The sequence below is a fragment of the Dermacentor andersoni genome, chromosome 2 (genome assembly GCF_023375885.2).
Source record: "Dermacentor andersoni chromosome 2, qqDerAnde1_hic_scaffold, whole genome shotgun sequence".
Taxonomy (NCBI): Eukaryota; Metazoa; Arthropoda; class Arachnida; order Ixodida; family Ixodidae; genus Dermacentor; species Dermacentor andersoni.
The window spans coordinates 103,287,331-103,575,688 of record NC_092815.1 but is presented as its reverse complement, the minus strand read 5'-3'; the positions used below and the strand labels follow the sequence as shown (position 1 = coordinate 103,575,688).

General features: G+C 49.8%; 4 protein-coding genes across 8 annotated transcripts in view; 1 reads left to right on the top strand and 3 right to left on the bottom strand.

The window, feature by feature from the left end:
- Positions 1-22,424, top strand: part of LOC126541513 (LIM and senescent cell antigen-like-containing domain protein 1) — a 23,370-nt gene extending 946 nt beyond the window's left edge. Inside the window, exons 2-10 of the mRNA XM_050188303.2 lie at positions 5,041-5,172; positions 7,587-7,632; positions 8,259-8,446; positions 9,793-9,864; positions 10,010-10,087; positions 11,334-11,487; positions 13,818-13,956; positions 16,960-17,035; positions 17,815-22,424. Of these exons, the coding sequence (XP_050044260.1) occupies positions 5,041-5,172; positions 7,587-7,632; positions 8,259-8,446; positions 9,793-9,864; positions 10,010-10,087; positions 11,334-11,487; positions 13,818-13,956; positions 16,960-17,035; positions 17,815-17,935 (1,006 nt within the window). The 3' untranslated portion in view covers positions 17,936-22,424. The remainder of the gene's footprint in view (positions 1-5,040; positions 5,173-7,586; positions 7,633-8,258; positions 8,447-9,792; positions 9,865-10,009; positions 10,088-11,333; positions 11,488-13,817; positions 13,957-16,959; positions 17,036-17,814) is intronic.
- A 1,042-nt stretch (positions 22,425-23,466) lies between these two features.
- On the bottom strand, positions 23,467-26,106 carry LOC126541935 (neprilysin-2-like). The gene has a single exon (XM_050188906.2). It carries the CDS (start codon positions 26,104-26,106, stop codon positions 23,467-23,469), a length of 2,640 nt encoding a protein of 879 aa, XP_050044863.2.
- Positions 26,107-38,827: 12,721 nt separating this feature from the next.
- LOC126541936 (uncharacterized) lies at positions 38,828-56,378 on the bottom strand. 2 transcript variants are annotated; one of them, XM_055076700.2, is made up of 3 exons: positions 56,183-56,378; positions 48,504-48,774; positions 38,828-40,075 (listed from the first exon to the last, which is right to left on the bottom strand). In XM_055076700.2, the coding sequence occupies exons 2-3, from the start codon at positions 48,649-48,651 to the stop codon at positions 38,973-38,975; spliced, it is 1,251 nt and encodes a 416-aa protein (XP_054932675.1). In that variant the 5' UTR covers positions 48,652-48,774; positions 56,183-56,378; the 3' UTR covers positions 38,828-38,972. The 2 variants fall into 2 exon arrangements, with proteins under 2 accessions (XP_054932675.1, XP_054932676.1); XM_055076701.2 differs by lacking the exon at positions 48,504-48,774 and having other exon boundaries at positions 56,183-56,377.
- A 14,164-nt stretch (positions 56,379-70,542) lies between these two features.
- LOC126541512 (transcriptional coactivator YAP1-like) lies at positions 70,543-258,330 on the bottom strand. 4 transcript variants are annotated; one of them, XM_050188299.3, is made up of 8 exons: positions 257,598-258,330; positions 96,086-96,312; positions 93,599-93,666; positions 92,137-92,322; positions 85,775-85,804; positions 79,617-79,854; positions 78,441-78,547; positions 70,543-74,478 (listed from the first exon to the last, which is right to left on the bottom strand). In XM_050188299.3, exons 1-8 carry the CDS (start codon positions 258,104-258,106, stop codon positions 74,398-74,400), a joined length of 1,446 nt encoding a protein of 481 aa, XP_050044256.1. In that variant the 5' UTR covers positions 258,107-258,330; the 3' UTR covers positions 70,543-74,397. The 4 variants fall into 4 exon arrangements, with proteins under 4 accessions (XP_050044256.1, XP_050044258.1, XP_050044259.1 ...); XM_050188301.3 differs by having other exon boundaries at positions 70,543-74,348; XM_050188302.3 differs by having other exon boundaries at positions 70,543-72,124.
- Between the last annotated feature and the right edge of the window lie 30,028 nt (positions 258,331-288,358).

The following is a 288,358-nucleotide window of genomic DNA, read 5'->3' as shown; positions in this document are numbered from 1 at the left end:
GATAGATAGATAGATAGATAGATAGATAGATAGATAGATAGATAGATAGATAGATAGATAGATAGATAGATAGATAGATAGATAGATAGATAGATAGATAGATAGATAGATAGATAGATAGATAGATAGATAGATAGATAGATAGATAGATAGATGGATGGATGGATGGATGGATGGATGGATGGATGGATGGATGGATGGATGGATGGATGGATGGAAGGACGGACGGACGGACGGACGGACGGACGGACGGACGGACGGATGGATGGATGGATGGATGTCCTACGAGACAGCGCCTAGGTGCAAAAGCCAAAGCTCGCGAGCGCGAACAGTCAAAATTAATTATCGCAAGGATATAATTGATGTCTTCACGCTATATACGACGATGTGTAAAATCAGCAATTTGTGCAAGGCTACGCGGTACGCCTACAACGACGACCACGCATTATTAATTGTGAAGCTTTAACTGGCTCCTAACTTCAAGGTCTAAACGTCTGTAAGAAGTCGAGCATTCCTGGTGCTTGTCGAGACAACTCCAGCGCCTCTCGCATTTACATCTAAATGTATCAGTTACATTAATGACGTATCTTCTTTCTGACGCATACTCAAAGCATTTCATGTTACAGTTGCGGATTCTCGGCTATTCAAGAGCAACGTGGCGGAATATCGTCAATGACTGCTTTCAAGTATATAATATATATATATATATATATATATATATATATATATATATATATATATATATATATATATATATATATATATATATATATATATGACCTTCGCGAATACCATTTGGGAAAATGAGTTACTCTGAATTCTGAATCGATTTGTTTTCAACAAGTTCACTCTATATAGTATAGTGAGCACTAAAGCCGCAGCGGCGCCTCGGATGCCTCGACTGTCCCATCGGATCTCACCGCGTCATCGTATGTAGCATGTATGCGGACAGTGCACATACATGCTAAGGCAGCCACATACATATGGCAGCCTTTTGAGTTGTCGTTTCCTTCCCTGTTCTGCCATTATGAAGTCCTTATTCATATTCTAGCTCTAAATCACCTCGAGACAGACAGAGAAACAAACACTAGTAAACTAACTAAATTGGAAGCCAAATAACACTCACTCACTCACTCACTCACTCACTCACTCACTCACTCACTCACTCACTCACTCACTCACTCACTCACTCACTCACTCACTCACTCACTCACTCGCTCACTCACTCACTCACTCACTCACTCACTCACTCACTCACTCACTCACTCACTCACTCACTCACTCACTCACTCACTCACTCACTCACTCACTTAATACTGCGACGAGAAATATACCAATGTGTGTTATTGTAATTTGTCCACCATATAGCTTCGATTGTCTTATTTGATGTACTCGATAACTTTACTAAAATTATCTAGCCAATGTTTCACTTAATCACAGAAGTTTCAGTTAGAAATAAACCTACCAGGCGCGTTGAGAAAATTGCAAATGATGTGTTCCCAACCAGACAAGGCAGGTTATTTCTGTCCCAAAAAATCAACGTCTGGAAAAGGCAGCTCATCGGCCGTATTTCACCCTATGTATATAGTGTCTGTCAACATGAAAATCAGCTATGTTACTGGAATTTACATCACAATGTGAGAAACTACTGAGCTTCCCAATTCCTTTAAAGAAACTCTAATTACGCTCAATGAAAGACAGAACACCACGAGAGACAGATACGGTAGCCTTTTATTCCCGTATACTTGAAAGCCTTGAAATACGTTTTGTGACAGCATGGTGCATATGTACGCCGCATACGCTGTCACTGATAAATGAACGAAGGAGTTCGTGCTCCGATCGGGCGTCACATCAGTGCACAATGCAGTAAGTTTCGTTTGCGGAAGATTCAGAGGTGATAATCACCGTTTTCTCCTCGACTCTCGTACCGCTCGTATATATGTCACCTATATAGCTGTGCCGATCGTACAAGCGTTTTCATAGCGCCGGTCCTTCTTATGAAGGGCGAATGTCGGCGTGCGAGGCGCATAAAGGCGCTGCTATATCTATTACGCGACATTCCCGCTTCCTCCGCTAAGGGCTGTCCACAAGGTTATACTGGCGGCGGCCGCCAGGAGCCCTTAAGACACGTATGCACTGCACTCCTTGCACGTAAGTTGCACACAACGACGAAGATATGTGGATATGTTGCAGTTAATCGCTTAACTCGCGTGGCCGCTTGCTCACATAGGCTCACCTAGATTCCGCCTAATGATCAATGAGTGAATGCAGATCAGTTGCCCAGCTTTTTTTTCCTGTCCCACCATGCGTGATTTCTAACATTAGGCGACGATCATTTCTCACCTACCGAGTTCTTATTGATAATTTATCGAGCTGTGCCATTCCGACTCGGCAACAGCCGATTTAATGTACGTCTACTCATAAGCGTGCGTGTATAGGCGTGGCCGAATATTCCGACAGCATTGCTCCCCCATTACGTGCTCCGTTACGGCGTTAATGAGTGCGTTCCGATTCGGCTTATACATGCCCCGCTTTTGCGGCCATGGTCTCACCGTGCGTGGTAGGCATATGAGGCCCATATTGTGACAATGGAAGCAGCATGCTTCCTGCTACTCCGTCGCACTCGCGTAATAGTATTCTGCAGGAAAAATAACAGCGTACAACTGAACGGCACATTATAGTGTGCCAACGATGACATGTGCAGCGAAAAAGACAAAAAAATAAAGAAGACAAAGAACTGATTAAAGTTCAGAAAACAAACGCAAGCCGCTGTTCAACAGGGCCGTTCAAGGTTGACCGGTATTCTAACCTATAATGTGCATGAACCGGAGTAACGATGAGAAAATTTTCAGACAATATGTAACGGTGTTCTTATTTAGCGTTCTTCGCACGGGCACAGCGCATAACGCATGTGCAACGGTTTCAGGTATCGCGTCCATGAGCCATGTATTGGAGATTGCGGAAGAGCGATCTGCTATACCACATATATAAAGTAAGAAAACGCCATTTCATCTGAAATTCCAGGCACAGTGCGCAGAGCAGACTATGTGACAGACACGACATGGCCTCGACACTTGCTGAAAGGCAAAAGGCAGTGATCCCGACCACTGGCGTTGCTTCCCATCACTGTGGCAGCAACCTCTACTTCGGAGAACTCACGATGCGGCCAAAACAATCACAGTAGCGCCAAAATTTACAGAGGGGTTACTTTGGAGAACAGTATTAGTGCCATAACTGTATACATAATTTCTAACTTCTACTGCGAAATTAAATGTCCCACTCGATTGTACTTGCAGAGCGGGAACACAATACGGACAAGGGAAAAACACCACAGCGTCATCTGCTGTCGTCTAATTATATGTTATTCACTGAGTCGAATTATGCATAACATAGCCCAACTACTTTCTTAGTTGCGATCAACCTTGAAAGACCCTTGCACTGAGCTCACGTTACAATAAAACAAACGCCATGAGGATGTTCGCACAGATAAAGAAAAAAAATTACAACAATGAAAGCTTTGCTTTCAAGGCTTAAAGTCGGCCGACCATTGTCCAGTGCCAGACACTGGACAATGGCCGGCGTAGTGCATACATGTAGTGCCCACAGGCACACAGCTGCGCTTTGACCTGCTTTCCCGACCTCCGCCGGCACAGCTGTCCGGAGTACAGCTTAGAGGCGACAGGGCAGGCCTGCAGCAATCACCTAAAATGTCGTGAAACATGGGGATGCACAGGTCATTTAAATAACCAAAATATACGCGCTCAAGGATTGCATTGGTGCGCTAATCTTCTAGCTGAGCTTGCTGACGCGATCAGAGTTCGATTGGATTCTTCTTAAGCCTCGCGTATACTTGAAGGATTAGGAAAAATAAGCACAGGGCTTATCAAACTGAAAGCTATGAGTATTGACTCAGGATGATTAGCTTTGTAGATCACTACTAAAACTTTTACGCATGTGTAAGGACTGCATCGGTTCAGTTGGCTGCCCTCATATGATACGTGGCCACCTGTCCTAACTAATTTGAAAAAAAAATCTACCTGCTTAATGCTTAATACATCTACCTGCGACAGACGCATTATGAATAAGAGATGCAACCTGAATTTCCTATTGTCCTTCTTGCGCCACCCGCAGAGCACATCGACCATTATTTGTTGAGTGTTCTTAACTTGACGCAGGAAGCAAATTATTTATGAATAGGCTGTTTCCACGAGAGCACTGGATATTTAGGAGCGATGTTGTTCGGCTCCTTCTAAAGCTCCTCCACGTTACGGGGTTGGAATGTGAAGGGCGATGTCGCGTGGATCGACTTGGAATGGGTGGCGCGCTCACACTGTTGCGCTCAGGGTGCAAGTTCCTCGTGTTACCGGGCGTCGCTGTTACCAGATGGAATGTACGACGGGCTTGAAGCTCTACCGCGTTTGAAAGGTGGCGCTCTGACGGAGCAATTGCCGGCAACTCTTGCAAGGCTAGGCACGCCTGCAGTAAGTAACACTCCTTCTCCTCCTCTATTAATTTCCCCTACCTCTCCCTATGAGATAGTAAATATGTTGGCCTGTCCTCCATCCTCCTGCTCTCACGTTTTGTGCGCGCCTATTTTCGGCCCATGTTTTTTGCAGTACGTGCGTCGATGCTGTACACAGCTTGTGGAAAAGTATGCAGTTCACGTTCCTTCCTCGGGCCTAATGTGGACCAAAAGAGCTTGTGTTATGCCCCAGTCCCGTTTACCTTTGTCATTCGTCTTGCGACAACCATTATGGCAGGAAACACATGGTACGACAGGGTATCCGACACGGCGTACGGGGTACGACGCCTCTGAAAGTTGTCCGGTCTGACTGCAGGCCGACTTCAATGGACCGTGAGGGAAACGCGTACAGTTATTGTACATCGAATCTAACGCGAAATTGTACCGTGTATCTTCTGCTTCTGCAGCATTCCTCGAATGGCGTCAGGAAAAGAAAAAGTGAAGTCAGTATTACTAAGCAGGCTAAAATACGTAGTATGCGAGTTTCGTCTTATTACTCCCATATATATCCTCTGCAGGGACCGCGCCTCCAGAGTCACCGTGCTGCCTATGCTCGACGTGATGGCATGCTGCAAGTGCGGCCACGGGTTCGGCCCTTCGGAGCAGATCGTCAATTCCTGTGGCCAGGTCTGGCACCCTGAATGTTTTGTGTACGTCACTCCAGGTACATTCGTCAGTATTGTGGTGCGCTGCACAGATTGCAACAATGCCTTCCGCGCTACATCCATGCCCGCCGCGGTTGCTTAGTGGCTGTGGTGTTGCGGTATCGAATCCCGGCCACGGCGACCGCATTTCGATGGGGGCGAAATGCGAAAACACCCTTGTACCTAGACTTTTAATCTAGGTACACTGGTGTTAAAGAACCCCAGGTGGTCTAAATTTCCGGAGTCCCCCACTACGGCGTGCCTCATAATCAGCTCGTGCTTTTGGCACGTAAAACCCCATAATTAAAAAAAAAATCTGCGCTATCCTGAAGGAGCCCCGGGACGGACTTTTAAGACCCCCTTATCTATCTATCTATCTATCTATCTATCTATCTATCTATCTATCTATCTATCTATCTATCTATCTATCTATCTATCTATCTATCTATCTATCTATCTATCTATCTATCTATCTATCTATCTATCTATCTATCTATCTATCTATCTATCTATCTATCTATCTATCTATCTATCTATCTATCTATCTATCTATCTATCTATCTATCTATCTATCTATCTATCTATCTATCTATCTATCTATCTATCTATCTATCTATCTATCTATCTATCTATCTATCTATCTATCTATCTATCTATCTATCTATCTATCTATCTATCTATCTATCTATCTATCTATCTATCTATCTATCTATCTATCTATCTATCTATCTATCTATCTATCTATCTATCTATCTATCTATCTATCTATCTATCTATCTATCTATCTCGCGCGCGTATCTATCGTATATATATCGGAAGGAATGTGAACGATGTCTGTTGTCTTTGTCTCTCCGTTACCAAACAATTGGGGATATCAGCGTACGACGACCGCTGCATTGCTTATTACGACTCTGTTTATCACTATAGTGTAGCCTTGATGCGGATGCAGTCTCGTTACATTTCATAGAACCTTATCAAGGTCGGCACGTATAAAAGCATGTGCGGCGAACAAAAGAAAAAGAAAGCGCTCCTTCACTGAATTAACAGCATTAACGCTAGATGGAATTAACGGTTGCCAGAACGCAGTCACTTGGCAGCAGCGGAGAAACCCTGTGTCGGAATATCGTTTCCAAATGCATAAGTTAATAAATTCACAGACTCCATAATGGCAGTTTCCACATGCATAAGAGACTCCGGACGACAAACGTCAATGGCATTTCTTTTTTTCTTGCCGTTTTTTTCTTCTTCTTAGATAAAAGTATTCCAGACCACGAAGGATCATGCATTGCAGCGTAACCGGATCCTCCCTTCGTGCTCAGAGCGCATGCGCGCCTTCGGTAACTGACTCAAACACGACGGGAAGCGGCTCCCCGCATTCACTGCAGTGGAAAACAAGTTGTTGCTCGCGGTTCGTCCCAGAGTTACGGAATACCTATAGCGTACTGATAGCTTGGCCCAAGCAGGCGGTATACCACGTCAGCTCATTGTGGAATATTCGGGTGTCACAACTTCTGCTTCCGTTCAGCAAACCGCGAGCGGAAAAGAAAACGAAAAAGTGACAAGCCGCACGCGTTATCGTTGCAGTGCAATAACTGCAATACCGTAGCAACGGAGACTGCGAAGCCTGTGGAACACACCACAGGACAGTGTCTACCGTGTGCATAGAAAATCCATAAAATGATATACCTATTCCGTTTACACATTTCTGACGGGAGACGAAAATACGATCACAGGCACACGTATGATTTCGACTTCCAATCTATATCATCCTCAATACTTCCGTCTTAATTTCAACTTAATATGGACCCTTTTCGCGGAACAGTTTGCTCCAGATTAACGAGATGGCGTTGTCGGCGCCGCACGTTGCCTGAGCGAAAGCGCACGAGTACAAAACAATTACAACTTTTGCCCCGCTTCTGTCCCGTTTCAGAGGACCGAAGCTGTAGCCAAAGCTTCGTGTCGTTCACCCAGTCACCGTCCGCGATATCTGCCGAAACAGAGGTTTGCTGAGCCGCACCGGGACATCACGCACATCCATTGTAAACACGGAGGAAACGGAGAAAGCTGACGCAAACAATGGACGCGTTACCACGTGATCAAACATGGCGGCGCCGACGAGATCACCGCGAAAAGGGTGTATATTACACGCGTTCACAATGGTTAGATGTATTTCTGCGCGCCTGCAAGAACCGTTACTCAATATCGCACATAACAGATCAGGAAAGCAATGTTGCCTCTCCATCTTTAGTGTAGATTATGCAACTTACATTCCGCAACATTTCCTACAACTTTACGCACGTAATGAGACTTACTGTATGTGTTTTCGCATGTGCTTCAAAACGCTTTGAGGTTGATATTCGGAGACCGTGCATGCTTTGTCTATCTGCTTCGATGATAACTCAAACCACGTTGTTTTGCAGATGCGCGCAATGTTTCCGGCGGTTCCCCGGGGACGTCTACTACGAGGTAACGTGGCCTATCCTCGTCACCTAGCTGTTTTTATTTTCTTTCCATCACCCTTTACAACAATAGAAACAAAGAGACGTAGACGGGCAGAGAACGCAGAGAACAATGTTCATTCTGACGGAAACTATATAAATGGTTGACATCCTAAAAATGCAAGTACGCCACTGTCCATCTCAGAGGATTTCTAAATAGCTGAGACAGCCAATTACGTTCGCTCGTTTCTGTGACGTCACGGTGTAGCGAACTTTCAGCGCGAGCCTCGCCTCATGAACTATATTTTGGAACGCGTAAGCACAGAGGGCACAGAGGGGATTTTGCGGGTGTAGCTCGTACTAAATTCTTAGGTTGTCACCAAGTGCAAGTGGCTCTGATGTAATACTACAAACGCCGTACACAAAAGTATAAGTGAGGGGGAGGCGCGTGCTCCTGTCCCCTGCTTTCTCGTTTATGCTCGTTTCTTTAAATCCGTGAGTCCACCGGCGGATCCAGAGCATCGTTGGCGTCTCCTGCATATAGTGTTGCGCACACTGCGATACGTTTGCGGACGGGCTGCTATAATGTCGTAAAGCATTGCGTGCACGTGAACACGATGTGAAGCCCTGTCGGGTGCGCTCTCTCGCACGCAGTTCGAGGGCCGCAACTACTGCGAGCACGACTTCCGCGTGCTGTTCATGCCGACGTGCGCCCAGTGCAACGAGGGAATCACGGGCCGCCTCATCAGGGCTCTGGGAAGGGACTGGCACGCGCACTGTCTCTGCTGCCGACGATGCGGCGAATGCCTCTCGGACCAAGGGCTGCTGAGCATACACCGCAGGTACGACACGGATTCGCGCATATAGCATGCGTGCACGCGGCAAATGACCGGGATCGTTCGGGATGGTGAAACAGTTTCGCTGTTCGTTTCGTTATAGCGAGGACATGGCTGCCTCTGCACGTCACCACTCATTTCGCACAGTGCAGACGTCGCGCACGTTTAGTTTACACAGTTTATTCTGCGTTACAGGAGAGATGTGGTTCAGAGAGATAAGAAGATTTAGTGAGAGAAAACACATGAACGTTTTATTAAATGACGACTGTAGTCCGAGTCGTCTTTGTTCGCGGTGGTGGCGCTGCCCGATACCCGAAGTGGACTCGTGGAGACGTGCATGCATACACATGCCATCAACCCCCCCCCCCCCCCCCCCCCATCTCCCTGCATTTAGGAGGAAAGGCGGAGAGGTGGTTGCAAGGCTTTCCACGTGCGCCGTCAGCCGAGCTCGTTAGCGTGAAACTGAAACCAACTTCACGGAACTTGTATGTGCTAAAATTTCTCGTACGAACAATCCTAGCGTAAGTAGTCTTTTTTTTTTTTGTGTGTGTGTGTGTGTGTGTGTGTGTGTGTGTGTGTGTGTGTGTGTGTGTGTGTGTGTGTGTGTGTGTGTGTGTGTGTGTGTGTGTGTGTGTGTGTGTGTGTGTGTGTGTGTGTGTGTGTGTGTGTGTGTGTGTGTGTGTGTGTGTGTGTGTGTGTGTGTGTGTGTGCGTGTGTGTGTGTGTGTGTGTGTCAATACAGGCACTGATGTTTTACTCCTGCGTGTTTTAGGCAGCGGTGTTTTCAAACATTACAAGGCGCTCAGAGCTGAGTTTATAGGTCAGTGAGTAAAGCTGCATTTGGGCAGAGCTATAGCGAAAGGAGCTTTATGCCGCAGCGCTTCTGGAACAACGACGACGACGAAAGTTAAGGTCACCTTAAAAAAAAAGACAGAGAGAGAGAGAATAGCGATACGGGAAGCTTCAAGAACGGTTTCTTGCTACTGGTGACTTCTTGTTCGCTGTTACCGGCTAGACGACGCGTCCTCTTATGAACCATCCTTACAAATTACTTCTTGAAAAACGGCTCAATTTTCTCAGCAATTTGCTGCACTGCCCCTTCATGATTCTTATTCCCTAACGAAGCGCTTGTGTTTTGTTAGTTGGAAAGCTGAGTGGCTAGAAAGGCGAAAGAAAATGTTCTTAACTGCATTTTAAACTTGGTTAACCGTCCTGATTTTTTTCAGCCTCATATCATAGAGCCGTTGGAGCCACTCTGTCGATACAAACGCCGCCTTCTAAATTTGCACACCGCAGCACGCGCATCGAGTCGCTGCTCTACTTTGTGTACAGTCTGTGTTCTCTATCCCACAGACCTTACTGCAGAAAGTGTTACAACGTGATGCAAGCGGAATACATTGGCAAGCTGATATGCGCCAAGTGCGAGTAAGTAGCCCTCCTATGAATAAATAACAATAAACCTTAATCTGTTTTGCATATTCAGTACTACCTACAGAATACTTGTATTCTTAGCAGTAGATAATACTACTGCTAAGCTGTGAAAAAGTCGTCATAACTTTTTTTTTTTCAGTGAGGTGATCGACGAGAACCCACTCAGACGAAAAGGCGAAGTGTACCACCCTTACCACTTTAACTGTGTTAAGTGCAGGTGAGTGAGATTATCTCTCTAGGTGAGGACGCGCATTCATAGAGCGGATATAGTAAAAGCTCATTGCTTCATTTTCAAACACTTGTCGTCAGTTTTATTTATTTATTTATACATACTGCAGCCCCTTTATGGGGCTATTGCAGGAATGGGTTAGACAAAAAGAAGTCATACAAAAAACAAGTAAACAATAACATGTTAAAAATTCACAAGAAATAAGGCAGATGACACAAATGAAACTCAAAATAACAGCAACACTGAGAGTCAGTACAAAACGAGAATGAGTCGGTACACTGTAACAACAAGAAAATACATAAAATGAGGTGTAGTTAACTTTTAACATGAAATCGTTTAGTGGCAGTGACCTAATTGTTCCGGGAATTAAGTTACAGAATTCAATAGTACGTGGGAAAAAGTTGTATTTAAATTTATTAGTTCGAGCAAATTAAGGCTTAATATTAAGGCCATGGTGACTCCTACTTGACCGAGGAATGTCTGAAGGAATATATGTGGGATGCGAGACACGATAAGAAAAATTGACGATGCCGTCAGTTATTATACTTGTCGTCAGTTATTGTCAAGTAGTCAAACGTTGAATCACTGTCGTGACAGTCACGAAATACATTGACTAACGTCACTCTTCATTCGCACCGACAATGGAAATAACCGAATATATATATTTTTTTAATTCCATTTTATTTTATCACGTTTTCTTTTTCGCTCGAAAGTGCCTTTATGCAGGCGGTACAGATGGTCATTTTTTTTTTGTTTAATGAAATGTAAACTAATAGTACTTCCAACATTCGTATGGTCGTTTAGATCGTTGTGGCTGTGCTACAAAAGCACCTAAGACAGCTTTAAAGTTGTATTACCAGAATAAGCGACTACATTAACGATAATCAAGCCACCTTATCACTTAGCCCGCTTATGCTTGCACTAAAGCTTAGTTGCTCTGTTGCACGATGCTTGTATAACGCTGTTGGAGCTATCTTAATTAAACGACCATTCCAGTGTGTCACAAGCTATGATTTATGTGTCACGTTAAATTATTATATGAAGCAAGTGATCTCATAAATTAAAAAAGAAAAGTCCATCGGCACGGTCTTGCGCAGTATTTCTGACCAAAATTCAGCAGCTTTTTTTTTTTACAAAATGGTCAGAGAAGTCTATCGGAGTTCAACAGGAATTCTTTCAAATGTCGGCGAGAATTTTTTTTTTTTTTTTTGAAGTCCTGCTTCGCTCATCGCAGCGTGGAGCTCACGAGCGACGGGCGCGAGATCAACGGCGAGATGCACTGCCTCAAGTGTCACGACAAGATGGTCACCTCGGTGTGCGCGGCATGCCGGAGACCCATCGAGGACGCGCGCGTGGCCTGTGCGCTGGGGAAGAAGTGGCACGTTGAGGTATGCGCGCCCGTTCGCTGCCGTCGATGGTGGCAAACACTTCTCACCGGAATTATACATTGTCGGATATATACGGTTTGGACGCCCTCGGCACTTCAGACGGCGTAACGTTGACGAAGCAGAAAGACAAAGACGCGAGGACACGAAATTAATTAAATAATCAATCTCTCGCACTCATTTGTGCCCTCCTCTCCCTCTCTCTTGCTTCGATATGAGTGCACCAATCGAAATAAACACAGGGGCGTCGAAAGAAAAGTTACGAGGATGAAGTCGGGAAAGTACGCAGGCCCTTTTAGTGTGAGAGAGTTTTATGTCACAGTCTGTTTTTCTCTAAATCCGCGGCACCGATTTTGATGAACTTGTTGGCTCGAAAACCCTCATAAACACTGCAACAGTATCGCGTGAGCTGTAAATTCATATATCACATTTGTCCGCTTTAAGTTCTCCAACGTATGCAATTTACAGAACTGCGATATCTCTCTTGGTGCAGAGTTACGTGGTGCTTCTATTCCTTCTCTTCGCCTACCAACTTTGCACAATATTTGTTGAACGTTCGAGGTCCTCTATCGAAATCTCATACCTGCCAACGTGTGAACTTTTCACTTCGTAAACTCTCGAGGGAAGCCAAGGGGAGGGGGAGAGCGAGAGCATGCATCTTATTTTTTTAGAGCTTGCCCTAAGCGCACGGCTTTCTTTCTTTTTCTTCTTCTTTTTTCAGGGATACATACACAATTAAGTATCGAAGGTTTAAGTTTAGACGAAGCACACCGATCAACATAAGAGTTCGAACTCATACGGGCATGCAACAAATTGATTTTGGACCACGGTGACTTTCTCGGAGACAGTTTTTGTCAATTTCACCTGTTTTAAGAATTTATTTGTACAGACTTGGTAAAAACAAGTATCGCCTGTCGAAAGACTTTCTACGGAAATTAATTTTTGCAAAAACAACTTTCTTTTTCGCAAACCTTGACGCAGCACTCGTAAAATTGTAAAACGGGCCCATATTCGTAAACTGTATGAAAAATTCGGGAGAATTGGCAAGTATGAAATCTTGCTGCTTATAGTTACCGTAGTTTAAATTTCTCTCCCAAATGCAGCAAATTTCATTCAAATCGTAGCAATTGTCTCGTGAAAGCGTTCTGCGTTTTATGAGTATTTGAATGGGCAAATCGGTGTATACGCCCCGAGCCAGAAATTCCTCATAACACGGTTAAAATTTGGGTGCATTGGAACAGCGAATCCTTGGAACACAACCAACACAGAAAGTACACAAAACACAAGAACACTGCGCTGCATGTACATCTCACTCCATGCTCTCGTGTTTATTTTCTTCAGTGCAGCATGGCAGGTGTACTTCTCGTATACATATCATCTGCTTGATGTTACTTTATTTTTTTCTCACTTTCTGCGCGTACTTGTCTGTCCTACTTATTTATCAGGTTGAGTACACTATGACGGTGCTGGCTAAAGTTGCTCGCCGCGGAAATGACTTAGCTCAAACGGCCGGCCTCGCACCGAATGACCCACATTTGGTTCGCACGCCAGTAGTATGTGCAGTACAGGTTGGTGTGTTCTCGAGGGAACGCACATCCACCAGGGTGTGTTCAGCTTAACGCGAAATATGTGGCTTTTCCCTGAGCGATTGGCATTACCCGTGCTATAGAGAGGCGTTAGTGCCACCTCGGTTACTGCCGCCTTCCACAATGATTTTACGCGTTTTCTTAAGCTTGACTTTCCAATAGGCTAAAGATGAAACGAACTGAAAAATTGTTGCAGATACCATAGGCGATGATCGTCAACGCAAGTGAATAGCTGAACGCTTCTGGAAAGTTATTCGCGTTATTAAACGAATGATTCGCTTAAAGGTGTATGCACTCATTGCAGTACGGCCATTTAGACGTTCGCCGTGTTATTGCGCAATTCCGTAGAGAACAGAGCCGTTACCCAGCACACCTATAGCGGTAGTAACTGTAGTGGCTATATACATACATATATACATATATACTCATGTGAGTGCTAGCACGGGCGTGGAAATCGTCTGCGTGTCATCCTCCTCTCCCTCCTCCTGAGCCCACAGCCGCCACGATCGCGCCCTGCAACTCGGTTGCGCGAGGGCACACGTGCACTTTGCGGTGCGTCGGCGGTGTACAACTCCGACAACCACCGACCACGAGAACGGACGAAAGAGCCAAATAAAGCTACCTATCCGCTTTCTAAAATAAAGGGAGGAAGATAACCGAATAGTGGCGCGAATGGTATAATCAAGGGGCACAGCGGGGTGTCTCCCTTCCTCTCGGCCCACGAAGCCTGTTTTTCTCCTGTTCCAGCACTTCGTGTGCGCGCACTGCGAGAAGCCGTTCCTCGGCCGCAAGCACTACGAGAAGAACGGGCACGCTTACTGCGAGACGCACTTCGAGCAGCTCTTCGGGTTTGTCTGCTTCGTGTGCAACCTACCGTCGGCACAAGGTATGCAACGCGTGCGTCGGCGTTCCCTGTCTCCGCGCCTGCCTGTGTCGAGATATGGGCGTCGCCGTCCGTGCGCGCTCGACACGCAGCTCCCGCCATAGCCTGCTGGCTGCGTAATTACTATCTGCATAAATCATGCCCCGAGCTACATTTCGCTGTTCACAAACGTAGGCCCCGGACGGCTTCCGGTTTTGCTCATTGACGTATACAGCCCGCTAAATTTAGCGAGCAAGAAATGCATTGGCTCCGACGTCGAGTATATATATATATAGCAGGAGTGCGTTAAAATCTAATCCCGCCGATTTTCAACACTTTACCTCTGTTCATAACGACAATATTACAAGTGAATGCTGCCGTAAGTTATACAAAAATTTAAAATAGACTTTAAAAGCTTTAAATAGACTTTCCGCACAGCGAAACAACTTAGAAATGCGCCTTGTGTTCCCGCACACTAGACTGATATAGAGCCCGTACCCACCGTGGTTGCTTAGGGGCTATGGTGTTGGGCCGCTAAGCACGAGGCCGCGGGATCGAATCCCGGCTACGGCGGCCGCATTTCGATAGGGGCGAAATGCGAAAACACCCGTGTATTTAGATTTAGGTGGACGTTAAGGAACGCCAGGTGGTCTAAATTTCCGGAGTCCCCAACTATACGGCGTGCCTCATAATCACAAAGTGGTTTTGGCATGTAAACACCATAATGAATAATTAATGAATGAATTAATTAATTAGTTATAGCCCCCGTGACCGGACGTTTCTTGGGGCCGCACTCTCGCTGCTGTTATCGCGCAAGTGAAATCGTTTATATACAAGGTCTTTTTACGGCGACTCGAAAGAAAAAAAGTAATATTACTACGATAACGCGTACTAACCCCGAGTTAGGATGTTTCAGCGAACTCCTGCCAAGCCTTATAAAATCCGTATGCTACCAATGAATGATCGATACTGCACGCATGACCGCATGAGTATAAGCCGCAGGCAAAAGTGATACGCGATGGCCACACCTGTCGCCTCCACTGCATCGCCTTCCGCCGTCAAGATATTCTCGAACTCCACACAGTGTCAACAGCAAGAACGCTGGCAGAGCTTCAAGAATTGTCATGCGTTATTTATCGCATATTCCGTGTCTCCATTTGCGTCATTGCTTTGACTGACAGAGATATACCTCGGCAATGGTGCAGGCCAACACTACTGCATTCGATCCATCTTCGTCGACCAAGACCTCTTCGTACCTTCGGCCGTCGCGGTAGTATCGATCGTTCGTTCGTAGCATGTTTGAGGGCACTAATGTCGCTCCGCGCGAGTGCCCAGCCACGTGGTCATCATCATCAGCAGCAGCAGCCTATTTTATGTCCACTGCAGGACGTAGGCCTCTCCCTGCGATCTCCAATTACCCCTGTCCTGCGCCAACCGATTCACGGGGTACACTTTTTCAGGTCTCGCACACCTTCTTTGCGGCCTTGAAAAATTAAAACCACAGCAGCTATCATTAAGGAAAGAAATTATTTAGATATTTGTCAATAGGTTCAACATCTCCATTGAATATTTTGTGTTTGAAGGAATACTTTAAAAGGTGGATAAATTAATTATTGTTAATTAATTCCCACATGAGGTGCTCACAGGAAGTATTCAGATACCTGGATTGGGAAGAATTGAGGATAAGCGTTAATAGAGAATACCTTAGTAACTTGCGATTCGCTGATGATATTGCCCTGCTTAGTAGCTCAGGGGACCAATTGCAATGCATGCTCACTGACCTAGAGAGGCAAAGCAGAAAGGTGGGTCTAAAGATTAATCTGCACAAAACTAAAGAAATGTTTAACAGTCTCGGAAGAGAACAGCAGTTTACGATAGGTAGCGAGGCACTGGCAGTGGTAAGGGAATACATCTACTTAGGGCAGGTAGTGACCGCGGATTCCCTAATTCCCTAAGCTCATAGTAAAAAAATACTCTGAGCTGTTCAAGAGGACAGTGAACAGTACTAAGTTGCTTGCATTTTTGTAACACACGCGTGAATTTTTGAAGGCTTGGCATGAGTTAGTTGAAACTCCTTATATATACATGGTGTTGCCAAGATAGAATACAAATAACCGCTGGTAGAACCTTTAAGAAACGCTGAAATCCGAAATACATGCAGTGCTCTCATTGTTGCTAAATAAACTCGCCGGACTCAGGCTGCGATCATAAACACAGCATACAAATTTATTTGCGCCTGCATAGGCATACCACGAAGGAAACATGGCACTGGAAATAAAGCCGCCTTCGTACGTGACGTTTGACAGCTCGAGCTTGGACAAAGGACGGCGAAAGAGGCGACAAACGGTCCGTTCGTTCGCGCTGTCAAATGTTATGGATCAAAGCCAACTAGCCCAGTCGCATGCCTTCGTACGGAGGGCAGGACGCACATGAGTGACGTGACAGTGATAGTGACGTCAGTGCTTGCGCCTCACCGTCGGGCGACCATGAAGCGATCGTGGCTTGGTGAGGAGGCTCGCTTGGTGCTCGTCCCACATCCTTGGTGAGGAGGCTCAATCAATCACATCACCGTCACGTCACTCATGGGCATCTGCTATGAACGGGAAAGTTGCGCTCTTCGACTGTGCAGTTTCGCTTTACTGCGTGAAACTGACCGAATTTCATCACGCTGTAAGAAATTATTAGCGTCAACTCCTCGCATTTCTGGAATCAGTTATGAGCACTAAGGATGGCGCGCTTCAAGTGCTCCTTTGGGATCAATCGCACGGCTAGATTGGGTTAAAAAATTAATTAGTCTGATTTGCATAATTATTTATCTAATTGCTATACATTGAATCATTTTCAAGTGCGACTCTGTCGTAGAGGCATTTCCAGAGCAAATCGTTTCACTATCTCATGTTCCCTATATATATATTAAACGAATTGCGAACGCATTTTGTGAGACACACGATATACATGGGTAACTAAACGAAACGAACGCTTCAAGCGCTCATGAAACACTGACCACGTTCTCTGTTCCTTGTACAGGCTACAAGTCTCTGAACAAAATGTGGTGCCCGCCGCACTTCAATTGCTCGTATTGTGACAGGCCTCTTGCTACGAAGTAAGTTGCATCGCTTAATTCCATATCCATTCATCTGCAATTGTAGCAGTATTGAGCTTTGTTTTCCTGCTTTTTCTTTATGGCAGTATTTTCTTATTGCACTTTCTTGCTTTCTTGTGCTTTCTTTTCCTATAGCCGAGTCGATAACACTGCAGACGTTATTTTTTTTATTTTATTCTGCAAATAAACGTTATACAACGTTATAATGTTGTGGCCAGAATGTATAGGACAGTTTCGGTGTAAAGCTATATCGTTAAAGGGACACTAAAAAATAACACCAACTCAAGCTCCACTGGTAAATGAAGCTTCTCGTGTAGTAGAAACGGCCACTATTACCGTCAAGGAACACTATTAGTAAGCAAAAAAAGAAAAAAAGAAATCATGGAACAATTCAAAACATGTGTCGACGTGAAGCTCCTGCAATTGATCGCTGTGACGCCATGAATTTTGAGCATCTATATATACTCTGGTCCAGTTAGTTGTTTTTCGCTAAGGAAGCACTGTGCATTTCAAAAGAGCCAAATAGCTAACATAGCAAGTATCGTAAGCATTTCCTGCGCCATGACAGCCCTAATGCGAGGAAATATTTTGAAATGTATGACACGACATTGACCATTTGTGCTACGATTGAAGCAACAAATTCGAGTTTTAAAACCTTCCAAGCGTGCCATATTGCGGTGTGCCGGAGTGACACCTCTCTCTCTCTCTCTCTCTCTCTCTCTCTTACCAATCCGACAATTAACAGATTAAAAGATTGGTTCGTCGTTTGTTTCACGCAGGTCAAGGTTCCTCGACGTTGACCTGAGGCCCGTATGCAAGAAATGCTTCGAGAAGTTTCCCAGCAAGCTAAAAAAGCGCCTTCTCAAGACGACGGAGAAAAGCAGCCTTCCGAACAAGTAGAAACATGTGTCTAAAAAGATTGTCTTTTTTAACGTAGAAAAACAAGAGATTTAAAGTTATCGTGTTCTTACAACTGAGATTGGAAGAAAGGCCGTTAAGTTTTAAAGGGTCACTAAAATTATCAGCAAGATGTAATATTATATTGAATCAGAATTAGTGCTAAGACTCATGCGCAGACTTGTAGGTATCTAACGCTGGTGCTGTCGGATCAACAATGACGACGAATATGTACAGCGTTATGGGTTAGACGCAAGTGTTTCGATAGAAGAAGGAAGAAATGGTAGGAGGGGGGGGGGGGTGTAAAAATAAACAGAGCGTTTTCTCTACGCTTACACTGTTATTTCGTTGCACTCGTGTGTTGAACACGATCGCGCTTAGTCACTTGTCATTTACTGTCAATTCATGTCAGTTACTGTAAGCAGAATAGTGACCAGAATGTCTCCGATTGCGCTAACGCTGATCAACGCAGTGTGTACGTGACATCGAATATTCTCTCCCTAAGAAAATAAGGCCACAAAAATAATTAAGTAACATTAATATAATTAACGTTGTACCACTGACGTGGAAAGTTTAGGTGCATGTACCAAGAAAGAACCATGGTTCAAAAGAGCCCCGTGAAAAGGTTACCCGTTTCAATGCCCACATGTATGCCGGCGAGGATCACATTCAAAGCATGTGCACGATGTGATTCACGCTTTAGCGTTTCCGCGTCTCCTTGAGACACAAGGAATGCCATAACCGCAAGACGCTGACCGGTGATACCGGGCTTCTCTGAGAAATGCTTACACAGCAGCCGCGAACGTTTCGCATGAGACCCGCTCTTTGGACTTCTATCAGCTGACGTCAGCTACCCGGCTCGAGATGCGACATCAGTATTACATATTCGCTCTCTCTTTACGATGGCCCCGAGAAAGGAGGCCCGTAATGAGGTCACGAACATGAAACGACACCCGCAAGCAATGCCTGCGTGTCTACCCGGCTTCCGGGAGTACGTGCGAGCGCAAAATGTTTATAGGCATGAGAATAAACAGATGCACTATTGGCGCAGACTTGCCACCAAGCCCTTGACTCAGAGTATACATACGCCCTTGGCACGCATCGTGTACCTTTCATGCAAACCGCGTTCTCGTGGCACACATCGGTAAGCATAGTCTAGCTGCTTCACGGACGTCCTCTCTAAACGTATGTTTCCTTGCGAACTATCACGCGATTTTCTTATACTTTTGGTCATCGTTTTCCCTTTTTTTTTTGTTGCCGTTTCATGCTGGTGAGCGCGTCATTAGCGAATAGGAATAAAAGCTTCTACGAGAATGAGATGCTGTGATTTTGGTAAAACGTGCAACAAGGATATAAAAGTATATGCATATAGCTAAATCCACCGGTGAAAAAAAAAAAAAAGGAAAGTGACCTTGAGAACACAACAAAAACGAGGTGACTCATTTATTGTTACCTTGCTCATGACATCAATGTCGGCTTCGAGCTCGTTTTTCACTCCACTCCATGGCTTTGCTTTCGTGAACGATTGCGACCTCAACTCGACAGCGTCGTGTGAGCACGAAGTTTCAAACATTGCCAAGCTGTCGTGTTACATCTCTGTGTCGTTTTTGCGATGGACAGAAATTGTTTCCCCCATTTCAACTGCGCTCCTTCATTAAGGGCACTTCCGCTCTCCCTCTTCCTTGCAGAGTAACATGCAGGCGAATGCTTTGTACAAAGGAGAACCTCTCTGCGTTTAACAAAGAGCTCTCTCTCTCTCTCTCTCTATCTCGCTCGCTCGCTCGCTTTGCGACGAACATGTTGTTGTTGTTGTTGTTTCAAAACATGGTTCGATTGAGCATCGTCTTTAAGAGGCAAGTAATAATAATAATAATAATAATAATAATAATAATAATAATAATAATAATAATAATAATAATAATAATAATAATAATAATAGTTTGCTAGCGATAGGATGGTTTAGATGGCTTCATACATTAATCCATACGGGTTAAGATATAGCTCGGCAGACAAATGACAAATGAAGGAAACTATACGCCAAGAAACTCTGGCAGACCTGTGTGATCTTGCACCGCGATAGACCAAACTCCAGCAACGCAATTTGCGGCGACACACTGGCCGCTGCGCCGTGCGTGCTCCTTGTTGTAACCGCGGAACGTTTTTCCAGCGCGAAGGCGTTTAGTATTTCAGCGAAAATTTTCACCTGTCCCGCCGGCGCCGGCGACCTTGAATGCGTGCATGCTTAGAAAAGCTCTCGTGATAACACTTCTGTACCTACAAACACACTTCCAACGGCTTATATTGTAAACACAAAGGGTCCTCATCCATATAGAGCATACCATACATACATAGGGGGACCAAAAGAAAAAAAGAAAACCTACTGTCTAAAATAAATATATTATTTAGGACGAAGAGTAGTAAGCCCCTTCAAGATAATCTCTAACGAAGCCAATACTCTTGTTCAACCTTTTCCTCCACTTTTGGAAGCGACTCTGGAGCTCCTCAAGCACAATGCTGTTGAGCGGCCCTTGCGAAGTTGTCTTCACCTCGTGCACAGAGGCAAATCTCCTTATCGCATTTTCTTAAAAATAAAGAAAAATAATCACAGGGAGCTCGGTCTGATGAATAGGGTACGTGGGGAACGCCAGCCCATCCCTCAGAGGCTGAATACCGCGTCATTACACTAAAGCAGTGTGAACTGCGACGCATGTGCTATCGTGATGGAGAAAGCCAATCGCCCGTATTTCCCGAATTTGCGCGTCTACCTTGCGCATTCTTTCTTAATCGTCTTAATACCTCCTAGTAAATTTTCTGATTGACACTCCCCTGTTTGGGAGAAACAAATTCCCGCTGCACCATTCCAAAAGAGAGATGGAGAAACTACAGAGTTTTAGAATAGGGGCCCCAATAGTTTGGGGCCCCAAAGAGCTTTGCGGGTGTTAGCGTTGGGGCACGAAGGAGTGAAGAGATTTAGGATAGGGTTTTACGTTTGCAGATAGCGTCTTGCGCTGAAAGCGCCACTACGGCGTCAAATAAAAGCTATTAGAAATAATTCAATAAGATATACCATTTTATGATAGAAGTAGTAATTTTGACTTGCGTGTATTCGCGTTTAATTACAATTTGGAGGTTATTCTGTAAGCAGGAAACAATTAGTTGCGCTTAGTTTCGAGCAAACCAACTTTACGTGCCTTCACCAGCCAAGCTTAGCCGTGTTAGGCCTACGAGCCATAAAATCCACAAGCGAATTCGAAATCAGCGGCGTCTAATGACTCAATATTCATAACACACGCTAGTTGATAGAAAGCGATAACCGCAGTCACTTCTCTTAGCTTGCGAACTTCACGCGTTACCACGAATCGAACCTAGTTTAGTGCTAGGTTAGAGCCGTCGCTTCGATGGGTGCCGCCATGTTTGCTGACGCAAAGTTTTTGGGGCCGCTATTTGGGCTCCCGCTAAATCGGTGAAATAGCGTTCCCAACGCAAAACCCAAACGCAGTTCGCGTCTCGCGCATGCGCAGTGGCTTCGACGCTATTTCTTTGGGGCCCCTATTCTAAAACTCTCTACTATAATCACCGGCTTTACACGAGCGCGCTTGCCACATTTCTTGCGCTCTTGCTGAATTAGTCTTCAACTGACTCCAAACTAATTACAGCGAAGCTGTATGTGGCTAGGGTTCCGTGCATTTTTTTGTTATCTGTAAACAAAAACTATCATCATCAATGGCTCATGCCCACGTAAGCAAGCAAAAGATGCATTGGCTCATAGCCCCGTAAAGCGGAGAGTATACAAGCACTCAGCCAAGTGAAGCGAACAGTGCTTACATTCGTTCTAGTCACGCATACAACATACAGAATAGCATGTCGAAAACTATCACGATGAACGGCTCATATCCCCCTAAGCAAGGAAAAAATTCAATGGTTCATACCCCCTTAAACAAGCAAAAAATGCAATGGCTCATAGGATTCATGGCTACTCACTTTGCGTGGATTAGTTGCGACGACACTACTCCTATGATCGTTGTCGGTTATTTCAATGTGGATGAGTCGAGACCGAAAAGGGAGTGGTTTATGTGTTTCGTGTTGCAGACATATCGCTTGCGATGCCGCACCGATCCGGCCCAACCAACCACCCAGCGGCGTACGTGCATCGATTTGAGAGAGAGAGAGAGAAGGAGATTCTTGTTGATGGGAAGGAAAGGTTGGGGTAAAGTGCAGCGCAGTAATTGTCTCTCAGCAGAGGACACCTCAACCGCGCTGCACAGGGGGTAGGGAATGAAAGTAGAGGGAGAGAAAGTGCACCAGAAACAGCACTTTCTCGCATCGTGCATGTGCGAAATACATCATACATCGATTTGACATTATCAAAGAATGTGTTTGCAGTGGCGAGTGAAATAATGACCACCGATCAAGACAGTAAATGTGCGTGCGTACCTTTCGTCACGATGACCACACATTAAAACAATAAATGAGTTCCTACCTTTGTTCAAAATTCTGTGTTACCTCCGTGTGCTATGCTAAACAGCTCCGCTGGTCATCCACCTTCACAAAGTGGTATGGCTTGTTTTTTCTTCTTTTCCTGGGATCATACCCGTAGCACCAGCTCACGCACGGAACAAGCATCGCGACATCAAGTCGTAAGTAAAATTCCACTCTCAAAATCGACTCTCAAGAGCTTCAACGCATGCCAGCAGCTTGTGAAATATCGTCAATTCCTTACAGCAATGAATGTCGTTGGTTCTTTGCCGAACCCCTTCGATAATATCGTAGCTATCCCACATTTACAAACGAAGCGCCGTTACAATGACAAAACGTTAGTCGTACGACTACATTATTGTATCAACACACCTTTGAACTTTTGCATACACGACGCCCTTTGTGCATAACCAGACCTCTCCAACTTCATGGAACGACCTCTACTGGTTCCTTCTATGAATTTTCGTCAACGTGTCGTGCGGACGTCCATAAGCGCACGTCACCCTCCGCATTCAGTCGCAGAACAGCTAGCTTCGCTGAAAAAAAAAAAAAAACCCTTTCAGATCAGAGTACTTAAATCGGCTTGCGTATTTTAAAAGCCAAAGCTTGTTCGACCTATGCTGACAGCAGACGTTGACGCCACAAGAGCAATATATCACCGACACTATACATTGCACTTTACCGAATCTATACAGCCCGTTATGAGCACACTCATTGTACATACCTGCGCATTTCTATGTATCTAAATTTTTGCACATAACCGAGTACGAACGGTATTACAGAGCTCCTTCGCGCAGTTACTGACTCTGGGCTGCGGCGTCTGTATGTTTTTTTTATTTCGTTTGGAGCACCTGGCAGCACAGCGAGTGGACGGCTCGTTCCATACTACAGGGTAAGGAACTAAATCGCGTCGAGGGCAGAGCACACTCTGAATGACTGCTAGTGAACACTGCTGCCACGCAGAGGAAACGGCCCTGTTGCCGTGCTATAAGATGGTGCAACAAGTGCTGGTGCACTTCCTTGTCCAACGGCAGGTTGGACAAAAGGACGCGGAAAAGCTACCAAAAGGAGCATGCCTTCGCTGGGTTCATCTCTGACCCTACGGGGCACTTGAATACCGCCGAGAACGGCGCAAATCTTGACACGGCAACGTTCAGCCGAGTCCTGGGTGGCACCGATATCTTAAAATGGAGGCGGTCTCTCGCCACGCCTTGCGGCTGCTCCGGCTCGCAGAACGTGGACGCCCAGTTGATGAAGAACAGCTTGCTGGTATTGAGGCCCTTGGGTTGGCCAGGAATGGGAGCGCTTTTCCCGCTGTTCTTGACCAACCACCGATGGATGTTGTACAAAGGGCGCAGAACAGCTCCGTCTTGGACGTTCTCTTCCATGAAGACGAACTTGTCGCGCAGTTCCTCCTGGATGTACAGCCTGGTTTCCTCGGCGAAGCTGTTCTGGAGGCACTTCGCTCTCTCGACGAAACGGTCCTCCGTCGTGGAAGTCCACCAGTGGCGAAGGTCACCGTCAGCGTCGATGGTCGAACCGCGAATGCTCATAGCCGAGAACATGCCGCGCAGCAGCTCGCCCAGAAAGTACGGCACGGACGCTGTGTCTGGGCGTGGCGAGATTCCCAGGATGAAGTTGACGGTGACCGGAGACACGGACAGTTCGTTGAGGTCAGGTTCGTAAACGAATCCGGGAACGAATGCGCTGTCCATCGCTGTCACCGGTTCGTGGAAGAGGCTGAGGTTGTCGCTGCGCCAGTACTTCGCGCGCAGGTTCCGCTGCGAGTTGTAGACAGCTTCGATGAAGCTCACGTTCTCTTGAAGATGTGAATCGACGTCAACTTGATGGAGGGCGTCGTCTCGGTTCCTGGGTGCTAGAACCAGCTTCATGCGTTCGATCTTAAGAACAGCCACAGATGCCTCTTCCTGCGTCAACCAGGACGTGTGGGTGGCAGCCTGCTTCATTTCGTTGCGCGCCAGGTGCTCCATGTTTTGTAACTCATCGGCGAGGTCGCCGGACAAAAGAGAAGGGGCTTTCTTCAGAATGTGAGACCACACCAGTGCTCTAGTGGCGAGAGGGTAGAGTCGCTCCAGGAGGAACATGCACGCCTGGAGTCGCTTCGAGACGCCACTGGCTAGGTGATGGTTGTAGCTGAGAGGGACCATGAAGTCAGCCTTGTTGGTAGGAAGAAGTGGAGAAAGGAAGACGACCAGCTTGTAACCCACATAGTTTAGCACAGTGCGGGCCGTCACGTGGGACAGGAGGCTAGTCAAGTGGTTGAAGTACACTGGGTCGAGGAGAGCAATTTTTCCCTTGGAATGGTGGCCCAGGTTTCCGTCGAGGAAGTGTTGGAAGTAGGATTGCCAATTCCAGTGAGGGTATGACCTTATCTTGGCTACGGGGAGCGTCACGTGCAACACTGGAACACTGCGAGCGGAGTGAGAGGCCGCGATACTCATTCTTTCTTCCAAGTCCATGATCGCCAGAACGCTTGGCAATATGTCGTGGCCGGCAGGGTTCCACAAGGATAAGACTTCGAACATGAATTCGCCGTATGCTTTAATGTCTTTTCCAGGAAAGGCGTCCTTGTACAGCCTGAGCAGTATTGGCGGCGAGTTGACATGAAGCATGATTTCGTGAGTTGTTGGCCGCTCTCTGAGAGACATGCTTACCAAAGTTGAAAAACCAAGCATCTTCTCAGCTTTAGCTGCTACCTTGTGAGCCTCGGAATCCGAGACGGAGTCACCGTGCGGCCACTCGTCCATTCCCATGTCAGCCAGTATTCTGCGAAATACTTTCCAGTCGGTGTCTTTTTTAGAACCGGGCTCACAGCGTTGCATGAACAGTGATGCCTCGCTTACGAACGATGTTCGAGTTTTTCCGGAGTCCACCGGCTGATTCTTCAACATGTCCCAGAGACCCAACATGGTAGAGGTGGACGCTGCGTACGCGTACGGCTGCAAGCTGACGTCAGCGTTCCGAAACCATTCATTCGAACAGACATGTGAGTAGAAATCTTTACACGGCGAGACGGAGTAGTTGAGTTTGGCATGCAGGTACCGGCTTTGCCATTGGCACGACTCCGATGTGCACTCGCTGCGTGGCGTCGTAGACGGCCGAGATCGCAAAATGGCCTTTGCAGGAGTGGGGACTGCGAGGCGGTTGGCGATGGCCCCTCCCGGGGGAAACTCTTCGGATATGACCTTGAGCACTTTGCCCGCGGAGCCAAAAACGACGACGATCCCCAGGACCGCTAGGAGCGCCAAGGGATAGAGGGAACAGCTCCTCGAGGCATGCTTTGGCGGCTTCTCCTCGTAGGGCTCGCTGCTCTGAGACTCTACCGCCCACCGCGTCGACTGTGCGCTGTGACGGGTATTCCGGAGTCTCCTAGGGCTGACAGAAGCGGCGCTGCTGCAGTTTCCGTCGTCGTCCTGTGGCGCTAGAAGCTGGCCGACCGACTCGCTCCTGTGCTTTCGGTTGCGACGGCGTTTCTTTTGCTTGCCGTCAGGTTGCGGAGACGACGGAAGCTGCTCAGTTGTGTGTAAAGTGGTCATGGGCCACTGCTCCGGAATTACCTGAGGCACGGGACTTTCCTGAAAGAAGCGCGCCGAAGATGCGGGGAAGGCTTGTTGGTTACCGAATTGCGGAGGCGTGAATGCCAAATGGACGGGGTAGGACGCGTAGGGAGCCGCCATGTCTTGCATATGGACGTGGGCCGAAGAGGGCGCGGGGAACCAGGCAGTGCTACGCGGCGAGAACGGCGCTACCGGTGAAGCGGAGAGCGAAGACAGCGGTGCCATCGAGAAACCTCTCCGAGGACTCCCGAACTGCCGCTGGCGTTTGGGAGGCGGCGAAGGAGTCATAAACGCTGTCTGACCGAAAGCGTCCATGGTGCAAAGGCTTAGGAGATTTTGGGACACAATGCACGGTTGGGCACGAGGGCGGGCCGCTCTTTATCCTCTTTGCCTCGAGGCATGAAACCCGTGCTCACGGGCCAATGTTTCTCAGTGCGAGGGTAAACATTTAATTTGCCTGATTATGCAGGAGTGATTTTGCTTCTAGGCGATTAGTCGGCTGTCCTTTCTTTTGAGAAACTACCGCTGTACTCAAGGTTAATTACAGCAATAAACCGCGATCAGAAGTAGCGTGGGGCCCATTACGTTCTGATAAGGTTACCCTATTGCGAGTACACTTTGCGAATACACGCAAAGCGCCTCGAGCGGCCAGTCACACGGCAGTTTCGCGTGTATTTTCGGGCTTCTTTCACTCTCGGAAAAACACTTTTACGTTGCACATACATTGAGCAACAGAAAGCTGTATCGGGAGTTTTTCATGTTGCTCTACAATTTGCTCATTGACACTTTTTATCTTACTATAATATTTGAGAAGTTGATTAATTAATTGAGACTAATTATCTAAGTATAGGCGGAATAAAAATAATATTAGTGTCTCCAAGCGACGGCAAACAAAATTACCTTGACTTTGTCAAGCTACGCGGCATTTGCATATTTTGAATGTTTGGCTCAAGTTGCGTGGGGCACCCTGCATATTGCGTGGTCTGCTAGCACCATGCGCACAAAATGCACAAAAGCCTAACGTCGTTGTGAGTCGTATTTCTTTTTCCACAGGAGGTTAGACAATTGATGAAAATATGAATGACTGATTATTCGATCACATGGTAAAATGTTTTATCCGCTCATCGTGATTCGGGTATCATATGTTAATTTTATGGGTCTGATCGAATTCTTAATCATTTAGCACTCATTTGAATAATTTCCACGCCTATGGGTGCGGCGTGGCGCGATGCCTTCGCCTCTTTTACTGAAGATAAAGAAGTGCAACGTCCATAGCTTGTGTTCCTCAAAAAAAAATTAAAAATGCTAGCAGTTTTTCCACCGCCTGATTCATGGCCGATCCCCTAAAATTGGTTGCGCCATTTGACAATGAAACAAGAACAAGGTTTCCATAGAAAAATCAGTGGTGCCAATGAAGACAGTTTGAGGTTATGATTACCAGTCTAGGTTAATGTATATTCCTCCGCTAAACCTACATATACGCAGGTCTGGTCTGGCGATATCGAAACTATTGACCATTATTTTTCTTTCTGTTGACGGCTTATTATACAAAGAAAAAGACTATTTAAAGCGCCGCTTCCTAAACTTGGTTTAAATTTAAGTGTTGTATTATTAACTCGCTTTCGACGCCTCGATACTGGGCTTTAGCTACAAGGACGCGTTTCACGCATAGTGATTTCATTCAAGCAAGAAAACGCATATACGACGCTAGTTCCTACTTTTCTTACCATTCTCGTTGTAATTCTAAATTCCTCTCAATTAACATTTTTGCGATATATGATCTTATTCTATATTTTAAATTTAACCGTGCATTCATCTGGCTGTACTGGTCAATTACACAATACATATTTATAAGAAGTGCATTTTTCATGTTTTCATTTTTTTAAAGATGTCAAACACCCGATTCTCGGCCAATTACCCATTGTGGGTGCATGTCATGTTTCAAAGGAACATCATCGTCATCATCCCATCGCCCGATCGGCAGTGTACAAAGCGGTGCACGAAGCAGTCGTAAACCATGCCGCCAGATAAAGGAGGCCTCTTCGTGTAGCTGCTGCTGTTCACTGCCTATGATGTGTAGCGGCTGAAGGTCACGAATATGTCCCCGAATCTTCACCAAGCCACTCCTATAGCCATCGTGATGTGCTTATCATCGTCCTAGTGATTCTTGTATCACAGTTGCTTTTATTTTTCTAATACAATCATAAGTAAGCCTGTGGCGAGTTGGGCAAAGAACACAAAGCGTGGACAAATAGAAACTAGGTGAAAAAAATGCCGGAAGATCCTACGCCCTGTGGGAATCGATGTTATGCGAAGCAGTGTGCGGGGAGCCTACCAAGTTAACGAAACGACCATGAGAGCACCAAGACGTAGGCGGCTGTTTCATGACCTAATCACACGCATATCACGGCATTCATGTCTTGACCGACCGTTTATGTTTGTCATGTACTCTTGTCATACTATGCCAATTTTGGTACGTATACCGAGTTAACTAAACGACCGTGAGAGCACCAAGACGTAGGCGACTGTTTCATGACCTACATTTCATTTCATTTATTGTACTCTCAAGGCCTGTGAAGGCTTTACAGAGGGGAGTGGGTTACAGGTAAATTCAAACAGTAAGTATTAGAAAAGAAAAAGATACAACAAAAATACAATTTGACAAATAATTCAGTAGGAATACAAGCAATTACAAAAGCTATTACAAAGAAAGTACAAGATATACAAGTACATGAAACCACATTCTAGCAAGTAATGTTGGTTAAGGAATCACGAAACAAGAAATTATCGCTAATGGGTACAATGTTTGCGGGAAGGTGGTTCCACTCTAGTGACGTCCGAGGTACGAATGACTTGGAAAACGCACTTATGCTGCAAGATGGGACATGGACCTTGTAAGCATGATTGATGCGACGAGATACGTAGTGTGGAGCATGAATGAATACATCACGCAGTGCTGTGAAAAATTTTGTGGAATAATGATAAACGGGAAACTTCATGTCGAGCTGCAAGAGATGGAAGAGAAAGGCTGGTTTTTTATGGCTGTTACGCTGGCAGTTCTGTTATAATTCGAAAGAATAAAACGAGCAGCGTTATTCTGAACTAATCCTAATGCGTTAATTAAGTTTAGGTTATTAGAATCCCAGACTGATGTAGCGTATTCTAATTTCGGGCGTAATAATGTTTTATAAAGCCATAATTTCAAAGAATGTGGAGCCTTAAAAAAGTTTCGCCTTAAGTAACCAAGAGCGCGGTTAGCATTTTTCACTATATTATTGATGTGGGTTGCCCAGGTAAGCTAGGTTGTATGTGATATGAATTCCTAATACTTATACGAAGTTACCTGTTCTAAAGGAAGGTAATTTAGTACACTTTAGAGACATTAGGTGTCCTAGAAACATGCACAGCTTTACACTTGTTAACATTTAATTCTATTAGCCATAACGTGCACGAGTTAGATATTATATTAAGGTGCGATTGAAGATGGTTAGTATAACAATCTCTGGTTATTCCTCTAAAGATAACTCAATCATCAGCGAAGAGATGAATGTTAGAAGTTACTTGTGAAGGAAGGTCGTTAATATATATTAAAAGCAACAAGGCACCGAGAACCGACCCTTGAGGCACTCCGGAAGCAACAGAGCACACCGGTGAATTTCAGCCGTTAGCAGTAACGTATTGTGAGCGATGGACAAGAAAACATTCGATTCATTTCAAAAGATTAGCATCAATATTCAAATGGGTTAGTTTGTGGACTAGAAGTTTGTGACAGACTTTATCGAATGTGTATCGAATTACTTGATCGAATGCTGACATGACACACATGTCATGATATTCACGTCATGACCGATCATTTATGTGCGTGATACACTCTTGCCATACTATGCCAATTTTGGTACATACCAAGTTAACGAAACGACCATGAGAGCACCAAGACGTAGGCGGTTGTTTTATGACCTGCATGACACACGTCATGATATTCATGTGATGACCAATCATTTATGTTCGTCGTACCCTCTTGTCATACTATGCCAATTTTGGTACCTACCAAATTAACGAAACGACCATGAGAGCGCCAAGACGCAGGCGGCTAGGTAGATAGATGCTGTTAAAGCAGCAAATGTTCGCAAAGAAATGCTTCGCATTTAAAAAAATGAAACACTGAAAGAATACACCACGAGACATTGTTCTGGCACTCCCGCAAAATTAATTTGGGCGAAATGGTGCCACCTCACCAGCAAGGCCTTTCTCGTCATAACTGATGTCTGCGGCAACGAGCTTTTTTCTATTGTCTGCTTTCCCCACCAGGCACCGGCGGAAGTGTTTGTTATAAACTTTGAGTTGTAAAGCGCCGTTCCGGGAAAGTTCTGCCGCCAGAATTCCGTTTCAGAGCGTTTAGTAAGAGCGGAGGTCGAACCAAACGAAATGTTGACGTTGCGAAAAAATGGCGTGAACTGTGTGAGGAAGTTAGCGACACACCCCGCAGAAGAGGTACCCTGCCTTGTCAGAGTCGAGAGCCCTCGTCATGCCATAAGCCCCGCCTCCTTTCTATCCCTCTTATTTTTTTTTTCCGCGTGAAGCATTTCCGGCACCAGCCCTAGACGGAAATCTCCACGTTGCTAACATAGCTGCTCGCTCTCCATGTGCGCTGCGCCGTGGATCAAGAAAGTTACAGGCGGGACCTGTGACGTGGAAGACGAGACCAGTGACGTCGAATGTGCTGGTGAGGAGATTGGAGGAATGCAAAGTGAGGGCTCGCGAGATTTCGTTTGAATTTACAGCTGTTATTGCACTATACCTATGTAAAATATTTTATAGACAGCGTGATCTACGCATCGATCTGGCTTGTTTGGCAGTGCCCAAACATAATGAAGGGGCCTTTAGTGACAAAACGTAGCACATAAGAAATGCAGTAGAGTAACAGAAACGCAAGAACAACATAAAGGAGGTCTTTGGAGATCCGTCGACAACAAAATCGTTTATAGAAATGAAGAATTGGTCATATCAGGAATGATCACATGTGTCGTAGCCTCCCTCTTTTACTGTATTTTTGTATAGTTTAATTAATGTGCATTTATTCTCCTACGTCGCTAGGTGTTGTGGCCATAATTGCTATCAATTGCACACGCAAGTATGACTTCCATACTGGTTCTATTTGCACACGACGGCCTCAGGGTTTCAAACCGAACTACAACCTGAACCTAAAGCCGCATTCAAACAGGATTTCTGGTTCGACCATAGCCGAACTGATATCTTCGGAACGTGCCTAACCCGAAGAGAACCTGAACAGAAAAAAAAATCGGTTTTAGCTCGGACTAAGCACGAACTATTGTGCGCTAGCACCGTTAACCCTAGTTTTGCATAGTGTCACATCTCAACACCACAAAGGCGTCAATTGGACGTTTGCCACGAGTCAAACCACCACCAATCCATCAGCGCCTATCCAGAGGCCAACTCAGCGTGGGCACCGACTCTTGACGGGTCCCACAAAAGGCTCTCACCCCGCCCTTTACCTGGCAGCCTGAGCGAAGGATGAAAAGGAGGGGAACAACGTCGACGACCTGGGAGTCGCAGGTTGCGTTCTTGCCACACATTCCAAACCAGTCTCTTCGGAGGCGGAGTTACTGCGGGTTGTTGCGAGCATGGGCGTGGTATCGCAACGGAATCGAGGAGTGTGATTTGCTGCTGGACAATCTTCAAATTCAGTAGTTGGCTCGCCTAGACAAGACGACGGAATTAAAAGCGGAGAATTTCTGAGGGTGATACAGAGGGTCCTGATGGGAACTTAATTGGACGTTTAACTTGCTCCTGCATGAAGTGGGCTTCCGTACTGGAGCCGTGTAACTAAGCCAGTAAACTATATTCCTTCATTTTCTACAACCTGACGTAGCAGTCGATGGGCTTGGTGGATTCCAAGCCCTGAACGCCACCCCAGCCGCAGCAATATTTTGTCTTGGCTTATCATGGGCGTGTGCCCCTCGGTCTGTGCTAGTCTATAATGAACCTCTTTGATGCCAGCTTGGGTTATTGGGCATGTGCCAGTAAGTGGGTGCCACTCTTCAATGGACGTATTTGACCAAGCGCGTGGCATATTCTTCGGCAGTCTCCTTCGCCCGTGGAGTCCTCATAGCTTGAACGTTGGCGTCTATACGCGGCGTTGTCGCTGTTGGGGAAATGCGCGCGTTTCTCGTGGCCCCGGCATCAGCGTCGAGGCGGCATTCTCTCTGTGCAGGATTTCCATTTGCACGACCACATTTTCTCAACCTGTCTGCTTACAACTTCTTTTCTCGTTTAGTTACAATGCAAGGATAAGTCGACACACGCTCAGGTTGTCGTTTGAATCACAGTTGCACGTTCCGTCGTGCCCGGCGCTGCGCTGCGACCAGCACAGATGGATCCGCAGCCTCATTCATGGTCCATCTCCTAAGAACCGCTACACGACTTGTTCTGACGCGCTGCTAAACTATCTGTGACGAGAACCGCTCACGGCGCTGCGTACCAGCAATCTGCTGGTACTGCGGATCGCAGTACCAGCAGATTGCGCTCGCCTCTGCGCATCCGCGGAGATCTGTTCAAAATGTATACGCAGGTGTATACAAGAGATGTACACAAAAATGCTAGAATGAGAATCACGTATAGCATACCTGAGTAACTTAAGCAGGCTATAGGCTATATCTGTCACCAGCCCGTTTAATGGGGATGCCAATAAGTCATCATCATCCGCAGCAGCGGAGGCGGCGGCCATTCGGGGGACAGAAAACAAAAGAACCAGAAAGCTCGCCTTCGCACATAGCGTTCACCGCAAGCGTTTCTCGGTTGAGATTACGGTTGCATAAGCTGCAGTTGTCGGGAAGCATGAGTAAAAAAAAAACCAGCCTATAGCAATTGATTTGTGTTGTGACAGTGCTGCGGGAAGGCCACGTATAATGAGGGCTCCTGAAGAGCAGCGTGCATACGAGGCGCGGCGAAAGTGTGGATTAGTGCATTTCTCTTCCCTCCGGTTGACTCGTTGTAGGTGCACGGACGAGAGAGCTTTAGCAGTGACAAGTTACCGTACGGAAAGTGCGGTATACGGTATTATACCGGTTTCCGCCGAACGATTACGTCAAACGGTATTATACCGTTCCATACTATAGCCTACCGCGATGACCGAAGACGTTTTAGCTACGTGTGTCGCTCGAAGCGTACGGTAACGTGATAATGATGGTAGTGACTAACGTTCAGGCCGTGCAGAATACAAGAACTATACGTGCTGAGGGCGAAATATTCATTTTGGCGAATACTAGAAAGCTTTAGTGGCGTAATCCAGGTAGCAGGCCGTTGAAACGTTTTAGGCTAATAATTAGGTAAATAGCACGTGAATGTCGCCATGCGAATAATTTCAAGCAACGTAGCAATGAGTAATTGTTCTACCAACGTTCACAGCTTCGCTGTCCAACCACCTTTACAGCGCGGATTGGGGGCCATTTTTTTCCCCCACCAATACTGTAATCGTCTCTTACTTATGTCGACTGCTGAACAGTTATTCCTTTCATCTCATTTGAATACCAACGCTTCTGGAAGGCGGACACTCCCTACAGGTCTCGCTGGGTGAATAGTTTGCCATTCCATTGCGATGCATGCAGAGTAGTTTTCGGGAATTTTCGCAGCACACATGTACATGCCTCATCATGTGGTGCATATTTTCTCTGGTGTGTTTTTTGACATTTTAGCGTCGCGACAGGGCGGCAAACGACCGCGCCGTCCCCGACTAATGAAGGGAAAGGGGAGGCGTGACAGCACTGCGGTAAAACTTGCACGATAATGCGGGCTCGGTGGGCTCCGCCGTCCGTGATGCATATAGGCCACGATTATTTCTTTTTTCACTTAGAAACTGTTTTATTTAAAATATTTACAAGATTTACAGCAGTTCTCTACATGAAATACTATAATAAATATTGCGTAGCGGCTCAGACTTTCGCTTGTTGGTGCACCGTGTAAAATGTATGATTGCAATGCATTCATCTGGTAAATGGTGCACTGAGCAATCTTCTCTGGAAGGCAGGCCATCCTTCTATGAGATCTCGCTCGGTGGTTTCGATTACTAATCCTGCGCCCCCACCCGGGTACAGCTCTCTCTGTAAAATACTTCCACGTGGCAATGCTCTCGAAAGTCGATGCCGGGAAGTACAGTAATCTTGCTAGGTCTGCATGCCCTATGGAGTGCGAGGTCGGATTATGCCATGCCTAATCCGACTGCGAAGCCCTCGCGACCACTCCGGCGACACAACCACCGGGAATAATGCTGCACTTTACGAGTACAGCAGCGCTTCTACCTGTTCTGTTAGGCTGACGCAACGCTCTGCAGTGCTTCGCTGTATCTATAAATCAGCACCAATGTGAAAGAATTTAAGCGAAGCTAACAGTAAGATGTCAAAGGCATGCAGGAAGGAGAGAAGAGGACAAAGTAGTCGTGTCTTTCCCCTTTGCGACTAGGGCGCGCCACCTCCAGAATAAATGCTGTATTTTTATCGGTGGCAAATTTCCCCGCAAGCACCTGTGAATTTTACATAACCCGATACTGCACGAAACAGCGCGAAACTTGCTGCGCGTAATATTGCGCTTGCCCGATGCAACACCGGAAAGGACATGCGTGTGAACTATGATTGGCTGACACACTATAGTTCCCTGACTATCGGCAGCTGATCTATAGAACAACACCAAGCTGAAACTACTTAAATGAAGCCAGTGGTAAAGAGCGAAAGGCTGGGAAGGAAATAAAAGAAAGAGTTACGTGTTTCCACTTCACCAGAAACGGCACGTACATCAAGCAGCATGTCGACATATCTATGTATATCCTACTGTGCTAGAACAATGCTTTGGCGCGAACTGCTAGGAAGGAGACACTTATGACTTTTTACTTGCTTGAAATGATGAAGTTCCCGAGCATCCTTCAATTCTGCAAGGCATATGTTTCACACGAAACACCCTTTTAGCACCCTGAAATTAATGGAACGGTGCGCTAAATGTGTTCTGCTAACGAATGCACCCATTTTCGTAGTTTTCGGAGAAAGTAAGGGTGCAAAAAAAGTGCTTCAACATTCAATGCACCTTCGAGGGTGCAATTTTCCTGAATATGTAGAGTCATTAAACACATTTGTGATTCGGGGAAGGCAATACCACCATGCAGGAAAGCGAGCTTTGCGTCACGTGACCTGACTGTCATCTCTCATTGGTGGAAGGGTACGTGGCATTGCGTGCACTTCCATATAAACAATTGAAAACCATTTTGAACATAATGGGGCAAAAATGCGCGGCAAGTATGTTACTGCTCACCTTCGCTACAAAAACATCCGCCATGTTTTTCTTTAGTATCGACACTTTCGCTGCGGCTGCAGCTGCTATAAAAATGTTATAACTTGGCAAATGTTTCTTTTTCTGTTCATTAAGACTGTTTGCTGTGCTGCACGTCTCTTTCAAGAATTTGTCACGACGCATGACATCGGCTGAAGGCTTGCAGGCCACTTTGAACACCAATGAGTGTCAAACAAGTGTCACGTACTAATTTCTTTCTTTTTGTCGGTGTTTTCCGTCACGAGAAAAGTAAAGCTCGGGAGGGTAGAGGAGATGAGGGGAGGGGAGAGGATTAGAATATGTATATGCTTATATTCGAGAAAATACGACACCTTTAGTCTTTTACTCATTTTCTTCTCGTTCATCGCTGCGGACAGCTCAGTAGTGCAGTAAATACCCGAAGCTGCTGCCAGCTAGCTGTGTAGAATCCGCACCAGTGCGTAAAGGGGCTCCTTTTCGCCAGCTGTGTCTCACACACGCAGACGCGCACAAGAATATACAGAATGCAACATTTCACCACCGTAAACTTAAGCGACCAGCATGTTATCAATATGGTTTTTGTTGTCCCTCTCACTGGAGGCACCTACGCGCAATCCACAAAAGAACGACTGCGAACTAAGATGATTAGAGCATTTGGCACAACCCATCAGTGGCCAAAGGGAAAGTTCAGCAGAACATATTTGATTCGAGCCTCAGTGCGATATAAATTTTGCACAGTACGCATTCGTGGCTCACGAGAACATCGTAGAGCAATGTTTAAGATAGACAGGCACAACAAGGAGTCGATATGAAAAAAAAAAAGATATGTATACCGCCTCGCATCGGGTTCAATGTGCTTCTAATTGGTTCCGGTTGAGACCCGGTTTGAGCAAATAAAGAAGTTTAAATGTTCGCGAAACGGTTACCAACGGCGAACCGCGGTTTGTGAACCCATTTACGTCAAGTGCGCTCCATCCTACAGGTATCTGGTGTTGTCCTGCCAGGCGACACTGTGCACAGAGTCTCCAAATGACAGGACCTTGTTTGAAGTTTTTATTGAGATGAATAAGAAATGATGACGCTGGCACGTGTGAGACAGGACTGGGTGTTTTACATGGTTTCAAGCATAGGATTTTAAGCTTACATAGCTACAGCAAGCATTTAGGTTTGTTATTTTTTTTCACACTGTGACTCAAAAATGCGCGCCTAGATGAATTAAACTTTAAGACGTGCACATATTAACGAAGGTAACTAAGAGAACTAATATTTTATTGAATGGCGATTAATGCACACCACGCAAGGAGTTCTATGGTAAAGCACGCATGGTTTAATGATTGGTATTGTACTCATTATCAATTATAAATGTTTGTTCCCTAACATTATTAATATGACGTATAATAGATGCGTGAAGTTACGTACATACCAAGGCGGTTAAAGAAAAACCGCTAGAGTGGAAACTATGTCCCGAAGGTGAAGCCGCACAGCAGGGGCACGGTAAAACTATAAACGATAAAAATGATGAAGAAGCGCTTTTCGCACCCTTCCCACGAGTTAAATCAACCTCCTTCGTTAGTCATGGCTTATTTTACCAGACAGATACTTATCTACGTGTATCTCTGTATTACTGGTTTTAATGCGAAACCTGAATATCCTGACATATCGCATTGGGGAAAATGTCATCAACATTCAGAAGAAATTACTTTTTTCGCTGGAAACAACCAGCTTTTATTTTCTTATTAGCCTAGCATTACAATAAAAGAGCCAAGTCACTTAATCTGCAAGCGGATATCTTCCGACAAGGCTCTATTTGGGTGGAGTGGGAGCAAGCATTGGCTTCACTTTTCATCGTAAGAAGCTATGGGAGCTTTCTTTAACTTCCTTGGTATAAACGGTGTGATCATTCTTAAGTTTTATGAAATTTTAAAAAATTGCCTGTGGCAGATAACATAATTATTGTCCTTGAGCTGTATTATTCCAAGAGGCGGGCATTACTAGCACGAAAAATCGGAACACATTTTGAAAGAATTAACAAAAATTTCCTGATGGAGTTTTTAGTTACATTACGGCACAAATAGTAATTTACGAGTGGCAGCCGGTGAGATTGCAAGACGCATCCACTTGAAATGAATTTCCAGGATTACACCAGCTTCGCCATATTATTTCCCAAGTGTGGGACGAGATACATGGGCGTTCCAGTTACTTTTGTGCTTCAATGCATAAAAGAGTGTTTTGTTGAAAAAGTAAATGGAAAAACAGTGCAATATTACGGTGAGTTTGATGGCGCATCTATCCAAACTGATGTCATTCGGGAAATTCATTCGAAGTGGATACGCCTTGCATTCCCCACCGACAATTCATAAGTTGGCCTGTGTGCCGTAAGGTAATTAAGAAGGTAGTTAGTCACTTTTTGTCAAGTGGTTGAATATGTGTTTTTGTTTCTCGTGCAAATGATGTCCACCTCTACGAGCAATCCCGCTAAAGGACTAAAATTATGTTATCTGCAACGGGCGATCTTTGGGAATTCTCTAAAATTTAAATATGATCCCCTTGTATAGTTCAGGGATGCTGATTCAAATATTTCGACTTACTCTTTCCATTTCGTTTCTTTTCTCATACATGGTCAATTTCAATTTATTGGTAAAACAATGCAGACAATACTTAAGCGATTTCGTTGTCATACATGGACCAACTAAAGGATGAAATAAACATGTAGCTAACACCAGACATAATGCATGTACAGAGATTACAAGCACTTACACATCTCGAGAAGAGCCCTACGGACAATTTGATGTGAATTCTTCGGTGACGGATTATACATTCAAAAGCAAGAAAACGAAATGAAGGCGACGTAAAGCAGCAACTGAACTTGAGTGTAGAGGTGAACTAACGTTCATGCAAATTAAGCTACTAGATTTACAGATTAACAGCAGACTAAATGTTGATGTTGTTCACCTTTGTTGGTAGCGGAGGTCTCGTGTTCCATAGCTGCTTCCTGCGTTCGCTCGTATGCAGGCCGCGCTCTGTCAAGCCATTGTTTACACGAACGCGATAGGAAGCAGCTCCGCTTCAGTTTACGAAACAGGAACTCCTGTCACAAAGCTTTTCCTGATGTGCCACTTTCACTGACTTATTGTTGGCTGAAGTTGAGCTGCGTGCGCCCTCTTCCCGTCACCTGTCCGATGGTGATCACCACAACTTGGTCAGAAATATGCGAAATGTTCCTATTGTTGGAGTGAACACGGTGTCGTCGCTACAGTAATGCACATAATTCTGTTTTGCGGGCATACATATATGTGCGCCAAAGGATTTGGCACACCAGGATATATAGAGTGAGAAACCACTCATGTGTTGAACGAGACGATTAACTGAAGCGTCTCGTGAATAACAGGAGCGACTTGCCTTACTTACATGCGGTTTATGGTTCGCCAGGTTAGTCACGGCGCTGTTAAACCACAGCCCCCCCCCCCCCCCCCCCCCCGCTAGATCACAGAATTATTATTTAAGGTCCAAGTCAAGAATACTGAAACGGTGCGATGTTACAGCTTTTCTTTTATTATCATTGTGAACAGTGTGCAAAGAATGAAAGATATGATGCGGAGGTCGAGGAAGGGCGGTGTGTGGGCGTGTGTATGTGAGAGTGTGTGTGATGGAGGAGGTGGGTTGCTCGCTTGAGGTCATAGCAAGGGCACTGGGCTCATAGGCCGCGACAAGGAAGGAAGGTTCACTGGTTGTTTGGAAGTTTTGGTTACGCCGATCCTGCCCATGAACTCGTCGAGCCCCATGGGCAGCAGCATAGGATTAGGCATGTACGGCAGGTTCGGAAACTGTGACGAAGGTCTCCGAGTCGGATACGATGTAGGCCTCTGAGTTGACGGTAACGGAGGACTCTCAGTCGGTGTTGTACTGGGTCGCTGAGTTGACAGTGTCGTAGGGCTCTGAGTTGACGGTAACGGAGAACTCTGAGTCGGTATTGTACTGGGTCGCTGAGTTGACAGTGTCGTATGGCTCTGAGTTGACGATAACGGAGGACTCGTCGGTATTGTACTGGGTAGCTGAGTTGACGGTGTCGTAGGGCTCTGAGTCGGTAGTGTAGGAGGATTCCCGGTCGGTGGCGTCGTGGGGCTCGAAGTTGGTGGCATCGTGGCGATTGGAGTAGGCGGCGTCGCGGGGATCTCAGTCAACGGAGACGATGAACTGACAGGTATTTGTGGAGTAGTGTCGCCAAAGGTAGTTTGAGCGGCCGTGTCAGTCATGGATGGAGTTTTCGTTTCTGGTTTTGCTGTTGTCTCCATGCCGGTTGTGAAGTTTTTCTCTTGAACTGGTGTTGGTGTTGCTGTGCCTGCCGGCGTTTCCACCGCCTGCGTTGTCGAGATTTCGCCGATCGATGTGACTTCCAGAGGCGTCCCGGTGGTTACTAACGTTGAGCCTGTTAGTTCTGTGGCTTCGGTAGGCGTTCCCGAAATATCCGATGAGGTTTTGGTAACGTCCGACGTCACTTCCGTCTCAACTGAGGGTGTCTGCGTGGCTTCTGGTTCCGTGCCTTCAATCGGTGTTGTGCCTTGTTCTACCGTTGAATCCGTGTTACCGTCCGCAGGACTCATGGTTGCAGCTGTACCCGACTCCGCCATAGGCACTTCGGTGGATTTTTCTGAGTTTGTTTTTTCTTCTGTCGGTACGACGGATACGGTTGATGCGGGCGGCAAAGGCACAGCTCGTTTTCCAAGGTTGTGCCTGATTGGAGCGCCCACCGAAGGTCCTCCAGCAGCCAAGCTGTTACCTACGTAAAGAAATGGCAGTGCCTAGTTCATGAAAAACTGCAAACTTCTTTGCACCCAAATCCTATGTGCTCGCTTGATAGATAAAAAATTCTGTTTCCTAAGAATGCCGTGACGCAAGTGCGAATAAGTAAATATATTATCCATACGTACCTAGTGCACAGTGCTTCGTAGCGACTCAACCCTGCAACTGCACTATCATACTGGAGTCTACTAGACCACCTTGAATACCTTCTTCTGTGTAAGCCAAACTTTCGAGAGGCACCGTTGGTGATGCTGCAGGATATCCAAGCAAACTGCCCCCAATCCCAACGTCAGTGAAGGGCGGAAGGCTTGGTGTACTGCCTTGATGGTCAATCAAGTGGCCGCTTATACCTTCGTCAGTAAACGGAATATTTCCTGAAGTTGAAGCTGTTGTCAAGTTGCTTTCTGGACCTGCTGTTGTGGACGTCGTTTCTAAATTTCTGCTTGTTTCCTCAACTTCTGTAGACATTGTGCTGAAATGTCCTCCGTGCGTGGTAGTGCTCAGCTCGTTCTGATGTGGAGACGTCGTATCTGCACTGGCGGTGTTCGTTTCGGTTTGCTTCTCTGTCGGCCCACTTGCCCCGGTGGAATAACTTTCTGTTTGTTCTTCATAATTACTGGTGGCTGTGAAATGTGCAAGTGTAGTAAGATTTAAAGAGCTATGAGTTGCCGACGGCTCAGTAGATGATTCGAAGGGTACCGGTGAGACGCTCGTACCCTCATGTTGTTCAGTTTCTGTCGTGCTCTCTATCTCGGCGTTTGTCACAGCAGACGAGTAAGGGAATGAAGATACTTCTGGCGGTGAATATGTGACCTCGCCCACTGTGGATGTAATGCTGGTACCCTCGCCTTCCGTTGATGAGCTTTCTTGTGTTGTGAAGGTGACGTCACGTGTGGTTACCTCACCATCAGTGACATGCCATGTGGCGTGCCTTTCAGTTGTGGGCAGTGCACTCGATTCCGTAAATTCCATCGTATTTTCCTGTTGCTTTGAAGTTTCAACCATATCAGTGTTAGTGACGCTCACGGAGGAATATGTTGTAACCTCTGTAAGGAACTCAACCGACGTATCAGTTGAAACATCTGATTCTGTCGAAACAGTTTCCTTATTAGTGTAACTAGCTGTGCTGGTCTCCATCAGGTTGCCTTCTGTAGGTGTAAATTTCGTGAAGTATGTTGTGAAATCTACAATCGTACTGTACTGCCCCCATGTATGGGCTGGCGTGGATTCTGTGCTAGAATCTTCAGTAGTGAATGTTGCAGCATGACTTTCTGTACTTGTGTCGAAAGACTCCGTTGCACTACCTACGGTTGTGGATACTGTGCTTGAACCTTCTGTAGTGATTGCTGTTGCGTGACTTTCTGTACTTGTGTGGTAAGTCACCGTTGCACTACCTTCTGTTGTTGAGTCGTAAGTATCTGTTGTACTATCTTCTGTTGTTGGGCCATCGGTAACTTCTGCATTTTCGCTAGTAGTCTCGGTCACAATCAGTTCCGTCGTTGATTCTGCCCCTGCATTTTCAGTTGTCAAAGTCATCTCTGTACTGCTCAACGAAGACGTAGTCTCTGGTTCGTTCGTACCAGTCATGCTCCACAAATATTGCGTTGTCGATTGAACCGGTGTTTGTGTAAGCGGGCTATCCGTATCGGACTCGGTGAAAACGGCGGACGTCGACGATGTCGTCTCAGGGTCAGTCGTACTCGTCACCTGTTCTGTGGTCGATTGAACCGCTGTTTCTGTAAGCGGGCTATCCGTATCGGACTCGGTGAAAACGGCAGACGTCGACGATGTCGTCTCAGGGTCAGTCGTACTCGTCACCTGTTCTGTGGTCGATTGAACCGCTGTTTCTGTAAGCGGGCTATCCGTGTCGGACTCGGTGAAAACGGCGGACGTCGACGATGTCGTCTCAGGGTCAGTCGTACTCGTCACCTGTTCTGTGGTCGATTGAACCGCTGTTTCTGTAAGCGGGCTATCCGTATCGGACTCGGTGAAAACGGCGGACGTCGACGATGTCGTCTCAGGGTCAGTCGTACTCGTCACCTGTTCTGTGGTCGATTGAACCGCTGTTTCTGTAAGCGGACTATCCGTATCGGACTCGGTGAAAACGGCGGACGTCGACGATGTCGTCTCAGGGTCAGTCGTACTCGTCACCTGTTCTGTGGTCGATTGAACCGCTGTTTCTGTAAGCGGGCTATCCGTATCGGACTCGGTGAAAACGGCGGACGTCGACGATGTCGTCTCAGGGTCAGTCGTACTCGTCACCTGTTCTGTGGTCGATTGAACCGCTGTTTCTGTAAGCGGGCTATCCGTATCGGACTCGGTGAAAACGGCGGACGTCGACGATGTCGTCTCAGGGTCCGTCGTACTCGTCACCTGTTCTGTGGTCGATTGAACCGCTGTTTCTGTAAGCGGGCTATCCGTATCGGACTCGGTGAAAACGGCGGACGTCGACGACGTCGTCTCAGGGTCAGCCGTACTCCCCACCTGCTCTGTGGTCGATTGAACTGTCGTTTCAGTTAGCGTGACATTCGTAACGGACTCAGCAGTGAAGATGGTAGGAAACGACGGCGTTGACTCTGGTTCATTTGTACTATCTGTGCCCCACAACCGTTCTGTTGTCGATCGCAACGTTGTTTCCGCAGCTGGGCTACCAGTGCCAGTCTCGACAGAGATGGAGGGCGATGGTGTTGTGTCATCTTCATTGGTACTGGCCGTGCTCCACGAGTGCTCAGTTGTCGAGTGAATCGTCGTCTCTGTAAGCAGGTTACCTGTGACGGCCTCCAAAGTTGTGTCCGTATTTCCTGTTTCCGTAACCACGGTCGTCTCCTGCTCGTTATGTGCTGTGATTGAGGGAGACGTCTGGCCCGTGTCAGTAGTTACGTCATTCCACCAAATCAATTCTGTTGTAATTGTAGATTGCGGTTCAGCAGAGTTCTCGCGCGTGCTCACAGTGGTGGACTCGGTATCAAATACTCCTGAAATGTTTTCCGTGACAACCGTACTTTGCTCTTTACTGGTTAGCGTTGTGCCTTCGCTAAGGGCTACGGTCAGGGTCCATTCTTGCTCTGACTCGGTGGTGCGCTGTGGCTCCGTCGTTAAGCTTTCCGTGGCTATAGTGTGTGTGCCCTCTCCCGCCGTCGTGGTGTACAGAGACCAGTCTCCAGTCTCGTCGCTGGTCGACGTTTGCCTTCCATCGGTTACGAAAGTAACTGCTGACTGGTTTTCTGTTGAAGTGGCCGTCACTGAAACAGCTGTGTACGTCGTCTGCGACACTGCAGGCATCTGAATAGTCGTCGTCTCAGCCGTGTCCGTACCTGCAACAGTTGCACCAGATTCCGATTGCGTCGATGCCATTTCGTGAGGAGTTTCTGCTGTCGTTGTGCGCGCGCTAGATCTACTAACGACTTCAGACGAGCCGTCCGTTTCCGTTGACGCCGTTCCAGTCTCCTGTGACGGGTTCGTAATCGTAAAAGGGGGCGTCCTAGTGGTAGAAGGGGTAGAAGTTGTAGCGGTCATCGGCGACGTCGTTGATGAGCCAATTGTCACGGTCGTCGCAGGTTTGGTGGGAGTCGTTGGCTGTTGCTGGAACACCGGGATGGACATGAGCGCGTAGAGGCGCGCCACCTGCTGCACTGAGTTGGCATTTCCGTACACGAAGTTGTACACTTTCTCTGAGGTCGTGTTTCCCTGGGTATCACGCACGACTCCGCCCAGGAAGCCGAACGGCCTGGCGGTGCCGCGACCGTTGCTGCCGGTACTGCTCTGGCCGTCCTGGCGACCTACAGAAGCGGACGAGCGGGCAAGGTGCGGTTTAAGTTCCGGAAATGCAGCTGACAATATTCCGACAGCAAGTGCGCGTGCAGGCGCAGCCGTGCGGGTGCAGGCTTCAAGTGAACTACCGAAGTGATGTCGCAGTGCCTCAATGTGCAGTGGCGTGAGGCAGCAGTGGTGCGTGCGACGAAGCGTTCGGACACCCAAAAGGCTGCAGAAGCGCGATAAAGCTGATATTTTCTGCGCAGACCCCCGTGTAGGTTTCCGAATATCGAGTTCCATTAATCATTTATAAAGGATACTTTCATAACGAGTCACCATACGAACATGTAACAAAATCTTGAAAGTCAACTTGTTTGATTAAACTACACGTGCATACGTTCCTATGCTATTGCCTTTTTTTTTAAACTGAAAACATAAAAGAAGACACGAAGACCTGTAAAGCTCACAGCATGTAGAAATTGCCCATGAAGTACCGCGTGTACAAAATGCTCTTCCTCAGCCCGGAGTAGGCAATCAGTGCATAGCTCAAACAGCGCAACGAACGTAGCTGACACAATTTCTGCCGAGGTGCCGTGGCTTTTGGTCGCACAAAAGCTTTCGTAGGCCAAATCACAGCCTACGCCATTTAGTACCCTGGAAATTTGGCGTCTATAGAGAGCGTTCTCCTGTTCTTCCATTAGCGGCCATATAAGCAAGGACAAGGAATAATTGCTGCGTTTTGGTAATACTGAGTGTCTATGCTGAGATTTTGTACTTGATAAAAATATTTTGCGAACATTACATAATAAATAATACACCTCTGCACTTCTCTATACAGTTTTCTAGATTGGAGCATCACTAAAGGTGCAAATTTTTGTCGTGCCTGCTGACTTCTCGAAGCGTCAGGAACATCTAAAATACGTCGTTCCACTCAGTTCAGTGGCAAACAGCTACTGTCTGAGGCATAATGCATGTTCTAACTTGTGATACACAGATTATATGCGTTGTAAGACAACTGCTCAAATTAAAAATTAAATTATGGGGCTTTATGTGGCAAAACCACTTTCTGATTATCTGGCACGCCGTAGTGGGGGACTCCGCAAAGTTTGACCCTCTGGGGTTCTTTAACGTGCCCCTAAATCTAAGTACACTGGTGTTTTCGCATTTCGCCCTCATCGAAATGCGGCCGCTGTGGCCGGGATTCGATCGTGCGACCTCGTTCTCAGCAGCCCAAAATTACTGACGTACAACTGCTCAACGGCAGCTGTTTAACGTGAGATATACAATGTGTGAATATGCGAAGGACAAAAGCACACTTGCACATGCATTTAATAAAGAGACAGAAAAGCGTTGATTGTGTCCTCCATGACTTGCTTGCTTGCAAACATTCGCACCTGGATAATGGCTACCGCACACTTCATTATTTCGTCTTATGATGCGCGCCTTGCTTGGCAGTTGAAGAGCTACCTGTTGTGATTACTTAGTGGTTTGGTGTTGCGCTGCTAATCACGAGGTCGCGGGATTGAATCCCGGCCACGGCGGCCGCATTTCGATGGGGGCGAAATGCTAAATCACCCATGCACTTAGATTTAGGTACACCTTAATGAACCCCAAATGGTCAAAATTAAACTGAAGCTCGCACTACGGCGTGCCTCATAATCATATCGCGCTTTTGGCACATAGAAATTCCATAGCCTTCTTTTTTTTCTTTTTGCAGCTGAAGGCAAAGGTAAAAACTTTAAGGAAGAGCGATTAACGAGGTGTACGTATACGTTAGATTCAGCATGAAGCATACTTAAAGGGACTCTAACGGAAAATATTAAGGCGAGTTAGATCAACAAATCATTCGTCTAGAACTACAGCACCGTTTTTCTATGTGACTTTGTTGCGTAAAAAACTATCCCTCAGCTGCGACTCAATGTTAGTCGCCGGCGCCAAAGTGCGCGAGTTAACGCAATATCACATGCACGTGACCTCGTCCTCTGCCGCTCTCTGTGAATCAGCCAGCGATGACGTCACACGGGAGGTACCACAGCTCAAAATAAGCATCACCACAACAATTTTCCATTTTCACCATTTTCTCGCGGGGGCGTGCGATTGGCTGCGCCAAACGTCGTTGCTCTCCGTCCACGGTGTAAGAGTAGTTTTGTCTCCGTCGCAGCCGAGCGTGCGCGCAGCAGTTTCTCTCCGGCTCCGAAATGGGGTAGGCCAAGCGTCATACGTACTCCTGAGGAGCAAGCAGCCTTCGATCAGCAACGCCGCGAGCAGAACCGAGAACGAGCTCGTCTACTCCGTGCTGATGCTCCAGCCCGGGCACAAGAGGCCCGTGCAGTCGAGCGCAAGCAGCAATTGCGTATCGAGGATCCGGTAGCCTACCAAGCCGTAGTTTAATGAACGGTCGGGATTAAGGGCAGTGATAAACACCGGGGCCGCACATTTCAGCTTCGCTGGTTAACCATCTGTAGCGAGTGCTTGGGCGGCGATTTTTTTTTAAATATCGTTTCGTTGTGGCTAGGCGTCTTATTTCTGGTGCTTTATTTTTGCGTCTGACGAAGTACCGCTCCTGGAACCCGAGCGGTAGCGAGAACACTTCAACCGGTAAAGAGGCCAATATTAGAAACACGTGGCGGTGCACCGCCCTGATGTGCCCCCGCCAGCTTGCCCTGACGCCATGAACCGATCTTAAGTGTCCGCTCAGGTGTAGTTAATCATATATCGATAAAAATAAAAGCCTACCTTGAATTCTACAGGACCCAGAGGCTTAACCTAGCAAGTTTCGATAACTTTAGAAAACTGTGCCGAAATGTCCCAAATTAGAGAAAAAAATATATTTTGAAGTCTATGAAGTCACACTCTACGTACCAGCGCTGAGCTATCGACGCGAAATTCACTAAGTTCGGCATTAACTTTCTCCATTCTAGTAACCACTTTCTCGAACGAACGAATGAAACTAAGGTTCCGGAAGAATAATTTATCAGCCTAAACCGATTTAATGGTGGTCTTTTGAAGAAATGACGGAGGAAAGTAGATGCACGTGATGCATGCATTACAGTGCCCACTACACTGCTAAAGGTGGTCAGTCAGGACTAAAAATGTAAGCGGTCGAAGAAGAAAAAAAACTTCGGGGGAAAAAAAACTTTCTTTTTTCGTTTTTTTTTACCAGGATAAAGTTGAAAAGAAAAAAAAAACAGAGCTTCCCCTCAGAAGTCTTCTGTTGCGATGAGACAACTTTCGACGTATCTAAATGTTTGGTCAAAAGGAGGAGTTCGGAAGTCTGTGAAGCCCCTGGATCCACGTGGTGGCGAGGACTTTGCGGCAACCAACCCTTGAGCCCCCTCGCCTGTAGCGTACTCCAGATAGCCACTGCACTGCAGATTCGCCCTTCTTCTGCAGCCTAAGAAAGAGACTGGTCCGTGTTTGGAAATGTGCACATCAAGCTACGTAACAGGCTCGCAGAGAATCGCGTGCAAGAACTTGTGTGCGGCACTCGAATCTCAATGTCCGGAAGGCTTCGTCCGCTGCACAGCAAAGCGTTGACGCGTCAAGCGGAAATGAAGAGGACACAGATTGATACAAATGTCGGTCTTGGCGCTGTGACGTGAAATTAATGCCTGACATGAAATCGTGCCTGGATTTTGAACCCGGAAGCTCTGCTGGGGCTTTTGTGATGCAATAATGTAACAATTATACTCTTTTCAGTGTTATAGTAACTGTGTCGGGTTTTTATACCTCTGTGCGCAATCATTTTTGTTTTCAATTTTTCGTATTTTTCTGAAAGAAAAGAAAGAAAGAAACCAGCTTTTTTTTTTTCACGCGCCTAAAAATTTCATGAAATTTTACCTCTCTAGTCAGGGCTGCGGCTATTTCAAATAGCACCGAAGCACTTTTGTACGCCCCTGCACCCGTAACGCCTAAGGCTGTGCATGAGTACTGCTGCAGAGAACACACCAGAAGGGATAGAATAGAGAAGGTTGTATCTAACGGGCTTTGCCCATTAATTTGAACTGAAAAGGCAGCGTGTGTGCATGGGTACCATTTCGCTACGATATACCACACGGTTGAGGTGAATGTAAATGGCTCAACACTTTCTCGAGAATTCGAGACATAAGGGCCGCAACGACTCAGTTATTAATTAGTAAGAGGAAGCCTTGGTACATGCATTTGAAAATGGCGAGCAGAAATCTGTTTCCGTATATACGATGCATAAACGTCATACTGATCGCTCCTTCTGTATACGCATCCCGAGTACACCTTTTGCGAGGCTGACTATTGATAATACTTATGCAAGTGTGTGGCAATTTAATCGCGTGCTTCGCTTATTTTTTTTTTAATTTACTTTATGGCGTAGGTGTGTAGGTATACGGCACTAGACTGAACTGATGCGAGCGGGAAACATAGTGCAGTCAGCTGCAGGTAAGAAGAAAGAGCCTATAGCGGCAAGAATAGGCAAATGTGGCAAGCGAATCGAAGATGGGAAGCGTGCGGAGCTCATGTATTGAAGGAGAACTTTATAGCGAAAGGAAAGGAGTGCGCGACAGTTCAATGCTGCTTCGGCATGCAGATGCGTTTGTCCCTTGCGCATGCAACTATGTCTCACTGATAGGTAACTGTGCACACATGATCAACGCATCAAAGTCGTGGTCAGCACCCACCTCGTTCATCCGGCATGACGGCAGCTTCTGCATAACTGCTCGTTCCAGAAGCGACCAGGACAGCCAGAGCAACGGCGAGGCGTTCGAGAGATCCCATGCTCGACGCCCGGTTCCCCGATGTCAGCTCCGGGCTGACGCTGTGTCGCATTAGCGTTCCAGGCCGGTCGAGGTCTTTGGGAGTCGGAGTGAGCGTAAAACCAGCCTCTGGTTGGCTTTAACCAATGCTTTTGTTGCAACCGGCGCCGCGCGACGCTTGCAGCAAGCAGCGGCTCTGGGCATGGAAAGCACGTGTTGTGGGCGAGCGCGTGTGCGTACACACGCGCTCCAGTTTCCGGCGCAGCTAGTTGAAGCGTGAATCCGGGTAGCCCGAGCGCCGATCGAGGCTCGATCGTTGCGTGCAACACTACAGAAGCGAGGACGTGCGGCTGATTGGGATAGGCTGAGTTCCGCGACTGCGTGCAGTGGGGGAAGCGAAAAGGGCTACGTGGTATTCAAACGCACCCTTTCGTTATCTCGTATAACCGCCTCTGTAAGGGCTAAGAACATCCGCGCCATATTCTTTGTCAACCGTACCGTGAAAAACGAAATTAGGGTGGCGCAACGATCCCGGCGCACGAAGCTTTCGCCTTTAATATACTCGCAGATCCCTCCCCGTTCGTCGATACAATGCGCGTGGCCGCAGCTTTAGTGAGACTGCGCGGTACTCCCTGTGCGGATACCGTTTACCAGACCTCGCGTTTTCACTGGCGAAAGCGCGGTCGTGTCGCTCAATGCAGGGACAGCGTTGTTCCCAAGAGATGGGAAGCGCGCATATATAGCTGCGTGTGAGCTGCACGCCCCGTGTGCGTGATGCGCGCGAGATAAATCAAAGGCATGATCGAACCTCCTCTGTCGAACGCGTTGCGGTCGATTCGGAAAGCCGAACGTCAACAACAGTTTGGCAGCAGTCATTGAAATGGCGAGGGATATCCTCTCCTTTTCCGGTTTTGAGCGCTCCGCTTCGACACAAATGGGATCGACACGCACGGTCGATGGCACCAACCTTTCTTTCTTTCTTTTTTTTTTTTTTTTTTGAGCCAACCATTGTGGCGGGCGGTAAAGCTGATGTTTTGTCATCCGCCGGATGGGTTGGAGTTGCACGGTCTAATAATGACGACTTCTATGCAGTTGAGAGCGGAAAAAAGAAAAGGAAAAGTAAAACCATGCAAAACCTGAAAAGCATCGAGTCAACCCAGTGCTGTGTGTGATGCGCAACATGGGTATATAAAGGGCAAATCGTAAATGCATCGCCATGGGGGACACAGAATGAAGGAGGGGATAGCGAACGTTCAGGCATATTGGCCAATGCATAAATGGAAACGCAGGTGGTCAGACAGGCAGCAGAGCATTCTATTACTGACAAAGGACACCGCTTGTACGAAACAGCACGCTATTAGCAGTTAATCATCCTGGACAGTAGGACCAGCGAATGCGGACTGTACGACAGAGCTAGGCCCTTGAGCGAGAGAATGTTTCGTAGCCTTACTTTCCGCTGAATACGTCCGGCTAAAAACGTCTCTGATTGACGTCAGATAAGAGCTCGTTAAAGTATGTTCTGGAGACTATAGTCAGAACAGATCAACTTGTTATGCAAACTGGTCAACTAACTGTCGAGAGAGTTTAATATCCTTTTTGGTATCACAGAACACTGGAAAGGTGAGTCATTGCTTCCATTAGATTTTTTTTTTCAGGAGTATTTTTATGTTTTGCGGTTGCCATTGTATCAAAAATTTGACCCAGTAGGATGCGGCCGAGTTGGTGAGGGCGGGGGGAGTCGAGTACGTTTACAGAACGTGCTTCGAAGACTTTGGACCATAATTGATGTAGAAAGCTTCATTCATTTAGTTCGGGTGGTCGAAATTTCCGGAGTCCTCCACTACGGCGTCCCTCATAATCAGGAAGTGGTTTTGGCACGTAAAACCCCATAATTCAACTTTATAATTTATTTAGTTGGCAGATTCGCGCTTGACTGGCGGCTTTAGAAAAGGCGTTTTGTCGTGCACGTTTACGGTCAGCATAAATTCAAACGCGGAACAGGAAAGAACTGATCAGACCGCGAAATGTAGTCGGTCTTTTAGGCATAGAGCAGTTCCAACGTGTACATTTTGGAACCTGAAATAAGCCGCTGTTACAAATGCAGGTGAGCTTGGAAAAGACACAACGCATTGCAGTAGTCCTCGGAATTGTTTACTTTCGAATTTGCGCTGACAGTACTATCGCACTCAGTATAGAGCTACAATGCGCGCGCGCGCGGGGAAAAGCCCTCTGCCGAGTGGCATATATATATAGTAGTTGCGCCAATAGGCGTCCTGTTCGCGATTTAAAGTGTGAAGGTTCTGATATTCTTGCTTCGAACATCGCCCCTTTATGTTTGGTTTCGCCCTCTCCCCCAGTTTCATGCGCAATATTTTGCTCTCGCAAAAACAACAGGGGCATACGGTATCATAAGAAGCCTATTAACAAACAAGGACACCAAGGGAAACATAGGGAAATTACTTGTATTTACTAACTGAATTAGGAAATGATAAATTAATGTAAATAATAGCGGATGAAAAAGCAAATGGCCGCAGGTGGGATACGAATCCACGTCTTCCTATTACGCGTGCGATGCTCTTACCAACTGGGCTACCGCGGTCCCGTTTCCCTATCCATTTTCTGAGGTATATATGTTTTTACTAGAACCCTGGGAGTGTTAGCCAGCACCACCACTCACAAACCTAGGCGGCGAATGAGGAACATTTATACGGTGGCCACTTTAAGTGCGATCTACACTCTCAGACAAAGGTACACCCTTTGGGGTGTATATTTGCCACACAACAATAATCGCCATCTGCCTTGCTTGCGCTTCCTTTCTTGAAGTCTCAGCGCTCGCTACTTTCCTGTCGAGAGTGCTGTGTCACGCTGATAACATGCAAGCCGTTAAAGGAAATGCGGGCAAGACAGATGACGATTATTGTTGTGGGACAATTAAGATACGACCAAAAGGGTGTAAACATTTTTAAGAGTGTATACTCTTAAAAAAAAAATGGTCCGCCAGTTATCCATCCTACGCATTACATGACCTGCCCAGCTCCATTTTGTTCTCTTAATGTCAGAATATTGGCTCTCCCCGTTGTTCTCTTTCAGTGGAAATGATCAAGCAGACAAAGCTGCACGAGAGGCATATCAAGGACAACCGAGAGTAACCATTCCTCTTTCCAGCACAGACGCTGCAAGGCAGGCTCGTCACCTTGCACGCAAGCTCGCTTTGAGTGGAACAATCCAAATATAAGGCGCACCAGGTATGCGACTCTTTGCTCCAACTCCGACCTCCACCCGGGCTTCAGCGACATGAGGCATCGCTTCGCTATGGTTGGGAGTGGCTTTCACGAAAGCGTACACTACTTTGATTGGAATGACCGACAGTGCTGCGTGCGACGTCTGCGGTGCGACAGTGGCGAACATTTATTGCGCCACTGTCGTCGATCTAAGTCGGAAAGGCAAACATTGTATCTCGCATTGCGACGGCTGTACGATCGGCCGTTGTCCGTGCAGGTGCTGCTTGAAGACCATCCACATCACTCGTCGGCCCGCAAAGCTGTGAAGGCACTTTTGTCTTTCTTGGGGGCGACTGGTCTAGGTCGACGCCTTTGACTTGCTCAGGCCGTCCGCGCGCGTGCGCGAGCTCACTGCGGCTTTCCTCCCGCTCCCCTCCCTCTCTTTATCTCATCTTTCTATTCCCTCTTTCCCGTCCCCCCGAGTATAGGGTAGACAAACAGACGCATTTCTGGTTAACATCTCTGCCTTCTCTCTTTATTTCTTGCTACTCCTCCCGTTTGCTCTCTGGTACACACCGCTCTCTTCTCGTTTTTTAGCGTTACGCCTAACATTTTCCGTTCCATACATGTAAAAGGAGAATTCGTTTTTCTCGGCAACCACTGCACCGAATTTGGCGAGGTTCGTTGCATTTCATAGAAAACATAATCTCTAGGGACTGTTAGTTTCGAATTTTTTATTTATGTCGTCAATTTTTTTATTAAGAAATGGCAAACATCGAATATTTTCAGAAAACGAAACTATCAAGTTTACGACTCTGTAACTAAGCAATGCAAAATGATGCCGAAACTCTGAATTTCATCTAATCGTGCATCTAAAGCGGACAAAATTTATGTTACACATGAATCTAAAAAAAAAATTAGTAATATGGAAACACGGCTTTTGCAGAACCCTAACACATAACGTAACAAATTCACGTAAGATGTAAAATGACATACCGAATTTGTTTGTTTTCAATGATCTAACGAATGCCGTTCGCAGAACCGCGATATATGTTTTTGATGCAAAGCTATTAATTTGTAAACTTCGTGCTTCTATTTCTTTTCAAACTTTCGAATTTTTGAAAATTATCGTTATAAATTTTAGGCACTATTAGATTCGTCGGACGATCTCGCCGCTGCCACCATTTGTTAGAGTTGTCGGACGATCTACGATCTGTAGGCCGATCTCACCGCTGCGATTCAGATGTAAGATTTGGCAGTCGTAACTGTAGGAAGGAGCTTGACTCTTCGTCGGGACTTAGGAGAGCAGGATTTATTTACATGTTATTTACAGTTGAACATGAGATACATCGACAGTCTAACATGACTCCCAAATGGAGTCGCAAGACGGACATACAGCAAACAGCTTACGAGCACACAGCTCACGAGTACATTTCGAGCACGACAACGAGCACACTCTAGCAGCCGACAATCGCTGCTTATATGCACTCTGCTCGACGTCATAGTTCGACGTCATTGTAGATGACCCGCCCTTTTGGAGGAGGATGAGGGCTCTCGACTTGGAGGAGGATGAGGGGTCTCGACTTGGAGGAGGATGAGGGCTTACATACACGTGCCGCACACACACACAGGTGTAATGGTCCGGAGCCGACGTCAGAGGGGCTTCATGGGACTCTGAGCCGGGTAGCACATTGTCTTGCGTCTTGGTCGGCGCGTGGGAAGGAGCCTTCGTCGGCTTTCCCGCGGCAACTCCCCCACCCGTAGCAGATCAGGTCCGCGTTGTTGTGTTACGCACAAAGCCTGCTTCGTCGAATGCATCCTAACTGAAGCGACGGAGAGTGGAGGATGCGCGCATTCTTCCCGACACAAAGTCGATTTAGTCACGCCATGGCTAGAGGTTGGCGGCGGCGTTCCAAGATGAGGTTGCCACCGCTGGCGTAAATGGCTGGCAAACTTGCACTGCTGCTGGCCGTTCTTAACAGCACTTAATAGACATTCTGCTTCCAACAGTCACTAGAATTTAGCTTTCTGTCTCAAATACTCAAACGCAGCGAATTTTATTAAATTCAGTCCAGGGGTTATTCTAGAAAAATGTTTTTGCGTTTTACATGCATTTGAATAGGCTGCGTCGGAGTTGGGCCAGAGCTAAAGCTTCCTCTTAACTTGTTCTCGAGCTTCTTTGTCAACCTCCAAGTTTCTGCCCCAAATCTTAGCACCGGTAGAATGCAGTGATTGTACACCTTTCTTTTCGATAATAGTGGTAAGCTCCCAGTCAGGATCTGGCAATGGCTGCCGTATGCACTCCAACCCATTTTATTCATGTGTACGTTTCCTTCTCTCGATCAGGGTCCCCTGTGAGTAATTGACTTAGATAATCGTACTCCTTCAGCGACTCTAGAGGAAGAATGGCGATCCTGAACTCTTGTTCCCTTGCCAGGCTATTGATCATTATCTTTGTCTTCTGCATATTAATCTTCAGCCCAACTCTTACACTTTCTCCGTTAAGGTCCTCAATCATTTGTTGTAATACGTCCCCAGTGTTGTTGAACAGGATAATGTCATCTACGAACCGAAGGCTGCATAGATATTCGCCGTTGATCCTCACTACTAAGCCTTCCCAGCTTAATAACTTGAATACTTCTTCCAAGCATGCAGTGAATAGCACTGGAGAGATTGTATCTCCTTGCCTGAACCCTTTCTTTATATGTATCTTTCTACTTTTCGTGTGGAGAACCAAGATAGCGGTGGAATCTTTGTAGATATTTCCCAAGATATTATAAAAGAGATTTATTGAAGTTCGTTGCGACCGCCGGTTCTAGGGTGCACCGAGCACAGTCCCCTAGCTCGAGCAACTGCTGTGCGCTTGATGCTGCCGATGCTGCTGACTCTGCGCTTATGTTCGTTATCTTCCTTACAATATTCACTTATATACGCCTTCTGTATTCCTTGGTTACGTAATGCCTCTGATCTATGAAAGCCATATAGAGACGTTGATTGCACTTTGCCGATTTCCTCGATTATCTGATTGATGACATGGATGTGATCCATTGTAGAGTATCCCTTCCTGAAGCCAGCCACTTATCTTGGTTGACTAAGTGTTTCCCTTATTCTATTGAAAATTATCTTGGTGAATATTTTATACAGTACTGCAAGGGAGCTAATGGGCCTATAATTTTTAAATTGTTTACCGTCTCCCTTTTCGTGGATTAGTATAATGTTGACATTCTTCCATTTCTCTGGAACACTTGTTGTGTTGAAGTTGTGAGATGCCCGATATCCAACTGGAAACCCTTCAGAAACAATGCCTTCATAACGTCACAGGTAAGCTCAGAAGGTAGAGGAAGACGGTACGCAGCCGGGAGGAAGAGGGTTCCTGCGGAAGCCCTCCATTCCCACTTCGCATGCAAGCGGGATGTATTCGCTCTCTTGCAGGGCCGATGGCCATTCGGCGACGTCGGCCAAATCGCGGAGCAGAATCCGTTGAAGTGCCCGTGTTTACGAAGCCCTCCCCTCACCCTCCCCCCCCCTTTTTTTTCTTTTTTTGCCACGTTTACATTGCAAGCTTCTGTCCCTCTTTTAAAGCACTAAGACATCGCTCGTACACAGCAGCGCCAAGCAATTATAGTGATAAATATTCGTATAGCAAACCATCGCTAACTACCAATATTCGCTGTTAAAATATTACATTTCGCAATGTCGTGAAAATAATCGCATTGAATTTCCTAATTTGTGGTTAAGTTTAAGGCTGCAGTTCAGCTAGTCCAGAGATATAAAGGGGCTTGCATAAAGAAAATAACTTCCTGGCACCATCATTCGTTAATTCTTTTTTTTTTACGTGAGCTGTGAAGTGGACCAACTAATGATGGCCGATTTCTCAGTCAGCCAAAACTCAACACGAGTAAACGCTGAACGTTTTTGTTTTTATTCACACATTTCGTACTGGAAGAAGACTGACCTCCACGCAGCGCGAAAGTGTCAATCTGCAGAAAAATTAAGAGGACTTAGACCGCTTAAACTTCTTCAGTACGATCAGGGCGCATCAAAACGCAACAAGGAATTACGTGCGTGTATCGTTTCGCTGTCATTGCTCTTGAAATTTGATAAACATCAACGCTGTGTGTCCATTTTTTTTTTTTACTTTACTTTAGCCTTGGCTGTTCATGTCGACAAAGAGTGGACAAAATGCATAGCCACTATGCCCATAGCCACGCACTCAAAAGACCTTCATTAAAAATATTTCAGGGGCAGCAGATGGGCTGCCGTCGTGACGAATGAGTCGAGAAACACTGCTCTTACGTCAGTCCGCTCAAGGTTGCACAGAACTGGTTTACTCAAGCGAAATGAAAACCTGCTCAGAAAATAGAGTGAAATACTTGTGCTTACCTGTTGTCATTAGGAAACCTGAAAAACTTCCCAGCAGAACTAGAAATCCCGCTGTGAGAACACCTCAGAGCCGCACAAGACATGTGATGCCCCGATTTAGCCAAATGCTTGGTAGACTTGGGCCGCCATCTTGTACGCGCGCGAAAAGCTGACGTTCGGATTCGCCTCACGCGATTGACCTAGATTGACTTAGGCCGCGATATCGGCGTGGCCTGGACAGTCGCGTTCCTTGGCACGCTTGATCGCGCTTCGCTGTCTTATCTTTCCCATCTTCATACTTGGCTCGACAACCGAAGCTGATGACCGAGCGCGATACGACTTGCGATATCGCTGAGCGAGTGGCAAGTGTGAACGGAGGGAAGCCGGACGGACGCACGAAGTCAACCACTTCCCGCGCTTCGCCCGATTTCAAATTCACAGAAAAAGAAATAAAAAGATAACTAAAGAGAAAGAAGAGTTGTTTGTCGTTCATCAATATTTCTTTATTCCTAAATACTTGTGAGTGACAAGGAATGTGAACATTGACATCTACTTTATTTCGTTCCACGAGGTCTTCGGACGTCCAGCAACCGCTAGGAGCGCGCACGTTCCTCGAGACCGAAGCTAGCACTTGTCTTCTGGGGGCTGGCGATATTAGAGGTTTAGGTTAGGGGACGAAAGCGGCTTGCGTACGCAAGAACTAGGGGCGACGGTGCTGCGCATGCGCTCACCTTGACGTAGGGGCCTGCGCATGCGCAGTACCGTCGCCCCTCGTCATCGCGTACGCAAGCCGCTTGCCCGTCCCCTAATCTAAAACTCTCTTTCCAACCTGCAAGAGTGCTTGGCCACGCGCTCGCGCGTTGTAGCTCGTATACTGTGCGCGATGAGCAGTCTGGTCATCTTACCCGTCATCCTTCTGCGTTATTTTACAGCGGTAAAGCAGCTAGAAACGAAGAAAAAAATCTCGGTGATCTTCCACTCTGTGAAGAAGGATGACCAGCGAAGCTGTGTGTGTGGGCCACTTAATGGCGGGCTGCACCTTCGCCGCGGGTCGGCCGGCATTGCACTATCTTCGCGATCGACCCACGTATGGGGAGTGCTTAACGCCTGCTTCACCTCTGCCGCGGGTCGGGCCGGTATTGCACTATCTTCAAAATCGGCCCACGTATGGGGAGTGCTTAACGCCTGCCTCACCTCCGCCGCGGGTCGGCCCGGCATTGCACTATCCCGGGGATCGGCCCACGTATGGGGAGTTTTTTTGCTTACGACACGAAAATTTCCTTGGACGGTAGAGGTATACAGCTTCGCTGTAAAGGACCACACCGCCACTGCATTTCTAGCTGCTGCATTCGACGCTCCAACCGCCAGCTAGCCGGCTTACACCGCGTGTCCCACCTAACGTCATCCAAGCTGTTCAACGAGAAAAAAGAAACGAAAAGAAAAAATAAACACGATACAAGAAGACCTACGGTGTTCGATTAGCTTGGCTACCGTTAGCTGGGACACCCTATATATTAGATACAAGGTCGGCTCCCGTCGGACGACGGCGAAAATGCATGCTGCTGGTCGAGCGCTGTCGATGAGATATAGAACGCCCTGGCGCTTCCTCGTCGCCAGTCACGGTGCAGCCGACCTTGTTCACCGAATGCACGCTTGACAGCAGCACACAATACTGCGCAAACGCTCCGGCACGTGGCTTTTTTTTTTTTTTCATATTTCGCGGGCTTTCTTTGCAACCCGGAAAAAAGGACTACGTGATACGTATCGTAAAAGAAACAACTCGATCGGTGGTTTCTGAAGGTGCTCTACAAATCTGCGTATCATACTTGCGGTCCTCAGCCTATAATTAATAAGTTGGGTAATTAAACTTAATTAGTGAGTTATGGGGAAAACAAGAAGAATGTCCGAGCTACCACAGGCTATTGCGAATATATGCGTTCGGTTCATTTCGCTACCCCATGCGCCTTTCATATTTAAATTCTTGGCTCAAGTTATGCGGGACACCCTGTGTAACACGGCAGTTTGACTTACAAGGCAGTGCCAGTGAGTACGTCCCTGCCCTGCGTAATAAAAAAAGATGACTATCACGATAAAATACCTGCGTGCACACAGTAGACTCGTGGGAATCCTAAAGGCACACAGAGCGGCTAGTATGTTGCGACAGGTGTTACATACGAACGTCGGCAAAACTCGTTGCGTAGTGAAATAGGCGCTTGCGCGAATAAAAGTTTCCCCACCCGCGCCAATGAAATTCGAACTCGTGCCTCTGCGGCAATGTGCACTTGAGAGCCGGATGCGCTAACCACAGGGTTATCGCATAAAACATTGGCGGTTGCGTGATCTTGTGATCTGTGCCAGGTTCCGCACCGGCGCCACGAAGGGTTTCCGTTTGCTGGTGTCTTTGCATATACTTCGGAGGCCACAACGGGCACTACTGTAGCGTATACGGAAGCGACGGTGTGTGTATCGAGAATAAGTTATTGAAAACAGTTTCGCCAGCGAGAGCCTCTTGCTGTCGCAGTGAACCCAGAGGAATAACTGAATTCTGATTATTTATTTACTTCCCTTTGGCCCTTTCTGATCCAAAGCGGCCGCGGCTGGAGTACCCTGGACACAGACCAAATATCTCGGCCTTTCTTGTTAGTAACTTCTTTTTCTTTCACTTTAGCAGACTGAGCCCTTTGTTTTACCACAACCGAAGGACCCGTTCCATGTAGTCTCGGAAATCCCGTCTGGCGACATAGCGAACGCGATCGACCTTCTGGGCCATACATCCTGTCGGCGCACCCGTATGGTTAGTCCTTTCACTTGGGCCTCCATCTTTTTTCCGGCATAACTCACTCGCCCCGTCAGTGTTGCCAAATGTACGGGTTCGTGTATCTGCAAACAGTTTGTTCGACGCCGTAGACATACATATAATGTTGAAAATCACTGCGTGTTTTTTGTCTTACGTCGGGAGCCGCGTTTCTCCTTCTAATTTTGCGAACGTACGTAGATACGTCGTACCTTCATACTGTTTCCATTGTGGCGCCCGACGGGTTTATACGCTATGATCGGTGGTGGTGGGTAGGTGTAGGTGGTTGCAAAAAACGAGGGAAACCGCGGAAATTGTAACATGCCGGTGGACACCTCAACCACTGGCTAGAATGTGGAGAGGAGAGTGCGAGTGGCGAATATGCTTTGCCGACAGGAAGGAGGGAGGGGTGGTGGCGGCACGCGCGCCATTTGGCAGGGGCAAACGATGACGTGTGTGGCTACCGATTTCTACAGTGCGTGAAATCTGCATGTTATTGATGTGTTTGCATTAGGAGCGTCAAAGTGATAGAAAAAAGTATGTGTGTGTGCGTGGGTGAAGCCAGTCACGTAGTAGAGGTAGCAATGGGATGGGAGAGCTAATTAGAACAGCGGATGTATGTATGTATGTATGTATGTATGTATGTATGTATGTATGTATGTATGTATGTATGTATGTATGTATGTATGTATGTATGTATGTAGAACCTTCAGAGGTTGTACTCCATTTCCTCGAAGAGGCAGAACGGGAGTCGTGCGAGCTCTGAACTCTACGCAATGCGGTGAGCGTGGTTCAAATCGTGCATCTGAGACCTCAAAGGGGCGCTACGTAATGCTAACGCATTTATCCCACATTCACCGATAAAGCACAACTTGTATTTTTTTTTTTATTGTTATTGAAGCTTTCTTTCCGAACCCTGCCGGACTTCCCTGACCGTATGTTGCTGCTGGCTTCCCGAATAGCGCACACTAAAATTAAAATAAAGACATGAATTACGTGGCCGATGGTGGGGTTCGAACCTGTGCCCCAGCACAGCAGTCCGATGCTCTAGCCACCATTAGGCCTCGATCGCACGCATATCGTGCCGTCGTCAACCAGCGCTCTCGACATGATCGCCGCGCGTGTCGCATTGCGTAGCGCAGATGCGTCGAGAGCAAGTGCGACCGCGCCACAGTTTCACAGTTTCCGTTGCGCCAAAGATGCAGGAATGAAATGGGCAGACTTATAGCATTTGATTAACCGCTTCACGAAAGCTTTGCTTCACATATATTCCAAGACGTGCGTTGGATCTGCGTAATATTTTTAACATTTTTCAGCGGAACAAGTCATGCTGGAAGTCGCAAAGAAAACGGAACTCGCAAGAAACTCGCAAGAAATACGCAAGAAGCTCGCAAGAAAATAAAAAAAGTAGTAACGAACTAGCAAGAACAGCTCATTTGTTCGAGCGACTACCTAGTTTCCTTTCGGCCGGTCACCGAAGGTTCAGTACCCGAATTATAAGAGGAAGCTTCACCTCGGGCCACACCACGATTGTTTCCTTATTCCAATAGATGCGAGACGCAGAAGCTTTCCAATTAAATAACCACCGAACCGATGACAATGAAATTTATAGCAAAGAGAAAAAAAGGTAAATTCTACCTACTGTTTAGGCGAGTTTTGTTTGCGAAAGTTCTATTCACAAATTATTAGATCAGTTTGGTCCGCCTAAATTTAAAAGTGTCTATAGATGTAGTTTGCAAAGTTGTGATAACGTGTTTTATTGCTAAGTTAGAGCTGACAACCTGGTGCATTTGTTTTTCTTCAATACGTAATAATAACAATAGTCTAAATTAAAAAAAAAAAGATCAGCCCCTACAGATGGCAGATTCTAACTTTTTCGTTCCCATGTATTTCGATCGGAATTTCTAAGGTAAAGGCTCCGGTTAAGCTGCGGATGCTGAAAAACACCCCTTTTTTTTACGAACTTGTACGAATTTTAATTGTAGCTTAGTTTTGGCTCCCTAGTAGATGCTGACCATCCCATTTGTAAATCTTATCAATTTTACTAATTTACGCAGAAGCTCATTTCGTTAACAAAGTTACACCTTACATACATACAAAATACCCACTCATGTGTAAGGGAAAACACGGGGAAGGCGGGAGATGGAAATTCAAAACGATGAGCAAAACGAGAACAAGGTAAAAGCGGGAGCCAACGTTTCGACAAGTGGACTTGTCTGTAGTACGTAATGTTCTATTATTTAGCCTATGTTTAGCCTACATTTAGCCCATGTTTAGCCTATGTTCTAGTATTATGTCGCCTTGGAGAAGACAAGTCCACTTGTCGAAACGTTGGCTCCTGCTTTTATCTTGTTCTCGTTTTGCTCACACTCATGTGTAAATTATATAAAAAGAAAGCTTCATTTGTCTAGCAGCTCAAAACACGCGTACTTCAGAAGGGAAATGAAGGTTACATATGCGAGGTCAAACTAATATCATAACCAAATTTGTACCCAAATGAAGTGCAGACACCGCGGAATCCAAAGTACGAAAAGAAGAATAAGAAAGCTTACGCTGTATGTTTTCTTTCAATACGGAAGCAGAACGAAAGCCCGAAGCGCTGTGCGAGGGCGCCTGACTCTATGTAAAAGAAAAACAACTGCAACCGCGGGGCCGGCCTCTATCAAGAATGGCATTTGGGACAACAGGTGCTATATACATAATCATGTACATAATACATAGCTTATTGTACCATACGGATAACATGGTGCAAGTGCAGGAAACTGCTTTCTAGCCATATACGTCAACTCAAAAGAGGAGGAAGGAGTCGTATCGAAAGTATTCAAAAGCCCATTGACACGCCGAAATAAATGTTTGAGTTCAATAGGCTGCAGCAAGTCAATCGTTTATTTTTTTCTTGTTCCTTTCTGGACGGAATGTAAGCATCTTCAATGTTTCAACGTCTGCGTCACACTGTGCACGTACCACGAGCGGATGGCCTATTGGAGAAAAAAAAAACGTATGTTCCTTGCGTTTGGTATGCATAACCATATACGGGTTCCTACAATGAAAACCAGTTTGTTAATTCCCATATAAACTAATATGACCATTTAGGATTATCGTACGGGGCGCGGAGCGTAAGGGCCTTTTCAATAGGGCTAGGCTCGAGCAGGGGGAGGGTGCGGTCAAGCCCCCCCCCCCCCCCCCCCTATGGATCTATAAAGCGCCTAATTAATAGATTATGTACTACAGCACCACAGAGAAACTATAATTTTTTTTTCCAGCGAGTTTGCAATTTGGTACAGTGGCCAGCAACACTGTCATCCGTATTAAGATGCGTCATACAGACACGTGGACTGGTAATTACAGACAAAAGAACTGATAAACGGATTATTCAGTAACTATACTTACGGCCGCATACTGTTGTTCCCTTTCTTGCCCGTGTTTCTGTTTCGCGATCGTGTCGCGCCGCCATCTACTAGGAGGACATCGAGGCACCCTACCATCTACCGCTACTATTCGTGCTATTGTTTACCGCCTCCCGGCAGATGGCAGCACCAACCTACATGTTGCTCTATCTACTCAAGAAAGGGTACGAAAGAGTCACGGCGCCGCAAAATGCAGCTTATTGTCTGCCATTTTGTGAAATCTCTATTCACTTTCGCTCGTGTTCTCCAGTATAATTAAGCCAAATAAAAATAACCTAACGACCAGACCCTGGCCGTCCAGAGTGCCCGCGATTGGGCCGTCAAGCTCGGCTTGGCGGTCCCTACGTGGGAATAGCCGGGTGGCGCGGGGTCTCCCCTGCGTCTTCTCTGGACCGAAATAAAGTTCCTTCATTCAGTCACTCATTCACTTCGCCCACTAGGTCGCCACAAGTTCTTGTCATGGTTATGTCATGCTGTGCACGCGTCATGAATTTACCTCATTCTCGCCACACTTGTCACGACATTCATGGGAATCGTACCATGGCTTTACATACAGACCATGCACGTCGTTCATAACAATCATTTCATGACATACGTGACATGTTATGTCATTAACTGCACACATGCATGTCATAATACGCATATCCAGAATATTATCCAGCTAAAGAAATACATGCCATGCAATTCATTAGTCATCTCATTTATGACATTCATGTCATATGGCGTGATTCTTATTCATGTCACGTCCATTTTCTAACAAGTTATATATCAGGATAGTCATGACATGAATGACTTGACGCGAGTGTCATGAATGACATGAATAACACGTGTGCGTCATGGTCATTTCTTTAACTGGATACATATCGGAATATGTGTGACGAGACGTGACAAGAATTCATGGAATGACATGTCATGCAATTCATGACACGCATGTCATTCTTGTGATGACATTTATGTCCCGTCACTCATATCAGGACGAAAAGACTTTGATGTCCCTTCATGTCATCCTTGTCAGGTCATATCCTGACATAGGGGGTGATCATTTTAAACTTTTCTGGAATTTTTAAAAAGCACCTGTTGCAGATAACGTAATTATAGTCCTTGAACTGCATTATTCAGAGAGGTGGACATTACTCGCGTTAGAGATCCAAACACATGCTCAACTAACTTTTAAAATATCCCTAGTTGACTTCTTAGTTAGATATGCTCCATCAAACTCGCAGTAAAAATGCACTGTTGTTCACTTACTTTTTTTACCAGAACATTTTTTTATGCATTGAAGCACAAGAGTAACTGGAACACTCATGGGGAAACACGAAGAAGGCGGGAGATGGAAATTCCACGATGATGAGCAAAACGAGAACAAGGCAAAAGTGGGAGCCAACGTTTCGCCAAGTGGACTTGTCTTTTTCAAGGCGACATATGCTTTCCTCGGGTCATTGAAAAAGCTGGCACTGCCGTCGGCATGACGAGGTATGAGCGATCACATGAACACAGCGGCCACGTCGGCTGCAAGCAGCAGCGGGAAATTGCTCGCTGAGAAGACGAATAAACATGCAGTGCAATGCAACTTGAGAAATAATGATATTGAAACGTCCAAGAATTTAGAAGATAAAAATATATTGAATCGTTCAGACTACATATCAAAAGTCGGTGTAGGTGTCGAAGTCCTTATAATTATAGTCAGTCAGTCAGTCAAGAACTTCAGTGAGGTCCTGAGGAGTTTTAAGCCGTTAGAGATCCCATACGGGGAGCTCCTCGGGCCGAAACCGTAGGCGACGCCCAAGTCGGGACGGGAACGTGGTGACGCTCCGCCAGTTCTTGGGCCCTCTGGACGTCCTTGAGCTGGAGTTCGAGGTCCGGGCTTTTGGGGGCTTCTTCCCATTCGGGCTCACTAGAGAGAGGGCCCTTTGGTAACGTGGTACATTGCCATAGCATGTGCGAGAGTGAGCAATAAAGTTCTTGGCAGTCTGGGCAATTTACCGGGATGTCCGAGTTATAGTGGCTCAGTAGGCCTCGTGACGGATACGAGTCCATTTGTAGCATTCGAAACGCGGCCGCCTGCGCGCGTTCGAGTTTGGAGTGCGGGAGCGGATATTTCATTCTGCCTTTTCGATAGTATGAGGTGATTTCGAGATAAGTAAGTAGTGGGTCATTAAACTGAATGTCCAGCCCATCGGAGGCCGTGGGACCGTCGCGGCGGGCAAGTTCTCGCGCATGGTCGTGGGCCGTTTCATTGAGGTTTGGTTTCCGCGGGTGAATGTCTTTCCCCATTGAGCGGGGAACCAGGAGAGGCGTCGTTTGCTCTCCTTTGAGCTCACTAGTAGTATGTGCGCCACTTCTTTACATACGTTGCCGCTTTCGTAGGCCCGAATTGCGGCACACGAGTCCGTGAGGACATGAGTAAATGTGGGGTCTACCATGGCGATGGCTACAGCTATCTGTTCTGCTTTAGCGCTGGTGGTCGTTTTAACCGATGCGGATGATCGTAAGGTTCCGTTACCGTCCACGACTGCTATCGCGAAAGTGGATGTGTTGCCATACTGGGCCGCGTCCACAAATGCGGTGGCTTCGCCTGCCCACGTTGTGTTGTGGGTGGACGTTTCTAGGAAATGGTGAGACCTTGTAGTTGTCTCTAATTTCGCTCGGTGGGGTAATCGCATGCTCGAAATAGGGAGATGGGGAGATATTATATAGCTTTGTTTAGGATTAGTCTACCGGCTTTGGACGAGGATAGGCGTAGTATTTGCGCGATAGTCTGAGCCTCGATCACTTCGTCGATGTTGTTGTGCATGCCTAGCTGGTCAACCTTTGATGTACTTGCTCTTTGTGGAATGCCCAAGACCTGTTTGATGCTCTTGCGAATGAGTGTGTTTAGTTTCGTCTTTTCTATTTTCGTCCAGTTGTGGGCAGAGGCGACGTAATTAATGTGGCTCATAAGGAATGCGTGGTATACGCGCAAAAGGTTATCTTCGCAGAGACCCTTTCTGCGCCCCGAGACTCTGTGGATGAGTCTGATCATGTTTTCGGTTTTGGCGGTTAAATGTTTGATAGTGTGTCCGTGGCATCCGGTGGCTTCGATTAGGAGCCCAAGAATGCGTATGTGGTCGACTCGCGGAATCTGTTGTCCGTCTCTTGTGTGTAGTGCGATCGGAAGTTCGTCTAGAGGTGTTAGGTAGCGAACTCCTTGGCAAGACTTGCGAAATAGTAAGAGTTCCGATTTCTTGGAGGATAGTTTCATGCCTGTGTCTAGTAGGTAGTCTTCCGTGGCATCTAGGGCAGACTGTAATGCCTGCTCTATGTCTGCCAAGGAGCCTCCCGGGCTCCAAATGGTGATGTCATCTGCGTATAAAGCGCAGTTTACGTTCGGGATGTCTCGTAGTTTGTCTGCGAGTCCCTTCATCACTATATTAAATAGTAATGGAGAGATGACTGAGCCTTGAGGTGTTCCGACGGAGCCCAGCGTGTAAGGGTCCGACTTAAGTTCTAAGACTCGCAGTCGGGCTTCTCTGTCTTTCAGGAAGGAGCGTACGTACTCCTGAAATCTCTGGCCGAGGCCGAGGCCTGCAACAGACTCCAGTACGAAGCGGTGCGAGACGGTATCGAATGCTTTCGTGAGATCGAGGGCGAGGATGCCTCGAACATCTCTTGTTTTAACGTCGAAGATCTGTCTCTTTAGGAGTAACATAACATCCTGAGTGGATAGGTGGGGTCGAAACCCTACCATGTTGTATGGGAGGAGTTCGTGTTCCTCAATGTAGCGTGACACTCGGTTGTGAATGACGTGCTCCGCTACTTTACCCACGCATGAAGTAAGAGAGATGGGTCGTAAGTTGTCCAGGTTAAGGGGTTTGCCGGGTTTGGGAATGAGGACCACCGTGGCAGTGCGCCATTGCGTTGGTACCTCTCCTGTTTCCCACACGTGGTTGATGTCTTTCGTGAGCAATGTAATGGATTGGTCGTCTAAGTTACGTAACATTCGGTTGGTTACCCCGTCGGGTCCTGAGGCCGACCTGCTGTTTAGGTTGTGTAGCGCCTCTCGGACTTCTGCTTCCGTGAAGGCAGCGTCTAGCTCGGGAGTGGATTCGCACTTTATGCTCGGGTAATCGTTGGGGTGAGCGTCGCCTAATGAAAGGTATCGTTTGGCAATTTCTTCCACGAAAGACTCCTCCGTTCCCCCTTTCTCTTTATGTGAGTGTAGAAGTCGGTCTAGCGCGTGGCTTTGATTTTCCTTCGCATGGCTGTCGTCTAACATGCGTTTCAGGAGGTTCCACTTACCTCCGGTCCGCATGCGGCCGTCGACCGCCGAACAGAGTTCGTGCCATTGGAGTCGTGTGAGTTCCGTACAGTATTGGTCGATGTCTTGGTTGAGGATCGCGATGCGTTTGCGCAGTCGTCTGTTTAGACGTTGCTTTCTCCATCGCGTAAGTATCGAGGCCTTGGCCTCGAGTAAGTGTGCGAGGTGAGGGTCAACCCTTGGGACCTCCAGTTCCGTTTGTATGGTTTTCGTGGCTCTAGTTACGTCGCCCTTTATCGCAGAGAGGAGTTCCGCGAAGGAGTCGTACGTGTTCGTGTCTTCCTTCCGTAACTTACGGAAGGTATCCCAGTCTGTGAGGGTGAAAGATCGGGGTGGGGCGGTCGTGTTTGGTATTTCTGTGCGTATGACGAAGTGATCGCTGCCCAGGTTCTCTTGCGTATTTGTCCATGTGTAGTTTTCTACATCGCGGAGTAACGTGAGGTCCGGCGTAGTATCGCGCCGCGTCGACGTACCTAATCTGGTGGGAAACCTGTGGTCCGTCACCAGGGTGAGGGACAGGTCATCTATTGCGCGCGAGAGGTTGTTGCCGCTCGGCTTGATTGTGGGGTAGCCCCACGACGGGTGGGGAGCGTTGAAGTCACCTGCGATAATGAGCGGCGAGTTTCGTGCCAATGATGTGACTTTAGTAAGGATCGCGTGGAAGGATTGTTTGTAGTGCGTGGAGGAGCTGTAGACGTTTAGTACAAAAATGCTTTGTTTTAAGAGTCGGTTAGGTACAAGCTCGATTAGGATCGCCTCGATGCGACTGTTTTTCGGTAGGACGTCATGAACGATGTGCGCGAATTTTCTATTCACGAGCGTGGCGATGCCTCTCCTGGCGTCCCCTCCTCTTTGGGAGACGGGGCTGTATCCTGCGAGCGTGAGGGTTTCGCATAGAGTTTCTTGTAATAGTATTACGTGCGGCTTTTTGGGTTGAATTTTGAGGTACTGTTGCAGCGAGGATTTGCGTTTCGCGTAGATAGCGCAATTCCACTGCCAAATTTCTAAGGTATCCCGTGTCGTGTTAGCCATGATGGTTTTGCGGGGGATTTATTGGTGGTGAAGGGTGCGTCGTCGTGTCCATCTGTTGTGGCTGACTAGCTTTGTTTTTAATTTTTATGGCGACTTTGTTTTCGACCACCTCTACACGGTTTGCTAGGGTACGAATACTTTCTAGGTTCTCTCGCGTGAGGCGCAGAATTTCGCCCAAGGTGTCTTGCGGTGCGTGACTCTCTTCTTCCGTCTCTGGGAGCGGAGGGGGTTTGCGTTTGGCTGTGCTTACTTTTACGTTTGTATCTTGGGGTGGTGCTTGTTTGGGAGCTTTAAGGCTTTGAATCTGCTGTTTCGCGTCATTAAGCTGCTCTGTAAGCACTTGTATGGTGGCTCGGAGACCAGCTAGTTCCTGTCGTAGGGCTGTTACTATCTCGCTCTCATGCTCGGGCAATGAAGACCGCGTTACCTGTCTGGTAGATGAAGCGTCCCGTTGCTGCTGCTGGTGCTGTTTTCCTCGTACTCGGTCGGCCCACGTCAGTTCTGTGTGGCCGGATGTAGGGCGCCCCCTGGAGCGGGAGCGGCTGCTGCGGAGGGCGCTGCGGCGCTCGTGTGTCGGCGTGACCGAGCGACTCCTTGTGGTCGCTATGGAAATTCCCGAGGTGGTGCTCGACTCGCTGTGACCGGCGCCGTGCCGGCGCCGCTCGGTCCTCGGGAGCGGCTGCGGCCGCGTTGGTTGCGTCTGCGGCGGCGTCTCTGTCGCACGATGTAAGGGACCTGAAACTTGCGTTTACAGTCCTTGTCGGCGGTTGGTTGTGGTCCGCCGCACAGGGTGCAGTGAGGAGTACACTGGTGATCTTCTGGTGGCGTTTTGAGACCACACGTCCGGCACCACGTGGTGTTGGGGTTGGGGCATACATCCGCGCGGTGACCGATGTTGCCACAGTTGTAGCAAACTTCCGTGTGTCTGCGAAAGAGCGTGCATCGAACAATGCTTGCTCCGCAGTAGATGTAGCTGGGTACTTGGATTCCTTGGAAAAGGATTGTCACGGCTGTGGTGTTCTTTATTCTCTTCACCTCCAAGGCATTGGGGTTGCGTTTCGTGACGATCAGTTCTCGGAGTTGGGAGTCGGTGAGCTCGAGGTCAATGCCTCGGCTACGCCTTTGCAGGTGTTATCGGGTGGGGCCGGGTATACTGCGACCCGATACGCGGTATCTTTCATTACTTTTGAACAGCTATGATAGTGTACACGCAACAATGGTTGCTTGCGTACAGTCAAATGCCCATATGCAGCGGCCTAAAGCTCACGGCACGGTTCGAAAACGTGCTCACAGCGAAAGCGAAACAATGTGCGCAGATATGCATGTAGACACGCAGTCGGTCGCTGCAAACCCGTGTGATCGCTGCATTGAGGCATTATTCTGCTTTGTTCCATTTCGTTATTCAGGCAACCCACTACAAGATCATTTATAAAATACTTTGCTTGCAGCAAATGCCTACCTTTCATGCAAGAAACCGGTTCGGGGGATTCCATCGCGGCGACCGCGCGGAGTGGGCGTTCACTGTACGTATTCAGTAAAGAGATAGCTTCTGTAAACCATTCATTGCTTTCTGTTTGCCCAAGATTATTATTTTGACAGTAAAATTTTCTGTGATTTCGAGAGTGCTTACAGAAATGTCCAGGAGGGCTCTCGCATGGCATTTTTATTGAGCGCCGACAGCCAAACCTACAAGGAACGCGCCCCGTTATCCATAGTACTACGCAAGCGAGGCGCTTCCGACAGAGGGCGACTCCGTAAGTCCCCGCCGCCAATATGTAGGTAGGGTTCTAAAGGGGTGAGGGAGTAATCCGGGTAGGCGAGGCAACGATTGAGGGCGTGTTAGCGGCGAGTGTGTAGAATTGAAAAAAAAAAAAAATAAGGTGCGTTATTCAACGTTGGAGGAGGAATGCGAGGTAGCGCCGTGTATCGGCCGGCAGACCTGTCACTGTAGGCTTCTTTGTTTTCGTCGAAAAGGCCTGGAGAAGGGGGGGGGGGGGCATCACCTGCTCCGCTGGAGGCCAGATAATCCGCTGGAGGTCAAGATAATCCCCCTCACTGCAGTGTGGGATTTGTGGCGTTCACCCAAATAATCCACATACACTACTATGGTACTACGGGAGCACGCCCCCAACACTTCCTAATGGCTCCACCTTCGCCCTAACCTCTACCATCAAGTGGCTGATTGCAGCCACCACACAAGACGACCAAGGGATCCTGGTCCAGTAGTGTGGAAAGTTGGGCTAGGTGGTGATTATTCATCATACTTTACTGGTGAAGCAGCGCACTGACACGGACACAGTGAAGACACACAAGACTATACTTATCTACATGGTCGCCTAAATCTATTCTGCATTTGGGGAGGCAGCCAGCGGGCTCCTGGACTGAGGTGCCCCAATACATTGCACACTCAATTTCTAAAAACTAAAGTTTACTTCTACTACTACGGTAGGCATGGTTCACAGCCACCCCTTGAAGTCGCCCCTTGAAAAAACATGAAAAAAAGTACTACAAGAACATATAACTGTTGGCGTACTTCACCACAAGATGTGTCAATGTATTAAAGAAGAAGCAAAAAGCCAAGGTGTCCCAATGAAGCGATGACTTCTGTTTACACTTAGGAATGTGTGGGAAGACAAGGGGAAATTGTCACCGTTTCATAACAACCAGTCTCTAATGAAACTGAAACCAGCTCTGGTTTCTCTCATTAACTTTGAGCGTCATAAAGAGCAACAACAAAGTCCACAAGCAACAGAAATATGCCATATCTGTATAAGGTTCTGACGTAAGGCAACTTTTTCATTTTTTTTATTTTATTTTTTTGGTATGAGCATGTAATAAAAGTAGGCAAAGGTTCTTTGAACATTAATTATTTATTTACATGGTTCACAGCCAACATAAGGAAAAAAAAATACAAACAATGACAAATATTGGAGCAATTAAGTAAGCCTTTTTTATATACATCATTCACTTAAAAAGATACATGTTAAAATTTTGACTGCGAGCACATTTCTGATCACCTTTTCTTTTTCCTTTCCCAAAAACCAGTGAGATTTAAAATACACATAATATACATAAAAAAGGGAGGGATGGGCATATCACAACAAGTCTCCTGCAATGCGGTTAACAAAAGCTGTCGTACAGTGAAACTTCAAGCCAGCATTGACAAAACACTTTGCAATTCATGTCTGCTTCCAGATTCAGAGGTAGCTGCTCTGTACTGTGGCTTCACAATGCTGCCAAGTTCAGAAGATCAATTGCACTTGTCGGATAAGGCACGCCTCGAGTGACATCTAAAAACAATCAACAATTCCATTTCTCTTCCAGTCACAATAAAGTCAGTAAAAAGCAGTAGGGAAAAAAAAAAAAAATAGCTGCACAAACTTGAGACTGCACCAAACATTCTTGTCGGCATGGTGTTTGCCAGCAAAAGGCCTTGAAGCTGCACTGCATGCCTTGCGACAAGAATGGGCAGTCTAAGATAAAAGGGGACAAGGAAAAAAAATGTAACAACAAAAGCTACGCCACTGTGCTATGCGAGGAAGGAAATGCCACTCCAACTTCTTGCTGCAGTCAAAATGCAGACTTTTGCATAATACTTGTTCTTTGGTGACTCACATTTTTCTAGCTTTATTATTATTTTTTTCTCTTTTTCCTTAGGTTGCTCCTTAGAACATAGCAGCAGTCCTTTCTTTTTTTGTACTTCTTCAGTCACAACCATAAATGAGATGACACGTCAATCCGAAATGTGACAAGTGTCAGTGAATCACCAAAACCACAAAAGCGCTAATACTGATGGAGGACCCTTTCATTCCTCGTCATTTCGCAGAAGTTAACAATTCGCTGACAAAAAAAAAAGACAAAAAAAGACAAAAAGGAAAAAAAGGAAAAAAAAAAGTTAAGATCAACACATTGCTTTAGTCTGTTTGCTCGCCAAAAAGCAAATCATGCAAGGCATGATTGTTGGAGCAAAAACAGCACCTCATATGCAGCACTAGTATCCTTTCAGGCATTAAGTTGCACTGTAAACACACACAAAAAAAGGCAAGCTTCATGGTTGCAGCTTTGCATTGTCATCTCACCTATTGCTTTGCATTTGGGATCACCCTAACATGTCACAGAATCAGTAAAAAGTGAACAACAAGAGCAGATAAGCACGTTAATTTCAGCACTTCTAGTTTTTAGGAGTTTATGCATAGCTAGAAGGCACGTAAGAAGTAAAAATATACTTGGATAATGCTTGTGGAGCTTGAACAGGACATGGACATTTGTGCCTGAAATTGCCTATTTCATCTTTTATGCCCCTTTTTTTAATCTTTCTTCTGTTTTGTGGCTTCCATCACGGAAGTGCCACAAGTGATTAAGGCACTTAGGTTGTCTTCATTTCTCGTACTTAGCAAAGGTCCATCGTGGCTGTGTAAATGCAGCTACAACATCTGTACAAGGGTGAAAAAAGGGACGAAAGAGATGTGTACAAGAAGTAAACAACGAAACAATGCGTCTCATGACGATGCGTTACATTGCACGTGCTTCAAACACGTTTGGCACTCAAAAGCATCCTTTACATGACATTCACAAAAAAAAAAAAATGGTTTTCAGGTCTTCAGGAGTTTGTGATGGCTCCTCTTTTTTTTTTTTCTGTCGCTTACAACCCTCATCTCAGTTTCCATATCAGTAAGCGAAGTGTAAAAGAAACAATAGAGGTGGTAACGTATGCAAGGCTCCAAGACTTCAGCCATGAGGCTTCTGATGCTCTTGCATGTGTTGCCGCATGGTGGATGAACTCAATGTAACAAAAGAAAAGACGATTCTCATACACACATGAAAAATAACATTTTCTCCCAGCACACAAAAGCACATTCGCTGGACTGGTAACAAGACTGTTGGCAGAACCATGGTTAGCAATTTTTCCACCAGCTTCAAGGGTTACAATTGACAAAATGAAAATAAGCTGAATTCAAAGCAAGTAAAGTATTACTTTTCTGGTATAATAAGCGCTTATAAGTGCTACTAAAAACATGTACCAAATAAACCATATCCTCTGCTAAAGACTGATAAAAAGCATAGAAAAACGAAGCTACTAATAAGGCATGACTTCATACGTACGTCGCACCTCAGCTCGAAGAACAAGAAAAAGAAAAAAAGATAATATGCGTACTAAGCTGAATAATCAAAAGATCAAGAAAAAAGAAAAAAATATGATGGGCACTATGCCGGTTAACCTCAAACAACGTCTGTGCTCGACGTCAGAAGCAGACTGAAAAGCTGCCGCCATTATGTGAGCTTTGAAGTCAGTGCAATGCACCAAGAAGCTGCTGTGTTAACCATAGGTTCTGGCAACAAGCCTTGCCCCTCCTCAGTCACAGACAGCTTCACAAAGGGAGAGGAGCTCTATTTATGGATGGAATGGACGCTGACAACCTCAGTCATGCAGCTAACTCAAATATACAAGTTCCTCTTTCAAAAAAAGAGAACAGAGAAAGGAGCAGGGAGAAAACAAGGATAAACAACATAGGAACAAATAGGTGCAATATGTGCGCCCCATGGGACAAGACGCAGCCAGTGGGTGCAGCACAAGGCCTTGTTATTGCTCGACATCAATGGTATACTTCCTGATACAGCAACAGACAATAGTTTGTTAAAACCCTCAAAAGATGATGCAGGTCACTCGTGGCTCCTAGCAACGCTGCCCCATCACGTAAGGTATGTGCAAGAATAACAGTGCCACACAATAAGTGGACTGCAAGCCTTGCGCTCAGCTTTTCAAGCTGAGTCAAGGCTGCACAAGGCACACTCCATGTAGACAAACACTTTGAGCAAGCCTTGCCTCTATCTCGAGAAGGGGCATTGGAGCGCAGTACTTTTGCTGCCTTTTGCCGATTGCAGAACACCCTCCCGAAACCTCCCTTTGCACCAAGTCACAACACTAGGGGACAAAGCGTAAACTCGGGCATTAAAGTTAAAGGCTTTAAAAATCACCATGCAAGAGCAGACACGGTTCTCATGCATGAAAACATTTAGTAGTTATGGTAATATACGGCAGCCTTACTGCCACAGAAAGCAAATTTTCACACACTATAGTGTTGCCACAATGGGAAAAGCTGTGTATAGTAGACATTACTTCGATAAGGCACACAAGCATGCACGTCTGCAAAGACAATACACACACAGTGTTGATAAGGCACACAGGTCTAAAGTAAGTTCAGCTCACGTGACACAATACACTTGATGATACAGTGACTGTGCACTTTCTCCAGACTAAGTTATCATCAAGAATGGACGGTACTTGTCCCTGTCAATATGCTTAAAGGTATCTGTAAATTCAACCTCAGATAAACTGCTCATCAATAACGGGTGCATCTAAAATTCATTAATGTAAGGCACTTTAGTGGACAGCAGTGGCTCACATGGAATCCTGCACATAATTGGAACAGGGAGTGATCGCTTGCCACCCAAACTTGGGGGTTAAAATGTGAAAACTGCACAGCCTACAAGTGTTCCCCAATAGGAACACAAGGTACGGGAAGGCATGGAGAGGGTGTTCATGCTTCTTGGCCTACTTGACTTGGGCTTGTCCCACTGGAATCCCAGTTCAATGGCAGTGCACCAGTCTGCTTTTTCTCAGAAGGGAGACAGTCCGAGGAAGAAGTTGGTGGAAAGCTGGCAGAAAAAGAAGGGAGGCAAAGGAGAGTGGTTGTCAGGCACTGTCCTAAAGCCATGTGAGCACGCTGTCCTTGCTGGACGTTAACAATGCCTCCATGTCTGACAGAAGGTCCCCCTGCAGCTCCTCCTAGGGAAGCAAAGAAGAGAACACACAGTGCACAGTGAGCACAGACTACTGGGTTTTGTGGCACGGGGTGCAAAACAGCACAGTGTGGCTGCAGTAATTTAAAATGCTCTTCATGGCTCAAACAACAGATGTCACGTGAACTGTAGTCAGTGACAGGTCAAGAATGCAGTGACAAACGCACCTCAGCGTGAGTCTGTACACATGTGCCAGCAAATCCTTGTCGCTCATTTGTCCCCTTGTAGCGTGTGCATGTGTGCGTTTGTGTTCACTTCTCCCATGGCAGCAAATTACCATCACTCAGTTGCCTACTGTGTGCATGGATGCGTTTGTGTTGACTTATGATCACAGTGCTTCGTGCACTTTGTCTCTGCGGGCTCAGGTACGCAATGAGCTTCTGGGCAAAGACTGTGCCCCCTTTCAATGCAGAGCCCTTCACCGTGCGCCACCAACATTTCTGTGTGCATTTCTGAGGCCTACTACTCGGTGCAAAGGTCTACGCTGTTTCAGCAACATGTCCAGGTGAGCATCTTATTTCCTGCTTGACTCACCACTGTGACAATTCTTTGCACTTTGTGCATGAATTTGTACAGTAAGTGCCAGCAGTGCTAGCCTTTCTTGATTATAGGTGCCCGACAGCCTGACTGCAACATGCTTATTTATGACTGAGGTACAATAGCAGCTTCCCTTCTATGTCTCTGCGAGATGTAAGGAAACTTCCATTTCAAATGTGGAGGAATGGAAAGCGGGTGCATCACATTTTGGAGAGGAGCTTCTTCTCATTCTTGAGTTGTCATTGACTGCAGAATTTTGAGAAATGGGGCATGCTGCACTGTCCTGCTTTCAAACACTTGGTAGATTTGCCCATTATAGCTGGTACACTTCATACGGTGTGAAGATCAAATGGCATTATGCCATGGTGTATACAAGCAAGCACTAATGGTTCGCATGGTTCCTTTCCTTGAGCACTGCTGCCTTGTTTGCCAGTTTTAGAATGGCACGGCAAAGTTCTCAATTTTTACCGGTGCCCGATTCTAATGCAAGTGGCCTAGGTATAAATCCTATCAGTGAAATTGTCTTCTTGGTATGGCCCACAGGGTTATGTTTGCTTTAGTTTGTTGCTCTTGATCCAAAGCTGCATTGCAATAAACATGTAGTACAGTGTCAAGCTCTTATATTAATAAATGTATGCAAGTGAATGAGATTTTTGGCACTGTTGGAGGCACCAGCTGCTTCTGTTCACTGATGGGTCAGAATGATAGAGAGCAGTGAAATGAGGCAAGCCTTGATGACTTCAGAAGGGTTGATGTTGATTAGTCAAAAAAGATTCACATATCAGAAAAGCTGTAATTAAACAGACTTTATTTATCACTTTCCACATCTTTACCAATATTTACACACCTCTATTGGTAACACCATTATTTTGACAGCACAAATAACCATGCCACGTAGTTCAGCACATGCATCCAACTACGAGCAACTTGGACTAAAGCCTAGTTCTTTACACATTGTACTGGTAAGCTACACATTTGTCCAAAACACAGTCACATTACTTATCATGAACTGGCCATTTGCGACCAATTTAAGGGGAGACGTGGGTCTTAGACCAAAAATTGTTAATAACCCATTCTTCGAGGTATAGTGCCGAAAACTTCGACATATATGTAATGTTTTGGGCTTATTTCAAATGTAAGGTTCATTTTCATTTATCTCCTTTGGTTCAAATTTTATGGAAGCTCCTTTTAATTGTCTTCTACAATGATTTGCAAAATATCTGTTCCTTAGATACTGCTAAATAGGAATCAATGGCTTCTGCGTGATTTAAGGAATGCAGTAAGACCAACCTTATTGCTCTGCCTTACCTAGAACACGAGTCACGAGATATTGAATTTGTAACTCATATAAGTGTTTTTCCAGTGACTACTTCAAAGTCTCTAACTCCTCTACATCCTGCCACTTGACCTCCAACTTTCCCTCACGTTTCCATCGCCTGGCTCGCACCTCTATGGCAAGCTATTACAGGCCTTGCTGAATTCTAAGCCTTCTTGCCGAGGCTGACCGCATGGTATGCGACTCAGCTCTGCCAACACCCTCACGGCCAGCATCAAGTGCACCTCCTCCTGCGCCCGTATGCCATCATCATCAGGCCAGCCTCCTTCCATCGACCAGCCACAATACTGTCTCATCGACTGACAGATGCACTACCTGCATATGCAGTCCCTAGCTTTCAGCAGGAGTCTCTTTCGTGCAAGTACACGCACAGTCTTCTCGTCCAGGGTATCAGCAAACAATGATACCAGCCACTTTATCGCCTTTCTTGCCACCAACGATGGAATGTGACAGTGGCGATGTCGCCAACCCAACACTGGCTCCCGCACAGCATGCTATTGGATGTCTCAAACAACATCGCGCCTGCCACTTGGCCCCCGACCGACCCTCTGCACGATCCATACATGCTGTCCGCTGAACCAGCCTCCAAGTAAGCACGAGAGCTCTGCACCTTGGAGACTCCGCTACCTCAGACCGTGCCAACTGTCGCTACCGCGGATACAAGCCATGATCTTCTGCGTCCACCAAGATCAAATAAGCCATAACTGCAGCGGTCAGTACAATCCTCAGCGCTGTTGGCACAGGTCACTCAACCTGCCGACCCCTTCCAAATCTTCACCTGTGTCACCCCGCGGTCGTTCATGCCTCGTTGCTGTATGCCTCACAGCTTCGTCTCACCAGCTATGCTGCATCCCATGTTAAACGTCCTCACCAAGCGACCAGACACTCCTACGAGCCTTAGCTCCACTTTGCCCGGCCAGCCAGTAGCTCACTCATGATGCACCCGGTCGCCAGCTGCGCCGCATCGTTTTCACCTCCCAACAAAGTGCACCGCTTCCACCTGCAACGCATTCATCGTGGCCCGTCCAGCGCTTCGACTGAATTGCTTGTGCGCCGTGCAACGGTGATGTCAGTAGTGAACCTCCTACAACACCCACGGAAGCACCGTCAATGCACCATTTTACTAGCAAGCTTCGCCATTCCTCCGTCCTCAAGACGCATACGCCAACCATCGTCTCGCCAATTTGGCTCATTCCTCCTAACAGCGTGTGTTCATTCACTACCTCATCTGCTTTGTAGCACCCAGTACCGCCCGCCTGAGCTGTGTGGCAGTGACTCGATGCCCTTCACGCCGACTACTCAGACTGACCACGGACCCTTTCGTAACGCAGTTACACTAACTCGCCATATCGCCGTTCTGTCTGGGTGGAGGGCCCTGTAGCGCCCACCAACACCACAACACGGGTACACTAAGGTTGGCGCTCTTAGCCGGCACCTTGGTGCCAGATGCAAAAGACAAGAAATATAAAGATGGGCAGCGCATGCTTGATGCACAAGTACGGCATGCGCAGTTTGGTTCTAGAAGCCTGCTACACTGGTTTTCTTGTTCAGGTGCTCAGCTGCGACCCCTCGCTTCCCGACGTTATCAGCGACCAGGTGATGGTGCATGCTATTATAGCACCACCTAATGGCAGGTCACCGCCGTAGAGCACGTTTTGTGTGACACTCCACTTTCCTCGACACCCTTTTGCTATACCCGCCTCCTCCGATTTCCTCTTCATGCTCTGGTGTACCCTCCTCCTTCGTTTTCCTCCTCACGCTCTCTTCGCTATCACCATCTTTCATCCTTTGCTGCACTGCGCTCATTCATTCTGTCGACTGCGCTGACGTTAAGGCAGGCTTTCAATGCATGAACGGGCGCCTAAGATCTGCGCTCTCAAAGTGTCTGGCCTGCCTTTGTAGTGTTACACAGCCTTCACAAAAGCAATCCAGTTTGACATTTTAGGTGAGAGATGATAACCGTGTCACATTACATATGCAATGGCTGTGCTGTGTTATTGGATATTCTTATCATGGTAGGAGGCAAAATGTATAAATTCACAGTCTAATACACTAAATCAATGATTATTACTCACCTGTAAACTGGGCACAAGATCATCTGAGTCCATGTTCTCAGTCCCCAGGTCAATGCCCGTGCCTTGTAGGCCATCTAAACTCAGTTCACTGTTCTGGTGATTGGGGTCTGTGGAAATGAAAAATAAAGTAAGAAGAAAAGGCTAAGTTCAGGATATCAATACAGATGTACCGCTTAATTATGAAACTTGGATTTTTGAAAATAACCTGTAGTCGCTTGTCTGAATGATTCCCATACCAACAACCAACCCCACAATTTCAACATTGATGTGGGTTTCCTTCCACACAATGCCATTTGGATGAAGTACCTTATACAAACTGCTTTCTTTTTTTACTTGAAACAGCTGATGTGATGATTCCCTGCAACTTTCTAATAAATACATGTGGCATGTGCATTCTTCACAGATTGTACACTAGTAAGCAGCAATGTTAGAGTCTTTATTTCTAATGGTATACAGGCAACTTCTACCTAGAGAGATCTACTCCTTGTTGTTCTGCAGCTTACCTTCATTTCTAATGGTGTACGGGCAGCTTCTACCTAGAGAGCTCAACTCCGTGTTGTTCGCAAGATCTCCATAGTTCTTACACAACCTCACGCTACCCCAAACGCCGGACACTCGGGTGTCTCTCATACTTTTGACCATGTGCAATGGCGGTTCGTCTGGCCCAGCTTATATTGATCCGTCGGATGCTATGTTGCATCTTGCGAACTTTGCCAACATCGCAAGAAACCTTTCTCGCTCCCAGACGGTCTCCTTCAGCCCACTGCTGCCCCTAGTGACCTGTTTTCTAGCATTAGACTGGCCTTGCTGGGACCTTTCCCCATGTAGAATTTCACAGGCAGTTTTAGCGACAGTGACAGAAGGTGTGTGTGGATGACCAGCCAGAGTTGTCTTTTCGAGCTCCATGAGTACTTAAAGGCTGAGAAACATGTTGTGTATACTGATAGATGCGACAAATATTGAAATCATCACACTAGTGCAACTACTCATTGTGAGGCATGTGCATTGAAGGATGATTAAGCGTGTCGCCATTACAGCACAGTGAACGGAGCATGCCCCGTACAGCCACCTACCAACTAAGGATGTTCCTAACAGCAACACTACCAAGTAAGCTCACGTTTTGGTGAATAAAAGGCAGGCAGCAACAAGGGAAGCACATGGCCTTTAATGACATACCATCATTGAGTCCAGCGTCAATGCTGTCGTCCATACTGGAGAGGAAATCCTCTGGGGTATGTGGTAGCGAGTAGTTTGGGCCCAGTCCAAGGCCACTGTCAGCACTTTCCTGGCGTGAGTGGAAGTCTCCACCCAGGAAAGGGTCTGTCGTAGGGCCCACCCCTGCAACATCACTTGCGGTAGGGGACGTTGGGCTTGGGAGGATCTCCTCTGTCAGCGTACGTCGCAGCATCATCTCCTACACACAATATACAGAAAAGATGCACAGTAAGAGAACTGGCCAAAGTAAGGTTGATATCTTAATGCAACAATCAAATTATGCCTTTTCAATCTCACTTCTTTTTTCCTAAGCTTTGGCTAACTTTGGCACTTGTAGTTTAGCTGAAACAATTCCCCATTAAATAGCATGAAAGCTTCCTAAAGTTCCTTGCCATTGTATGCCAACATGTACTGCTGGTCATAGGGAAATTGCTTTAACTGTGACTATGTTCTCAGTGGTTATGGTGTTCCACTCCTGAGCACAATGAGAATGGAAAGCAAATAAGCTCATGCACCGAAATTTTGAAGCAGACAAAGAAAACTACATGCATTCAAAATTCATTCAAACTGCAGCAGTACAGTATCTCAACCTCATATGTAGCTCCGAGATTGAATACCTATTAAAAAAAATTACCTTTGTCAGCATTTATTTTATGAAAAAATTACACCTAATATTTCACTTTGCTGCCATGTTGCTTTGGGATCAAAAAGATGCATTTCTAGTTCCACTACAGATTACCAGTCTAGTCATGTCATGCATGCTACGTGGTTTGATGCATCAAAGCAACCTTTTCTGATGTCATTATTTGCATCTCTGATTATGGCATGTATTTTCTGCAGTACTGAATAATAAATATTATGTGACACCATTCTCTTGTCTGGTCTGGTCTACTCGTTTAAGCCATTTTTGAGCTGGAGATAGCACCATGTCCAATCAACTCACCCAATCCTAAATTCACACTTTTGTTTCTGTTATTGAACATTTTGAACCTTGAAAATTACTAATGATGCTAATCAGCCCTAGTGAATGGGACACGAGACAAAGGTGACACAACAATGCACTAACAACTGAAGCTGCATTGTGATACGTGTCTGAAGAAGTATTAACAGTATCAAAACAAGGCAGGAAAAGGTGAAATAAAATGAATAAAAAAATCAAGACAGGACATGTTGATTGTTTGAGCAATAGCAGACACACTTCTATTTTTCTGATGATAACAGAAGTACTGCCTACGCATTTATTATTCAGCCTGTGAATCTCGTGGGCTTCTATGATCTCCCTTGTTATATAGTCGCCATTGGTTTCCTCCACTCAGTTATCTTAAAACAAGGGCTTGCATTTGAATTATTGCAGTGCATACACAGGTAGCCAGAAACAAGTTTATTCACACACGTAATTGTGTTCTTCGAGCCTAACATTTAGGCAACACCTATGACTGACTTGGAGCTGGTCACATGACAAGGGAATGACATACACCACATCCTTTTTACATTCAACAAGACGGTTTGCATCATAAGAAACCAAGAAGCCCAATGCGATGCTTCATGCATACTTCATGTATAAGTGCAAACTTTGAAAGGAATGGAGCTGTGAATAAAATTTCACCAGAAATACCACAACAAGAACTAGCAGGATGTTCGCACCAAAACTTGGGAAAAAAGAAAACCGCTTCAACATTCAGTATGAGCAATGCAGTGCATTTATGGTACCAAACAGCCACTCCACCCCTATGACTACAGGTAGCCTAGCTTATTATTGTGCATACAATGGAAGGGACAAAAAGACAAACATTGAATAACAAGAGCTATAAACACTAGTACTCAAATAAAGCCTACAGTTAATGCCCTTTATTAAATGTTATAGCACTGTTATGCCCTATAAGAAATCATTATGCTGAAATCGATTGGTGACAAGCTTGGCCAATGCTACTGCCACAATTTTAATGCGATTAGCATTCTTTGCCTACTTCAGAAGTTTTAAGTGAGTGAGTTTCTGTGTCCGTCCGTCCGTCTGTCCTCTTATGCCAGCACATTGACCCAACTTGTTTACCAGCTTGTGCCACTAGGTTTGTGCTCGTGGTGGTGATGCCTTTGTGGTAATTCCATCACCGTCATTCCAGCTTCGTGATCCGACTCCTGTCATGCTGTCGTTGTTATGCCTTCTACGCCGGCCCAGTGACCTAAGTTGTCTAATAGCTTGGGCGACTAGGTATGTGCTTGTGGTCGTGATGCAATCGTGTTCATTGCACCATCATAATTCCAGCTTTGTCATCGAACTCTCCTAAAGGGCCCTTCATCAGGTCTGGCCATTTCGAGCTGACAAGCGCGGAGCATACATAGCGAGATAACGATCGTGTCTGCAAAGTATTACATTGCTACGCGCCACAGAATGATCTGAAAATTCAAACTGAAAGCTGTTTTTCCTTCTCTTCGCGGCCGCCGTGCTTCAAGCCAGACGATGACATAGTCGCGTCCCTGCGCCTACGTACTCGAGTCTGCAGTGTGACGTCGCTCATGGTGACACGCGACATTGAGAATTATTCAAGGCACCATCTGTTAATTTTGTGATATGTTGCTTGAATTGATGAATTGAAGTTTAGAGAAATAATAAAACACACAAACAGAATGTCTATGTGTTATTTGCTTTACTGCGCACTGAAGCAAGAGAGATGTACTTCCACTTCGTCTGCTTGTTCCCACGATCGTGCGGTCACGTGCTGTTTCGATTGGCAAGTAACACCCCAGGCAAAAAGGATGCTCAAAGACCATGCCTAATCGAAATGGAGGACGGATCCCTAATTTGCTATGGTTGTCTCGAGTGGCTGCCGGTCTGGCAGGCACCCCGCAGTGATTACAGGCCCCTTTGTATGTGTGCGACTCTAGGGGAGAACCCCGACCAGACTCGGTACGTGTCACGTGACGTTGACGTGAGCAAGATCCGGCCTACGATTTTAGCAGGCCTATTTAAGCAGCCCCAAATGTATTATTCATTAATTCTCTTCTTCTATATCCTTCATCAACCATTGAATAAACAGTGCAAGTTTTGCACTAGAAATCGTCTCGTCCCTGCCTGGTCGCCATGGTCTACGGGACGCCTGCAGCCTGCCGACAATGCCACGCTACTCAACAGTAACGCCTGTCGAGGTTCGAGAAACAGGCATCGCAACAGTGCGTAGCTACCGAAATTATGCCCTTTTCTACCGTGCTCCAGCGCGTGATCATGCTATGCGATCTGCTTGTTCTGCCTCAGTATTCGTGTAGCACTGAATTATACCACTAATCATGTTTGCTTGTGCACAGTGCACAAAATTGTGCGCTGCGCGAACGAGACAACAGCTCGTGCGCAATGCCATCAGCGGAAATGTGTAGTGCCAGAAAAAAAAAAAAGCGAGGAGAAAAGAGAAGTGAAGGCGGTGCCTACGACGTATGTGTCACGCGATCCTCGAGGTCTAGCATGGGAGAACGCAGGGAAGGAATTTCGCTTGCGGAGGCTAGACAGGGTGAGTGGAGAGGGAGTCTCACTATGCAGTGGAGCCTGCCTGCTGAAATCATGGGTTTGCGGCACTGAAATATTTCTACCTCGGCTATTAATGAGCTGACTTGAAAAATTTTCGTGGCAGAACGCTCCTTAGAGGACACGTAACAACTTCCAGCATATAACCAAAATTTGCTATGGGGCCTGGTGAGGGGCATTTAATGCATCGTGTTCGCGCCGTCGTAGTCATTCCATTGTCGCCGTACCATCGTGAATTCATTGTCACACCACCATCGGGATGTCGTGGTCATTCCTGTGTCGGCACTCCAGCTTTGTCATCCGACTCTCGTCATGCCATTGTCATTACACCATCGTCATAATACAGGCTTTGTGATGCAGTCTTCATCCTGCTGTAGTCGTCACACACTCGTTGTCATACCATTGTTGTGATGCCATTGTGGTTCTTCCGTCATCATCACTATAAATTCGTATCTAACTCTTGTTATGTCGTCACTGACACGCCATCGTCGTCACACGGTCGTCGTCATGCCTTGTCATACCATTGTTGTGATGCCATCGTGGTTTTTCCATTATCATCATTACAAATATGTATCCAACTCTTGTCATGTCATCACTGACACGCCATCGTCATCACACAGTCGTCATACCATTGCCATCATGCCATTATCGTCCTATTGCCTTTGTCATTCTATCAACATCAATCCTTCTTTGCCATTCTATTGTAACCAAACTGCCGCCATTTAACTGTGATTATGCTGCCACTATCATGCGATCACTGTCATTGCGTCATCGTCAAGACTGTCTGTATTATGCACCTGTTGTCATACTGTTGTCATTATGCTGTTGTGGTTGTCATCATTCCAGCTTCATCATTTGTTTGTCATCATGCCGTCATCATCTTGCCATCATCGTCACACACTCATCATCACCCCATTGTCCTCATGCTGTCATCATGCTGCTGTCATTATACCATCATCATCATCTTATTGTCATCATGCCTTCGTCGTCATCCTGCCATGCTCATAGGTGGTCTCGGCAAGTGAGTGCCATAGCAAAGTGGGATGATAGTGGAGTATATTGCATATAGTCAAAGCAACGGAAGTCTCAGAATGACCACTAAAAATGCAAATAAATGTAACATCGGAAATAAAGTGTGTTGCTACATGGCTTGAATGCTAATCACATTACCGTTGACAATCGTCATGAGATAAGATGGCTGTAATTTCTTTGTGGGTTAACATATAGTATATAATTTATAGCATATAGATAACATATAGGTTATCTCAATCACACTGCTAGTACAAACAAATGTGTGTTAATTCTGCACTTTCACCAACAAGTAAGGTGGGGTTTTCGAAACTCAACATTTGGTTCCAGAAGACAAGTAAATAAAAAAATGCACCGATGATTACGCTATTTCCCAATACGAAATTTGAGCGCAGCGCTACATGCGTGTTCATTTTGCGATATGGCACAAACCATCTGTCTCGTGTGGCACATTGCAAACGGAGTGAAGAGTGACGATACTCCTTGCTAATCAGGAGATCGTGAGAGGCAGCACATGGGTGACACGTGGGTGTGATTAACAACAGCAGCCGCAGACAGATATCCACACATGCAGCGTTTTGCTTTAATATATGGTATGGGGCGACGCGTTTGCCGCATGCCATTGGTGAACCGACCACGACGCACTACTCTGGTGCCATCTCGTAGCAGTTGTCGCTGCAGAGCCCATCCTGCGTGGCACTACGCCTTCCTCCTCCACTTTCCTCCTCGCACACTCTTCACTATCGCTGTCTTTCATCACTCGCTGCGCTCCGCATTCGCTCATCCTTTGCTGTGCTCTCCTCCTCCACTTTCCTCCTCGCACGCTCTTCACTATCGCTGTCTTTCATCACTCGCTGCGCTCCGCATTCGCTCATCCTTTACTGTGCTCTCCTCCTCCACTTTCCTCCTCGCACACTCTTCACTATCGCTGTCTTTCATCACTCGCTGCGCTCCGCGTTCGCTCATCCTTTGCTGTGCTCTCCTCCTCCACTTTCCTCCTCGCACACTCTTCACTATCGCTGTCTTTCATCACTCGCTGCGCTCCGCCTTCGCTCATCCTTTGCTGTGCTCTCCTCCTCCACTTTCCTCCTCGCACACTCTTCACTATCGCTGTCTTTCATCACTCACTGCGCTCCGCGTTCGCTCATCTTTTGCTGTGCTCTCCTCCACTTTCCTCCTCGCACACTCTTCACTATCGCTGTCTTTCATCACTCGCTGCGCTCCGCGTTCGCTCATCCTTTGCTGTGCTCATTCACTCGGTTACACTGAGGGAGGGTGAGGCATGCCAACACTCAACGCCGGAATGGGCACCTAAGAGCTGTGCTCTAAAGCTCACTGGGCAGCACATGCCCCCTGCAATGAACATATGCCTGCGAAAGAATGACACATTTCGTGAACTGCTTTTATTGGAAATGGCATGAGCTTTTCCTTTGCTACACGGTATTAGTGCCACACAGAAGCATCTGCACAACAAAGGCACACTGATTGCGGGGCAGCAGGGGGGTTCACGTGCACACCAAACATATCAGTCACACAACGCAATAGACAAATGGGCCAAAACTTTGCATCCACTCACATTACGTGCGGAGTTTCCAAGGAATGCCGTCTGCAAAAAGCAACAAGAACAGGCCAATTTTGAGTTATAGCATGCCCCATTTTCAGTTAGCAAACCAGCCTACAAAGCAACACAGCATTCTCACAACAAACAAGCAGGCACATGAAGCAGAAATACTAGGCAATGGAGTAACACAGGGTAAGGGAGGTTCACATAAATGTGACGGGACTGAACATGAACATCACGCCAGGCATTTATGCTCATTTTTTGTTTCGTTCTGCCTTCACAGGCCTCACTACTGGTAGGAAGCTAGCTGCGCAGGCAACACCTAAGAAATACATGGTAATAACAACCCTGTAGTCAAATAAGGTGATGCAAAATGTATAACACTACACGAAGTTTTGCAGAATGTTAGAAGCATATGCTCTGTAAAAATGATTAGCATGGTGGTATGACCAATAGGCAAAAGTCTGACAATATGTGAAAAGCTACAAGGAACAAATGTGCTGTGAATACCACAGTAATATTGTGAAACATTGTGAAAAACTGAAATAAATACAAAACAAAAATGAATAACAAAACACGGTGTTAATTGTTAACAAGCAGTACTACTATGTAAAATTAAGCATGAATGTGTGATATACACATGCAACTTTAGTTTCATTGTTCAAGTACAGTGATAGCTAATTGTAGCGTTCAACACTTGCATGCACATAAACCAAGCTTGGCAGCTAGGTGGCAGAGCTGTACAGTCGCCGACTGATTTTTCGGACTCCAAAAATTCGGACATGCTCGATTATTCGGTCTGCTTTGCGGCACCGTCATACTCCCCATAGACCATAATGTATAACTGCCGAAAGTTCGGACACCTTGCAACCTCTCGTCTGATTTTTCGGACACTCCTTGAGCCAACTCGATCGAGGGCATCATGCACCGACTCTGACCGGCGCATAGTTAGACTTGTTGAACGCCATTTTTGTTTTGAACGGAGCCTCCTTGCTGCCCCATGAGGTGGCGCTACTGGAAATCCCTGCTCATCATCATCATTTCTGCCTGGTTCGATAGAGTGGCCGTACAGCAGTTCCGGTTTCAGCTTAGTAAGCCATGTCAAGACAATCCAGCATCTGATTTGTTTCTTTCGCGCACGACGCTGCGAGCAGGTCACGTTTTTCGTTTGTGCGACTGGTGTCGGCACGGTGGTGGTTGCTTTGTGTGCTGTGTCGAGGTTTCGGTGTTCCAACGCGGCGTACGGAAACATCGCGTCAAGTGTCTAATGGCGCCGACAGTGCCCGCGCAGACTGCGCTAAGGAATGCCGGCAAGCGGGTGCCGGGAGGCCTAAGATTTGTCGCCTTCCAATGTGCTCCCTACCGATGCGGAAAATGTTCTGCCGAGACTTGTACAGTGGTTGCATTGCGATTCCGGACACCGGCTCATTTGACAGTTTCACACGTGCTGACACTGCTGTACTGACATGCGCAGAAGTCGACGATGGCGAGATCATTCGTCAGGTTTCTGCTGCACCGCCGGACGATGACCGAGTCGGAAGATGACCGAGTCGGAAGATGACGCACCATGTGCTACGCTGCCGTCGCATGCGGAGCGTGTACAAGCAGTGACTGTGCTTTCAGCCGCCTATAGTGACCGTACGACCCTCTCCGAGATTCAGGCTTATCTGATTGCGTGTAAACGGAACAGCGTGAAACGGCACATTCACGATTTATTCAAGCCTACTGCCGAGCCCGAATAAGTGCGTGGAAATAAAGGATTTCATTTTCTTCCCCTTAATCTGCTTTTTCGGACACCTGTTTATTCGGACATTTTCGCAGTCCCCGTGAGGTTCCAATAAACGTTCGGTGACTGTATTAAGTTGGGTGAAAAGAAAGGCTTGAACTCTACTGGTAATGTAGTGCTGCCATCTTTTAGAGTGCTTAAAGTGCTTTCAATTGCTATTTATTGATTTTCATCATGTAGCTGATGAACAATGGTAATACACAGAAGAAAATTAAGGCCCACCTGATCATTTCAACATTTCTTTAAAACCTTCTGCTCCTCTATACATGAATACACCTGATCATATTCTCATAATCAATAAGTGCAACAATATTATATTAAGCTTTAACAAGCGGAACCCTATGGGCAATGCATAAATAGCAAAGGCTTAGCTCTACTTAAACTTGTGTAACATCACAACTTCTACACCTAAAAAACCTAAAAAACAATTACATCTAAAAGAGTTTACATGCTTTGGGATGTATACTATCCCCCAAACAATAATTGTAATCTGTCCGGTTTGAATTTCCTTTATTGAAAACATTGCACCTGCTAATTTCCTGTCAAGCATGTTATGTCACACTGATAACGCACATGCCGTTTGAGATCTGGAAGAACCAGGTGCAGAGCATTAAAGAAAGGAAAGGCGTGCACAATATAGATTATGATTATTGCCTGGGGATAGGATAAGCTTCAAAGGATGCAACCTTTTTTTAGAGCTTGGGCACTCTGAGGAATGCAAGAAAAACAGCATAAAGCATTGTCCGCTGTAAATGCTGTTGTAGCTACCTCTTTCCCTTGTGCATGCCATATTTGTATATTGCCTTCATATAAATAAATGCGTGCTGTTCCGCTTTCGTTGTAAGCAAGGTGTAGGGCTGCGGCTAACTTAGCTCTGACATCAATCCAACTATGGCCACACATAACACATCTGACCACCAGATAATCTTAAATGGGACCAAACTACTCACTCACACCTGGATGTTCCTCACATAGGGAAAAATTTCAACTTTATGGTGTCAGAAATGATAGAGAGATGTGTGTGGGATACATCCTTTCATTTATATCTTCTGGCAAAGATTCACCTCAATTACTGACACTGGCTAGCTGTTTCGATAAGCAATTACTGAGGTTTAAATTGTCCACATGCCACAATATGCAATCAATCACACATGAATGCAAGCACGTCATCCATATCAAAGCTGTTGCATATACAAGGCAAATTGACGTGCAACACAAAGCAAAAGCAATTATACCAAGCAATACGGTACAATCAATGTGATGAACAAAATCATCAACCTCCGAAGGAAACTACAGCAGTGAAGGTAGTCAACTTCACATACAAGCTACACTGAGAACTTGAATAACGATATAGTGCTACTGGCTAACAAAATCCACTTTATGCTGAAGTGTTTCAATGTGTCGTGCACATTAGCAGCAGAAGAACGATCTCTTTATTCAGTAACAATTTAAAACTGCGTCTGTGAAAAAAATATAAGCAGCACCCTGAGAAAAAGTGAACAAAACAAAGACAGGTAGTTAGCATAGACAAATGTAAATGACCTGAAATCAGCTTTATGATACCTTGAAGACGGTTGTAATCAGCTGCTTCCAGAATCCTGGTATCAAGATAATATGTGAGAATATCCAACAGCACTCTGTGTGTTGGAAGGAAGTGGGTTCTTATTAAATGATTGAGATATGACATCAAACTATTTCCTGTGGTGCTATAAGTGATATGGCAGCTTGGGAGCTAATACACAGAGCAGTATACTTAGTTGCTTCACCTGCCATCAAGTTCGACAATTAGTAGCAAGCTAATCAGATAAACGCACGGTTAAGTCTGCTCTTAAAATAAGTGGCCAGATAATAAGCAGAACTTGCTTGTGAACTGACATCTACTTCAGTAGCTGAAGGTCACCAAAATGCAAGCGAACAATTTTCAAATTCAAATTTCAAAAGACAGCTAAAATGAGCAACAATTATAAGGTAAAAGATACTAAAAATAATTCTTAGTTGATATGTCGGCGCATGCAGAGCATGTTTCAAACTGACAGTGCGGGCTAATTTAGAGAAGACACCTAACAATTGAAATTTACTCCAGTCTTTAAATTATTTTTTGGGTAATAGCAGGTGTGGGAATGCCAAAAGTCATCTTGTAGAAACTTTTGGAGCAGACTGTAGCAAAAAAAAAATTCTGATTTTGGAGCAGTCTGTAGCACATATATCTTATTAATGGAGCAGTCTGGAGCAAGCAAATTTTAATTTAGAGCCTTGATATGATTAAGTAGGGTAAAAGTCGCAATACATTAAAGTGCAGAAGAGCAGCTTAAAGGCATTTTTCATACTATTTTTGTATTGAGTGCTGGTGAAGCGATGGGAGGTTTTCCCAATGGATGTCAAGAAGCTACAGGGTTAGTGAAGACCACAGTGGTTTATTCAAAGACATTACTAGGGTAATGTAACAGCACCAACTATAGTTGAAACAGATTTTGCACATGACCGACTTCACTTTGCCACTCACTAGAAGCACCGCGACATGTTTACATTCAGTGATTAGGTAAGCCTTTAAGCCCGCTGAATAAGCTAATGGTAGCAACATTTGTCCTGCCCTAGCCTCTCCTTCTCCTAGTCCCCTCACCTCTCGTCCTCTCAGTTTGTACTCTTTGATCGGGACAATTGCGCTGCGATCTCTCCAAAATCGGGATTTGTGATCACTGTGATCGCTGGGCTGTGGACTGTGATCAAGGCCAACTGTCATGGTGGCGGCACAGACTTAAAATTAAGAAAAAAAGAAAAGAAAAAGGTGCGGCCAGCAGCATGCAGATACTCGCGTACTCGTTTCCGAGGAAATGATGCCAGCACAACCACACGACTATGTTCAACCAACAGGGGAGTGCAGATAAGCCCCGGACTTCCTCGTATGCCCTCGTTCAGTGGCTCGGGCAGCATGATAAAACAATGTTTCTACCTTTAGTTTTATTTAGGGGGCTTATATCCATAGAGGGTGGTGTGCGGCTGTTGGCGCGCACTGACGGTCAGAATACAAAAAATTTTTTTAGAGGATCTTAAAGATTAACGACACAACACCGCGCTAATTATCTTTTGCTGACGCCTGCCCCGACCAAAGCTGTTCTGGTGGAGTGTGGCACAATTTTGGCCATTATTCTGCTTTCGGCGCAATTTGGTGCAGCAAATTGCACATGTGTCAAAGTGGCACAATTGGAACAGAATTCCCACCCCTGATAATAGTGATTTCGTATTGCACATCATGCAGGGCACCTATTTCAGGAAACATTAGTTGACAAACCTTTGTAATGGATCTGAGCTTTCACTAATACAGGAATACTAGTTAGGTGTCCTATGTTGATCTCCTACTTTATGTATTGTTGGGTACAATATTAACACACTTGCATAAATTGAAGTTAAGTCTCTCGGGCAAGTGACCGTCCCCAGGAGAGCACAAATTAAAAGCAGAAAATTATGCAGATACCACACACTGCGAGTTATGTGAAGCATCTTGCACATAGCTGACTATCCAGCATCGCTTGAAGTTCTGTGGAGCATAACCAGGCGGATAAACATGCTTGTTTAAGGTGAGCAATTGCATGTGCAACAAGAGCATGTGTGGAATAACAGCAGCAAGGCGGCAATGATGACGACGAAGATATTGTAATGGTGATGGCATGACAATTAATTGACTTATATACTCCTGTGAAGAAACATTAAAATTGGTTTAGTTACAACATGGATTGATCCCGAAGGCAGTAAAACATAATATAGTGTCTCAATGTACTAGTAGCCACAAGCGAAGGTGGGGGCAAACTGGCATGCTTGCACTTTTTTAAGCAACTTGTTGCTATGCGATGCGAGGCACGGGAAGGACTGTGGTAAGTTGAGTTATTTGTGCATTCCATTTCTGCATCTGCAGCCTAAACAAAACTGGCCCACATACGCACCTGCTCTTTTTAAAGCAAATTGTTGCTATACAACATGACACATGCACCAATCATTTCAAAGCATTTGTTGACACTGGCACAAGAGAAGTGTGCATGCGTATGTGGCCCTAATGGGTCGAATATCAAGCTATATTTCTGGAGGATCAAGGTTTCTATGCAGATGATGGTCATCATAAAATCGGTACGAAGACTAGACAGGAGCAAAGTGTATAAGCATCAAAGCATAACAGATAAGTCGATTTTATGCCAATCACCAAGTGTGGAAGCTATAACACCGTACACGTTGATGAAGAATGAGTGAAAGGCACGAGCATTGTAGTGCAAGGTGAATGTGAGGTCAGCTTGCTGCCAGTCACCAAATGTCACCTAGTTCCAGTGGAAGTAACGATCACTCAAGGAATCACAAGTTTGTAGCAAGGAAAGCTGTCAGCAAAAGAGGAGTGAAGGGGGGGGGGGGGGGGGGGGGGGCTGGAATGAAAGTGCAGCACCACTTGAGCTGATTATGAGCACCACTTGCTGCTGGCCCTCATGTGCCGCGGCTGTAAAGCAAGTGACAATGCAGGTTCGGTAGTGTGTCTAGTGAACGTGCTGCTTGATTTGCCCCGTTACAACGTGCACACGAGCAAGAAAATAACCATGCCGCAGTTGCACACCTGGCGTAGGATCTCCTGCTGCCGAAGCTTGAGGCGCTCCCGTTCCAACTGCAGTTGTTGCAAGCGCATCTTCTGCTGGCGCTGCTGCTGGAGGGTCAGAGAACTGGTTGCAGCTACTACAGCCGAGATAGAGTTCATTGTGTCTGGAGAGGTAGGCCCTGCACTGTTCACTGCATTGCCGGAGCCCTGCATCGGCCACAAGTGACAACATCACTATGGCTGCATCATAGGATTTTCTCTACTCTCTAAACCTGCTAGCTTGGTACAATGACCAATAAAAGTAGCCAGCTTTATTTAACATTATCACAAAGGGATATCTTGTTGATTTGGAGCAATGAATGTGAGAACGTGTAGCAAGAACTGGTGAAAGAGTGCATAACGACTCAGACAGGTGAGGCCCCCCATTGTAGTTCAATATTTGTTAAACTTGGAATTCACAGTGTAAGCATTTTGTTTGCTATTTAAAAGAAGCAATTACATAGACATATAAACAAGGAAAAACAAAAATATTTTGAAGTTCTGCACATCAAAAACATGCCTTTGTTCAGTAAAGTCTATAGCCTGTGACAAAGGGACAGCCTGAGGACACATTTATGCATGGAGGGCTCAGCTTATCTGTCTATGAAATAGCTGCCATCAAAGGACAAAAAAAGGTGTAGTGTAGCATGGCGAAGAATCACTAAATTGTTAAGGATAGAGATTTAGATGAGATTAAAGAATGAGAAAGTATCTCTCACATTCCGTCACAATTTTGACACTCAAGGTTCTTCAAGATGCACAGGTATCTACATTCTCTATGTATCTACATCTACATAGCAAGATTTGTATCAACAACTACTTTCATCTCCTTCAGGGCGCAACCTTGGAGAAACCGTAATTAGTATATTCCCAAGTGACTGCATCGGTCAAGAAGAGCACCAGATGGTACAATAGTAAGGCAGACCTAACTGCACCATAACATCCCATTCATAAGATGTTGCAAATGACCAGCCAAATGAGTCAAAACAGAGGTACATCACAAAGTACGGCCTCTCTGCATTGAGCTTTTAAATGAGCCAGCAAATGCTGCAAAATGTTTTAGCATATATTTTTTTCCATAAATTATCATACAACAGCACACTGCTAAGCACACATTGCTGCCTAGCAACCATTACAACATGGAAGAAAACAAACCGGGCAAAAAAATTGCTTCAGTAACAATTGAATTATTCAATGCACATAGAGTGCACATAGTGATAACAAAATTATTTTTAATATGTAGTGTGTACATATAAAATGCAGCAATGGTATTCTCATTGCCATTGGAACTAAAATTTTCTATAAGATGCAGACACTAAAATTTCTCCAGGTGTCACAAAAAGGAAAGCAGATTATATCAACTCAAATGCTGCTCAAGTTTAAAGTCAAGGACCACAATAATTAACAAGACTACCTCAGATAGTTTATCACTGAACTGTCATACCTGACTCTGTGGGTGGCAAGGAAGCTGAGAGGCTTGGCTCTGCAGAAGAGGTTTCTGAGCATGGGCAGCTGTATGGACATAAGAAAAGGAACACAAAACGATCATATATCCCAAAATTTCTTTTCATACATCTGTATTAAAACTTGTTTTCAGCTTTGGTTTGCACCTGTTTAAAATCTGTCTCGAAAGAAAAATGAATAGATGTCAAAGACATCTGGTCACATGAACTTGAAACTTCAATGCTGCTCAAGGCAGACTTATGCAATGAAGCCAACCTAGTCTGCAGTCAGATCATGACACAGCAAAGTTCTGCTGAGTTGTGCCACAAGCAGGTAATATGCAACACCACTTAAAGTGGCCCTTGAACACTTTTTAAGCCACCATCCTTTTGTTGCAGGTGGCACAGACTGTCAGTTGGAGATGCTTTTCATCATCAGCCTCTTTTTATATCCACTGCAGGATGAAGGCCTCTCCCTGCAATCTCCAATTACTCCTGCTGTCTCCTGCTAGCTGATCCCAACTTGCACCTGCAAATTTCCTAATTTCATCACGCCACCTAATTCTCTGCTATCCTTGCCTGCGCTTCCCTTCCCTTGGCACCAATTCTGTAACTCTAATAGCCCACCGATTATCTACGCTATGCATTGCACGGCCTACGCAGCTCCTTATTTGTCACTTAACGTCAACTATAATGCCAAACATTTTTCATTCAATCGCTCTTTACACGATCAAAGCACTAGTAACAATAAATTTATTATTTTAATCACACAAACAAATCACTACATTGCTGCCAACCACATCACCGCCCAGTGGTGCTCACCAGAAGCTTCGATGTCACCATTCGCTCCTTCATGATTAGTTAAAAACCAAGTTGCAGATAACCAGTGCATTGTAGCGGAAATGTGATCAACAAAAATTTAGTTTTTTTTGCTGTACTTTATATATTAACATAAAAAAACACAGTAGTAAGAAACAAAAGAAATAAATGAGCACTATAACTGTAAAAACAGGTTAGGGTTGCTGGCTGCCCTTTCACCTCTGCCCTGTGTGATAACGAAATGTGCCCACAATTAGTGTATCTATTTTGAAAGCTTCTTGCTTGTGTACACTTGCAAGCAGCAGCCTTTTTGCCTTGTTCTGCATGTGCGTTACACTCGTGAGCGTTGTTTAGGTGAGGAAATTTTCTCACATCGGTGCATCATTGTTGCTGCACCCTTTTCGTTGTTTGCATCATTATGAAAGAAGAAAAGAGAGATTGCACAATCGTAGAATGCTTGATCAGGAGTGTCAATCGTGCCTAGGGAGTCTACATGGACTGTTTACAAACCGAGTACCATGCCTCTCAACCGCGTGGTGCGGCTCTACGTGGTTCTATAGTAATGAAGCGACCATCGCACTAGAGTCCACGAACATGGAACAGGCAACCATAGTGAGCTAACTTCTGCTATGTAGGTGCTTTGAACACTTGACATGTTGCACATTGGCAGTGAGGGGTTATGTCAGTGGCTGAGAGAAATAGGGATGGGAAACAGCGTAAAATTAACCGCGTGATTAACTTTGGACTGCGTACCCTAATTGCTGCTGTTCTTGTTGCATTTCTCTCTTTAACTGTCCATCTACGCAACACGTGACCAGAACACTGTCTTTTGCTTTAACGTGTCCCGAATCACCACCTAATATAGTTACATCATGCTCAGTCCATGGCTTGAATCAACAGTTGGGCACATGGTGTGAGCCAACATTGGGACGGGCTTACAGCAATGTTTGAACATCCTGTCAAAGTGACAAAACCAGACTTGAAACCTATTGGACACTAACTGCATATGCAAGTCAGCAGTCAATAGAAAAAAGTTTTTGAGCATTATAAACAGAAGGAGGCAGGACCAACAGAAATTACTTTTACATTTACAAAGTTTTGCATTTACACATGACTGACTGTGCAAATAAACATATACCACACATACCACACAACCACAAACTGGACAGGATGAGTGAATCCCGTCTATGTGTGGTTTGTGCTTGTTGTGTGATCAGTCTTATTAACGTAGATGCACCAACTAGCCGACTGAAATGTGCTAGTGAATTTCGAACACATTAGCTAGCTACTACTGATGCAGCTGCAGGAATTATCATGCTTGTCGAAAGCACTTAAAGGCATTAAAGGACGAGGAACACAAGATGGGTACCAACCACCCACTCACCGCATTTTAGTGCTGTTAATGCTTCTGTTACATGTGACCAATCAGCTCCTTTCAAGACTGATCATGTCAAGTCGAGATATGCCTGGCCTTCTGTTTTTGTTCTTTGCATTTTATTCTTCCTGTTATGTTGAATTAGGTTCTTCAGGAGAACCTTAGCATTTGAAAAAGCAGCACTCTAAGTTGACCAGACACTTGAGCACAAGGTCTTGTGTAAAAAGCTGTATCAAAAAGGCTCCTGGTACAAACAAAGACATGGAGCACATTCGCAGGTAGAAAGGCAACTTACGTATCCTTGGGTCGAACCAGCTTGTTGTGCGTTCAATGTGGTTGATAAAATACACCTCTCCCTCAGCTGTAGTGGCCTGCTCCCAACCATCTGGAAGAGGGCCCAGGTTCTTGAATGGCCCTAGTGGGGGTGCAGCTGTGTGTGGTGGTGGTGGAGGTGTCGCATGGTGCTTTGTGCTTGGAGACTTCTTGCGAGGGTCATCCCAGGTTGTTGTTTGTGTCAGGTGGCTGCACAGAAAAAAAAAAAAGAATTTAACATTACGGCAAGCACATAAATTCACAGAATACAGGCTCAAGAACACATAGGCACACAGTTACGCATACCATCATTACACAAGTATCAGCAAAAGTACAAGAGTCAGCTTTACTCATGACAATGCTGACTTCACTACACCTAGCCTGCTAGCATTCACCTTAACTTAATAACCAGTTCTTAACCTAGTGAAGCAACTTTACTCAATCAAGTTTGTGTAAAATGACATTGAAGCTCTACTGTCCCTTGTCTCTTTTTAAACAGCAACATGAAAACAAAAATGTAACCTTACATGTAAACTTATTAGAATGCAGGATGCTTCCATTAAGATTTCTTATTACGGAAGAGCTATTTATATGTGTGTATATAAAGTGCTCCATGTCCTGAATGATTACTTATGAAATGATTAGTTATCAGTCTATAAAACTCATGATCTTATTTTACTATTAGTCACGGTGCTAGCTGAAGAAATCATGGTTACGACTGCACCAAAATCAATCAGACAGGAAAACGTTATATGTGGTGTGATGACCTATGCAGATAACAATGTTGCATATTTAAGCGTCCATTCAGTATTCATTCCATAAGCATCTTTATTACTTTCTATAAATAATATGTTCACATGCACACACATCTCTACGTCCATTCATCTCTTGTGACCTTTCTTTGTCAAAGATAAACTACCATGTTACGTAGACGATATCCAACTAGCCCAACGCAATACAACAAAAATAAAGAGGTCAGTTTGCCTTTAAGTTGCAGGAATGTTATTACTCAAGCGTAGAAATAGATTTCTATTGCGTACACATCGATTATTTGCGTCAGAATCCACCACTGGCATTTTCCCTGGTCAGAACTTTTCGCAGCCAGTGAGCAGCGGGCGGGGTGCTACGTATCAAGGAGCCCTCTGGGCGTGCCGCTGATGGCGAAGAGCGCGCAGCAAAAGCGCCGAGTCGGGCCGTAGGGCTGCGCGGTTCGCGCGCAGGGGCGCGTAGCTTCTCGGCGTCCCAAAATAAGTCAATGCCCCTCGGCAGTCCAACAATAACAACATCGGCCGCTCCGCGGCGCTGCCTTTTTTAGGCAGCCTTCTTTCGCAGCCCGTGACCCTAACCACACGAAAAAGCAGCACAAAGATGTTTAGAATGGGCTACCCGAACCGCCTGTGCGTACCCCGGAGTGACGCCGTGCTTCTTGCGCACGCAGCGCTGCTAAATCTTGACTCGCGACCGGCAAGAAAATGGTCGCGAACGCACTGCTCCCTTCACGGCGCACGTTGCGGCTGCACGATACTTAATTCAGACGAGGCTGGCAACGTCAACGCGTTCCGGCGGCGACCGCCCTTGCCCGTTTCGAGTGGGCGACGTCGCTGTCAGCTTTGTTGTAGGAACAGAGGCGAACGAGCTTACGGAAGTATTTCGTGAAATCGCGACAAAACCTAACTTCACGTGAGTTAATTTTGCCGAAACACTAGATGAGTACTTTTAAATCAAGCATTGAATTGAACAGTTTACTGGCGAAGAACGTCATCCAAAGTGGCTGATAGCGAAAACGCGAGTCCATCAATGTAATCTGCCTACACCCCTGTTACGCCCTACCCTACAAGTACCGGGCTCTCAGCGTTAAAGAAAGGAAACGCGGGCAAGACAGATGACGATTATCGTTGTGGGACAAGATAAGCCCCAAAGGGTGTAGATTTTTCTAACAGTGTATATAATCGTCCACGGCTTTGTGTGTACACCTTTGGTTACACCTCAATTTTTTTTTCTTCAAGATAATGCGGCATGGTCACCCATTTTGTTTACAAACATCCAACATGTCAAGACGGAGTAGTGTTTGAACGATTACAGCAAAACCGCCACAAGTGGGAGCCGCTCGTTCTGTCGCACGATGCGCGTGCCCCAGCTGCATTCCAAGCTGCGCCGCCATTACCGCAGGGCAGGTGAGCGAAGCGAGTGCGTGAGCCCTTGCATGAGCCTCGGCAATTTCCCGAGTCTGAGGGACTGGACAGTAGTTTTTATCGTGTTCCAGGGGAGGATATCAGATAAAGGAAACGCTTCTGCAGTTCGTGGGAAATGCTGCAAGCAGTTTCGTCAACGAAGGCAACTGCGTGAACTAACGCTCGAGCGATAGGCTCAGCGTTAGCGACAAGTCTCATGCCGGACAGTTGCTGTACTGTGGATTGCACAAACCGCCTTGGAGTGTTGAACGTAATTACAGGTATGGCGCGCACAGTCAATTTACAAAAACAAAACAAAAAAGAAAACGCCATGTTACCAGTGGGTCCTCAAGCGATTCTTGTTGAACGAGGCTAGCCGGCGTTCTGGCAAAAGCACGGCACCAGCGCTGTGAACATTCGAACCGCACTCGCCGCCCTACGACTGTGATTCGGAAGTCTCGGCAATGTTTTAACCTATCAGTACTTATATAGCAGGGCTTTTACCATTGGCTGAAGAACGCGTTAGCGCATGCAGGCGGACCAAAGCGACACGCTCGCGGTGCCGCATTACACACAACTGTGCGCATTACACACAACTCGCGTTTGTTTTGTTTTTTGTTTTTTTTGCAGGCAAATTAAATTTTACGCGCTTGAGGAAACAACGTGTTGCATTAACCACGGCGGGTCCCTCGCCGATGACGGGCATCGGAAGTGCCGTTGCCGATTAATTCTGATCCCTCGCAGAGCCAATTTCCTACGCCGTCCTCTTAACAAAATTTGCTATCTCGCTAAAAGTCAACTACAGGAGCGTTTTCGCATTCCGCTCCGATTCCGCGCCATTTTAACGGCTGCTCCGTTAGCCCTCAGGCACCACACACGCACCACCTTTGATGCGGTCGCAGATCGTAAGGCAGGCTAATGCTGATCGACAAGGCGTGGCGTTCGTTCCCGAAGCTGGCGCAGGCAGGAGTGACAAATTTATAAACGCACGTAATACGAAGGAAGAAGAGCTTGTCTTTCCTACGGAATATATATATATATATATATATATATATATATATATATATATATATATATAATGCTTGCTTCACTCGCGTTTTCCGAGCTGCTGCCGAAACGAGATTCCAATCGCGTCCCCCCCGTTCGCTTGACCGAGCCGCGCGTCACCAGTGCCGGCGCGCGGGTCGGATTATCGCATGGAAAATCCAGCGCACCTCTCGTACACACGGCAAGCCCGAATCGCGGATTGCAGCTGGCTGCACCGTGCTTCCGCGTTTCTGCGTTAATTCTACACGACCCAGACGCCTGCTTTTATTTTATATCCATTGTTTCTGCGGCGCGCTAATACCGCTTCCGCCTCGTGTGATCTCTCTCTCTCCGTCGTTCGCTCTCGCTCCTCGGGTTCCACTTGCTTGGCTTCAGACCGCGCTCGTTCGTTCCGTTCGGGACGGCTGCAAATTCATTAGCCGGTTCCGCTGGAATCAGCCGGGCTTGACGTCAAAGGCAAGGGCCGGAGGAGTGTTCGTGCACAAAGATGTCAACGGTGCTCTCCTAGGGGCAGTTTTGGAATGGAGTTATCGCACGGCGTTGCAACGCTAGCGCGGGTGGTATTAAAAAAAAAAAAAGAAATCCCACGGGACTGCGACTGAAAGACTTCGGTAGCAAGGTGCGCTCTCTCTGGCACATGGTGCCGTACGTGTTATTGCTCACCAATTGCGCTAGCAAGGCCCAGATACGCGCCTTGACGGAGCTATGTGGTGTTTTCCATATAATTGTGCATATCTTTGCGTTTCTTTTTATGTATTTATTTGTGCGCAATTAGACATAAACAAGATGCTTCAGAAGTGCATGACCGGGCCTCTCGGAGGCACATAGGACACACAACGTGCTTCAAACAACAGACTTCACGAACCAGCGCAAACACAAAGCATAAATTGCTATCGCAAGTTTAAAGAGAGAGAGAGAAAGAGAAAACCGCCGTAACATCCATGGTATCCATCTAGAATGCCGACAGAGGATATCAATAAAATTAGAGTGGTAACCGTCACCCGATTCCGGCGACAAGTTGCGGCTTGTGAAGACCGAAAACGTAGTACTACTACACGCCAACCTAAACGCGGTAAAGACGGTATTCGTGTTTTCTTTTTTCCTTATGTTCTCATCAGTCGTTGGCCCAACGCGGGTGAACCTCGCGGAGAAAGCTCGTCCGCCTCAAGGCGTGACGCGCTGTAACGTAGCGACCTCAACTCCGTTCGTTCAAGAATCGATCCAGAACCAACTGAATATTGACAGGTAGCCGTTCTGATTCTTTGTATACAAACACGAACAGAGAAATCGTTTTCCGCCACTGCCGCTCTCGCTTCGCGCTGGTAAAGACCGCGCCTTCCTCGCGCAGTGAAGGCCATGTGACACGTCTTCTCCGCGCATGACGAGGCGGCGGAGGTGTATGCCTGCAGCAGCCCTGAATACCTTGTATGCCCGGCAGGAGCTAACAAAACCACAGGTCTGCGCCTACCATCTGATTTGTGACCGGTTTAAGCAAACACAGAAGTACTTGCGAGCTGAGGAAGTGCTCAGGGCGTTGTGCATCACACTTGTTTTAAGACCAAAGCACACAAAACTCCTCGCACTTGCGAGCCAAGTAAGTGCTCAACGTTTGTACCCGCACTTCGTATCACTCGTTAGTCCTCATCGCACGAAGCTACAGTGACTACTTGAGTATATGCCAACGTAAACTTCACTGACATCGTCAATGGATTCATCACGCTGGGGATGAAACGTGCCACTATCTTCACTCGCGCGGGTCCCACGAGTGGCGAAGCAGTGTGTATACGGTGGTACTTCCGAGTCTCTTATTTGAGCTCCTCCTTTTGTATGTAGACTTCATTCGGCGCTTGGTGGCAACGGACACCTATCAGAAAGGGGGGGGGGGGGGTGGGGGGGCAGGGCTGCCCCACCCAGCAACAGCGGCGACTGGCACGCAGGACGGGTCCAAGCCGATTTCCCGCCCAGCTGCAATGACGGCTGCGCACACGGCGACTAGCCGTTACGGTAACAGCCGGCCCTTCCTGGGCTCACCGCGCTGATTCACTATCGGGTCCACTTCGGCGCCCGTCCGACCCCGAGTGGCCGGCTCTGCGGTGCTAATGGACGCAAACAAACCGGGGCGGGCCACAGCCTCTGCTGTCGTATCAGCGATGGGACCACCGTGGCCCGGCTGTAAACAGGGCGCAGTTCCAGGCACGCAAGGCAGATTCGTAGCCCGAGGGCAGGCCAGTAGCGATCGCGCGTGTGTGCGGCGAACTGTGCACTACATTTAGCGATGGGAACAGTCCTCGTAACGCCTTAATGCTAAGCTTGCGACATAATATGATTATACACGAACACCTTCCTTTTTTTTGTAGTTGCTGTTGTCTTCGTGCATGTACAAAGGCTATCGAGCTCTGACCCAACACCACGGAACGTGAGAATACAACAAACTGATTTCCTCGGGTCTAGCTACCGTGAACAGCAGGTGGCATCGAGTAATCGCTTGCGAAATCAGACGTCGGCTTCCAAAGTCAATGGTTTCCCAGAGCTCCGCCGCGTTTGCCGCGGTTCTCTGTTCTCTGTACGGCGTTCCAGAGCTGAAAGTTGTCGTGGACGAAACACAGAACCCTTACCAAGTCCAGGCGCGACCCACCACCGCCAAACGAAACCTCCACTGCTCTGACAGCGGAACCTCTGATAAACGGTTTTGCTCTGAAAGTGTACAACTGCATGCCCGCCCGCCACATTGCAAGATGCAGTCTTGCCACTTTTCTTTCCTCATTTTCGCCTCCGCTCAGGGTTCATGGTTGGCCGACCTGCCAGCGGGTCGCAAGCGAACTGCGGCATACCGAACAGAGCCAACACCGAGGCGGCGCCCGGGGCACTGGGCGACGTGACGTCGTCGCCAGAGGCCGACGCATGCGGGGCGAGAGAGGGGCGCCCGTCGGGACGGAGATTTCCTTTACGGCTTCCGGGGGAACACCCGCGTCGGTCGGCCCAGCTCTGAGGCCGCACACGGCAGCCGCAGAAACAAACGGTGCGATAGACGGAGGGGGCCCGTTTTTATCCGCGCCGTCACAGAGGCGGCCGCTTGTTTCTTACCATCCCTCTACTGGCCGTTATCTTTGTTTACGATCGCACGCCAGATCACTGACGACCCGGCAGGCTAAGCGCGACGGCCGAATTAACGGGAGCGACCTCGGAGCTCTCCCCTCTCCTCCTCGTTGGGACCCCCAGTGCATCTCAGTGAGGAGTTATTTCGCAACCCTCGGGCGTCGCGGTTGAATTGGCCGATGGCGAGCTCGCCCGATGCCGTCCGCTTCGTGAGGAAGACTGGGTCGCCCCGCAGTCGAGAACATGGCGGAGGGGAGGAGAAAAGATGTTGATCGTTTTGTTTTCTTCTTTCCTTCTTTTTTTTCTCGCCCGATACGAAGCGGCGTGATGCCACCGGCGTGAGTTACAGTGCAGCTTCCGATACACGTCGGGCTTCGGAAGCGCGCCTGTTGCTCTGTGAAGAGAGACGCAATACTCCAAACAAGAGAAAATACCGCTGCTATAGCACCCAGGCAGAAGAAACATGCCGATACCTGAGGAAGCGACAAGCCCTTCGCGGTCATGTCTGCAAGGGGCACTGATGGAAATAAGAAGGAGATGAAGACAACGCACTAGACCGGTTTCAAATGTAACAACAACAACAACAACCGGTTCGCCAGAAAGTCAGTCAGCCATTAAGCCACGTTGACTCCATCGAATTAGTCATCGCCACCGCAGACTGCGCGGCCACTTCCCACGTCCGAGCAGACAAGAGAATCGGCGAGCACCAGCAACTGACCAGGAGGAAGATGAGCTGCGGCATGAAGCCATTCAGCACTAAAAGAACCGCACCGCCAGCCTTGCCGGTGCAGCCAGCCCTGCGTGCGCACATCCAACGGACGCGGCCAGCGAAGCGGGCCGGGCCAAAGCGCGCGTCCATTTGCATGTTGTTCCGCTCGACCACTATTTACGTCCCGGCGCCGCGCACGCACAGACGCGGCCTGCGCAAAGGCGGCCGGCCACTCGAAAAAGTTGCACGGCGGGGAGAGGCGCACCGCTGCCGAGGAAGGAGCCCGCGGAGGAATCCGTTCCCACGGTTTCCAATCGGCACGCTCCACTGGCCGTGCATGAGGTGCGCCCCGAAGCGCGCTTGCAAGGCCCGTTTCGTGGCGCTGTCCATGGGAGGGAGCATCATCGAAAACCGCAACACCAGCGCCCGCTGCTACTCGCTCTTATACACATTCCGGGACTGGGAGCCGTTAGCAAGTGCCCATAGAGTCCGCCAGAAAATAACGCGTTCCACTGCTTACATATACCGTTGCACACATGTGCTGAAGGCAGAGGCGCTGTACCATTCCTCGAGCTTTGGAGCAGGCGTTCACGACCGCACAAGCGCAGAATATGGCGCCACCCAGAAAAGGTCTATAGGGAAATCGGTGCCACATTCTTGCACAACGCAGTAGCCCCTGGCTTCGCAGAAGGTTACAAAATCAAACTCGCGTTGTCGTAACACGCCGCAACGAAGTTGAATGTATACTGTGGCGTCTACATTTGATTGTATTGCGCACCAGCAAACAATACGACGGTACTGACAAATAGTGCGGCTGCGAATCGGCCCTATAGACAAACAATAACACTGCGCAAAGCAGCGTTTACTGTAACTGCGGCTACAGAAGTTTTAGACATAGATGTATGCAATGTGTCAATTTAAAAGGTGTCGAAGTGTCGGCGCACGCAGCTTGGAATTGAGAGATACACAGGACGCGACGCCAGCGATGCATGTCTATAGGCTGCCTGCCTTTGTCGCGAATAAATCGATTTTTGCTTCGTTTTGTTCTCGTATGTCGACCTGCGCGCCCGGAGAGCCCGCACGAGGTCGTGTGGGCTGCGTGACATTGCGGACCGCCCCGTTCCACATTGCCCCTTCGTGCACTCTGCGCATAATTACCCCTACAAAATTATCGGCCGCTGTCTTTGTTCGCCCAACAATGAGAGAGAAAAGACCCGCTTTGTTGCAGTTCGCACGACATGCCGCGGAAATAAAAGGTCCGACTTTGCAGATCCCTCCGAGACACGCGTTTACCGAACACGCCAAAAACGAAATCCATCATGTAGACAGAACAACTCCGGATTGCCGAGCGAAGCGACAGCAGTGGAGATATATACTGGACGCGGGAGAGAGAAGTTTTGAATACGCGTGCATCGCTTTATTTGCACGCTACAGGTCAAACTGCTCGGCGCTTTCCGAGAAAAGCTGCGGCCATTTCGTTCACTTCTTCCCTGGTTTTGCCCCAGTGCCCCCCCCCCCCCCACCCCTCCCCCTTCCCGCCAAAAGACAACGCTTGCGTGCCCCCGTTTACTCAAGACGAAACCGAGCACTAGGGTTTACTCGCGTACATCGCATGCGCGTGTACGCAGGGGACAAAGGGCACACATTAACGTCAACCTTGTGCGGCCGCTCCGTTTAGCTAATTATGCGCACCATCGCGAGAACGCGTGCTCCCGCACCGTGCGCTAGACAGCGCGGTTATGCGCCATTAAAGGTCGTGCATGCTAGTTGAAGAAAAAAGAAAGAAAGAAAGAAATGTCTCGCTTCTGGATGCTGCGCGGTAGAGCTTGACAAAAATCATTCACGGCACGGTGCGCCAAAAAACGCGCGGAAACAGTCACAATAGCGCAGAAGGTATCAGCTGAAAATAGGCAATGCCTGCTCCAGTCCTCCTGTTTGTTTTCTTTTAATTATTTATGGCATGAATGATGGTGCAATACAGTGACTACATTCGAATTTACGCTGACGGATCGTCAGCCGTAGTAGCATACGGGCGCCCTCGACTATGTTTCTTTTCAAACAAAAGCTGCAGCCGCAGGATTTCGTCTAATTCAACTGAGCCGGTAGACATTCGGGTTGCACTGCAATATGCACGTGAATGAACAGCCTGGCCGAAAGCAGACAATTTCCCGAAACTCGCGCTCGGCTCTGCACATCGCTAAGAGAAGCTCGAACGAGTGCAGTAAGCTTGAATGCAAGATCAAAGATATATACATACGCAAGTGATGTGGTAGGGCTGCGAGATCACTCTGAAGTGGTTAACTGCATGGGGACTCCAGGATTAAGTCGTTAAAGCAAGTCGCCCTCATTTTGCAATATGCGCGATGCAGGTCCCCTTTTCCTCGCGCTGAGATTAAGCTGAGCTCGGTTCAGCCTTTGTGAGTCCTAGACCAGATGTTTAGTATTTGACAAGTTAGCTGATTACTGTGTACCGCATGAGTACACGCTCCACGAGCCAAATGCTATCGCACTGCTGACCCTATACGTATCACCGCACTCTCAGGGAAACCAAATTCAGGCATAATGCAATACCAAATTATAACCGTTGGTTAACGGACAACTCAGCGAAGACGATTGTTGCAGTAGCTGCATCACAAAGCACTGCAGGCTGATGATGGTGTTTATAATTTTCGTATTACATGCCTGGAGTTCTCCATGGTCGAGGCTACTGGCATTCCGGTCTCGGGCCCGTTCGCCGCTTACAGTAAGTCGCGACTAGACGCATGGTGTATATGTCTGCCACGGCCCTCACTGCATAAGAGCAAGCCGATGAATACTACAGCGCGGTGTCGCAACATCGAATGGCATCATACACTTTCCGTTGCGGAAGGAGGGGCGAATGTATTCGAACCGTCCCCTCTCCTTCGGTCCGTGAGAATTTAGACGCAATCACATTAATGAAGGCGCTGCGTGGCGCAAGACAAAGAAAGCAGTGCGCGCGGGCCCCACCGCCACAGGGCGGCAAGAGACGCTGTGACAAAGAGTGATACAAAGTTCCCGCGTCCCCCCGCCTAACTTCACCCCTCCAGACTGCGCACTGGCCGCGTTTGACTGGTCTAGCTCCCGCGGCCGTCGAGGCGCTCGCGCGCGAACGACCCAGAGTTGCCGCGGGCGCCGCTAAGTGCCACGCGCGGACCTGTCCATCTTGCATCAGCGTCGTCGTCGGTTGAGCAAGCGACGGAGAGGGGGGGGGGGGGGGGGGGCGAACCGCCGCCGGAAGGGAACGGGGTCAGGGTAGCCGGGTCAGCCACGCGAACCGCCCCCCTCCCGGGCGCCGCTCGCGTGCGACCGCCGCGGCAAGGTGCGGTATCGATGGCCTCATCGACGACGACGAAGCCGGCAACCCGCCACGACGGAATCGGGACGACAGCAACGATTAACACGTTAATTTCCCGAGTGTGAAGACCACCTATTGCTCGAGTCGTGCCCCAGGAGGATCATCGGGGCAAATGATTTCCCGCGGCTCGCTTTCTCGAAGGCTTACTTACACATGCGCCCATCTGTTGCTGCCAGAGTTACGGTAGACGCAGAATATACTATACCGCGGTGTTCACAAATTCGCGGTCTTCGAGGAACACACACACGCACGCTGCGGAGGAATAGACAACGCGGATCGCTGATTCGTAGAAGCTGACGAGGAAACGCGACTCGAAAATAATAGTAACCGCTATCACGTGCAAGCTCGAATGACTTAAGAAGTCGATGCACACATATTGCAGTGCACGGGCCGCTGCTCAGCATGTGCACTAACATGAAACACTGTACGAAAGGTAACGATGAAAGAAGCTTATTGCCTCTTCACGGTGAGATATAAGCTGCGCGGGTTGCAAAGCCAAATCACAGGCCTAAACCGACCGAAAATCGCGCTGCGCTTAGTACGTTTCGCCATCGGTGCCCGGAGGAAACACGCTCGTTCCGAGAGAGCTCATTTCGCCTCCCGCCTGCCTCCGACAGGTCGAACAACTGGTTTGGAGAAAGAAGTCGCTCGCCAGCAAGTTCAAGGTGTTTGGTTGTGAGGGAAGGCAGAGAATACAAACGTGCTTTTCGATATATACCTCTACAGCGTTGATGCGTAAGAAGCAAAGTGTAAAGAGAAGCCAAAGGCAGCTCTCCTCGTGGGTGGGACACGCAAGCCCGCATATTGACATCGAAACTGCACGATAGTCAACCATCTTAAAGAAGAAAAAAAAAAAAGAGTTAGATAGAGAGAGAGGGGTGGGGGGGTCGATGGCGGGTATACAAGCGCAAGCGCGATCAGGTTATGACAGCGGCGAAATCGCGTGGACTCGCACACGTAAGCCAGTCACTTAGCCTTTCATTCCCTTTTTTTTTCTTTATAGCTCACTGATACCTCGCGCGTTATGTGTACGCGCGCTAAATTTAATGTGGTTCGCAGATCCGCGTCCAACGCGCGCGAGCGCGTGCGTGCGCTGCGGCGAATTAAATGGACCGAAGAACTCATTTCGAGCCACGTGTCTGGAACCGAAGTCGTACAAAGAGCGCCAAAAGGAGGCCCAGTCGTGAAAAGAAAACTGCTGATCGAAGCTCCTTATAATGGCTGCTCCATCTCACGGCGCACCTCGTCGCTTCTACGGAATGTGCTACTCACCGGCCGCAAACTATAAAGCGCGAACGCCCAGCTACAAGTAGTGAGACTGTCTTAAAGCTAACTGCATCGGTCCGAATGGTGTGTGCGAACTAACCACGTGTTTCGCTCAGGGTCGAAGACCCTGCGCAATACGCACGCTGAGAACGCACTCGCTCGTGTCGAGCATGCGGGACGCTTCTAAGCCTTGGCTCGCTGGCGCGGAGAAAGCAAGCACGCACGATCTGCACAAGACGGCAGCGGCTCATGTTCGCTACCGTCCGCAGTGACCGCCCCAAATGACACCGGTGCTGCGACACCGGCGGAATCTCCAGCGGCGCCAGAAGATCCCGAAGACAACACGACTTTGTGACTCGCGCACGGGCGGACCAGCGAGGAATCCCCCTCCCTTCCCATCGTCAATGTTGCGGACAAGCGAACCCGACATGACGAAGACAAATCCGCCTGTCAAAAGTGCTGGCGCCAGAGCGGGCCTTACACCTGGCTTCGCCCATCGCGGGCTCGCCGAGGAGCCACAAGGCCTGTCATCGGACGCACCCCGAAACGGCTCCGTGCGCTCTCCCGGCTACAGAGCCGTCGGCGACAACGGCACACGAGAGCCGGTTCCGAGGCCACCGTTGGCTGCAGGCACACGCTATAAGCAGAACCTGAAATCGAGCCTCGCTGGCTCACGTCTATAAAAAACGACACCAGCAGCACATTCCCCCGTCACCGCCAACTGGTAAAAACGAGCCAACAAAACAACTCTCTTGCCAAACCGATCGAGCACCAAACCCTCAGCGGCCGGCGTTGCGCGATTCCGCGGCTTCGATCTCGTTCGCTGTTGCGAACGTCGCCCATGTTAAGCTGCAAGCGCTTTAAAATTTATACGCTTTAAAATTTATACGCTGCAGCTTTTCAACGTCTGCCTCGGCGGGAGCACCTAGCTGCATAATAGGATCAGGCTATATACACGGTGCAGTCGCCAAGCTTACGAAACTTCGCATGGCGTCACAGTGGCAATGAGACGTGACAAGAAAAAGCGACGGGAAGGCCTTTAAAAAGAAAAAAAAGAAGAAAAGACGAGTGCCAAAATTTTCCACTTTATATCCTCACTGCAGCCGGTCAAGGTGAATGTCTAAGCTTTGGTAACGCTCGCTCTGCGAACACGTAACAAATTTCCAAATACTATAGAAGCGTGGGCAAGATGACACTCTTACGGGCATTCTGTGAAACGCAGGCATAGCCAGCGGCGCTCTGTCATTTCTTCTTTTCTTCTTCTTATTATTATTAGTGGTGTTTATTGGCGCAAGGGCCAGATGTGGCCAAAGAGCGCCAAGGGGGCTCGTCTCCAGCCTCGTCGCCTTCTTCCACAGCTGGCTCGTTGGCGCCCCTCGGCGCTGCCGCGCGAACGCGCTCGTGCCACTGCTCCAGCGTTCGTCGTCGCCATTAATTAATTAAGAAACACGAAGCCCTAACCAATAATTGAGAAATACTTTAATGGACCGTCGGGATTTACCCAGTGATAAACACCGGGGCCACACGTTTCAGCTTCGCTGGTTAACCATCTGTACGGAGTGCTTGGGCTGATAATTTTGAAACGTTCGTTTAAGTTTAAGGTGACGTACAGGCCAATGTTCAGGTCATGGCCGCAAGGCGTCCTTCATGTAAAATGAAAAGTTGACTCACGACAAGAGGGGCAAAGCAGAAGGAAAAAAAAAGAACTAGGAAGCTCCGCACGTAGAAGAAAAGAAAAAAAAAAGTAAGACGAATACGACGCACGAAACACGGATTCGGCGACGCCGAAGTAAACCAGACCGCCGCGGAGCCGGTCGCGTCGTCGCCTCGAGCGAAGGACGGCTCGGTCGGGGTGAAGGCTCGATCGTGCGGAGGCGGCAGTGGCTCAGAGGCAAGCGACTAACTACAAAGGCCCTTCGCATTTCGCGGAGGACAGGTGTTCTCTTGACGCCAGGATGCTGCGATGGCAGCGACGGCGCCGGTTCCGCGAATCGGACACCGTCAATGGGGTACCGCTTGCACAAAGGGGCAGGGGGAGGGGGGTTGCCTCTGAGTCAGAGGGAGAGAAATCGCTTACGCGCATGTGAGTAACGGCCGATTGCAACGTCGACGGGCACGAATCGCTGCGGCAGGGCTTTTATACATCCTCTTCGCCACTTCCACAAGCAGCGTGAAGAGGAGCGTAAGTTGAAGGAAATGAAGGAAAATGAAGGAAAAGAAAGCGCAGGTTTAAGCGAGATGCTCCACAGGTGGACGTGAACAGTCATCGAAGGTGTTTGTGCGCAGTAACCGCTGCGGAAGCTTTATCTTCCTTTCATTTTTACTGGTATTCCTACCGGCAGCTGGGTCGTGCCGGCTGAGTAATCTCAGTGCAATCTTACTCGAATTAGTAAAGGCAAGGCGCAGAAGACCAAGACTCAAGAAGAACACAAACGACAAGACCGGCGCCGGTCCTGTCGTTTGTGTTCTTCTTGAGTCCTGGTCTTCTGTGCCTTGCCTTTACTAATTCAAACATGAACCAACTAGCCCAAGCAAGAGTTTTACTTGAGCAATGTTACTACTAACCAGCGTTGTATGGATTTCGATTTCATGTAAGAAAGCGAATGCAGAATGGTGAACAGGGTTCAGCTTTCATCATCGGCACAAACTCAGCAACAGCGAAGGACTTCACAGGTAAAGCACGATCTCACAGCGAGGACCCCATCTCAATGTGGGTTCTGTGATCCTTCAGCTGCGTATAATTTTTTTTTCCCTGTCGTCCGCTTACAGGCTTGCTCGCTGACGCAGTTCTCGTACATGAGCAGTGCTTGACGTCGACGACTCGATAAGCAAGAGCAAGACACGATACGTACGCTAGTATCCTGATAGTGACACGATCTCCGCTCGAGCAGGAGAGCGCCCGTCAATGGACGACGCTACCTACGGTCGTTTACCTGGATTGCTGCCCCCCCCTCCCCCTAAGTGCGCAATGTTCTCCCCATTCACGGATGCCCGCTCTTTCGAAACCCGATGAATCGGAACGTGACGACAAAAAGACGGGTAATTCGCGGATCTGCTCCATGTAAGGGCAAACTGTGGACCCCTTCCGCAGCGGCAATCCCTCGCAATCCGCTGCCCCCTCCACCACCCGTTTCTTGAGGCGAAGATAACAGCAGGAGGGAGTCGTGCAATCGTACAAAGGGCAAGTTCTGCAGCCGCTGTGGGCGAATAATAAGGTTATCTTCGCCACCGAATGGACAGTTTCCGGTCGCCACGTCGTCGGATGACGACGTCTCATGCCCACGAGCTCGTTCCGCGCTGTGATGCATTGCGACCATCGTCCCGTCTTATTACGCGCACTTGTGTGCGCGCGTTCGTTCGTGCGTGCGTGACCCAGACAGAAACGTATACACACAGGCGACCCCAAAAGGAAGCGGAGAAAGCGCTGCGACCGCCGCCGTTTGTCTTAAAGAATAAAGCCAGACTCCTTCAATACTGGCAGAACATGGCGGCCCGTTGACAAGCTGACCGAATATAGGGAGTTTCAGTATATTTGCAAATGACCGATAGCACATATACTCAAGTTAAGCTGCCATCTTGATTGCACAACGTTTTCGAGAGCGAAGATTTCTTTGCCAACCCTCCCCAACTTTCCTGACCGTTGCTGCTGCGTCGCCGAATAGCTCACAATAGCTCGCACTTAAAAAAAGAACTGAAGTTAGCGCACGATGATGGGATCGAGCCTCGGTCGCCCAACACTGCCACTGCCGCCTATAGACAGCACAAGGTCTGCGCACTTCGATCCACGACGTCGTGCTACATTGCCCGACTGCCATGTAATATAATGGGCATGCTCCCAATTAAGCCGCAGTGATTTTGACGTCACCGCTTTTGTCACGCAGGGCTTGACAGTGGAAATTTCGGTCCAAGCAGCATGACGCCATAATGCAGAATGCACAGCCCTGTTACCTAGGGGGCATTGGTCAGAGTTCCCTAAAGTTGCTCGAGGAAACTCTGGCGCTGCGATCGTTCGGTTACCATGGGAATGATAAATGGTACATGGATTTGTCTGATATTCGTGCTTGGGGCTTGAGACAATCTTGTTGTTTCGTTTATTACGCTTTATCTGGGACTAAATCTATCTAAACTTCAAAGCAATTTACACCTCTTTTTTAATGCAGCGGGTAATAAGACCTTGCAAGCACGTATAATCGCTGTTAATTGCAGTGGTTCCGCTTGACCATGCATCCGTGGCGTAATGGTTTAGACATCGACCTTTTGCGCTAGAGGTCATGTTTTCGAATCCTGCCGTCTGACAATTTAAATAATGTCCACCTAACTATTTATAACTCAATAGCTTCTTTAAAAGATGATCACCTCGCAACGTCACGAAGCCATTTAAAGCCAGAAGGACGAAGCTTAGGCAAATCCGTGTTACTACCCATCATTCCGATGCTGTCTCAACTACCCTGCTTGCAGCTCCCGAATACACTAGCGTCACACTTCCCTCTAGTAATTCTATGAAACCATATGGCACTGGCCCATCAGCTCGGTGCTCTAACCATCAGGACACAATCGCCTTTCACACACAATCGCTAGTGTTCCGTGCATTTTTGTTCTCCGCGCTGTCAAGCATTGCGACTATCGTCCCGTCCTATTACGAAGTCCGCGACTACACAGACACGCACACCCACCCACCCACCCACCCACCCACACACACCCACACCCACACACACACACACACACACACACACACACACACACACACACACACAAGGCGAAGAAAACCTGCCCCGCTTTGAAAAGGACGCGAGGTTGCTGCAAAGTGAGCTCGGTGTGTGTGCGTTCGTTGGTTCGTGCGTGCGTGACCCAGAGGGAGACATATACACAGACATGCGTGAACAAAAACTGTCATCATAAATGGCTCATACTCCCATAAGCAAGCAAAACATGCAATGGCTCATAGCCCCGTAAGACAGAGGCTACAAGCACTCAGCAGTGAAGCGAACAGTGCTTAAATTCTTCCTAATCACGCATACAACATACAGAACAGCATGTCGAAAACTCATCATCAATGGATCATACCCCTGTGAGCAATGGCTCATACCGCCATAAGCAAGCGAAAATGCAATGATTCATAGTCCCGCAAGGCTCATGGCTACTCACTTTGGGTGAATTAGCTGCGCTGACTACCCCTGTTGTCGTTGATTTCAATGTGGATGCGTCGGTACCGAAAAGGGAGCGGTTTACGCGTTCCGTGTTGCAGACATATCCCTTGCGACGCCAACATCGATCCGACCCAACCGAGCACCCAGCGGCGTACGTGCATCGATTTGACATTATCAGAGAATGTGATTGCAGTTGCGAGTGAAATAATGACCACCGATCAAGTCAATAGATGAGCTCGTACCTCTCTTGAAAATTACGCGTCACCTCCGTGTCGGGAGCTAAACAGCTTCGCTGGTCAACCAGCTTCACAGAGTGGAATGGCTCATGATTTTTTTTTCTTGTGGCCTATTTTGTATTATTACATAAAAAAAAACACATAAAGACAACTATAGCTACTGGGAAAACAATCGTGCGTGCATTTCCATCGTGCCAACGCGAACCAGCTCTTTGGGGCAATCGCCGCGTGTGTTGTATTGCGTGGCACGAGAGCACGCGCGCGCCAGCTTCTTTTACGCCAGACACACAGCAATGAAATGGGCAAATTTACGCCATTTGATTCGCGAACGCTTCGCTTCGCATGGATTTCAAGGTACACGTGCGTTGGACTTGCATAATTAAGTTGAGTTCCCTTGTATACTGGACTTAAGAAAGAGGCCGAGCATTACCAGTCGCTTGGCGTCAGGAAACTATACCACCTTTCGTTATATCCAGTGTCCCCCATTCCATTGCTGGACGGTCAGCCACATTGTATAAATACTGTCCCATTGCTTGGTCGCCCCACTATACTGTACTAGAGCTTTCGTATCACCGGGACCTTTCGTCACACTCCTGCATGCTCTTGATTCCTCCGAACCACGTCATCGAGTTCGTTCTATCCTTATCTTACGCTAAGCACGCCACGCTCGCACGAAGTCAGTAGACCCTGCGATTTACAACAATGGTCCACACTGATCGCGCTCTCTCTCTCTCGCTTCCATCTAATTTCAGCAATTCTCAAAGCAGGAACAAGAGCCGATCGACGGGCAGCACAAGAGCGACTCATCTTTCTCAGAGGTATACATAATGTGGAAACTATACCCCGCGTGTCAGCAACCTTGCAAGGGGTGTCTCGCCAGGCAATGCAAAACAAGGTGCACCCGGACTCGAGAAAACTATTAAGCCGTCAGCAACGCGGCGCAGCGGAAAATAAGTAGCCACTGGAACCGGCGGAGAGAAGGCAGTTGCCCACTCCATGCAAAGAAAAAAAAAAGTGCTCACGAGGAGAAAGAACGAACGGAAACCAAGGCGCTTGACGATGAAGATCACGCAACACGAGCCCGCGCCGTCATCGCCTCCGAGTCCCTCTGATTAAAAGCACACGGACGGCGGGAAGGGGGCAGAAAGCGCCTCGTGGCCGCTGCGCCGACTCCGCAGCGAGTGGCGGGGCGAGCACCGAGCGATACGATCACGACCCGCAAAGAAACACCGGTTGCGAATCGTAATCACGACACGGCCCAGGCCGGTGCACAATGCAGGGAGAAATAATCGCGCGCCCAGAGCGCGGAAGGATCGCCGTCGGCGATCGCGTTCCGCCCGCGCAAGTTCAAGGGTGGGCCTCACAGATGCGGTCCAGCCCAGCAATTATTGCTGCCACCGGAGCCGAAGCGGGCCCGCAAACACATTTCGCGGGTTCCTGACTTGGCTGAAGTCGCCTCGCGTATGTTTACGCCTTTGTCCACACCAACGCGCGTTCTCATTTGCGACGTAAGGCTGTTTGTTGTCACGCGCCCCTTTTTTGTCGCGGCTCTCCGTAACGAGGCGGCGCACGCTGCATCCGGCTTGGACGCGGACCTGTGTTCGCGGCTCGTAATATCAGATAGTTCGCGCGTTTTTCGGCCGTGTTCCAGACTTCCAGTACTCGCCGAAGACATTTAGACAGCTAAGCGGACAGCGGCGACCCTATAAGCTTCGTTCAATTCCTGACGAGGCCGGCAAACGAAACAGCTTCGTGCAGACAACATCGAAGCAGAGTCCTTCCATTTAAAAAACATGGAAGGACTCTGATCAAAGTAAAAAAAAAAAAAATACAAGATGGCGGCTGAGCGAAATGGGTGGAAACTCGACGGGAAGGTAGTCTGCGCACAAGAAAATGCAGTCACGCTTTTTTTTGTGTGTGTGTGTATGCGCGCTTAACGTGAGCTAAGTGGCACTTTTTTTCATGGCTTCGCGTACGTAGTGTTAAAACAGCGATAATGTACGTATTCACTTTTTCTTGTGGACGCGAGGTGGGGTCAAGACGCAAAGACGCCATTCAAATGCGTTCCATTAGTTGCGCTCGAAGACACCTTATTAGCAGTCAAAGTAGACTGTATTGAATACTGGCCATAGTCGGAACACACCAACAGTTGTTTATTTTGCGCGATAATGTGGCGCAGGGTCCACCACACTTGTGTGTGTGTGTGTGTGTGTGTGTGTGTGTGTGCGCGTGTGCGTGTGTGTGCGCGTGTGCGTGTGCGTGTGTGTGCGCGTGTGCGTGTGCGCGCGCGCGCGCGTGTGCGCGTATAATCAGTGCGCTAGGACACTTAAGGTTCGCTGATATGATTGCTATAGCTAAGGAAGCACCGACATTGCAGCTGGATTAGACCGAGACAGGCGTTACGCCATCGCGCCGCTATTAGTGTTGTCGTTCTGTTAAATGTCGAATGGAGCAAAAATACACAAAAGACGGCGCATGGCGTGGAACAAGTCCCCGAAGCACCTTCGGTGTAATCCGATACCGCAAAGTTCAGACACGTCGGCGCTTCCACGGTTCTCATGCACCCAGACATGCACACGCGCCAAATGATTTATATACGACTCGAAAGACTAAAAAAAAAAAAAGATGAAAAGCACACGATAGGAACAAGCCACCGAAATGCAAAAGCAACGAATTCAGCGGCCATCGCAAGTTTGCTTGTTGATCGCCGTATTCACGAACAATGTGACAGGAGGCCTGTGGCCGGCGGCGTCAATTCGCAAGGCGAAGGGCGCCGCGTGCGTATACACGGGCTGCGGTCAGCGCTATGCAGCGCGACTCAAGCCTTGCCTCCCTCGTACATAGCAGCGGCCGCGGCGGCATTTTGCGCCGCAGCACTTGTGCACTCCGTGTGTGCAGGTCGTGAGGGCACGCGTATACATACGCATAAATAAACAATCGGCATGCCCTTCAGAAAATCACGAGGACTAGGCCTACACGCGGCCATTTGACATCCTCTGGCAAAGGTCGGGTGCATTCACAAAACCTCAGATAAATAAAACGTTCGCGACTTTGGCAAGCGCATGTTAGACCACCTTCCTTTCTTTTTCGTTTGTGTGTGTTTCGTATACGTACTCTTCCACGTCGAGATGCAAGTCCGCGATGACATTTGACAATGTTGACATGCACTGTATCAAAGAGTATTTTAAAACAAATAATACAGGACACGTACGCGGTGGCTTCAAAGGGCAAATCGCACATTGTGATACGTCTGAGCGTTGGAAACGCTTCAGCGTGTTTACATCCCTGTGTTCTTGGAGTTGCTTTTCGAAAAACAACGTTCGCTCTTTTACCGTTCAACTCTTTCAGGCAGATGTACAATGCGATTAAACGAACGCAGCGCCAATGGCAATCCACACCCTTCGTATATGGACGCATGCTTGGTGTTAAATGGTATAGGCATTTCATCACAGCGCAGTCGTCTTTCTCAAGCTGTAACACACTCTAAGAAGAATTCCGGGGAAAACGGGAGTAACTGCGCAGTTAGTCCCAAAAAGGGCGCTTTCGTCCCTCAAGGGAGTAACTGCATGGATGTGCGTGCCGTGTCCAAATTTTGGAGAGTAAGTGTTTAGTCCCTGGTCGGAAAGAGAGCAACGGGAGGACGAACGGCAACAGTTACTCCCCATGCGCTCCGCTGTTTTCGTCGGTGTCGTGCAGTGATGCGGCAAAAACTGTATTGTCTATAAATCGTGAATAGTTCGAAGTTCGTGCACTGTCCATTGAACTATATGCAAAGAAGCACTTTGCCTCTTCGTGAGAAAATTGCGTGAAATTTAAAGTTGGAATGTGAAGAGCCATGCCCTTCGTGCGCACCCCATAAGTGAGCGATACACATTAAACGCGCAAGTCATTGATAGACTGCCAGATTTTGCTGGTCAATAGTACCTAAGTTCCTTCCGTTCCAAGGAGATTACGAACTTAACTGAAGCGATGTGTAGCTCAAACGGGACACACTAAGCGACAGAGCAATTATCCGTCTCTGTCGTCTTAGGTGCCCCGTTTGAGCTCGCTACACGTTTACATCATGTAGTGCCTCAGTTTAAAGCACCCTAAAAATACTCGGGCAGATTTCTTTTCGCACTCGCTTATGGTTTCAAGTACACTCAGCGTCACACTCTCCCCGCACAGCATACACAAAATGCCGAGTCGCTTTTACATTGCCGCACCTGCGTTCCGTTGCTTAACCTGTCTTAATTTCTTACCCCGTCAACCAATCTGCCGTGGTGTAGTGGTTGGAGTAGCTGACATGGGAGCGTGAGGACGTGAGTTCGAATCCTGCTTTCGGGCACTTTTTTCTTTCTTTATTTTTTCAGCTCAGTAATCTTTTTTATTAGCGTATAAATGCCTAATTTCATTAATTTCACCTTCGCGGAGCATTGGAAATAATGACCGTTACTCCTTTGAGGAGCATCGGAAAAGAGCAACTGTTAGTCCTCAGAGGAGTAACGGCATGGGGAGTAACAGTTCATCCCCTCGCACTTACCCCCTAAAGGGAGGAATGGTTGTGGCAGATCAGTTGCTCCCCTAAAGGAGTAACCTCAATACCCCATTTCCTCCTTTTCTTCTTAGAGTGCACCGGCGAGCTCCGAATTTTAGTTCGGGGCAAAGTGGGTTCTGGTTACCAGTGATGTGTTTGCAGTATACCGTGCACCAGGATCATTGTGCTGGCAGTGCGGAACGTGTATAGCAAACGACGAAACGACCCGCCGCAGTTACGAACGCGCCCGTTGCAAAGCCAGCACGCGCGCAGAAGGCAACGGTGGCCTTCGAGGCGAAGCAGTGCGCCTCCCCGAGCCGGTCGGCCGATCCGTGCGCCGCGACGTCCTTGCCGACGTCCCTTGCGCAACAGCGGCAAGGCTGCCCGGCCGCCGCCGCCACTGCACGGTCACAGCTAGCCGATGCATACACGGCCTCGGACGCACACGCACTCTCGCTCTCTCCCTGCTCGCTTTGTTTCGGCGCTGCCGCACCAAAGCGCCAAGGTGTATACACACGCGCGCAGTCAACAGGTCGCTCTGTTTACGTCGGCCGCAAGGGCTTACGGGCATTGCGTCACGACCGAGAGAGGTCGAACGAAACGGCTCCAACACCCGAGGGAGACGCAAGGGAATTTGTGCGCGTGTGTGTGGGTGGATTGCAACCACCACGATTTCGGCTCAGGGTATAGCTCGATAACGCGCGGCTCTGGCGTCGAAGATTTGAAGGCGGCTCGAAAAGTGGGACGGACGGCACATGCGGGGAAGTGACGCGGGTTTAATTTTGGGCGACTTGGGACGCGCACGTCGATATTTCGTGTGAACAACTTCCACACCTAACGCCCGTCACTTTTTCTCGTAGCTTTAACGGAATATACGTGCCAATTGTACGACACACCAGCACTCCCGCGAGCTAAGTGTTATGTGCGCGCGAATTCTTGCGCGCTGGCGAAATATCCAGAGACGGCAGCGTCGGAAGGCTTGGTAGCGGCATGCATATAAGCGTATGGACTCGGCAAGTCGGGTCCCCATGAGTTACGCTATACCGCCCCCCCCCCCTCCCCCTCTTCCCCCGTTCAGATCTGGGCACGTTCGTCGCTCCCTTCTAGCTCGCCCGTGCTCGCGGAGCAGGCAACCGTCGTTGCACCCGGACTGCAATCTGCAACCTCATCTTTACCGATGAGTGCGTACTGGCACGTCGATAGGCCAAACGGCAAGGGGGCGCAATCGCCCCATTTAGCAGCGCCCGAGAACGGCGCGTTTATGCAAGATCCGAGTCGCACCCCTCCGCGCAGCAGCATGCGTGGGACGGCTTCGAGCGCACGCGTGCGGTGATAGCATCGTTTTCCCGCGAAAGTGTTGCGCTTTGCGGCTCCCTCGAAGGTTAGCAACGAAAGCAGACACGCTTAACAAACGCGTTGCTCGCGCCGGTCGCAGGAAGAGCGCCACAGTAACAGCCCACAGTCACGATGGCCGGTATTCAATCTGGTTACGGCCCGGTGAGCGGGTCGTGGCGTCAGGGGCGAAACTATACAGCGGGTAACCGGAGTATAGAAATCGCTGCAATGGCGCTGCAAAAACAACGTCCGAAGCCGCGCCGCCCTGCACGAGAGGGCGCGCAAGCAGCCGCAAGCATCGCGAGGACGCACCGTGACGTGACGGGGGTGCCCGTTCCCGTCGTGACGCATGAACGAACTCGCGCGACGACGAGAGCGGCAGCAACCAAACGAAGCATTTAATCAAATTTGTCGGACTCCTTACGGCCAGCCTCACTTCCTTCCTCCCTCTCACGCGCACAATCCCGTGCAACGCGAGAGCCGTCACGCATTTCCCGGACGCCACAGCTACACCTATATCTCAGTGGCTACAAAATTAACGGGAAAAAAGAGCGCCATCTCTCGACGACAATCCGAGGCGACAGGTCGGCAAAAGCCACTAGATTAAAGTTGCGCCATGCTTGGTCGAGTGAGAACACGGCGGTTCTTATCAGTGCAAAATGGCAATGGACAACAAGCTATCGCTCGCTTTGCTGGTCAAATGAATGATATTTATGATTTATTTAATTAAAACAAGCTGCGGTCCGAGGACCAAGCAGGGTGCCAGAACAAAAATAACTGACAGGATAAAATTAAAGGATACACAAGAATGGAGCAGTGAAAATATGGTATACAGCAGTACCACGCGGGTAGCCTTCAGCCTGCATATAGGCCCGTGAGCTTTTCATGGAGCCCCACAAACCTTGATCAAGGTGCCCAGTTCGTACACACGAACGACGTGACACTCCGCACCGACGACCGGACGGACGTCCTCAAAGCCCGCCAAGGGCGGATGCGCGCAGCCAGCGCGGCGGCGTCTTGTCCCCAGAATACACCATATATATCGTATACGAAAAGGCCCTTCAAAGAACTTCAAACGCACGTGGAGAGCCAGCAGACGCGCTTCGCATATCGCCAACTAACTGTCCCTGTCGCAACGTCGTTACAATATATGCCGCGCACGCGGGTTGCGTCATAAACCTTGAAGCCGTGTCCGGCTGCCCGCGGGCACGGCAGATGTACGCGCGCAGTGGGGGGGGGGGGGGGGGGGGGGGTGCCGCTCGCATTCAGGGTCGCCGGCACGGAGCTCCTCTCATTACAAACACGCACGGCGCGACGCTCGTTTTCATTCGCAATCCTTGGATTCCTCTCTGGCTCGCGCGAAGAAATGGCGAATTAACGCAGTCCACGTGCCCCTTCTTTTTAGCCAGCCCTCGTAAGTCTACCCACCTCCCCCCTCGCCCCCCTCTTAGCAACCACGAAACCATTCGGGGGCTAATACACCCTGCATGCTCGGGCCTGAATGTGGAGCTGCACGGCAATGCCGGTGAGCGCAGACCACGGCCAGCCGGGCGCACGTGCATGTGGCAAGAGCGCGAGCAGCATGACAACGAGGCCATATTATGAGATCGGTGCGCGCTGTGGGTGGGAGATGACGCCGCCAAGTCCGCACGCGCGTGCAACAACGGCTGGCAATAGCGGCATTCAGAGGGCGCCTTCACGTTCATCTCTCTCTCTCTCTCTCTCTCTCTCTTAAAACAGGCACGCACGCACACACACACACACACACACACACACACACAGAGAGAGAGAGAGAGAGAGGGCGGTGACAAGAGGCTACACAGCGATTCATTTCGCGTTGATGCGCACGCGGCGCCAGTATTTATGCAGGCACATAAAAAGTAAGGGGGGGGGGGGGGGCATAATGTTACGCGCAGCTTCAACCTTGTCTCTAAGTGATAACTGGAAGACGAGAGCCGGGGGTCCTTCAGGCGACGGCTAGGCATTCCTATTATAGCTATGTAAAGTACATTAGACAGCTCAACGGCTGCAGCGTGAGGAAAGAACTGGAAAACACTGGTTGAAGGTGAAATGCAAATTAATGCGAAACAGGGATGCTGGGCTGAGAACGTATGACGAGGTCATCGCATTTGGCTGCGGAAAACATTAACAGGATATACCTACAACTGCTGCACGACAGTGCACCTAGCGCTTCAAGCTCAGTGTTCTTTTTTTTCGATTGCTGTGTTCTCACAATTAGCCCGTACGCATACTTGTAACCGACGTTGAGCACTTTACACTGCCCTTGACGAGCAAGAGTCGAGGGGAAAATTACGTGCTTTAATACTAGGTGCGTGTTGCGCCCTTCAAGGTCCTGCCGAAGACACGTCCCCTTGGACAAACGCAGGCTCCACCATTGTCGATCATAGCAGTGGTCAGGCATCACAGCAGGCTAACCAAGCCCTGATCTGGCTTGAAAAAAGCGGCCTTTCGTCACTCACATAGCCTTTCTAGTGCGGTCGTGCTCATTGTTGCAACCTCCTTAACATTCAGTCTGCATGCATCAAAAAAGTCATAGCAACGTACTAACATCTAGCAGTGAGTGCCGCCACACACAGACACCGGCGAGGAAACAAAGTCTCGCATCGACCGGCTCTATCGTGTTAATACTTCGAAGTACCTTGCGTAGCGTTTCTTTTGCACTTATTTCACTGTGGCCAAAACAATGTATTCGGGCAAAGAGCAAAGAATTTCTAAAAGCGGCCCGACGAACTTTCGTGTTCGAAAATTGCTACCGCCATTAACGTGTGGAAACGGGCCTTCGGCTAAACACCGCGAGCCCTTATTAATTACGACGTGCCTGCAACAGTGTCCAGGCCGCTCTAGACAGAAGCAGTGCTCGCGCGGGCCTAAGAACGGCCGCGGAGGCGGTGGCAGCGGGAAAAGAAAGAAAGAAAGAAAAAAAAAAAGTAATCCACGCGAGTGTTTACCTTTGCCCGCGCGGCGACTCGGGGAAGAGAGACGGAGGGGGGGGAGGAAAGGGCGAGCCCGCCGAAGGCAGGCTGCCAGTGGCGAGGGCAGACAATGGCCCAATTGGCGCGGCTCCTTTGAAGGCGGCCGCCGCGCAGCGCTCCGCTGAAGCCGTGCACCACCTCGAAACGGGGAACAGCGCGTACACTGGAGCGGAGTCACCCCGTAATCGAGTGCGGAGTCGTTCGCATGCTATGAACCGACAACTATGAAAAATGGTGCGCCGGATATGAGCGCTGAAGGGTCATTAAGTAAGGTCACGTGCTGAGGGTAGGGTCCTAGCTGGGCTTCCCTACTGTTTAAGATTCACAACTATCCCCTGAAATATTACAGTTCCCCGGCACCTTCCGTTGTCTTCCATCTTTCGCGCGGTGCGCCCGACTCACTTATTTCACGTTTTTCATTATGCTGACTGGAAAACTTGGCGCAAGAATGTTGGACACAGACAGACACAGGACGAACGTCTATTATTAGCCGTTAGGATTATACTGAGGCTCCCGCGCTCCATTTTGCCGTACGACTGTTACAGAATCTTTCAAAACATGTGAATGTGTTAAGGGAGTGCTCTCAAGCTTTTCCGAGGTATCGTTAATAACAACTGTAAAACAAGTTGCGTTAACGCCCCCCCCCCCCCCCCCCCCACACACACACACATACACTCATCGAACCAGTATGATTCCAACCCTGACAAAAAGAGGGACCTCTCCTCTTCCATTGTTCTGGACGGCTACGAAGTATGTACCAGCATGGAATGTAATATAGAGTGGCACGAAACAGTCGTACCCGCAACGATCTATGGATAACGGATTAGTGTACAAAGGGTTCATTAACCCTGTGACCCTATAGATGATAAGGACTGTGTACTAGGGACATGAGGTATACAGCACAGACATCAGCAAGGGCAGAAATCTCGAAACGCAGACATCCATTACTTCATTTATTTACTATTTTAATTTCGTACGCGTTTATTTGTTACTGGAACGCCGGCGCGTGGTCGCAGATCAAATAACGACCCCGCGTTTAGCGGCAGCGGGCACTCGGTCGCTGAATACAGGGCACTACATGCACGGCGTGCGTCAGTCAATGCAACATCCGGCTGTATACCAACATACCGCTAAGCTGATGGCTAAGTTGGTCGGTGCTCCGACGTCGCACCAGCACCGTTTCACTGCCGCTACGCGCGAGACGGTGAAACCTGGCTCCGCGGCAGCGGACCACGGTGTTGCTCTTGTTTGTAGCGCAGTGCCCCTTCACGAATTTACACAACCAGCTGCACAAAGAAAACAGCCGCAGCAGCAACAGCAGCGGCATCCGTCTGCCGAGCGGGTACCTGGAAAGCGCCCGTTGCTCGCGTCGTAATGAGGAACCCGGCCGGCCCGTCCATTTGTGACGCTTGCTTGGAGCCGCGAAACACGCCGCCTGGCCACTGCGCCCCGTTGAGACGTCGGAACAAGAAATAACAATGATGAAGTGCTAGACACCTCGGCTGCTTCCTTTCTGATTGCCACGCAACGGTCTTGCGCAAGCATCCATAGCGCACCGACAAGGCGCGAGCGCGCGTCCAGAAACAGCAACAAAAAATTTTTTAGTCGCAAGCGAGATGATGGAGGGAGAAAAATAATGAAAGCCAAGGCAGGGAGAAGGCAAAGGCTCCGTCTGTAGTTACACGCACACAGCAACACTCTATAGGGTGCTTTCACGGCAGTACAAAACGGCGATTACACGCAGGTTCTCCGGGAGGACGAGCAATGAAATGGTAAGCAACGATAACGGAATGCTCTTTCCCGGATCGCGCGGAGGTGATGCGCAAAGAAACGGCTCTCGCTGGGCGGTCCGCAATTGGCTCAGCGGCCTCCCACGCCGAAGGAAACCATAGCGCGCTCTACACGGAAAATCTGGCATGTGCACGATGGGCGCGCGCGCACACGCACACATCGAGATTACGTGTCTGAAAAGATGATCGATAATAGCGAGCCCGCATTAATCGGACACCGTGCACGAGAAATGTTTTCGCGAAGGTACCCTCCCGTTTTCTCTTCTTAAAAAAGTAAATGTTCGTCGGCTTCTTCTGGACACGAACTTCGAGGCGGAGTAGACCGATCGGCCAGGGGTGCACTGCGCTTCACAAGCTGCGCCCAAGAGCCCAAAAATTTGAATCGCCTGCGGACCATCTTTCTACACGCGCGTACGTTCAGTGAACGCGACGCGCCGACTTACAGCACATACGCCACCTTCGCCAAATCCTGTCCTCTCCCCGAAGCGCGCAGTGATTTGAGAAATGGGGGCCGGCACATGCACTCACAGCATTTCGGAGACTATCCGAAGCGGAAAGCATCTCGGTAGGCCATCGCAGGAAGCCGTATGATATGTGTTTATTCGGACAATCATGTACGAATTGTCCAGGACGCCGGTGAAAAGGCAAATAAATGCCTGACAAAGCGCCAGCAGCCCATAGTATCGGCGGAAGGCGGCATATACGGTGCTAGCTAGAATATAATCTTTTATTGCTCTTGTGCCATCAAGGATCGTCCATACATACTAACACCATAAAAGGAATCCTTTCCGGCGATTTTCAAGCTGGCGAAAAAAATAATGTTGCATGAACGGTAGTGCCAAGTTCACCAAAACCGCACTGTATGAATGGTTCAAATATGACGCGCAACGAATGGGCGAGGAGGGAAGGGTTGAAATTTTGATAAAGTAGTGGGGCAAGGTATATCGTACCTCACAGCCACTTGATTTATCGCACGTCGTGCCTGGTCATCGTTTTGCGTTTTCACATTCACTACTTGCACGGAGGAAGGAGATAAACTACGACGGAACATTGCGTCACGCAGTCAGCCTTGGCAAGCGCACTCGTCGTGAAACCATCTGTAAGGCCGGGTATGTGTCGTCTACCGCGCTGAGCGATTACTGACAGCAGTGACCAACTGCGCTTCCCCGGAAGAGACATGCTCCGTCAGTTTTGAATGACCCGGCACTCGCTCTCCGAGGGTCCAAGCCAACAATTTGGCGACGTGCGCTGAACTCTTTCTTCCCTTGTCCAACAACGCGGGTCAGCCATGGGCTCAGTGCAGTGAGCAGCAGACTGTGACAGTACTGCAGCAGAGTATATACTGTAGTAGGACTGTAACCACGAAGTGAAACAACGGTGACGATCCGTACTATAGGTACCTATTAGCAGTGTCAGCAGCTCTAACCCCCGGCAGGGCGCTGAAGAGCGAGAGCCTGCTTGCTAAGGCTCTTCGCACACACAGTGTGTGTGTGTGTGTGTGTGTGTGTGTGTGTGTGTGTGTGTGTGTGTGTGTGTGTGTGTGTGTGTGTGTGTGTGTGTGTGTGTGTGTGTGTGTGTGTGTGTGTGTGTGTGTGTGTGTGTGTGTGTGTGTGTGTGTGTGTGTGTGTGTGTGTGTGTGTGTGTGTGTGTGTGTGTGTGTGTGTGTGTGTGTGTGTGTGTGTGTGTGTGTGTGTGTGTGTGTGTGTGTGTGTGTGTGTGTGTGTGTGTGTGTGTGTGTGTGTGTGTGTGTGTGTGTGTGTGTGTGTGTGTGTGTGTGTGTGTGTGTGTGTGTGTGTGTGTGTGTGTGTGTGTGTGTGTGTGTGTGTGTGTGTGTGTGTGTGTGTGTGTGTGTGTGTGTGTGTGTGTGTGTGTGTGTGTGTGTGTGTGTGTGTGTGTGTGTGTGTGTGTGTGTGTGTGTGTGTGTGTGTGTGTGTGTGTGTGTGTGTGTGTGTGTGTGTGTGTGTGTGTGTGTGTGTGTGTGTGTGTGTGTGTGTGTGTGTGTGTGTGTGTGTGTGTGTGTGTGTGTGCGTGTGTGTGCGTGTGTGTGTGTGCGTGTGTGTGTGCGTGTGTGTGTGTGTGCGTGTGTGTGTGTGCGCGCGCGTGTTATTGAAAGAACACACTCTAAGTGTGTTCGGTCGTCAGAGGCCGTCTTCAAATCGTGTGCGTGCGTGCACGCATGTTCCATCATTTTTTCTCTTCGAGCAGCTTGGTTAACGTTAGCTGAGACACCCTACACATGTCGATTGGTTAGCTGCGATTATGCCTCGCGAAGTGGGCTGTCTCTTATTCCACTCGACTTTCTATGTGATGTCACACAGGTTGTGCAGGTTATGCAAATAATGCTGTTATCCTGTTTATAAATTGGCGACAGTGATACGTTGCCGACTGTATAACGATTTTGCAACGTATAGCTTCTCTGCCTGTGCTGACCCTTTGTTTAACTGTATTTAACTGTTTAACTTCTTGCCTAAAGGGTGTAACACTGTAATCACGAGACTGACGTCAAGGGAGCAATGTGATTTAAGTTACTCCATGCAAATACCTTTTTGATTAAGTATAGCGCATTCTCATAAATGTAAATTAATTTAAGCTTGACCGCTGTCGTATCGTCTAATCACACACGTTCATTAAATGAGAGCCTAGTGAAAGCTATATCCACCAACAAAAGAAGTTAGTCCACGGGCAGATTTTGCAGGCATTCCAACGTAACACAATATTTGCATCATAATTACGAGCTCTTTTATTGTTTCGGATTGGCTATTGAACGTCCCTTTTCCATTTAACTAACCGCCGTCCATCAAAGGCGAGAAAAATAAATCGCCCGTGCTGTTATTTCGCTAGGTGAGGAAGACAACCAACGCGCTATCTATATCCATCACTGTGCACAGTTCACAACTGCTAATCTTGGCCGCAGAGTACAACAGAATCGTATCGTCATTAAACAGACGAAGCGGCGCCATGCGGTGGGACGTCGGAAAAATGAGATGTCAAGGATAGCGCGTACTCTGCGTCACCCCGAAACAACAGCGCGCGCAAAAAAAGGAAGAGAGATAGCGAAAGAAATAAAGAAGTAAACTTAAAAGGGGGGAGGGGGAGGAGGTGGCAAATGGTCCCGACAAGGTCGACAGACAGTTGCTCCACACTGAGCATCCCGAAAGCCGCTCGTCGCTTCAAGGCTACGTGCAATTCAACATTGCTGTCACACGCGTGCGCGTACGCGCTACGAATGCTCTAGTGCGTGCAAGCTGCCAGCGTCGCTGTGGCTATGGCGCCGCGGGCAAGAACGTTCGCAGCACCGCAGGCAGGCAGACTGGCTGTAGCGCGCACAGCCGCCAAAGTCCATAGCCCTTCCACGAGACAATGACGGTGCGATCAGGGCCGTTCGCATGCTGCCAACGCATGCAGCCGCGCGGGATGCGAACTTAATGAAAAAGAAAACCACGGAGTGGAGGCACAGCACGAGTTCCTCGTGCAAACTGACCATCATTGATATTCACCGCAGCAATAGTGATGATAGCGCGCGTGCGCACGCACACACAAATGCGCGCAACGAGCAGGCGAAGTCGCAAGTGGCGCCGGCTCTTTCCTCCCCAGGGTCGCACGAGGCGGGAAAGCCCCCCCGCGCCCTTGTCGCAGGGTTTATTCGAGATGCCGCGAGCGACGCACAACAACGGGTCACGCTCTTCTCTCGCTGTGACGGCCGCGACGTCGAGGAAAGAAAGCAATCGACCGATTAGCACAAGGCCGCGCACCGTCCTTCTGCGCGCCCGCACTTAACCGCTACTTAGTACGCAGCTCCGACGGACGTTTGATTTATTTCCTATGTAACGCACGGTCGGTGAACGTTCTGCCCTTTCCCTCTCTCCCCTATCTAGGTACAAACAACCACGCCCCGCGACGTCCTTGCACAATGTGAAGCCCTGCACGAGCGCTAGACATCGGGCGCCGTCCTTTCTCCGTTTGTTTCATTTACCGTCGACGTGAGCCGTACACACGTCTTCAACCGAAACGCACACGTGGTTCGGAGTTATTTGGTTACGCTGCGAAGATCAAACCGCGGGAACAGCGGCACCCACGAGCTAGCCTGCGTACTAAGACAAAAAAGAAACGGCACATAAAGCGAGACCAGCTAGCAGAACTCCAGACGCTGCCGTGTTTAATCTGCCGTCGGGCAATTACCGAATGAAAGGCGACATGCATGCAGAGTGCAGCTGACGGGACCACGAGGGCCGCTTTCGCTTTTCGCCCGCTCCCAGAAAAGGAGGTGGCGACCTTCGGATTCGGCGGCGGGCACGAGCCCGGGGCCTGAGTCACTCGCAGTTCGGAAGGTGCGCCGCTGTTTGCAGAAGTAAACAAGGGCGGGGAAAGAAGTACACGACGACGTGGTTGGGTTAGCCTACGTGATCCGACCGACGCGGGCAACGCTGCCTTTTGCACAAGCGTGCCGTGCCTGTGGGGCTTTTTTTTCTCTTCGGACACTAAACTCATCCAAACATACCACGCACGTCTCCCGATCGGTACCCGCTCTGCCTGGACAAACAAACGCCGCTTCCTTCGCCGGCTTCTTCGAACAGCTCGGCCTCCCCCCGTCCGCCTCCCCGACGCGAACTTCGCCGCTCAGCGCCGAATTGTTTTCGCAAGCGTGCGCAGCTGATGTGTGGATGCGTGCGCAGAGAATGCAGCGGGCCCCCACGATCAGAAAGAACGGACAAGCCGTCAGCGAGAGCGGACATCAGCCTCAAAATTACACGCGTAATAAGAAAAACAATAATAACTGAACGGTCGACACTGTCTTGCAGCTACAGAACACGAACAGCTTGAATTTTGAAGAAGAAAAAACAATAAAAGACGTGCTGCCACTTTTTACTGCAGTTTGTTCGGGGTTCAGCGGCACGTTGTTCAATTTTGCCGAGACTTAAAAGCGACTGCCCCGTTCTGATTACCTTCACGAGCCCCAGTGCGGGAACGAAACACGCTGAAGCGCATGCGAATCAGCAAAATGCGAGATCTACTCCTAAATATGTACAAGCATCTCAGGTACAGCGTATAACACGCGCCGATTACTAATACTGCTCCTTATAATTGTGCTCAGAGTTGAGTTTCTAGTGTACCTGAGTAGCCAAACGCCATCACCGACGGAGTGCTTTGGGTCTCCGAAATCATTCGGTATACGGGTCATTTCACTATGAAGGTCGCGCACGGCACAGCTCACACAACAGAGCCGTGACGGAATTATTCCTTCGCTATACAGGTGATTTCGTTGCAGAGGCGCTCGACGATGGGTCACTCCGTTCCTCGCCGTATAGCGACCGCTGTTCGCGCAGACCCGCGGAACGAACCAAAGGATGAGGTACAACTGGGGGCGCCCCTCGAGAAAGTAGAGAAACCCACCCATACGAGCGCTTTTTAAGATCTCTACTCGAAAGCGCCGCGGTGGTGCCTAAAAGCCGCTGGCGCGCACAGAGCTCGCGCGTCTGTCACAACTCTGCTCGGCCACCGCTTTCGCTTGCTCGGGCTCTGAGAAGCCGAAGAGAACGCAGTCCTTGGCACGTGGCCGTTCGACCTTGCTCGCGTTCGGCGCAGAGCAGCGACTCACCTCGCCCACAGGCAGGCACGCACGCGCGGCTGCTGCTGCTGCTGCATCCAGTCAAGCGGGAGGCAAGAAGAAAAAGAAACCGCCAGGCGCCACACTAGCGCGCGCGCAGACCCGCCGCCGTCATTCATGGAGCGGAAGGAAACGGGCGGAAGAAGAAAAGAGCCGAGGCCGAAGGAGTCGGGGCGTCCTTTCTCGTCGCCTGCGCAGCAGCAAGGCGTGATGTCAGCGCAGCGCTTATCTGAAACGCCGGTACCACCGCGTACGAGGCGCTATGTATACGTAATGCGAGCGCGTACGGCTGGGATACATGCGCCGCTGAGACTGGAGTTGTGCGCTGGCGACGGTGTACGCGACGAGGGCCGTCACGGCAAACAGCGCGGTTACGAGGGTCGTTACGTGCTTCCGGCCCGCGTGCTATCTACGCGGGACCCGACGTCCCAAGGCGATCGGGTGGGCGCGCGCGCGTCGACGCTGCGAGACGTGTTCGGCAGACGCCAAGAAGAATGACTTCACCCTGGGACGTTCGGAAAAGAAGAACATAGCTAGGACACGACAAATCCGCAATAAGGCTGCAACTCAGTCTCCTATAAACTTCGATATGGCACGCGACTGCAGCAGGGAAGTCGCATGGTAGGCATAAGTCACGGGAACTTGCGAGGAAGGCGGCGAAACAGGACGGCGCGCGCGTACGGCTCGCCGCAGACGTCCGCCGTGGTCCACCACGCCACGCCAGACACCAGGTGCGCAGTACACTGTATGCACTTTGTAAAAAAAGCCTCGAAGCCGCGCAGCGCGTGACCGGACCTGTCGCACTGGAACTATATGCGGCAAAGCTTTCGTCGTTCCAAATATAGCCCCAGAAATTGAAAGGCCCAGCATTTCACACGCTCCTGAACTATGTAGAGCCAATAGCGTATAGAGCGCCAGGAGTGACACACGAGACCTAAAAGGTGAACAGAAGGCATATCTTGGCATTCGCCGACTGGCATTTAATTTTTCTTTTACCGCGATTGTAGTGCATTGTGGTTTAGAAACAAGTATGTGCTGCCTGTGTGTATGTCACTCAATATTCGCTGGCGCTAAATGAGGTTGGCAACATCACTACAGCTTGTTCCGACGAAGCGTTGAAACACGAACATCGAAGCCACGCCGTAACGAATTTTAACCTTCGACCGTTTACCGCGCAAAAAGAGCGTACAGACGAGGGCGTCACTGCGTCCCATTTAAAGCAGTGAGGCCAAGTACAATAATCGATGAAGTCACCAAACAGTCGCTCTCGCGGTACTTGCTTTCAAAGACAAGCGCTATAGGCAGCTGGCCGCACGCTGGACACGCAGAAGGAGGCATGGTCGAATGCAGAAGCAGCATCGCGTGATAAACAGAGAAGCACTATATCATTGTTTGCAGCCCATGTGTTTCCAAGGCGCGTTAAAGATCCATGTTAGTTAATATATGCATGCAAACTTCGGCAAAAACGAAAAAAGTTACAAATAAGGCATAACCCGCAGTTCCAGCTCTTTCTTCGACCGCTTGGTTACCATGGTCATATATGTCCTATACTTATAACCGTGAAAACGAAGACCAGAAAGAAAGGGAGAAAAAAAGGAGATCCCTCCAACGAATGGCTTGTGCGACATACACTTGACAAGTGTTTTGCAGTATACTGACATCGTGTTTAGATACCGCGTCGGTTTTACCCTAGAGCTAGCACAGAACCTTACGTTGGCAAAAAAATTTTTTTTTTTTCAGGTCTTAGTTTTCACAGTTACAGTAGAACTTAAACGAGATAGCTAAGCAATGGAAGAGCTGGCAAGTTGGCGGAGAGAGGTGAAGGGGGAGGGCCGACTGCTTTTTCTGGATCTTTATTTTTACACCCACAAGAATTAAAAACTAAAATAAGTGAGGAACCGAGTGAAGAGTGCGCGTTGTAGTAAAAGAAGACCACGAGCGCGCAAGGGGGCCCGTTTTCTACTATACCTTCTAATTCCTGCCACCACCCGAGTCCCCTAAATTTAGCATCGGCGTCGGCCTAAAAATACACGAATTTCTCATCGCGTCCGCAAAAGAAATGAACGGGGGTGGATACACTAATAGCGTGCGCCTGCTTTGATTCTCTTGCGTTGCTTCGGGGCAGAGAGCCCTGCGTCGGCCTCCGCTGCTCGTCGCGGCTCCCACATAGGAACGAGCGCCGAAATGGATGAGAACATTAAAAAAAAAAAAAAAGGTTAGAACATCGGGGAGAGTGCAAGACGCCGATGGACATGTACGTAGAGAGCAGAGGAGGAGGAGCAGGCGCCAACATTTTCTTGCACACGAATAATAATAATAGTAATAATAATAAGAAGAAGAAGAAGAAGAAGCACGCGCTTACATGAGCCAGAAGTTATGGCCGCGAATTGGTAGGAAACATTACTTCACGCTCCCGTCTTCCAACGCACGTCCAAAAAAGGTGCTACGTACACTGGCAAAAAGTGCCGGTTACCACAGCAAGTTGGCAAGTGAGCAAAGTGTGTCTCTCTTTCCTACGTTCCCCGCCCTTTTCCATCTCTCGCCCCTTTGCCAATCCCGCCAAACAGTCTCTCCGAATCACCGTAGCGCTCGTTAAAAACGTCTGCGACATCGTCATCATCACCACTGTCGCACATGTACACCTACAAGCTGGCGCGAAAAGACGCAAACGCGCGTACGCTTGACACCGTGCCGCTTATAACTCGTGTTTTTTCCCCGCATACGCAGACACGCGGGAAGTACGTGCGCACTACAGCGCCTGGCCAGGTGCTTGCGTAGTAGCCACAAAACCCGCACGCCCATGTATGTGTGTACGTATACCACACGTGCGCTGCTGCTGCTGCTGTGTCCGCATACGTTGCGCCTCCTGTCATGCGCATACGCAGCGCTCCCTGCGGCTGCGCACCGCCGTTCTAGTACACTGTACCGCCGTTACCTTTGTTCCACCCACTCGACCACTGGCGGTTTTTTTTTTTTTTTTCGCAGGCCCCCTTTCAGCGCTTCCTGCAGTCATCGTGACGTCGAACGCGTTCCGCCTAACGAGCTCCCAGCGCCGGGAGATGCGCGCAAATAAACCGCCACAAGAGAAAATATGGCTGCGACGTCACGGACGATACACAGACGCGCGGGAAGAAGAAGAGCGAAGGCCTCTCGGTGAGGACGGGAACAAGAGGTGCATACGCCGCTGCTGCCGCTACTTGTGCGCAGTGGATGGAGCATGGACACACACACACACACACACACACACACACACACACACACACACACACACACACACACACACACACACACACACACACACACACACACACACACACACACACACACACACACACACACACACACACACACACACACACACACACACACGCACGCACGCACGTACGCGCACGCACACACACACACACACGAGCGCGCCGCGAGGCGGTGCTCGTCCCCCTCGGCTTCTGCTGCTGCCTGTTGGAGCCGCGGCCCGAAATAGCGACCAACGTGGGGCGTGGGCGGCGAGCGAGCGCTCACAACATACACGCAGAGGTGCACTGATGCGCATGTTTCTCCTCCTGGGCTCACGGCCGACGACGGACGGACAGGATGACCCTAATAACACAACGGGCACAGCGTCCCGGGCTCTTCTGGAGAGGCTAGTTTCCGACTACTCAACGCCGCTCACCGATGCCAGTATGCTGACGAAACGGAGCGTTTGGGGCCCTTCGGCTGCGCGTTTACGCTCCCAATATAAGCGTGGCCTCCGAGATAACCCCGCCAGATCTCGGAGGGTGTGCTATACGCACAGGCGGACAGTGCAGGCGTCGCTGTGTCGGCACTCGTCGATGAAAACGAAGTTGCTGCGATTTCTGTCACAGAGCGTAGCATGCAGGACCGTTGAGAGGTGGGAGTGGCAAGTATGAAAGCATAGCTGCAGCAAGCGTTTACCAGTAGGTCCTCGGGGCGCTCGAAAGGCAGGGACCCAGTGATCCCGCAACGACGAGCGGAGACCCGCGCCGAGTAACGGCGACCTCGTGGATGACGTAGGCCCTCGTCGGGGCGCGCGAGCGCCCAACTGCAGGCACAAATAAAGTTTGCTCCAATCCAATCCACGCTTTTAAAAATAAGGCGTGCTTGTGCTGCGAGCCATCAATAGTGGAAATGTGCGTGCATTGAGGAGTAGCGAGACGGCGACTATAAATGTCAATCACATTGGTCTGACACATTCGTGTCAATCACCAGAGACTTCTCTCTCTCTCTTTGCCAGCTTGCATTGAGTGGTCTGTTGGGAAGGAGGGAGGGAAAGGGGAGTGGGTTGTAAGAGTGCCAGCACGCCAGACACATTACAACGACCGCGACGGTTTTCAAGGCCCTTCCGGTAAGGTTTCGCTATTTTCGGATAGATGCAAACATAGATGACAGCGCAAATTATAATCTTGACAAGCTGTCGGCCATTGGTGTTCAAGCGAGGTCGTAGCGCGGCGTCATTGCGTGAGCCATGCGCAACAGTCGCTCGTCGCTACTGAAGCCTGAACCGCGAGAAGACAAACACGACGCTGTCTTGATGGGCGAGGACGTTTATTTGACATACAGAGAAAAAACAATCGCCAGGCTAGGTTACCGTTTGAGTGCACAATGCAACCACTGCAAAAGACGCGACGTGCAGTGCTGTTCAGCGCCCGCGCGACATGGAAGAGCGGAGAGACCCTCCTTCAAGCACTCCCTGTCGGTGCCTCTCGCGTTCGGAACAAAAGCGGGGGACTAAATTCCAAGCTCCTCGAATTTCGCGGAGCTTTGCCACGGCGCGCGTTGCCGCCTGGTTGTCGCGAGGTGCGGCAAGCGGAACTCGCTTCTCGGCGTTTCACGTATCGGGTCGCGTTACGCTTTGCAGGCAGCTGACATGGGCGTTACTGCGGGGAGAAATGGCTCGGTTTCGACTCGCACGAGGCGCGAGCGCAGAGGTGTATACCTGCGCATAGTACAGCGCCGCTTGAACGCTTGCACAGCCTGCGGCTGAAGCGCGCGCAGCCTTCCGCAGACAGAGGGCGCGCGGAAGCTCGCCCACTGGTCTCGTACGGGTGCGTTTCGAAGCGTGCAATGAATCGAAGGCATATAGAAATGGCAAAGTTCGCGGACCTTATCGGTCCCTGCGTACATGAGCGCGGGTTCTGCAAGCATGCGCGCGGTGCCACCAATGCCATTTGTAGGACCGTTATTAGGCGCGCGCAAGCTGCTTGCAGCAAGATAGGATAAAGGAAACTTACACAATATGCAATGAGTTTGAAATGTAATAATGAAAGTGACCATGAAATTACAACATTCCAGGGGACAGCGGGCCTTTCTATTATCGCGAAGTGAACAGCTTTCTGAAAAGGCACGTGTAGGAAGGTAAAGGTAGGTAAAGGTTTATAAAGGTACGTACAGGATGAACAGTGAATCCATCACCCGTCGCTCTACCTCACAAATGCTGTTGCCGTTCGCGGAATATGCGTCTATAACGCGGCACGGTGGCTATGGCGCCCTGCTGCTGAGCTCGAGGGTGCGATACCCGGCCGCGGCGGCCACATTTCCATGAGGGCGAAATGCATTAAAAAGAAAGACCCTCGCATTTCGATTTAGGTGCACGTTAAGGAACTCCAGGTGGTAAAAATTATTCCAGAGCCTCTCCACCACGGCGTCTCTCGTATAGACCCAGTGTCGCTTCGGGACGTCGAACCCGACGAATGAATGAATCAATAAATCAGCAATGTGTGTCAACACGACTGTATATGCCCCGTAGTTCGGGCAATGAGCATGGCCCCAGTGTTGCTGCATGCTTGTGGCAGTCGAATCAATGCGCGAGGATGCGCGTGCAACTGCGCACGCCTTTCGGATGGGGGTGAGAAACGGCGGCCGCCGGCCGCTCGCGCGGTCTGGTGCAACCGGCGCCGCGGCTCTTTGTCAGGGGAGAAGTTGCGGAAGCGATTTCCTGTTTTTCCAACGGGCGGGCGCTGAACGGTCCTCGCACGTCACGTCGCAGCTCCCGCGCGCACCGACGAAGGTATATGGTAGTGCCCATGTGTCCCGGCAGCATTTGTGCGTCGACTCGCCGGCAGAGGGGGTGATTTATGGGGGCGGCAAGGCTTTCGGGGCCGAGGAGGTGTTGCAGTGCTGGACGAACGAGCCAACGTAGGCGGAACGAGTGGTTCTTCCTTTCAGTGTTGGGAGATAGGGTGCCCCTTCGCTTCTCCGTGAGCGCCACGTTATGTTTGAGGCGGGCCTATCGAATGTACAGTTGGGCTCACTGTAAAAAGGAACGGGCGATTGTCGCTGATCACACTGAGGATTCTGCTGCGGATGCCGGCGGAAGCGGAACCGATGGTCGCGCCGGAACGCGCGTGAAATAACGGGCGTTGATCAATTATTATGATCTCCTTTGAAACGGGGCGACGACAATAGACAGCTAGCCTGCTTGTGCTAATCAGGTTTTACCTCCGTTGCAGCCTTGCATTTTCCCTACTTATATTACATTCTCGCTCCATTAGTATATCTACCTATATATCACAGTTACCTATACATGTAACGACCTCGGCACACGTGGTAACCATACATAGCAGCCAGGCCAATGCTGCAAGACGTCTACTGCAAGGACGGACGCCTCCGAATTTGCCAACGAGAAGAAATTCGCACGTGCCGCACGCTGTAACGTGCTTCCTTTAACAGCGAGTCACGCTGCACAATCGATGCGATGTTCCGAAGCCACGACACGGGCACGAATTCGCACCGCCGTTCGTTTACCGGCGATGCGCACAGCTGCTCGCATCCCAGCTCTTAATCCGCACTGCACCAGCAACAACTAGTTCGAGAGCCGGACTTTGCGTGCGTTCCCCTCTCCGACAAACTCTTCCACGAGCAGAGAGCCTGTTCTGCCTGGACCGGGAGCCCTGCAGTTCCGGCTCTCCGGGCTGCCCCTGCTGCTTTCCGAGAACCGAAGCCTGCCTTCGCCGATATCACGCAACGGCTATTTCTCCGCCGCTGCCGCCGCGGCCAGCGCGAGGGCTGCGCGCACCGGACGCTGCGAGCGCGGGACAATTCGGTCTCGGTGAGGCGTGCAGCAAGCGCGTTCGAAGACCGCGTGCTCGATTCGGCAAACCCGCGTTCCCTTTTCTTTCTTTCTTTACGTGCAAAGGGCGGTCTCGCTTTCCCGCGGTGGGAGAAGTGGGTGCCACAGAGCGAAGCTGACCACGCACCGACCAACACTTCCGTTGAGGACGCCGGCGATAATGGCAGCCGGTGCCTTCGATGACGCACGTCGCCCGAGGTGTTGCCCAGCGAAGCGCGCAGAGTGCGCGGCCCTGGAGGGTTCGCGAGTACGCAGTCACGCAGCATGGCACCGCTTTTCAGGCGGAATAAATACGCCAACAAAGATCTTTCTGCCTCGCACTTGTCCCGCTTTACAGGTGTCCGAAATGGCGTACAATGCGCGGTCCTCCAGTCCTAAACCATATTTCGGGACACTTACACATGCATGCAGCTGTAGGGGGCGGTCGCCGGCGCAAGGATCGGCTCCGTCAGGGCGAAACTCGGCGCGCAAGTTCAGCGGGCGTCGTACTTCCTCGAGGCCCGTTTCGCATCCGAGCACGCGTAGGTATAAGGAGCGCGTGTATTACATTATTTACGAGGAAGCCCCGCAGATGTACGTAGCACATCCGCATAGGGGCAAGTGCAAAGTCGCCGACGTGTAAAGACACGCGGCACCACCGTCGCGCGACAATAAGGCAGCGGTTCGCGTTGTTCGCACGGGCGGTGCAAGTGTGTCGCGCTAACGAAGCGCGGCCCTCCAGCAAAACAGCGCGGCCGGCTGTCCCCCGCCGATCGCTCAGCAGCGCGTCTATACGACCACGTTCGCGTGCGAGCGTATGCGTGCGTGCGCAAGGTGCTCGCCGCTGCCATCGCAGCCGCTTCCCAAAGGGACGCATGGGAATCGCCGCACCGGACGGTTCGCAGCGGCCATGGGACGCCGCTGCTGCTGTGGCGACACGGAAACTGCGCGCGGCTCGCCGCCGCCGCCGCTGGAGGGGACAGGCGAGAACAACCATTGTGCGCGCAGACGCCTGCTACGAGGACGCCCGCTTCCCCTTCTTTGCCAGGGGGGGCTACGCACAGCGGACGGACACAATGCGTGTGGCGTGCTCTATGTATACACCGCCGAAGCCAAGGTGCCGATGAGTGTCGCCTCGCGAGTGTGACCTCCGAAAGACAATGAGTCTGCAGCGCCTCCCCACTGCTCCAGTAATGGCCAGCGACACGGACCCCGTGGCCAATGGGCCGCACGTTGTGGGGCCGGTTCGCTTCTCTTTCCCGTGTGCCCGTACGGAGACGATATCGGTGCTTGCCGCTACGCGGTTGCCGTCACACAGTGCCGATATCGACCCCGATTAACCGCGGTGTCAACTCTATTCAAGGAGTGACCAGTAGGGCAGACTAAGGAAAAAATAACGGGGAGGAGGGGGGGGGGGGGTAAGCTTCGTCTGCAACGACTCAGCTCACGGTCGGCTGCATGTATACAACAGCGCGAGAAACAAGCCGTTTTTTTTTTTTTTTTTTTTTTTTTTTTTTTTTTGCGCGGAGCGACACGAATCGGGCACACTTCATGGGACAAGGGTTGGGAGAGGTCGACGTGACCAGAGACGCGTAAGCGTTCGCCCGTCCCAGTGTGTGCGCCACATTTCACGACATTAGGCCAGTTGCGCAATACTCGCTCGCGGCGACAAAGTTTAGAAGTCGCTGAAAGGGTCGAACACGACGTTACCAATGGCATGACGTCAACCCCACTTGCATGTTACGTCTTGTATTCGCCATGTTCAGTCGCGCTGCCCCCCCCCCCCATCCCATTAAAGAAAGGAGGAAATAGAAAGAACATGGAGTGCCAACAAACAAATCCCACAGCCGTGACTCAAGTGCGCTTATGCAGTCGCTCTACAGATCATACCGAATGCAAGAGACGAGCATTGTGGGTACTGTGAAGTGACTTTCTTTTTTCGGATGGAAGATAATCCGAACACATGGGTGAAATGTTCACCGAAAGTGACACTTGAATTCCCAACCTTGAATGCAGTTATGGAGGCGGTACATCTTCGGGAAACCACACAGGTGCGCTTTTCCTTTACGTTAACGCGCAGTGCAACACATAGCTACACACGGAGAGCGCTCTTTAACTATCTTGCGTGTAAAAGTTTCCAATGCCGCGAATTAATTAGTTTCCCGCAACTTCAACAGTGAGGCATATGGCATGCGAAGAGTATGACAATGTGGGCTTGTTGGTCAGTCAGACTTAATTGGAATTAAGTGTAGCGCAAAATGGGGACAACAACACAAAGAAAAGAAAAAAGACGGAACGGCAGACACAAAGGCATGGCGGCCCGCTTTCCATCGATGAGCACACAACTCCTGCGTATACTACTCGATTATCAATATACGGTCTTTGCTAAAGTCCGAAGCTCGGGCAAGTTGGTTTCCAAGCAGAAGGCGCGAACGGACGACGACATAACAAACACGAAGCGCGAAGTATTGGCGCTCTGGGTGCTTGTCTCTGCATGCGTCGTCTGCTCGCGCCTTACGTCCGGCAATCTGATGAACACGTTTGAAGCCCCATCTTTCCCCTCCCCCTTTTTTTTTTATTGTCGAAACGTCATCTTGGAACCACGTTGCATAGAAGTTGCAATCTAGCCCTGCACCTGCGGCTGCTACAGCGATATCTTAAGCGAACGCAATTTTAAACCGCAATAAGATGCGCGAAAGTCGCGGAGCAGCGACACTCCTTTACCCTCGTTACGAAAGCGCGCGCAATTCCACAGACTCCACGCCATCTAAGGGGAGAAAAAAAAAAAAGACGCGTGCTCGTTTAATCAAACGTTCCGAGCAACAAACGCGGCCTCAGCGCAGCCCCCATATCAACACGAGCCGTTCGTTGTTCTCTCCTCGTGATGCGGTTTCGACATTGCGGCTCGGCGGGAGAGGAGGAAGAGGAGCGCCACGAAGCGCGCCGAGTGCGAAGGCGCGCGTCGTCGCGGTCGCGCGCGCGCGCTCGGGAGCCTCCGGCGCGCGCCGCGGCGGCGGGCGCTGCCAGGACGAATTTAGCGGCGTCAACAGAGGCCGGCCCTTCTCTCGCGAGCGGGAGGCGTGCTGCGCGCACCTCGATGGGACAGCGCAGGTGCTCCAACGGCGCCTCTTCAACCCCCCCCCTTTCCGACTGGCGAATTCGGTTCGGAGCGCGCCGTGGAGAACGAGACACCGGCGCCGGCTGTGGGTACGGCCGTGGCCCGAGGAGGAAACCCCGGGTGCCGCCGCGCCGGTGAAGACCCTTGTGGGGCCGCCTTCGGAGCTTGCGTCGCACGCGTACACACAGCTAGCTTATATCTATAGTATACGAAACAAGCCAACTTCGCGCAATCGATCGCTGAAGCGGTCCGTTATACTAGATCGATCCGCGAGTCTACCGCAATGCGTTAACTAAGGGTCCCCCGGGCCGCTGCCGCTAGAGTATCATTTCCAGTGGCTCCGAGGAATATTGTAAACGTTCTTAAATATATCGCCTTCTGTTGTCCAGCCCTACTGTGCCGAAGTTCAGACGTCGGCAGACGGCTAGACAGTTGCGGTGAGGCCAGCAGAATTTTCCACTCCTTTCCTTTCTTTTAATAATAACTATTACTAATGATAGAAAAAAACAGAAATAAACCAAATGTGGAAATAGAGATATAGAGAATGACTAATAGAGCCAGATACGTTAGCGTAGAGTTTCGCCGCACTGAACCAATGCCAACCGCGCAGCGATAAACAGTTCCCGCGTGCATACACACACACACACACACACACACACACACACACACACACACACACACACACACACACACACACACACACACACACACACACACACACACACACACACACACACACACACACACACACACACACACACACACACACACACACACACACACACACACACACACACACACACACACACACACACCGGTAGGAACTGCGCGTCCGACCCTTCCACCAGAAGCAGCCGGCGATCGCAGCGCGGGGGGAAAAACCCAACACTGTAGAGCACTGGCGCCCTCAAAGCGGCAGCCACTCTCCGAAGGTTGCAGATTCGCGGCCGATAGCAGCGTAAACGGGCAATCTTTTCCCATTCAGGCACCGCGCACGAACAGGCAGGAAAAAAAGTGTCACAGGTCATTCGGTGGCTTCCTGGAGCCCCCCGAAGGTCGTCGGCGCCTCGCTGAGCGCGCAGTCGAGGTCCTGTCATCGCGATTAGCGGGGCAGGGAGCGCCCACGCCGATGGAGCGAGCCGATCGGCGGCTGCCGGCACCAAGACCGAGCAATGGAGCGGCTGACCTCGGTGGAACGGGCCGTCGGAGGTCGCGAGAAGGCACTACGCGCACACCCGAAGCACATGCAAGCGCCAACAGCACGCTACGCAGTGGATATAGGCAGGAAAGTCAGCAGGAGAAAAAGAAAGCGGAGAAGGTTAACCAGGCAGGCGCGTCGGATTGGCGCTATCGAACACGAGGCAACATGATATATGGATGAAGACGCAAGGGTAAACAACTCGTATAGTGTATCGAAGTCGCAGCCATTCCTATTCGAGTTGTATATTTCATGGACGAAACCCCTCGTATCCTATAATATATATATATATATACATATATATATATATATATATATATATATATATATGTATATGTATATGCCATGTACCTTCTCGGATTTTACAGATTAATTTTTCCAACTGCAGCGCGTGACCCCGTCGAGTTGGACGGTGCAGTTAAGCGGACAACTGAAAAGAAACGTTAATTTTGTTTAGACCAGTAGACGGTTCTTTCAGCGATTCATTGGCATGTACTAGTAGAAAACAAACCAAAACTTCCATTCTAGAATATTGCACGATAAACACAGCGCCGTTGTCGTCTTCCTGTGGTCGCGGATTTTTATATCTAGCATATTTACGGAACATTTTAGCGCCGGAAACACTTAAAAGCTGCTGCTAAGTTGAACACTAGGTCGATTTCGAATACAATGTGTTTTTGCCTTGTTTTTAACTGGAACACAATATGATAGCACCGATGGACGTTCTTTAATTTCTCAAATCTCTTTCTGCTTACCAAGTCTCTGCAAGACAGATCCATTTTCATTTACAGAAGTGCAACCCACCGAGCACAGTTCTCTTTTTCGTAATGCCCCTTTAAGAAACACCGTGCTAATAACCTTTAAACGCAGCACGTGTGCGCCATAGCTTTCTAATCTACATAGGCTGCCGCTCAAGTCAGGTGCTCCCGTAATGCTTGACGATCCGTTTCCAGCAACATCCAGTCTTTACCGGCTCGACGTACAGCGAATATATTGGCATTGGATGGTGCGTACAGAATCGGCGCTTCGCCGCCTGCGAGAATGCAAAGCCGTCTTCCAGATCCGTCATTTTTTTTTTTTTTTTAATAATTCGCGCTTCAGTTTATATTTCAAACTTACGGCTCCTCCCCAACATGTCGCTCGCTTGCAAGCCTTTTACAACACTAACCACGACGAGAAAGTGCCGACAACCGTATAATATGGGAAGGGGGCGCGAACACGTGGAACGAGCATTAAGTACAAATTTAAGTATAGCAACATGTCGCCACCAGAGCTTTCAAAAATAAAAACTCGACGGGCCACCTCGAATCGCGGGGTGAAACGTGCAGTGCGCCTAAAATACACGCAGCTAAATTTAAGCGCACACTACAAGCGCGTCAGTTCTTTCCAGTTTATTCTACGAACGTTACATTTTCAGTGACGCACGTGCGAATTGACACCAAGGCGTAATCGGTCACCTTTAATCCGGCCCCTATAGCTTTGCCCTTTTTCCATTTCTGCTGACTAATAAGTGCGAGACCTTCACGAGGCTACAAACGACACGACGCGCAAACGAGTGTGGGCCGACAGGAAATGCGGCGCTGCTTCCTTCTTTCGGCGAATGGCTTTCCACCTTACTTATTTGGGAGCGCTGGTGGCGACATACGTTGATGCTGTGTTCTATACCAAAAACGCGCTAGAAACGTCTTGTTTTTGTTAAACGAGGTCTTCTCGAGCACGTAATGAATAGAAAGATTCCGAAATATTTGTTCGTGATTACGTCGATGCCCACACGTTCGAGCCTGCCGCTAAGCAGAATATATATCCGTTAAACAAAACAAACGAGTTTTGCGCACTTATGTCGTCCTGAGTACTTCATCTGGTATTGACAACAAACTCACAAATACCAAAGAATACTACAGATATTTCTAGTCGCAATCTGTGCACTGACTGGTAATCATCGACATATCTCACTAACATGCACATGCCGCAAACTACTTTAGCTTGTTATGGCCTCTCACATCTACTCTCACCTCGAATCCAATACCTTTCTTTTTTTAATCAGCACGGTTTCAGGAGCTACTCATGTGACACGCAGTTCTTCGATTTCACGACTGACCTTCACTTTAACATGAACGCTAATGACCAAACTGACTGCCTCTTTCTTGGTTTCTCTAAAGGTTTCGATACTCTACATGACTGCCATTTGATTTCCAAGTTGTCTGCCCTTCGTTTAGATTCATTAAAACTATTCTGGCTTTGTAACTTCATGTCTGTGCGTCAGCAATTCACAGTAGTGAATACATTTTCATCTAACCTTTGCAACGTCACGTACGGTGTCCCTAAAGCCAATGTCATCGGTCCATTACCCTTTTTAATATACATTAATGACATGCCCTCCAACATATCATACTCATTTAGTCGTTTCCTTTAGTTCTTTTTTTTTTCTGACGAGTACATCCTCTAACGCACTATTAAATGTTCCGATGGCCACCCTGTTCTCCAGAATCATTTTTATCTTATTTATAGTTCGTGCAAAGCGTAGCAGGTGTCCCTTAACGTAAACGCACTAACTCGGTGTTTCACTATTCGATTAATAATATCATAATTTGCAATGCAGCATAATACAAATATCTTGGCGTCCATCTCACACATGATCTTTCTTGAGCTACACATATAGCGACCATACCTTCTAAAGCTTCCTATACCCTATACAACCTATACACCCCCACCCCAGTGCAGGGTAGCAAACCGGGAACGCGCCTCTGGTTAACCTCCCTGCCTTTCCTCTCACGCTGTCTCTCTCTCTGCGTAACACAGCTTCTAATATACGGAAATTAGCATATCAGTTCCTGCTGCTGATCCGCACTTTATCTACGCTCGTGTTATCCCTTGGAACAGTGTACCACACCTTGCACGTGCATTATTCACCCGCCCTCTGCGCTCGTAATCCTTTTTCCGCGTTCATTTACGCAGGAAATGCCGCTGCAGATATGACAGCCGAGCGGATACGTTGCAGGCCAAAAAGTTAAAAGCACAGTACAACGATTTTGTCGAAAACGTTGTCCGTGGTTCATAGTAGGTTTATGTGGTGATCGCAACTTTTACGCAATATGTATAATTCTGTCCTGTACTGTGTGTTTTGGCTGTTCAAAACATGGGACCTTATATATGCGTAAGTGGACTGAACTAATGCACAGAACTTTGCGACTCATGTACTGTAGGACTGTATATTTTTTATTGATCCGGTGTTCTATTGAGTGCTATATTTAGTGTCGCTATTCTCCCTTTTTGCGGAAATTTGTTTCGTCTGCCAAGTGACAAGGAGTAGCCGGTGCCACCACACAAAGGCGCCAACCTCTCCTAACATTCACTTCAATAAAAAAAAAAGCACAGTGTGCCGAAGAAAAAAAAACAGAGAGAGAGAGAGAGAGAGAGAGAGACGTGGAGGAGTCATGGAAGGAAGGAAGGAAGGAAGGAAGGAAGGAAGGGCAGTGTGTCCGGTGCTTCCGACCCAACCCTCCAGGAAGCTTCGATTGGTAAATACACCGCGCGCTCGAGCAGATACGGACTACGGAGAAACGGCTACTCCCGACGCACGTGCAGAACAAGAGCGCGGGCTATGGGCGCGGCCAGTTTCCGACTCCCCGCCGTCAAGGCCTCACGTTCGCCGCCGCGGAGTCCGCGCCCTGCCGCGTTCTTGCTTCGGCAAAAGAAAAGAGGGGCAAGAAACGCCTCCTCAGCGGCGCGGGAAGACGGGGGGGGGGGGTTACCCCGAGCGATCGCACGACGGGGGAGGGAGGGAGGGAGCGCCTCCTCCGTCGCTGCCGATTTCTGGGCCATCGCCGGACTGCTGCGTCCGAAGCACGCACAAGCGCACAACGAACGAGACCGCCGTACGGCTTCTGGCTTCTGTCAGGAAAGACGAATCGGGTCCGGGACATTTGAGAAGCCGGCCGTCCGTCGCGGCGGCGGCGACCCTACCCCCTTACCCCACCCACGGCGCCGGCAAAATCGTCCCCATCGCGCTTGCGGCGACGGCACGAAGCGACCCTCCGAGTACCATATAGTCTCTCTTCCCGTGCACTATGGTCGCGCCTGTACTCGGCGCTCGCTGCCGCTGACAGCGATGTCTAATACATCCAACTTATAAAGGAACTAAGTCCACAGGTATACGTTATCCCGTCTCTCTGTCTTCTCCCTATTTTTATTTTTATTGTTATTGTTGTTATTATGTTTACAGTAGGATCGCGAGGATGTAAAATGAAGCCGCACTCTCTTAATAAGTGCACTCCAGCTTCTTCCTGCAGTGGGAAAAAAAAACAAAGCAAAAAAAATGCACAAATGTGGCCCGCAAGACCCACGCGAACAGCTCGGTCGAGCACAACGCAGGACAGCAGGAAATTCGGCCATAGAAACGGCAAGTTCGCAAGTTTCGAACAACCGGCTCTATATACTCCGTGCATGTCCAAGTGCAGAGAATACAGTGGAACGCCTCCACAACAAAGTGCTTGGGGCCTCCGAAATCATTCCTCACACAGGTCACTTCGTTATAAAGGTCGCGCACAGCAGAGCTCACAAGAGAACCGGGACAGAATTGGTCCTGCGCTATACAGATTATTTTGTTGTAGAATCGTTCGACTACGATTTAACGCGACGCAACGATCACGACCTCCGGCGCCTAACTTCCACAGCGCAATCATGCAACGTACTGGTTGTATTCTCCGAATCACAGGTGGACATGTTTGCAGGTATGCACACGCCGCAGTAAGGAACACATTTCGCTTACACCCGCGCTTCAGGACAGGATTTTGTCGTCTGCATGAGGTGGCGAAAGTGCCGGCCCGCTACGCCTTGCGTCTAACACCGACAGCAACAGGAGCCACGATTCCGCGCACGAACTGCGCAGGCGTAGCTGCAAGTGAACTCACGGCTTGACCGAGCGGAGGGCGGCCTCGCAAGCGTGTTTTTAGTGGTGCAGCATCCCTGCCTTTCGGCAACTTACCTGCAACGAAAGAGAGAGAGAGAAGCATTATTAGAAAACCCCAACGCCGGCAATGCAATACACGTTCTCGATCATATACAAAATAGGATCCCCCCGACATCACAAACCGTAACAATAATGAGAAGATGCAAATGCTTAGCCACTTCACCCACGATGCTTGAAATAAGAAACCCATAAATTAATTAGGACTCCTTCCAGCGTGCCCAAATACCCACCACACTGGACCTCTATGGAAACGGCATTATCGCAGACGACCGTGACATTACGTTGACGGGTGTGTTCGCTGCACACTGAACTTCTGCTGTCCTTCGCTCGTTTGCCTGATTGAAGTTGCGCACATTCCCGCTACTCCGTTCACGTACTTGCACAAATACGGTGCACAGAACAGCGCAAGTACGACCGAAAGGGCGACAGCATTGAATACAAATAAAATCCAAACTGCCTCTGCACTGGTCAATGCAGAGGGAACAATCTCGCGCGCGGTGAATCAGACAATTCGCGTTTGTTTGTTTCACTTTTGCCACAAGTATGGATGACCACTTGTGCTGTGTTTTTACAAAACTATGCAAGAGAAGGAAAGTAATTTGAGAAACTAAACATTCAACGACCGTCTTCGCTATGCACGCGCTCGGCGTTCCGACCCACGGTATGTCGGTCAGCGAAAGCCGCCGACCAGCCCCACCAACAGTCGTGCCGCGATCAGGACACAAAAGCGAGAGAAGGCCAGAAAAAGGAGCCAGATGCAAAAGAACAAGAGAGAGAGAGAGAGAGAGAGAGAAGGAACCAAACCTGGTTACGAGACTGCTTCCTTTCAACTTTGCATGAAGGGGAGGCCGCCACAAACCGAGAAAATATTGCCTGTCAGGACACTTTATAAAGGCGCGGGCGCGCGCAGTGAAACCGATTTCAGCGGAAGGGGAGGGCAGCGAAAAAGCCGTTCGCGACGGGGTCGGTCGAGCAACTGTGCGATAAAGGCAATTAAAAAAAAAAAAAAAACTATACCCCGGAGAAACGCTCCGGAAAGTGGCAGCTCCCAATCAATAACGACGTGACCCCTAATGTGGCCCGCCAGGAGACAAGCCATGAGGGGAAGGTGGCGGAGGAGGGGTGTGTTCGCATACACAACGCCCGGCTGTATGGAGAGTCTTTCTCTCTCTCGCTGGACCACGGGAAGTCCGCTGCAGCCGTGTAATTTATTAACGACCTCGTTCGACGCGTCCGCGCGGTAAAGAAGGAGGACGAGGAGGGAAAAGATAAAAGACGTGGAGAAAACAAAAATTTTCTTCTTTCTGCGCGTATGTGGGTCGTCGTCACGGCACGCACCCAGTTTGCGCGACGCGCTCGCGCTTACCACCGGTTGGTCGCCCACGACCCGAGAAGGCATTCACTTTTATAATTTCACCGCTAGTAGGCATTCACACTTTGGCACGCGGCGTCGTTCGGCGAAGCCGAATGGCTTGGTTGAAGAGAGAAACATAAATAAAGAATACGAGTTCGCAAAGCTGAGGCACAGATCAGACAAGCGTATAACGCGACTACGGTTTAACGGAACGGAACTGCACTCCTTCCCTCTCCTAATCCTTTCTCCGAGAATTTTCCGCGCTGTTTCAAGCAGAAAGATCGGTGATTAGTGGAACAAATCAAGTGGCGGAGTCTCAACGTCCCAAAGCAACTCGGGGGGGGGGGGGGGGGGGGGGCTACGAGAAACACCGCAGCATTGGGGGCTGCATCCAGTCGTCTGGGGTTATGTATATAACGTACACCTTCGTTGGAACGCCATTAACGGAAAGCACCTGCCGCGGACGCGAATCGAACCTGCAACCTAGATATCAGCAACAGAACGCCACAGCCCCGCGACAAATAAGTGAACGGCTGATCAGCGTTGCACTTAGCGATGACAGCGCCGTCGGCATGCATGCTATTCACGAAGTTCTCGAGCAAAGAGCGATACAGATCGTTCATAATCGCATGACACAGCACGTAAATTCTCATTAAAACCGCGATAAAGTACACTTAAATGCCCCTACGTATTGTTTGTATTTGGGAACAAGCTTGTCACAATTCGTCACTTTTCCCTACATGCAGGCATAGACACAGACAAACCAAATGCAATTACTTACATAAAACAAGCACGCTGTTACGCACAGCGCTGATACAGTCACTGCGCATAACGAGTGGCGGTTGTCATGCATGCCTCCAAGAATTCAGAAGGACAAAAAAAAACAACGCATGTGCAAATGTTAAGGAAACAACGCGAGGGCGGGCACCACAGAAAAATCGACGTTTGCGTATCGCCTTCTTTAAAATGCAGCTATTCGTGTATGTGCGTGCGTGTCGTGGATGGAGCCGAAAAACGCGAAATCAAGTTAAATTATGGGGTTTTACGTGCCAAAGCCACGATCTGATTATGAGGCACGCCGTAGTGAGGGACTCCGGAATAATTGGACCACCTGGGGTTCTTTAAGTTGTACTTAAATCTAAGTACACTGGTGTTTCGCGCCCGTGGAAATGCGATCGCCGCGGCCGCGATTTGATCCCGCGACCTCGTGCTTAGCAGCTCAAATACCATATAGCCACTAAGCAACCGCGGCGGGTCCCGCTCAGTGAAGTCATTCCTGACCCTAAGTGTTCTTGACGTCACACGAGTTTGACGATGGCTCGAGCGCGTTCCCCACCTTCGTTTTCTTCTACGCTTTTAAACAGTGCGATCAGCCCCACTACTCTTTCGAATAGCATGCATGTTTTGCTTCAAGGCACTTCCGAGTACTTCGCCTGACCACTAAGATGCAGCGCAGAGAAAACTACGGCTCCCGTCAGCAAGCCAATCGGAAACGAGAACCGGCTTGGCATCTCGGGAAAAAGTATTGCCCCTTCTCGATCGCTTATCCTTCGTGATCGTACCGCTCACGCGCTGTCGTGCACGGGAGGAATGGCGACGGACAGAGAGCAAGACGCGCAACCGGTTTCACAATCCTCCCTGACTTTCGCTGAATCGCACAAGATCCGCGACACGGAGTTACAGAGGGCACCACTTCCGAACGCGGGATGACGTCGCGAAAACGAAAGTACCGTAGGTCGAAATTTTCGGCAAGATGTGGCGAAAAACAAAACAAAAACAAGAAACCAGTGAATCTTCGTCACAGCTCCATATAACGAGTGTGCATTCGAAGGCGAGGTAAACTGCATCACCGTGTACTGAAGCTCATTTTGCTGCTCTCTAAGTTTTGATACCGGAGCTCCTCGCTGACAACTTATTTGCATATGCGCGCGATGATACGGAGTAAAACACAATGCACCGACGATTACGATACTCCCTAATTCAAAATTTCAGCACATGCTCTATACGTGTTTCCATTTCGCGATATATTGGCTGGCGCGGACGATCTGTCTCGTGCGACACGTTGCAAACGGAGCGAAGTGTGGCGCGACTGCCTCGCAAATCGGGAGATGGCGAGAGGCCACGCGCGGGTGACGCGTGGGCGCGATTCACAGCAGCCGCCGCGACAGACAACCGCTCATGCAGCGCTTTGTTTCCAAATGGGTGACGTCATCGCTGGACAGACTATGCGCGCTAGTCTGGCGCCATCTCGTGGCAATCGTCTCCGCAGAGCCCGTCTTGCGCAGCACAACGCTTTTCTTCTCACTCTTTCGCCATATATGCCCCGCCTACGGTTTCCTCCTCGCGCTCTCTTCGCTTTCGCCCTCTTTCATACTCCGCGCTCGCTCTTACATCCTGCGCTCTAAAAAAAAAAAGAACGTGCAATAACGCCGTCAACCATTGAAGCTCCCATGTTTCCGCGCAGCGACGGGACATACAACAGCAAGAGGGCAGAAGTATCGCAGACAGTGGCCCGATGCAAGTAAAAAAAAAATAACCACAAATAATAATGATATTATTGCTGTTGTTGGGCGTCAATTAAAGGAGCGAAAGGAGGGCAAAAAAGAAAAATTACGCTAGCCGAACACCTTAACACCAGCCAGCACAAAGACGAAGATACATTACGCGGAAGTACGCGGGTTTGTTACTCGCGTCTCACGCCCGGCCTTCAAGGCCGGTGGAAAGTGTACAAGTCCAATAGCCTATAACATGTCAATTTCCGGAACTGATCGCATCGCGGCCGACGGATCTGCAACATTCCGCACGTTCGCCGGAATATACACACCCGCCGTGCTTGCACCGCTGCGCAGAGAACGGAGCGTTCGATCAATGTCCGGATAAAAAAAGTCCTTGCGTCGTCACGTTCTGCTCCCGTAACGAGAACACGGCGCAATCCATTCTCCCGCATTAATTAACCGAAGCACGTACACTCGACAATTTCTTCTTTTTTTTTTTTCCTTCTTCCCCCTTCCGGAACCGATTTCACCTCTCGACACAGAGCGTGCCAAACGGATTCACGCGCTTGTTCGCAAACGGCGACGAGGTCCGATCACGTGCGCGCGAGTGACGGAGTGCGCGCCGGAACAGTCGCGCGCGTTCTCCGCACACTGGTGAACGCACTATGCACGCGCGCAGCGCAACCGTCCGCCCGCCTTTATGAGATGCAAATGCGCCGAGATCACGACCCGCAACTTGGCGCGCGCCTGCCAAGAAGAGCGTCCCCCTTTCTCGCCGAGGCAGAACCGGGCCTCGTCGTCCACCAACAACTTGGCCGCCCGCCGCAAGGTCGCCGCCGCGGAGCCGTATAAGCGACGATCCTTACCGCAATTTGAACGAGCGAAAAGGGGCCGCATCCAATGTGACATCATCGCCGAAGCGGCGATTACGGAGAGAGAGACTCGTCTTCCCACGCGTGCGTCGAGAGAGCGCTCTCTCCGCGCTACGTATATTATACAACAGCCATGGCTGCACGTACTGCGCCTTTGAGTGTGCTTGTACTGAAGACCGGCTTGAAAATCCAGACACGTGTACGCTTCGGGCTTTCTGAGCAGCGCTCACATTGAGCATTATCGTCTACAAGAGCGTAAATACGGTCACGGCTTTTGCGGAGCACGGAATTACAAAAAGATGAAGGAACACACAGGTGCATAATGGCCTACACCACGTACAATTGACAATTACAAGAAGATCAGCGTACCTTTCTTTCACGCTACGCGCACTGTAGTTGGTGCGGCGGCTGTTTGCACCGGGTCACTGTATACCGTGACTTCGGCCACCTTTTCGACAACGAGAGCCTCATCTCGACGTCCGCTGAGGTACCAGAACCACTTTATTACACTCCCAAGATTAAAGGTCAATCTGGGGGCCCGTCGGTCAGCGGGAGGAACTTCGACGAAAGAAGGGGGGGGGGGGTGTATTAAAAATTCGATCGTGTGTGCTTGCCGCACGGAGTAGATGACACGTTCAGTTCAGCTCAGTTCAATGTATTTCCAACCCAATGTTGGGGGTCCTCCAGGCAAAAAAGTAATGAATAGCAGCCTTTGAAATACTTCATACGAGCGCGTTTATTTTTCTTTTTAGCGTCCTGGCGTTAACCACAAGCTGTTGAAGTAAACGCGCATGTTAACCACAAATATTCGTTTATGAAGTTATGTGTCCTTACTTCACTTCTACATATATGTATCACTTTTGACACACCTCGACATAGCTCCGACATTCGGGCACCCGTGTCACGACATCTTGCCTGGCTGTTGACGAGGCCACGTTCGTTCCCTCGTGGGCATGCGCCAGCTCATCAACGGAGCAAGTTAACAAGCCCGCCCTGCAGCTGGGCGACGCTTCGCCGCAAATTCGATAACTCCTATAGGCAGCGATATGGAAGGCGAGTCCCTGAACCACATTTCCTTGACAGGTAAGGTCTTCGTTCACCGAGTAATAACGGGCAGGCCCGTCAGGGCGGTGCGAAAAAAATCCGGAAATGCGGCGGTTGCCACGCTACCGTACGGCGCGCAGGCCAACGTAATAATCTAAATCGCCGATCGTACATACGCACACGCGCTCTTCAAACGTGCAGAGCCCGACCCGCCTACGCGCGGCGCAGCGTATGTGTACAATATTCCGACGCTACCGAATTACAAGTCAATCCCGCGAGACGCATAATGCGCGCGGTCTGTGGGCGGCCCTGTCACGTTTGAATGGCGTCTGACCGTGTTCCGCGTATTCACAACGTCTTGTATATACCGACCATTTGCGATCTCCGAGGGCTGCGCTATGCTCCTGCTACCGTTCTACACAGCGCCTGCTCGCGCGTTGCTTTTTAACTTGCCGACGAGGGAGAGAGAGAGCGCTTTTTTCCGATGCACGGGGAACGGTGGCGAGCGGCGTGTAGGCGCCGCAAGAGGTTAAGACATCTGCCGCAGAATTCCCATCTCGTTTTTTTTTCAGTTAACTCCGCGGAGCACCTAAATAACGCGACGTAAGTACATCCACAATAAGACTTCTCGTTACTTCTCGTTCGCAAGGCGAATTACTCATTCTGAGCGTTAACAGAAGGCAGAAGATTCAACAAACGCGCTACATAGTAAGAGGGCACAGCGCGTGAACGCGGGACACTCGTATCGATGTCTCAAGTGCGACGCCCCTCCGAGTTGCGCGCCTTTGAAGCGTTATTTGCGCAGTCGGTTGCAAGCGAAGAAAACAAACGAAACCCAAGCGCCTGCTTTCAGTGACGCCAACACGAACGGATTGGGGGGGCGGGCTCGGTAATGCGGCCACAAAGCCTCAATGCGAACTCTCGGCAACGACCAGCCGCAGCCGCTAAGCAAGCGGGTGGTGGTCAATATCAGCCTCTCGCACGCGGCAATACATCGACGCCCGCGGCACGCCTTGCACCGAGCGCTGCGAAGGAGAAGCCGAGGTGACCGGGAACAAACGGCCTAAAACCGCCCCGTGCAAAACGCGGTGCATACACACGCACGAACTTCGCTGGCGTCTGCAAGAATCGGTTCCTCGGCGGCGGCGGCGGCGCAGTCAGCAAAACCATTTAAAAAGTTTGAACTGCAGCGAGCGGCTTCCTTATTTGCTCGGCAGTCAGCCGTAGGCGTCTTCTCCGCAACAGCGCACGCACGCACTGCAAGGAAGGCCGGTCGTCGCCGCCGCCGCCGCCGGCAACAGAACCGCCCTCATCAGCGCGCGCGGCCGATCCGCTCCGCCGGACGACAAACACTCGCGCGAGGAGAAACGAGCGGGCGAGCCAGGGTCAAATGTCAGCCCCGTCAATCTCGCGTCAAACGCTGCAGCGGCCACGCCGCCGGCTGCTCTGCCTGCCTGTCGCGGGGCCGTTGTTATGCGCGATCCGCTCCTTCCTCGCGCTTGGGTCTATCTCGCTTCGAAAAAGAAAAGCAGCAACCTGATGTAGGCGTATAAAATATACGCGCACGGTACTTCGCAGCTGCGGTCGACATCGTTCTTGTAATGCCGCGGCGCTGGTGTTCTACGGAACACCGATCCGCACAAAAATAAGAAAAAGCCAGCAGTACTAACGTCGAGCTGATATCTTTGTATGCAGTATAGTAGTAATTCGTTGTTTAAATAATTAGACCTATAGATAAAGGAAGGGAAGGAAAATTGCTGCCTACCTCAGTAACTGTCTAGCGCAATCTGCTGACAACTGAACCGCGGTCAGTAGCGGAGGAAGGAGGGGGAGAGGGGGAGGGTGAGACACAGTAAAAGGACAAGTAAAGAGGTCAGAGCAAGCTATAGCTTTCTAGGCGTCCCTAAACATATATATATCATGGTGTACGTAGAAACGCTCCGCTTGGTTTTCTGGTGACACTTCTTCAACCCGGCCCTGGCCATATTACCGTTGTTCTCCGCTATTACCGCTGTCTCTGGAGGCGGGACAGGTCGGAAGCCTTTATGAATCGCAGTGGGACATCCCCATTCTGGAGGACTGGCCAAGAACGGGCAAGAACCTTTGGCACATACTGAGTGGCTAAATGAAATACACTAAGGTAACTAAAAAAAATCAGTTAAATATAATTTTAATTTCATTAACAGATCGGTGTGCTTTAGAGATGCCTGTGAGCCCACATTATATGTGCATGTTTCATGTAGCAAGTTATTTTTTTTTAAAGCGGAACCGACGCAGGCAGCATACAAAGGTTACAATGAGTCCGTTCTTTGGTATACCTTCATTCGGCGCCTAGTTGCACCTAGCGACACCCAGTGTCCGAAGTTGGCAGTAAACAGCCAGTAGGTGACGAACCACAACGTGAGGGGAAGAGCCAAAGAAAGCTAACGCTTTAAAACAGCGAATCTTTCCACTACCGAATGCAGCGCATCAGCGAGCGCTTCACGGTAAAGAAAAAGAAAGAAAATAGAAACGTGGATGTCTTCACAGAAGGCACGTTTATCGGAGGCGTATACGATAAAATTCTGCTGAACTGAAAATAAATGGCATCTGTACTGGTTTCCGCTCTGTATAGATCGACTACCGACGTCTTCCCACATAAACATGCGATTTCATAACACCTAGAAGAAAAAAAGGAAAGCCATTGGAAGACTTCGGCCAATGACGTCACTGTATTCGCATGCCACTGTTCGTCACTACGTAAGCTCGTCACCACCACACGACTTCACAATGGTGGCGCCGTTGAGACGTCTGTACGGAACCTGCATTATCACCACCTGCCAGCCTCGCTCGCGACACTGGAGCACGGATGTTTGTCGTCCTTTGGTCCACCCGCAAGTGTATACCGAACACGGACGCAGTGCTCATCGTCGTGACACGACAGTGATACAGGGGTATGCATCGTGTGCTGCTCGACACGCACGTATTGAGTGGCGCGACACAAAGGCGTCGAATGCGAGGATGCCGCGTTCGAAACCGGAGACGAGGCAAAACAAAAGGAGTACAGGTGGAAGCAGAGAAGCACTACACAATTACCGGAAGCCAAAGGCTTAACAAGCGGCGGCGAGCGAGATCACGTGCTTCCGGCCGCGACAACATCACGACAGGTATGCCCGTTCAGCGGAGAGAGAGAGAGAGAGAGAGAGAGGTTTCCCAGCAAAGGCCGGAGCGCTATCTGGTAAGCAAACGTCCATCCAGCCTACACTTGTCATATAGCCCGTTAATGCGCCGTTACACTGGGTGCGCTTCGGGGACCATGTCTGAGTCGTATTTATAAGACGCCTAGGACTGTCATAAAATAGCGCATAGGCACACAGCGGCTCAATATTTCCGCAGATAACTGCACTTACACAAAACGCCCGCCACAGAGGAGAGGTGATTTCGGAGGCGGCTTTGTACGAGCGCACAGAAGCGTCGTATGCGCGTCGGGGACGAGGTTTCTCTCTCTCTCTCTTTCAGCTTAAATAAACAATCTCTATTAACTCCACGTCCCACGGCAATGCGGAATAGAGCACCCTCAGTACTGGCCGCGAGTAATCTGCGGTCGATTATATCGCACGGTAACGAAGACAGGGAGACGGCCGCGAGTCTCCGATTGGCAGGTTTTTAACAACGTGCAAACTAACTGAGAACGCAGAAAGCCAGCGAGTTGCATAGCTGATCACGCGCGAGAACCGCCGGCCATCTAAAAGCAAGCAAGATTCACAACACGATAGTGGCGAGCAACTAGCAAGTGACAGAAAAAAGCGGACGAACACTGAAGGTAAATAAAGCTTTGGGCGGTAACCAGTAAGCAGGTCGCGCAAATCGACAAGCGCAGCGCGTATCCGAAACCCATTTCCTCGAATTATATCATGTCGCGCTAAACCTACGCAGAGCGCGAGAAAAAGTGACCACAGGGCGTTTCTTCCGGCCAATGAGCTCTAAATGCCCTGCGCGACAGTGTTCTTGGCACGCTAGCAGTGCTGGACGCCAGCGAAGCCAGTAGAGGGTGGCCCGGATGCCAGTTGTCGTCGAGAGAGAGAGAGAGGGAAAGGAAATAAATAAAGACCCCCAAGAGCAGCCGCGTGGGGGCCCCGAGGCGCGCACAACTCTCCCGCTCGCGACCGCAGTCCGTGCCACGCCCGGCGACCGACCCACAACCTTCCTTTCCGGCCGATCCGCCGAGCAGGCGTCGGCGCACAGCGCACCCTCGGTGTCAAGGAAACGGCCGACTGATTCGCCGACTAGGCTGCATTAGCGTGTGACGGGCACCATACAGCAACCCCCCCCCCCCCCCCCCCCGGCCCGCCAGGCGCGACTTCTGCGACAACTCGCTAGAGCGCGGGATGCTGCGCGCATCATTGCGACCGTCAGCTGTCAATCGCGGGACGACCCGCGCGTACTTCCTATACTTCCCGCTTGCATCGGGAACTATACGCTATAACTGCCGGCCGCGTCTGCCGCTAACGATAAAACATTTACGGTATTCTACTTCCTATCCGCGTCAACATATTATTATTATTATTATTATTATTATTATTATTATTATTACGCTAGCTGACAATGGCACACCATGAATGCAATTCCGATAAGCCAGGTTCAGTGAAGCAAAACAGAGCGACGAGCAGCTGAACCGACTAGCCCTGCAATGAAAGCTGTTAACCTCGCAATACAGCCGACGACAACAGTTGCAGCCGTGAGTGGGGCGATCGGGCGAGACGACAGGCGGGGACGGAGGAGAAAGGAGCCGGGCGTCACGTTCCGCCGCGACTCGGATGACAAGGGGCGCACGACTCCAGCGGCTGCAAGAAGGGCGGGGAGCGTCGATGATGCGCAGTCGCCCGATGACGCTCGATGCGCTCGCGGGGCCGTGTTCCTCTCATTCGTGTAGCTTCGGGAAATGGAAACCCAGCCCCGGTCGCCGTCGTCACCCGCCCCCCACTTCACGCGTGCCGCTATTTCCGGATGCGCCGCAGCGGCAACGAAGAATCGATTTCCGGGCGGCGGGGAGGTGCAAAAAAGCGTGCAACAGGTTACGTCACGACCCCGCAGCACGCCTCCTCGCTCCCCTCGTCTTTCATTGTCCCCGGGATGAAATGAGCACCACCGCGGGGCACGTCGCATGCGGGATGTCAGCTGATGGCCACGTGGCTTCTATACGCATACAGTTGAGCGACCCTCTACCACAGCTCCCTGCACCTGTGTGTAGGATGGCAGAGGTAAAACTGTAGGGTAAAGTGCAAGTCGCGTTGGACGGGAAGGTGCGGCGGCCGTAGTGATCAACAGTAGGGACGCATCAGAAAGTGACTAGCTTAGCGAAACGGAACGTGACAAGCGGCTCCTTGACAGCGCAGTCCCTTTGATTGCTTATACATGCTCCTCCAAAATATCAATACTTTCCTCTGTATATTCAAGATGTGCTCATCCAGATGAAAGCACCATCAAACGCACCGTCTCTCCCTCTTTCCATCTTTCCCTTTCATTCCCTAACCCCCTCCCTGAACACATTGCAGCAAACCGTCCGTTCGTCTGGTTGAAGCCTTTACCTTTACCCGCGGTGTTGCTTAGTCGCTATGGCGTTGGGCTTATAAGCCCAACGCCGACGTCGCGGGTTCGAATCCCGGCCACGGTGGCCGCATCTCGGTGGGTGGGCAAATGCGAAAAAAAAAGAGAGAAAGGAGAGAAACCGTGTACTTAGATCTAGGTGTTAAAGAACCCCAGGTGGTCCAAATTATTCCGCAGTCCCCCACATATACGGCGTGCCTCATAATCAGATCGTGGTTTTCGCACTTAAAATCCCACATTTTTTTTTATATCTTTACCTTTCTTTTTCTGTATTACACTTCCTAACCTTGCTCTCCGCTTAGCAATCAGCGCGGCTAAGTTTCGAAGCCGCAGGTGTAAGGCATCAAAACGATCTGCTTCAATGACGGTCGCACCTTTTGTCTCTGCCAAACGAACAGCTCGCAGTTATCGCGTCGACGCTGGAGATCGTCACTCAAACCTCTAACGCGCCGTGATCGCAGCTCCGTCTTATGCGCGTCACAATTAGCCGGCAACGAGTGTCAGTCAAGCCGGCGGGCATGTTTAACACGTGTACACACATGCAGCCGCTTTGTGAAATCCCCGCGGGCGAATGGAAACGAGCGATCGCGCGGACCAAGACCACCGCTCGCTAATCTGCGCAGCGGCGCCCTTGGCCGCACCTCCGTGTGCGGGCGTACCCGTCGTGCCGCAATCAGCTCTGATCAGTATATCCGCACGCCAGCATCCCGCGAGCAGGGCTGCAAATAACGCCAAACGACTACCTGCACGCTGCAACAGAAGTCACGTGACGTGCGCCCGGTGATCGATGGGAACCTTGTAGGGATTGTACGTCTGCGCCAGAGGACGAGCCTAACAATCTCTTGGCGACATTTTCCTCCCGCTGATTACATTCATCTTTCGATATTTTTTTTCTTATTCGCACTTACATGAGTGCTCACGGGCGCAAGCGAAATGTTTCTCTGTTCTCTCTCTCTCTCTCTCTCTCTAAAGTCAACGTGCACCAACCAGAGTAAAGACTGATCATTTTTTGAATGGCCAGCCGTGCTGGCTCGCTGCCCCACGACAAGTGATCATATCTCGCGCATTACGTTCGACTAGCTCAAAGCCAGCTCAAATGCTCGGCGAGTTATGCAAATACGTCAAGCAGCGCTCACACATTACGTCCTGCGCACGCACTCAGAGCGCGCAAACATTTAAACCAAGGTTTCAGTGCAACAGCATGCGTATGTAGTAGGTTTCACAGAGAAAACTTTTGTCGTAAGCTTGTTGCTCGTAAGGTATTTATTTACTGTTATTTACAACTTGCCTTTGTAATCGGTTAGTGGGGTTTAACGTCCAAAAACAACACTGGGTCTACAGGAAGACTGGAGAGAAATTTTGACCATCTGTGGTTACATAGCGTGCACCTAAATTTAAATACGCGAGCGTTTTTGCATGCCACCACCATACGAAACGAAAGCGGTGGCTGCGACCACCAGTCGACCCCGCGACCTGCTACTAACGGCGAAATGCCATAGCCACTGAGCTACGGTGACGGGTAACCTTAGCTACAGGAGGCTATACATAGGCCTTTACGTAGTCATCAACAATACGCAGCCACTCGAACGCAGTCCGCGAATGTGTTACGACCCCGGAGCCATATTGTTGGCAGTGCTGTCTGTGCCGCACACAACATTTCAACTACGCCATGTCGTCGAAAGTTTCCAAGAAGATTAAGTGAGAGCAAATATTTTTCGTCTTTTTCTCGTTATCCTCCCAACCACTGCACGTGTGTCAGAGCGTCAAACAACGTTATCATGTGGCAGGTCGATGGGATAAGTGAGAGAGCAAAGAGAACAGATAAAAAAGAAATATAAACATCAGCTTTTCTTCGAAACAACTCGAGGCCTAAATGCTATAGCGGGTTTACAATGTGGCGCTTCGGTTGCGACAGACTATCGTCGGTCACTCTTGTCGATGACGGTCGAGAGCCCCGGCCCCGCGCCGACAAACAGACCACCGGACCGGCCGTCGCACAAATTGAGCCACGGGTTGGCTGTTGTTAAGGTTGGCGTCTGGCACCACGTGTTGCAAGGAATTTCAACCGACCATCTCTCACCCTGCCTCGTCGAAATGAGGCGTGACTTCGCCTGCTATTGTTGGCGCCCCGATCCACGTGCAGAAAGAACTTTCTCTCACTCGACCTTCTTCCACCAGGACTCGTCGAAATGAAGCGTTACTTTCGAATTCGCCATGACCATTTCGAGTGTCTGCCTGTCTGTCGGAAGCCCCGTAGTGTACAGGCCTCCTTTGTGTGTGTATGTGTGTGTGGGTGTGCGAGTTTAGAGAGACCCTTTTCTCGAATTGGACCTAGAGGAGAACTTCCACGAACCCGCAACGCTCAGAAGAGGCGGACAGGCGACTACAATTCCAGAAGGCGGGACTACCTCTTCCTTTCAGCAGGCTCGGTATAACCAGAAGAGGAGGGGCCCGCTTTCTGTGCCGGTCACGTGACGTCGACGGAAGCAAGATCCCGCCCACGATTGTAGAGAGCCTACTTAAGGGGCTCCGAAATGTACTTTTGATCACTCCATGCTCTTCTCATTTTCCTTCATCTACCTTTGAATAAATCGTGCAAGTTTCGCACTAGAAATCACCTCGTCCTTGCTTGGTCGCCATGGTCTACCGGATGCCTGCAGCCCGTCGACAACGCCTCGCGACCCAATAAGTAACGTCGGTCGAGCTTCGATAGGCAGGCGTCGCTACTTCTCGGCAGCAGTACGATACGCTACCCTGGAGTACGCAACACCGTTCATCCGCAGTGCGCACTGCAACGCGACCCTCTCGTTGCCGCATCAGGGTGCCCAGACGGAGTCAGCAACGGCGGCATCGTGGCACAAACAACGGCACGATTCGCAAAGGAGGCTAGGTGATCGGATCGTACGTTTGTTTCGTTGCCTGAGGAGTTTCATCTCTTCCCGAAACAAACGCACACACACAAAGAAAGAAAAAAAAAGGAAAAAGCACGGAAATTTGCTAACTACCGAGACATCACCGAGCGCTCGAGCGCACGGTTCAGACATGCGGCCTATAGTGAGCAAGTCACGCGCACGAGTGCAAACTACGCCAAACTCCAGGTTAAATTGATAGCACCATAAAAAAAGAAAGAAAAAAGGGAAGACCACTTTCTCGCGCGACCCGTCGAGTCAGGCTTTTGGTCCTGATGGAAACAAAGAAACTTTTATCAATCACGGGGCCTTCGCTAACATAAAAGTGAAATGAAGTATAAGGAAGAAAATGCTTCAACATCACCACCTGATACCACAGCTAATTTAAGTTAGGAACGGGCGTAAATGATAGGGTGGATTCGATCTGTCAGTGCGACACTGCAGACAAACTCGCAAACCAATGCCAAGTACTACAGTTATAGTGAGAGAAGCGGATCAGAACGATAAGAAATTTCGAACCACGCGTTCTGTCTACATTTTACGAGCAGCGGATTTTGGCACATGAGCATTGTGGCATATCACTCCCCCCGCTATGTGAACGCCGCAGCCGGATATGCTGACTGAGACATCGTACTTAGATGTCACATACGTGTTACACATGCGTTCTTGCATTCTACAATGGACTACAAGCGGCCGCCACGGCTTTGAAGTATGAACTCCACAAACGTTTCAATCACAGAGGCAACGAAGCTACATAATGAGAGATAAAAGGTTAACACCTCAACCAGACAAACAAACAAGGTATATTTTCAACCAGTCCGGTCGACAACGATATGTGATTGGACGTGAAAAAGATAGTACGACGTGCGGGCGCTGCCGCATGGCAACAAAGGCAACTTGGACGGCATGTATGCTCGAGGCCCCCCGGCGACCCGTGTGGTCAGGCTAAGCGGCCTGTTTACGCCAGCGCTGCCGCAATGCAGTGGAGCGTGCCAGCCCCACGCGTGGCCAGGGACAACCACGATAAGCGCCGATTAAAGGTCGTCTGCTGCCCAACAGCAGCGGCACCAAAGTGGCGCTGCAGGCCGCGATCTCAGCGAGACAGTGCTCACGCACTTTCGGCCACACCATTCCCCCCCCCCCCCCCCCCCCTACACACACACACACACTGCGAACGCAGGAAGCCTCCGTGAACGTCACTCGCGTGCTCGTGCGACTTGAATAACAAGAGTTCGTCATTCGTGGGCACTGCTCGGCTATGAGGTCATCAGCCAGTTTCGCGACGAGAGCTCGCGAACCCGCCGTTCTAGTGGAAAGCAATGTCCCGTGAATTCGTCCGAACGGCACTCGGGGCGTCCCACCGATGCTCGATAATATTTGCCGCGTGAGGCAATAAACTGCGGTGCAGGTGAACGAATACCAGCGAATAAGGCGACTACGCATAAGGTCAATTCCATCCACTTGTTTCCGTTCCTCTCCCTGGCAGGAAAAAAAATTAAAGGGCTGCGCTGATCAAACTCTGCCGTATAATATGGATGGAAACTTCGCCCTCAGCGAGTGTACAAACCATGACGAGATCTAATGAGCGCATATTTCCAAACGGCCGCGACGAACACTTCTGAAGCCACAAAACGGGATCGGACCACGTTGTAACACCACATCAGACTTGGAAGCGCCGAGAAGCGTTTCGAAATCAGAGGACGTCGAGAAGTTCGCCGTGTTTACAATATAAACTTTTCCGTTGCATCAACGTAAATTCTATGGAAATTCCACGGAGAGTATAAATATATGAGACATACCAATATTCGTCAAGATTACACAGCCTATAGGCCAGACGACAATGAATATAGATAACTAGACAAAAAGATAACTAAGGACAGACAAGAAGACAGCAGACCTGCCTCAGCAATGTGGTGCAATACAACAGTGACAACAAAGACTCGCAACTCTCTGAATTTCGCTGTCTTCATCGTAGATGTAGCCAGAGCTGTCCAAAAGCGTCCAAGCGCTTCTCAGGGCGTGCCTCTAATGCCGACGATTAAGAAACGTACATTTTCTTGTGGTGTGCCTGCTTACAGCTAGACATAGCCCCCTGCCAACTGGAATCGTCATGTACGGTTTCAACCGCCTTGCAGTTTCCTTGTACAGATGTGTCTGCTTTTTTTCTTTCTTTGCTTTGCCAGAAATAACGAAAGCTTGGGTTCAGCGGTTGCAATAAACGACCACTACGCGCAGCGACGTTGAGACCAAGCCCATGCACGAAGAGCTTGTCAGGATACAGGGAACACAGACGCGCATCTACATTATGCTGTCGAAAGCCTTCCATTTTCCGTGGAGTCAACGAACACACGGGAGACGACGCCAGCTGCGCAAATGATTAAACGATACGAGCGCGAACTATACAACCTCGTCCGATATCACCGGCGGCTGCCACAAACAAAGGCTGGAGTCAACTCGTGCCGAGTTCATGACCGCACTCGCGTCGAAGCGTCACTGTCGGGCGTTCGCTCCAACGGGTTGACGGTGCAGTGTCAGGCACAAAGCTGCCAGCGTTCTGTAGAATTCTCATCGCTGCACGAGCATTGCTGCAAACCAGCAACTTGGACATTCGTTCAAATCCCGCGGACAAGGGGAAGGGGGGAGAGATTGCCCGCATTATATTTGAAGCTTGCCCAGAGCACACAAATTTTGAGGGATACATACGAACCATTCGTTAACGATGCTTGCCTTTAGACGCAACGTACAAGCAGCAGCAATCTTGGAACAGATTATATGGATAAGGAACACACTGTTTTAGGTTTAGTGACTTGTTCAACAACTTAGCTGTGATCACTTAGGAAGCGATCTATAGGAAGACGGAGGGTAATTACGAGACCACTTCTGAGCTAGACGTGTGCGTTGATGACATGTAGATGCGTGTGGGCCCCAAAAAAATGACGTCGAAGCCACTGCGCATGCGCGAGACGCAAACTGCGCTTAGGTTTTGCGTCGTGCACGCTATTTCACTGATTTAGCGGGAGCCCCAAAGGCTGCTCCAAAAGCTTTACGTCAAGAAACGTGGCGGCACCCATCGAAGCGACGCCTTTAACCTATAACACTAAACTTGAATCGATTCCTCGTAACGCGCGAAGTTCGTAAGCTAAGAGAAGTGACTGCGGTTATCGCTTTCTCTCAACTAACGTGTGTCATGAAGACTGATTCATTAGACGCCGTTGATTCCGAATTCGATTGTCGATTTCATTACTCGTAGGCCTAACACAGCTTAGCTTGGCTGATGAAGGCAGGTAAACTTGGTTACTCAAAACTAAACGCAACTAAATGCTTGCTGCTAATAGAATAACATATATATTGTAATTAAACGCGAAAACATGAATATTAATATTACTCTTCTTAACATAAAATGGTATATTTTGTTTAATTATTCAAAAGCTTTTCTTTGACGCCGTAGTGGAGCTGCAAGCGCGAGAGTCGTTTAAGTGAGAGGCGTTTGGAAGAATTGGTGCAAGTAGGGAAACGACGAACAACGGTGGCGTACAAAAACAAAGTTTACAATAGGGATTCAGAAAGTTTCGTGATAGGAATTCATCGCGTTTTCTTTTTTAACATAGGTAGGACATTAAACAATATAATAACAGCTTGGTGGCGCAACCCACCACTCCGTTCCAACGGGGACGCTCATAGCATCCATCCACCCATCCATTCGAAAACGCAAAGCCCTATTAAAACTCTTCATTCCTGCGTGCCCCAACGCTCACACGCGCAAAGATCTTTGGGGTCCCAAACTATTGGGGCCCCTATTCTAAAGCTCTCTACTAAATTCTTCTCAACCAATGCGAATAAACCTGTTCTGTCCTTTCAACCTCCAGTTCCTCACCAAGCAAGCAACAACTCTCGTCGTGAAGGTACGAATGACGGCGTGGGCCCACTCAGCCTCCGTGTGACGCCCGGTAGTGTAGACCAGCTGCCCGTCTTGGAGACGCACCCTCGATGGCGTAGGCCATCGGTTGGCCGGGCTACTAACCGGGCTACTACTAAACGGTTGGCCGAGCTACCACTCTGACATGAGTTATTCGGATGGAGGCGACGTTCGCGAGGAAACCGCGGAAGAAAGCATTCGCCCAAGGCAAGCTGCCTACTGGACACCTCATAGAGAAGCACGCCCATTCTCAGGCAAAGCGAATGAGGACGTCGAAGACTGGTTGAGACAGTATACCAGAGGGTGAGCCGACAGCTCCTCGCGCCCACCTCTACTTTCTCTTCCTCCTTCGGCTGTGTCGTGCAGCGTGACAATATATAAACAGCTGCAGTAATTATTGGAATCTTAGACGTTGCATTGTATGTTTTGAAGGCCCAAGCACACGCCCTCAGGAGACAGCGCGGCCGCTGCGTGTAGCTGCAGCCTTACGTCAGCGTTCTCTGTATGTACTACGTATACGCGCCGCTTTGAGGCTGCCCCTGACATTTAAGCCTCTCGGCGGCTACGTTTCCAGTGCTGAATGATCTGCGCTTCGCAGCACATGCGCGAGATAATGCCTCGCTGGAGTGAGTGCGCCGAGGCAGGCACGGGCGGACATTGCATGCAGCGCTTACATGGAGCTAGCGCTGCAGTAGCGGAGGCACCGAAAAAGTTGCGTGCCAGTCGTCAGAAAGCGCGCACGGCTGCTCTGCACGCGATATATAAATATGCACAATAGCGCAGCGCGGTACTTCAAAGAGTGAAGAGCGGCCGCCGCTATAATACAACGCGCTCTCTCTCTCTCTGTCTCTCTCTCTCTCTCTCACACACACACGTCGTTAGCGGCTGTAAAAGGCGCTGCAGAATAGACATCCAAAACACGGCGAACCCGAGAATGACTTATTTTACAACTCAGGACAGGCTGCTCCCACTCTTTTTTTCTTCTTTAGTCAAGTAAAGACACTTGGCTAAATGTCGCGCGGAATTCACTTTTGGCGTTCTTCCTGCGATGAACATAGACTGGTTGGTGAATGTACAAGAGCACCCAAAGTGTACACCGCAGAAGTGCTGCGCAAGGCAGCCCTTCGCGCAGGTTTCACGACTGAGACCACCTGAGGTCCTACGGCACGCGGGCGCTTCTGGATTACGAATGTGATCTCAGCTGTCCGCACCGAGCTAAATGTCACCACAGCAAGCGCTCGTGCAAAGCGCGCAGGACGTCCGCGGAGCCTCCTGCATGGCTGTCTCGTCTTGTCAACGAGACTTAAGTGTCTACTTGCGTAGGACAACCATGCTGTTTGTCTTTGCTCATTGGCGGTTTACGTGTGACCGCGTACACGCAAGCCAGCTGGAATCATCTTTTCGCTGCGCGAGCGTTGAGTGATAAGAGAGAACACACTCACAAATTGTGCGCACGAGGAGTTCCCTTTATTTGATCTGCATCGCATCCTTGATGCCCGCCTGGCACGGAACGAGCGCAATGCGCACTATTTTCGAAGGGCGCGACGCTGACACCAGACTGCATACTGCGTTGTCTATACTGCCGCGCACCTTTCAAGAGACAGCATAGGGGGTGAATAGACTTTGCTGAGCGCAACAGCTATCGCGTCAAAGAAATGAAAGTCACCCGTACATACAGAAAAAGCCGAGAGAAAAAAAAAAATCACGCAGGGGCAAACTGAGGTCTATTCTGCGTCACCGTTTTCCTAGCTGGCAGCGGCCCCTCGGGGCGGCAGGTACAGCATTTTCCCGGAAGTCCATCCAAGGAAGCAGCTCTAATGGCGCGGAATGACGCCTGCAGTCGCGGCCAAACAAGCCAATTTACGCCTCTGAGCCAAAGGGAAACTGCGTATGTGCTCGAGAGGCAGCCGAAACAGATAACCGCCCTGGGATCGCGCAGAAACGTCCGCTGTTGTAGCCGCGCGCACCTGTAATTGAGAGCGTATCCGCAAGCGGCGAGGAACGAAGATGGTGAAACTTGCACCAGAAACTGTGGGGAGCGAAAGGCGAGTTGTCGCTGTAGTGTTTTCCTTTTTCGGTAGAACTGCTTGCACTTTGTAGCGACGTAGTGAAGAGGGTCCGACATAAACAAAAAGTATCACATTGATTCGATTAAGCTTAATGCGCATCACTCACCGGTCCGAGCGACCAATCGATACAAAAAGACGGCGCTGTAGCGTGTGTATGCAGCTTAAATTGCTTCAAGGATTTCCCATGCACGTGGCCCGCGTGGCCGTCGAGCACAATCCTCCCGCAGGCCGAAGTCGATGCTCTATAAGCGCGCTGTCTAGTACAACATGAAGGTCGTCATACTGAGCTCAACGTGAAGTGCCACAAAGGAAGTTCCCTATTGTTCACGTGCACCGGCGGGTCAAGTCCCCCTTTATTCGCGCTCGTTGTGACGGGAAACGTGATCCACACGTACATGACGCAGTTTCGCGACTGTCCATTCACATCGATTCGGATGGCGCAGCATCCTACCGGTGGAACCAATGCAGCCCACCCTCCGAACGCGTGATCGCCCGGTGAACGCACGCATGAACGCACCCGCTTCCCATTGAGCCATTTTGCAACGCGATGCTCGAGGCTGTGGTAAACCACGCAGGCGAGCTCGTGCGCCGCGGCTGCCGTTCTTGTATGGGCGTCGCAACTTGTACAGTTGCCAAGACAACGTTTGGCATAATCTGCCTTCGCAAGAAAAACACGGACGTAGAAACTGCTCTATACGGATTCGCAGAGATTGTTCGCGAGCGTGTTCCGAACAGTCAATCAATCAGATCGAAACGTATCCAGATCAGACGCGGTGATGCGTCTGACGATCCGAGTTCTTGCACATTCGTAAGCCACACGGATGATTCGACTATAGGCGAAGCTCAGCACTTCCGAACACTGAAAAGCCGCGCGCTCGAAGGGGCGAAGTCTACAAAAGTGGCTGGCTCGAAAACAGCAAGCAAAAGTCGCACCATAATACGCTACACACAAGACGCGGCTTCGCTCTTAGGCAGTGCGCGCGGCACTGGCGGGGCGTACAGAGTCACTGGGTGACTCCAGAGGGGGGCGCGCGCGCGCGCGGGAAGGCATGCGCCGGTGAAAACGCCCGTGCGCCGCCGTTGCTCGCTGCATTCCCTGCACGTGCGGGCGTCGCTGTCATTGTGCCGCTGAACCGGTCGCCGCCGACGCCAAGGAGTGAGCCTTCCGGAACACGGGGAACGCGCGGAGAGAGCGGGCCGCGCCGCACAGCGCACACGCAACGACCACCGCCTGCACCGCTGCTCCGCGCGGACCTGCCGTTCTCGTTTCCGCCACTCGCTGCGCGCGCGGGCAAATAGATGCACGCGCGGTGTCGGCCGGCGCTGCGTGCTCGCCCGCACGCGTGCCAACGCGTGCGCGCTGCCCGGCAACGGGCACAACACCCTTTCCCGTATAGGAGACGGCAGCTACGTTTTACTGCAGTGCGCACAGTGTGAGACGATTCGAAGGCGGGTGGAAGTGGGCCGAACGGCAATATTACGCTTAGAACAAAGGACAGGCATCTACCCATTTAGAAGAAGAGAAGGAAAGCGCAGTCGAAGACGACATAATTAGGTGGCACGATGAAATGAGAAAAGTTCGTAGGCAGAAGACGGGGTCAGCTGGCGCAACACAAGGGAGGGGGGTAACTGGAGATCGCTGCGAGAGGCCTTTGTCCTGCAGTGGGCATAAATAGGCTACTGATCATTTAGAGGAGCACAGCGGACACCATGGGAAAAACACACTTAGCCGGGACCGACGGGAATTATACGTGCTGCTTTTCCCTGCCAGCCCACTCGTCAATCGTAAATCTTGCTCTATCGGCACTGCTTTACTATTGCAATGCGATGCACTTGAGAGCGCGGCTCTGAGCCCCGCACTCGCTTCTTCTTCTTTAGCCATTACTTTCTTTTTTTTTTGCCACCTTCATCCGGTCTCTCTCTCTCCTTCATCTTTTTCTCCCCATACCCCTTACCCCGTGCAGTGCTGTTGAGGTGTCCTCCTGTGAGAGACAGTTACTGCGCTGCACTTATCTCTTACATTTCTCTTTAAAAATCACTTCACACACGGGAATTATATTCAGAAGTAGGGGCACCGGTAGGTGGAGAGCGACAAAGGTGACTGCACAGCATAGGGAGAAGACATCGGCAGTGGATATGTGAATAAGCAGGAGGAGGATACAGCGATGAACATGGCGAACACCACGTTAAAATACTCCCGCCGCCGTCGCTTCAGGCGGGACAACAGTATGGTGCTGGTGTTCGTCCAACGTTCGACCGTTCACCACACTATAGCAACTGACCGTACACTCAGCACGAAATGCCGTTTGCAGAAAGCACTGGAGCCGCGCGGCGTCCGGTCATCGGAATAAAAGGGTAAAACGTACGTATAATTACAGCCAAAGAAGAAGCAGTATAGTCAAAACGCTCCACATGCTTCGATGCGCTCTCTCCACAGAAAAATATGGCTAGGCGTTTCCGAATACGGAAGCGACTCGAGAGCGCCCGTAACATCCCAGAAGGCGGCGTCAAGCATGGAGGCCACGGTCGCCGAAATCTGCACGCAGCGCACGAGCGGCTAAGACGACGAGTCGGGGTACTTATCTGCTCACACATCTAAAACGCCCCCTAAAAATGAACGCACAGAATCACTCAATGAACTTGCACAAACGTTACGCACCTGCGTGGGACCTACACACACGCGACGGCTGTCAGTGGGCGCGAACGCGGGCAAGATCAGCGCGTGCAGCGGGCGCCTCTTATTTTGCGAAGGCGCCATCGTGTGCGTCCGCCCCCATCGGGAGCAGGTGACGCAACGTTTCCGCGGGCGACGTTTGCTGCCCACTTTTTTTTTTTTTTGTCTGCCTTTGCGCAATGTGCGTATGGCGTCGCACGCTGTGCCACAAATGAGTGTTTCTACCGCCTTGCCCCCGACCCAGGGGGCGTGGGAGCTCCCAAATTCCCTGTCAAAATAACGTTTTTTTTCCTCCTCCTCCTTCTCCTCCGCCTGTCTCTTAACGTCAAGAGATAACATAGCATAACAGCACTTGCTCATCGGCCACAGGCATTGTTCATATTGGGCTAATTACATGGTGCAACTCAGAGGGCGTTCACGAAAGCACTCCCCCCCCCCCCCCCATCTGCTTCGCTTCTAGTGAAAGTCCTACTCGCGTCAGTCGAAGTAGTTTGCATGCCTAAGGCTCAACTGTAAGAAAAGACTGCTGTGGCATCGAACCACCTCTCAGAGGAATTGCTAAACTCTAATGCTGCATGACGGGCTACGCGGGGACGCCGTCGTTGGAATTGTTAAGGATTACTTTTGAACTATCCCTCAAGAGAAAAGTGTATAACAGCTGTGTCCTACCAGTACTCACGTACGGGGCAGAAACCTGGAGGCTTACGAAAACGGTTCTACTTAAATTGAGGACGACGCAACGAGCTATGGAAAGAAGAATGATAGGTGTAACGTTAAGGGATAAGAAAAGAGCAGATTGGGTGAGGGAACAAACGCGCGTTAATGACATCTTAGTTGAAATCAAGAAAAAGAAATGGGCATGGGCAGGACATGTAATGAGGAGGGAAGATAACCGATGGTCACTAATGGTTACGGACTGGATTCCGAGGGAAGGGAAGCGTAGCAGGGGGCGACAGAAAGTTAGGTGAGCAGATGAGATAAGGAAGTTTGGAGGGTCAACATGGCCACAATTAGTACATGACCGGGGCAGTTGGAGGAGTATGGGAGAGGCCTTTGCCCTGCAGTGGGCGTAACCAGGCTGATGATGATGATGATGATGACTTTTGAACACTGTTCTTCAACGCGTAGCAAAATTCACACAAGCGAGCGCATCCTGCCGACATGAGAGCGCAGCCACCGAGGCACAGAATCGAACCGTCGACCTCGCGCTGAGCAGATGTCACACATAGCCAGCGAGCCATGCCAGCCCGTCGGCGTGGGATCGAAGTTGACCAGTGGCGGTGGCGCACAATTTTAATGCTGCTAGCATTCTTTGGGAAATTCGCCCAGTTTGCGGTATGTCTTCATCTATGTATGCCTGCGCCAAACCTCTTTCCAGGTCGCAAACTTGGGTGACTGGATAGGCCACGGTCAAATGGGTAGGCCACCTGACTGCAGTGCCGAGGGAACCGGACTAGAAACCAAACATTGGCCCAACTTAGGCTGCTGGGTAGTTAACACTGGGTATGAGCCGTCTTTAATCATAAACGTTACATAAGATATAATCAAGAATGGCGCACTAATTACCAGATCAATTGCCAACTGCATTGAGGTCGATAGTCCAACGGATGGATGCACAGACAATATTTTTTTTTTTTGTTCTTAAAGCTGACAGGCGCAGGGTAATTACTATAATTTTAATAATTATAATTTTTGGGGGAAATGTGATACGTAGTCACATAGAAAAAAAATTAACTGTGGAGTTGAATGTTTCGAAGAAACACACGGGTAATGAGAGGCGCCTTAGTGGGTTGGGGGCACCAATTCACTGTGACCTTCCGGGGCTCTTTACCGTGCTCCTAAATCAGAGTTCTCTTTTTCTGTTTTTTTCCCCGCTTCAATCGGAATTCCAGCCTGCGATTTCGTGCTCAGCAGCAGAACGCCATAGTCACTGAGCCACCCCAGCAGTATACTGTCGCAGAGAAGATGGATGATAGCTAGCAGGTGCTAACCTAAGGACAAACGAGAGGCACGAGCAACACAGTAACGAACGCAACGATTTAAAGAACGCACTGCGCGAGCAGCATCAGAGAGCGAGAGAGAGAGCGAGGGGAAGCCAATCAAGCGAGCAGCTTGCTCGCCCAGAGAGATCGCGGCTGACAGGGGAGTACTTACTACACGACGGGCAAGAGGGACAAGCGACGCCGAGCGCGGCCGTAATGAAGACGCTCGCCCGAGAGAGAGCAGGGAAGCCCCCTCTGCGCGGGCAGGCATCGAAGGCAGGCGCGCGCGGATCCCGGCGTGGGGCGCGCGCGCCACGCGAGCATGCGGGCACTGCGTGCCGCCGAAACAGGGGGCGTCCCTTGATGGCAGCGGCCCTTCTTTCCTCCCGCAACGGCGGCGGCGGCGGCAAATCGCGGAACGGGGCTAATGAGCGCAGGCCCCCACGGGCGCCGCGCGTTTCCGCGCCAGATCCCCACGCAGATTGCGTCGCGCTCGCTGCCTTCGCCGCGCGCCCCTCCGCGACAGAGGCGGAGCGAGCCGCGACGCCCGAGTTTAAACGCGAGCATCACGTGCATCGGCGCTGCCGGCGAGGAAGGCCCGTTGCGAAAGACGCGGCCGCTGCCACCGGTCCTCCCCCGTCTCGGTGTGCAAGAGCCGCCCGCTCCTCGTGCTGCCTGTGGCCGCGCGGTCCAGGGCTGAGGGACCGGTGGGCGGACATCCAGACTTGCCGAGTGTTTTTGCCAGCTTGGCACGTTCGCGATAACGCCGCGGTCGCAGCACGTCGTACACACAGTTTACTTGGAGTACGCAGCGACAATCCGTTCCCTCCCTCGGCCGAGGCGTCGTGCCTAAAGTCGATACTAGAAGAAAAATTTATGACGGCGGAAGGTTGCGGGTAGATTAATGAATCTGCGCTCAGTAAATGTTTGCTGGAATCGAATGCCATAGAACGAAGATGGTAATGTCAATTAAAGATGGAGGGAGGTGGGGGAGGCGCAAGAAGATTAGAGAGGGCATAGCGGCCGCTCATCTACGGGCGACTAGTACCAAAACGCAATAAAAAATTTTAGTCATCAAGGCCACGAACTCAATTTCCATCTGCAAAGCTTGCTAGACATGAGACCTCGGAATTTATAGGCTATTGTAGCTGGACGCGACTCTTTTCAACCGTCCCACGAACATCCTCTCTTGCATACACGTGATGAGCGAGAGTAGGGCGTTTACAGAAGAGCCGCCGAGCAACCAAACAAGCGTATATACCTAACTGCCACGACAAAACGCAAATGTATATCAAAAGCAACAACCTTAACTGTGGACCAAGAACAACCAGGAACAACTTCGCCTTATATCTTCGTGTGGGGCGCAGCGAGGATGGACATTTCACCCTCTTGCGAGCCGTCCCTTGCCTCTACCATGCACAGCCTGCGGGTCATTTCGAAAGAAAAAGACTGCGCCTCGCCGAACAAGTCATAACTCCTCTCGACAACTCCCATTTATTCCGTTTTTTTTTTTTTTTTTCCTACGGTCTGTTACTCATGCATGCGACTCTCACAAGAAAGCAATGCTGAGACGTGGGACGCCAGGAACAACCGTCCGCGCACGGTCGGAAAAGATAGTTTCTCGACGCGACGAAACGACGCATTCGCCGTGCCCGTGAAGTAAACAGGCCGGGCTAGTTAGCGCCCGGAAAATAAAATATAATGAAAGACATTCCGGAGAAACACGAGCAAGCATCGACGCGGCGGTTACGGATGCGCCGGCGACGTCGGTACGGTTATAACGCACGCTAGCGTATCGTAGCGACGTTACCGGCACGCCCGTTTAAGTTTCACATTGCCAAGCATCCGCTGAAACAAGTACTCGCAACATCGACCATAATGCACCTCAAACCTAGAGGTACACCGGCGCCTGCCTAATCAAGCTGCGGTCGTTGCCTTTTATCGTGTTGCTCTCATTTGTAATTAGGACACTGAGGTTACTTCGTCGCAGATAATGCTACGTGCGTCCGGCGCTTCATTTCATCTTGTCCGTGGCGCTGTACGCCCTTCGATGCAGCAAAAGCCGTATCTAGTGGCTACAGAAGGCTGACTAATGAATTTTGGCTTTAGATATATATATATGGTATGTTTATTCGGACAATCATGTACAAGTTGTCTAGGACGCTGGCAGAAGGGCAAATAAATGCCTGATAAAGCGCCAGTTACCCATAAGCGCGAAACTCGGTGTGAATAACAAAAGAGAGACCAGTCATCACTGGATAAGAAAGCAAAAAGGAAAATAGAAAAAAAAAAGAAGATGGCGACGCACACTGCCAAGAGAGCCGACCGCGGGCCCAACATCCCTTTCGTCACACGCTTTCTGTTCCGCGTGCAACACGATTAGCGCACTTCCCGCGGGAACGGTTATAAAAGAAACAAAGCGAACAAGAACGCGCGCGTCTCGCCTCTCTTAATAGCCGCCCTTGGTGCGCCGGACAGTAGCGTCAGCGTCGTGACCGCACTAGGCCCTGCAGGAAAAGCCACGCTACGTTGCGAGCTCCACCGGCGGACGTTTCGCAGCGGGCGCGCACGGACGTGTTGGCCGCACGTGACAGACGTCCCACGTTGTGCCGCTAACGACGACGCCTCGCATGCGACGGCGCGAAGAGCGCACGCCTTTTTTCACGTCCTCGCGGGTCCGCGCACGAGAAACGTGATGCGGCCTCAGCGGCGTCGATTGTTGTCTGCGCGCCGCCCGAGCGTCGAGCGCAGCGCCAGGTCGACGGCGATGGAGGCGCCGGCAACAACCCGGCGGGCACCGATGGTTTCAGAGACACGCGAGCGCCAACGTAACGGCGTCCCAAAAGACCCTTCGGCGCGGCGTCATGACACCTATAGCGCACGCGAGCCGAGCCGCAGCCAGCCACGAGCGTGCCTTCGCGCTTCCTGCTTCATCGCGACCTGCGAGAGGGGCGGGAGAGGGGGGGAAGAGGTACGAGCACGAAGAGCAGCAACATATTGCCGTGTCCCGTGTCTCGCGGGCATCTGTATGACGAAATCCATTGTGCCATCTGATAAACGGCAGGAAACGAGACGAGGCGCGTGGTGCAAAGCACCCCGCGCGCTTTTTTTTTTTTTTTTAGCTTTTCGTTATTGTGCGGCGGGAGGCGTCGACCACAGGCCATTACGCGAGCACGATAACGGAGGTTCGAGAGCTTTTCACAGCGGGCAAACTATACCGTTTTCGCAGTTCGCAGAATCTTGTAACTTCAAAAAAAGCTAAAAAGAGACTGTTCAGCGTGCGGATACTGAATGCACAGCTATAATGGAATCGTATTTTCAGCCAAAATTTTCCGTGCCGACACGGGGCGTAGTTAAGTGGTGTCGCGATGTGGGCAATCAGTCAGCACCACAAACGACATATACGCGAACAGGTCTTTCTAATGTTTCTTCCACCGAAATCGCAACACCACTCATCCCCATACGTTCCCCCTCCCCCACGCGGGGTCGCCAATTATAGATCGTGATTCGGCTAACCGCCCTTACCCTTTCTCTCTCTTTCTCATGCGCACAGTTCCTGCCTTGTTTGCGTCGCTCATTCATCCGTATCTGCATTTTGCTGACCCCACGAATCGTTAACGAAAATGTCACGGCATTTGTCAAGCGAGACGGTCCACCTCTGCAAGGGCCGCTGAAAAACGTAGTACAGCGGCCCGGCACCTCCAGTGCCGGGACACGCAATCCCTAGGTGCCCTGCTTCGCGATCCACGGGAAGAAAAGACCAACGAGACCAGAAGCGGCAGCACACCCCGCAGGGGTGGTATCAGCGGCGGACAACAGCAGCAACCGCTGCAATGGATGCCACAATTTCGATGCGCGGCGCTGCAAAGCCCAGTCGATTAGCCCAGTTGCATTGTGCCCGGGCTGCAATGGAGGGGCTCGGCACGGGGCACGCAACAGCCGCAGCCCCGGCGTGGCCTCGGCCGGGGGCCTAAATCAGCGGCGGCCAGCGAGGGGTCGTCCGGGTCGCTGACCCTCGACTCATCAGAATCGACAGAGTCCCCCGCGCTCCGTCCGCGCGCGATACGGCGCCCGGCCATTACTCATGCGCGCACTGCCGCTGCGGCTCAGCCCGCTTCTTCCGCGTTGCGCTTCTCCGCATAGCTGCGCGGGCTCCCATGCGCCGCGTACGCGCGCCGCAGTCTCTCGCTGCCACGCATGTACTACACGTCTCTCCTCGCGGGATGCCGGAAGTGATAAATGATGGCCCAGAGATCAGCCGGCGCGCCGAGACCCCGACGGGCGCCGAGATTAAAAGCCAGCACGACGCGCAAGTGCCACAGCAAAGAATGATCCGCCGCGCTTCACCTGCACAGCTGCGCAGCGGCGGTGAGCGCGCGAGTGGTGGTTAGCGAGATAAGCCACGGGCATGGCTCGACGGCGAGGCGCCGTGCGCAACCATCTCGTGGCGCAGCCCGGGCCGCTTTCTCGGTGGCTTTAAATGCGACTCACGTCGAATGCGACGCCCGCTCAGAGAGCGGCAACAAAGGACGGACTCTCATTTTGGCTGCTGGAGGAGGAGGCGTTAATTCCCACAGTTCTCTCTTAAAGCGCTCAGCAACGCTTGTGAATACAAAGTCACTCCTTCTTCGGTTGCTCCCACATCGCGATGCTGGCTAGCTCGCCCGCGGGAAGCCAGCGTCCGACTGGCTGGTAGAGTGAGAAGTTTCGCCGTTCTTGTATTATTTCCGCACTTCGCAATCATCGACGTGCCGGTCCCGTTACGGTTTGACATAGTTAAGGGAGAGACCAACGAAACGAGCGAGAACGGCGGCTGCAGGCAGCCCGTCGTGCACTCGGTCTCCCGCTGCGCCGCGTGGACTGCCACGCATCTGTGCCGCTTCTCCCGCGCGCGAAGCCCGGCAAACGAGTCTCGCGTCCCCAAAAACGAGAGCGCGCGCGCGTCGATTCGTCGCGCGAGACGTCGTCGCCGTACGCGAGCACGCGGCGGAGACAGCGATATAAGGCAAAGAAACAATACGAACAAGCAGGCAGGCAGACAAGACAGGCGCGCAGCGCTGGCGTATGAAGAGAAAAAGCCGAGCGAGGCGAGTCTGAAGGCAAACACAACGAGCGCGCACGCATGCATGCACGCTCGACGGTTGTTGCGCAGAAGCGTCGAGTTTTCCTGTTAGCCCGGGTCCTTCGCCTCGACCGCGCCTCAAGAAGGGAGGAAAACGGGGAAGGGGGGTCTCAGCCTGGCAGCTTTGGATACTTTGTAGCCGCGTCGCCAAATATGCCCCTCTCTCCTTGCGCGCTTAGCACCGCCGCGGGGGAGGGGTTGGTTGGGTCGTTTCGATTCTGCTCACTGCGCCCTATTACGTCATGCGCACACGAGCAGACCTGTCACTTTCGCGAGGCTCCTCTTTCTCTCGCTCTCGCGGCGCACGCGCCGCGTCCTCAGAGGCGCTGCAGCAGCGGGCAGAGTGCGGCGCCAGACGCCCTTCCGAGTGAGTGCCTCGCCCGTCATCCCCGATGCGACAAACGCGACGCTGTCACTCCCCGGCACGAGGCGAGAGAGCACGCAAGGCAGAGACAGCAGAGTGGTTCCCGCGTCCACCCCCGGAAGCGCCGGCGCGCTCCTCTTCGGTCGCATCGTCGTCCTTCCGCTCGCCCACCTTGCGAGGCCAAGCACCGAGTCCTCGCGCATGAACGTTGGCACGTGCAGTCTCTGAGCGGTCGAGTGTCACACGCTGGTATACGTCGGAAGCATTTTTCTGCGCCCGTCGTTGCGCAGCAGATTAACAGTAAAAGCATAGCGAAGCGCGTTTTCCAGGCTGTTCTTGCTTTATTTTATTTTTTCTTTAAGGTAAAGAAAAGCGCGCCCTCCACAGGTTGTTTCGCGCGTGTGCTTTCCTCACTCAGTTTCTGCCGCCGAAACTATCAGCAGAAGGGTTGACATCCGGGCCAGTTGGTACACAGCTGAAGAAAAAAATCTGTCACAAGCGCCAAAGGACAAGATGAGATGTTGTGGTGTGAACATCTCTTCTTTGTCGCTTGTGACAGATTTTTTGTTTTTCCCTGAAGCTATCAGCACGCGCTGCGGGAACTTTCACGCGCCACAAAACGCGGACAGTGAACGCAAAGAGTGTTACGTTCGTTGCGCTCTTGTGTTTGGCAACGGGTTGATTGTAGTCGATAAATGCAAAGTCGAGGTAACTAAGAAAGACGGAGTATATATAGGGTTCTTCGTTTTCGGGTAAAACCCGATTTTACCTTATTTTTACACCCCGAACATGTTTCAGAAGAATCAGGTTAAGCCCGATTTCTCCCCGAATGGACCTTTCCAGTAGCGACCTGCGCGATCGTGCGCCGATCTATGGGCGCATTCTCAACCTGCTTCCTAGCGCTGCACATTTTTATACCCGCTTTCTGGACATGTCGCCATGAGTTCGTACGTGCACACGCCAAAAAAAAAGAAAAGGAAAGAAAAAGGCTTGCAAACGAAAGGGGCAACCACGTTTGAGGCTGACCACGCTGCGAGCACATGGCTGCCAGTCAGGCAGAAACAAATTTAAGACGAAAAAAAAGCAAAGAAAACGGCGCTTCGCCAACTGCAGATTAGGCTTGGGTATGTGCACCTGCTTCCATGGCTTTCATGCGAAAGGAACGAGTAACGAGTCGGTGGAGAAGGGATTGAGCGACGAAGATGTTTCGTGCACGGGTTTTTTACCAGCGAGGGCCCCAACGCCTATTATCACTTTTCTTCAGCCAGCCTTCGTCACGGTGAGTTAGACGCACTCGTCGGTCGGCCTTGTTGAGATCCATGTAGCGTTCTGCACACCCCGCGCTGACACACCTTTTTCGACTGCCCGCAAAAGAAGGGAACGAAGCCACTGCACTCAAAACTCCGTTTTAACAGGAACAGCAAGATTCTGAGAATCGTGGCATTGTGCCGATTCGAAGAACTTCAAGAAAGGGTCACGTTTTAGTGGTGGGGTGGGGAGGGGGGGGGGAGACAAACGAGAGAATGTGACCAGCAAGCGATAGGAAGTTCGTCTCCTATACCCCTGTCAAGCATAAGCTTACCGCTGTCAAGCTTAAGTGCCAAGGTTGACAAGTTAAGTGCGCTTACAGGGAGTGTACTTCGGGACCTTGAGTGACACTTTAGGCTACGCGGTGCTAAACGTGAAAACAGAGCGCACTCGCACTTAAAAAAAAAAAATGGCGACCGACTAAAACCATGTTTTTTGAAGATGTAGATTAAAATAAGCATGAAACTTCTAAAAGGCGATTGCCTTAGTTCTATTATAAATGAAAAAAAATTACCGACGATTACGTTACTTCCTAATGCGAAATTTGAGCGCAGCAAATAAGCTGTTTCACCTTTTCGATAGATTGAGGCAAAGAAATCGAGCAACACATGTATGCGCTATCACAGAATTTTTTTTTAATTTTTCACACGTATTCCTTTAACAAAGACTCCACTAACAGTTCTTGACAGTCATGAAGGAAGCTTTGTGGTCGGAGAAATAGACTGATATATGTTCGACTTGGTACACCAATGCTTGATTCTCAAAGACGAGATCTATACAAGTGCCTCGCGAGGTTGTCACAGCCGTGGGACGCGTTACGAGCGAGAGGAACGGGATGTTCTCCCGCATAAGTGTTAGGAAATTGCTGTTTGTCTTTATGTCAACATTAAAGTCCCCCACTACTAACATCGGTGTGGATCGATGGACGGTTAATGCGAGTTGCAGGAAGTGCACGACGTCTTTCGTGAGTACTCCTGGATCATCTGGACGGCGGCGACGGTAAGCTTCTGCTTCGGCGGCACGCACCTCTGGATTCTGACGGCGACGGCGCTGGGCCTCTGCTCTGGCAGCTCGTTTAGCAGCAGCAGCAGCAGACGGAGGACTTCCATCGGTCGTCTCGCTCATGGCTCAGAAAGAACTGGCAGATAATTTCGCAGTGGCGAACGGCAGCGGCAATTTCGGCTCGGGCGGTGCACATATACAGATCCGCCGCCACCGATCTGGCTCTCTGATTGCCACCGCACAGGGCGAACGGCAGCGGCAATTTCGGCTCGGGCGGTGCACATATACAGATCCGCCGCCACCTATCTGGCTCTCTGATTGCCACCGCACAGGGGTTGCATTGGAGGAGGAGCGAAGAAAGGAATTAAGTTCGAGCCGGCGCTTTGACAACCGGAGACTCGCAGGAAGAGGGGGGAGGGGGGCGGCGTGTACACCCAGCGGCAAACGATGGGGGCAGAAGCGCGCGCAGCAAGCGGACAACACGATAAAGGGAGGAGGGAAGAGATAGCAGCGACTGACTGATGCCGCTGACGCCGATAGTGAGTCAACCCCAGCTGCGGAGTTGGTTTCAGGGACAACGCCACCGATGCCGACACAAACAATATGATACCCTCGCTTCCGCAGCGCTAAGAACCAGGTCTAGCCGTGGGAAGGTGGTCACGTATTCGTCGACGTGCCGGGGCCTACGTGAAATAACCGGCGCGTCGGCAACTGAAGAGCACCCTATCCGCCACACAAGAACAGGGGGGGGGGACCCTTTCCTCCTCTTTCTGCATGGCCGCGACGGTGTTCTATGCAGTCACGTTATCTTGACTCTCTAGCGGCGTCAGCGGTATCAGTCGGTCGCTGCTAGCGCTGGGGGGATGAAAGGGGGGCGGAGCTGGTTACGAGGCCGACGACGACGCGAAACCCAGGAACGGACGCCAAAGAGCTGCGCTCTAAAACAATCAATCTATATTTACTCAACAAAAAACGAAAATAGTTTTATCATAAGAGTGTTGCGAGTCAAGGCTGGCCAAGACAAATGCCTGGCCAATCCAGACAAGATGGTGGCGTGCGACGAAGCGGCCTTCGACCCCGCTAGAACAGAATATCAGCGAGTTCTGTTCTGATTATTTTGTTAAAAGCTGTTCAACAGCTAGAATGAACTTATGTGTACTTTTGCTATGCATTGCATTTTGTATCGTTGAAAGCGCTGGCAGCGAGGCTACGCACTCGACCAGAAAAGTGCGTTCCGTGAACGCACTCCGTAGGAGTGCACTCTTCTGCGAGTACACTCCGCTTGCGACGTTTAGATTTGGGAAAGCGCACCCTCCGTAAGTGCACTTGACTTTCCCGCTTGACAGGGGCATTCGGTTTTCCTACAGGTTTTCTCGGCATATTCGAAGCACTGCTAACAAAGAACTCACCAGCCACCTGGAGAGAAAGAACTGGCGATGAAGGGAATCATGCATCTGACTGGTTTCGAGTGCGAACTCCAGCCAACGAGACGCATGATCGCCATCGTCACTTCCCATTACCAGGGGCGACTGGTGAGGGCAAAGCCACCGTCGCGAACGTTAGGCTCCAGTACGCGGCACGGGAAAATTCAGCGTGGAGATGGGAAGAAAACGAAAGACACTATGACTGAGCAGGAAAATCGCAACGAAAGGCAGCGAAAGCAGCCGCGCGTTAGTGTGCAAATATTGCAACACCGAGATGGTCACCGATCCAGCGATGAAGCGCTACGACCGAATTCGCGAGCATCTAGCATCATCTCGCCATAAAAATTTCAAGATGACAACCAAGAAAGCCGAGAAGGCGGGAACATCTCAGCAGACGTTCTTTGATATGTCCTGTAGACACCGTGCGAAAGAAACTGAAGCAGCGGATGGCGTTATCCATGACTTCTTTCGTGCCCTAGCGTACAGTGGTATCAGCATGCAGCAGGCGGACGGACCTCTGGGGGACTTCGTACGCAAACACTGCAAGGCCGCGAAGACCATGCCAACGAGACAAGGACGTCGGCTGAAATACCTGAAAGAAACTTTTGACAAGGACATGGTGAAAATCTGCAATGATGTGCGAAATGTGAAACTGAGTGTCATCATCGACGAATCCCCACATCTCACTGGAGTGCCTACCATCAACTCTCATGTGCTACTATAGCCGAAAAACCGTGAAGAAGCAGATTGTTTTGGTCGATGTCGACAGAGTAAATGCTTCGAACAGCTACACGGTGGTCAGCATAGTCAGCAAGGCTCTTCTGACTGTAGGCAAGACGTGGAAAGACATTGTGGCTCTAGCCACAGACTCGGCGGAGTACATGCGAAAAAATGGTACGAGAAATCTGTCAAGCTGAAGGGATCCAAATCTTGCATGTGAAAGATTTAGCACATCTGATTCATGCGAGTGTTGACCTTGTCATTTATATACCATGCATGTCAACAGTCCGATCCGTAGTGATCAAGTTTGGAGCGCTATTTAAGCACGCTAACAAGTTCTACTAAAAGTACACCGAAATTTGTGCTTCTAATGGCCTCTTTGAACCTGATGTTAAGAAGCCACCTTCTATTGTCCCGAATAAATGGCAAAGCTTCTACAAAGCACTTGTGGTTGTCATAGAAATGCGGAGCTCGTTAACGGAACTTGCTGAATGTTCGCATGATAACGAAGTGGAAGCTATTCTGAGTGATACTTTCTGAAAAAAGAAGCTGTTTATGCGAAGGCAATCCTGATGAGACACACTTGGCCCACCTTTAGACATTGACAAACGCTTGAAAGCGGAAAACTTCTGATGTCCAGCTTTGGTCGCCTGGTAAACGTCAAGCTGCATCATACTGTCACAGCAAGCTTTCAACGATGATCGGTAAAAGCGACCAGGCCAGGGCCGTTTTGTCTATGTTACCCAAGAGCAGCGCCACATTAGTGAAAACGTGTTGTGAAGAGTTCTGCACGAAACTCGCCACAAAACGGCACTGCACTGTTGAACGGAACATTTCAGACAAAGACGAAAACCAGTTAACTTTGTGGAGGTTGCGAGCCGTCCTAGATCCATTTCAGAAGCGTCTGTTGGGGCAGTAATGCGATGTCTACCGATCTCTGGTCATGTCCGTAACCGACGATGTAGATTCAATTCACGACGAGTTCAACCAGTACTTGCTGGAAGCAAGCCCCACAAACACAGATGTCGAACTGATTCAGTATTGGCACGACTCTACCGGTCGCTACCCCAGGCTGGCAAATACTGCACTGACATTGTTGTGCCTATAGTTAACGGAAGCTGTGATGTCAAGGGAACTTTCTCCCAGCTTAGATACGTTCAACGACTGGACCGGTCTCGAATGGAGACCGGTCCGGTCGGTAAAAAAAAATCGATGACAAGCTTTTCGTAAATAAAATGTTTCATTTCTTATAAGTTAACAATGCTCTTTACTGTCATCATTACTGATTCATTTTCAAACAAACGCCAAATTTCGGAGAGTATGTGCTAGAAAAATCCGATTACCAGCTTGAAACAAACACTAATTTTAACGCGTTAGAGGTAAGAAGCCCGCGATACGTACTGATAAAATAAACTGTGTGTATTATTTAGTACATCTGTAGATATAACACGAAAAAAAACCGTATTTCGGAATGGTTTCAGAAAAAGCCCGACTTCGCCCCGATTATCAGTTTGAAAAATAGCACCCGATTTTTAACCACCGATATATAAAAAAAAAATATGAAACCCGAAAACGAACAACCCTAACTGTATATAGCAGCAGTCAGCGCGTCTCATTCATGAGGCGCGGTGAATCAAACGTTGTGGAAATGCCGGCGACTAACACTGTCGGAAGAGGAAAATCAATTGTTTCCTTCCGGCACCACCCCGTCGCAAAGAATTAACTTGCACGCGATGATTCGCCTGTGATTCACACTGGCCGCGTGAGTTGGGGATAGTTTCCGAGATGGAACTGTGGCGGACATCGATGGACGAATATAGTAGTAGCTGTATGCGGAAGACATGCTGCGGGTACGATGGCCACACACAGCACAGCAGCCTTGCCTGGTTGTCTTGTCAATTGCTGCCACTCTGTTGTGTTTACTGCGCCATACTGTTCACACAAAAGACAAAATTAATGAGACGGACACGCACATGTGTGCAACAGCCATTCATTTATTTTGTTTTTCGTGTGAACAGTAGCACTAAAGAGAACGATGCCATAGCAATCAGCTTCAGTCGAAGCCTTATTGCTACATGCCGTGAACTCTTTTAGAATGGTTCTTACTAAATAAGTTTCAACGTCCCTGTAGTCGACTATGCACTAAACAGGCGGCGCGCATTCATTTGCCTCTCAGCCCCCTAAATTGTCACTACAGCCGCTTACGAAAGGATGCACGTAAACACCTCTTCTTTTGTGACCAATAAATGCAACTTGGGCAATCGGCATAGGCTGAAAGGCAACGCAATAACTCCGGCACCTGAACAATGGCTGAGTAAAAAGAGCGGCGTTCAGGGGACGCTTCATCCGGCAGAGACAAATGCGCTGATAACACCTATACGACCAGTCGAGTCCTTTTCGAGCCTAACGAAGCAGCCACGTACGCGCTCTCGTCGTAAGGAGCGTTCCGCTCATTTATGCGTCAGTTGGTGCGACCATAGACGGTCACGGCACTTTGTAGGCAATGACCAGGCGACAGGCGCCGCTAATGCCACTGGTACAGAATGTGTGTAGAGACGGAGGCTGAAGCCGGCCATCACACAGAACGTCTTTAGGTCCTTTTCCACGATGTCCGGATAGGAAAAAGCAGGCGAAAGGCCTCGGTGTGAGCTATCTCGAGGACAACGTCACCTCGCTGAGCGTTTACTCCACATCCTAAGAACGCTTTCTTTGCTTCGTTCCTCGTCGAGTTCTCGATAGAATGTCTTTCGCAGATGGAACGCGCTAAAGCATGAGCGTATGTAGGTTTACTGCGATTCGACAAACGTGATGCGCAAACAAAAGTGCCGAACAGTTGAACAAAAATGCAGACACCGATGATAAAACGAACTAATGACTTTAATGGCTGCATTTCTCATTGATCCGAGCGTTCCGACAATAAGTGCATGCCCGCCATTCTGCGTACGTCTGCGTGCCTTATTCGCTCATTTCCTTGCGTCGTTTCCTTCATAAGGAAATGGTGACAATCAAACGTTGTGGAAATGCCGGCGAGAAAAGTTGCACCATTTCCAAATCAACAGATCCGCAAGGTGGAGGCGGATTCATGATAACAAGCGTCGCCCAACCGCCCGTCTGCACCAGAACGGGTTCTGCGGCAACGAAGCTCGCCTTCCTTGGAAATCCGAATGATTTCGCTTCGTACCACACTCCGGACAAGCGGGTGACAAAATTTCCGGTCACCGCGGCGCCACGTAATGTCACACCTCGTATACTGACAAACGCGACGCAAAGGGGCGAGCGCGCGGGCGACGACACGCTTGGGAAGCGACCGCCGCGAAGCCGAACCCGAACCGATCGGCGCGTTGGGGGACAACATCGCCTCCTGAAAGCCGCGGAACCCCGACGCCAATCTCGCCGCCATCTCCGAAGACGCAACCGAGCAAAAACAGGCGCATTGTTCCCCGCGCGCGAACCACGCGGCCTTTGCGAACGGCAACCGACAACAGCGGCGCCTCGTTAGGGAAGAGTTCGGGCCGTCGCGCCGTGCGCCTGCAGCTGACCATAGCTGGCGGCCCCAGCGCGCAATTAAGACGGGCCCGGCGCGTTTGCCGAACAGTCGCCGCCGTGGTTCACTGCGCGCCGATGATGGACGGCTGGCGCGCACCAACTAGCGATACGCGCCGAAGTGGGGTATACTTTGTTCTCGCTATCCAATTTCAGCGCGACTGCGCGGGAGTGTATACGCCCTGCATGACCCGCTCCGCAACACGAGGAAGTCATTGTTGCAGCGCCGCAGTGAAGAGCACTGCCGCGAAGAACAATGCGGCAACCTATTTCTTCGAGCCTCGCACGTGCTAGGAGTACCTTTCCTTTTTTTCCCTTTTTTTTTCCCCGCAGTGTATACGAAATATGCTCTGTGCGCAACTGTGACTCCTACCTTGAGACCCGCATATATCGATGGATCTGCCGCTCCGCGCACGCAGATTTGTCGGTCTCAGAAATTATAATTTATGAAGGCCTCTACGGGGATGCAAACACGCATGGACGAGACACCTACGCAGAACCTCCGTGCTTTGTGATGATCACGCTGTTTACGCATCGGCCTCTTACTAAGCGGCTGAAGCGTATACCCTGACTACAACGTTCCAGAATAGCTTGCATGTTTCACGGCGTTTATTACAGCATGTTAGCGAAATATCTGAAGCGGAGACAAAGGGAAGCGCGCACATAGTGGCTCAAGCTAGTCCACGGTCCAGTGAACACAACCACATAGCAAACAGCGTGAGCGAAATCCGTGCTTTTTCCAGCCTCGCCGGCTTCGAGTGATCTCGTTCCCTCACGTGCCCTTTCGTCAAGGCAAACTGGTTTCGTAACAAGCAAATCAAAGTGAGACGAAAAAGGAAATGAAAGAAGAAAAACGCAGACAAAAGGCCGAAACAAAGCCCGCGACAGACGACACACGGAACAGTCAGGAAGGCCAGCCTCGACAGTTCCCAAGTAATCTTCACCCTCGACACCAAGAAAGAGGGTGAAAGAGGCGTAAAAAAAGAAAAGAACAATTGCAGGGCGCTCGCATTTCTTTTTAACCTTGTGAAGGATCACGTTATTTCCGAAGCAAAACAAGTGACACAAACATTACGCAACAGCTGATTCGCGAACCACGGCCAGCTTCCTTTTCCGGCCAGCGTTCGCGCGAAGAAAGCCACCGCCACCTATCCTAAGCAAGCCTCGTTCGACATGCGCGAAAGGGCGAAAAAAATAACAGTATACACGCGATTCATGAACGGTAGTCCAAAACGCAAATACGCGTACTACGGCCGAAGTGACACGACGAGAGAACGGCAAAGAAAATTATCTCGTCTTGTCATTCGTCGCTCGTGCATAACAATAACGACTTCCATTTCTCGGCCAATGTCTGCATCGTGCCAGCGTCCTTGAGGTCGGCAAACGCTTGTCACTATTACCTCTCTCCCCCCCCCCCCCCCTTCTACAGCTGCAGTTGTCTTATTTTAAAAGCGATGCTTTTCTTTGCAAACCTCGCCGGCTTTTTCGTGACCGTGGGTGCTGCGTGGCTATTCTCTAGACGAACAGGCCAACCAATCACAGCGGAGAACGCGCGCCAGTGGGTTGCTTGCACCCCCACCCGATGGCGCTCGCCTCCGTGCATCCGTTGCGGAGGCATTGCATTAGCCTCTCTACAATGCCCGAATAAAGCCTTCCGTGTCCATCTGCACGGACATTCAATAAACACAAACTCGATGTTTGGAACCTTTATGCACTCACACAAAGCTTCACTCTACATAGATTCCAACTCGTTGGATCTGCTGTATCATTTAAAGGTTCCTCGAACACACTGCCTTCAATATCACCTTGGATTATGTCCTGCCTTTCGGGCTTTGCTTCGCGTCGTTTAACCTGACACCGAGTTCTTGACTGTGGTAGTAACCGCTTCCTGTTCAGTGCCCTTTCGACACAAGGCGTCACATATAAAGGGGCCCGGCTTCAGCTGCTATTGTCAGGTACCGTCTTGAATGTATCTTTACCTACAGGCTATAGATACGCAGGCTTCTTCCCTTCGCTTACTCCAATGTCACCGAAAAGCGATGCAGCCGCCGCAAGCAATTTGTGGCTATATTTCTAGATCATGCGACGCTTTCCCAAGAGGACACTGAGCGACCGGGCGGGAGGTCGCACTCCTCCCTTTGTTGACTTCATTTAGAGGTCATCTCGTTATTTCTGGACCAGCTGTGATCCGGGAAGCAATCCTGGGTCAGCGCGTGTCACGTGGAGCACCATAGATGTGCAAAAAGGGGCCTGAAAAAGTGTGGTTAAGCTGTAAGGGCAAAAAAGGAAAAGAAAAGAAAGGGAAACCGTATGGCGAACGGACTGCGAAGTGCGTTGCCGAGCGTTTTATTGAAAGGAAATTACGTTAAAACCTGCAGCTTCACTTTCCTTCGCACTCCGGTGCGAAGTGACGTATCCTGCACTCCGGTATACGAATAAATATTGCACAACAACATTCAAGAAGCGCCGAGAACGGCAATTCGGCAACCGCTGATTCCCAGTCAATCCTGTAAGAGTTGTAGACGTCGATCTCGCCGCTGCCACCAGTTGTAAGGGTTGTAGGTCGTAGGGAGGAACTTGGGAGGAACTAGGCGTACAGGGTTTATTTACAGATATTTACATTAGAACAAGGGATACATACATCGACAGTCTAGCGTGACTCCCAAATGGAGCCTGCAAGACGAAGCATACAGCATACGAGCACGAAGCTCCAAACACACCCAGCACACTGCTGGTCGAGCACGACCACAGAGCACGATGACGAGCACAGACAAGCAGCCGACAAACAGCTGCTTATAAACACTCCGTTCTCCCTAGATCCCTAGGTGAGGGAAACGGCAGTTCACCACCAATTCGTAGCGTCCAACGTCAGCGAAGTTGATCCGCCTTTTTGGAGGAGGAGGAGGGCTCACACATACACGTAAGCACTTTGGATTCCCAGAACCCGAGTTGAGCGCGTCCTCGTAGCCAGGTGGTCACGCCTTACCCCAACCGACGCCTCTAAATTCCAGAGCTGCCTTTCTCCTGTAGTCGCCACGAGTATTAGCAGACTGCGACGAATCCTGGGGCCCGAGGAAAACGTACCACAAGAGCTTCCCTTTTGTTAGGGAAGCTCTCCTTGCTGCAGAGAGACCATGAAGACCCGGCAAATCAATCAACAATACACGAGGCGCCAAACGTGGCCAGCCCTGCTGCCGTCGCCGATTCTCCGAACGAGGCGCATGGTGGATTAAAGCTGCCGTAGTCTCCAGTTCTCCGAAGGAAGTTCATGGTCGGTTAGCGCTGTCGTCCTCACCGGTTCTCTGAAGGGCGCCACCACCGCGGGTCGATCGAAGCACATGCAGCGGGCTGAAATAGCTTTGCAGAGCAGTACCCCTGCAGGCCGATCGTAACAATCCCACCCAAATCTCATTAGGGAGTTTTATCACTGCTTTGCTTCCGTATCAACCCATAGCATACGGCAATCTCTCTTGCACCTGATCCACTATGCCGGACGGAAACATTTGTCTGTGCGCGCTTAGAATGGTCAATCTTAAAATGCCTAGCGTCCATTAGTGCTGGCGGCTTGTGCGACATTATTATTGCACCAGCAACGTACGAGGATGTCATGGACCTTTATAAGTAGGCGAGTGAGTGAATGAAAGAACTTTACTTCGGTCCACAGAAGACGCGGGGGAGATCCCGCGCCACTCGGCTAGTCCCACGGACGGCCAGGGTTTGGTCGCTGAATTCGGGCGCATCCCACCTATCCTCGCTGAAGGAGGAGCCGATGGCTGCACACTCCCACAACACATTATCCAATGTTGCCCTTAGTCCACAGGCAGGGTAGTCCGCACTGGGACACCTTTCCGGGTAAATAGCATTAAGAAACGCAAGATTAGGATACGCACGGGCTTGTAAAAGTCGAAGGGTGACCGCCCGCGCCCCGCTTAAGGCAGGGTGCGGGAGGGGGAATACCCGTCTTGACAGATATTAAGAGTTTTGTGATCTCATTGAACGTGAGCAAGGGTTCCCCGCGGGGCAGGGGGACTTCGGAGGCGGCGCGGTCAGCGAGTCCTCCCGCGTCCTCGTGCGCGCCCTCGTTAGGGTTAGAGGGAGAGCCCTCAGTCGACACCAAGTGAGTGGTAAACCAAATGAGAGAACGGGGAGAGATGTACTTTTGACGCTTTGGAGAATGCGCAGGGCCTGAGGGGAGACGATCCCAGTTTGGCAGCAACAGGTGATGCAAATGTATTCCAAGCAAGAGCTTAGCCTAACCAAAAACAAAGAAAGAAAGAAAAGAAGAAAGAAACGTCAGCGGCACTGCACATGAGCCAGCTCCGCAGTATTTTGTAATCAGAGGAGCCAACGTTCGCTAAACTCAAGGTCTGCTTTTATGAAACTGTTACGGGCGTGACAGTAGAGAGTTATAGCTGAGCGGGTTTACGGGCCAGCGAGCGAGCGGAGACGCACGAATGGCAGAGTTTTAGCTCGGCGATCCCTCGCCTGGTCGAGCGGAGTAGAGTGCCTCGGTGTCTGCGTGGCATCGAGGCGGAGTAGAGCGGAGCGCGTTGCTGCGCCACCTGTCGAACATGGCTGGGTTTACTGCGAAAAGATCAGTACGCTCGACTCAAGTTCTCGATCGGGGTCATCCACTTCAAATCGTCGCCAAACGGCCTCGTTGATGAAAACCTCTCGTAGGACACAAATGTCCTCTTCAGTGGTAAAACACCTCCGAGGCTTTTTACGCCTGCAGACGAGCCAGCGCCGCGTTCGAAGACGACGACATGCCGCTGTTCGTTCGGGTGGTCACCACGTTTGTTTTGCGAAATGCCGCACATGCGCAGTGGCGTCTGCGCTGTCCCGTAAGCCTGCTGAGCTATAACTCTAGTTTCACGGTGTTACACCCGGAGCTGTTGGTCGGTGGCTATACGACGTTCTACTGCCGAGCACAAGGTAGCAGGTTCGATTCCCAACCAGAGCGGCGTTTTCGCGGGAGTTTCCCTACGGCTGGCGCTTACGGAAGCTCAGAAGGCACCGCGCAGTCTCGGAAGAGTCGGCGCCGCTCTAAACACGGGGTGCGACCGCGTTCCACAGTGTATACGCGCGCCGGCGTACATACCTGCTTTGTGTTACACGAGCAAGTAACACACGCCGTCAAGAGCACGCACCTGGCGTTCTCAAATGGAGCCGCCAGCTGCTGCTGGCTGCGCGCCGCGGTCCGCAGCGCTGACTCACGCGAATTTCCGCGCTTCGTCACGCGCGGCCAATATTATGTTTACACATCTGGCTGCTGGAGCCGCGGTTCCTTAAACACTACACAGCCGCCGCTGACGCTGATCATCGCAACACATGATGGCTACACTGAACGGTATTCTCGTCGTATAACGCCGTCCAGGCCAACATACGAATGTTAGGCTAAACCGACAAATTAGAGACAATTGCTTTACGACATGGGATAGTTTACGAAATAAAGCGACAGAAAACAAACACCACAGGGTCTCGACTGTTCTTCGAGCTGATTTCATTGACACTACGCATAGCGTTACGGATTTCCGCAAGAACAGCTGCACACGAAGTAATTACGAAGGGCCAAGTGTAACCTAAGTCGAATGTACCGCTAAGTCTTCTATACAAGACAGTCAATCAAGCCTCTTTCTATTTCCATGCTTAACATTAGTTCGAATTCGTCTCTCTGGACAGTAGTTCGAGCCAAACTGTGCGGTGAATCCGTGTGGCAACGAACGGGCTCCGTTCAGCGCATTTATCATTCTTGTTTGGAGACCCTCTCCAGTGCCCGTCGAGTGGCGACCAGGCGGACTGTGAAAGGGTTAATGCCAGCACAACGGGGGTCATTGTCGCCTGCACTTTGCATGCAAGCAGATATAGCTCGACCCGCGTCTCACGCTACCGCCGCGGAGGGCAAGGCCACCGAGGCGGCAGCCGTGGCTGACTACACTGACGCCCGCTTCATCCCGCACTGCGCGCCTTAAGCCCCAACCACTGGCACGCGCCGAAAGCTTCGGCGCGCGCTGGCAAGCGAATGCGTCGCTTCGCTTCGGCTGGAGGTAAAGGGCGCGCAACCACTGGAGAAAAGCTCCGACGCGCGCCGAAGCTCGCTCCTCGGCTGCGGCGCACTGTTGCTGGACTACTCCGTCTTCATCCGTCAAAGTCCGGCCTAAAACAGCTTGCTGTAAACTAAGCTCGAAACAATAAGTTATTGATCTGTATGTGCTTTTAGATATTAAAAACACGTTTGAATAATGAATATACACCTGCCGCAACAGTTTGTTTTTATTTTTGAAGTAACAATAGTGTATAAAATATCGACATCAGCGCTCGCGCGTCGTCTGTCTGCAAGATCGCTTTGCAAACACCTGCACGACGATGCCATATATCAAAAACTGTTGCACCATTTCATTTTTTGGTAGCTTATTGCACAGCCAACTATGTAAGATATAGGCGTGCAATGTGTAACTGAAAAAAATCTGTGTTGGAAATATTGCCACGTAGTAGTGACGGTAAATGAATAGTGCCGGCTCAATCGCAACGATAGCGGCGAGCAATGTCGGCAATCGTAGAAAATCTCATCTGCGGGTCAAGCGCGTCGGTTTGCATACGGCAGTCGTCGAAAGTTACAGCCTATTCGCTGGTGTCCGCGTGCCTTCCAGAAACTACAACACAATTCGTGTCGCGTATGCAATCAGATTAGCAAGGTTCGTCGACAACAGACAGAACCATCGATAACATTCGCGAAACTTCCGATACGTTCAGGTGCATCCTGCACCGAGCGATAACGTTTAACATTTTTTTAGCCGGTGAAATACGGTAACCGGATACAGATAAAGCATCCGTGTCAATATAATTATGCTTGTTGGTGCATGAGAGAAACGTGAACAAGTGGGTTCTGAGAAAATCAGCAAAACAGAATTGAAACCCCTGTAGCATTCAAAAAAAAAAAAAAAAAACTGGAATAGCTAAAATGTATGCAATTCGTATCTTGTCTCCCCCCAATTCTTGATTCTGCCAAATCTAGCCCATGGAGCACCTCTATTATTCTAGGTTGTTTTGACGCATCAACACCCCATCCGGAGGCCTTCACATTGAGTGTATTGCTACAAAACATTTTCACAGTGTATGGGCCATGTTCTATTGTAACTGGTTTCCACATATCAAGTTTGCCTTTCTTTACATTAATCAAATGACATACCGTCAGATAATACAAGCTTGAGAATTAGAGGGTTTTAATAGGAGTCTTTCGTTGCCCTTTGCCAAGTCGTACTATTGAAGCACTTATTCGAATGTATGGGAGCAGCTCATTTGCATAATATAAGAAATATATAAACAGGTTATTTTCACAATTTATACACTTCGTCACCACAAAAAGAAAAATTGCAGTTTATTGTTTTCAGCCTGCTATGATGTTTTGACTGAGAAAGATATATTCAATTTGTTCTGCGAGGCCCGCAATAATTGCTGTGGCATATTATTTTATTGCACAACACTGCATACAGTAGCCAGCCATTATTAAAACTCAGAAGAAATAAATAGCACAATGCATATGATCAGGCACATAGCATATTATTGCACTTTCTTAATTCATGCCAGAATGACGACCATAGGCGTCCTTCTCCAACAAGGTCAGCATCCATCGTGCCTCCTTACCATCGGGCTTCACACCCTCAGCACGTTCAACCTTAGCTCTGTGGTGTTTAAAGCAACCTCAAGTGCGTCTTACGGTTCCAGGGATAAGAAAGAAGACCGTCCTGCCTACCTTGGCCTTGAAGCAAGCAGCTCTGGATTGTTTGCACACTTTCTACTTTGATCGAGTCCACATATATACGGATGGTTCTTCCACTCAGACCAGCCCCACCAGCGCAGTGGTTATACCATCACGATCACTAAGCATCCAATACAAGATTTCTCATTTGACAACATCGACCGGTTCGGAGCTTGTTGCCCTCCGAGGTGCCGTTGATTATATTAATAACCAACCGGCTAATCGGTGGGCAATATTCTGCAATTCAAAGGCGGCCTTATAATGTCTTCTGTCATCTCTCCGTCGCGGGTCGTGTGAACAACTCGTGTCGGAGATACGAGAAATGCACCATCACATGATCATGAAAGGACACGACGTCGTGTTTCAGTGGCTGCCTGGTCATTGCGGTATCTCCGGCAACGACCTCGCTGACGAAGCTGCTACGAAAGCCCACGAAGGAGCAACCCTTATTTCTGTACCTTTATCGCAGACTGACACAGCCCAACACTTAGGCAAGCTAGCACACTCTTTTGACATTGGAAAAGTGGCACACACCTGGATTCACTCTACATCGATTGCATTCCCTCGATCCCTCTATGCAACTGCGGCTGTTACCAGGTCTTCTGCGAAATGAGGAAACAGTGCTGTGCCGCTTACGTTTGGGCGTCGCATTCACCAGTGCATATGCATTTTTGATTAGAATGGCTGATAGCGCCGAGTGCAATGCCTGCGGTGTCGAGGAAACCATAGAACACCTAATGTGCTACTGCCCATCTTTTGAAGATGAAAGGCAAGACCTCTGCAGAGCTCTCAATCAGCTAGATGGAAAGCCGTTCACCTTGAACAAGATCTTGGGACCATGGCCTCGCATATCGCAGCTACAAAAGGCCACAAAAGCGCTGCTGCGATATTTGAAAGATACCGGATTGAGTCAGCGTCTGTGATCCAGACTGAGTGACCGACTGATACCCCCAGTGGACTTTCTCTTCTTTTAATCTTTCCGTCCCCCTTTCCCTTTCCCCAGTGTAGGGTAGCCAACCGGGCTCAGTCCTGGTTAACCTCCCTACCTTTCATTTATCATTTTCTCTCTCTCTTCTTAATTCATGCCCTTTTTTTAATTGCACGAAAGCTACTACACTAAAATAGTATACTAGTACATACTTAAAAAGCACAATTTTATACTACGATAATAGTCAATCATTCAAATTTTTATTGTAGTGCCCAAGAACAGCTAGAGAGCCTTTGTACTGGTGCACTTAACGAGCACTAACTATGTGAGACAAAATGTAGAGAAAACATGAATGCAGTAGACAAAAAAATGGAAGATAGAGAAACAAATAGGGAAAAAAAGAAACGCGAAAAAGTAAAAGGGAGTTAATCCTACGTGATTATTTACAGATACACAAAACACAGGAAATTAACTCTGAAGTATGTTTTGGAGTCGAGTCTTATTAGCACAATCTTGTAACAAGCCCAGGCAACGAATGTGGAATGCTACCTGGTATACTGTTGCGGCACAAACAAATGCATATGATCAAGGAGCTTTAAGGAATGTGTAATGTCATGGACCACCTTATACAGGAACAAAAGGTGCAGGAACAAAGGCTCAACTGTGGTCACCAGAATGGCAAAAGTGGTGCTTGAAGATAGACATCAATTTATTCTGGATGCGTTCAATGAGGTCAGAATTAGATTTGCTCATTGCACCCCCCTCCTACAGAGGCATACTCTAGTAGTTGGAGGCACACAGCAGAATTTCAGAAACACAACAGGTGAGTGGAAATCATGCAATATACGGCATGCAATTCCAAGAGCGTGAAGGACATCTTGTGTAATTATCTATGTGAAGAGAAGCTTAGCATTTTGTCGAAGTACACACCAAGATCTTTCATTTCATCGACCCTAAGGAGTGGAGCATCACGTAGGGTGTATCAAAATTTCACATGGTGCGTTTTGTGCATATAACTTAATGCCATAGTGTTGGAAGCATTTAAGAGTACTTATTGTTTCTGCACCAGTTCGAGAGTGAAAAAATGTCTTTTTGGAAGTCGATGCAGTAGTGAACACTGTTGACAGTCTGAAAGTCTGAAATGTCGGCACACAAAGTCATGCTGTTCATTTATTAAAATGCTCTTAGCACTAACAGAAAGCGAGGAATCCCATATCGATTCAAACACCTGACGCACTGAAGAGGATAGATATAGGTCGGCAGTTAGTAACTGCACATCTAGCACCTGATTTGTGCATGGGCAATGTTCATGCTACCTTCCGAGTGCTAGAAAAGGTACTAGACTTTAGGGAACTATTGAAGATGCTTGTGAGAACGAGGAACAAGAATGCTTCCATACATCTTAACCCTTTCAGACACCACTTTATCCCGTTGATTGAAAAGTTGCTTTCACCACATCTCTTGCATCCTCAGAATCGTAGAAAGTGTACAGCCGCAGCAAATATTAAGAATTTTCAATAGTTTAGCGAGTTTTGTCAAGTTTACAAAATTTCGACTCCATGCGAAAACTCACTACAGGAGCACAAAATATGAAAACATGTACTATTTCGTGTTTTGAAAAGCTTGAAAAGCACTTATCCAGCCACTTGACAATTATGCCTGGTGCACAACATTGTAAAAAACAATGAAAGAAGTGAACCCGCTACATACAACATACTGACACAGAGTAACAACACCCAGCCGTCCACCTTCTCACTCATTTTGTTAAAACATTTTGCACATTATTCAAAATTGCAGCACAGTTCCAATAATAAGTGTTTCAAGATGTATGAAACACATTTTAAATACCATTACTTTCATCAGTGCTTTTGCTATTGATGCACGCTCCTGCTGTGCCCAATTGTGTAGACAGCGTCTCAAAGGGTTAAGCTCTGTGGAGGAAATACCATCAACAGCACAAGAAAGGGAAAGTTTAAGGCAAAGTTTAAGGCACTTCATATACTTGTAAACGAGGTTTTCATTGACTGTTAGCATACACTGCGCCAGACTGAGAAGGAAGGTTACTTGAAGCATATTTCACGCCATATAGCAAACAGAAATGTTCTGCAAAGGCATCAGCAGTGTTCGAGACAACACCACTATTTTCATGCAGCAGACTTACATCTTTGGCACTCCTTTTAGAAGAGAGAGCCCACAAAGCTCCAGAAATATTTTGAATTATGTGTCACGCTGGCTTCAACACAATCAATTTGGTCAAAGTAATGATTCTAATAATAATAATAATAATAATAATAATAATAATCTTAGTGGTAACTTGGCACACTAGACTACAAAGAAGGCTGATGCCTGTATGTTAGAGAATTTGATAACCAGCCATCTAAAGCAGGAATTCGCAGGATGCAGAAGACACTTCCTTCCCCTCCACGTGCACACACACTTGCTCAATAACACAGCACAGCACACACGCACACACTCGACAGGTGCACAACACACAGGAGTGCCAATGAAGTCTGGTTCCAAGGAAGGAGAATCCAAATCGCCAGGGGGGTGGAGAGAAAGCTCTGCATGCCAGATATAATCATGAGTTGTGGTGTCGGGCCATACAGGCGTGATGAGGGCTCAGGCTGTGCTGACCACTTGTTCAGACGAAGTGAAAAAAGATTAGTGCTGTTTAGAGAGACGTCAAACACCCTGCAGTATAGACTAGTGCAATGTTGCGTTGGTATTGCAGGGTGTGCTACTTGAGGGGTTTGAGGCAATCCTCGAAGGCTGGCATGAGCTTGTGACAACCGAAAAGACGGGAGTAAAGGGTGCGTATTGTCCGGCACAAAACAAGCTGAAGTTTTGTAGCCTCGCGAGTTTGGTACGGGAACTATACTGATGAGCAGTACTCAAGTCGTGACAGAATGATAGAAGTGTAGAGTGCTCGGAAAACCTTAGGTCATCAGGGAAGGGACACACGGGACACAAACCCAAGAAAGGGCCGGTGCTTACATACAGTGCTGGTGACATATGTGGAAAATTTGAGAGAACAGCTAAATGCTACACCCAGAATGAGAAGGGCCCGAACAGTCTTTATAGAAGTACCTCCAAGGAAGAAGGTTGGACGTGCAGCAGTTTCGTTGTGGCTGATACGCATGGCAGCACTTTTTACGGTGCTACTACAAAGTTTGATATTGTAGGCCCAGTCGTTCACCTTTACGGAATGTATTTATTGTAAGCACATATGCTGTTCATCGGCATATTGTTGTTGTGGAAGCGTTAACTTGTTAATCAAACACATTCTGGGCAGATGCATTAGTAACTTGGTTTTGAGTACATCTTTGTCCTGACTACAATTTATAGTATCGCAGCAAGAAACATTTTAGTAGAGGCTGAAGGGATTCCAGCAGTTTAAGCATACTGACTGCACAAAACACTGATGACACCTTTTCACCTTCCCCACAATGCACTCACACCATCTACACTTTCCATAAGCAAAAAGTGAGATAAAAATTCAATTACAGTTTCATTGACTCAGTACTTGCTGCTTCTGAAGCGGGCATCGAAGCAATCATGGTATACGCTGCTACATGCATAGGTCTTGCATGATGCAGGTCCTGCTATGCACTGCACACAGGGCACACGTTGCAAACAGATAATTTCTTTTTGCAGTGCTCAACTATAACGACACACTGACTCAAATATGACTGCGTTGCCACGTATGCTTCAGTGCGTCAGTGTTCTTGATTGCTACACGAGCGATTTATCCCCAACTAGCCCAAAAGACGGTCGCACTTGAAAGAAGTGAGTGAATGAGTACAGTGAACTTGTACTGGACTGGATTCACATGCCGAATAAAAGAGCGCAATGTCATCTGAAACAGGCGGCACGGCTGATTATGTAAGTACTTCCAATAGTTCGGCTACTAGTGTAGTTCGCTTTCGGGAGTTATCTTTACCACTGGAAACAGCGCAGAGCTTGCCTCGTTAAACTTGAGTCAACCGACACCACACGAAACACGCCGCGGTTGACCAACCCAACTTCCACACGGTTCATTCACCACATCACAGGTCACACGAAGTCAAGAGTGCCATATTTTAAATCACTGCAGCACCAAACGGACCTGAAAATTCATTTCCTTCGACAGATTTCTCGTTCACTCGCCAGTTACGAACTCGATGGACGCGCTAGGCCTACGCGTAACGTAAACAACATCGGCGATAGGCGAATGTTGATTATCCAGACTTCGGAGCTCGTAAACGTGTTTCCATTCGTTTTGAGCACAACAAAATGCACATACAACAAGCACAGACGTTGCGGCAATCGTGATTCGGTTGGCTGTTTTAGCAGACGATCGTACCGAGCCCGGCGGAACCCAGTGGGCAGGTTGGATTAGTCGGCGTCGTTCGAAGTCGCTTCGGATCCACGTCGCACTGCCACAACCTACGGTCGTCGGTCGGTTGATCGTGTCGTTGTCGGCCTACTTTTACAACACTGTCTTTCAGGAACACTGTCGCGCGCGTCGTGCGTCCAAAACACTCGGACGATCGTTGGTGCTGGCGTCTCCGCACGGTCGGCCATTACAGTCCTAGCAGCCAGAGGCTCCGCAGCCTCCGATTGGTTGACGCCTGCGAGGCGTCGCAGCCTCCCATTGGTGCACGCCGGCGCAGCTTCGCCGCGCGCCGGCAAACTTCTAGCATCGGCAGTAGACGTAATCGCTGCGCGACGTTCCGCTTCAGCGAGTTCCCGACCGACGCTTTGACGCATTTGACCCTTCGGCGCGCGCCGAAGCTTTCCAGCGCGTGCCAGTGGTTGGGGCATTACTTGCGCCGTGTTTGCGCACCGGCGAGGACACCCTGTTCCGGCGCCGGAGAAGGAGGCCGCGCACCACAAAACAGCGCTGTCCTTGGCCTCGCCGCGCACCCCCAACAGAAAGAACAGCGTCGCGCAAAAGGCGGCCGCAACATCGGGGCACGTGCCCAGGCGCGTTCGGAGAAAAGCGCGCGCTTTCTCCCCCCTTTCGCGCTGCTCTTCCTTGCGGGCATCGGAAATCTTTTCCCACGACCGCGCGCTGGCCGCCGGCAAAGACGCGACGCCACAGAGCGCGCGCGGCGCGGCCAAGAAGCGTCTTCGCCGACGACGTAGAGAGGGAGAGAGACACGAGCCTTGGGGGCCAAGCGGCTCCTCGACCTCTGACCCGCGTCCTTCCGGGCTTTGTTGTCTGCCGCGCGCTCCGATGCCGCCGCTGGGAAATTGAAATGAGCAGGCCGCCGAAAACAATCGGACGCCGTCGTAGAGGAGGCATCGGCTGCGCCGCCCACGCTTTGCAAAGCGGCTACACGGCGGATGGCTAGCGAGCTCCTCGCTCGAAGATGCGCGCGCTGGCCGAGCCTACCGCATCCTTTCACCTACTTGCCTCTCTCTACAAAGCGGCACTCACCGCTCCACCTCCTCCTCCTTCTCCTGCCTTCAAGTACTTTCCTGTTGGCTCCCTCTTTCCCGGGTCGCGTTTTCTTTGCCGCTAGGGCGAGGTTGCAAAAAACAAAAACAATCATCACAATCTCCGCGTCCGCATCATTGTCCCACAGGGAGAGACTAGCTTAATGCCGCGGAGAGCTTTCGCTTCATCCCTCTGGCGGCAATCACACTGGACACAGACAGCTGCAGCCAGTTTGCAGGACTCTGCCGAGTTGGAAGGCACCGATGAGCATGCTGAGGGTCTAGTGCGAAAGTGGGCGCATTATTTACCTAGGCACGTAACACGCAGGATATCCCTTGAGCCTATGGGGCTTTAGTGGCTACGTCCATGCAGCGCGCATTATACTGTTGAATGTTCCCTCTTATTGCTAAGGTTTCTTTTGTTATGCGGCACGCTGCGTAATCAAGGCCTTGCATCGCTTCAAAGCAACGTCTAGAGGTTCGGTGCGCGCTTCAAACCGGATGTTTGTTGCGTGCGGTATTTCGTAAGCTTCCTTTAACAACAGCGGAGAACGACAACAGCTGCACATTGAAATAAACTCGTTTAAGTCATGGCGCATGCAGCAGCGGTTCAAAGGAGCTAAATGTACAAAGGGAATGTCGGGTCTATATGCTGGATTTGAGATATACCTTTTTTTTATGTCAAAGTTCATAAACATGTTCTCACAGCCTGCTGTTGCCGTTTCTTTTTTTCCTCCCCTTCTGCTAGGTGCCAAACCACGCTAGTTAACGTCGAAATCTCAGCTCCCTTCCAAGCACTAAATACTGTTTAGCCAGGAACAATGGTTCGCGTTTCCCGCTTTCCAGACGCGCGACAGCACTACCGTAATCCGGGGCGATCGCGCCTACCACTTCGTCCCGACCGAGCGGCCAAGGTAGCGCGCGCCTGGAGCGGCAATGGAGACAGCCGCGAACTAACACCGCTGCAAGGGGAAGGCACGACCGAAGTCCGGCGGCGCGGGTGTGTGCCGCTGGACGTCCTCCTCTTTTCCTTTCCCTGCCGAGCTTCCAAGAAAGGGCGAGCAGGCCGCGTTCGGAACAACGAAGGCGGAGGACCAGCGGCGCGGCCCCGGCACTGGAGCACCAGCTGCGCCCTAAGGTGGCGAGTTTCGCAAGCACGCAACAGGTGGAGACACCGGGCGCGGACAGCAAAATACACTGGGGATGGCGCGCTAGGGCCCCTCACCAGGTCTGGCCATTTTGAGCTGACAAGCGCAGTGCACACAATGCGCGTTAACGATCGTGTCTGCTAAGTATCACATCGCTACGCGCCGCGGAAAGAACTGAAATTTGAAACCAAAACAGTAGGCATTTGGACTAGTTGGTTCAATGATTAGGAGCATTAAGCAAAGAGCCCTAAACAACAGGACGAATGGAGACCACAGCGCTGTGGTCTGTGTCCCTCTCTTCGTCCTGTTTAGCGCTGTTTACTGCTCGTATTCAAGCCAAATGCCGTTTGCCCTTCTCGCGGGCACCGCGCTCCCAGCCGGAGAAGTGACGCGCATGCGCAAGTGCGAATACGTACATGTATTTGCTGTGACGTCTCTCATAGTGACACGTGACTTCGAAAATTGTTCAAAGCAACATCTGCTATTTGTGTAATCTGATGCTTCAATGCACGAATCAATGTTTAGAAAAATAAATAAAACACAAACCTCATGTCTGCGTGTTTTCGTTTTACTTCGTGCCGTAGAAAGAGGGTGTACTTCCGTTTCGTCTGCTTGTTTCCACGTCGTTCAGTAGCGCGCGCACACAACGAAACTATAGGTTTATTCGGTTCAGCCAAGTTTGCACCTATCAACGGTGAACCGCACCTAGTAGGCCTTCGATTGCCCGAGGTGGAGCGGTGCACCCTGCCCCCCCCCCCCCCCCCGTGCGCGAGGCAAGGTGCCGCCGCGGTGCAGTGCACCCTTGAACCTTGCGGTGAGTGGGTGCAGCCCGGTACACCATAACTGGCACCACCTGCAGCTTTTAGTTTGTGGTGCCGTGCACCTTCTCTTTTCGAACAAACTGCCATTTTCTACCTTGTTCCAGCGCGCGGTCATGCTCTGCGATTCGCTTGTGTCTGCCTCGGTGGTCGTGTAGCACTGACTTATACTGTTGGTCAGGTGTTCTCGTGCATAGCGCGCAAAATCGTGCGCTGCGAGAAATGAGACAAACGCAACAGCTCGCACGCGGCACCGTCAGCACGAGTGCGCCGCGCATCAAAAAGGGAGAAATGGGGAGGAAAGAAGGCTGAGCCTGTGACGAATACGTCACGTGATGCTCGAGCTCTGGCGTGGGAGAACGCAGATAAGGAATTTCGCTTGCAGAGGCTAGACGGGGCATGTGGAGATAGTGTTATGTTCGCGGTGACGCTCGCCTCCTGAAATCGTGAGTTCGCGGCACTGGTATATTTCTATCTTGGCTATTGATCAACCAATTTGACAAATGCTTGCGGTAGAACGCTCCCTAGAGGGCACGTAACAACTTCCAGCGTATAACCGAAATTTTCTATGTGGCCTGGTGAGGGGCCCTTTAAGACCGTTCCCTGGCGCAAACTTGTGTAAGAAACAATCTCATTAAAAAGTTCATAGATAGATAGATAGATAGATAGATAGATAGATAGATAGATAGATAGATAGATAGATAGATAGATAGATAGATATGGAAGGGGCCTGTGATGAAAAAGCTAACAGGCTCGCGTGAACCGGAGTCGACACCAGCTACTCAGCATTGAGTAAAAGGAAAGAAAGAGAAAAGTGGCGCTGATAAGAGACGATACACGTGAAGAAGCATTCAGGAACTTTATTCGCGCTTGATCCCTTTTGGAGAAACATCCACTTTTGCGAGACGTGACCGACCGGAACGACGGATCTCTGGAGCGCCAGAACGGGCGTTCTGCCCGACGGCTTGTTAACCAATCAGCGCCTTCTTAACACGACATCTCGGAAAGTTGCCGATCCAGAATACGGCACCAGCATTAGACCAGACTTCAGGATGCAGAGGGCATCCGGAGATGAGGTTGTAGAGAGACGAATTATATGACGGGAGACGTTATCAAAAATGATGAACATCCCTGGGCAAAAGCACTGGGTGATGCTTGCGGCGAAGAGCAGCGGGAGAAAACGGGGGACGACGGGACGAAGGGAAAAGAAAATTGGCTTCTGCGGAAGCTAGAAGGTGACACGGCGAAGCATCCCTGCAGGCCCAAACGTTGCGCGGTCGATCAAAGAAGGGGGGAGGCGTCCTGACAGACGCACGCGAAGCGCGTGAGAGGAGGAGAGGGAGGGAAGATGCAGGGAGCGCGGCGAACGCGCGCACAACCCGGAGATCCCTCGGCGGGTCGAATAAACGGTCCGGGCCCAAAGATGGCGGGGAAAGAGAAGAAACACGGGTCCTCGGAGGAAGCATAAACAAACAGCGACAAGCCCGGGAGGAGGCAGTGCAGGCGGCCACGAGGAAAGGGACTGTAAACACGCCTCGGGAGGACGAATGCACCGCGACGGTTGCACTGCGGGAGAAGGAAGCCTGGGGGGAGGGAGCAGCGAGAGGGAGATACCCGGCGGCGTCGCCACAAAAACCGGATCTAAAAGGCTCTCCCCTCCGGCCCAGCTTCGCCGCAGTCCAAGGAGGGAGAGCGGGCAGGCGCTAGCTGTCTTCGCCGACCAGCCCAGGGCTAGCAGCGCAAGAAAATGATCGCACCAAAAGGGACGACGCGAGCGCACAAGAAGAGAACCAAGCACGGCGCGCACCATTACCGCCGGCAGGGTGTACCTGTCCTCCTCCGCGCGACGGGGGGACACCCCAGCGGCTCTCGCCGATAGACCCTCGTCGTCCTGCCCCCTCCTCCTCGCACCGAAGCGGCATTCCCACATCGCCTCCTCTCCACCGCGTCCTTTCGACTACAGGCCGAAACGTCTGCTGCTCCTGCGGCTCCCAATACCGCCGCCGCTGCTGCTCGACCGCGCTCACCAGCCACTGCACCGCGTGCTTCTGAAGCCACACGGGGGAGTCGAGTCTCTTGTGTGTGCTTCCAACAGAGGTGGCCGCCGGCACCGCGTGTGCGTCGCGCGGCACGGCACCGAAGGAATGCGGGACTGCAGCCGCCACTGCCGGCGTCCCACCGGCCGAGGCGTCAAACGCGCCCGGTCGCGGAGGAATAAAAAGAGGGGACGTGCACAGAACGCTTTGCCCCACGGCATTCCGGCGCTTTGCCCTGCCTTGCTTCCCGTGCGCCGAGCTCGGTGCGTGCACTGAAGGGTGCTGAATAGAAGCCCCGGTGTTTTGAATGCCCCGTCTAAGTTGGGCGGAGTGCTGCTCTCACGGCCGGCGTGGCTCGAGCCGAAAAAAGCAAACACACGTAAGTTTCTGTGCTGGACCAGCGTCACCTAGATTATTTGAACATACTAGGTCGCACAGTCGCAAACTACAGTGTACCGACACGTCCAGTATTCCGTTATTATTAATGGTGGTCAGCGAAGGAGGGAATAAAGCAACCAATGTGCTTGGTCATCGCAACCAAGCAACCATGTGCTGGTTGACCAAGTGTTGGTTGACCAAGCAACCATGTGCTTGGTCAACCAACACTTGGCCATCGACTAGCAGAGCAGCGAAGAAAGACGACGGTATCGATGGCGAGGTGCGATATGAAGGCATTTACATTATTTACATGTAGCGGAGCAAGTGATGACGCCGCACTTTTCCAAGAATGTAGAAAGGCTATGTTTAAGATATGCACACATGGATTGTCCTAGATAGTGCGGAGAGCGATTGCTTTCTGCTTAGATCGATAGAAAGCAACCGCCAATACCAATGGAAGTACCCAAATTGTGTTCGCGAAATGAGGTTATGCTACGAACCAGCGACCCGTAAGTAGTGATGGTATTAGCATGTCAATGGCCAAAGGCTCATCTATGCGAATTATCTTGCGAAAAGTCGGCAATGGTGAAAAGGTACTGAATTCCTTTATATAGAATACGGCCACGTCCGTGCCGCCTGTCGTTTATGGTAGACGGGGGGTAAACAGTAAGCACGCAATACTGCCAGAGATTCACGTAAAAGTGCATCCAGCACGAACCATACACTGAAAGACTTGCACTCATTGTGATGTATGTACCCTGTGTGGTTCCGCTTCGGCGCTCTATTCGCATACTGAGGACATACGCTAAGTCATTCAGTTTTCACCACTTTTGCCACGTGTACTTTGAACACGCAGTGATCGCGTGTCAATGGATATATTACTAAAGGCCGGCAATGTTGCCGTTTTGAAGACGAGTAGACAACTAAAGCACATCTGGTTTCTTTCACAGACGTAATAATGCAAAATTGCACATAGCAACAGCTGCACACAATAAAACCCGACGCACTCAGGCATCGACAACATTGTCCTCGTTTCACGGCCACACGGCGTACAGTGTTAAGCAGAAGACACACGGTACGATTCGGCGTCCGATCCGACGTGCGGCACAGCATACGACGATTCGGGGAACACGGTGCGTCCATCCGAACGCGCGAGCTGCGCCTAAGCTCCGCCGAGATCCCCCGCCCCAGCTTGTAGTACACACGATCGCAAGACTTCATATTCACGCCGAGAAACACAATATAAACAACGTTACACAACGATAATTACACCTCTATATCACAAGGGTGCGTTGTCCACTGACGGCTCCGCTGAAAGGCATCGATAGGGCCGGTAGGCTTAGCTCGGCGGACACCGCGGCCGACGGCGCTTGCAGTTCAGCCCGAGCTCGCCGAAGAGCGCTTATTTTTGCCAACACGATTAGGACTGTACACTTATGCCGCCCGTAATAACATACAATCGGTTTGCTCGACGCCGTCGATGCGCAGGGCAAACGTGCAAGCCAAGCGAGCAGCCTCGCTCAGACGGTCGGTGTGTGCAGTCTGCCTGCGAAATGCCCTCGCATCACGGTTCCCGATCTCGCCAGCAGCTTAGTACTATTGCGAGAGGCACTGCTTTGCAGAACATGTAGGCACACGTTCCAGATAATTTTACTGAACTGGTAACTATATCGTGTTGGAAACGAATTGAAGCCGGTAAAAAAAGAACAGCGGCGAAACCGGCCCGCCGGCGCCGCCTCTCCTCTGTGGAGGGAACGTCGGAAAACGTCACATGCAAGCCGCGCTGTCACTGGCTGCGGCCAAACGACAGTGCGTTAGTCGGATGCGTCGGAAGATGAAAACTTGCCCGGTCTGTCGCACGCCGAGCGTCCGATCCGGCGCGGCAGAACACCTCGAATCCGGCTGCCGTCCCGGAATAGTCGATCGGACGCCGTACGGAACACCGAATCGGACTGCGTTCTCCCGCTTATTATTCTCGTACACAAACGCTACAGTATCAGTCAAAGCTATTTGTGACAGCTCATGGAGCAAGGACAATTTCGAGGCGAACGACACTTGTTAAAAAAAGAAAAGAAAAAAAGAGCTTGTGCTAGGAACAAGAACGATAAAGGAAAAGCGGATAAATGTATACAACTTCGCGATGCGTTTCAATTAAACGCGATGTCACAGGTGTATCGTTCCTCGAATCGCTGACACCTGTGCATGGATGCCCGCGAGCTGATCTTCCCTCGGGAAAGCTACGGCTACAGTATACGACCCTGACGAACGGAAAGCGGCCCACCAGCTAGCTGTACAGCGTCACTGCGGCATACATAGTCCGATGTGGGCGTCTGCAAGTATAAATAAATATAATTGCGGTCCAAGTCACGGTCAGAGTCCCGAAGAAAAATAAAAAAGCTAACGAGAAAAAGTTCGCTACGGCGCCTTCGCAGCGGGTGAGACCACACAATTCGGGGCGATAACCTCCGCAATAGCGGATGACGTTTGCATAGTGCTCGTAGAAAGCGGATTGTGCGGCGTCAACAAATGACACACGCGGTGCTGCTATCAATCTATTCTTTTGCTTCAGCATGTTAACAGTGTTACCGCGGTACATTAAAAGCGACAAATGATAGGGCCTAACGCGGGGCCCGCGTCGCGTCTTACCAGCGACTCCACTTCCTTTATCAATGTCTGCGGCCATTCCCCCGATGCCCTACGCGTTCGGGACTCCAACCTGGTACCGTATTTTGTAACGAGCCACCTCATTATGCCGTTTCTTTCCGTCGCGACATGCAGCCCATCCTGGCGATAAAGGAGGCGAGAGCCTTCGTCCGATCCAAAGATGCAGGACTAAAAAAAATGAAGGGCTATCATAATGGGTCGTTACAACACAAAGCCCATGTCCTTAAAGAATGAGAACCCAGGAGCCATATCTCCTAACGATCCATTTAATTTTCCATTCTTTTCGTTCTTCGACGTCGGCTCGGACGATGTCGCGTCCGCCGTTATCGCAGCGATCGGCAGGCAACTCGGGGCACCGGATGATAAGAAGAACGTAAAATGAAGCGCATCGTTCCAAGATAGGAATCCGCGTAGGTGGTAGATACATGCCACTGGCGCCGCAGCAACACTGCCGTTTCAAGTCGAGCTGCCCATGAGGGGGCCGTTTCAGTCTGGTCTCGGTCTGTCCGCGTACCGAGAACTGCATGGCAGTAGTTTGGCGAGGGAAACGAGGGAGAGTTAGAAGTGCGGCTCGCTCCAAGTTTTGTAGCAGGTTCGCAGGTTGTACAGCGCAGCAAAACGACAATACGAGACGAGTGCAGCGCCACGTCTCGTTTTGTCGTTTTGCTGCCGAGCGCCAGAGGTCGCGGGTCCGATTCCCTGGTAGTTGTGGCGGTCGTCATCCGATGCGGGGAGGAACGCAGACGCGTTCGTGTGTGTGCTTCGGCGAATACCAAAGAAGCGCAGGTGTTTAAAGCTAATCGGAAGCCCCGTACCACGACGCCTCGCGATGCCCACGGGTGTTGCATCGGTACATTTTAAGCATCATCAGTTAATCGTTTCTGCATCTACAATGGAGGGACGTTGCTGGCTGCAGGCGGGTGTACTATATCGTAGCCTCGCGAGATACGCTGGCAACTGTTCCACTCGTGCGACACCATTCAGGCGAGTGCCCGCAAAGTTCCAACTTGAAGTATTCAAACCATCGGAGGTATCATTTTGAAACGCAGCGCGAGTCGGACGTTCCAGACAACGCACACAAAGAAGTAGAACAAGACGTACTCGAGCTCACGCAGCCTTCAAACCATCGAACGCGTACCAATCGGCCTACCCACCAGCACCCCTCCACAACGCCCTAAAATGAACGTGGTGCAGCTTTACAGTACCGCTCGTAAACGAAACCCCGAACTTCAGGAGCAGCCCAGACACTTTGTCCCCGAATGTCCAATATAATCGCAGTAGCAGCACAACGTCACATCTAGAAGACTGAGGTGTGGTGCGGCTCGATGCCGAAGTTTCTCGAGAAATGTTTCATACAACGTCCACCGTCAGCTCGGCAGAACCACGCATAACGGCGACGCGACGAGTCAAGACAGACTCAAAGTCGATGACGGCGCCGATATCGCGCAGCGTTAACCAATTTACGGACGAGCATAATTCGCGGCAGCGTGAGAAGTGTACGAGCGAACGAACTCGATCCTTCATACATTTTCCTCGCGCCGATGAACGACGAGATAAACAGGCAGCTGAGGTTCCACCGCAATCGCTGCAGTTTCCGCTATATACCGCCGCTGACGTGAGACCCGCGCCGCAGTTGGCTAAAGTTTCAGGGCCAAACACCTCGTAGCGACGGCGGCAAAACATGCTTGTTCAATATTGTACACACCGCCGCCTCGCGTTACCGACGCCGCGTGGCGAAAAGGCAAGTCGGCGATTCTCGCTTACTTCCCATAGCATCCGAGAGCGAGCAACAAGTGCCTCTCCGCGACGTTGATGGGTAAATTAGTTTGCCTATACATGAGCTACGAGTCGCTTGCGCGTCCATCCTCGTATCCTACAATAATGGATCCTACAATAATAACGTTTACTCAGAAGGGACGGAGTTTTGGGCCCGTTGCCTGGAATTGGTGAGGGAACGGGGTATGCCGTTGAATAGAGGGAGCTTGCTACCAGGAACGGCATCTACAACCGGTGCAATATGCCACCAATACTCGGTATATGGTTGAGCGAAAGTGTCCAAGGAGAATGTATCAGGTTCGCCATCGAGCTTCAATTATCCGGTCATATGAACGAAAACAACATATATCGACATCAGCGACACACCGTGGCGCAACCGGCTGATTCTGACAGTTTGTGGAAGTTCGCTGAGCGCTGCGGTGGCAGCGCTTAATCCTGCAGCGCACGCGCAACGAACTGCACTGACAGAGTCGTCGCTTTTTTCCTTTTTGTCGCCTGAAATATGTTAGCGCGCGCACTTACCGACGCACTGCTTCCGTATTCGTCGAAAGCAAAGAAGCTACGCAAGAACAAATTGCGTCGAAGCGAGGCGACATGTATAAGATGCAGTCGGGGGGGGGGGGGGGAGGGGGGGCGTAAGGAGCACTCGTAAATTAAAAGAAAACGCCGGAAGACTCGCTTTGCGCAGCGAGGCGCGCCTACAGATAAACCGAATAGATGAAAAACCGGACTCGAGAGCCGACAAATAGCGCGCCGATAAATCGATAATAAATGTGCAAAACAAACAAGAAGCAACGTTTGAACGAGAGAGTCGGAGTGATGCAGGATTTAACAAACTGCCCTGTTGCCCGATCCTTGCCCGCTAATGTGGCTGCTACAGTGACTGAAGAGACAAGCATACACACGCCAATGGCTAAGGCAAACGGAATGGGATGAAGGTCGCGAGAAGCCGCACAGAAGGGGAAGAAGAAAAAAGTAACCGGCGTAAAAGGCACGACTCAAGTCAAATGAAGCGCGCCTCTCCAGCATGAATATGAATGAGGTCACCTCCCAAGAACAATTTACGCTTGCCGGAGGAGCCCGAAAATTAAGCTACCCAGTCGTGCAGATAGCGATGCCTAATGGACACCCGCAAACAGATAAGACGGTCAAGCAGGCCTGCCTCACCCGTTACCGAGTCGATCTTAAGGCGGCGTCCGCGATATACACAGAGAAAAGACCCACCGAGATGGTTCAACGCACGCAGTGAGGCGCACTAAACATGCTGGAATAGCGTAGGGCCGTTTCCTTTAACAGCGGCGGCAGAAGCGAGAGCCTCGTCTGCGGTTCCCGGTTGTTCGTTTTTCCTTTTATTTTTCCCTTCAACGATGCGTGTATATAGCCATCGAGATGCAGAGCGAACCAGTGTTGGTCTTCAACACTGCAGCCGGCAAGAACGCGATGGGGGCCTTCTTGCCTTCACCAGGAATGGAGCTGGACGCAGTGCTGGGGCAGGGGCAACTGGCTTGCTCGCTTGCAGCGCGGTATTCCAAAACCACGACATTATATGAATTTCGACCGCGCCTCGGGTTCTTTAACGTGCACCGAATGCGCGGTATACACGGGCGCTCTTGCATTTCGCTCTCCACCGAAATGCGGCCGCCCGGGCGCGGTATCTCGCTGTATTTGAGTGAGATAAACATCCTCGCAATTGGTGCCAGGCTCTCGGCAGAACTACCGCCTCGGACATCGACCGCGGAGACAACGCACAGGGAGCGTGACGCAGCTGGGGCAAACGTCCGACAAGAAAGCAAGACCATGCCCCACTCCTCCTCCTCATCCTATTCATGCACCTCCGGAGACAAGATGGCGGCGTTCACACTTCAAGCAGCACAACGCGAAACGACGCAATAGCATTCGGGTCAAGATCGCTTTTGCGAGAAATTGCCTAAATGCACCTAAGAAGGCGGTGGAGGGCGGCCGAAGCCGGTGCAATATCAAAGTATCAATCGTCACTTACAGCGCATACATAGACGAGGGACAAATAAAGGACGACGAAGACAAGCGCTTTTTGTCCCTCGTCTATGTATGCGCTGTAAGTGACGATTGATACCATGCAATACCAACTAGCCCGTACCCAAACCTTGCTGCAATATCAAAGCGCGTACAGCTTATACAGCAACCGGCAGTGCAACGCGTCTATATTTCTCGGACTACTCTACTCAACTTCAGAATGAGCGGATGAATGGATAAAGAAAACAAAGGCCGCTACCCCGTTTCCCCGAAACTTGGGTACTGGGCACCCGCCGTGTCCTTGCCCTTAATTTGTTAAACTATGGGGTTTTACGTGCCAAAACCACGATCTGATTATGAGTCACGCCGTATAGTGGAAGACTCCAGAATAATTTGGGCCACCTGGGGTTCTTTAACGTGCACCTAAATCTATGGAGACGGGTGTCTTCGCGCTTCATTCCCGTCGACATGCGGCCGCCGCGTGGCCGGCATTCGATCCCGCGACCTCGTGCTTAGCAGCAAAACGCCATAGCCCCTAAGCAACCATACTTGCCCTCAACACATCTAGCGGCCTATCCGCATCGGGCGACGCCGACGCGAGTTCTTACGATACCACGCAGGGTCTTTGCGAATGCAATGTACACTGCTATATGTATACACGGTCCGCTGTGCAACGACGCAGCGAACACGCTGTCTGCTATGGGACGAAACAGAAAAAAAAAAAGGGGGGGGGGGCGGAACGGAGGTGGGGGGAGAGCGAGGGGCACAGCACGACACAACGGTCGAGAAAGTCAGTGCGCGAGCGAGACACTTGATTTTTTTCGTCGTCCCTCCGTATCCCTGTTGCAGCGAAAAGGCTAAGTGCACGCTAGCGCAGGCCACTGAAGCGTTCGTTGGCAGTGCATAGCTCAAACTATGCTTCCGTGGATTGTATTTCATACCGGATTTCTGATAATGGCATACGTTAAGGTATTTCCGCTTGCGGCGAGTGCTCTCACTAAGTGATTCAGATATACGCTCGTCTCTCGGAACACTACGCGATTCGTACCACTGTGCGTGTTTGTATATTCGTAAATGCCGACGCCATGCGCTAGAGTGACTCTCCGGTGCCCAGCGACCCCTGTACTCCAAATGTCCTCGAAACCCGAAAAAAGAAACTCCGGAGTAAGCTCAGCAGATACATCGTCTCTACCTTGCAATGATACGTACATTGCATTCCCTGAGGCGCGATTTAACGGATTTTGTCGCTTACTTCACGATGTCTTGGGAGGAAACTTACATTGTTGTGCATTTCAATCAAACATAGCAATTGTGTGTGCGTGTGTGTGTGTGTGTGCTTTCTCTGGATTCATTTTCGGTTTCCTCGTATGGTCGTGACAGAAAAATAACATCGAGCCCCTCGTATCCCATTACTCTTATCGCCCGTTGCGTCCTGTAATAGCTAGCCCCCCCCCCCCCAACGCTTATTTCACGCTCTGGCCGGTCTCAACCAAGTATCGTCAAGCGCCGCAGCGAAAGCGCGCTCAACGAGCACATAAAAGGCCGAAACTGTCTTCGGCGATTCTTTCTATCACTGCACTGCTGCGACTGAAATTTCGCATTAAGAATGAAAGCTTATAGGGCGTAAAACATTACGCTGGGAGCGACAGATTTGCAACGAGCACTCCGAAAGGCCAGGAAAATGTCGCGACCGCCCAGCGCAGCTCGCGCAAACCACGTTCGCCCAAAATCGCAAGCACTCGGCTCCAAAACCGCGCGACAAAACAGTGGCGTTTCCCGGGAGCCGTTCAGGATCACTGCGTACGTCCGTTTCGCACCATGGCTGACGCGTGCAAGGACGCCCGCAGGAGCCCGCGCAAAGCCGCGCAACAACTCCACCCCGTGCAATGAACCGCTTTGATTTCTTTTTAATTCTTTTTCTATATATATATATATATATATATATATAGGAAACCATAGTTCAAAAAAAGCCAAGGAAGGTGAGGGTGAGGGCTATGTAGCCAACACACCAACGCCCGCCAGAAAGTGGCACTTCGCGAGTCTGGTGGTGGCCCCTGCAGCGCCACATCGCATGCTAAAAGGGAGCGTGCGGGAAGGGGGGTCAAACGCGTGCCGCCGCCCGAAGAAGTGCGCAACTTCTGGGAATCTAGGCAGCAGCGGCAACCAGCGTCGGTACAGCCTTTCGAACCCTCCTCCACCGCGGCAAGCAGTTGCGGCGGCGGCGGCTCGCATGCGCGCGACGACGCTCTGGGCAACCGGTTTCGGCGGCGGTGGCTCAGCGTGTCCTCGGCTGCATGCAGCCAGCACCGGCGCGGTTTCTCTCGCCGCCGCCGGCAGGGCCCCCCCTGCGCTGGCCGCGAACCGAGGACGACGACGACGGCGACAACGCGCGAAGCGCCGAGCGCCTCCCGGCGAGTCCCAACCGTCTGGCCCCGCTGTTCTTAGCTTCCGGGACGCACGTTGGAAACAACTGTAGAGTGACGCAATGCGGGCATGTTGGTGTGCCATCTTGGAAAACAAGCGTAGTGTGTACAAAACGAGGGCACGAGAAGACAAACATTCCTTCCAACAATGGATTGTTGTTGGGAGTTAGCGTCGCGTGTGTGCATTCACGCGCTCTTCTATATATAGTGTGCTTCGTTGTGTTCGCGCTACACTATAGTACTCCAAGAGCACACTGGAAGTACTAAGCTTTCCTATATGACAGGCGACCACAACCACTGCAGCGTCGGGACGCCATTCCGTGCCGCAACTGCGTAGTTCTCCAGCTGCAGTCCTCTCGCTTCGTTTATGGCACTCCACACGCAGTATACTCGATAAACGCTCTCCCCCAAAGTTTTACGACTCCTGATTTCAACACGAGAGCGCGGGGCATTTCCATGTTCTCTCAGTGGAACCAGGGACGTAATACAGGTAGACTCGTTCTGGTGTTCTATCCCTACTTTTTTTTCCCTCTAGGTTTCATGGCACCTCAGCACATGTGACGTACTATTCTTGTAATGTATCCTCTCTTCCGCACACGTAAGGGCAAGCGGTTGCATGCGGCCTTCGTTAGTTGTTTCTAAATTGTTTACCGTTAGAACAGGGTAACCCCTACACGCTTGAGATTTCTTCGAAGTTCCTAATACTATTGTGACTGCGCCCTCTAACCCAGCGCGAATGGGAACACGCAGCCTCGTTTTCTTTTTATGTTTAAGAAGCAGTCCCTTAAGGCAATACCTATAGGGTACCGGAAACGCGAAATCGCCTCGAACGTCTTCGCTGCAGAGACCTACAAGCTGCATTGGAACCGCGACAACCTCGGCTATAGTCGACGAAAAGGACTACTGCCGGCAACACTTTTTCACGTGGACCGGTCGCATAACGTGTACGTTCGTACCCTACTACACGGAAATCACGTAAAAACTAACAAAGGGGCATCGCAGTTATAAGTCTAGGCAACTCCAAGCACTGGAACCGTCGAAGAGACGGTTTTTCACGCAGAAGCGACGGCGGTGCCGACCGAGGCCGCGCAAGGCAGCACGCCAAACCGCTCATATGTGTGTGTGTGCCCGCACGCGCGCGCTCGTCGGCGCACCCTTGGCGCCGCCGGGGAGGCCCCGAGGCGCCCCGAAGTCTTGCTTCCTGGGCGCGCGTTCGCCAGCGCCGGCAACAGCCATCCGGCGACGGCGGCAGCCCGTCGTCGTCGTCGCCGCTGCCCGACCGGGGCCGCTGGCTTATTTCGAGGCGCCACTAAAAATAGGCGCGGGCCGCCGGCAGCGACGCCGGTCCGCCGGGGTGCCGCGCCGCCGACGGGCGCCTGGCTGGCCCACTGCTCCAACTCCGCGCGCCCCCCGAGCGCAGGAGACATCGCCCCCGCGCAGGCTCTCTCTCCCCTCCGGGGCTGCTGCTGCTGCTGCTGCTGCTTCCTTTGTTTTGTTTTTTTCCAGCAACGAAGGAAAGCGCACCCGTGCACCTGATCGTTCGCTGCTCGGTCGGCGATGAGGTCGCAGCGCCGAGGGTCGTCCTGTGACGTCGTTGCCACCGAGGAATTCCCACAGCCGCAACACAAGCTAAAATATCACTAAGTTTTAAGCGTGCTGGGCGCTAATGCGAAGGACTGGCAAACAACAAACAAGCTCTCCGAATCACTGTTTTCTCTCCCTTTTTGTTCGCGAACTGGTGCTACTGTCGTCACAGGCCCGCTCCTGCGCGAACAGGCTTCGAAGTTGTTGCGGTAATCCAAAGATTTTCTGACCGACGAACAGATTCTGTCCAGTGTGTGTGTGTAACGAAACAGCTTGCGTAGCAAGTGACATCGCTGCTGCACTCCTGGACTAGCAGCAGCGTGGGAAAAACTTCCAATGTGAACCAAAAATACGAAGAAAAAAAGCATTTCAAGAAAAGACGTTACAGTGCTCGGCTGTGATTTGCAGCCTAGAAGCTTAAACGGGGTAAAATTACCCTCCGTGCGCACGCTGCTCATACATCGCATGTTTATTACCGTCAAGAAGGGGAGAGGACCGCCGCCAAACCAGTGAGGCCGCAGAAGACACTTAGACAATGACCGGGCAACATGTGGCGTCACTGCCCGCGTTGCGCGCGCGCTGGGCGGCGAACAAAAGAGCTCGTAGCCAGCGCGAGCCCGCCCACCCAGAAAACAGATAAATAAAAACGGCGAGCGCCGCGAAAATCCCGGGAGCGGAAAGAACAAAGCGGAGGAAGGACCTTGGAGCGTCGGACTGTCATTCGGCAGCCACACGGAGGCATCGCGCTGCGCGACGCCTGCTGTGTAATGGTTGTGTCCAGCCAAAGAGAAATAAAGGCGCGGCGCCCTCGTGTCACAAAAAGAAAGAAAAAAAGAAAATGAACAGAACGTACAGGTCGCGGTGGTCACCGGAGAAATTAGCGAATGCCCCCATCCCGCAGACGAGACGACCCGTGACGGCATCACGGCGGCAGCTCCTGGGAGCCGGACTCGACGCGCCACGGACGCACCCTCCTCGCCACCCCCTCGGAGGCGAGGCGGGTCGCGCACCTGACGTAACGCCCGAGAAGAACATCCGACGCGCCCCCGACGTCGACCTTGTCCCTTCGCTTTTCCTGAAGGCGCATGGTACGGCACAGGCCCGCCGGGCGCTAATGGCGACGCGGGCCCGTCGCGCGAGCACGCGTACGGGCGCGTCATTGCATCGTGCGTAATCGTCCCATGAAACGAGGTTGTACTCAGTCGTCGCCTCTTCCTCGGAACGGCCGAGGCTGTTCGGTGAAGTTTATACGGCGCGAACACATTTATGTACAGGCGCAACAGCATCCTTCCGATGCTGTATCTCCTAGCGAACAGCAAGACATCCTCTCGTTCTTTCATCGAAGATTTCGGTCAAATTGTCCCAGCGATCGTTAAGTTCCTCCTAGCTGCATCACCGTGCAATCCCTAAGAAAATGCATTCAACTTGGTTTCATCCCCGATCTATTCCGCAATAGAATCCACACGTTCAGATAAGCAGCATACACGGATTCGTTCTCCGCCCTTCGCTGAATACCGTCCATAAGTGTGCGTTCACACGAATCAAGCACGCGCACATTCTTTGTTTCACCCGCCAGACGATGCTCCTCCCCAGGAACGGGAGTAAGCCACACTGGAAGAGGAAGGGTACGTTACGAACGTAAGTGAGTCGGCTTTGGTGAAATTCATCTCTAGCGAAGCTCTGGACTGACGGCCTACGAAAACCCAACTACCTTCATTATAATAAAGTTTCTCCTTCTCTCTCTCTGGAATGTCCTTACCATTTAAATTCCCTTTCGCACGATGAAACCAACCGAGCACAAGGAAGGCTTCCTGCCCGACTTTCGGGACGCTACTACTATACCGTCTCCACCCCGAGGAAGGAAGGATGGGCGGGTTCCGAGAAAGCTCACGAGAAGGTGGCGCCGTGGCCTCCTGCCATTCACCGCCGCTGGAAAAGAATGTCCGCGAGAAAAAGAAAAACGCCCGCGTGCGCGCGCTCCGGCACACGCACACAAACCGTCGGGTGCATGAGTTATGAAGGCAGCCGACCCTGTAACAGCGGAGAGAATCCCGCGCGAAGACATCGTGCCTCGAAGCACGCACGGGTTCCCCACCCCGCGCCGAAAGCACGGACGCCACGACCCCGTGGCCGCCGCACGTGTTGTATGCGGCAGCACGTAGTCGGCGCCACACGCGCAAGCCTACCAAGCGCTGGGCAAGCATATTGCGTACGAGTGGCGCACCTTCCGACGCAGCCAGCAGGGTCTTCCAGATCGCGTGCGCCCGCCCTCTTCAGCAACACCGTGCGCGACCCTGTTTGCACTCCTGTTGCTGTGCTGTCGCTGCTGCATGCGGTTGCTGGGTGGCGGGAGGAGACAGCCTCCCTCTGCCCCCGAGACACCAGACACCTGCGTGGGAGCGGAACCGACCGGCGCCAACCGACACCGCCGGCGCCCATGGGAGACGCCTATCCGCGCATGTAGCGGAGTCGAGAGAGAGAGAGAGAGAGAGAGAAAAAGAAACAAGAAACCACGCAGGGTGGGGTGCAAACGGTGCTGAGGAATGCCTGCGCTATACACATCCACCACACTTTTTTTAAGAGAAGCCGCGGCTTGAACTATATCAACCCTCTTCCATTTTCAGGCCGCACCCATTTCGACTGACTTCTGCAGCCGACAAGCTTCGTGGCCAGAAGATCGCCTATCGGGCTTATGCAAGTAACGATCTTGATATCCAATGTTTCGTTGGGCTCTGACGCTTTCTCTGGCGCGAAGGGGGCAAACGGTGAATCACAGCGGGGCAAGGACAGGTCGCATTCAGTTGCCTTATGAATGCACCAGCTGCCCCACTTAGTTGGGACCCCCCATGTCTTGTCCGCGGCTTATTGGCTTTAAGTGCGCGTGCATGCTGCCAATATTATATATATATATATATATATATATATATATATATATATATATATATATATATATATATATACGTGTGTGCGTGTGTGTGTGTGTGTGTGTGTGTGTGTGTGTGTGTGTGTGTGTTTGTGTGTGGTCGCAACGAAGGCACAGCAACAGGTTGCGCTTGGCCCGTTCGTCCTACCCGTTTGGCAAAATAAAAAAATTCATAAGCTCGGCGTGGCAATTTACCGGACACCACAACCATCGCGACTCGAAAGGATTTTCTAGCATACCAAGTGTCGCTAGCAAGCATACGATCTCGATGAACAAAAATTTAAGAACGAAACGCCGCCTACACACGCAAGCTAATCCTGACACACGAGGGTTAGCCATATAAATGAACGAGATTAGCCATCGTAACAAGTGATCTGCGGGCTACGCACACCAGTTGGGCAAAAAAAAAAAAAAAGGCGGGGAATTACTAAGAAATGTTCTACCTGGGGTCGCGTACAAAGGCACGGGTGCCCGTGGCGGCGGCGGTACCACAGTGGAAAGTTTCAGGGGCGCGAAAGGTTTGCGTTCCGCTTGCGTACGCCAGCTGCTGACCAGACAACCAGTTGCAACGGCCAGCTGCACACAACTCTACACGTAACGCACACGGGGCGTGCTCGGTTGCCGCGGAGACAGCCTTGGCGAGCGAGCGCACCGGGGCGGTGGCCCTGCCATCACCACTGCGCGCCGGCCGGGCGATGTGGGACAGCGAAGAGTGACGGATGCCTGCCCGCTGAGTGCGCACCGGGTTGCTCGTCCGTGGCGCCTATACGAGGGCCCGATCGCGTCTCTGGTGCACGAGACAATGGCAGAGGCGCGCGTACCACCTTTGTCGAAAGCGATGGAGACATTGCCGCTGAGTCATGCCTCTAACACTTCGCGGAACTGACAGCAGTAGTGAGCTATGGCACTTTCATGTTTACCTTTCTCCCCGTTTATTTATTTATTTACTTTCTTACCTATTGTAGTATATGTAAATGGTCCCTTTCTCCTCTACATCCTCTCCATGCTGACCACCGTTCAGGTGGCAGCAGATGTTTCTAGACAGTTACTGCGGTCCACAGCAATACCCCAACTTTCTTTCACGATATGTAAAAAAAAAAAGAAAGACAAATTATTACTACTAGTAAACGACGAAGACAACCGTCCCAGCAACGCTCTCGTTCATACCAGCGCCATCTCCTACCAAAACGCACAGGCTGTATCTGCAGCGCTGACAAAAACAGCGCAGGACAGGATGCGCTGCACTAACCGCCACTTGGAAGACGCTTCTGTGGCGAACACCTGGCGTATCGCCTGGAGAGACGAACAAAGGCAGCTTCGAACCTGAAAACGAAACCTCGGCGGGACGCACGAGCACCAGAAACACACTCTTGGACCAGCACTGTCAAGGCGACGGCGTCGATGCGAGATGGGACGCCGTCTGGAGTGGCGTGCGAGGCGACGGTAGCAGAGGTGGTCTGCAAAGCCGCGCTGACGCGCCCTTCACCGGCTGCCCAGGCACTGCCGGTAACTGCCGCGCAGCAGAGATAAATGCGGCCGTCGTCGCCTCGTACGTACGGGCGAATCGTCGCCAGTCCTGTTTGCACCACAAGTTAGTTCCTTCGTCCAAGCGGCCATTCCAAGCCTTTAAAAAAAAAAAAAATTGGTGACAGCTATTCGGAGGATGGTCCAGCTGTCAGTCAAAACAGTTCATCTCGCGAGTATATTTCCTAGTAGCACTCGCCTTCCACGTCGCTAACTTACGAGCAGCATACGCCGCCGAAACCAAGATTGCGACGCTCTGAACCGCGCTGCGATTCGACCAGGTTGCAGCGACAGCGACGGCGGCGGCTGCAGCGATACGAGGAATGCCGAACAGAAATGAAGAAAAGAGATGCAAGCCCCGCGCAACGGAAAGATTGAAGGAGCCCGGAATCCGCTTTTATGCTCGCGGCGACCGACTCAATCGCTCACAATCGTCTGTCCGCGTAACAACGGGGCCGTACGAAGCAGGCGGAGAAATTGCGCCGCGGTCTCCGCGAGAGACGAAAAGAATTGTTTATTCTCTTGCCTCTCCTTTCGATCGCGCCGGACGGCCGTTGTTCGAGGACCGATGATGGACGATCTGGCCTCGCACAACGCTTCCGCGCAGGAAGGGAGGGTGCCCGAGTGCCATTCGTCGGTTCGCCGCTCGGAGCCATTGCCGGAAAAACTAGCCTCACCCTCCCCCCCCCCTCCCTTTCCGCCCCCTCATTTCTCGTCGAGGCCTCGCGATATTCCACGCGCCGCACCTGTGCACCACCGGCGCTTACACACGCGCCGCGCGCGCACGCACCTCGAGCGAGTACTCGCACGTGCAAAGCGCCGAGGGCTTTTGTCGAGGCCCGCGCACCATGTTCGAGGAGCGAAAAGCGTTTTTGGCAGAGATGCGCGCGCGTACGGCCGAAGCGAGAGCACGCGGCTCTTCGATCACCGCCAGTGCAGTTGATGCGCCCGCAACCGCTCTCTCCACTGTGTGTGTGTGGCTATATGCTACAGCGCCGGGCTATGCGACCCAGGCGGCGAGACTACGTACGTGCCACGCGAGCTCGGTTCCTCCCTCATTGTGGCTGGCGAACTCCTTCTGGGAAGGGACATCCGAACACGTTTCATTCCAATCACCGTCTAGCCGCAGCCTACGCATGGCTGCTCAAGCTCCGGGGATCGCAAACACTTCTTGCGTTTCATTCGCGCGAAAGCATTCCAAAGCGATGCGATAGCCTTGTTGCTGAGAGCAGCCTCCGTCTTTTCTTTTATTTGCTCTCTCTTTCTCGGTGTGCGCATGCGTGGTTACCTTCTGCTCTTCGATGCTTCTTTCATGGCGAGCTCGAGGGGACGACAGAACTTCGCATAGTTGGAACAACCGCGATGGTTTCATTTTGTTCTCCCCTGTCACGAGAAGAATCCGCTGCTGCTTCTCACGGACGAGGAAAAGACGCAAATACATGTACACGTTTCTCCCCTTCAAATCACACAAGCCAACGCTCGCTTCCTGCTTTCAGTAAACTCTACTGCTGACCCCAACCACTGGTTGGGGTCAGCATCCTATGCGCGAGTTCCTAAGCAGGTCATATCCGACGGAAAACCTCGTCACCCTCCTTTCGCATCAAGCCATAAAATCTCACGGCTGCTACTTGAAAGCCGGCAGAGGGTTACGGGGTGCTTTTGCGTCATCTGTGGAGGCCATTGCAAACAGCGCTGAGCAAGGAGCAAAAAGAGAGAAAGGCGATACATCTCTGCTGAAGACGCAAAGCGGCAGTAAAGATACCAGATATAGCGGTAGAGGGCAACAGGTCGGCAAGATACAGCTACAGGTGCTCGCGAGTTTAAATAAAAGAAGTCAAAGCGATGGCTTCATCTCACGCCCAAGAAGCGAGCTGAAACAAACAGCCGACGAGCGAGAGACTCGACGACCGCAATCACCTCCGCGATGAGCACTTGAGTACAAGTGGTTCACGGCAGAGGCCCTGATCGCGCCAGGGGGAGCTCCGACTAAGTACTTGCGCAGTTCTGGTCTTTAGTCACCGGCCGCTACGATAGCGGAAAGTGGCATTGGCGATCGGACTTGGTGTTGACCAAGACGAGACGGGAAAAAAAGCGAGAATGACAATACACATGATGATTATGAAGTGGGATTGGGCAACCTGGTAGGTCATGTAATGCGTAATAGTAACACAATGGGTACCAAAAGAAGGGAAACTATGTCAAGGGCGGCAGAGAAAATTTGCCGTTATTGGATAGGATCGGCTGACGCAAGAATAGGAGCAACTGGGGATGGTGGGAAATTGCGTTAAGCCCTGTTAGTGGGAATAAATTATAGGCTGACACCGCTAATAATGATGATGACGAAGAGCCAGGTGAGAAGGGAAGGAATGCAGAGTCCGCGCACGACTGTACGTAGGAATCAGATGTCTAGGCTCTCACGGCAGCGAGGTACGCGATGAGAGCCGTCCTTGGTTTCCGTGTTCGGCACCGCTGGAGTCTTCAGACAAGCACAAGACGGAGCGTGGCGAGCAGGACCCGTCGCCGCACACTTCCACACCGGCGCCGGACCTCGCGCGCTGCTCTAAAAGCAAGTGGCCGGCGCCGTCCTTTCCGTAATGAAAAGGCAACGCTCTCTGAGGCTACCGGCATTGCTGGTATGCTGCTGCAGCCGTCGACCCGTGCGGGAGTACGAGAGGAGAGCTCGCCGAGATGAGGCAGCGCACCGCCTCTCGCAAAAGGCGCCGGGAGGTCGTGGGTGCCTCCCCGACCACAGGGCGACGACGATGGCCGGAGAGTATACGCGGGAGAGAGAGACGTGAAGTGCTTTCTCGCATTGAATGCGCAGCCAGCTATTCTCCAGCGTGGAATACGGAATTACAAATACGCAGCAAGCATGCACCTCTGCGGGCAATCCCGAACGACGCTTCAATATTCCATCGCTGTCATCGTTCCGTGACACACTGATATACCGTTATCGGAGAGTGCCCGCCTCGTCGATGGCACGGCAGCAATCCGCAAATGCGAGTTGGCTTCACTGTAGTCGGAGGCGACAACACACACGAAAGCGCACGCAAAGCTGAGCTACGAATACGTTTCGAAAACCTAAATACAAAAAAAAACGCAGCCGCTCGATTGTGATGAATTATCCGGGTAGCGGTTACATAAAGCGCTTGCGGTTTTGGATACAGTGGGTTGTGCAAGTTAACAGTAAGCCCGACATATCGGAATGGTCTGCTCCTATCCAGGCTAGTGTCACAGCCTCAAGTGCATGGCTTAGCCGCCACCGGATATTGAGAAAACAATATGATGCACACAACAAACGCGGCGCACAGCCACTCACGTCGTCACGCAGCGTTGACGCAAAGCGCTTTGCAAGGTCCACTGAGAGAGATGAGCGTTCGGAAACTTACCTGCAAGAAAAATAGAAAGAGAAAGAAATGGTGTTAGTGATCGGACATGTGATCCAAGTGAAAAGCGAATAGAGCAGCGTTACATACCAAGTTACGAACTAAGAGCACCGACAAAAACAATCAACTCGGTAAAAATTTTCTCTGCAGGGCGTGTACTTAATAAAGTTGCTTCCATAACTACAGCATCCTGCGAAATCACACACACAATAAAGAAAAAAGATCAGTTTCGTCATAAGCGCGAACACTGAATGCGATAGCAACATGTTAGAATATTACACAAAATGTAAGACTCGTAGCTGTAGTGGCAGTATGAATTGAGGTAAATGTAAGCTAAGTAAAAGCGATCTGTTATGCTAGGGGTCCTCTGTTTGAATCCTGCCATCGGACAATTTCATTCATGTTTATGTATTACAGCCAACGTCTTTCTTGGCGATTTTACCATCACTCTCCGTATGGGGAATGTTTGAGACCTCTTTTCCGGGGCGATGCCGGACGTTGCGCATAGTCGCGCCAATAAAATTAGACCGTTTTTAGATTTGAGCTCTGCTACAGTTTAGCACTTTTGATATTTAAGCCTGAGAATATTTAGGATAAAAGGGATGCGCTGCCGGTGTTTTGTTTCACGACATTCGTTTGTGGGCTGCCATTCTCAAAATTCTGAGGAACAATCATATCAAGAATGTAAGACCTCGCATGAGCAACTTTAGTGGTAGAATGGTGTGGCAATGTAATCCGCATATATTGCATATCACACAGCATGGCATGGCATTAAGCAGACACACACCTAAATATATATGGAACGTCACGGCGACGGCGACGGCATAAATTCGTCTGGAGTGTCCATGTAACTGTTATAGCAATAAAAATATACCGAACACTGCGGGTCGAATACACCCCGTACCACCATTCCTCGAGATCGAAGACTCTCGATCTGTGCAGACATTTAAAAAAAAAATGATGGGGTTTTAAGTGCCAAAACCACTTTCTGATGATGAGGCACGCCGTAGTGGGGGACTACGGAAATTTAGACCACCTGGGGTTCTTTAACGTGCGCCTAAATCTAAGTACCGCGGGTGTTTTCGCATTACGCCCCCATCGAAATGCGGCCGCCGTGGCCGGGATTCGATCTCGCGACCTCGTGCTTAGCAGCCCAACACCATAGCCACTAAGCAACCACGGCGGGTCTACAGACATTTAAACTCGCGACATCCGCGCAGCAGAAAGCTTGGTCTCATTGCGTTGGCCACCTAACAGAAAGGAACGTCTGAAAGTAAGTAAGCGAGTTAGGTGACATTCCCGAGTCATCAGGCAAGTAGCTGTCCATAAATGTTCGCTATAACGAAAGGACTCACGCTGGAAATTATCTATTCGGGTGTGGAACCACATAATATCTTGAACTCTCCCAACAACAACGCGGCTTTAAGCGATATTCCTGGCACTATACTGCTCAAGTAGCGCCTGTAGTATCTACATTTCGAACGACGTGCCTGACATAAAGCACACACACACACAGAAGCTCAATTGGTTAGAGCATCGCACGCGTAATGCGAAGACGTGGGATCGTTCCCCACCTGCGGCAAGTTGTTTTTTCATCCACTTTTATTGCCATTAATTTATCATTTAATTCAATTCTTAAGTACAAGTAATTTCCCCTGTGTTTTCCTTGGTGTCTTTGTTTGTTGGCTTCTCATGATGTGCCTGACTTATGTTACATTAAAAAGAACAGATGCAAATAAAATCTCGAAGGAATAATACATCGCTCCACAGTGATTAAGCTTTACTCCTTAGGGGCTGCTTCTCATTTTTATTATCCCTTTTCTGCCCTTTCCCAGCGCAGTGTTGGCTACCGGGCTCAGCCTAGTTAACCTACGTGACTCTTTCCCTTCTCCGTATCTCTCTCCCGGCAGAGGGGCTGCCTTTTTCCTTGCCTCCCGTAAGAGCTACGGCGATCTCGCGACCTTGAGCAAGGGCGGCGACCCTGTGGGCCCCAACTGGAACAATAGGACCGCAGGTCGCACGAGGAGGGGAGCAGAGTGAGGAGAGGAAGAGTGAGGGGGGAGGGGGGCGGGCTCTGCCGGGGCCGCCCCAAGTGCACAGCGCGCAGCAGTGGCCTCTGCATCGCGAACAGCAGGGCAGATTACGGGGCACGTCCGATAAACGAGCGCCGATCAGTCGAGCAGCGCTGTACGCCGGCGGACGCGACCTTACGCACGCGCGAAGCCACCCCGATGAGGGAGGCCGAGAGAAGCGACGGCGCGCCTCGCTGTCACAGCTGCGTAGCACGGACTAAGCGCGACACGGCGCCAGCGCTCCGGAAAACTAGGCTGCGCACGAGTAACGGGAACGTCCCGGCAATAGAACCGCAGCGGAAGAAACAGCTAGCTCGAGGTAGCAGCAGCAGCGGACAACACGAGGAACGGCGCCTGTAGTTTACTAACGCGCGGGCGAAGGCAATGTACAATGCTTGACAAGGGAAGAATTGTTGCCGAGAAGCGCGTGCAAAAACACGCACGCCACATAACTGAATAAGAAGTGAGCAAGAGAGAGAGAGATGATTTATTAGAAAGCTCGGCCTGAGCTGGCAGGCGGACGTACCCAGAGCCGAACTTGCCTATTAGGGCGCATACCGAGTCGCCCAAAGTATGCTCGGCAAGACAGCAGCGAGAACATAACCGGTGGCCCAAATTGTCTATATAAGTATCCACAAATAAATATCCGGCGAGGAAGAGCCGACGAACGCCGAACCCCGCGAAGGAAGCAAAGGAAGTTTCGCTTTAAATGCAATAGAGCCAACGTTGCTTTAAATCGGTTATCAATCACGCGTACAATCGCCTATTACTGACCGAAAAGCTTTTCACGTTGGCCGATGGTCACGCTACCAACTCGGATAACGCGCCTGTTTACAAGAACAGAACGATAATACGAGAGCAAAGCAGATGCTCCAATGACTTACGAAAGTGCCCCTAGTTGCACTCAGCTCTGCACGACATTCGACAAATGGCGATTCGAACAAGGCGGAAATGCAGCACTTATGCTAGGAGACAAACATTACACGGGCAATGAAAGTATACTCTCGATTCGGTTGCACAAAACAAGCTATCTTTTAAATACGACCACCCAGTTACCCGACAACACAAGCGGCGCACACGACGTCGCCATCAATTGCCTGACACAGTATGTTCAGATACGCTTCCCCGCGAGAGCACACGCAGGTGCATTAACTTGACCTGCAGTGGCGTTGGAGGCGCAAAAAAAGATAATCGAGAGACGGCGAATGTGAGGCACATGAAGCAACGGCAAACACTTGCACCCGCACTACTACGGCGTCCGGTGACCTCAAGCCCCATCGGTTATTGTCGTACTCTTCAAAGGAACATGCAAGGAATATATCGAATCCAATACAACGTTTATAAAGACGATAGATGGAGAACAAATGAGGAATGCGTCAGGCTTCGAGCAAAAGCCTAGGCGTAGACCACAAGACGAATGAATCGGTGAACTCTCACGCATACTGAAGCCGCAGCTCTTGGCTACGACCGCAAAGGGGGAGAGTCGTATTGAGTTTCATTCTGACTATACTTTACGCGTGCAGCAATCTCAGTGCACCAGTGTTTTCCAGCTCTGCCCCTTTGGGAATACGGCCGCCGCAGATGGGTATCGAACCAGCGACCTCGTGGTCAGCAGCAGAACGCCACAGCCACTGAGCCGCCACGGAGGGATTGGCATGACGGCCTCATTTCTATTCAATATATATATATATATATATATATATATATATATATATATATATATATATATATATATATATATATATATAGCCCGCAGCTGTGCACCACTACTCGAGTAGATCGATAACGCAGCTAAGAGCAAGTGTTTTCTTTCTCTCTCCCTATACGAGGCCGCTCAGTCAGTGGCTCTATCAAGCCAGTAAATCGTAAACAAAACACGCAAAAAGCTATCTTAGTGGATATCGTGATCACACCTGTCAGCTTCGAAAGCTTGCACATAGCATAAACGAAGAAGGAAGAGAAGAGGGACGTTGTGTCGTCAGAACAAGCGACAGGTGCATGTAGTGAATACAAGAGATCGCGTTGTGCGACGTCAGATAGAGCGGCAAGGTCGCAGGCAGGCAGGCAGCAGCGACACCGGAGCTGCACGAGAACGCGCGGCGGCAACCGGGGCGTGGGCGACGCAGCGTGACGCAATCGAACCCGTATCCGGCGCACTGCTCCTGTCGACGGGGCCACAGGCCGCGCGCAACGCGATGCCTCCGGACGGCGGCCCGCTGCGCACGCAACGCCGGCGGCGGCTCCGATGGCAGCGGGGTGCCCGGCGATGCACACAACACGGGAGCCGCCGCGACTGCGACGCGTGCGTGGCACGACCACGAGCTTCGTTTACGTGAACTCCATGCGAACTGGGGTCGAGTCGGAAGTCGAGCTGACTCAGCGCAGCCACGCAGGCTGCCCTCACATGCAGCTTGCCGCACGGGTTGAACGGGTCAATCCAATCCTTGCAGACAGGGCGACCGAACTCCTCTCTCGGCGCTTGCTTGGCCCCGTCCGCTAGCGTTCACGTGAGCCCGACGACGACCCGTTCTGGACCCGACAAGCCGACTCGACCCGACTTCTTCGGGTTCGTGTTAACGTAAGCTGCACTGATGCACGCAAATTGTCTGCGCAGGCAAGGACGATCCTCCGCGTGCAGCGAACATCAACGCAGCGGAGCAAGGGCCAACATGCCATAAAAACGGGTCGAATTAAAGCCCATGGCACGGACGGTCGCTGTCACGAACCAAGCGAATACCCAACATAATATTTTCAATAGCGCCAGATCGTCAAGAACTATGTTTCTATGAGTGGCAATGGCGGCGCCACATGACTAGTGCACGTGCATTTAACCAAGACAACAGACGCAGAGTATGCGGCGGCGAAATTGGGAGTCTCAAAAAGACTGACGCGTCTGAAACAGTGCTATGACTCCGGTAATTCCACGCTCCAGACATATTCTAACAGCGCGGTTTTCGAGGGTGCAGGACCAGAGGAGGCCAAATACACCAGCGAATAGAGCACGGAATGGTCAGCAAAAACGAGCGCGCAATTTACCATGCCCTCTCGCGGAAAACAGCGAGGGCGTCGTGTTCCTGCTGCACCCGATTTGAAAGCGTCTCGAAGTAGACGTCTTGTACGTCACTGCGCGCCGAGGCCTAAACACTGGCTTCGCTTGGACAGTACGCCAGCCTATACGAAAATTTTCAAACTTCGACAACACGCTAGTTCGTGTGCCGTGGTTGCCCTGTATACGAATACGTCGCGTATAACGTGCCACTGCCACAGCTGTGCGTCTTCCTCGTGACGCTTTCATATCTAGACGGTGTTGATCTCGAAATGGTGCGCCTCAGAAAAAAATAAATGAAACGAAAAATAAAGTTAGGTCAGTGCATAACACTTGTCAGTGTGCGTAAGATCATTTAAGTGACACCTCAGAAAAAAAGGCAGAAAGTGCTAAATTTGGGATTTATTTCCGCACACTCGCGCGCACCACAAAGGGAGGATATTTTTGTCGTATCGACGCCTTGCAATGCACCGGAAATATACCGGCGCTCACCAACTCATCCCTGCAGGAAGCAAGCAGCTGGCACACGGAACTGCGTCACTAAGTGGAAACAAGGTCCCGTATGACAGACAATCTAAACCGGGGCTATGTATACGATCGAGCCATAAAACCGGAAAGTCAAGCACGAGAGCAGCTTTCATCAACGTTGTTTCCTGCTGCTTGAACACAATGTGAACGCAGCTGCGCGGCCGGCAGTATACGTAAACACACGCCCGTGCGCACACAGGCCGGAAGGCACAGGGCGCGCACAGGTGCGGGGTGCGAGTGGGCACAGATGTGACGCCTGGCTTGGAGACGAACAACGGCAGTGCGCAGCTCGCGAACGTATCGGATACCCGCCAGTGAAAAGAGGTTACGTTAGAAAGTTAGAAGCAGAAGGTGGAGACGCGTCGTCACCGCACGGCGCACGGAAGTGTCAAGTGGGCTGTAAACATCACTAAATCGAGCTGGAGCTTTTAGGCGCAGTCAGTCGCATCACCGGCCGTCGAAACCGACAGGCACTGACAAGAAGCTGTTCAACCCAGAACAACTTCTCACGCAGCAACCTGGAGCCGAAAATCGAAGTGCCAGTACGCCGCTTCCTGTAGTTCGCTCTGTCACCAATGAGGAGCTGCTATATATAAGCGCATAACGAAGTAAACCATCGCCCAGTGACTGAGCGCGCCTTCAGCCTAATTCACACTGGCATAACCTCCGTATAGCGGTAGGCGCTAACGGACGTATCAGCCGTTATTATAGTGCTGATCTGGGCTGGATAGCTGAGGCTACAAGGCGCGAGGATAGAGTTGTCGACAGACCCGCTTAACTCTTCGAGAAGAGGGGAGCGACTCGAGATAAGTTTGGACGCCTCGCGTAAGCTGAAGTGCGCGTCGTGGTCGTATCGCGACGGGCCCTTGCTCGGTCACCATTCACAAATTCCTCCTCTACGTATACGCTAGCGGCAAATGTGCTATCGCTGACTGGCTTGCACGCGGCATTATCGCACGAGACGTGCATCGGCGCGGTACCGCTTGTCGATAACCTTCAAACAAAATAAAGGTAGAAATGGGAGGTTTCGCGTGCCAAAACCACGATATGATTGGTCATGAGGCACGTAGTATAGTGGGCGACTGCGGATTAATTTTGTCTACCTGGAGTTTAACATGTACTCAATGCACTGTACACAAACAGTTTCTCTCTCTCTCTCTCTCTCTCTCTCTCTCTCTCTCTCTCTCTCTCTCTCTCTCTCTCCGCTTTTCGCACCCATCGGAATGCGGCCGGGACCCGAACACGCTATCACGTGCTGAGCAGCGTTTAGGCCGCAGCCACCGAGCCACCGCGGTGCGATTACACGCCTTCAAAAACGAGGAGACCGCTAATAGCCAGTCTGCGGCAACAAATTGGGTCAACCAATGGTTCAACGCAGTCTGATACACACCACGCGAGAGCCATTTATTTCACTGTAGCGTCGTATACTGAGGTTATCTGGGTGCTTCACTTCAACAGTCGTAACGTTTTAGGCATGTCGTTGACCGCTTCCGTAAAAGGAAACCACACCTCTTAACTGCATGCCGACTAGATTAGAGTTTCTCGGAGACTTGTATATCGGTGTTCTTTCAATGTCGCTGCTTTTGAAGCGCTCTTCGACGCCCGAAAGACAGGCACCGTCCATGAGAATCGCAAAAGTGATGTTCGCGACATTTCGATGCGCAAATTAAAATATCACCCATTTGCTGCGGCACGGTTCTCCTTTGAGTTCTAAATGCAAGGGTCTTTTCACCAGTGAAAAAAAGAAAAGAACTACAAGCCTTCCTCACGATTCAGAAGGCCGTTTCTTGGAAACAATAGTTTGTGAGCCGACAGCTTGAAAGGCAAATTTATTACTGCAAGAAAAAAAAAAAAAAAAAGTTGGTACTCCGACAGCGTACATGCGACAGTGTTTCTGTTAGGTATTAAAATACATCGCGTTTGAGTGGAATGGCGACCTAAACTTTCACATTAAATCCGAAGCCGTTGTCACCTATCAAGCTAGCCAACCAGGTTTACACACACACAGAAAGACAGGCATGAACGATTATGCTTATGATAATTGCAAGATGCCACTAGTGGTACGAGCACGCCCGTTGCATTGCAGTAGAACACGTTGTGGGGCTAGTTGGCACACTAAGAAAGAACAAAGACAGGACAAGGCGCTTCCTGTCTTTGTTCTTTCTTAGCGTGCTGTCTCTGTTGGCGCTTCATCTTTTGAAAATCTGTTGCATTGTTAGCGACATTTAAGATGCATCGTGGACTCGAAACATTTCTTACCGTCTCCTGCTTCGTCTCGGATAATCATGTGTCAGCGCTGCTGCGCAATGCTCTTAAACACGCTACAATGAAATCGCGTACTTGCTCGGCAGTTAACGCCGCTTTATTTTCGACATTGAATACCCTCCTTTCCCTTCACAGGCAGTCGCGACCACATGTCTGCGATTCGCGTCACTGCTCTGTTTTCAACACACACACACGCTCGTCGGAACACATATATGTGAAGATTTATTACCGCGGTGTGGGTTGGCGTGCACATAATGTACCCCGTATTTTCATGTTATCGCCGCGGTATTCGAAACGAACTTCACGTGTGCTTTTCGTCACCTTTGACGACACGGCGGTCTGTACCATACTAGCGTCACCTTTCTCGAAGGGTGAGGGCCAGAACACGATAAAACCACTTCCATACAGTTCCACCTGCATCGGCCTTTTGGAAAGTATTGAAGACTACGGGCAATATATAATGTGCAAGGGGTCTCGGGATAATGTATGTATATAGTTGACAATGAGCACCCTTTTTCACCCTCCATTCAAGGGGTAGAGCACGGCTGTATGAGTTTAAGGAATGCGCTAGTCCATTTGGCTTTCTCGAAATGTAAAAGTTAGTCACTAAGTGAAGCATGGCGCGCGCGTCAAGCAGGCACACGGCTACACCGACATTCGTCGACGGCACATGGGACGTTAATAGACGCGCTTTTTATCCGCTCTCATCGGGTCGCCAGACTACACGGAATCAAGCCTCAAACTAAGGCTTTCTTTTCACCTCTGAAAGGCGGACGAGCCACGAGTGGCGATGGGGTCAGTCGCAACGAGCCGCCCTTCGCGACGAGCGAATCCTACAGGACGCACTCGCTAAATCTACTTTAGCCTTTAAGAAATTGCACAGACAAGAAGTCAAAGCACGACCAAAAAGTCCGGACTAGTGTTAAAAATACCCATTCTCTACGCCCTTCCTAAGTACCAGCCTCAGATATAGCAGACCCAAAGTTAGCGCACGCTATCCGGTCTGCGTGCAAAAGAACCCAAGTCGAGTTGGGTGCACGTGAAGTGTCGCTGACCCCGCTGTACGGGCATACACGACGAGCCGCCTCGCGTCCACTATTTCTAAGGCCGTGTACGCCGCCGCGTCGGCGTTATCGCTGCGGTGTAGGCCACACTCGACGCGACGGATGATGACGAAAGAGTGGAATCGAATAAGAATCGCTTCGAAATATGGCCCCATATGCTTAGCGATTCAGATGGCGTCGTTCACTGGTCTAAACATAGTATAAAGATCAGTGGCGTCGACCCTTCGTGATCCATGGACCTATAGAACTGCTAGTATACGGTGAGGTGTTCTATGCACCGTTTGCCGCTGCGCTTTCGGATGCGACTATAGCGCTCGTTGGCCGTTATTAATCGTACTCGCTGTACCCATCTTGCCTCCCTACGCTGCTGCTCTACCATGGCCCCCCGCCCTTCTCCCCAATCATACTGCGTGTCCAAATGGGGGCTGAGCACAGTATTTTAAAGACAGAACCGCGAGTTCATTTCGTATGTCGTTACATGTACACTCTCAAAAGTGCGCTCACATTCATTTCTCTGGCGTCAGTGTTAGTGTTGACGAGTGAGCATGGACAATAGTGCTAGCGGGTGAGCGTACGCGAGAACGAATGCAACCGCGTGCAAGATCGTGCGAGAAATTCCCAGTGAGTATGCACGGCAGGTATCCGCAAGCGAGTGCGCACTAATCGAACTCGGCCACGGTTCAAGTCCCAGACCGCTTCTGTACCCTATACTCAGGTTACCCATCGTAGCATATTAAGCAAGCTGTGTCACACCGAAACTTCAGTGACCTTGTTCGAGGCCTTCGCGTCGTGACTGCCATCAACTCAGGCCCCGTTTTGGCGCTACTTCGCTGCACCAGCACGCTCAAATGTCCGACATTTAAGTGCTAGCTTTTGCCTCGGTCGTGGCTACGGCTCTACAACGCGCACAGCCCAAGCTTCCCGGGCGCGAATTCCACCGCTACGCGTCCCACCTGCAGCGAGACACCGCACGTGATATGGTAGACCCATCGTATCAGGAGCGAGCAGGTTAATCTTTTACAGCGTCATACGAGCCAGGGCGACACACGCGTGTCCTCGGGCGACAAATCTTTACGGCGGCTGTCCGGTGGCGGCGTGGGGAGCGGCCGGCCCCCTGCGTTGCTCGACGCCAACCGGCGAACAACAAATACACCGCGGCGTGCGTGTGCAGTCCATGCGGCAAGGCGCCGTATCTCCTCCGTTTACGCGACGGTGTCGCCTTTCGCCCGGACGAGACGTCTGCGGCGAGTTGTAGTCCCGTCTCGCTAAAACCGCGCATGACTGCGGACGCTACGGATGGTTTAACAAATGCCATTCTGCAGCGCCACCTCTACACGAAAATTCGAAATCCGGATTGGCAATAGCAGTTGGCGGGCAAGGCCCGTTCCCGGTTGTTATCGTAATTAGTTTCATTGTCATTTTTATCCCATATTTATTTTATTACTTACTGCTATATAACAGAGAAATGGAGTAGCTAAAGCACGATACTTCCTCAACCTCTCCAAAGCAACCTATGCATAACAACAGAAGAGATTGGCCGACGCCCTGTTAGCGCACTCGGAATACAGCAAATAAAAAAAGAAAAATAATAGGGTTTTACGTGCGAAAACCACTTTCTGATTATGAGGCACGCCGTAGTGGAGGACTCCGGAAATTTCGACCACCTGGGGTTCTTTAAAGTGCACCTAAATCTAAATACACGGGTGTTTTCGCATTTCGCCTCCATCGAAATGCGGCCGCCATGGCCGGGATTCGATCCCGCGACCTCGTGCTCAGCAGCCCAACACCATAGCCACTGAGCAAATGAAAGCTTCGTTTCGCGAAATGCTTGAGAGAAACGGCAACAGTCGAATCTTGAAATCGAAACTACAGCGTCTCCAGCCTCAAGTTTCGTGTCCGTCTCACAGGCATGCTTCCCGCGAGCTCTATCCGTCCCAACTGTGGGACGCCCCTTTCTCGGCCCCATCCTGCGCTTATCCCCACGATGCACAAGCACCTATCGTTTCCCCGTGGCCTTCGTGAAAGATGGGGCGGAGCTTCCGGTCGTTATTCGAGCGGCGTTATTATGTCTGCTTTCTGATTACGGCCGCGCGTATCTATCTCGTAGTAAACAGTGCTCGAAAGAGGCGAAATACGGGCTGAGGATCCGGATGAAACAGGCCGCCGACAGCCTCGAACTGACATGTTACGAGGGGGCAATCGCAGGCAGCGACAATGAGGACGCTCAAGCGGGCGGCCGGTATCGAAGGCTTCCTATACCTGTACATGCAATGCCCTGGACCTTGCCTCTGACTGCCGCCACCTGTAGCCTCCAACGGTGCTGAATGGAACAGTTTTCGAGAGACGAGAGTACTACAGCGTCCGTCTCGGTAGAGCATAGGCTTATCGCACGGCGATGCTCGCCAGATTCAGTGCGGCTTCCCTTGCCTAGTGCCCCTTCAGCGGAGTGCGCACAGTGTGACGAGCGCCACCGCCTCGGATAACTGCGATGCGGCACCATAAACAAAGACGCGGCACCACCAAACCGCCTCGCGGCGCTTGTAAATGGCGACGCCCCGAGCTCGTTCTGCGTCGGGCTGGCACCTGTCACTGCACGCGGTTTCGCGCGCGCGCGCACGCACCGGCGCCAAGGCACGCAGGCGAAAAAAAAAAAAAAAAATGACGAAGGGAAAAAAAAAACGGTATAGGGAGGCCAGAGTGTACTAGAATACTTCGGGGCGCCCGTTCACGCGGCGAGCGCAGGCGTGCCTCGGCGTAACCGAGCGAACGAGCACAGCGAAAGATGAAAGCGAACGAGGAGCGCAGTGGAAGGGGGGGTGGGGGGGGCGCGATAAAGGCTGCGAGGAGGAAAGCGGAGGAGGGTACGGCGAAAGCGTGAGAAGAGCATAGTGCGGTGGCAATGGCTACAAGATGGCGTCAGAGTGGCAAGCGTCGTTTAGGTAGGGTGGCTAGAATTTGGGAGGTCTGTCGGCGGCGGCTGTGAATCGCGTCCGCGCGCCAGCCACGCGCCGGCTCTCGTCGCCTCCAGATTGGCGAGGCTGTCGCACCGCACTTCGCCCCATTTGCAAGGTGTCGCACGAGAGATTTCCCGCGCCAGCCAATATATCGCGAAATGAAAACATGTATAGAGCTACGCTGAAATTTCGCGCTAGGGAGTATCATAACCGTCGGTGAATTTTTTGCTTACAAAGATTTCTTTTTTTTTTCTTTCTTTCGCAGGTCTAAGAAAAAGTGGGCTGCAAGTATTCCACGGTCATGTGTCGGCCAGCTATCAGAAAGCACGTTATCCCGTTCCCCCTTGTCATGTCCGCAAAAAAAAAAGAAAGAAAGAAAACCGCGAGACATTGTTTTGGCTACCAGAACTTCAACTCTTGCCGACGAACATAATGTCAAAAGCATTTAAAGGTTACCTCTCCAAGAAAAGCTACCGTTCTTTAACCACACTATATATTCCGCTTGTTTCCGACTGCTCACACATCGTTTGCTGCCGCTATGTAACAAGGTCCTCGAGTCAACGTGTCCACCTCCACTGTGACCTCTCCTCCGCCTGTTCTTCGCGTTTCCGTCTCTTATTTCCACAAATTTCCACAATACGCTTTAGGTCGTTGCATACGCTGGTAGCGAGTCATTCACCAACTCCCGCATTTGTTCTTTTTCTTCTTTTTGCGTCACCTCTTCCTACAGCTGGATAACGCTAAAATGAAACGAACGTCGCTTCAAGCTATTCCGTGCTTCACGGCGGTGGGCACGCTCAAGCTTCGCTGCCATAACGGACACGCAGGAATGCGTAATCGCGGGGCGAGACGAACTAACGACCATTAACCATTTCCAAGGTCGTCATCTGATCGTCTAGTTAACCCGACTGTACACAACGCTGAAGGGCGTGACTCACTGAGGCATCGTACAAGATCGCAAAACTCGAAAGCATCGTCTATTATGGCGTCTAGAGTGCGACAACGTAGTCCCTAGCGCGCAGCGAATGACGCTGATAGCTTCGGCCCCGCTCGCGCTGTCAGACAGCGCGCGCGCGCACGGTCGTGGCCGGCGGCACGAACTACAGAAACAAGTATGTACGCCGATAGACCGGAAAGCACCGCAGAGCAATTTTCAAACGTACGATTTGTTTAGTCCATCGCCACATATATCAATGGCAAATAATTCCCGATAGCGGGCCACCCGTGAATACTTCGTGACGTATACACTGAACGTACGAAAACGAAAGGATACGAGAAACGTAGCACGGCGACGAACAAAAGGCCGAGCTGTGGTTAAGAATTGTGCGCGAAACGATGCAGCTGGAAGCATGCATATGTAGGTATGTGCAGAAGCAGAAGGCGACAGCAAAGCATTACTTTCTCAACGGCGCTTATATTAAACGCGTCGCTACTCGTTCGGGCGGTATTAAAACAACTGAACTTCACCGACGACTACGTGAAACGCTGCCATTGTTTTCTAGCGTTCACGTAGAAGGCTACGCAAAGAAGGAACAAAGACGAAGCAAAGGGGAGATAAAAATGCAAATACATGCAGAGTTTAGACACAACGCGACAGCTGGCTAATCGGCAGGGACAGCTGAGAGGGTAAGGTGCTTCAATGGAATACATGCCCAGGCATGGTATGCACAATAAAACGGAAAATTATTATTATTATTATTATTATTATTATTATTATTATTATTATTATTATTATTATTATTATTATACGCTTTCGCTTTGTATTCTCACAATAACTGATTGATGTTTGATGTTTTATGGCGCAAGGGCCAAGTATGGCCCTTGCGCCATACTTGGCCCTTGCGCCATGTCCGTGATAATGAGTTCGCAGTGTAATTATGAGTTCTATGAAGATGGTGTGACGTGGCTGTAAAGGGGCTTTAAAAATGGTCGCTCTAAAGTGCGTAAAATCTGTATAGTAAGATTATGGCGATGAGCTATGACGTGTACTATGAACATTAAGATGCACTTAAAAAGAATGATACGAGAGGTAAAAAATATATCAGGCTATAAGATATGCTAGAGCACTACTGCCTCCTTAGAGCCCTTTATCTCATAATAACTCTTTACGACCATCCTCGGTCCTCCTGACAGACGATCATGCGTAAATACCGCTCGTGGAAAGCGGCTATCACTTCGCAACTAAGGCAAGTTGCACGGGCTACATGTTTTATTTTGTTAAAGAGCCGTACTGCCGTGTGTGCTTAAAGGAAAAAAAAAAGAAAGGAAAAGTGGGAAACCCAGCGAAATATGCGGATCAGTCAAGATGGTCCGCTCCTTAATGATAGTAAAGTGACAAACTAAAACAGCCCCTCCATCAGGCGAACGCGATATGATACTTCAACACAATTTTGCTCGGGTCATTCGCTTCGACTCATCGTGTCCTCTACCACACTGAATACGCACCTGCTTACACGTTCAAACTCGAAATCGTGTCAGAAACGAATCTGCGCGAGTCTGCCGGAGTGCGTTGCTTCCAGTGAACACACGTGCCAAATGCAAAAGCACGGTTGAGACACTCACGAAAACGGTGCACCTCCTCAGAGAAGGTCACCGAATGCAAACCGAGCGCCATGCACTTTTGCCGCTTTTCAGCCAGCGTAGAGGAACACTATCAAGGACAACGAAAGAAGCGAGGCAATCGGCCGCCTCTCGCGAAGCAACGACCCGTTTTCCGCGTAAGCACCCGACATTATACCCGCGTCAGCGGGCTAACGCCCCCCCCCCCTCCCCCTCCCCCTCTTTATAAACGCAAAATATCGCACCTTCCCAGGCGCGGCATGAACGGCCAAGAGCGCTAGTGCATCAAAAGGCATCCACACTAACAGTACCGGCCGCACAACCAAGCGAGCACGCTAGCGTGACCCGTTCGCATCGGGCGCTCATCTCGGCAAACACGGAGGGGCGCCTCGGGACGCTTCAAAGGACACTTCCCCTTTGCGCCTTTTTCTGCGCTCCAAAGCTGAAGGCTGCGGGCGGCTATTAAGCAGGCGCAAGACAGGCACTGTTAGAGATTGAGATGAACATCGGCGGCAACGCTGAAATGAAAAAGGTCAACTCAATCTCAAGTCGAGCGCACGTAGCCAGCAACGATCGGCTAGCTTGGACTGCTGCCATCCGGTCGCGTCACTGCCCCGCCAGTTGCCCTTCACTGCTCAGCTGGCGACCGACTCTCTCGCAAAATGGCATGTTTTAGCTAAAGGATGCGCGTCGTTGGCATGACTGATGCCGCGACGACCTTTTCTTGCCTTTGATCCGTCTCTGTCAAGAAATTTTATTGCCCAACCTAAGCAGCTCTGATGGAATTCTTAAGAGCGAGAAAGGAGTTTCGTGAAAGAAAGGCATTCGACTGAAGCTGTCGCAAAGCCGCAAAGGAACACGAACGCCTTGCAAACGAACCTCAGAAGCTTCGAAGTTGAGAATAAATATCGGCCTAGTCAATCTACCAAATGAGCAAAAAAAGTTTTATTTATTTATTATTTCAAATGTATTTATTTATGTATTTATTTATTTATTTATTTATTTATTTATTTATTTATTCACATATACTGCAGCACAATATAGGGCTATAGCAGGAGTGGGAACATTATACATTACCATACATTACACATGAAAAACACACAAACCCAAAAAGAATGATCAAAAAGATGCGCTTTACATGTTAGTGAAGTGCTTACTGGAGGCAGCTATGAACTCTTTTAGTGATAGCAGAGTCCTTCAATAAAAGCACTGAAGTACTCTTGTGATAGTGAACGAATGTTACCGGGTAGAGAATTCCAAAGATCTATTGTGCATGGAAAAAAAAAACGGTGCTTGAATGTGTTAGTACGGGCACAAATAGATGTTATGTTCAAAGCGTGGGAGCTACGGGTACAACTTGCGTTAGTAAATGTGATATAGTTACAATCAGAAAGACCAAAGGTGGAGTTATCCGTCAGGTCGGTACACTATGATGGACAACACGAGGCACTGGCAACTGAAAAGCTGACAGTGACTTCAGCATACGCTTCAGAGAATGAAGGCGAAAGCCTATGCGCTCACGACACTTTCATTACATTACTTGACATTCTCATTCGAATGCGTTGTTACTCGCCATTACTTATCTTGCAAAGGGGAGCGCAGAAGCGGTCCGGAAAAAGGAGACATGACTGGAAAGACGCTCACTTGCAATCGAGTTAATATTCAGAGAACCACTTTTGCGCTCCCCTTTGCAAGATATGTCGAACCAGCTAGCCCAACAGCTTACTATTCTAATTCCTATTACTTGTTTTCTCCCACCAAAGGTCGTGGGTTCGAGTGTATTAAATCGCACCCAAAGGTAGTGAATTCAAGTGCTGAAATTAACTATCTTAATTAACTGTGCCTTAAAGACGTCGCCTTAAAGTCGTGGGTTCGGTTCCCACCAAAGGTCGAGGGCTCGACTCCCAATTTTTGTAACATTGAATTTTGGTGCCATTGAATTTTTCGGACGGTCAAATTTTCGTCCCATAAACCATCTAAGGCTTTCGGCTTAATAACTCAGCGAACTCTAAGTACCACGTAACTAAACATTTTACGAAATGCTTTTCCTTTCGGCCGTACATTTAACTTTTAATAGTGCTCGCACAAGGGATTTGTCGGGGCGAAGGCAAGACTCCTAGTCGAAAATCTGGCTCCAGATTCTACCACGGCTGTCGGATCACATCAAGTCCACATCTACTACCTGCGAACTGTCTTGTTTGGGCACGTAACATTCGCTTACTCATGGCACGCTTCGCAGTTCTTAGAAGCGTGAGAGCAAAACCACCGGCCGACAAACAGCAGCTAGTTCTCTCATTCGCGGAGAACTAGCAGGGCTGTCGCGGTTATCATCCGGTCCCCGTCCGATGAACTAAATCAACTTTTCGCGTCGTCTCTTCAACTGTGCGTCGGTGTTCACACCTTCCACTGCCCAGCTCGCGTCACCAGAGAAGAGCTCTGCGATTACTCTCTCTCTCATACACACACACACATACGCACACACGTAATCGCACGCACACAGTGATGAGCAGACGGCCACGTTGCGTGGGGACAGGAAGCCCGTCTGGGCACGCACGTCGCGTAACGCTGACGCCGACTCGAGCACACGCACGGACAGCCCGAGACCTCCCTCGACCAGAAGCCCCGCAGTCGTCCCTTGCCCGGGATTCTCACACCGGCGGCAGCCGCGAGTTATGCGCGTGCCCGGAGGAAGGGAAAGGCGGGACGATTAGCGCGACCCCGGTAAGCGCCGCGGGCCGCCGCCCGGTCGTTGCCTCGCCTCCGCGCGCCAGTGGACGCGAGCCGACCCCTGCGCTCTCACCTCGGCCGCCGGAGGGAACGGCTTTCTTCGCGGCCGCTTCGGCTGCGGAGCTGGCGCCGAGTTCCCGAGAGCGTCAGGTAGACAATAAAGAAGAGGAAGGGGGGAAGGGTTATAATAACGCTCAGACGCATTAACTTCGCAGGCCGTGTCGCCGGACACGAGCGCTGGTGGCTCACCACGATGCGGAGCAATGCAGGGCCGGTGACCGACCGTGCTTTCGCCTGCCGCCGGCCTGCGTCAAGGATGTGACCCCTCGCTCGCTCGGTTGCGTCTTGCATGGCGCCAAAGAGACAGACCACTTTTTACGGCGCGTGACGGAGTACGGGAGCCCCGGTGTAGCCTCTAAAAACCCTTTTTTTTTTTTCATCGCTGTGCTTTTCTATTTTCATTTTTTTCGATAAGGACTTGCCTCGAAGCACAATGTTTGATGCGTATTACATGCGCGTTTCAAGGCCTGTGGTGGTGGTGTGTGTGTGAATTCGAGCAGCGTTTTGCGATATCTGTTTTCTGGCGTGATGTGTACCCTGCAATGATGGCTGGATGTAGCACTGTAAGTGGAGGCCAGCTTGCAGTGGGAGACCGGAGCGTTCCGCTTGCAAAAAAAACGCGGATTCATCCACGGGAAGATGGCCAGAAACAGACATGCTGGACGCTCGCGACATACAGGAGAAACTCAGACACTCAGTTTTCGCCTTTCTCTCTCTCTTTCCTTCTGTTGCCATCGCATTGAGTTTCGCGCGTTCGCGATGCCGCGGCGTCGCCGGCAAATGTCGCAGACGTGCGCCTGCATGCAGGAACATCGGAATATGCGTAAGCTGGTGTTCGTCACGGCCACCCATCCCGACAGAAACCTCGACAGACGACGACGACGAAAAGGCACCGAGTATAATATCACAGAGGCCTAATGTCAAAGGGCACGTGCACAAGACAGACGGCTCATTCATCTTAGACATGCAGCAGCTGCTCCGGGCACCACGAAGGTGGCACGAACTACGTGCCGCACAGCTGCAGCGCATGCATCTCGGGGGGCGCGCACTGCACGCAGTATGCGCTAACGCGACGCCGGTAAATTACGTGTGACGCGTAGTCGAGCGTAACCTGACACACGAGTTCGCACATGCAGAACGCATACGTGTTGTGACAAACTCCGCTGTCTACATTAAGCGCCAGCAGCCTCTACCGGGCCGTCGTCGACTTGTTCTTTAGACAAAATGAATACTGTCCCGAGACAATCCTCATATTAGCTGCTCGAGTTTGATGTCCCAAAGCTACACGTGGCCCACAAGAGGAGCCGTACAATGGCGGGCTCCCCACCAACTGTTTCCAAATAATCATCGCGCACCGCGTAGTCGCCCTCACAAATCTCCACGAAAATCGAAACATGCGGACATCGAGACAAATCTGCACGAAAGCCGCCCCGCACTTTCCTCGCGTAAGAGGGGAGATAATAAACGTTTATTGAACGGCTAAAATATGGGTTTGTAGAAATGTATAGGAGCGCGCGTCACGTCAAGGCTTTTAGTACTGTGAAATGCCTACGTATGTACTACGTAAGCGCGCGAGCGTTGATAGACGCCGGGAGCGTCGGACCGCGTTGGCCGCGTCCGCCAGGGAATCGAACCATCGGTCGAACTAAAGACTCTGTTGATCTAGCCAACGTGATGTAACGTGCGGGCGCGTTCACGCTACGTCGAACCATATCTAGGCCTTTAAGAGACTACATTTAATACGGATGCAATACACGAATCATATCGAGAAAAATAAAAACCGGGTACTCGCTTACTGAGGCTGGTACGGTCATTCGCGACGAACTGCGCCAACAGGAGGTCGAGCCTTTCGCGCAAACAGTGCGCACTGAACACTTTCACAAAAACAAAGTTCCCATTTTTGCTAAGCATTCCCACCGTGCAGGATCCGGGAATGGCTTCTGCGTGTTCCCTTCACGCAACAAAGCCAAATATGTAGGCCATTGAAAAAGTACAGCCTCTCGCTGGTCGCTTTTGAAGCCGCCATTTTGCGAAACTCCTTTGTCTCGCGCTCTACCGAACAAACGAGAACCACGAGAGCAGCAACGCAAGACTCCCTATACGTACGCGCTCAAGAATCGGATGCGTGTTTATACGCAGCAGCCGCGTACGCATCACGTACCGTTCGTGTTGCGTTCTGCACGTGCGCACTTTGCAGAACGTTGCGATCTTACGTACGCAACGTACGTAGTACTAAAACCCGTCTAGTGTCTGCTATTGCAGCAGAATGAGCGATCCAACAGCGCTCCACGTATACGTCCTCGCACTCCGCCGAAGCAAAGACGGCGATGAGTGATTTTAGAGCGTGTGTGAGCGCGGCGAAGCCTCGGAAATGTATATAGTCCGCGCAGCGGTGCGATGCTCCGAGAGGGCTCGGCGCATGGTTACAGGCGACACACGGACAGAAAGAAGCCTCAGAGTATAACTACAGGGCAGCGCGCAGCGATGACCGTATAAACTCATTCGCGTTAAGTCGCCCAGTCAAGTTCGAAGGGAACAACAGCGATGAGGAATAAACTGCCGCGAGAAATAAAGAAAGAAGTGGCGATAATCACGGACAATGAGAAAGCGACCTTAACGTCAACAGGCGACACAGACGACTCCAGACGCCGGCTTCCATCGCTAGCGTATAAGACAAATCTCCTGGCTAAAAAAAAAAAAAACTATAGGATGAATGCCGGCATAAAGCCAAACGCTTCTCATCTTGCAGTAGCAGTTTGCGATAAGAAGACATTAAATCTGCAGTGTTATGTAGCTCACAACTAGCGATAACACGAACACGACCTGGTGCATTGCATGCCGTGCTTTAGTGCTGGGTCCCTTTCTTTTTTTCCCCGGTTGGTAGACAATTCCCCCGCGATATAGCGCGCAGGTCATCGTTATTTATTTTTATTTATTCACGCATGCGTGCGTACATGCATAGAGTTTCTCATTATAACACCTAGAGGGTAATCTGGCGCCACCGTCTATGGGAGTTTCTTAAGGGGGCGCCGTGCCGTCATGGGAATGACGGTATATGTGTCCGCGAGGCTCGTGTTGGCTGGTGTTGTAAGAGGCTTCGTATAAAACGTGGATATGGCTACGCAAATAACGCGTTCTCAAAGTAAAATCTTCATAAAATGTTTCCATTCACGCATATTACATCTTTACTCACCCACGATGCATGACCAAGCGAAGAAAAGCAAGAACAGACGACCAACTGTTTCAAAGCGAGCGTGAACCTTGTCGTCTGTCCTCCAACTTTAGCGGCCCGCTGATACTTTTTGCGTAACATGTAGTCGTACACACAATGACAAGTTCTCATAGTTAAACAAAACATGTTTTCGCGTAATAAGAAAGCTAAAACAGCTTTTCGCATGCTGTTCTAGTTGAAAATGAATCATTGTGACATACGGAACGGTACTTGCCAAGCGCGTCTTCAAGGTGTCCTGTCTCTACGAGAACGATGCCAATCCGAATCCACAATATACCGGCATTCCCATGCATACCACAGCGCAGCAGCGCCAGATTTCCCTCTAGGTAATGTAGCGAGAAACTCTATGCGTACATGCGTGCAGAAGCTGCTAATCCACCTCTACGTGCAATACACCAGAGTGCCCATTTTAGCCCATTGGATGTGCGTATGAAAAGAATGCACCCCTACAGCATTTACCGCACGAGTGCAGCAACCGCAGTTTGTCCAACAATACAGCACACCGCGGAAGACACCGAACGGTGACCGGCGAAAAGACAGACGAGCAGCTTGCTGTCTTCAGGCCGCGTTTAATAGCATGTCCGCACCGTGAGGAACTGCCCTCCACGGGAATGGCGTGAAATTACGATAGCAAAGACGGGCATTCTGTAGTATTACGTACACTACAACTTGGCGTTCGCCTTACGCCCCGTGGCTTCCCAATGGAGTGGTTAAACAAACCGTCGCAGCCTCGCAGCAAGCCGGGCGTGTAGCCTGGTCAAGATGGCGAAGCATCGGTTTGCTCACGCGACTGGCGGCCGCTTGCACGCGCCTTACGAGAACCAAGAACGTGCCAATTTCATTGTGTTCAGAAGCGGACGAGTAGCTTTGGCAGAATGTAGTGTTCAACCTCTCTTTCTCTTTATCTCTCTCTCTCTCAATAATATAGCATTCTAGTCAGCTTCGCGCTCCGATTTCGCCACGAAACGCAATAAAATATAAAGACGGAATGTGGCGCGTCTCCAGCAAGAACGTGATGTGTAAAGCACACCGTGCCATGATCCGCCCCCTCCTACAAACCACCCTCGGTCCCGCCCGCCCAAGTCGGTCAGTGAACGGCCGAGCCGGAGGTGAACGAGGCGGAACGAGAGAAAGCCGCCGGCACCGCGAAGAATCACTCGCTCCTTCGCTCCGATGCACCTCACGGACAGTCAATGTCGCCCGCGCCGAAACCAGGTGTATACACACGCCTCGCACACGCACAAAAGAAACAAGAAACACAAACAGCATGCCACGGTAATTCAGCCAAGCAGTCAGGTTCACACACTTTTCTTTTTGTTCTTGACAACTCTTTGTCGTCGACCGCGGCCAGCTTTACATTTAATATGTTCGCCGCCGCTACCGGGTGAAAAGCCTGTTCGTACGAAACCAACCGCTCTAGCTTGCGAGGTCCTTTGGGAACACCGAACCACAATAAATTAGAGATGGCAGGGTTGGACTACGCACATACTATCCACTGCGCCACAATCCAACCAAACCTATAGTGGTTAAACTGGGCATGGTGACGTAGACCAAACCAAGCCATTCAAATAGCGCGCGAACTTCACCAATCCAAACCAGCCAGAGAAGAACACTGCACCCGCGCAAGATCAAAGCGGGACTGGTCTCCTGCAACCAGTTAGTGGCACAATGTTGCCCAGTTTGCAGTTAGCTTTTTTTTATAATTAAATAACTATTAGGGTCATTTCATCGTTAAAGGCCACCCTCACGGTAGCCGAACAGCCCAACAAAGCATAAAAAAATTCAAGGCATCCAATTGCACGCGCGAATTGTAGCTACTGAAACGGGGCGCTGAAACCATGGAGAGTGCTGATCATTGTTTACTCCGTCATCGTCAGAAAGTCAGTTTTTCATACATTTTTATACAAATCGCTCGTATTCTGTTGCACAGCTATTCAATGTCAGTGTTCTTCTCGGTTATATATATATATATATATATATATATATATATATATATATATATATATATATATATATATATATATCCGTTTCTTCCCTATACAGGGTGCTTCAGCGAACACTTTCAAAATTTCTTAGAGGTTGCCTGTGGCAGATAGCTCGATTCCAGTTTACGAGCCGACCTACTCGAGGCGGCGAACACTACTTGCGCAAGAAACTGAGATCCAATATCGACGAATTAATAAAAATTCACTAATTAAGTTTTTAACTAATTATAATATGGCCCATATTGCAATTTACATCTAGCCGTAGACTTCGGAAGGCGGATCCACTTGGAACAAATTCTCAGGACGACACCAGTTTCGAGATATAAATTCCCGAACTTTGCGGAGAAATGCATTGGCGTTCCAGTTACTTGTGTGCTTCAGTGCATGAAACGACGTTTTGTTAACAAATTAACGCAAAAGCTTTCGCAAGAACGTTCCTCAAAAATCACAACGCCAGAGCACAACAAAATTTAAACTGATTCTGAAAGTGCAGTGCCTGTACTTATAGTAGTAATTGTAGTTATACTGGATGACCTTAAGTTGATAAGAAACTGCGCCACTATGTCGAAAGGCGATCTAAATCATCAATCAACGGTGAGCGATTTGAACAGGCGTGGTAACGAAAAGTTAAACAGTCGCAAATGCAGCCGATATACCCTTCTCGAGCCATTCTTTGCTGCAAGACAGCGGTATATTTTCGCCGTCCAGTCTACTTTGTTGCAATGACATTTCGCAGGAGACGAATGGCGGGGAAGAAAGAGCTATCACGGCGGCTGACGTCCCCGAAACTGCTCGATACGATGGGAAGCGACAAACAAACAAGTCCGGCGCAAAATCGTTCGACTGTGTGCGCCAACCACGAATCAAGGGCGGCGCAGATAGCCAGCTGCAGCATGACAGGCCGTCAGTGCACGTCCGTCCCCGCCCACGCGATGTTCCAACGTCGAAGGGCAGACGTCACATGCACTAAGCGCGCTCGAGAACTCACGGCCGCAAAGAGTCGTGCTCGACTTTTAAATGTCACCTCTTGAAAAGGGGAGGAGGCGCGCGCGCCCCCGCCGGCAGAGCTGTCATGAGCGACGAGCCGCTTCTCTGAAGTGAATACACGCCTCGCGCTTACTTCTTGTGTTTTACTTCTTGCGGTACTTAATGCATGTATCTGCAGCACCCCAGACTTTGCTGACAGTGGTGGTGCTGCTGCTGTCTGGCCGAACAGCTGACACACACAACAGCGCTCATGCCGAATCGGCTACGGTGCATCGATGCCAGCGCTCTATAAAATCGGCTTATATGGCCGATTCTGCCCCTAGTGCCCCCTTGCAAAGGAACCTGTGGGTGCGCTCGCCCCCACTGCACTCCCTCACACACACACACACACACACACACACACACACACACACACACACACACACACACACACACACACACGCCCGGATTCGCGAGCCCCTGCATTCGTATGTTTTTGTTCGGGTGTGTTTCACCTTCACGGCGTCCAGACCACCAGCAGTGTATTGTAACCCGTAAGGTAACCCTCGCTCAACCAGATAGAAGGAAATTTCTCCAAGTTGGAAAGCCAAAGTACAAGTTTTCTCCTGTATGTGCGTTCGTCAGTCGTCAGTAGCTAGCTGATAAATAGTGAAAAAAGGCCAGCACAGTCTCTCCTCCAGGATGAAAATAGGGAGCACTACGAAAATATCGCCGATCGCCAGCGCCTACAACGCGGACTGTAACAAATATAAGCACAAATAAGCTAACCAACATTCTACGACTGAAACATCGACTAAAAGCCGACCACGATCAGGTAGCGATATTCTAGGACATGGAACGTACAAGCGTCCGAAGTCCGGAACGCTCACATTGCGAATGAAACTTTGATAGATGTGACCCGAAGGCCGAGATCGCAAACACGATCCCAGAGACTAGCGTCGTATTTTCGACATAAAAGTAGCACAACAGGATGTCAAACCAAGAGAAAGAGTAAACGCTCTTTCTCTCAGGTTAGACAATCATTTCCCCTACGAAGAAAGCCATAGCTGCCCTTTACTACCCTGTCTGCTCTGCGCTGCACCACTGTGGCACTACCCACAACGCGAAGGTACCCTGGGGTTTCGCGCTCTTAACCTCGCGCATCGACCACTACGTAGCTGGTTGAGGGTTCGGCGCTGAGCTGTCCCCGCCGAGGGGAGGCAGCAAAGCCAGGACCAAAAGGACTTCTTCTCGGGCAAGTTGGTGCTTAGATTTCCTAGGTATACTTTGTGGCGCAGAGCCAGGACGTTTTCAACCTTCGCTCAGCGGCGCGATCGGCGTTTGAACTGACCCAAGCGCAAGCGCACTGCGGACAGGAAGCGAGAGAAATCGAATCTGTTTTTTTCGCAGGCGGCGGCGTCCCTCAAAACTCGCGCGTGCAGCAGCACCAACGCGCGAGAGAAAGTGGATCGAGGCGCGAAGAAAAAAAAAACAGCGTGACGCCGCGAGCTTTTTTCCCCGTCGCCGCGGCCCCCGCGAGTGTTGACGCCCAGGTGCATATGCGCACGGAAGGTAGACGCAGAGGCGAGCAGGTTTTGCTAATTTCTTCTTTGTATTTTTTTTTTTCTTTTTGCCACTCGACGGGAGCGCGCGGGAAGAAACGCATCCCTCATAACTCGCGCAGTTGATGCGGGGGCCGGGGGCGCATGCGCGGGAAAGGCACTGCTAAAGAGCCCGAGACAAAGGGTGCATCCATCAGCCGGAGTGAGCGCGCAGACGGGGGTGCGAGGGCATCACCTTTCCTACGACGGCCCGGGCGGAAGATACAGCAGCAGCAGCAGCAGCGATGCTTGCTAAACCCGCGGATTCCACGACACGAAACCATGCAGATGGAGCGAGTGAGATGAGCGGGTGGTGAAGCTCGACGCCAGCTGATGATTGAGACAGCTGACGCAAAAGACAGAAAAACAAAAACAACAAAAAGCTCTGTCTGCAGACGAAGGCCAGCAGTCTATGAGATACCTTGGAGTTTGTGGTCTCGGGAGCACAGACACACTCTCGGTACCCCCGAGACCACGACGCCGGGGGACAGCTCGTCTTGAGGTCAAGCGTCAAGAGGAGCTCGCTCGCTCGGTGGGCAGCCTAATTTTTTTTTATTTTTTCGTTCCGATAGCGAAAAGGGTACACGTAAGAAAAAAAATACTAAATCAGTTAATTATTTGTTTAACTTTTTCTTCACCTACGGACGATGACAGAGCATTGTACTACTGTGCACGTAAATGAGAAAATCGCAGCCGCCACAATCAGTGTGCTATGTCAAACGGAAATGCGATGCCCTCAACGTGCGGCCGCCACAGCTACGAAACAAGCAGCGTGAAATCGCTCTGCGTGTAAAACGGGCTCAGCCAAAGTAACTTCAATGTTTCTATTTTCCGTACGGATCATTCTATACAAAGAGCAACACCTTCTAGGAAACGAACAAAGCGCTGCAACGCAGCGTTAACCACGGGTTAAGAGAACACCGTTAAGGCCAGAGGCCATCAAGCCCCGCACTTGGGACCGCGGAGGAAGGAAAAAGGTAGGAGGGAGCATGCCGCAACGCGATTGAAGCCAAACCTGGTGGCCCAACACGTGATCGCACGTCAAAGTACGCGGTTGGTTTTAGCATTTCCGCTCTGCAGGTAGGGTCAAGGAAGGGCAGCCGAACAAACGCACACCGAATAGAAACTACTGGCACAGCTACCGGGAACCAAACGTCTCAGCAAATCTCAATTCTTGTTCCGTGATATCAACGCAAGAGGTCACGTGTCGGGCTACCGCTGTGGCTTCACGCAGCGTTCGCTTGCCAAGGCTGGCTGCGTGACGAAATGCTCTCTCCTATATCTTTCCTTCCTCCATGCTTGGGACACTCCAGGAGAAAGCCATTAGTCAAAGTGTCGTGACGCGACAAGACACGCGCAAGCGCGAGAACAAAACCCCTTTATTCGCGGGATGCGTGGCAGCCCAAGTTCGCAGAAATTCACTCTTCATCCGACTTGGCAGGTATACGCGTTCACTACTCACTCAGTCGGCGCAGGGGCAACGTAACGCGCACGCTTCCCGTCGGATAAAACTTTCTGCGTCACCACACAACGCGCAACCATTTCGACTGGAAAGCGTGCCGTACACACGCGCGCAACGAGTTAGGCCGCCCGATCAAAACAATGGCTATAGGTTCGAGGACCACGACGGGGGCCGCAGGTTCAAAGTCCCGCGCAACGCGGTTCAGTAATTGAATCGCCAAGCGAGCGGCGGGGAGAGCGAGACTCATCTGCATAACTGGCACGCGTGCGCGCCGGCGTCGAAAGAGTGCGTCTCACCGTCCCCACCCCCCGCCGACGATCGCGCGGCTGCATTTCGGGCGCGCCGCGCGGCTTGACGAGGACGGTGTTTTGGAGCTTCATATCTGAGCAATCAATGCGCGCTCTCACCTACGGTCTCTCACCTCCAGAATTATTATGCAGATGGAATGTGCGCAGGTTCTGTAATCGCGTATTGATTCCAAGTTCTGCTCATTGCTGCGCTTTTTCACCGAATACTTGAAAGGAATTAGCGAAACAGAAATCGGGAAGGGTACGAAGTGAACAGCAATTAATGATATTAGGAACAACGGGCATGTAGCGAGTTCGCGCGTTTCAGAGTAACAATACAGCGCGGAGAGGGGAGGTGATGCAAGGAAAGGAAAAGGAGGAAGGACATCTATATTACGCGGAGAGGAAGACAGTGACGACTTAGCAGACAAAGGGCTATGCACAACGTTCTCCGCCCCAAAGCTAACAATCCATTTAGGGCTCTCCCCAACATCCCAAATATCGTCTCCGAGGCTCCGACGCACAATACACAGCATCGCACCGGTTTTCCTTTTCATCCCGAGTATGAGGCGTCCCGACATTCCCTGCTCACCGTCGTACAGGCCCCCGTGGAAACGCGAACATGGACTACGATGCGAGGTGGCGCCCACGAAATCATTCCACTAGAGTTACTGTATATGCTACCAAAGCATATACAGTAACTCTACATTCCACAAGTACGTTCAGTGATTACGAGTTAAGGTGACGTGATCTCTGCACTGAGTGACACCGCCACCCCGAATACGCAAAAAGACATTTCGCGTTTATCCAGAGTTAACTCGTAAGCGACACCATGCAGACGGGCATACGTTAGCAGACAGTTTTAGTTTAACGTTTGAGTAATAGCGGGGACAAGGGAAACCGCGTTTCCGTTCCGCAGACGAACTTTGCAGAAAGCGAGTTTTAGTATAGCGTGATAGCGTAGTTTACGTGCGGGACGCTATTCCATAACGCTTTAAATTTCGCACACTGTTAGGGTTGGCGTCTGACACCACGTGGCGACAGGTCGTTCACCCGACCAGGCTTCGTCGAAATGAGGCTTGACTTCTCCTGCGATGGTTATTGTCCCGCGCCCTGCGCACAAGGACCTTCTACCAGGCTTCGTCGAAATGAGGCTTGACTTCTCCTGCGCTGGTTATTGTCCCGACCCTGCGCACAAGGACCTTCTACCAGGCTTCGTCGAAATGAGACGACTTTTCCTTTCCTTGCTCGGTATAGCCAGGGGCGGCCAGGCGTCTACGATTCCGGGAGGCGGGACGACTTTTCCTTTCCTTGCTCGGTATAGCCAGAGGAGAAGGGGGCCTTTTTCTGTGCCTGTCACGTGACATCGACGGAAGCAGGATCCCGCCCACAATTGTAGAGAGCCTATTTAAGGGGCTCCGAAATGTACTTTTGATATACTTCATGCTCTTCTCATTTTCTTTCATCTACCTTTGAATAAACCGTGCAAGTTTCGCACTAGCAAATCGTCTCGCCCTTGCTTGGTCGCCATGGTCTACCGGATGCCTGCAGCCCGCCGACAACGCCACGCTACCCAATAAGTAATGTCGGTCGAGCTTCGATAGGCAGGCGCCGCTACTTCTCGGCAGCAGTACGATACGCTACCCTGGAGTACGCAACAACACATAAGTGATTCTACGTATTCGCCAAGCTTTGTGTGCGCGTCTGAAAGGTGCGACAGGCAGCGCAATGACAGCCGGGAGCGAGTTGTATTTATACTTTCCATATCTGCCGATCCGCGGCGAAATCAGTACAAGCTGTTGACCACAGCCTCCCAGATTTTCCGACCTCAGAGGCCATATGCCGTCGCGTCTATCACTCGACTTTGCCGATAGGTGACGCTGTCATCTCGCACTTTTTTTAAAGACCCTCAATTTTCTCTCGTTAGGCCTTGACGCGTTCGAAACGGGAAGCGATCGCGAAAACGTCAAAAGGTGATCCATGATACTCTGTCGTCGAAGCAGCCTGAAACAAGGCGAAAGCCGTTTGCACAGCCAATTGCTACGAACGAAGTGAATACTACAAGGAAGTTCCGAAAGAAAGTTTCGTTGATTTTTTTTTTTTTTTTGAATCCACGCCCGTTGCTGGTTTAACAACGAAGGAGCGTCAGCGGAGGAGGAATGACGCATGCGCAGAGTGCCGAAGAAGAGAGAGTAGCAGCGGACCGACGGTGCCCGAGGTTATTCGTGTACGAATCAAGAAGGCGGACAGGCGTGTGCTGACAAAATGGTCGCCAATGGAAGTGCATATCCCGTATGAACGGGCACATGTTCCCTGCATTGAAAGCCGCACTCTCGGGACGTCATTTCCAAAACAATGCTAGATTGGAGGAAGCTGTGCGACAAATCCTTGCACCGCAGGGCACCGAGTTTTACTAGAGTGGTTTCTTGAAACTGATTGCACGCTAGGACAAATGCCTGAAATGTCGGTGGCGACTGTGTGGTAAAATAGTGCGATGTGACGCCATGCTGTTTTTTTTTTCACTAATTTTTCCGTGTGAAAATAAATGACGAAACTTACTTTCGAAACGTCCCTCGTACAACAACAACGCCAAATTCAGTTCTATGCGGGCGGCCGGGCCGGCCCGCTTCCAAGTGTGGCGTGAACTACGTAAAGCACGCAAGGACAGCAACGTTAAATATGTAAGTTAGCGTGCGTACGCTTAACGCAATTGGCCGTTTAGCATTCTGCGCATGCGCATTTCAGTCCTGCTAAATTAAAACTGCCTATTGAACGGCGCTGCATTCTCGCTTCACTTTCAGACATCGCCGCGTGAGGAGAGTAGGGTACCTACAGGATACTGAAAACCGATCACCGATGCATTATTTTATATCAGGAGAGATCATTTGGAAAGACATCCTTAGTCGGCTGCCCTGCGAGGCTGTTTTTCAATCAAGAACTCTTGCGAACAAACATTTGTCCATCTACGCGCAGCACGGCGGTTCTCGTCGTGTGCCAGCCTCGTCAAGCCACAGTCGCTGTTGTTTCTCCGCGAGAGATTACGCCCCATTACGCGTCGTGTATTTCGGTCACTGTCGTATCGTCAATGCGTTTGCAGGCAAACGTTCGAGGGCGCTCTGCGGCATGGCAGCTGCGCCTCAAGGTTCCGAAAACACCTGCCAGCGATCAGCACACACTCCACGCCGAAAGGTGCTTCGCTCCGGCCAATGGGGGGAAGCAATGTCGCTCTATCTCGCTGCAACCACGGGTGCTGTCCTATCTCGCTTGCTAGCAATACCGTCGCACTTGTGTTACTTGCTGTGACAAGTACGGCCGTCACCTGCGACAAGCACTGGCTTGCCCAAACACGACACGGGCCAAACGGAACCAAACGTTCGCAAAACAGATGCGAACGACAGGAAAGGCAGCGTTACGAATTTCAAGCGTTAACGTATCCTACTACATCGGTATTTTCAAATTCCCCGATTTTCCCAGTTTTTCACTGACTGTACTTATGAAACTTCCCTGTAGTACGACACTGGCTGTTCCGGCGCGCAAGAAATGGTGGTTCACAGATTGCCAAGTACTAGTAAGCACTAGTAGTGCCAACTAACCAGTACTAACTTTCAACTGCTACCTTTATAAGCTGCAAGACTGTTGGAATACACCATCAGATTTGACTGAATCACGTGTTTTATGACACTTAGCCACCTGTACAAGATCCTAGTCGCAAAACTAGCAAAAACATGATTCTTTGCCGACTGCGTAGGTTCAGTTGAAAGCTTCATCGCTGTAGTTGCCAATTTCACAGACGTACTGCTGAGGAGCAGGCAGCTTTCGATAAGCAACGCCGCGAGCAGAGCCGGGAACGAGCTCCTCTACGCCGTACCGTATGCTGCAGTCCTATAGCACAAGCCTCCGGCAGCCTACCAAGCCGTCGTTCAATTCGGGATTAACCCAGTGATGAATACCGGGGCCGCACGTATCAGCTTCGCTGGTTAACCATCTGTACGGAGTGCTTGGGCGGTGACTTCTTTTTTTTTTTTTCCCTTTCACCCCACGTTGGAATGCGGCTGCTACAGCCGGGAGTTAAACCTGCGACCTCGCGGTCCGCCGCTGAACGCCGCAGACACTGAGCCACCGCGCGACAGTTATCGCGCTATATCTGAAGCTTGCCGAAACATGGTCGTGCGAGAATAAGGCTCACGAAAAAAGTTCACAAAACTGCAATTGGTTATTCTGGACATCTCCGGCCACGGATATCGTCTTATCGAGCCAAGCCCAGCTGTGACGTGATAACTGAAATAATGTCGGAGGGAACGGAGATACAACAGCGCTATCGGAGAACTGTTGGCGAACAAGAGCTGTATACGGTGTACCAGTTACAGCTGCACTATTACTCGAGCTTCATAAAATAAATGTGATTGGGCTTCATACATATATAAGCGTGACCTCTTTCGTGAGGTGCAGAGGATCCAACGTTAGGTACCTGGCGGAAGAACAATGATGGACTTTAAGGAGACACTAAATAGAAAAATGATTTCAGCTGTGTTAGTAAATTACCCTTCTAAAATACCAAAAACGTCACTCTTACGGCAAGAAGATACTTGTCAAGCCACAAAAGGCGCGAAAATGAAAGACCGGTGGCGACGCCTCCGTGAAGTTCCCGCATCCGCTCGCCATGACGTCATGGATATTGATTGCGTCTGCTGGGACTTAGTAAAATCATTATAGGTAAAAAAAAATAAAAATTGAATAAATTGTGTACTACAAGAGCAAAGGACAGATCATGGCATGTTTCGGGAACATTATTTAGCCCAGCCAACGCGGTCCATATATATATACTACACTTTGAAATTCATGACGTCACACTGACGTACAGGCGTTGGGTTTCGATGAAAAATTAGAAAAAAAAGATATGGGCGCTCGACGTTCAGTTTCTTTTCTAATAATCAACCTATTATGGGGAAATTAACGGCAATAGAGTTTTCAAAGAGTATCAATCTAAACTGATTTAGTACAGTGTCCCTTTAGGAAGTATACTATGGACTCCAGACCAAGCTCATTGCGCTCTCAGCCCTTCGAAACCTGGAACATCGTGCATCTATCCGTGATGTCTGTTTCCTAGTAGTTTAATTACGGCATTCCCTGACCACACCCAGAACTCCTGATAATTTCTATGTTATCTTTTAAGTTCATGACATACATGCAAGGCATAGGGCACCGTCAAAAGAAACCCAATTTTGTCTGCCAGCCTTAACATTTCCCCTGTGTGCTTCACCAACGATACAAGACAAATTTATTCGAGCGAAGTTTACGCGCGAAGTTCGTTCGTAGTGACATCTTATGGAACTCGTGCGGCTTTCTCATCGCTGACACTTTAATTTTGTCACTGGGCTAATGGGTCCCGAATTAGCGCGCAAACAGTTTCGCAACGACAGCCTGTCCGCGCAGTTTTTTTTATCGTATGCGCAAGTGAATGTGGTCCCCCGCGTCTGTCGCTGCACTAGTATTAGATGTCAAATGACGTTAACAAGAAATGCGAAAACGACAAGTAGCAAATAGGCAGCAAAGCTCAATATGCTCCCGCACGAACAATGTTTTGAGTGGTAGGAATAAATCGAAACGTAGTCAAGCGCCTACAGTAGGAAGAAGTTAGTGCCAGAGTACGCGACCTTCTATCAAGCATTTTTTTTTTTTTTTCGTTCAAAGCAACGCAATTTTCATAAGCGTTTGCAATTCTTGTTATGTATATTTCGACTTTCACCCTAATCATCTTGAGCTGCATGGTAAGCGCTTCATTGCGCTAATATTTCCAGCTGTCGCAATGCCTCTCTCTCCAGAAGGCTACAGCTTGCGACGGCACAAGGACGACAAATTACCTATGCATCACCTGCATAAACGACGTCGACTATTTTTATACTCTCATTCTGAACTCGGGAGATCGGACGAAGCTACAATCGAGTTACTACGCCGACAGTTGCCAGTCGGTGGTTCTCTGCACCGCTGCTGCAATTAATTCATGTATGTCGGCAAACGGAATGAATTAGATGCGGCGGGCAACGCAGTCAGTGAGGAAAACGCCGCACTATAAAACTAGCGTACGATAATATGATCGACAACGGCTCACTGTAGGCGACTACAGAGCGCCCAGGGCGCCGAAATGTTAGGAAAAGGGCAGCTTGCGGGAGATACGTCGCGGCCCGGCCCTTCCGTCGCACCCCGGCTACGCCCAGCCGTTTGTCGCAGCGCGCGAGCGGGCAATCGAACTAATAACGCCGCAGGCCGCGCCGCCCCCTACCGACAACAGCGGACAGGTGCTGGGAGGCTCGCAACAAACTCATCTTGCGCGCGCACGCGGAGGTGCATCGTGATTGATATACCACACGAGGGCGGTCGTTCGTTGCTCCTTGCACGAAGAAGCGGCAGACAAGTGCGCGAGTAGCAGCCCCCGCTGCAAAAACCCACGACGACGACGTCGAAGTCGCAACGGCACGGGGGCCGTCGAGCAGGGCCGCTCGCTGCAACGGGCACGGCGCCGACGCTTCGCGCGCACGCAACCCGCCCAGGAGGAGACGCGTCCGGTAGAGAAGCAGCCCCGAGGCGGCGGCCGTACGCCTTGCTTACATGGCGACATCAAAACCCAGTTCAGTCACTCAGGCGAGGGGCCGTTCCCGTGCCGGTGCTCCGCCGTCTTCGGTTGGGCGCCGACGTGACCCTCGCGAACCAGAGGCGGCGCTCGCGAGCTTTTTTTTTTTTTTTTTCGGGGAAGGATTTCCTATAACGATCCCCTGCAGCACTACAGACAACAGCACACCCATTCCTGACGCGACGAGCAACTGCCCTACCACTCCAGAAACAACTATAACTAGAGTTACATAACCGTCCGCGAAGAGCGCCACTTACAATTTGGCGCGGCTCAAATTTCGAAGCCCTTCTACGCTGGCGTGCGATGAAGAAAAAAAAAGAAGGGTTCGCGAAACGGCGGCCTCTGCCCGGTAATGCGAGCACTACTATACCGCGCTGCTAGCAGCTGCGCACTATCAGTTTCGAGATTCTGACAGAAGAATGCTTGGCTACGATTGTAAGGGCGCCCAGCAGTGCCGAAGCGTGGGACTCATCGCGTCGGGAAGAGCTCGTGTGACGAGACTAGTGTATCGCCTGCCCGACCACCGGCGCCAAAATGCTGTACTGTCAAAGTGACAAGCACTTGACACGGCCTAGATGTCAGCGCAGAAAGGGGACGGCGACACAAAAGGGGCGCGGGACCGCATGGACAGGACCGTGAAGATGGTGTGGCGTATGACAGCTCGTAACTAGGGGCACATCGATCACGGAGAGCCCACCGTCAAAACTTTCATTCGTGAAATTGATGAAGGATCGGTTGGCACGGTGGTCGTCTCTGCCCTTATAGCATGTTCCTCGTCAGTGGTTAGCGAGGCAATAACAAAAACCTTCACATGCCTTCTCACGTTGAGCTTACAAGTTTGAAATCAAGCCTTTAGGTCCACGGAGTACCAGCGTCGCATAGCACCCGTTCATTTGCGAAATCGTGCGTAGGATCCAGCGATGCCAGCGGGGCATGGCACTGGATCATCGTTATAACGAAACTCTCGTTATTACCTACAAAGTCCGGGCTATCGTTATAACGAAACTCTCGTTATTACCTACAAACACTCGATGCTCTTGTGCACGCACCATGACTGCCAGCGCTACTGAACGAAGCAATACCTCTTTTTTTTTTTTTTGTAGCAACCTCGAAGCTCAACATAAGGTGCGACACATGCCTTTCTAGCCTTAGAGAGAACGCTTGTACTGCAAGCCTAAGATGCATCCGCAATGAGAGCGGTTTCAGTGTTGCATGGGGCATGTTCTGCCCAGAAGCATGAAAATCCGACAAACGGCCCGGATTTTGGTTACGAAGTTGGTTGCAAAAAAAAGCTTCGCGCCAAGGCGATTTTCTCAACCCTCAAAGGCGCACGCTGACCAATGTCCCGCAAGAGCGCTGATACGAACAAACAATTTGAAAGGCGGCACGCATTCTCATGTGATATTCCTCAACCAAGTTTGTTCGCTCGAAATGAAGTCGCAGTAGTGTCGGCCTAGTGGACTATGAAAATGTGCATGGGAGAAGAAAGCATACCCGGAACTCCCTCAGGTCAAATCAAGAGCACGGGTAAGATTGCCAATGCAAGTCCAGTGGCATGAAGTCTAGGTTACACAATGTAATCGAAGCAAACAGCGCGCCACTATACGCGTTACTGAGGCGTCAATATGTCGCACGATGAAGGCTACAAGTACGACGTCACCGGACAGGCTACAACATTGCGATCCCCCGAGCATGTGACATGGGATCACTGAACGACAGTCTAATATGGAAATTTTCGCTCGCGGACAACTCCGTCGACACCGGATTTCCTGCGATATTTTCATTTCAGAAGATCAATAAAAGGAACGTTGCACTGGCATGAGAAAGTTGTGCGACGCGTACTCAGCTCGCTGGCCGTGCACACCGATTTAACAGCAGTGTCGGAGAATCGAGGATGCCAAAATGAACATAGCTGCATGATCGATGGATAACCACAAAAATGTTAGTGCTTGGCGCATAGCTGTTACACCGACACGATATATGTGCAGACAACGACCCGCTGCATCTGAGCACGACAGATGACAAAGGGGGAAAACATGGGCAACAAATTTCGACATTCTGGACGGTCGGCAAGACCTTGGGTATGAGCGGCAAATAAATCCACCCAAGGTACGAATTCCACTACGTTGACACGCTTGCCCTGGTGAAACTTCGAAGGCGCGAGTCGTTCACACGGTTTTTGAAATCGGCCTTCCTAGTAGGCCGTGCGTGCTTACTGCAGAAACACAAAGAAACGTGTCAATGCATTCGGTGAGCCGGGTGTCCAGAGCTGTCAGCGAGTGCTTTGAGCCACCCTTTGTCTCCGCAGGCAGCTCGCCACCAAGCACAAACGATGCAGACCGCACAGACACAGGATCATTCCGATCACGGAATCGCTCCACGCCCTGGCAGCCATCGACAGTCGAGCGGAGCTGGTTTTGCTGCCGCGCGAACAAAAGTCAAGGAGGTCCAATGGCAGCGGTGCCGCTTGGGACACCCGACCGATCTGACTGCTTTGCATGCTGCCGCCTAGTCGTACGAAGGTCGTTTCGCTAATGCAAAAAGAAAGAAAAAGCGGAAAAAGGTGGAAAACCGAGTGAGCCAAGCGGTAGGCAACTGGCGCGCTACGGCGGGAGCGGAGAAATTAAGCGCGGCGCAGTCACTCCGGCGTCGCGTTGTTGCCGCTCGCTCGAAGCGGCTGGAGAAACAGCTGATAGCGAGAGCTGCTGCAGCGGAAATTGGGGCAGGCGCCCTCGCGCGTACTCCTGAGCTGCCGTGGGTAAAAAATGAAAACTGGGAAAGCGTTGCCGCCCCGCTTTCGCGTTCAGCTCCCTGTGTGTTGTCGCAGTGGGCGATCTTCAACAAGCGGGCTGAGCACCAAACGGCAGGCACGGGACGCGATGCCGCTTTTCTACGGCAAACAGTGCGCAAAATTCATGCGTCTTATGAAGCTAGCGCATGATGGCACCTAGGAGGCGCAGCACACATCCCGAGGTTGCTACGCGACAGCACCTCAGCGAGAAGCTTCCGCAGCCCGAGATCGGTCAGCTGACCATCCCCGTCAACCTGTTGCGCTAATCGAAACTTCATGCATCTGATGCACCGGCCCGCGCATTGCGACAAGTAAGCGGTGGGGCTCTCGGGTCGGAGAGCTTGAAAAAATGACAGTGAAAACTTCGCTGCTCCGAATCCGGAAAATGCAACAAAGGGAAGCAGGAGCTTCGGCAGCGCGGCAATCGTGTGCTCGCAGTTAACAGTAGTACTAAAACCGTGCGAGGCATAGTGGGCGTGCACTCACTTGAGGAAGTAGCGCTGCCCCGTGGACGTCTTGGCCATCTCCCATCCGGGCGGCAGATCGTCGGCGAGGTCGTAGCTCTGCTGGCGCAGATGCTGCGGGCTGGGCGCATTGTAGCTCTGCTGTAGCGAGGCGGGCGACGAGTGCGCCCGCGGGTGGTTCACGGGGAGCGATGGCGGGGCAGCGGCAGCGGCGGCCGCCGCGGCCGCGGCAGCTGCCGCCGAGGCCTCGCTGGCCGATGGCGAGAAAGTGGCGTCGCTACTAGATTCACGGCTGTGCGAGGCCGACTTCGAGCGCTCGGGCTGTTGGAAAAACGAAGCAGGCAGGTTCCGCAGCCGCATGGGCACACTGAGCGGAACCCTGTCACTGGGCTGCATGACAGCCTTAAAAAGATCGTCCAGGTTGATGTCACTGTCACTTCGAATGCGAACGATGTGGTTGGGGCCCTTTTGCTCTATCATGTCCCGGCCGTTTGTGGCCGCGCCGTTGGGCTGCGAAGGCGACGACGACATCTTGGCGGCGGCGGTAATCCTGGGCGCCGAAGCTGCGAGGTTCGTCGACGACTTGCCCGGTCTTCTTATGTCAACGCTATGACAACGCAGCAGTCACACCGATCTCCAGTAATGCACACACACGCACACAACACACACGCAGCACGACGACGACCCTGGTAATGGCGCCGCCTACCCGAAAGGCAACCCTACTCCCGTCTACTGGGTGAGCGCCTGTTGCGGAGCGCTTGCGGCCGACGCCGCTGCACCGCCTCGCACACATTCGCCGCTACAAAAAGTAGTTCGGAACCACAGTCTCACTTTGCACTTAAATATCGCATAAAAAGTGCTATAAACAATCTTTTTCGCATACACAGCATCATAAAAAACTATGTTACGCTAAATATTTATACGTATGAACGAAGTTTAAAAGTTTGATTGTTCTTGGAGTTCGCTTGCACCCTGAAAGAACTCGCAACGGCGGAAGGAGTCATCCCCACGCTCTGACTGGCCCAAAGTGGCCTAGCGGGGCGGATGACGTCAGTTCTCCGAGGACGTGACATCACAACGTCACGTCGCGGCTTTGATGAATGAACAAAGAGCGCGCGAGATTCAAATCCGCTCTTTTTGCAGCGGCGCTTGCTCAGCGGCGTGTAAACAGCGTCGTGCCTTGATGAATATGCCACACTGGTCACATAACTGCACATACTATGTTTTAAATCTTCAATCCACACAAAATAAATCTATTAGATTCACTTATTTAAGTAGGACGATTGCGCCTCCAATTCTTGAAGCGGGCACTGTCGCCTGCACAATAGCCAATTCAACGAAACAACGCCCGAGGCCAAGCTTTCTTGCAGAATTCCGCCCATATAGGTATGCTTTCTTTTATTATGTATCTCCTGCCTGGGCAGCTAGGATTGCTTTTATGGCCTCGCCGCCACGCGCTGTAGCAGATGACACGCGGCTGGCCGCATTAAGCAGATAGGGTTACGGTTCTTCGTGGTGCTGGCCGCCTGCACGGCGCGCCTTGCACGCCTTCGTTGAAGAGGAGGCTGTCGCCGGGCAGTCCAAAACGAGTTTCATTTTCCACCGTCTGCATCATCTCGTATTTGTGGGAGCCGCCTACCTTACCATCTATAGAAACGCAAAATCAGCTTTGCTTTTACTAATGTTCCGGTCTAATCAGTGTCGCCATTTTAGTGTTTTTGTCTCTAAGTTTAGCGACTTTGTTTAGCGACAATATTTTCTAGTTTGGTGAACGGCAACTTTTGTTTAGCGACCAGAATGAACATCAAAACTGAGAGCTGGGCAATTTGGCGTGATTCTATTTAAACAAAGAACCAGTGCGCAAAAGACGTGGACGAGCAAAGAAAGGACAAGCACAGCGCCCGTGTTTGTAATTTCTGTACTCTTGAACAGCTGTCGGTATATTATTGATTTCGAAGTTAGTGAAGTTGCTTCAAAAATGGTCTGCTAGAACGCAGTTTACTCTTAAAAAGCTACATGTAATTATTTTTACAAGTATTACTAAAATTATTATTATTATTATTATTATTATTATTATTATTATTATTATTATTATTATTATTATTATTATTATTATTATTATTATTATTATTATTATTATTATTATTATTATAGCTAAAGGGGATGGCGACGGTCCTGTCCGATTATGTAACCGAGATAGATCACTCATAGATGCTTAAGGTCATAGACGCTTAAGCTTCGCCTTTAAGAGGGGAACGCGATAGCGTTCAAAGACCCCTTACTGCTTTTCATGCTTCCCGACAACTGCAGCTTATGTAACCATAACGTTTATCGGGGAACGCTGGCTGCGAACGCGGTGCACGAGGGCAAGCTTTCTGGTAGAAACACGGCCTCTTGCGTAGGTCGAACACCTGCTATTGTTTCGCACTTTTAATATTTCAGTCTGAGAAGAGATAATATAAAGCGTATGCGCTGTCAGTGTTTCTTTTTTTTTTCATTACATTTGTTTGTGGGCTGCAGTTCTCAAAATTCCGAGGAATAACTTTGTAAAGGATGAATGACAAGGTATGAGCTACTTTGGTGGTAGAGGAGTGGTTCGGTATTGTTACGGTTGGCGTCTGGCACCACGTGCAGAAAGGAATTTCACCCGACCTTCTCTCACCATGCCTCGTCGAAATGAGGCGTGACTTCTCCTGTTACAGTCGGCGTCCAGCACCTAGTGCAGAAAGGACTTTCACCCGACCTTCACCCACCATGACTCGTCGGAATGAAGCGTGACTTCCGAATTCGCCATGACCTTTTCGAGTGCCTGCCGGTCTGGCGGAAGGCCCGCAGTGTTTACAGGCCTCTTTCGTGTGTGTGTGCGACTTTAGAGGGACCCTTTCCTCGGACGGTCAAGCTCTACAGGGGAACTTCCGCGAACCAGCTACGCCCTAAAGAGAAGGACAAGCGTCTGCAATTCCCGGACCTAGGGCTTGGTGTGGCCGGAGGCGGGACGACCTCCTCCTTGCAGCAGACTCGGTGTAACCAAAAGCTCAGTATGACCAGAGGAGGAGGGGCCCTCTTTCCATGGATCAGACTCTGTGCCGGTCACGTGACGTCGACGGAAGCAAGATCCCTCCCACGATTGTAGAGAGCCTATTTAAGGGGCTCCGGAATGTGCCTTTAGATTACTTCATTCTCTTCTCATCATCTTTCATCAACCTTTCAATAAATCGTGCAAGTTTCGCACTAGAAAACGTCTCGCCCTTGCCCGGTCGCCATGGTCTACCGGATGCCTGCAGCCTGCCAACAACGCCACGCTACCCAACAGTAAAGTCGGTCGAGCTTCGATAGGCAGGCGTCGCTACAACTCGACAGCAGTACGATACGCTACCCTGGAGTACGCAACAGTATGCGTAGTTCGGAATTTGGTTTGAAATTCTTTTTCCCGGGACGACCTCCAACGCCAACGCGGGACGCCGACGCCGGTTTTCTGCGACATGGTTCATTAACACTGTCGCGTTAAAAAACGAGAAGAAATTTATTTACTTCACTGGTACATGGTTGTGACCCGATCAAGCCTCGAGCGGTTCTGGTTAATACTCGGACCAGAACGGCCTTAAGTACCCTTTTGCGTATAGCCGAGACAATCGGCGGAAAGGAAAGCGAGTGCACCCCACAGAAAAGGTCGTTTTCCCATTTCTTGCGTTGTTGGAGTCATCTCAAGAAGGGGCTGTTGGGGCGCCCAGGGAGGTTCTAATGCCTGACTGTTTGGTGCAGTCTTTTGTGCTCTTACCGATTTGTGACGTCAATGGCCTTCTCCTTTCGTGGCTTGCTTTATTTCCCGGTTGAGCTCATGGACGGGGGCAGGATTCACACGGGAAAGCGAGCTGGAACGTTGGCCGGACTTGCGACGCTGAATTTCAAGACAATCATAACACCGCTAAACAGAGATGACCTCTCAGTGCCCAATTAATTTCCTTGTGGACAGCAACCTAACTAAGTTCAGAGTAGCAATTGTAACACCAGTTAAGCTGTTTTGATACTATGTACAAAGCTCAGATATATGTTAACTGGAACGCGCGTGGTCGTAGGCACCTGCAGCACAGTCTCGAGATCACCACTTGCGTTACCACGAGGTGGTATCGTTATCGATGTTATCGCAAGCGCAGTTCTGGCAAGCACTGCGCTTTTGTGCACTTTTGTCGATAACGCAGATGGTTATCACGAGGCGGTGCTGCTAGAATGGACGGCCCGCGCTCGCACGTTCATGGTAACTCGTCTGAGCTCTGTAGATTCTTCCGAACTCAGCTTACAGTGAGGTTGCTTTCAGGACATCAATATGATATTCGGGTTTGCGAGGCATAACAGTGCTTTGGTTGCACTGTGGGCCCTAACTTATTGATGCGAAAGCATCAAATGGCTCATTGAGCGGAAAAGCAGGCGTCTGTCGTCTGGACAAGCGAAAAACGGCACCTAAATTCCCATTGGCTGCGACGCCACGTCACGTGCGCGCCACGCGACGGCTCAGAACGAGCGAATGGGATCACCTACTGTCGCATTAGCGCGCCAGGTGTTGGGTGAGAGGAGAGGGCATTGCCGCGACGCCATGTCAGCTTCACGCTCGGAAGCCTATGTTATCCGCGCGTTCCTTGTCCGCGCGAGTTCTCGCCGCCGTTCTAACTTCGCCTCGGTAATCGCTAAAAAGAAATTAATGTACAAGGTAAAAATATGCAGATCCCACGCACTGTGGGAATCGATGTAAGCGAAGCTTTCCGTGCTGGATGCTTTGATTGACGATAATTAGCGGCGATGTTGACGGCTAAAGCTTAATTTCTTCAACGTTTAGGCTAACACGAGAGTGGTGAGTTGATGTTAAACGTTACCTTGCGTGCACCACTGCTGTTCGTCAGCGTAGTACACAAAACACACTAGGAGAGGTGTTTGCTTGAGGCGTTGTTGTGCGCCATAGTTTATTAGCTCTGAGAGGGTTGGGCGTTGTCATTGCCTCTCATGGCACATCGCATTGTGGCAGAAGTATTAAACTTGAATTGGATTATGGGGCTGTACGTGAACAAACCACACTCGGATTATGAGGCACGCCGTAGTGGCGGACTCTGGATTAATTTTGACACCATGATGTTCTTTAACGTGTCCCAAATCTAAGTGCACGCGCGTTTTCTATTTCGCCCCCGTCGTTGGATCAAATCCGCGACCTCTAGCAATGCCATATCCGCAAAGCTCCCGCGGGGGGCACAGAAGCGTTGATTTGACGGTTGACTGCTTCCGTAGTGTCACCTGGACTCTGCGGTGTGCTTTCCTTAATTAATGTGGCTCTGCTTCTGCACGCCCTGTGTAGTTTGTCCGCTTGACATATTTGCATGGCGTTTATTTTTCAGAAACAGCAGCAACGTAGCAGCAAGCTTACTCTGTGTCCCCTCTCCTATCTACAGCTCTATCTGCGTCCCCTCTGGCCTCGGACGTTAGTAGAAAGGGAAGTGCTGCAGTTTCTGCAAGGCTTCTGATGGGAGTCACGGATAATTACAGCTGTCAAGCGGCTAATGTGGCGACGGCCAGGGAGCTCCCGAGGGTATTATGCAGATTCGACGCGGTAGGGTGAAGACGAGTTTCTCCCGTCGCCTTTCCTCTCTTACTCGCGCCTGTCATCTATGTACACGCTGTGAACCACCCCCCGACGCGGTGTGCGCGACAGCAGCCCACAGCAGCAGCAATAGGAAAGTCAAAGGAAGAGGCAAAGAAAACTTCGCTTTAAAAAAACAATAAATTCAAAAGGAACAACGTTGGCGGTAGTGAGTTTCAAACATACGACCCCACGCATACAAGCCGAGTACCCACTGGGCTAAACATTGGCCAAGCGGCTCAACGCGCTCTCTTGCCCGTGAGGAGTTCATAACTGGAAGGGCCGCTCAACGGCGTTCAATTGGACATTAATACTTTCACATTCACAACTCGTAAGTGCTCCTCGGATTTTACGAAGACGCGAATGCACGGAGGTTGCTTGTTCTGGTCAGTTTTCTGTCTTGTCAATACTTCCTTTCATGCAGCGTAGCTGTCTATGGCTAAAATCCCGGAATTTCATCGTGACATAACGTCGACAGAAAAATATCATCATCTATGGATCATACCGCCAAATGCAATGGCTCACACCCTCGTAAGGCAGAGCTCCTCGGATTCTATTAAGATGCGACTGCACGGAGGTCGCTTGTTCTGGTCAGTTTTCTGTCTTGTCAATACTTCCTTTCATGCAGCGTAGCTGTCTATGGCTAAAATCCCGGGATTTCATCGTGACATAACGTCGACAGAAAACTATCATCATCTATGGATCATACCGCCAAATTCAATGGCTCATACCCTCGTAAAGCAGAGGCTACAAGCACTCTGCAAAGTGAAGCGAGCATTGCATACATTCTTTGGAATCACGCATACAACACACAGAACAGCATACGTTTCAATAAAGAATGACCTCAAAAAACAAGCATCCTAACCACATAATCCGCCCTTTTCGTGTTCATGTGCTGCCCTCTGCCGCACGCCGATGAAAACGTTTTGCAAGGTGCCGGAGCTTTCGCCGGTTGATTCGTGTACTTGCATCCATGTTGAGTGCGCGTCAGTTGTGCGTTTTGCGCATCGCGATTAATTATGAATGGATTCTCCGGGACAGCATGTCCTTCCTGGAAATCATGTAGCACTCATTGACTACTGGGTCATTGGGCCTGAGTGCTCTGTTGTGCTAACAGCGCGGCCGATAAAGGTACGCCGATTTCCGACTGCCGACGCGGTTTGTTGTCGCTGATGTCTACTCTTGTACTTCGTCGCTTTTTGTATTCCTTTTACGCGGTCATTAGAGATTTCGCTAATTCAAGAAGTCTACGAATGCCGCCGTCCGCGTTCTATTTGCCAAAGCTGTGGATTTGTTTACATCGACATTTACAGCCGCAGCTAGTTGTTAGCTTCGGATATTGTCAAAACGTAGCAAAACATACATATCTGCGCATATGAGCCGCGTTGTTGCACCCTGAGATGAGTCAAAATGAGCGGCCAAGCCACTCGGCCAAGCCAACAACGGCAACTGTGATCCAGACGGCTGTTATTACTGATGCTCGCTTTTCTTTACCTTTATCATACTGGCAGTTTGCACATGCCATAAAGTATTATAAGAGAAAGATATGCTCGGCATAAGCGCTCACTTATAGGCCGTGTAGTTCTCTCGTGCGAACGCGGATAGCAACGCTGACACCGTTGATAATGGAGCGAATTTGTGCTGCTGTACCGAATGCTGCTTCTTGTTTCCCGTTTGACGCAGAGGTAAACCATTCTTCTCTGGAATTAAGAAATGTGTCAGCATAATAACGTGTACAGACTCACCTATCTACGTTGCGAATACGACCAGCAGCCTTCGCGAACAGCCCTGACGTACGTACAGATGTTGGCACAGTGCTGTGTCGCCGCGTGTCGCTTATTGTGGACGCGCCGTGCGAAGTGAGCAGTTTGATATCTAATCGCTATATTGCCATACCTGAACTAAAAGAACAGTTTCCTTCGTTGTAACTGCTTATTTTTAAGTTCAGGTCCATCGGTAGCGCGTGCACGAATTCGACGGGGCCAGGCCTAACCCAACCTTCGCTAAACGGGATCAAGAGAGTTTTAGAATAGGGGCCCCAATAGTTTTGGCCCCAAAGATATTTGCGGGTGTTAGCGTTGGGGCACGCAGGAGTGAAGAGTTTTAGAATAGGGCTTTGCGTTTGCGGATAGCGTCTTGCGCTGACAGCGCCATTACGGCATCAAAGAAAAACTATTAGGAATAATTAAATAAAATATAATATTTTATGATAAGAATAGTAATGTTGACTTTCGTGTATTCCCGTTTAATTATAATTTAGAGCTTATTCTGTGAGCAGCAAACAATTAGTTGCGCTTAGTTTTGAGTAACCAACGTTACGTGCCTTCACCAGCCAAGCTAAACCGTGTTAGGCCTACGAGCCATAAAACCCACAATCGAATTCGGAATCAGCGGCGTCTAATGAATCAATCTTCATAACACACGCTAGTTGAGAGAAAGCGATAACCGCAGTCACTTGTCCTAGCTTGTAAACTTCACGTGTTACCACGAATCGAACCCAGTTTGGTGCTAGGTTAGAGCCGTCGCTTCGATGGGTGCCGCCACGTTTGTTTACACAAATCTTTGGGGGCAAGTTTTGGGGCTCCCGCTAAATCAGTGAAATAGCGTGCCAATGCAAAACCCAAACGCAGTATCGTAAGTTTTGTGGTCGGGGTTGTAGGGAGGACCTGGCTCTTCGTCGGGAACTAGGAGTACGGGATTTAATTACAATATTTACATTAAAACAGGAGATACATTTCAACAGCCTAGCATGACTGCAAAAAGGAGCACGAAGCTCCCACCACGAAGCACACAGCACACGAGCACAAAGCTCCAAGCACACCGCTTGTGGAGCTCAAAGCTGCTTAAAAACACTCTGTCCTCCCTAGATCCCTAGGTGAGGGAAAACTGCTGTCCAACCTTCGTCCAATCGGACCGTCCACAGTCGTTGGAGGCGTAGTCGACCCGCCTTTGAGGGGGAGGGCTCACACACTCACATAAGCACTTTGGATTCCCAGAACCCACCGAGTTGAGCGGCTGGGGTCACGCTTGACCCCAGCCGGCGCCTCTTAATTCCAGGGCTGACTTCTCCGGTAGCCGTCACGACTGTCAGCAGACTGTGACGAATTCTAGGGCCCGCGAAAACGCACCGCAAAACATCCTTTTGCGAGAAGCTCTCTTGCTGCAAATAGACCATGAAGGCGACAGCGAACCACGTAACAATACACGGTCCCCCAAACGTGGCTTGACTTGCAGGCGCCGTCGACTCGACGAAGGAGGCGCATGGTTGATTAACTTTGCTGTGACCTCCAGTTCTCCGAAGGAAGTGCATGGTCGGTTAACCTAACTGGCGTCGCCGGTTCTCTGAAGGACGCCACCCCCGCAGAGCGATCGAAACTACTGCAGCGGGCTGCGAAAGGTTCGCAGGTCAGTACCCCTGCAGGCCGATCGTAACAGTGTGCGTCTCGGGCATGCGCAGTGGCTTCGACACTATTTCTTCGGGACCCCAAAACGTTTGGGGACCCTATTCTAAAACTCTATTGGTTCAAACTTCATCTGCACAGCTTGAGAGGACTGATCGAAGCTTGGTCATTTCAACCTCGAAGACATGTTTCGACTCAAGGCGCTGCGGCTGTCGCGTTGTCGGTTCGACGGCCGATCACGTGAGGTTCAGTCGAGCGATCATGGTCGGCACGCTGATTTTGTCGGTGTCGTTGACAAGAAAGCCCGTCGCGTTACGACAACTCGCGCCCATCGGTTGCGTCGTTGTCGGCCTATTAGGATAAAATGGTCTCAGCGACACACTGTGCTGAATAGTTGACGTCAGCTTCTTGTAGGTCTCGTATCGACCCAATTTTACCCCGCCTTAAACGAGTAGCTGAAGTCAGACACGCGCTGCCACCACCAGCAAGAGAGGGCCGACGCTGCAAGACTGCGTCCGCAACGTGATGTTTTTGGAGCGCCGCCCAAGTGAAGAGCAAGGGTTTATCATTAAATTTGCTAGGAATCCATGCCTCCAATATATATGCTTGGCAAAATAGTGTAAGAATAAAGTACGTTGAATATGCCGCAGAGCGCGTCTCCGTCCCAATGGATGGATGGACGGAAGATAGGAGCGTCCCCTTTGAAACTGGGTGATGGAAGTTGCCACCATGCTCAGCTTCTTATTTTTGTTTAACTTTGTTGTAACTTATTGTAATTCGCCATTTTCTTTAAATACGTCTTCCTACACTTTTAACCTTATGTCACCTCTCTGCTTTTGAGCCAACCATCTTCCAATCGCTTTTTGCTCATTTTCACCGCATGGTTATTTACATGACTATTGTTATCTCTATACCCAGGGCCTCAGGGAACGTGACTGTGCCCGCATCGACATCGGGATGGATACCATCCATGGGGGAAGTTTCCTTCCTCCATGATACCATCCAGTTCGCTCGCACGACTTTTTTCACACGCGGCCGCGCGGCCCCTCATCGAGAGAGCGCCGTCCGGCCCACTGGACGTTTTCCTTTGTGGCGTGGCGACTTGGCTCTCTCTGCGTTCTGCTAGCCGAACTGCTGCAAACTATACTAAAACATTTCGTGCACGGTGACCTCCTGAACTTTCCTTTTATTTTGTCTGCTGCGCAGGTGTCAGTCATGAGTGACCACTGCACGGCTATCATAAGAAGCCAACAAACACTGACACCAAGGACAACATAGGAGAAATTGCTTGTGCTTAATAAATGAAATAAAGAAATTATAAATTAATGGAAATTAAAGTGGATGAAAAAAGAACTTGCCGCAGGTGGGAACCGAACCCACAACCTTCGCATTTCGCCTGCGATGCCCTACCAATTGAGCTACCGCGGCGCTGTTTCCCCATCCACTTTCTTGGGTATTTATGTGTACTAGTAGAACCCTGGGAGTGTTAGCCAGCGCCATTACTCACAGACCTTGGCGGCGGACGTGGAACGCCCTTTCTGCCGCAGGCGTCACGAGAACGTGATCTTTTTGGGTGAAGGCAACTGGTCAATAAACCCACACATGCTACCTGAAGGCATCAATGTTGCCGGATTCGAGACATTTCGCATTTCGCAAAATGCGAAGGTTGTGGGTTCGGTTCCCACCTGCGGCAAGTTGTTTTTTCATCCACTTTAATTTTTATTAATTTATCGTTTCTTTATTTCATTTATTAAGCACAAGTAATTTCCCCTATGTTGTCCTTGGTGTCAGTGTTTGTTGGCTTCTTATGATATGACTAATAAAAATCGGGACCCTCGGTTAACCCCCTCTCTTCTCGTTTACTGCACGACTAGCGCGACAAAGGCCACGTATAAACGAACTCGCGGACGCGAGCGAGTTGAATCAGAAATCGGGCTGACCGAACCGGAATTGACCGCGTTTACATGAACTAGCTCCCGACGAGTCTGTACAATGACGGCTCGACGCTGCAGCGTCGAGCCGAGGTATCAACGCGCTCGATCTGGGCTTCCGGATGCCGCTGCGGTATATGCAACAGCTCTATTTTGTGGGTCTTATCCCTTCGATGAGGTTGCACTGCACAGTGCCTTGTCCCGGCCTTGTCCTGATACTATCCCCGTGGCCCGCGCATAAATCGCGACGCCTGCGGTGTTCCCGCTCGAGTCTCGTTGCTGGCGGGCCGGATCCGTCCGCGTTTACATGCACGCTGCAAACGGGTCGGATTGACTCAGCCCGACTCGACGCTTGTCCAGTAAGACCGGCTAGCGTTTACACGAACTCGACAGGCATGTTCCAGCCCGACAAGCCGACTCCAACCGATTGTGTCGGGTTCGTGTGAACGCCCTGAAAGACGGGAAATACATGGCGCCAAGCGGCCTATAGTCAAAAGTATCGTGCTTGAAGATTTATTTACTTCAATAGAAACGTTCTGAACGCACGAAACAATAATTTTAATGCAAACAATAACTAAATTATTAGTTCTACAACAACCAGTATGGGCACGAGAGTACTGCTCCCTTCAGCCATCGAGGGAGATCGCCGATCTCCCTTTATTAAAAGCTCCTTTTAAGCTCCCTTAGCGGAAGGGAAACCGTGTGACACCGAGTGCATCTACCTCGAGATGAAAACGACGGAGTCAAAAGGAGTTTGCGGGTGCCAGTGTGACATGGGCATAACGTAGCAGAGTAACTGCCTGGTATCGACAAAAAGATCTTCATTTGAAGAAAAAAAAACGAAAGTTGTGAATACGTTCATATACCGCATACATATATATGTCAAGACTCTCAAGCGAAGAAGGGCAGCAATAATGTTAGTTTTTATTCTTGTCGGATGTAAATTCACACCTGTCGCTGTAGGTTACGGCAGTTTCGCTCACTGAGTTCAAGGCTTCAAGGCACGGTATATATCCAGCACTTCTTGCTGTCATTCCTTTGCTGGTTTTCTTCGGTATGGACATATTCGCCCACTTTGTAAAATTAATTGCAAGTTCGCGCTAGTATGTGTGCCTCGGATTACGTTTCCTGTTGTTGTTCGCGCTACTGCAGCCTCTCGTGAAACGCAATGTATAGCAACACGCCCGCAGATATGTGGCGATTCCGCTTTAATAAGTGTCCATGCGATTGCGACATCATTGCGCACTCCACAACGACTTGCACCGTCATCAAGCGGGGGTCTCAAATTAGGGGTCTTGTGTGGCAGCAATGATGTGCTAATGATTCATTTCCTTGCTTACTGCGCTTTTATCTGACATGCGCGGATTTTATTCCCGTGTTATTGCCTGTATTCATTTGTGTCCGTATTATTGAGAACCGAAGTGGTATTTTCTAATTTAGTTACCAGTTCTTTTTCTTTTTTTTTTGCCTTGGCATATTGCTGTACGTACTAGCTGCAGTGGTAGCTGGTTGTTTATTTTTGTTTTCAGAAAAGAAGGAGGAAGGAAGCAATTGCCGCAGGCCGCACTGATAATTGTCTTGCTTGAGCTACTTGGGTTGACCATTCGTTAGTGACTTACCTCTGGAATTTTAAAAGTCATCATGAAATATTACGAATTATGAAATATAAATTATTTTTTAATATTATATACTTTCTGTTTTTGTTTAATAACTGTTGAAGAACGGGAATGCATGCTGCAATATCTTATTCTCCCCTTCTTCGGGTCAATTGAAACACCTCATCTGAAGAAGCAATCCTGCATGTAGCGGAGGTTACATCGTCAGCTTCCATTGACTCTTCTCTCTCTCTCTCTCTGGACGGCATCCAGTGAAGAGGATGGGGGAGAAAAAAATAGGATATAGGAGAGAGTGGTAGGACATAACCATAGACAGTTACTTACAAGCAACGACTATGTCAACGCTTCGACCATAGTTCGCCTGCAGTGTCACTTCAGTGAGTGTTTATGGCACCACCCCATCAAGGTGATAACACCATCAAGGTGATAATCACTTTGGAGCAGCCGGGTTTCGAGGCCCGACTGCTCTAACTAAAGTTGCACATTGAATTTCGTGAGCTGCTTCAAGTAGGCGAGAGGGGCTGCAGCATGGGGCCCGTGCTGCAACGTCAATAAACGCTGACGAGGTCTATATGAAACGGTGTCGGGAGGCTCGCACATCGAGGAATTGCATCTTTAATCATTAACTTGCAATAGCAAACTGTAATTAGTAGTTGCCACGATTCGCTAGGACTCCTGACCGAAGCCTTTTGCATGCCAAATCGCATAAAATTTTACGAGCGATAACAAGTTGGTGTCTCGATTTGTTGTCTGAAGCCTCTTGTGTGTAATATGTCTAATCGCGCAAAAACTAAGCAAGGCAGGCAAAAGAAACTCAAGGGTGAGCGCTGAAATTAGGCAACAGCCGTTGTTGACCGAGCGCATGCTAGATATTAGCGCAGTAGAATAAAAAAAAGGGGGGGGGGGGCTTCACCAATGCGCGTAGTATCTGTGCCTTGAGCGGTAATTTGTCAACGTGCTTCTGAAGCGCTGGTTGCGATGACGTAGTACATCAGTGGTCTCGTGTGCAAAAGAGACATGGACTCGCTGCAAGTATAGTTCAGACGCAGTTTTGCGTGAAGAACTTTTTCGTTTTTGCGGGGTATGCAATGAGCGGGCCAGGCCAAAGGTCGTTACTTAACTGAAGTTTATTTAACAAGATATAAGTCATGCCGAAGCATGTGTCGAAGCGTTATGGCGTGTCTAAGCGTCATAAATTAATGTACTGCTCCACTGATGGCCATCAGAATTGGAAATAGAAAACGCCCTTCAGGAGCGTGATTTATTTCTTGCACTCTGTTCCACAATCTAGAAAGCATGTGGATGCATGACATATGCTTGCCGAGGTCGATCATTACTCACTCCATTTGCTTCTCTGCCACATCACTTCGATTTCCACGCTACCTTAAAACCTTTAGCATATAATTAATAGCAAATTAATCGATCGGGAGTATATATCGTCGAAATACTTTTCTCTGCGCAGCATCGCAGAAACCGTAAAGGAAATGTGACCTTGGTTTAATTCTTCTACCTTTCTTTTTCTTTTTCTGTATTGTTTGCACCGCAGCCTCCTAAAGCAGCGCCAGCAAAGCAGGGGAGAAAAAGAAAGGAAGAAAGAACTGCCAAAAACGCGCAGAAGAACTAATGAAGAGGAACGTCGGACGTTCCCACATGCATGACACGAGGAAGTTCGGTTACGGCGTCAGTGGTCGAGTTTTCCACGCAGTCCACTTTCGAAGACGTACGTAACGATTAAAAGAGAGAAAAAGACGAATCTCCTTCCGGGAGTGGTATGTCCTTGTCTTAAAATGTTCTTTTCTATAGCTATGAGATAATTAGTGTTTTCCTTCCGAGTATAGCAGGCGTCCTCTCATGTCGCCTCCACAGTACGTCGATGTTGGCAGCAATCTTCGGACTCGGGAAAAAGAATCCTGATACCCAGTTCAGTCTTGTTTCGTTTGTTCTGCATGGGCACCTTGGAGAACCTGTTCTCATTATCTTGGTCATTTGCACTCCTACGTTTGCAGCTACGTACGTCAACAGGTTTCGCAAATGAACCGTGCACTCTCTGCCCATCACAACAGTGCCAGCTTCGTGAATACGGTTTATTTATATGAGCGTTTCTTACCGCTATTTTTTTTAAGCTTTCGGGCTGTCCAACGCAGTGCTTATAATTATTCTGCAGGCGGCTTGAGTAAGCACAGTGATAATACGCCGTCCTCGTCTAACCCCTTCTCTTATCCTGAACCAACAGATTTTTCCGTATGCGATTCTGACCAGCCCTTCTTATTCTTGGTATACAGGGGGCCCCACGTAACTTGAGCCAAACGTTAAACGCATGCAAATGCCATGTAGCTGGACACAACCAAGGTAATGTTGTTTGCCGTCGCTTGGAGATACTCAGATTGCTTTTTTTTCATTCCGCCTAATCAGATAATTAATCTTAATTAATTAATCAAATTCTCAAATATTCTAATTTGCCTGAAAGGTGTCAATGAGAAAACTGTAGAGCAACATGAGAAACTCCCGATACAGCTTTCTGTTGCTCGGTGCGTGCTACATAAAAGTGTTTTTCCGAGCCTGAAAGAACTCCGCAAATTCACGCAAAATTGCCGCGCGACTGCAGCGGCACCTTGCGACTGCAGGCACCTTGCGTCTATTTGCGGTGCTTCTTTCGCTCTGTAGAGCCCTGTAGAGCATTCTCAGCAAGCAGATAAGATGGCTTAATGACACCCACAGTCTCTAAGTGCATGCCACGGCCTATGTCGATCTACTCAAGCGAAGTGCTTAATTCTCGCAGTAAACGAAGCAGAAGCTTCTTTCTTTCTTTTTTACACCACCCAGAAGGATCGGGTATAAAGGGACGCTAAAGAGAACCATTCAGTTGGGTTGCTTTAGTGAATTACATTTCTAGAAATGAAGAACTGCCAGGTGGTAGAAGAAGGACAGCTGGCGACGCCGCCTTTCAGTTCCCGCGCCAGATCGCCGTGACGTCACTGATCTTAACAGCGTCTACTCGGGCCTAATTAACTGTTCTTAGTTCAAAAAAGGACCACATGTATAACGCCGTTGTCATGTTTACTATGACGTGTTTCCTTAATGTCCGCTCTGTGTTTCGATGCGTTATATCAATGGCGAATTCTAACGGCCGATTCGGAGCACTTCCAGAGCAACATTTTCTGCTCTTTTCGGAGCAAGACTGTTCCAGTGGCAGACCGGTAGCACCGGCTGAGTGCTCCAATAGCAGATTGGGAGCACTCGCTGAGGCGAGATCGCTCCGCGGAGCAAGCAACACTTCTCTGCCAAAATTGGCGGAGCGGACCGGAACTTGTCGGCCGGGGCGCGATCGGATATTTTTGTTCGAAACGCGCGTTCAGCTTGCGTTCAGTTTCGCCTCAGGCGATTATAGGCCGCGCCGACGGGCACGGCTGACGAAGTAGGCGCGTCGCTGAGTAGAGCTTTTAACGATTGTGAATGAAGATGTAGAGACGGGTTGGCGTGGGCACACAATAAAAAATTAAAAGTGAAAAGTGGTGTATTTCCTGTTTCTTCGCAGCAAGCATCTAGACCTCTATTTACGCCATCGGTATGGACGGACGCAATGGACGCCGCTATATTGCGTCGTGCGCTTTTGTTCGCACTGTTTGAGAGCGACAACTCTGAATGTGGCAGTTGAAGTTCGAAGAGTCTAGGGATTAATCTGACTGCGACGCTGAAGTCGCCACTTCCGCGCAAGCCTCCAAAATCATGTTCCGCTTTCCTGCCAAAAAGTAGCTCCGGCTACCTCGTTAGCCGCTACTCGCTGAGCGGCTGTATGCGATTGGAAAGGATATAGTGGTTTGAGGAGAGCGGACTGTAAGTACTATAACATAACATCCTAGTAGGGTTACGACACAAGCTACTCTCCACGATGTCAGGATAGAGAACCAAACATTACTCACCGCGATTGGTGTGACTGGCTCCGCTAACCAATGACGATATCAGAAGGTTAAATGCGGGTGTCGTTTGTGGTATACCCATCTCCGGGAGGGTCGTGGAAACAGAGATTGTTGCGATATAGTCTACTAGGCTACAACTACTACAAGCGTGTAGCGTATACGCTACACGCTTGTAGTAAATAAATACCATGTCTGAAGCGTAACCGTTCTTCAAGCGACCGGCAAGCCGTATAGCTGCGACTATGGAGTACGTATGCACGCGTCTTACAAAGCCGTGTCCGCGCCGTGCCGTCCGTACTTTCTGCTAGGTAGAGAGCGGTTTCGCTTCGTACCACAGCTCGAGTTTTACGATTCCGTGTACCTCAATAAAATACCGGCACTCGACACTGTGCACACCGGTGCTGTCACCATATATGTCTCATTAGCGTCGTTTCACGTTCACCTCTGAGATACGCTTGCCTCGTCCCCCTATGCATTTCATTAGGCTTTTAGTAGGGCGTGGTTCCAACCGTTCCTCTGCAGGTTATCTTCGAGAGTGTCTCCTTTTCTTCACAGTCGCCGGCAGCCGTATGTGCAAAACCGCAACGCGGAAGTCGGCAATTTATAAAGGTCTTTTTATTTTCTGTTTTCTTTTTGTTTTTTACGTTTGCTCGCACCGTGCCTTTCAGGAAATAAATCTTCCGTTGCTGATCGGCGCTTGCGTTGTCCCCTGTCTATACGTGCCTGTAGTGTCGTGCGCGCTATGCGATGCATCACGGAGGAGCTGCCCCTGGCGGTCGGAGACGGCAGACGACACTTCTACATGCTTCAAACGGCACGCAAGGGATGCTGGGTAGCTGGCTGTATATCCGGATGAACGGTGCACACGAGCGCTACAGTTAGTGCCCTTGTAAAACAGGAACACTATAGCTGCAGTGAGCTAGGAGCACCCCCTTGTTCTGGCGGCAGGGGTTGTTTGGAGGCGTCGCTCTATACGCCGTAGTAATGTGCTCGCCCGCGGAGTCAGTCGCGCATTCCGACTCTGATATTGGCATTCGACAGAAAAGATCTGCCAACCTCGTGGCGCTGATAATATGCCTGTTAGAGCTTCAGCCTCCTGTGAACATTGAGCTTCTTATAGTTACCTGTAGAGGGAGGACTTGCGCCGTCGTGCCGTAGCACGCATGGTGAAGTCGTGGTGTGGTGGCTCCCGTGTTCGCGTATCTTTTTTGGAGAGCCAAGACTTCGAAAATACGAGTCTGATTAGTGATTAGCAGCGTTGTGTACGTGAGTCGCAATTGTTCGCTTTTTGACGAAAACAGTGTGTGAATGCATATTTTTTTATTATTATGTAAAACATTTTGTTTTCTTTTTAAACCAAGAGGACTCGTGCTGTGTTTTGCATGCAGTCATATCGAACGTTAACAGCTAGTACGAGCGACTGATAAATTGGAAGAAAAACTACAAGGCCAGCGCTCACTGTGAGCCAGTTTCAATATTCCGTTCTTGTTCCCTCCACTTAATTGTATTAATATGTGAGTAAACAATAACGATATATGCATAACGGTCAAGCAAACCTTGTATGATGGTATCGTTCTAAGAAAGCATGATTTTTGCGGAACTGACGACGTTTCAAGCCCAACTATATACGTTCGAGACCAAGCATCGCACAACCGCATACGCTGGCGTTTCCGTGATGGCATAACGCCCGTTAGGTAACTCGCAGAGACGGTGACGCCAGATTTCCCTCTATGTAATGTTGTGAGGAAGTCCGCGCCTGCGAGCAGACGAACGTGCCACAGGAAAGGACAATTTCTAAGTGACGCCAATAAATGTGGCGCATGCACCCCGTACACTTCGCAGGCAGAAACATGCTCGCCATATAGAACCAACCTGCTGAGAAAGGACTGAGAAAGCGACAAAAATCGTCTACTGTTGGCAACGCTAGGTGCGGATCTTTCGTTATGTAATGCGCATGGTCTTAAAATTCTGTCCAGAGGGGAGAAGGAAAGGCTGGAGGTTAATTAGACTTTCTCCCGTTTGCTATAGTAAATTACCCTACCGTATACACGGGAGGATGGAGGAGTGAAAAAAAGAGAAAGAAGATGTGCGTCTATAGGTCAATCACACGCACTCTACAAGGCACTCAAATATGTCGCCTTAGTCATGTAGTGCAGAAGTCAGACCGCATGCGGCTTTCTGAATTGATGAGCTGTGAGGCCAAGCTCCCAGGACCTTTGTTTCTGTTAAGGGCCGATTGACCGGTCTACTCAAGGCACACTGGAGAATCTGTCATTGTTTATCGAAGTGGGGAACAGTGGCAGATGAGTATAGCCTCTTCACAACTGCAACTGGCGCATATGGGTGAGCCAGCCATTCAAATGCGATAACTGTTAGCGAAAACTACTCCGACCCATATAGCCGACACAGCAGTTTTGCGTCACGATCATCTCTAACAATACCAGGCTCGCAAACCTGATGCTTACCTTTATCACATATTAATTGAGATACATTGCCAAAACGAAGTATTGTGCATGGGGAGTAAATATTGCCTATCTTCTTCCGCTTAGGTCCTCACAGCGATAAGAGAACCTCATGATTATAACCACACTCGGCTTTAGGCGATGTTTTTTTTTTTTTTTTTGTAGACTGTAATATGTAGATTTTTACTTTTTGCTTTCATAATATTTATAATTTTGTCTGCACGCGATATAGTGCCCAGAGACAAGTGATGTGCAGAGTACTGCACCAGTTGGGCAATCGTCCGCTATCAGAACTCAAAGCTTTAGGTCAGTGCTCCCAAAGAACATCCGCGCTGAAGGCTTTATTCGCGTTACTAAGGTTTCTGAGGCCTACGGGGCTTCATGATAGACTTTAAGAACGCCGCCCCTTACTGCTGTATAGTGTACGCGGTTTGTTCGTGCTTGTCTCTCTTTCTATCTCCGCCTGCCACTCTCTTTCTCTTTTTATTCCCCTTAACCCTTCCCCCCGTGCAGGGTAGCCAACCGGAACTGCCTCTGGTTAACCTCCCTGCCTCTCTATGCATCCTTTTATCTCTCTCTAGTTCATGCAATTTCAGTATTCGCAATCATGTGACTTCTTGTGGTTTTCGAGACAAGTTATTCGTTGTGAACGCCGAATTGAAGGCCGTTCTAAGCATGCCTCTTCCAAACACCACTTGGTATTGACACTCATTAGCTTCCCACTGTTCACCGGACGTGTTATTGTCTCAAATTTTAGCGTTTTTATTTCTTATTATGGCTACTATAAGACTACTATAAGGCTAAGGTTGTAGAATATACGTCCGCGTACCCGACCTTTTTATATACAATGGAGGCTATTCCGCCCCGTTGTCAATATTATCGCCCGCGGTAGTATATATAAATGCGATGGTCGCCTGGACTGAATTCACCCAGTCTGGACAATATCAGCTCGTTTATTCCCTGAACGTCAATGTTTGCTCTATCCGCTTACTGCTTCACTATATATCTGCAACTTCGCAACATTTACCTATATCACGTATACAGCGCCCCTGCGGTCTTGTTCTGCAAGCAACGACGCTCCTGTACATGGCGCCATGTGCATCCGGAATTATGCGTCTCTCCTTGCCATTTCGCATGTATATGTGTCAATGCTTCGCGATTACTAGAGAAGTGTATACTTGCCCTTTTCTATTTCCCAGTATAATTGGTGGCACTGTTTCATCGGTCCAATCTTGCAGTGCGGTGTCGTCTCGATGCCTGAACTCTACATATGAAGCTTTCTATAGCATGCAGAACACGGTGGACTGGCCTCCTTCCACTGAAATGACAAACCACTGCAGTATCACGTGGCGTCTTGCTCTGCCGTACTGTGGAAAAATGCAACACCAACTCGCGCAGACCGCAACTAAAAAAAAAAGGAGAAAGAAAAAAGAGTCCTCACTGGCTTTTGTCAAGAATAATCTCAAGCAGGTGACCGAACACGTCACACTTATAACGGACACATAAACGACGTAACAGGGTTACTTCAACGATTGAAATGAGCTGAAGGTTCTATACTGAAAGACTTAACTCCTTCTGCCGCAGTATTTGTTCGAAAGGTGAAGTAATGAGCTCGCGTGTAGCAGCCATCAAAAAAGCAGCGTGTCTTCGTTCCTTTCTGAGCAGCGTCCTTTTCACGGCTATACGCGCTTATTCAGGCGCACGATTTATCTATAGAGCGCCTGCTGAAACATGTGAGCCCGTGTCGGAACAGTGAACAGCGTGGATTATTTCGTTTTTTACGACATTCTAAAACTGGTCTTCGCAGTCAGCCTTTCACTGCGTCCTCTATATATATATATACCTAGGTTATCCATGACGTGGTCAAGGGTACCTGAAAGGCCGGCCTTGTTCTTATCGCTCATATTACGTTCGTTTCGCGTTTATCGGGGTGTTTAATAATCGCCATTTCAATTACGTTTCAACTCTTGCGCACGGAAACACGTACACTGACTTACCGTTCCCGTGACTCTCTGCATGCGTCCTTCACTCGACCCACTGCCAACCTTCCTCGCTTCGTCGTTCTCACCTTTTATATTGCTGTTGATTGTATCCACCGGACGTGTTTATTTAATTCGTAGCGACTGATTTGCGCGCCAGCAATATCGCGCAAGAAAACGACTATAGATAACCCGCCGCGGTATATACGTTGCACTCATTCATCAGTACACGGTAGAAATTGGTACGCACAATATTAGGAATATATATCAAACATGCGTCATGACATGCGTGGCACTGTGAAGTGCGCACGTATAACCGTCATCAACAGACGCGCAAACTACGTTTGAGCTGATGCTCTGTGTTAAGCCTGTTTCACATGGTGCGATTTTACCCTGCGTTTATCGCAGGTGCAATTTCCACAAAAGAGAATTTCGCATTGTCGTTTCACATGCACGCACCCAGCGCGGCAGCTGTGATTTTCGCATTCGCGAACACCTATAGCGAAGGACTGAATTATTCTTGCGTCACTTCGATTCGATGAAAACAAAGGAACACAACTTAGAAACTGTTTTCTTGACAGCTGTTTGTGTTTGTATCCGCCGCGGTGGCTTAGCCGCTATGGTGTTGCGCTGCCATAAGTACGAGGTCGCGGGATCGAATCCCGGCCGCGGCGGCCGCATTTCAATGGGGGCGAAATGCAAAAACGTCCGCGTCCCGTACACTGCAGGCAAGTTGAAGACCCCCAGGCGATCAAAATTAATCCGGAGTTCCCACTACGGTGTGCCTCATAATCAAGTCGTGGTTTTGGCACGTTAGTAAACCCCAGACTTCATTCATTTGTGTTTGAGTGTGTTACCTTGTGAAAACGAAAATTAAGTAGGTCGGCCACAATGACGATCCACGTTGTGATTCCCTGTCCTTGCCGCATGTGCGTTTTCGCAAAGAAGTTCAGCAATCCGAACATCGAAAGATTGCACGCACGAAGGGTCCGACGGCCCATTCTGCCGCAACTGCGAATTCGCAAGTGCGAAAACAGAGTCAAATTCGCACCATGTGAAACGGGTCTTACACCAGTTATCCGTGAATAAGACACTGCACGCGTACGATCACGGTAGCGAAAAAGCATTGACACCCTATAGCGGATAAAAGCATCGATAAAAGAAAGAAAGAACAACGGCAACTTGTCTCACACTTATGCACACTTCTTTTTCTCGCGGTCTCGCGCCTAGCTTTCAGAGCAGAAAGTTCCCATTTTAGAATGCGGCCACAGCGGGAGCGACTGTAGTATACTGATCTGCATCCGCGATAGCCCGCATTACGCGTGTAGCCGGCTTGCATGCGTTATCATTCGGAGACGCGGTAGGGAAAAGCAAAAAAATCAGCATCCAAAGGTGCCACTTTCTGCCCCCCCCCCCCCCCCGCCTTCTTTTGTTTCGCGCACCGCGCCTTCCCCGCTTGCTCTCTCCCCTGGTCTGCGACTCCACGCGGGTTTCCACGGCGATTTCGTGGTGCGCGACTCTGCGGCGGCCGCTCACGGTGTGTCCCGCTTCGAGGCCCGCTCGCCGCTGCTGTTGCTTCGGCGTCGTCGGCTGTGTTTTGGGGTCGGGGGCGAGTGTTCTTTTTCCCCGCCGCCGAGCCGTGTCCCGGAAATGCCGCTCAAGCGATAATCTGAGGTCGTCCCGGCGTCCTTGGGGTGTCGCAATAGGCGAAACCCGCTCCGATTCTTCCCCTCGTGTGCACTGGGTCTCTCCTTCTCGCGCTCCAGCGGCGAGTGTCTCTCCTGGCTCGGCGGACTGGAAACGGCACCGCAAGGACGTTGGAGGACGTTTCCCGACGCCTGCGGCCACGAGCGGCCGTCCGTTGCCGCCTAGCGGAGGCGAGCGAGCGCATCATATAGGCACCCTACATTGCCGCTGCTTACGGCAGGGGCTCTCAAGTGTATTCTGGCAGCTGGCAGTATATGCGCTAGCGTCGACTGCTCGAGGTGCCTCGCCTCGACAGATGCGCAAGCGTTCAGAAGCTTCGTTTACGTGGACTCGACGTGAGGCGGTCGAGTCAGAATTCGGGGGGACGCAAAGGAACCCGGCCCGCGTTCATTTCGCGGAGCGGATGGAGCGAGTCGTGCGACCCCCTCCTCCCCCCCCCCCTGCAAAGTGCACGTCCGTGTGCGAGTTCTTCTCGTTTCATCCCCATCTTTCCTTCTTCCATCCCAATGCATGGCACTAGCCCAGTGGGGCAGCCAGAAATTTGGGAGGTGGGGGGGGGGGGGGGGTGGAGGCACGTGCCCAGGTGTGTAGCTGTGTAACTCACCGTAACTGCTCGCGTAGATACACACCAATATGTTTCCACGCCATATTTATGCAGCATTAACACGAAACTGTCACTCTTACCACTCCTGCCAAGTGCCACTTGCGAATGTGTGGTGCAGTTTAGACTAGCGCGAAAGTTGCGATGTTTCTCGTAGGAAATATCTATGTTGATTTCACCATATACCATAATTTTTTACAATAAAAGCGGGAAAACAGCGATTTAGGATGATGTCTGGCAAGGAGGCAAAGTCTCTACAGTGCTATTCACTAGCTTGCAAGTGTTAAAGATGCAAGATTAGGAAAGATTAGATGTGAGCGTTAACGGGCAACATCTCAGCAATAACGGCTAACACCTCAGAAATTTGCACTTTGCAGATAACGTTGCTACGATGTGTATGACGCTGTTAGATTTATTAGGATTTGAATGGTTGACTTGTGGTTGGAGTCTTGTGGCGAAAAAAAATGAAGTATGCTTGCCTGTTCGCGCGCGTCATTGTCAGTGGAAATTATGTGGCCTCTACGGCAAAATTACTTTATACTTAGTCTTTTGAATCGCTGAAAATACGTTGACGACGTACGTTCTGCCGCAGCAAAAGTACTTGATTCTACAAAAAACTGCCACCTGCTTCCACCTGTTATTCCACAAATTTTGCCACCTGTTAGCAAAATTATGTCAGAAACATAACACGGTGCTTCTAAATATACGTTGAAAGGACAAAACCGTCTTAGAACAGACAAGCATGTACACACATACACGCACAAAAATATAAAATAAAATAAAAAGTTTAGAAAGTGAGAAGTGATCGACTTTGTTTTCCTTTCTTGGCATTGAGACAGGCGCGAACTGAAATATATACGATTATATGTCTTATGATGTATGACCCCGTATTCATAAATGCATCTTCACTTGAAGCCCGTTGATACAAATGCCGCCTGTTGTGAACGCGCCGAAGGAAACGCAATGAGCGTATACCGGGCACATTCACGACAGGCGTCACTTAGATCACGGGCTTCCAGTTAAGGCGCACTTCTGAACGCGGGGTGCTGAGGACAACGTGCGCGTTGCTGTAGGGCACCTTGCAACACCTCGTCTTCCTGACAGCACGCGGACGGGTGTCACAGGGGGTTGTCCCTTTTGGCGTCGCGGCGCTTGTCCACCGCGGCCACGGTCCGCCTGGCACGCGACGCCGGACGCGAGAGAGCGCGGTCACCTTGCACGACGGACACGCTTTTTGACGAGGCGGCTTCCCTTCTGCGCCCACTCTTGCCGTCGGCGGCCGCGGACCGTGGGAGTGGCCGCCGCTCGGCTGACGAAAGTGTGCTCGCCGTGCGAAAACGCTTGTTGTTCTGGGGAGGACGTTGTGAGGACTCGTGCCTATGAGAGACCTACACTGAGAGACCGGCTTCAGGTTCCTCCCGTATTTGATACAATAAACTACCGTGGGGTCACCGTTGGTAACGTATACGCGCCCATCAGTGAAGATGAGCAAGGGGAGAACATCAATTCCTACGCACTGTGGGAATTAATGTAAGCTAAGCTTTCTGCGATGTTTGCTTTGACTGACGATAATTAGCGGTGAGAGACACGATGAGACGTGATTGCTTGAGTCTTGTAAGCGGTCGCTGTGGACCTCATGCGAAAGCGATAATGCTGCCTGCTTCAATGCTGCTGACGGCATTTGTGCATTCTTCTTGATGCCTGGAATGGTAAGGCATCTTTGTCGTTCTACCGTTCCCATCCCAAAAATAATTACATTTGAGCAGTTTCTCAAATACTATAGTGCCAAAAAGGAAGCACTGTAAAAAAATATTGCCGATAAGTGCAAAATTTTCCGAAAATAAATAAATAAATGCCCATAAACGTAGTCTTGAAGGATGTGTCTTTGAGAAGTCTTCTATGCAAGAGCGAGTACTTCATTGCCGAATGGTCAATATACTTAAAATTTTCTGAGTGATATAGTATCAGCGTAGGCAAATAATTCACAGCAACTATAATTACTTTCTTTTGGCTCTCACTGTCGATTTCGTTACACGACCGCCGTAATAGGCCCACTCGATTTTGTGTGTTGTATGGACAGCCCTTCCACTGTTCTGATAACGACGAGGAAGGCAGAACTTACCGCAGCCAAAACGCGCAAGGGGCAGCGAGTTCGTAAAAGAGCAGCCTCTTATTAAGCCGAAAACCGTACATGCCTCATGAAACCTCGCCAACAACTTTCTGAGGCTGTGAAGGGGAAGCTACGGGGGCGGAGCTTCTGCACACGTGTAACCGCGCCAAATAGTTCGCCAGCGTTTGACAGTGCTTTTGGTCGCTCGGAACAGACGCTGAAACGACGCAGCTTCCACGTGCGACGGTTTCGCGTTTGCCAAGACGCGGAAGGGAAAAGCCGCAAAATAAGTAAACAGTTACATCAAGCCGTGTGTTTTGTCTTAGTTAACTGTTGCTAATAAGGTGTTTAATAAGGTAATAAGTCATGGAGGCATTACGGAATCAGCGTGTAGGCGAGCCGTATGTAAAAATACTGAAAGATATCTATAGCGGCTCCACAGCCACCCTAGTCCTCCATAAAGGAAGCAACAAAATCCCAATAAAGAAAGGCATCAGGCAAGGAGATACAATCTCTCCAATGCTATTCACAGCGTGTTTACAGGAGGTATTCAGAGACCTGGATTGGGAAGGATTGGGGATAATAGTTAATGGAGAATACTTTAGTAGCATGCGATTCGCTGATAATATTGCCTTGCTTAGTAACTCAGGGGACCGATTGCAATGCATGCTCACTGACCTGGAGAGGCAAAGCAGAAGCGTGGGTCTGAAAATTAATCTGCAGAAAACTAAAGTAATGTTTAACAGTCTCGGAAGAGAACAGAAGTTTACGATAGGTAGCGAGGCACTGGAAGTGGTAAGGGAATACATCTACTTACGGCAGGTAGTGACCACGGATCCGGATCATGAGACTGAAATAACCAGAAGAATAAGAATGGGCTGGGGTGCATTTGGCCGGCATTCTCAGATCATGAACAGCAGGTCGCCATTATCCCTCAAGAGAAAAGTGTATAACAGCTGTGTCTTACCAGTACTCACGTACGGGGCAGAAACCTGGAGGCTTACGAAAAGGGTTCTACTTAAATTGAGGACGACGTAACGAGCTATGGAAAGAAGAATGATGGGTGTAACGTTAAGGGATAAGAAAAGAGCAGATTGGGGGAGGGAACAAACTCGATTTAATGACATCTTAGTTGAAATCAAGAAAAAGAAATGGGCATGGGCCGGACATGTAATGAGGAGGGAAGATAACCGATGGCCATTAAGGGTTACGGACTGGACTCCAAGGGAAGGGAAGCGTAGTTGGGGACGGCATAAAGTTAGGTGGGCGGATGAGATCAAGAAGTTTGCAGGGGCAACATGGCCACAATTAGTACATGACCGGGGTAGATGGAGAAGTATGGGACAGGCCTTTGCCCTGCAGTGGGCGTAACCAGGCTGCTGCTGCTGCTGCTGCTGCTGCTGCTGCTGCTGCTGCTGCTGCTGATGATGATGATGAATAAGGTGTTTACGTTTTCTCTTCCTCAGCCCAATTCAACGTGAATCAAAACGCGGGACTTCAGAAGCGCCCTCACTTGTGTGCGCGCTTTGCCTCCGTAGCTTTCATAGCCACAGAAAGTTGTCCGCGAGCATAGCTGCGCGTGCTAACGCCTCCACCTTTTGCGCGTGTTGGGCTGCCCACCGCAAAGTTAAGATAAACGAAGTTCCCGAAACTTGGGGAAACAATCGACTCGTCTCGCGTGCCATTATTTCGCACACAAACGAAAGACAACGGAATTAATTCGCCGATACCAAAGGCGTGCACAAACGAGCTGCTGTGCGGTATAAGCTCGCACCACGGACACGCCGTTCCACGATCGCAGAATCGCGCAGCCGCACTGTGCGTCTCCCCCCGTCAAACTTCTTTCTTTTCGCGAAAACCTACAACTCGATCTCGAAACAATTTCCGACGCCCGTGAAGCAGGTATCCCGTTAGTTAGGAATCCCTGCCTTTGTCCGCGGGCGTTCGAGACAACTATTATACATCGTGAGAAAGCGTTACTACGACAGGCTTCTTTGCCGACCCATTTCCGATCGGCGGTAATATGCAGACAATAAGCGACGAAGAGAGTGAAACGAGCAGAGGGGCTATACCGCGTGTGTGCTGACCCATGCTTTGCACGCCGCTGTCACGATTAAGAGGTGCACAATGGATGACGTGCGAAACAACGCCCCCCGCACTCTCGATATTGAAATAACAGGCAGCCACTGTTATGAGCGAGCGCACGGCAGTCTCGCTCGCTACCGGAGGCGATCGAGCGCGAGGAGAGTGTACGAATACGCGTTATATCTACAGGGGCGATACACACACACACACCCTATACAGCACGAGTACTGAAAACGAACCACGATTGGATAATCACCCATTGTCTCCTAATGGAATCGTGCCCCAAAACCGCGACTCGAGCAGCGAGGCGTGGCCCAATGCTGCGACTGACTTAATTGCCCCGCGATCTGGGCCCGCTCAAAAAGTCACGCTTCGCCTCGCGGCGAATACTTAAGAAAATGCTGGGTCTATACGACGGTCGGGATAACGATATTCCAGACTCCGCCTCGCGGCGAATACCCGTGAAAATGCTGGGTCTATACGACGGTCGAGATAACGATATCCCAGAAAAAAAAAATATCCAGCTCGTAGTATGCTTATGGTTGTGGGAGCTGAGAGAAACCATTAAGGGTATGGTGAATTGTATGGCTTAATAAGAAATGACATCTTACGCGATACGATTATGCGGAACAATGCGATATACCAATGTGACAACTTGTCTGATCTCTAATACCAGTGTGTCACACGGGGCACTTTCGATCGCTATCGGGCACGACTCGAATCGAATTTCGCTATCGCGAGATGGCTCCCTTTCTCAACCTGCGCAAATGAACTAATCGTGATGGAAAAATTCGACCCCGATCGGGCTCGATCACAATCGAAACAGTCCTGTGTGACACCGGTATAATGTATGTGGTAACAACGTGACAAATAGACCTTTTTCGGACCACACACGAATAGTTGTGCTAACAGGGTCCATTTCTTTTTCTTTTCTGTTTCCCCATGGCAGAATTGTGTTTTCTCATTTGTTCAAATTGTAGTTCGAAACTGCCATGTCTCCATCTCGTGACTGTACATCTACCCTGCTTATCTGCTGATACAATTTACTTGTAAAGCTTTGGTTAACTCAATATGCTACTTGTGCCAGGCGGAGGTTTCAAGAGAATAAGTGCAATGCACTACTTCCTCGTCGCGGGCGTGTGCACATGTGTGTGCACGCGATGTATCTGGTCTTCTCACACAGCGTCTGCTGAGAACGTCTCATTAAATATAGCTAACGCTCTGCAATAGGCCCTGATATGCCGGCCATGGTCACACGAGTTTTCCTTTTTCTCAGCGAGGTGATTGAAATATTATGTGCGATGCGCATTCTTCTAATAAAACGACACTGAACTATTTCGTAACATTCAGGAGAACGTACAAAATTTCATCTTGATAAAGTACTTACAGCGCATTTCAGCCCCATACTATAATATCCAAATGATGTAACGAATATCCAGCAGAGGCATCTATGCAACATCTTTTGAGCGTACAAAAAAGAGGACAGTACACCCAGACTAACGCCACGACTCTCTCGTCGAGGTTGCATGAGGCTCTGCGGAGCTCCGCCCTGGACGACCAAACCTGGGCGACCCAGCACGCCCGCGAGGCGGCGGCGAGGCAAGCCCTCGACGTCCCTTCGTGGGAGGCTTAGGCCCGGCCATCATAAAGTGCTGGTTCTACAATAAAAGTTTATTCCTCCTCCTCCTCCTTTACAGCGCCATGAACGTTAATTTCACGTAAACTAGATCTAGCTTTATATAGGAGCTGTTGAATGTTCAACTAAAACATCTAGTGGACATCAAGACAATGTTCGTGGTTTATAAGGGGGAGGGGGCGCAGAGAGCATTAACGAACGAAAAGCGTTGTGAATTCAGCCATGTTTATTCACGTTAACTATACTTTGTGAGGTGCATGGGAAACTACTCGGGGCACAGTTTACCTACATATATCAGTATCGGTGCTTGGATTATTACTGATAAAGCGCGTTCGCCACGGTTTCGTGCTATGTATGCGCGAAATGCAGTGGGTATGTCGCTTAGTTGACGAGTCAAGGGACGTCGATCACCGGTGATGCACGTCCTAGGAATTACTCTTTTTATGTGAAACTACAGGCTCTGTGCGGCCTCGGCGTCGCCTAAGCGCAACTAAGCGTTGCGTGGCAAGAAATTTCCAGGCGTTGTCCAGCCTGATGATTTGATTCCGAGGACGGTGATCTCATAGGCATTTATAAAATTTTGGAGGGAAAGGTGGGGCACCCTGACAAGAAACCATGACACCTTTCCACCGCTTGACCCACTTGACTATCCCCACCTGACCTTCAGGTGCAGGCAAAGAACGTCAAAACATGCCATCAAGGGCACTTAGGGATGTGCTAAGACTGAAAAAAATGTGAAAAAAAGAAAAAGAAGAAAACTTAATTCAGACGAGTTTCGCAAACCTAAACGTCGATCAAATCACCATGCCTGCTGGATGATTACTCTTATCATTTCTTTGCCGAGATAACAAAACGATTCTGTTCCGACTCATTTTATTTCTTGCGCTTCGTTAGCGGCCCGAGTTGCTTAAAGCCCCTCTACTAATTTCGCCAATATACACGTAGTCACAATCCAGGCATGGTACAACGTACACTTTGGAGTTGATCGCCGCCTATAAGTTATCGTCAAGACAGTCCGGTCTTGAGAGGTGAATGATAAGAAAAAGAATAGAGTCGAGCTATAGGAATCATTACGTTATGCATTCCCCAGCTCCCTTTTAGAAATTTATAAAGAAAGAATAATCACATCTCAGTGCTTTTTACGCACCATAACCACGATCGCATTATGCATGAGACGTGCCGCCGTTTCAGGATTAAATATGATCTTCTTTAACGTGTACACCAAGTGAACGGTATACAAAAGTGTTTTCGTATTCCGGCCTCCATCGAAATGCGGCCTAAATGCCGGGTATCGAACCCGCAACATCGTGCTTAGCAGCGCGACGCCATAGCCACTGAGCCACAACAGCGGGTTCTAGAAATTTGGACAGTATAGATAGATAGATAGATAGATAGATAGATAGATAGATAGATAGATAGATAGATAGATAGATAGATAGATAGATAGATAGATAGTACTTTTATTCATATCAATTCTCGTACACCAAAATCAGGCCTACCAAAGCCTCACCAAGGGCTTGAGTGGCAGCGCCTGGCAGACAGCGAACATTAGCAAAACAAAGGAAAAATAGAGATGTTGCAACGAACTCGACAAACTGTGGGGATGCGCGACTCTCACGCATCCCCTGATATGCTGTTTTCCCGCACGGCTCGCGTGGCCTGGCGCCCGCGGCGCTCGGAGTGGTACAAGCGCGGTGCGAGAGATGGCGCGACTG

What these genes read in the sequence shown, in the direction of transcription:
- LOC126541935 (XM_050188906.2), bottom strand. Translation starts at nt 26,106, where the DNA reads ATGGCGGCTCCCTACGCGTCCTACCCCGTCCATTTGGCATTCACGCCT.
- LOC126541936 (XM_055076700.2), bottom strand. Translation starts at nt 48,651, where the DNA reads ATGCGACACAGCGTCAGCCCGGAGCTGACATCGGGGAACCGGGCGTCG. An exon ending in CGTCATGCCGGATGAACGAG is followed by an intron (nt 40,076 to 48,503) that starts GTGGGTGCTGAC and finishes TTCTTTACGTAG; the next exon opens with GTAACAGCTTGGCTGCTGGA.
- LOC126541512 (XM_050188299.3), bottom strand. Translation starts at nt 258,106, where the DNA reads ATGTCGTCGTCGCCTTCGCAGCCCAACGGCGCGGCCACAAACGGCCGG. An exon ending in CTTGCCACCCACAGAGTCAG is followed by an intron (nt 92,323 to 93,598) that starts GTATGACAGTTC and finishes TGGCCGATGCAG; the next exon opens with GGCTCCGGCAATGCAGTGAA. An exon ending in AGCAGGAGATCCTACGCCAG is followed by an intron (nt 85,805 to 92,136) that starts GTGTGCAACTGC and finishes TGCTTTTTGCAG; the next exon opens with ACGGCATTCCTTGGAAACTC.